Here is a 288,358-nt window from a genome sequence, read left to right as displayed (position 1 = left end):
GATTAATACTGTTCTCAAATGTATTTGAATTGAGGTTGAATTAATCTCCTATGACTTGGTATTGCAAACTAAAGGGAAATAAAATTACTATACCTATATCAAGGAGTGGTTGTTCATGGCTGAAAATTCGTGGTGTGACGATTACTGGTTTAAATTGATGGTTGATTAATGATTTGTCTAATGATTACTGATTTTTGTAAATTGATTACTGTTGATAATGTTAGCATTATAACAAGGACATTCCTGGCGAATCAAAAGATTCATTGATCTATACACGTCACCTTGTAAGTTTACTTATTAAGGACCGATTGTAGGAGGCTGGCCTGGCTTATAGTGGGTACCAAGGGGTACTTACACTCTGTACCAGGTCCAGTTATCACTTATTAGTGTAGAAGAGGTGTTTCTAGCAGCTTAGGCTGATAGAAGGTAGCTATAGCAGAGCAGCTTAGGCTGAATTAGTAGACATGCAAAGCTCCTACTATACCACTGGTGTCATATGCACAATATCATAAGAAAACACAATACACAGATATACTAAAAATAAAGGTACTTTATTTTTATGACAATATGCCAAAAGTATCTCAGTGAGTACCCTCAGTATGAGGATGCCAAATATACACAAGATATATGTACACAATACCAAAGATATGCAGTAATAGCAAAAGGAAGTAATGCAAGCAATGTATAGTCACAGTAGATTGCAATAGGAGCACATAGGTATAGGGGCAACACAAACCATATACTCCAAAAGTGGAATGCGAACCACGAATGGACCCCAAACCTATGTGAGCTTGTAGAGGGTCGCTGGGACTGTAACAAAACAGTGAGGGTTAGAAAAATAGCCCACCTCAAGACCCTGAAAAGTAGGTGTAAAGTGCACCTATATTCCCCAGAGAGCACAGAAGTCGTGATAGGGGAATTCTGCAAGGAAGACCAACACCAGCAATGCAACCAAAGTGGATTTCCGGACGAGAGTACCTGTGGAACAAGGGGACCAAGTCCAAGAGTCGCGACAAAGTCGAGAGTGGGTAGATACCCAGGAAATGCCAGCTGAGGGTGCAAAGAAGCTGCCACCGGATGGTAGAAGCTGTGGATTCTGCAAGAACGAAGAGGGCTAGAAACTTCCCCTTTGGAGGATGGATGTCCCACGTCATGAAAAAGATTGCAGAGGAGTTCCCATGCAGAAAGACCGCAAACAAGCCTCGCTAGCTGCAAGGGTCGTGGTTAGGGTTGTTGGATGCTGTGGGGCCCAGGAGGGACCAGGATGTCGCCACTTGGGTGAGGAGACAGAGGGGGCACCCAGCAAGTGAGGGAGCCCTCACAGGAGCAGGCAGCACCTGCAGAAGTGCTGGAACAGGCACTATGAAGAGGAGTGAACCGGAGATCATCCGAAGACACAAAAGGGAGTCCCACGACACCGGAGGACAACTCAGGAGGTTATGCACTGCAGGTTAGAGTGTCGGGGACCCGGGCTTGGCTGTGCATGAAGGAAATCCTGGAAGAGTGCACAAGAGCCAGAGCAGCTGCAAATCACGCGGTACCCAGCAATACAGTCTAGTGTGGGGAGGCAAGGACTTACCTCCACCAAACATGGACTGAAGAGTCACTGGACTGTGGAAGTCACTTGGACAGAGTTGCTGAGTTCCAGGGATCACGCTCGTCGTGCTGAGAGGGGACCCAGAGGACCGGTGATGCAGTCTTTTGTTGCCTGCGGTTGCAGGGGGAGGATTCCGTCATCCCACAGGAGATTTCTTCAGAGCTCCTGGTGCAAGAAGGAGGCAGGCTACCCCCAGAGCATGCACCACCAGGAAACAGACGAGAAAGCAGCAGGATCAGCGATACAAGGTTGCAATAGTCCTCTTTGCTACTTTGTTGCAGTTTTGCAGGCGTCCTGAGCACTCAGCGGTCAATCCTTTGGCAGAAGGTGAAGAGAGAGATGCAGAGGAACTCTGATGAGCTCTTGCATTCGTTATCTAAAGAATTCCCCAAAGCAGAGACCCTAAATAGCCAGAAAAGGAGGTTTGGCTACCTAGGAAGGAGGATAGGCTAGCAACACAGGTAAGAGCCTATCAGGAGGAGTCTCTGACGTCACCTGCTGGCACTGGCCACTCAGAGCAGTCCAGTGTGCCAGCAGCATCTCTGTTTCCAAGATGGCAGAGGTCTGGAGCACACTGGAGGAGCTCTGGGCACCTCCCCTTGGAGGTGCAGGTCAGGGGAGTGGTCACTCCCCTTTCCTCTGTCCAGTTTCGCGCCAGAGCAGGGCTGTGGGATCCCTGAACCGGTGTAGACTGGCTTATGCAGAGATGGGCACCATCTGTGCACATCAAAGCATTTCCAGAGGCTGGGGGAGGCTACTCCTCCCCAGCCCTGACACCTATTTCCAAAGGGAGAGGTGTAACACCCTCTCTCTGAGGAAGTCCTTTGTTCTGCCTTCCTGGGCCAAGCCTGGCTGGACCCCAGGAGGGCAGAAACCTGTCTGAGGGGTTGGCAGCAGCTGCAGTGAAACCCCGGGAAAGGTAGTTTGGCAGTACCCGGGTCTGTGCTAGAGACTCAGGGGAACATGGAATTGTCTCCCCAATGCCAGAATGGCATTGGGGTGACAATTCCATGATCTTAGACATGTTACATGGCCATGTTCGGAGTTACCATTGTGACACTGTACATAGGTAGTGACCTATGTCCAGTGCACGCGTGTAATGGTGTCCCCGCACTCACAAAGTCCGGGGAATTTGCCCTGAATGATGTGGGGGCACCTTGGCTAGTGCCAGGGTGCCCACACACTAAGTAACTTAGCACCCAACCTTTACCAGGTAAAGGTTAGACATATAGGTGACTTATAAGTTACTTAAGTGCAGTGGTAAATGGCTGTGAAATAACGTGGACGTTATTTCACTCAGGCTGCAGTGGCAGGCCTGTGTAAGAATTGTCAGAGCTCCCTATGGGTGGCAAAAGAAATGCTGCAGCCCATAGGGATCTCCTGGAACCCCAATACCCTGGGTACCTCAGTACCATATACTAGGGAATTATAAGGGTGTTCCAGTATGCCAATGTGAATTGGTGAAATTGGTCACTAGCCTGTTAGTGACAATTTGGAAAGCAGAGAGAGCATAACCACTGAGGTTCTGGTTAGCCGAGCCTCAGTGAGACAGTTAGTCATCACACAGGGAACAAATACAGGGCACACTTATGAGCACTGGGGCCCTGGCTGGCAGGGTCCCAGTGACACATACACTAAAACAACATATACAGTGAAATATGGGGGTAACATGCCAGGCAAGATGGTACTTTCCTACACAACCCCCCCCCCCCCAAACGAAGGACAATAAGACTAGCCATGACCTGATGAGTCTTCATTGTCTAAGTGGAAATATATGGAGAGTCCATCTGCATTGGAGTGGGTACTCCCAGGTCTATGTTCCACTGTATAGTCCATTCCCTGTAGAGATATGGACCACCTCAACAATTTAGGGTTTTCACCTTTCATTTGTTTTAGCCAAAGTAGAGGTTTGTGGTCTGTCTGAACAATGAAGTAAGTGCCAAACAGGTATGGCCTCAACTTCTTCAGTGCCCAGACCACAGCAAAGGCCTCCCTCTCTATGGCAGACCAACGCTTTTCTCTAGGGCTCAACCTCCTGCTGATAAAAGCAACAGGTTGATCCTGGCCCTCAGAATTGAGTTGTGATAAGAATGCCCCTAACCCTAATTCAGATGCATCAGTTTGAACAATGAATTTCTTGGAGTAACATGGGCTTTTTAGGACAGGTGCAGTGCACATGGCCTGTTTCAGCTCCTCAAAAGCATTCTGACAGCTAGCTGTCCACAATACCTTTTTGGACATCTTCTTAGAAGTGAGGTCATTAAGAGGGGCTGCTATGGAGCCATAGTTCTTTATGAACCTTCTGTAATACCCAGTGAGGCCTAGGAAGGCTCTCACCTGGGTCTGAGTTGTAGGGGGAACCCAATCTATGATAGTTTGGATTTTCCCCTGAAGTGGTGCAATCTGTTCTCCACCTACAAGGTGTACCAGATAAACCACTTTCCCCTGCCCTATCTGGCACTTTGACGCCTTGATAGTGAGCCCTGCCTTTTGCAGGGCCTCCAAAACCTTCCATAGGTGGACCAGGTGATCATCCCAGGTGGAGCTAAAGACAGCTATATCATCTAGATATGCTGCACTAAAAGCCTCCAACCCTTGCAGGACTGTATTCACCAACCTCTGAAAAGTGGCAGGTGCATTTTTCAAACCAAAGGGCATTACTGTGAATTGGTAGTGCCCTCCAATAGTTGAAAATACAGTTTTTGCTTTAGCATCCTCTGATAACTTGATCTGCCAATACCCTGCAGTCAAATCAAAGGTGCTTAGATACTTGGCAGATGCCAGTGTATCTATGAGCTCATCTGCCCTGGGTATAGGTTGAGCATCAGTTTTAGTTACCTGGTTGAGACCTCTGTAATCTACACAAAACCTCATCTCTCTATTCCCATCTTTTGAGTGGGGATTTGGTACAAGCACCACAGGAGAGGCCAATGGGCTTTCAGAGTGTTCAACCACTCCCAGTTCAAGCATTTTCTGAACCTCTTGTTTTATGCAGTCCCTGACATGGTCAGGCTGCCTATAGATCTTACTTTTGACAGGCATGCTGTCTCCAGTATCTATAGTGTGCTCACACCAAGAATGGTGCCTGGCACAGTAGAAAAGAGTTCGGAAAACTGACCCAGGAGAATTATGCAGTGGTCTTTCTGCTCAGCAGTAAGACAGTCTGCTAAAACCACACCTTCCACTAGAGCATCTTGTTCTGTAGAAGAGAAGAGATCAGGGAGAGGGTCACTCTCTTCTTCCTGTCCGTCATCTGTTGCCATGAGCAGGGTGAGATCAGCCCTGTCATAGTAGGGTTTTAGGCGATTGACATGGAGCACCCTAAGGAGACTCCTAGCAGTGCCCAAGTCAACTAAGTAGGTGAATTCTCCCTTCTTTTCAACAATGATGTGGGGTCCACTCCATTTGTCTTGGAGTGCTCTTGGGGCCACAGGCTCCAAGACCCACACTTTCTGTCCTGGTTGGTACTGAATCAGAACAGCCTTCTGGTCATGCCATTGCTTTTGGAGCTCTTGGCTGGCCTGAAGGTTTTTACTGGCCTTTTTCATGTACTCAGCCATTCTGGATCTTAGGCCGAGTACATAGTCCACTATGTCTTGCTTAGGAGCTTTTAAAGGCTGTTCCCAACCCCCCTTTACAAGTGTTAGAGTACCTCTTACAGGGTGCCCAAATAGGAGTTCAAAGGGGCTGAAGCCCACTACTTTCTGGGGTACCTCCCTGTAAGCAAAAAGGAGGCAAGGTAACAGGACATCCCATCTCCTCCTGAGTTTTTCAGGGAGTCCCATTATCATTCCTTTGAGAGTTTTATTAAACCTCTCTACCAGTCCATTTGTTTGTGGATGATAAGGTGTGGTGAATTTGTATGTTACACCACATTCCTTCCACATGGCCTTCAAGTATGCAGACATAAAGTTGCTACCTCTGTCTGATACCACCTCTTTTGGGAAACCCACCCTGGAAAAGATTCCCAGGAGGGCTTTAGCCACTGCAGGAGCTGTAGTGTTCCTCAGAGGAATTGCTTCAGGATATCTTGTGGCATGGTCCACTACCACCAAAATAAACCTATTGCCTGAAGCAGTAGGAGTTTCAAGGGGGCCAACTATGTCAACCCCTACCCTTTCAAAGGGAACCCAACCACAGGCAGTGGAATAAGGGGAGCCTTTGGTGTGCCACCAGTCTTGCCACTGGCTTGGCAGGTCACACAGGACTTACAAAAGTCTTTTGTGTCCTCTGACATCCTAGGCCAATGAAACAGGAGGACAAGCCTTTCCCATGTTTTAATTTGCCCTAAATGTCCATCCAAGGGAATGTTGTGTGCCAGAGTTAGGAGGAACTCTCTGTATTGCAGGGGAATGACCAATCTCCTGGCTGCACCAGGTTTTGGATCCCTTGCCTCTGTATACAAGAGGTTGTCCTCCCAGTAAACTCTATGTGAGTCACTGACATCCCCATTTTTCTGTTTGACAGCTTGCTGTCTTAGACCCTCTAATGTGGGACAGGTTTGCTGTGCCACACTCAGCTCCTCCCTGGCAGGCCCCCCTCCACCCAAAAGCTCAGCAGTGTCTTCTTCCAGCTCCTCTGGTGAAGGTTCTGCACAGGGGGGAAATTCTTCTTCCTCAGAAGTTGAATCATCTGTAGAGGGAGGGATAGTGGGTAGGGATTTACCCTTACTAACCCTAGCTTTAGGGAACACTTGGTCCATTGTTCCAGGATCCAAGTCACCCTGTCCTTTTTACTTTTTGGCCTGAGCCCTGGTTAAAGCAAAAATATGCCTAGGAATGGCCAGCATTGCTGCATGAGCCTCCAACTCCACTTCTGCCCAAGCTGATGTCTCTAAATCATTCCCTAATAGACAGTCTACAGGTAAATCTGAGGCAACCACAACTTTCTTTGGACCAGTAACCCCCCCCAGTTGAGATTCACAACAGCCATGGGGTGGCTAAGAGTGTTGTTATGAGCGTCTGTCACTTGGTACTAGTGACCAAGTAGGTGTTGTTCAGGGTGTACCAGTTTCTCTATTACCATGGTAACACTGGCACCTGTGTCCCTGTAGGCCTGAACCTCAACACCATTTATTAGGGGAAGTCGCTTGTACTTATCCATATTAAGGGGACAAGCAACCAAGGTGGCCAAATCAATGGCACCTTCAGAGACTAGCACAACCTCTGTGCTCTCCCTAACAAGGCCAACCCCAACTAAATTACCAAAAGTGAGCCCAGCTACTCCCTTGGATTGGCTATTAGTAGGTTTGCTCCCACCACCACTGCTATTACTAGGGGCACTAGGTGTAGCAGTAGGGGTTGTGGTAGTGGGAGGCTTGGTGCTTTTCTTTGTACAACTGGCATCATTTGTCCAATGGCCTTTTACTTTACATAAATAGCACCATGGTTTCTTTACTTGATTAGAAGAGGATTCGGACCCACCACCCCCACCAGAGTGTGTTTGTGGGCCTGATGAAGACTCATTTTTAGATTTGTCCCCACCCTTGTCTGAAGACTTACCATCCTTCTTCTTGCCATCCTTGTCACCCTCTGTATGAACTTTTATGTTCACTCTTGTTCCGACCCATTTGTCTGCCTTCTTTCCCAATTCTTGGGCAGAGGTCAGATCTGAGTCCACTAGATATTGGTGTAACAAATCAGACACACAGTTATTCAGAATATGCTCTCTGAGGATCAGATTATACAGGCTTTCATAGTCAGAAACTTTACTGCCATGTAACCACCCCTCCAAGGCCTTCACTGAATAGTCAACAAAGTCTACCCGGTCTTGTGAGGACTCTTTTCTGGTTTCTCTGAACTTAATCCTGTATTGTTCAGTTGTTAAGCCAAATCCATCCAAGAGTGCATTCTTCAAAACTGTAAAATTATTGGCATCACTTTCCTTCACAGTAAGGAGCCTATCCCTACCCTTTCCACTGAAAGATAGCCATAGGATAGCAGCCCACTGCCTTTGAGGGACCCCCTGTACAACACAGGCCCTCTCAAGTGCAGCAAACCACTTGTTAATGTCATCCCCCTCCTTGTAAGGGGAAACTATCTTATGCAGATTCCTAGAATCATGCTCTTTCACAGGATTACTATCTGGAATACTGCTGCTGCCACCATGGGGTCCTAACCCCAACCTCTGTCCTTCTTTTTCTAAGTCTAAAGATTCCCTGTCTAGAGCCAGCTGTTGCTGTTTAAGCTTCAGCCTGGACTCTTCCACTCTCAATCTATTGAGTTCCCTTTCTAACATTCTGTCATCAGGGTGGGTGGGTTGGGCATGCTTTGACATAGAAGAATGATGTGAATGAACAGAGGGAGAATTGTCCCTAACAGTTGGCACTGTAACAACCTGGCCTGCAGGAATAACATCCCTACTGTGATGAGAGCTCACATTAATACCAGCTATGCTAGGTGGTCTGCTAAGAGGCAGGTTGGGAAGGTTACCATCTAACACTCTTACTAGGGGTGCCCCAGAGTCAGAGTGTGAACCATCTCCTAACTTCTCAATGGATGTGCCAGCTAAGGCCTTATCATTCTCAATAAGCATTTTTAGATAACAATTCTCTAGAGGGATTCTTCCCTACCCCTAAACCTCTATCAATGCAGAGACTCCTCAAACCCTTCCAGTTAAGGTGGTCATAAGCTGAGCTGACCAGATCAAGAGAAGGTCCTACATCAGACATGATAGAAAAAGGTTTAGGGACAGATAAAAGAGAGAAAAAGTTTCAGGACTTTTTAAGGAAACAGAAAAAAAACATTTTAAACTTTTTAGAAACTTTTTGAAAGTTTAGAGGTACTTTTCAGCACTTAGCAGATAGTGTAAGAGAAGAAAAGCAAAACTTTTTGGTTAGGTGTACATACTCTGAACTTGTTTTGTATATTTTTCTCTTATGAAAAGTACAAAATGACAAAGTGGTAAGTAGTTGCAAGTACTTATCCCACCACTGCACAACCAATGTAGGAGGCTGGCCTGGCTTGTAGTGGGTACCAAGGGGTACTTACACTCTGTACCAGGTCCAGTTATCCCTTATTAGTGTAGAAGAGGTGTTTCTAGCAGCTTAGGCTGATAGAAGGTAGCTATAGCAGAGCAGCTTAGGCTGAACTAGGAGACATGCAAAGCTCCTACTATACCACTGGTGTCATATGCACAATATCTTAAGAAAACACAATACACAGATATACTAAAAATAAAGGTACTTTATTTTTATGACAATATGCCAAAAGTATCTCAGTGAGTACCCTCAGTATGAGGATGCCAAATATACACAAGATATATGTACACAATACCAAAAATATGCAGTAATAGCAAAACAAAGTAATGCAAGCAATGTATAGTCACAGTAGATTGCAATAGGAGCACGTAGGTATAGGGGCAACACAAACCATATACTCCAAAAGTGGAATGCGAACCACAAATGGACCCCAAACCTATGTGAGCTTGTAGAGGGTTGCTGGGACTGTAAGAAAACAGTGAGGGTTAGAAAAATAGCCCACCCCAAGACCTAGAAAAGTAGTTGTAAAGTGCACCTATATTCCCCAGAGAGCACAGAAGTCGTGATAGGGGAATTCTGAAAGGAAGACCAACACCAGCAATGCAACCAAAGTGGGTTTCTGGACGAGAGTACCTGTGGAACAAGGGGACCAAGTCCAAGAGTTGCGACAAAGTCGAGAGTGGGCAGATGCCCAGGAAATGCCAGCTGAGGGTGCAAAGAAGCTGCCACCGGATGGTAGAAGCTGTGGATTCTGCAAGAACGAAGAGGGCTAGAAACTTCCCCTTTGGAGGACAGATGTCCCACGTCGAGAAGAAGCTTGCAGAGGTGTTCCCACGCAGAATGACTGCAAACAAGCCTCGCTAGCTGCAAGGGTTGTGGTTAGGGTTTTTGGATGCTGCTGTGGCCCAGGAGGGACCAGGATGTCCCCACTTGGGTGAGGAGACAGAGGGGGTGCCCAGCAAGTCAGGGAGCCCTCACAGGAGCAGGCAGCACCCGCAGAAGTGCCGGAACAGGCACTACGAAGAGGAGTGAACCGGAGCTCACCCGAAGACACAAAAGGGAGTCCCACGATGCCGGAGGACAACTCAGGAGGTTGTGCACTGCAGGTTAGAGTGTCGGGGACCCGGGCTTGGCTGTGCACAAAGGAAATCCTGGAAGAGTGCACAGGAGCCGGAGCAGCTGCAAATCACGTGGTACCCAGCAATACAGTCTAGTGTGGGGAGGCAAGGACTTACCTCCACCAAACATGGACTGAAGAGTCACTGGACTGTGGGAGTCACTTGGACAGAGTTGCTGAGTTCCAGGGATCACGCTCGTCGTGCTGAGAGGGGACCCAGAGGACCGGTGATGCAGTCTTTTGTTGCCTGCGGTTGCGGGGGGAGGATTCCGTCATCCACGGGAGATTTCTTCAGAGCTCCTGGTGCAAGAAGGAGGCAGGCTACCCCCAGAGCATGCACCACCAGGAAACAGGCGAGAAAGCGGCAGGATCAGCGATACAAGGTTGCAGTAGTTGTCTTTGCTACTTTGCTGCGGTTTTGCAGGCGTCCTGAGCAGTCAGCGGTCGATCCCTTGGCAGAAGGTGAAGAGAGAGATGCAGAGGAACTCTGATGAGCTCTTGCATTCGTTATCTAAAGAATTCCCCAAAGCAGAGAACCTAAATAGCAAGAAAAGGAGGTTTGGCTACCTAGGAAGGAGGATAGGCTAGCAACACAGGTAAGAGCCTATCAGGAGGAGTCTCTGACGTCACCTGCTGGCACTGGCCACTCTGAGCAGTCCAGTGTGCCAGCAGCACCTCTGTTTCCAAGATGGCAGAGGTCTGGAGCACACTGGAGGAGCTCTGGGCACCTCCCCTTGGAGGTGCAGGTAAGGGGAGTGGTCACTCCCCTTTCCTTTGTCCAGTTTTGCGCCAGAGCAGGGCTGGGGGATCTCTGAACCGGTGTAGACTGGCTTATGCAGAGATGGGCACCATCTGTGCCCATCAAAGCATTTCCAGAGGCTGGGGGAGGCTACTCCACCCCAGCCCTGACAACTATTTCCAAAGGGAGAGGGTGTAACACCCTCTCTCTGAGGAAGTCCTTTGTTCTGCCTTCCTGGGCCAAGCCTGGCTGGACCCCAGGAGGGCAGAAACCTGTCTGAGGGGTTGGCACCAGCAGCTTCAGTGAAACCCCGGGAAAGGTAGTTTGGCAGTACCCGGGTCTGTGCTAGAGACTCAGGGGAACATGGAATTGTCTCCCCAATGCCAGAATGGCATTGGGGTGACAATTCCATGATCTTAGACATGTTACATGGCCATGTTCGGAGTTACCATTGTGACGCTGTACATAGGTAGTGACCTATGTCCAGTGCACGCGTGTAATGGTGTCCCCGCACTCACAAAGTCTGGGGAATTTGCCCTGAACGATGTGGGGGCACCTTGGCTAGTGCCAGGGTGCCCACACACTAAGTAACTTAGGGCCAGATGTAGGAAACAATTTGCGACTCGCAAACGGCAAAAATTGCCATTTGCGAATCTCAAATCAGAGTTTTCTATGCAGAAATGCGTTTTGCGAGTCGCGACCGACTCGCAAAATGCATTTCCGACTCGCAAATAGGAAGGGGTGTTCCCTTCCTATTTGCGACTCGCAGTGGTATGCAATTCCATTTGCGACCGCTTATGCGGTCGCAAATGGAGTCGCAGTTACCATCCACTTGAAGTGGATGGTAACCCACTCTGTGAATGGACCACAAAATATTTTTTCAGGGCAGGTAGTGGTCCCAGGGACCACTACCTGCCCTGAAAAAATACCGAAAGAAAAGGTTTCATTTTTTTTTTTAAGTGCAGCTCGTTTTCATTTAAGGAAAACGGGCTACACTTGAAAAAAAAAAACTGCTTTATTTAGAAGCAGTCACGGACATGGAGGTCTGCTGACTACAGCAGGCCTCCATATCTGCGAATGCCCATAGTCGCTATGGGGCCTCAATTTGCGACCCACCTCATTAATATTAATGAGGTGGGTCTTTGCGACCCCATAGCGAGTCGCAGATGGTGTCTGAGACACCGTTCTGCATTGCAAATTGCAAGTTGCAATTTGCGAGTCGCTCGGACTCGCAAATTGCAACTCGCAATTTGCAATATTGCTACATCTGGCCCTTTGCCCCCAACCTTTACCAGGTAAAGGTTAGACATATAGGTGACTTATAAGTTACTTAAGTGCAGTGGTAAATAACTCAGGCTGCAGTGGCAGGCCTGTGTAAGAATTGTCAGAGCTCCCTTTGGGTGGCAAAAGAAATGCTGCAGTCCATAGGGATCTCCTGGAACCCCAATACCCTGGGTACCTCAGTACCATATACTAGGGAATTATAAGTGTGTTCCAGTATGCCAATGTGAATTGGTGAAATTGGTCACTAGCCTGTTAGTGACAATTTGGAAAGCAGAGAGAGCATAACCACTGAGGTTCTTGTTAGCAGAGCCTCAGTGAGACAGTTAGTCATCACACAGGGAACACATACAGGGCACACTTATGAGCACTGGGGCCCTGGCTGGCAGGGTCCCAGTGACACATACACTAAAACAACATATATACAGTGAAATATGGGGTAACATGCCAGGCAAGATGGTACTTTCCTACACCGATGCGCTATCAACTGCAAGGATGCATTTTACACCAAGAAACAGCACCAAATACCCATTTTGTAGTTCACCAAAATACGAGTAATTTTGCTGAAATTTCACGTGGTTACTCAAAAGCAAATAACACAAATTTCACAATGCCCTAGTCCCAAGCTATGTTTTTACTTCCAAAGATTCTTAAGTTCTGCAAGTGCAAAGCGACATGCAGCACTTTACTAAATAGTTGATTAAATGCATACCATCAAATTTAATGTTTTTTACGGGATATACATTTTTCTAAAAAGTTAAAATGTTTCAGTTTTCAATTTTAGGAAAATGATGCATTATGTAGTGGGGTCGGGAGGTCCTCATCTTCTACATATAAGTATACTGGTGTAGGTAAAATGAGAGTCTAGAATGAGCTGTCCTTTTGTGTATTTATCTTTTTTATGTCAGTATTCTTCTCTCTCCGTACTGTCTCGGATAACACATCTTCAGGTCAGGATTTCTTATGGCTTAAGACCTGTACCCATCATCTACACTCCTGGGTAAGCTATATTTTGGAAGGAACATAGAATTCAATTGAGGCCACAATATTCCCAGCAACAAAGATGCTGTAGGGCTGATACTTAACACTCCCCATCTGCTCATGTATAATGCATGAATTCTTCCTCATTTCCACTTCATTACTTACCTGTGTGAATGAGAACAGGAAGTGTCATTTCAGGTACAGGTCATCACAGAAGCCCATTCCTACTCAATGGATTAAAAGAGATGCAGTGTATGAAAGGTACATTATTAAGGTATTATCTAATATCTATTTTTCTAAATGTAGGACATACTGACTTTAAGGTTAATCCTGTGATCCAACTTACCAACATTCTGTGTTCCCAAATAGATCCATGAAATCTCTTGGTCTCCATTTTCCTATCAAAGTTTTGTGTTTTCAATAAATGTTTTCATATTTGCAAAGCATGTTTAGATAATTAATTCTATGTACAGTTATGTGTATTCACTTCCTGTATGTACGAAAACAGATTATTATTTGTAGTGGATGTGAATAGGCCACAATTTTGTCAAGCTAAAATACAGTTTCAATAATTTAAACCTGGGCTCAACTCCCTGGTAGCAATGACACCAGGCAGACAGGTTTAATTTAAGAAAATATGTAAAATGGTTAGCAGTTATAAAACAGAAAATCAAGACTAACAGATGAAAAAATATTCCACAACCAGTTTCTGAAACTAGAGGAAAAGGAACAAAATGACACCTAAACCACAAAAATCCAATAAGGTGAACTGGATATATGAAAATCAGTGGGAGAAGTGTAAATTCTTGGCCACCAAAATTCCTGTGCCGGGATACTTATCACAACTTCAACCGGCCAAGATTTCTACCTTCAGACTAAGGACGTGATTTAGAATTTGGTGGAGGGGTTACCCTGTCACAACAGTGACAGATATCCCATCTGCCGAAATACAAATCCCATTATATCCTATGGGATTTCTTTTTTGGCGGACAGGATCTGCGTCACCGTTGTGATGGTGTTACCCCTCACCAAATTCTAAAGCAGGCCCGTAGTCTTTTTGATGGAGCTCAAAATCCTCTAGTGGGGCAAGCATGGAGCAGTATAAGACAAAGGGTCAGATGTAGGACCTCTAGAATTAGCGACAATTTGCAAAAAATAGTGACTCACAAATTACGAGTCGTTAAATCTGATGTGTGTAAAAAGATGTCCACCAAAAACTGACACTCAAATGAATCACAACCCTATTACCAATTTTGCTAAATGTGAGCCAGTAACTGGTCGCTAATTACACCAAAGATCATCGCAAATTGCAATCGTGGTCACAAATAGCAACCACAGTTTCAAAAATCCCAAATTCACTTTTTGAGACAGCTGAAGAACCCAAAAACAGGAAGTGGTGTCCCTAGAGAATCCTGTTCAGCAGTCAGAGCACATTGGAAAGTCCTGCAGCACAGCCCAACAGTGCATCCAGGCTCCAAACAAAACAATACAATGGCCAAACAACAGAGTGAGATGGCAGCAGGGGACCGCCACTGCAAACTAAAGTTTTCTGAGAGAGAATTGGATATCCTCAAAGAAGAATGCTGCAACCACCACAAGGAGCTATTTGGGTGTAATTCTCAGACTGTCCCAGAGTCTGGGAAGAGAAACATATGGAAGGAGAGTTAGCTGAGAATCAATGCCCTGGGAGTGGCAGACAAGTCCTTAGAGGAGATTAAAAAGGTGATATGACCTGCATTCTACGGCCAAGGAGAGGGTGACAGCACATCTGTGGGATGACCAGGGAGCTGGAGGTCCATCTAATGTCACCCCTCCCTCATCAGGAGCTAGAAGCAGTGTGTGCCTTTGGGTCCTTTGACACTTCTGCACCCCCACCAACCACTGGTAAGTGCAATATTTCTACTTGCCCACATTCCTGCCAAAACTCTGCTGTCCACATGCATGTAAGACACTAGATGTACCTGGATGGTCCATGTAGATGATCAAACATTTCCACCTGGTGCATTGTGGGATGTGTAGTCATGTACATAAATAGTGCTGTAACTGTGAGACATAAGCTGAATACGGCAGTACAATCAATGAGCCAGTGTTTCACACCTGCATTTTATTCATCTCCCCATTTACCACATAGATACACCTGGTGAACAACAGGAAAAGGATGATCATGAGGAAAAAAGGACCAGTCCCAGATGGAGAAAGGGCAGAGTGAGGTGACCCTGAATCTGCAGAGTACTTCCCATGCCCAGGCCAGTGCTTCATTCCTGTCCCCACAGCAAGCTGCATTTGAGGTCCTGGAAATTCAACAGCCAGTCCCTTCTCAATGCATTCCTGTCACCAGGGTCCAGCTGCTGCGGCCACCTCAGCAGGCACATAAGCACCAGCAGGCTAGGCAATACTCTCACTCCTAAGCAGGATCCAGCTGAGTTTGGTGACTTAGAACAGTCCATGCTGCAAGTTCAGTATCTGCAGCAGAAACATATCATGTTGTTAAAGTGCAAACTAAACAGATGTCTGATAACCAGGCCCACCTGGATGCTAAATTTGATCCCCTTCAGGGGCTACTGGGCAACTTTGCATGGAGCTGGTAGAGGACAGACACCAGCAAAGGTGCCATGAGCATAGCAGAGCTACCTGGTTGGAGGCAATAACCAGCGCAAGCTGGAAGCTAGTGCAGCCTACCACTCAGGGCACCAGACGCACCCTGGCCCTGCAGGTAGAGATGGGCCACTAGCGTGGTGGTGTGGCATGAGGCCTGCAACAGATAACTGCAGCTGTGGAGGCATTCCAGAAAGCCAGCATTGCCAGTGGAGCTACTCATTAAGCACCAGCCAGTGATGTGTCTAACCTGAGTAAGGTTTTTGCTGCAGACCCATGTGTGCTGTGTAGGAGCTATCAACCTGCACCATTGACTGCCAGCACTCCCCATGCCGGGCGTACATCATGGAAATAACTGCACACTGACAGTGTGCGGTGTGGTGTTTACCTTTCTGTTTGTTTTTGTGATGGACCAACCACACAACAGGTACACCAATTTAAGATAAACAGGGTGTCCATCAATATTATTGTGTACCCTGACATTAAAGAATTGCTAGTTTTGAAAATCAAATAGTTGTTTTGTCATTTATGGAGAGAATTGTGTACATTGAGATTTCTTACCATGCAGCGTAATGTCTTGCTGTATGGTCCCTGCACCATCTCCCTTCTGCTGCTCTGCTTTCCTCAATTGGCTGTTGGGCAGGTGAAACAGGGTCATCATCCTCCAAGTCTGATTTGGATATCTCTATGTGTAAGCCTTGCCTTCACGCAATGTTGTGGAGTATTGCACAGGAGCGTACTGCAAGGCTCTCCCACTCTTATGAAGTCACCGGCAGCATAATTTCAGGATGCCAAACATCCGTTCTATCACAGACCTGGTGCGCCTATGTGTTGTGCCTTTTATGGGGGTTTGGGAGACAGGTAGCGTGCCATGATCCTTGGCCCCAGGCCATACGCACTGTCACCTGGTGAGACACATATAGGGGTGGGACAATATACAAAGAGAAATTATTGTGGCAAAACATTTTACTGTGAACATCACATTCCAATACCTAGTGGAGTCATGTGTGCTCTCTGGATATTTTGCCACAATGTCTGTGATGATTTTCTGTGCACTGCAGACAACTTGAATGTTCATGGAATGCATTTTTTGTGGTTCCAGAATATGTATTCTGTTAGACTTTGTATCCTTGACGTGATCTCCCCTAACTTTTTGCCCACGTTTCCTAGGTTGTTGATGTGTGCTGGACTCTGTTGTTGCTGTTTTTGTTACTCTGGGCACTTTACCACTGCTATCCAGTGCTAAAGTACAAGTGCTCCTATACAAAATGTGTATGTAACTGGTTTATCCATGATTGGCACATTTCATTTACTGGTAAGTCCCAAGTACAGTGCACTAGAGGTGCACATGGCCTGTAAATCAAATGCTACTAGTGGGCCTGCAGCACTGGTTGTGCCACTGATATTAGCCCTGTAATCATGTCTCAGACCTGCCACTGCAGTGTCTGTGTGTGCAGTTTTAAACTGCCAATTCAACTTGGCAAGTGTACCCACTTGCCAGGCCTAAACCTTCCCTTTTCTTACATGTAAGACACCCCTAAGGTAGGCCCTAGGTAGCCCCATGGGCAGGGTGCAGTGTATGTTTCAGATAGGACATATACTAACATGTTTTATATTCCCTAACAGTGAAATACTGCTAAATTTTCTCTGTTGCAAGGCCTATCCATCTTATAGGTTAACATGGGGGCTGCCTTTAAATATGATTAAAGCGTAGATTACCTTTGGGAGCAGATAGACACATGGAGTTTGGGGTCTCTGAGCTCACAATTTAAAAATACATCTTTTAGTAAGGTTGACTTTGAGATTGTGTGTTTGAAAATGCCACTTTTAGAGTAAGCATTTTCTTGCTTATACCATTCTGTGATTCTGTCTATTTGTGGATTCCCTGTCAGTTTGACAGTTGGGCTGGTTGCACCTTTCTCTAGACAGTGACACAAAGGGAGCTGGGGTGTAGCCTACATATCCCGATGAGCCATCTGTGCTAGGAGGGAGGGGAGGAGTGGTCACTTACACCTGAAAGGGCTGTGCCTGCCCTCACACAATGCAGTCTCCAACACCCAGGTGTGTGTCTGTGGCCTGGCCTGGGCAAGGCAGGATTTCACAAACAAGAGAGACTTTCCTTTGAAGTAAGCCTACTTCAAAGGCCACAATGGGTATAAGGAGGGCACCCAAAACCACAGACTTTAGATCACTTCTGGACATCAAGAGGAACCTCTGCCTGGAGAAGAGCTGAGGAAAAGTGCTGCCCTGCCTGTGCTTTGTGGAGCTATCCTTGCAGTTGCTGCTTCTGCATGGTGAGAAGGGACAAAGACTGGACTTTGTTGTGCATTTCTGCTTGCAAAGAAATCTCCAAGGGCAAATCCTGATCTTGCCTCCTGTTGTTGAAGTCTCAGGGCCATCAAAGACTTCCCCTGCCAGCACCTGGACTCTCTGATGAGACTCCTGCCCGGCAAAGTAGTGCCCTATCCAGTTCCTGGAGCCTTGACAGGTGAAGCTGGTAGACCAAGCTTGAAAATCCACTCACAGACTGCCATGCAGGGAAATTTCCGATGTAACCTCCTAGAGCGGCTGAAGAAACGACGCGCCACCGGCTCCATGACTGAAATCAACACAGCACTTGCAGGGCAGCTGGAAGATCGACGCACGCAGCTGGAGAAATGACACGCTGCATCGCTGACGGAGGCTGGTAACGTTGCAACCCACACAGCGTGGATTTGCTATCACCGTGCAGCAGGATTTTTGATGCAAACCTTGATGGGCGCTGAAAAACAACACAACGTCTGCCCGGACCCAAGTGCTGTCCCGGTCGACACATGCCAACCCAACCGGAGAAGGAGAAATGACGCACGGTCTCGCTTGCAGGTGAGAAAATCTATGCACCACTTACCTTTTTCGACACACACTCGCCCTTGCATGCTATTTTGCCGCTACCCAGGTACTTCTCAATTCTAACAGTGTTTTATCTGTTTACAAAAGGATTTAAGACTCTTTTGCTATTAAAATTGATATCTTGACTTGTGAATGTTGGATTGTTGTCGTTTTGGTCTTGTTTTGTTTAGATAAATATTTTCTATTTTTCTAAACCTGTGTTGTGCCATTTTGTAGTGTTTTCATTATGTTACTGTGTGTGTCTGTACAAATACTTTATACCTAGCACTCTGAAGTCAAACCTGCCTGCTCGTGCCAAGCTACCAAGGGGGTGAGCGGGAGTTAGCTGAGGGTAATTCTCCTTTACCCTGACTAGAGTGAGGGTCCTTGCTTCGACAGGGGGTAACTTGACTGCCAACCAAAGACCCCATTTCTAACATATTCCAAGCGAGGTGGGGGACATATGGGCCCCACCTATTCATGCGGTGACCTGTGAGATTCTGGCTATCCGGTACAATTGAGTTTTTGTATTTTCCATTTCCAAATCGTCCCTGGGCAGGTACATGTGTTGGTGTATGTGGTAGAGCATGGTGTCTAGGAAGTTGTGAAAAATCTCAAAAGCACACTCTGCGACACCCCTCCAGCCTCTGCCCTGACATGTTGGCAACTACCACTGGCCGATAGGTGAAGGGAGCACAAGACCTGGATAGTGGTGGGGACTGCATTGTTGAGCTGTGTACTGCTCTTAAGATGTGGCTTTAAGATTACTATTAGCTCCAGGATCATGTTGCTACTCAGCCTGTATTTCTAAAAAATCTCCTCCTCTATCTTCTCAAACAGGGTCAGCCTGACTCTGAATATCCTCTCCTGACTCGGCATCCTCTGCTGAGCAGCCAGTATGCACATACCCCTCGCTATCAGGTATAGGGCAGCCATTGTAGAAGTCCTTGATGCATTCTGGGGCTATTTTTATAGGTTGGACCCAGTTACCACCTGATTTGAATTGATGGTAAATTGCATGTACAAACAGGACATTTTGCGACTAATTGCAAATTATGACTCATTTGTACATGCAGCTATGTGACTAGCAATTAGGGATTCTCTAATTGCGGCTCACAGAATCCAATCGCTATTTTTTGTGAGTTGTAAATCACTTGCATCACTATTTTGATTTTGCGAATGCTTGTCGAACATCACGTACAGCTGTTTTTGCTTTCACAAAACAGATTTCAACTGATTTGTGACTCACAAGACGGTTGTACGTCGGGCCCAAAGTCTCTTCAAGATTGACCATCTACTGTGAAGTTCAGCTAGCACTTTGGAGGTTTTCGAAGTCCAAATATTTTCCAAATCCTAACTTTTTAAGACTTTCTTGAGCAGCTACTCTTGGTCAGCTATACGGCTACTAGGATCTCATGGAAAGCACTAGCATGCTAGGACACACTCCAGCAGAGGTGACCAGTAGGGTCCAGTTCAGATTCACTTGCTACTGCTCAGCTAAGCACTTTAGGAAATTGCAGCTTGTTCGGCCGCTGTAGTCACACAGGAGGTCAGCTAACTGACCCTCTTAGTCCACTTCATAGCACTTAGTACAAGCAAGGGCAGGTACATCCCTTCTGCTCTCCAAATAGTTCTCAAACAGCAAGTATATTCCTCTGTTCATTCTCAGATTCAGAGTGCTTCCTGATGACCTGTGGGTGAGGTGGTGTTTTTCAGGTTTCACTAGTCAGTGAGTACCTGTGAAACCTGGGCAATTCCTAACCAATGAGAACCAAGTTCACAGGGGCACCTATTCTCACTTTGTTAGCACATACTTCTTACTTACGCAAGCCCCAAAAATACACTATTCTGAGGCAAATCTAAGATGGCAGCACCTTTTTGTCTTTGGACACTGCTGCAGTGCCTGCTAGGAGTTTGTGTAGGAAAACAAGCAGTCTCCTCCACCTCAGCTACATCAAACTGGTTTTGTGACCAGCTTCCCCTTCCACAGGTCTGGTACCAAGCTGGCTACAAAGAGGCTTGGAAACAAAAAAAGCCTTCTTCAGCGCTCCTTTTAAACTTATGCATGACTGGGCCAAAGTTTCTCTAATTATTATAAAGTTAAACATATTCCTGTACCCTCCCCTGCTGTCCTTTATGTGCTTATAGTAATTACATTGCTCACACTCGGGTCTTCCTGCCAAAATACCAATGTAATTGTTTTAACTCTGGTATCGGTGCTCATGTCTCATTAAAGGGAAACACTGACTGGAGCAAGTTGCTGGCAAGCCAATACTAATTAGCCTACTGTAAGACCAGGTAGAGTCTAACTTATTAAAAGTCAGTTTTCATCAATCTTTACTAAAAATCTGACTGTACCACTGAATTTGATTTTACTAAAAACACTGTCTGAATTATTTTAGTAGATTATCCAATACCAAAGATAGCACATTTATAATTTTATTCCCATACATTTTTTCCAGAGGAAGGCTACAGTCCTTAACATTGTAAATAACGTTTAGGGGTTAGCCACATATCAACAGAAACAATCCTTGGCTGTTCAACCTTTAAAACTAGGCACACTACCTCAGGGGCTTTAAATCCTACTTCAAAGTTATATTGAATATTTCCTGTCAAGAAGTGTTATTCAGACATGTTGACTTGCAGGTTTAAAACCTTGCAGTAGCCTGGATTCCCAGGTCTGCCTGAAGCCATTTTTTCTTTGTAACTCTAGTCGATGGCAGAATACATGCTGAAGTTCACAGGTGTCATTTAACTTTCTATACCACCGTTATACTTTCCTGCACATGTTCTATGGTTTTACTATAAAGTTAAATATGTCACATAGGGATTAGCCAATTTCATCATTTTTGAGAGGTCAGAGCACCCATTGGCATAAAAGCCTTGTTCATCTTTCCCAAGAGTCTGGAGGGTTAAATGATCTCTTCAGCCTTACCTAAAGGCAAACATGTCTTACAAAGAAGAGAAAAGCCATCAGTAGGTGACCTGTCATGAAGCCTTGAGGCCTGTTCTCAATTGGAAAGAGGGTGCCGCAGGGTGTGCTCCTTGACCCTCAACATTGTGTGGATTATGGAGGAGCAGGTCTCCTGCCACCTCATGATTGTCAAGATTCAGATATTTACACAGTAGCAGAAGGGAACCACTCACCACCACTTCCCACTCTCAGAAGCAACAAGAGAGTTTTCAGTGGTAAACCTTGATAGGATCAAGTGTGGGGGGTGTTAGAATAAGGATTCCAGGGATCCATAGATCCAATGACAAATGACATATGATTGTGAACACTGTCCAATATTTTTGTAAAATAAGATAAATTAACAACAGTTCTCAAAAAGTGGCTGATTTTCTGACACAAATTGACCTTGTCTTACAGCTGACAGATCCTTTTCAACATTGGATGGGTAATTTAGGAATCTCAGGGAGGAGATATACCGTGTGTGCACTTGATCTTGAAAAGAAAGCACTGGATGCTCAGAAATTAGGCCAATGTTTCAATATCTAATACCAATATCAATCTTTACTTTTGCTCATGGAATCATATTCAATGCCTCTTGTTCTGCTGTGTTCTGCATTTGGAGGCAATGGAAGTCTTGTAGTCAGACTGCACTTTGTGCTTGCAAATGTTTAACATGTCTTAAGTATCTGCGAATTGTTAATCACAAGGTTGCACTGCTATTCTTTCACAAGTTTGTGTTGGCTTCTTTTCAATGTGAAATTACTGCCACAATGGTTATAGAATGACTGGTCAAGAATTCTTAAATTGGTCTTAAATTGAGCATTTGGAGCTCAGAGTTTTCTTTTCATTGAAGTACCAACAACATTTTAGTTGCCAAAAGGTTTTGGACACAACAATTATAGGTTTTCAAAGCCTTTCTAATTATTGCATATTGTCACAAGATCCCCTCTCATACTGAATTCGTTTTTAATGGAAGGTCATGGTAGACTAAAACAGATTTGATTATTTTACAAATCTTATGCTGCTATCTTTCAGGGAGTTTGCCTTGTTGACTAGCAGTTGTTCATAGAGTGTGTCCCTGTCTCTAGCAAGATCTCTTCCTATCTTGCAGACAATCTTGCAAGAGTTCTCATTTGAAGTAGGCCTCACATTGGCTTTGGTTATGCTAGACATACCTTAATGAATCAACGAGCAACTTGGTGGAGTAGAGGACAAAGAGGTATACGGGCAGACTTGGAGGCATCTGAAGAACTATTAGTTACCATTGTTGCTTCATGGTGCTGGATGGAGGGTACAAAGTCATGGCCAGAAATAGTAGAGGTGGCAGACCCCTGCCAGCAATGCACCCTGTTACCCATTGAGAACAGGTGAAAGGGAGGTGGCATTAGCTAACATGCTTCTAAATGGGCTGCACAATGCTACAAGTCTCAGAAGAGCAGGTCACCTGCACCCATCCCTGCACCCTGTTCTTGAAACTGCCTTGCTCATTTGTGGCTCGGAGCATTGTATTTGGCAAGGAGGAGTGGGTTGTGGTCATCTCTAGCTTGAGCCAAATTGGTGAATAGCATGTAAGTTCAGAGCATTGGTACTTTCATGCCTCCTTCATCTTGTTTGCTTTAGTACTGTGAGTTGGTAACTAATGTTCCCCAACTTCATCCTTGGGAAAGGGGAGGCCGCTAGTTTTCCCCTATTCCCTTGGGCAAGGTGTGAAGGGATGCAGGAGTGTCCCCCTCCAAATTGCAAGAGGGGTTGTTGTTATTTCGCCCTTGGGCAAATAAGGGGGCCAAGAAGCTTCAATCTCGCTCTGCAAGGTGGGTTGAAGTTAACCTTTGACATGCTGAGGGAAAGAAGGATATACACAGTGGCTGCTCCAATACAAGCTAAAATTGTCTTCCCATCAGGGAAGATTGTGTTGTTCCCTCCCCACCCTAAAGATGGGGCAGAAGCCAATTTCTTTACTGTGCCTGCCCTTTGGCAAGGGGGTGGGTAGATTCTGCTTAGCTTTTGTAGAAAATGATTTTCTTTTCCATGATCTCCAACAAATTGTTTTCTATTTGCTTTTCTGTTTTTAGAACTCTTGGCATGTTACCTCAGTTAATGAGGATAAAGTGCATGTGTTCCCCTTTAAATATGGTTAAATTGGTCTAACTCTGATTTACACATTTATCTTCCCAATATTTCCCCAATACATGGTGTAGAAAAGGCAACTGCCGCTGTGGAATGCAGCTCCTATTGTGCCATAAAAAGAGTGATCCTATAAAACATGGTTTCAGGACTTCCATGTGTAGGCTGACTGCAGTAGCCTGAAAAAATGCTGTCAAACCTGTCAGAATAACCTTTTTTGTCAGGTGGGAAACCTTGCTTTTAAATATTAATAAGTCTGTAAGCCCACCTTCTTCAGCACAGGGTAGGATGCCTGATATTTAAAAGTGGAACACATGCATAATTAAAGTTGGCATGTTCCCTAAGTGACTAGACCAGTGGTTCCCAACCTTTTGACTTCTGTGGACCCCCACTCTATCATTACTGGAACCCAGAGATCCCCACTGAGTCATTACTGGATGAGGTGACCCAGGCCTGAACATTGTCAATGATTTGAACGATAAAAGAATACCTAAAAAATACAGAAACAAGCATTCCATCAAACACACACAAATAGTACATTTTATTTAATTTGCAAACATTTATTTTTATTTTAAAAGAAAGGTTGGAGCTTTTCTAAATTCAATTGAAGACACACATCATGCATACTATATTCTGTTTGATGCACCTGCACTGCTCCCATGAATCAAAACGAGGATGCTAAATTAATTTTTAACCTCCAATTACAAATTCCTTGACACTTACAATACATTTAAAGATTTTCAGCTGTACATTTAGCCACTTTATGTATATACTCTTCATTAATCTGTTAATATTAGTTGATATATTAATCAGTCACGGACCCCCTGAGGAGGCATTGTGGACACCAAGGGGTTCACGGACCACAGGTTGGGAACCACTGGACTAGACTTTTATTTTCACTGGCACAGCTGTAGCTGGATTCTTGAAAATGTCAAGGTACAGAACATAAACCTTAATCGGTTCCTTTTGACAGGGAAAAGGTGTTCAAAGATTATTTTTATTATCCATTATCGTGGTGAATTCTGATTTTGAATATATATACGTATGAAATATAACTTTTAACGTTACCTTTTTCCTGCCTGAAGCTCCCGGAGGCTAATTTGCATAAACTCTCCAGCACCTGCCCATGCTGCACTTAATCTTTCAATTGATGTTAAATTCCATCCAAGCACCACATTCAAGGCCACTTTAATTTATAGGTCAACCTGAGTGGGCAGGGATGACTCCTCTTAGCTCATCTGGACAATAAGGTTGGGGGCTGCTTCTCCTCCTGATGGTACAAAAGTGTGCAATTATGCCTGAAAGTCCCATCCGAGGGACATGTAAAACTCTTGTGGCCTTGACAAAGATCAAACAGAACCAGATTACATTTCTTGTGTATCTGCCATCTGGTTGCTGAAGTACACTGCTTTGTTTTACCAGACTTCTGTGCCCATGGCCTGCTTCAAGTGTGATTTTGGTGCCATATATCATAGGATACTACAAATATCCATGGTAGACTTCCCTACATATCAGAAGCTATCACAGCCCAAATTTAGTATGGCTGAAGACTTTGGCTATTTTGGATTTGTCCTTACTCATTGTAGTTTGGACCTGTTCTTAGTAAGGCCAACATGTTCCTGAAAAACACAGAAAAGACAGGGCTTGAGAACTTTTACCACATTGGTTATAGAATGCCCAGGAGTCACCCGACCTACTAGATAGTGCCAACCATAAATGTGGCATTTGAAGGCTCTTTCATCAGAACACTTCCTGCATTTGCAACCAATTAGAAGAGGACTAGAGCTGCTTTCTATGAACTGGAAGGAGCCCTGAATGAATGGCGCTGCTCCCTCTTGTACGCCAGACAAAAAAGTGGACTCCAATGTTCAGTTGGCCGACCTCCTGTGAGGCCACACGGACACAACAGACTGCAAGAGGCCTTGCTTCCCGAAGTGCTCAGTTGACCAACTCAACCAGGTCTGAGCTTTGTTTTTGGCCTCTGCCTGACATCCTGAAAGTCTCTAAGTGCCTTCCCCTGATGTCCAGAGAGCTTAGAAGTGCACTCCTGTGGTTGTCTGGGTACCAGAGGAAAGCTTAGACACCTATAAGGTTTTCCTCTAGAATGCCAAAGCTTCAGCAGGACCTGCCAGGAAAAATATCCGACCAGCAGTACCACAGCATTGAAGTAAATTTCTTGTGTGGAGACCTCTGCACCCACAGAAAAAAGTAACAAAGTCCCATTCTGCAATGGGACTTAAAAGATTTTCAGCAACAACTCCAACAGGACCAACCTGATTCATGTATTGTGCCTTTGGTTCCACTGTGCTGGCTACAGTGTCTGTGGTGACCTGCATAGGGAGGATTTTATTCTCAAAACTTGACAAAATCCCATTCTGCTTTGAGACTTAAAAGGAACTTCAACATTTTTCTTCAAATGTCAAAATCCCTTGCTGAAGTGGGATTTCAAATGTTCTTCAATCTTACTGATGTCAAGACTTTCACTGGGACTTTTCTACTTAGTTTAAACGACCCAGGCTCCATTGTGTCAGCTTTAAATCGTGCCCGGGTCAGGGTTTACCACAATGATTGACTAACACTGGCGTTTCACACTTTTTGGTGCTATTTCTCCTAAACACTACCTGCTCTCTTTATTTGGATATTTGTCATTGTGGTGTAATTTTGTTTATTCAATTTTGTTCTATTTTTCTAATTCAATTTGGGAATTTATCACTTAGGCCCTCATTACGAGGCTGGAGGTCTTCAGATCAGACCACCAGCCTCGCTGTGGCTATTTTACCACTGTGGAGCCGGCGGTAAAGACCGCTGCATTACAAGTTGTGGGGTTTGGCAGAAGCCAAACCTCCACCATGCTGCCTGGCCCGCCGGTGCGCTCGCACTGAAGCGGCGGGCAGTGAGCACCTCCAGCCCAGTCCAGCCGGATTAATAATCTGCAGACCAACCCACTTTCTGTGGCGATCACCCCGCCACGAAAACCCTGGCAGAAACACACCCAGAGACAGGAATCCCCATTCCTGTTGCCAGCACACGCACCCCCACACGTCCACCCACATGCACCCACACACTCCCACACTCTTACAAACATGCACTCCACTCACCCACACACTCGCTAAATACATCCCCATTCACTCAGAGACACACACTCAAACACGCACACTGAAACAGGCATTCATGCATTTACACGCACTCAGGCACACCCATGCAAACGTGCACATCAACACCCCCATTCACGTGGACACATGCACTCGGACATTCACATTCAATCGCATACACGTACACATAAAAAAAAAAAAAACATCTGCATACTTGCATGCACTCATACTACACCACCTTTACCCATCTGCATACTCGCACTCATGGACTCACACACGCAGACACGAACAGACACCCCACCACTGCACCACATACACGCTCCCACAAACACCCCCAACCGTACACATCTATCCACACATCCGCACTCACACATATGCACCCCCCTCATCTGCACACTTGCACACAGACACCCCCACTCACTTGCTCACAAATGCGCACTCATACACCCCCATTCACACACATACACACCACACACATGCACACAGCACTCCAACCCCCTTTCAGACGATCCCCTTACTTTTTCCGGCGGGTTGGTTTTCCAGGAGGTAATGGTTCCTTAGGGTTTTGCAATGCCAGCACCACCTCGCCAGCATGACTCCGCCAAGCCGTATTATGGCTCGTAATACGGCAGGCGGAGTCTTGCTGCTGTGGCGGTGCTGGCGATGCACTCACCTCTTCAACTCCATCTGCCAGGCTGACGGAGTCAGACTTCCGCCCATAGATGGGTGAAAGTCCTCCAACAACTCCAAATATGGTGGTCAGCAGACCGCCAGTGCTAGCAGTCTGCTAGCTGCAGCGACTTCGGCAGTCTTTTGAAAAGACAGCTGAAGTCATAATGAGGGCCTCAGTGTTTTGACTTGTATTCTTTTTGTCACTACATAAGTACAATACACATTGCCTTACATTAAGCCTCTCAGCTCTAGACCACAGCTGCCAGGGGGCTGAGTTTAACTTAGTTACATTGAGGGTTCACCTTGACAGTAAGTGCTACTTTTCACTGAGCTGGGCAGTCTCCCAACCCGATTAATAATCCAGTTTGATTTTCCTCCCAGAGTATGCACAAATTCAGAGGATATCAATTGTAGTGTCCAGTGCACATACATTTGCTCTGTTAATAATCCTTTTAAGAACAGAATGCATGAAGCAATACATCAAGATGGATGAGAAACCATACATATATGAAACAGTCATAATTACAAATAGAAAATCTTTGCAAATGAGGTAACCACAAAACACATGAAACAAGATGTATAATGTTTAGATTATTTTTGTATGAATTATAGAATATAAATAATGTTTAATTTATTTTTATATGTACAAACACCACATGAAAATAGTGTATAACTTCTGGTTTGAGAAAGGTGCTCACAGACTGAAATGTTTATCCTTGCACTTCAAATGAGGTAAAACGAGTAAAATTATTCACGTTGTGTGATGGCAGTTTTTCCCAGATTGATGAGGACAATTATCTTCACTTCATAAGCCATGCAAACATGCACTGGTAAAGCTAATAGGTCTCACTTGCCTGCCCTTGTGCTCACAACTTTAGCGATGCTGACTGCAGTACATTAGAGCGTTACTAGAAGTCCCTTGAATCAGTCACGTGTCTGGCTAGCAGGGCGTGTTAGCAAGTTTGCTGATAGTGAGTTTAAAGAAGATGGATGGGCAAAGTGGGAAATGAAAACTCAAATCCCATACAGAAATAAGATGTGATCTAATAAAAAGCCCTACTCGAGTTCCGTACCCATAGGTGGCCTTCTGGAAAAAGGAAAGTTGTCCTTATTGTCAGTGCAGTCTCAGCTGCAGATGTTGAGAGTCAAGCTGGCTATGATAAGCTAAAAATAATCAGAAATGACGCTCTGCAATTAAAAAGTGAAAGCGAAGAGAAGGTGTGACTGGCAATATTTACTTAATAGCGCCAGTGTCTTGGGGGCATATGACTGTTTCCATTTTATTCCTTAATATAACCAGATTTTAGGTCATAAACAGGCAAGTGAACATACAATGAAATTTAACTAATAGAAGCACCGAAGGATTACACCACCACATCCCTCAAACCAATAAAAAGGCTATATATTAGAAGAAGAAAAAAGAACAGTGTTTCGGAGTTTGTGCATTTTGTACCATTTGAAAAATAGTTGACAAGCTAATGAATGAGAGCGTGCATCTTACGATTTCCTATGTGACGAATGAGCAACTCATCCAGTCTAGTGATCTTTGTGTTCTGGTAGTCTTAATCATATATTTAAAATGGCAAAAAAGACTATCATTACCAGAACGCTAACACACAACAGTGACTGGATAAGCCTCAACTTTTGTTTCTACTAGGGAGAGAGCAAAAGGTTACATCAAATTAATTACTTGCTTTCCACTGTAGGGCTCAATTAGAAAACGTTGGTCTCTTTTGCAACATGTTATACATATATCTATGCAAATCATTGCGAAGCCCACCAGATGAAAATACTCCCTCACCCGTTCTGTGATGTGTTTTTTTACAATTTTACATTTACTTTGCCATGGGGCGACCTCTACCATGTTTGCAGATCCCCCTATAGTAAAGTATGGGGAAATGAAAAAGTTTTTTTTAACTAAAAACACAACTGTGAAAATGTTTTATGTTAAATATTAATGACAATTAGTTTATTTTATATATTTGCTAAAAATGTAGAACTAAAGAAAAACGCTACAACTCTACTTTCTTAATTTTGAATGAGATATTTAATTAATGTAAACACATTAAGGCCCTCGCACTCCCGCTGCGGTCATTTTGAGATCCCCGCTGGGCCGGCGGGCGGAAACCTGGATTCCGCCCTCCAGCCCAGCGGGGATCTCGGCCGCAACACAGGAGCCGGCTCCAAATGGAGCCGGCGGTGTTGCGGCCGTGCGACGGGTGCAGTTGCACCTGTTGCGCTTTTCACTGTCTGCATGGGGCCCTGTCAGGGCCCTCGACTCCCCGTACTGCCAGCCTGACTCGTAATCCCCTGGGCAGCGCTGCAAGCAGCGCTGCCCTGGTGGATTATCACCGCTGGGGCAAATGTGGCGGGAAACCGCCGGCCCCGGCAGTGCGACAGCGGCGCAACCGCCGCAGTCGTAATGACCTTGGAAGCACTGCCAGCCTGTTGGCGGTGCTTCCGTCACAACAGCCCTGGCGGTCTTGGACCGCCAGGGTTGTAATGACCGCCTAAATGTCATTACATTCACTTTTCTAGAGTTTAAATTAAGGAATGAAGTCCCACCTAAAATAAAAAACTTTTTTATGCATCAATACATTGGTGTATAGAAATAATAAAAAAGTAATTTAATACCATGTTAATATTATTTATTTTTACATTCATTTTTAAATTTAAAGTTTATTAAACTATTTTGTAATTATCTTATAAATGTGTTCTATTTTTATATATTTTTAACATTAAATTATTATTATTATTTATATGTTAAACTATTTTAGCTAACTTAATTTAATTTATCATTATTTCTTATTTGGGTTAGATTTAAGTCAATAACTCTGTTATTTTCTTTTGAAGAATGCTGCACCAGTGGCTAGCCATTTATGGTGCTGGACTTACTTCCAGCTCTGAGCTCAAGTAGTTTACTGCTGTTTTGGGTTCTTGTTTGGCTGTAGTAACTTTAGAAGTGTAGTTTGTGAACAGCAATTGGCTTACTCTTTTGTGAGAAGGTAGGTGTACATCCCTCTCTGAACCACTCCCTAACCATCCCTAAACACCTGCTTTCCACTCCATAATTCCCTCCTATTTAGTCATAAGCATTCCCCATTTTCAAGACACTACCCTCTGTCCCTCCAACATTTAATAATAAACAGTATACCGACTTGTGTTGGGGCGCATATCTCCTCAAAGGAAAAGATGGGAAAGACTGAGTTTAAATAGCATTTTCTAATACACTTGCAGTACTTTTGTAATATTACAAAATGTACTAAAAAATGTAGATTCTGAATAGACCCCTCCACCAAATTACCATTTTCTGTCTTTCACAACTTTCAATATGTGATAGCAAGTGTACCCTAAAAATATATTGTGTTTATAATAAGAAACAAAGAGAAAATAATAAGCAGAAGCGTCAAGATCAATGTATATTCATGACATGAAATCCTGCTGTATTCAAATATACTGCAGCATATATGTAGCACTTCATACCTCCTGACAGGGTGACAAAGCACTCTGATTTGCATCACATTCCTGGTTGCTGAGTCTTAGTGGATGGTGGAAAATGATGTTGTTTTCAGTTTAACCTACTTAGGAGAAGCTAGGTGAGATGTGTGAGGTTTGGAGATATGCTCTAAACAGGGTGTGATGGTGTCAGTGTGTGTACATATTGGTGAGAGTTTGGAAGTAAATTATGCCTGAACAAAATGTAACCTATGCACACTGTCTCACTGGAACTATGCTATCCCTAGCTGATAGGCTCTCATAAGAGCATAACCAGTCCTGAGATGCTTGTGTTCGGGTTCATGGAGGACATGACCTGGCAGCTTAGACTGACTGGAGCTGGGCCAAGACTGATTTGCATATGTCTGGGTCTAACCTGAGGTGACATGGTGTGCAAAAAATGATGGATTGAGATGCAGCCCAGAGTAATTACCAGTGGCTGAGATTATTTCAAGCATTCCATTAATCACTTTTTGTATACTTCAGTGTGCTGCCTAAGTGAGAGGGATATGCCCAGATGTAGGTCCTGCAGACATTGTGCCACTGGAACTAAGTTATACCTGGCTGATGAGCTCTAATAAGAATGAAACAAGTCCTGGGTTGCTTGTGTCCTTTATCAAGAGGTACCTGACCTGGGTGTTCATGTTGGACTATTCCAGGGAGCAAGGTCAAGACTTATTTGCATATGGCTTGGTCCAAACTAAGGACTATGGTGTGGAAAATAGCGATGCATTGGTGTTAGAAATGGGGTTTCTGGTTGTCAGATTATTCACCCTGTCAAAGCAGGAATTACCACTCTAGTCAGGGTAAGCTAGAAACACACCTAGAGATGACCAATCCACACCCTCTAGTAGCTTGGCACAGAGCAGTCAGGTTTACCTATAGAGGCAATGTGTAAAGTATTTGTGCACTACACACACACACACACACACACAGCAACGCAAAAATGCTCCACATGGTTTTAAAAAATAGATAATATTTTTATAAATAAATTAAGACCAAAACAGCTAAAATACAATTAGTGGAAGCTGAGTTATGAATTTTAAAAGAATAAAAAGACATCTAGCGCTTAGAAGCAAATAGCTCTCTAGGGGGACTTTAGGTCACGTTGGACAGGGGCAAATTCAAAGTTCATGCCAACCTCGATGGAGCACAGGCTGGCTACAGGGCCCACGCAGGCCCCGGTGAACGAAATACCTTTCCTGGTCTCAACAGCAAGATGTGTGGTGAGATGCATCGATCGGGTCCTTGCGGGCATGGTGATGTGTCGATCTGTCCCTTGCAGTGAAGGCGATGCATCCGTTTCGAGGGTAAACGCTGAGACCGAGATGTGTTGGTTCCAAAGTAAAATGCACTGTGTTTCTCCAAGCAGTTGAGAGACGCATCAATTTCTGTAGACTGCTGCAGTGACAATGTGCCATTCCGATGCATTAGGCTCTCAAGGCGATAGAGTGGTTTTGAGAGCAATACGCTGATTCTGCTCCTGCAAACTGGGTTGATGCGCTGGTTCTGCTACACACAGACGGGAGATGGATACATTTCTCTGGTGCTTATATCCAGGTCCACTTCCAATGAACCAGGCACAAGAGCAGGGGTAGAGACTTTGATATCCCTGAGTCTTCAGCAACAGAAGGCAAGCCAACATGCCCTTGAGATCACTTTGGGTGCAAGACATAGTTCAGCTCTCCCTCAGCAAAGTCAGAGACCAGGAAGAAAGGCAGTACAGTAGAAAAGCAGTCCTTCCAGGTCAGCAGTCCAGCAAAGTGACAGTCCTTGGTGCAGCACAACAGTTCTTCTGACAGAGCGCAGTGGTAGGTCCAGAAGTGCCTGATTTGATGGGGTCAGAGACCAAGTATTTACACTCAAATGTGCCTTTGAAGTGGGGGTGATGTCAAAGAAGGATCTTTGAAGTGCACAAGTATCCTTTCTTCTTCAGCCCTGGCTCCAGATTATAATAGGGGGTAATCAGCCCTTTGTGTAGTGACAGCCACTCCCTATTCAGGTGTGTCATCCCCTCCCATCTTTCCAGCCCAGGAAGAGTCATCAGAATGCAGATTAATACAGATCAGTACTCAGACACATCTAGCCTTCTTGTGTTTGTGGTTGTCTGGAGGGAATACACAAAGTGTAACTATCACCCACCCAGATGTGTTTTAGAGAGAGGCTGCAAGCACACAGATCTGTAAGAGCAGAGAAAGGCCCGCTTTCTAAGAGCTGCATTTCTAAAATAGTAATGGTAAATCCAGTTTTACCAGTAAGGACAATTTATAATTACCATTCCAAAGGTGTGAAACATGGTACATCTACGCCTTTCCAATCAGGAAATACAGCTTAAAGGTGTATCAGGGAATTCCCAATATTAGCTTATGAGAGGAGTATGCCTGACAGCAGTTAAAATAGACTTTGGGAGTTTTTCACTACCAGGACATGTAAAACTTAACAGTACATGTCCTACCTTTTACTTACACAGCACCCTGCCCTGTGAGCTACCAAGGGCCTACCTTAGGGGTGATATGTGTAATAAAAGGGGAGTTTAAGGCTTGGAAAAGGTGTTCAAATGTCAAGTTGAAATGGCAATAAAACTACACAACAGAAGATTTGCAGTGGCAGGCCTGAGGCATGTTTAGAGGGTTACTTCAGTGGGTGGCACAAAATGTGCTGCAGGCCCATCAGCAGCATTTACTTTACAGGCCCTGGGTATATGGTATACCACTTTACAATGGACATAAAAGTACATTAAATATGACAATTGGGATTACATCAATATCACAACGTTTAGGGGATAAGGACATGCCCTTTAGCACTGGTCAGCAGCAGTAAGGTGCTCAGAGTCCTAAGATCAATAAAAAGAATCAGCAAAAATATGAGGCAAGCAGGACAACCACCCTTAGGATAACAGGTCTAACAATTGGGACGCAGCCCGAGTAATTAACAGTGGCTGAGATTAATTCAGACATTCCATCCATCACTTCCTGTGCATTTCAGTGTGTAGCCCTAAGTGGGATGGGTATGCCTAATTCATGGGTCCTATGCACACTTTGCCACTAAAAGCAAGCAATGCCTGACTCATGATTTCTATTAAGAGTGAAAACAGGCCTGGTTTGCTTGTGTTCCAAGTCAGGAAGGACCTGGTCTGGCAGTTTGGGATGGACTGTTACCATTGAAGCAGGGCAAGACCGATTTGCACATGGCTGAGTCCAAAGTGAGGTGTCATATGGTATAAGATAATGATGGATTAGGATGCAGCCTGAGCAATTACTAGTGGCTGAGATTAATTCAAGCATTCTATTTATCTCTTTTAAATCCTTCAGTGGGCAACACCTTAGCCCAATGACTTGGTGTGGTATAAATTGAGAACGAGATGATTGGCTAAATCAGTTATTCATTGAAAATAATACATATATGATACAGAACGAGAGATCAGGTGGAGGAAAGAAGGTCAAGGCACATGTTTTTTTAAACATCTGTTTATTAGGTTTTTATCAGCATTTCACATAATACAATGTATCACTTCCACATATTATTGTTCATCATATTTATTGTTGGTAAAGGCATGAATAATCATTGTCAACTGTGAAAACAGTAAAGAGAGCTGAAAAAGAAAACAAATTGAACCAAAGAAACAGCTACTGTTCCTTCAAGTACATTCCCCAGTAAAGTCCATACTCTATGAAAACATCTGTGCCCCCCTTTTTCACACCCTAGTCCCTTTTCAACCTTTCCTGTCCCTGACCCCCCTCCCACCCATTCCATCCTCCTCTCTTTGTAACCATCCATTAGTCCTCACACACTCTGGGCAGACCCAGTAACTCCCCAAAATCCCAGAGTGCGATCCTGTGTTTCAAAGGAGGTCATACCCTGAGACCCTCCTTCTGCCGATCCTCCACTCCCTACTCTGAGTGCATACTTCCTAGCAGTGTTGCACATGTTTATAAGTTCTCCTGGAGCTTATCATCTCTGCGATTGATTTTCATATGTGTTTCTTCTGCAATCGCCCATTCATCAACATCCTTACACCACAGCGTGATAGAGAGGGTCCAGACCCCCAGCCATTCCACAGCAACTCTTCTCTTGGCCGGTACCAATGCCAGCTCAGTACATTTCCAGCACATTTTTCCCCCTCTCGGTCTCCTAATGATGCCCAGCAGGCAATCTTTGGTACTCCCTTCAATGGACAGTGCCATCCCCGTCCTCAGCTTCGCCACCACTCTACAATAATCTTGATCCCTTAGGCATTCCTATGTCATGTGCAAGAAGGAGGCACCCTCCCTCCTGCATCTAGGACAATCCACACTCCTGCCTGCAAACATCCTGCATCCGTTGAAATCTGGAGTTACATGAGATAGTTTTTATCAGTGCACAGGCTGTGTACCTGTTAATACTGTCCCAATCTCCTCCCCCTTCCAGTCCATGCGGCCGGGTCTCCGCAGGCCCTATCCTTCGTAAGTGTTTTGTAAACATGTGTCACCATTAGGCTTGAGTGGAGTTCGCAGAGTTCTGCGTAGTGCCACAGTGCCAAAATAACCTCTGCTGCGCTACGCCAAGTTCTGCAAACTGCAGAGTTCGGGTAATGTGCGTTGTTTGCACTGATTTTCAGGGCAGGATTTTCTCTCGAGCTGTAAAATCAGCACGGACGGCATCACACAGAGCACCAGAGGGCGCAAACGTCTTATTTCCGCTCAAGTAGATTTTAAACTTGAGCGGCAGGTTCCTCAACGCGAGCGCCAGCTTTCTCATCATGAGTGGTCACGGTCTACCGCGACCTCTCCCGTTCAGAAATCTCACGTGCGCTCTCCAATTTAGCAATTTCTCTCGCTAGACCTCACCAACTTAACGTTAATGAGCGAGAGAAGAAACTCTGCGTGCGGAGTGGGGAACACTTGGTGAACTCCGCCGGCAGAATGGAATTCTTCACCCACCCCTAGTCATCATATGTCGTGCCGATCCTGACGTAAGTAGTAATTGTAAAGTATCTGTCTGCTGGGGCTCATCTGGGAAGCCAAACCAAATCTCCTGTTCTGTACTTGATATTTTAACATACTGCAAATATTGCCATACCCCCTAGAGCAAAGGCTTTCAGTACATCCACAAAGTGAGGAACCCCCGAGGTATAAGTCCCCCAATATTTTGCATCCTCATTCCTTCCATCTCACCATAGACATATCCTCTTCAGTATGGCTAAAGGGAAGCACTGTCCATATACCTACCTCCCTGGCAAATGGAGGTCATCTGTCCACCCTAGTGACCACTCATTCCTACACCTGCACTATCTGATGAATCAAGTATGGAGTGCCCGGTGGTGTGCACTTTCCACGCATCCATGCACCATCAGGGAATGTTCGCCATGCGTGCCCTGTAAAAGCCGTGGCTCCCACATTTTTGCCCAATTGGCCCACTTTGCAGAATGTTGCAATTTAGACACATGATAATACAGCTCCTATTCCTGAATATCCATGCCACCCTCAAACTGGTCCCGTTAGGCTGTAATAGTGCTGCTCTACTCATCTTCCCCGCCCACACCAGGGAGACCATCAAGCTACTCAATCTTTTTTTTAAACTGCAGGGTAATGTACACAGGACATTCTGAATAACATCCAAGCATCTGTAAAAAAACACCATCTTTGCTACCAGGCCTCCGCCCACCGTGGACAACGGCAGCGAGAGCCAGAACTTTACCAAGTTTGTCAGTCCAGAGACCAAAGGTTCAATACAGCACTAAAGTTGTATCTCAATGGTGTGTCCCACTATTATGCCAAGATACCGGAATAAGGTAGTTTTCCATCTCAATCCCAAGGGCAGCAGGTCATCTCCATGTGAGCCCGCCAGAAGCCTAAGCAGGAACAACAATGATATGTGCCTGTTAGTACACAGGCCTACCACCATCCCAAATTCTTCCACGTGTGCCAGGAGCCGAAGGATAGAGTCCACAAGGAGATGCCGATAAAACAATACATTATGTGCCTATAAGTATAAAAGGTATGTAACCCCCCCCTACAACTACACCATATCTTTCTGAAGTTTCAATGCCAGGGGCTCCATTGCTAGGGCAAAGAGCATGAGCGGAGATGTCTCCCGGATGCCCCTCCTCACCCTCCAGTCATCAGACAACAGTCCTCCACAGGGCACACTGGCCGTAGGTTCCGTTCACAGTAATCTGGTCCACACACAAAAATGGGGGCCAAACCCATCCTGTGAAGTACTTGTTCCAGATATTTCCATTCCAAAGTCTCAAATGCTTTTGTCATCTCTACCAAAACTAACGCCAGAGGCCTATCACTAAGCTGTACTGAGTGCATCACATAGGGTAATCTTCGTATGTTCAGTGCTGTGCTCCTCCCCGAAATGAATTTGCACTAGTCTTCAGGGACCACGGTTGTCACTACACCCTTCAACCTTTCCACTAGTGACTTCCACAGCACTTTCATGTCAACATTTGAGGAGCGTGAGGAGCCTATAAGTTTATGTTTTTTTTGTGAATCATACAAATCATGCCCTCCCTGAGCATGGTGGATAGAATCCCACTCCCTATCGCCTCTTTGAACACCTCCAGTATTGGTTCTCACAATTGGGTCACATAAGCCTGATAAAATTCTACGGGGAGGCCATCCCCTTTGTGTGTTTTGCCTCTGTTCAGTTTGACTATTGGCTCTCTGACTTCCTCCAATGTGTTCTCTGTGTCCAGTTCCTCACTTGACAAAGATGAGTGCACAGGCAGATCTACATTTCTGAGGCACCCTTCCACCATAACAGGAGCTGGTGCCTAACCCCCACCATAGAGGTCAACCATATGGTCCCCCCGCACCGCAATAATAGCCAGTTAGGATGTAGCTTAGGTTTCGTTCCTGTGGAAGAGTGCCATTAGAAGTGTTTTACCAATTTCCTGCCATAAAAGCCATGCAAGCAGTCCCCCCGATTTGTCCCCCTCTCTTTGTAACCATTGTCTGAATTCCCTGCATGTGAACATGTCCAATCGATCCCAAACATCTCCTAGATGTCTCCTAATCTCTAAGATCTGCTCGACTTTGTCTCAACCTTCTGTATACTTCCTTTGGGTCTCCAGCTGATTTTCCAAATCTCTTAACACCCCTTGCAGTTGTCTACACAGTCCATAAACGTTGTCTATCGGGTTCCCTCAGACCACTGCCTTCAACGCCTTCATTCGTTACCCCTACTGCCCATCCAGCCCCAGTTGCCCGTCAAGTACTCCGTGACTATCTCACCCAGACCCTGCTTGAATGGTACATTGAGCCAGGTGTCCACCAACAACCGCCAGGTTCTACTTTCACCCTGGGCTCCCGCACCATCCCACTCCAGCAGCAGTGGGGAGTGAGTTCCATTCTAACTGCCACAGTACCCGGGGCCCTGGCCAGTCGGCTACAAGTGTCATGTGCCGCTGAATAACAGGAGTATTCCTTTTTGCCCGGGTGTCTTCATGTCCTTACACCCAGATTACACTATGCATCAGTCAGTGTGACCATCATCCCAGGTATTTTTTGTTGCCCTGGAGGGTTAGGAAGAATTTAATGGGAGTGAAACAGGGCAGGTAATCAGACATTAACCTTAGGAAGCAACAGATTTTAACAGGCCCAAAAATAAAAAGACCTCTTGGACACAAGGGCTGGATGCTGGATTCCCTGAGAAGACAAGTTAAGGATCAATCAGTGCAGGAGAGAGAGAGGTTGCCCCAACCACGGATGGCACAGCTCATACTGTAGAGACTAATGGTGTGGGAGAGTAAAGCCAAAGACCAAAATAGGACGTGTTGGGCAATAGGAATGGAATGAGCCAAGGATCCATGCTGTTCTAAGTGAATACATTATATTTAATAAATAAAAGGACCCCGAGGTCAGTGCCATAAAAGGGTTAAGAAAATGAGCCATAAAGCAGTCCCTTCTGAACCCAGGAAAGCCATGTTCAATGAGGAGAGAAGAGTCACAGCTGCTCCCCTTTCCCGACAGTCTCCTTCTCCATGCCACAACCAGGAGCGTGTTGCCAGGGTTGGAGAGATCAAGAGCAGGTAGGAATTGGTTCTGGTACTGAAGACTTGAAGATACACAAGGTCCAGTAGTGCGCCGAGGAAAAGTTCCATAACTGTCTAAGTAAAGCTACACTTTCCAATTCATAAATACAAGCATCAAAATACATCCCGACATGTGCAATTGTACGAAAGTGTCCAGAAACAGACTAGAAGTATGTAGCCTCTCAGTCCAAGAAGGTCATAATAATTACAGACGGAGTGTGGCTATAGCTCTTTCCATTGAGGCCTTTCACTTTTCATGCCCCAACCAAAGATGGTGCAGCCAGAGCTGGTGATATATAGTAGGCGGAAGGACAGTGCCGAGGGCCAGGACATCTTATTTTACTGTGCGATTTACTTGGGGAGAGAACAGACACTCTTCCAGCCATGACTGAACCCCACAAAAAGACAATTAATCTAGTGTCAAAAAAGCAATATCATGCTCCTGCTTGGGAATTAGGTCCCAGCCTGACAGCCCAGCACACTCAGATGGCCATGCTTAGAGAAGATGCCTGTGTGGCAAGGCCATCGGCTCCAAGCATCAGATCATATTCAAGAAATGAATATATACAAGCTGTGCTATTGCATGTTACTATTGCATATATAATAGCCTCCATATTTATGACTGTATTGTTGCTTTTAGTTTGCTAACAGACCCTACCCTAATATTTATGTTTCTAGTATTTGAAAGGATAGTAGATGTTGATCAGTGTCGAAACGAAACTTGATGGTGTACTGCAAGTACATGCAAGGGCCCCCTCTTTCTTACTCAGGCGCTCTCAGCCCAGGGTACTGTTCTGAGGGTGGCCCCTGGAGCTCGGTGCCTCCCTCCCCCAGCACCACTGGGGATAAGGGGGCCTTTGCTACGCCCCTGATGTTGATAACCAAATAAATAATTGCTTTTTGGAGTCATGATCTTTATGATCGTTCACAAAGATCACACTTTTTTAAGAACAGTATCCTTGACAGGTTTTGTTTTCCCCTTCCTGATGCAATAAAGTTGGTATGCTGGTTTGGTTTGGTTAGATGTGGATGGCTTTAAATCAGGGGCCTGCAATGCACATCTGTGGTACCGAAAGTTACAAGTGACTACATAAGCAACAACCAGGGAGGTGTGAGCTGAAATACTTGATTGACATTTTGCCGCGGTTCCTTAAAAATCGCTTTTGAACTGTTTACTAAAATCTAGAAGTTTTGTCAATTTTTTTTTAAAATAAGTACCTTGTTGTTTGGCTCCTCGCTGTTTATATGTTGTTGTTATACAAAATTAAATAAACCTGGAATTGTACGAAAATGTAAGTGTGAGGCAAAGTCGCAGTCAGAAAAAAGTCGTGAAATATTATACTCTCGAATACTCAACTCTAGCATTTGTTTTCTCATTTCAACCATTGCTGCTGAAGGGCAGTCGTTTTTAGCAAAATTGAGGGGCCATTTGTCGTTCACTGAATCGTGCCAGAACATATACAGAGCCAATCCTTTCTCTAGACAAAATATAATTGTAGAGTTTTCAACTAAATTCAGGACATCGATCACTGCCTTGTAACCTTCCCTGTCAGATTATTGTGCATAATCCTCAAACATGTTGCTGCTAATGCGATAATGCTACTGAGTGCTGCAGACCCAATTTATGGATATATCATCATTTTTTCCCTCCTCGGAGGCCGAGTATTCAATACAACTCTTAAAGGCACACTCCTCAGCTTGCTGAAGTAGGATTGGTATGTAATTCTGTTGATATGTTAATATGCGCCAACATATTCATATTTGTTAATATAAATTGACGATATTGAAACTAGCTAAAACATGCGGTGAGCTGAGATTAGCAAACACGATAAACGCTAATTGGGTACTTGTCCAAAAATGCGGGAAGATCTAAAGCAATGGCTAAATGGGGCACAGGAGTTCTTCATGTACTTCCGGTAATCTGCTACAATGCGTGACTAGTTCTATGCTGCAGAGGAAAGCTGCAACTGAGTTATGAGGCAGAACATGAAGTAAAAGTGCAAACTAAAAGAAAACATGAAGGGCCAGATTTATGAAGATATCGTAGACATGCAAAGTGATGTGTGATACTTACTTTCATGTGCAAAAGGCATTTTGACCGAAAAAGTTTCCCATTTCTTAGCTCTAAAAACGCTTTGTGATGTTGTATGTATCTTTGTATCAAGGGGATCTTGACTTGGGCGGATTATCCATAGGCTTTGATGCAAAGCACGATCAATTTAGAATCAAGGCCACATTTTGCCTCCTTCAAACAGACCTTAACAGGGAGAAATGCCTTAGGGCAATATTTAAGAAAAGTGGCGCTACATGTAGTGCCACTTTTCTTGTGGCCCCTTGCAAACTCCTACCACCACCATTTGTGTGCCATATTTAAAATACGGCACACTATAGCGCCGGATAGGGGCAGTAGCATCAGCATTTCTGACGCTATTGATGTACTGTTCAAGGTTAGCGCCAACATTTTGGTGCTAACTCTGAACAATACATAGGAGCCTGTTGAAAACAATGGCATATCCCCTTTAAACACCTGCTCTGAGCTGGCATTAAAAATGCATGTAAAAAATGACGCAAAGAAATCTCTTCGATTTCATTGCACAATTTTTGGGCACCCCTAATGGGGGAATGCTCCCCTTGCATACATTATGCCTGGTGCAGGCATAATGTGGTGCAAGGGGTTACAAAGTGGTGCAATGCATTGTGATGCTTTATAAATTTGGCACAGCGATTTTGGCCCCATTGGGCCACATAAGTGAAAAAAAAATGACGCTAATGTGGCGCAAGGAGGCGCTAGGGGCTCCTAAATCTGCCCTTTAATTTCTCAAAAAACTCACCCTTTGCATGAGTGCTGAAGTGCACCTAACGATTAGTGGGTGAGGTTCTTCTATGTTTGCATAGACCTAAGAATTTGTACTTGAATGGAATCCTTCCTGTACAAATCCTATGCAAAACTGCGCACACTGACCTGTGCTAGACTGTACATCATGCAGGACAGCCTTTTATGGCAACAACGCATGGAATGACAACAGTGGCATGCTAATCTTAATAGATATGGCTCAACGCTGTTTTGCTTCTTGAATAACAAAGCACATTTATTTTCTGTGCTGTGTTGAGTGAAAATTATTGAAAACAGATTTAAATATGCTGTAGAAACTGCAGCCTAGTACTGCTGAAAAGTTTCAGAATCGTTTGCTTTACTTGTTTGTGCTGGATTGCTGCGGTTTTCTGTCCTGGGAGCATTCTAAAATTGCATTGGTATTCTTCAAGTTGTCATAAACTGATCTTAAGGATGTCATGGAGGAATATAAAATGAATTTGAAATTTCAGAGAGATGGCTAAACAGAAGCCATGAAGGACGAATCATTGGGAAACAAAGGAAAAAACAGGGAGGAAGGTAGTACCAAATTAGAAGTCAGCATCTCAAGCACACTGGTATTTCATTGAGCTGCACCCCATCAAAACAAACCTCAGTCAACAGTCACACATTGGCAAATTAGCAACTACTCTGGTGTCTGTGGTAGTAATTCCAATGATAATTGCACTGCATATTGAAGGAACACCATTTGATCCGCCTGCTGACTCACACAATGCTCAAAACCAGCTGCATCAGTTACAAAGCCATCATGGCAGAACCCCCTCTTTTCTTGTAGACAACCTCACTGTCTCAGATAGCTCATAGCTCACCCATAGGCGGGATACCATCAGCATGGAGACTACAAAGTGTAAAAAACAAAAAAACAAGAGAACACACCTTTTCCATCTGTGATCCCAGAAACTTGAACAACATCCCCCAACATAACACCAATTTTGAAAGAAGTTAAACACTAGCACTTTTAACCCCTTCGCTGCCAGGACTTCTTTTGAGGAAGTTCGTGCTTAGGCCCTCATAACCTTTTGTCCACATAAGCTGCCCAGACCAAATTTGTGTCCTTTTTTAACAACATCATAGGGATTCTAGAGGTACCCAGAGTTTGTGGGTTCCCCTGGAGGAGACCAAGAAATTAGCCAAAATACAGCAAACTATATGTACATATTTTTTAAATGGGAAAAAAGGGCTGCAGAAGAAGGCTTGTGTTTTTTTCCCCTGAAAATGGCATTGACAAAGTGTTCCCAGCTTTCAGGAACAGACTTGAATCAGAAAACCACATTTTTTAACACAGTTTTGGCATTTTACTGGGACAGACCCCATTTTTACTATTTTTTTGTGCTTTTAGCTTCCTTCCAGTTAGTGACAGAAATGGGCATGAAACCAATGCTGGATCCCAGAAAGGTAAACATTTTTGAAAGGCAGACAAAATTCTGAATTCAGAAAGGGTTAATTTGTGTAGATCCTACAAGGTTTTCCTAAAGAAAATAACAGCTGAAATAAAAACAAATATTGAAATTGAGGTGAAAAAAACAGCTACTTTTCTCTACGTTTTTCTCTGTAACTTTTTCCTGCGATGTCAAATTTTTGAAAGCAATATACTGTTACGTCTGCCGGACTCTTCTGGTTGTGAGGATATATAAGGCTTGTAGGTTCATCAAGAACCCTAGGTACCCAGAGCCAATAAATGAGCTACACCTTGCAATGGGTTTTCATTCTATACCAGGTTTTCAGCAATTAATTTGCTGAAATATACAAAGTGGAAAATAGGTATCAAGGAAACCTATGTATTCCCAAAATGGGCACCAAATAAGGTGTTGAGAAGCAGTGGTTATTTGCACATCTATGAATTCCGGGGGCCCATATTAGAATGTGAATTGCAGTGCATTTCGCAAATAGATATCTTTTGTACACACTGTCTTACATTTGGAAGGAAAAAATGTTGAGAAAGACAAGCGGCAATAACACCTGTTCTTCTGTTCTTTGTTCCTGCAAGTCTCCCGATAATAATGGTACCTCACTTGTGTGGGTAGGCCTAGTGCCTGTGACAAAAAACGCAACATGGACACATCACATTTTTACATTAAAATCTGACGTATTTTTTGCAAAGTGCCTAGCTGAGGATTTTTGACTCTAGCTCAGCAAGCACCTAGGGAAACCTACCAAACCTGTACATTTTTTAAAACTAGACATGTAGGGGAATCCAGGAGGGGGTGACTTGTGGGGCTCTCACCAGGTTCTGTTACCCAGAATCCTTTTCAAACCTCAAAATTTGGCCAAAAAAACACTTTTTCCTCCCATTTCAGTGACAGAAATATCTGGAATCTGAGAGGAGACACAAATTTCCTTCCACCCAGCATTCCCCCTATTCTCCCAATAAAAATGGTATCTCACTTGTGTGGGTAGGGCTAGTGCCCGCGACAGTAAATGCCCCAAAATACAACGTGGACACATCACATTTTCCTAAAGAAAACAGAGCTGTTTTTTGCAAAGTGCCTAGCTGTGGATTTTGGCCTCTAGCTTAGCTGGCACCTAGGGAAACCTACCAAACCTGTGCATCAATCCCTGGCAGTGATTGTTGTCTTGACACTTGCACCACCTGGTTGTTTGGGTGGACGTCTACTCTTGCGGGGGAGGTTCTTCAGCTACCGAGGCAGGAGTGTCTGAGGCATGGCCTTCCCCTGGCAGAGCCCCCATTCTACTGGCTGCTACAGATGTTGAACGGGCTGTGTTAATTGGCCAATGTATGGGGTCTGGTGTTGTGGACATACCCTCCTCAGGGACGGTGTTGATATCACTTAGAACATCTGTTAGGGAGGCCATGTTGGTGAGAGAGCGTAGTTCAAATATTACCTATTCTAGATGTGAAATGCTTATATTTAACAATGCTGCACAAATAATATTATTCATCGAAACATATTTTAAACGTGGAGAACTTTTTACATGCATAAACTAATGTCAACTGTAAGCAATAATTGTTTGTATTATGATTAATTGAATATGTTAACACGTACGAAGACTGCATTTATTAGAACTCATAAGCCTTAAGTTAGCGTGAGTCGAAAACTAGCTGTGTCACTCTCATATTAAAGCGTATTTTTCTGTTTCTCCAGTGTACTGATTTGCAAAAGGCCATGAACCAGCAATTGTTCTTTTCTTCACTTATTTGCAACAATGCTAAATTTTCTCATCCGTATGCTAGTAGCTTTAGTATAAAAATTATGGACTTCGCAACAAACATGGACACTTTCAAGGACATTAAATCGCGGAGAAGAGAACTCTTGACCCGAAGTGTGTGCCAGAAAATGAAGTAACCCCAGATGTGCCACCTACGAAAACGTCAATTATAAAGACCAATTAGAAGCACTAGAAATATCATAGAATGACAAATGTATTACTTAATGTATAAATTGATAGGTTACAGATAGTGGGGTGTAGTGACTGACCAATAGGATTTTGGGGGAATGTATTTCGAAAAAGGGATAAAAACTTATGACACAAGGAACAAAGGGCATTAGGTAGGGAATGATATTGATTGCATCCAGAAACTCTGTCACTCTATTTGGTGATTGAGACTTAGACAAAAAACATCCTCACCCTTAATAGTCCCATTTACACTTTCTTCCTTATGAGGGAAGTGTCCCCTGCCTTTAGCTTAGATAGACTGACAGCGATTTAACTGATGTCCTGAAGACGAAGACTGACCCTGTATGCTGACCTGTTCCGAGGAGGGTAATTATACCGTTGCTAATGGAAATTCATTTATTTTGCCTTTCCTTTCTAGGTACCAACTGCTGTGCGTTTTGATTAGAGACCTTAGACGTTTTCCAAATTGATGTTCTAAATTGTTTTGCATGAAGCCCAACATGCTAATGCTAATCAGTGGCTAGATGAGGTGTTCATCTTAACTGACGTAACTGACGTGACTGACATGGTGTTATGCTGAACTAAGACCTTTAGGAGGTTCTATGTATTTTGATTTGTTATCTTCGTATGATTATCTTCTATTTGTGATCTTTGCATTGATGAAAACTTACCATAGTCACCGCTTTGTGTTAATGTTCTTTGCTTCTTGGTTTTGAGATTAATACATTTGCTATTAGATTGTAATCAATAGGGAATAAAATTCACAAAACTTCAATAAGGTGTCGTTATTCATGACTGGAAGGTCATGGTTGCGTCGAAGATTTATTAATGTCTAAAGTGAAATATATTGTGGTGATATATGTTAACAATATTATTGACATATGGTTTGATGTATTGATCAGTTGTCTCGTCTTACGGTGTCTCACCACTGGGTCCAAAGATTCATCGACCTAAAACGAGTCCTGATGTGTATAAAATTAACATAGACGGACGCGTTAACATTGGCATTCAGGACCTCCCATTGTTGCATGACTTCCTGGTGGTTGCCCCTCTGTAGCTGCTTGATCTCCCCCATCATGGCAAGTACCTGGCCTATCACACCTTGGGATGGTTTGTAGGCTCCCAAGATTTGGGAGATGGTGTCTTTGCTAGATGTATCCCTAGTAGCCTCAAGCCGCTGGCTCACAATATCCATCCCACACACTCTACCCCCACGTGCCTGCACCCTTGGCGCAGTTTGTCCACTGCCACTGGTGCCAGGTCCTTCATTGTGAGGGTTTTCAAATTGTGACTCCAGTAACTGTACTGTGGGGCACATGATGTTTTTAACTGTCCTTGGGAGACAGGACTGGGGTGACTGGTTGCCTGTAGTGTAGATGCAACAGGGTTGGGAGGAGTCAATGTGGGCAGGGTGAGGCTGACAGGTGTGGTCTGACCAGGTAGCCCAGATGGGCCAGAGTCATCCTCATTGTCCACACATCCAGGAGTGCTCTCCTCACTGAGGGTTTTATTCAAGGGGGAAGTGGCTGTCTCAGGTGTGCTTTCCATGGTCCCAGTGGCAAGTAGACCTGTTGTAGACGTGGAACAGACAGACACAGATTGTAATGTAACATGTGATACCAAATTTCACAGGTATATATGTTTTGGGCCGTGTGCAGATTGGCTTTACTTGATCCCCTCATATGACAGGGGCACCTGCTTTCAATAATGGAGACCTGATATGTGGGGTACAGGCAATTCATATGTAAGTTACATTGCTACACAATGCCAGAGTATCTTGCCAGTTGGATGTCTGTATGTTGACTCAAAACTTGGCAGCTGTGTAGCTTTGTTTGTTTAATGGCATCTCCCAGTCAGCAGTACCTCATTATTGAGTCACAGCAGCACAATATCACGTGGACCCTGAGCTGGCCTACAGATTTAGGAGTAACCATTCTACCTGGCCATATGTGGCAGGTTATACCAAGTACATCACACTGCATATATGTGAGATCCCCCAAGGTGAGTACAGTTCAATAAGTAATGGGACGCAGAAGGAACAGTTTATCTGAGGACACCGGTGTAGCTGTGTGTAAGTGGTTTTGTACTGGCAGATGTCCATAGCATTACTGTCATTGCCACAGACTGTACAATTGTGGAGCATTCAGGTGGGTTTACTTGATTGATTAGATGACATGCAATGCAATTGTCATTGTGGTACACTGAATTGGTTCTCTTAAAAGTGGAACAGTGCCCAGTGGGAGTTGTAATGCTGTCAGTCCCTGTACTACCCATGCCATACACAGACACTGTGCCCTCAGGTGAGTTAAGTTCACATGTGAGATGCCAGACAGGGCTAATCAGATAATTGGACACAGGGGTGGTAAGTGGCTTGGCTGTTAAGTTGGCAAAAGGTGATCAGTGAGTGTAAGGAAATGGCTCCCTGTTGCAATTACCCCCCACTTTTTGCCTGATACTGATGCTGACTTGACTGAGAAGTGTGCTGGGACCCTTCCAACCAGGCCCCAGCACCAGTGTTCTTTCACCTAAAATGTACCGTTGTCTCCACAATTGGCACAACCCTGGCACCCAGGTAAGTATCTTGTAACTGGTACCCCTGGTACCAAGGGCCCTGATGCCAGGGAAGGTCTCTAAGGGCTGCAGTATGTCTTATGCCACCCTAGGGACCCCTCACTCAGCACAGACACACTGCTTGCCAGCTTGTGTGTGCTGGTGGGGAGAAAATGACTAAGTCGACATGGCACTCCCCTCAGGGTGCCATGCCAACCTCACACTGCCTGTGGCATAGGTAAGTCACCCCTCTAGCAGGCCTTACAGCCCTAAGGCAGGGTGCACTATACCACAGGTGAGGGCATAGGTGCATGAGCACTATGCCCCTACAGTGTCTAAGCAAAACCTTAGACATTGTAAGTGCAGGGTAGCCATAAGAGTATATGGTCTGGGAGTCTGTCAAAAACGAACTCCACAGCTCCATAATGGCTACACTGAATACTGGGAAGTTTGGTATCAAACTTCTCAGAATAATAAACCCACACTGATGCCAGTATTGGATTTGTTAAAAAATGCACACAGAGTGCATCTTAGAGATGCCCCCTGTATTTTACCCAACTGTTCAGTGCAGGACTGACTGGTCTGTGCCAGCCTGCTGCTGAGAGACGAGTTTCTGACCCCATGTGGTGAGGGCCTTTGTGCTCTCTGAGGACAGAAACAAAAGCCTGCTCTGGGTGGAGGTGCTTCACACCTCCCCCCTGCAGGAACTGTAACACCTAACAGTGAGCCTCAAAGGCTCTGGCTTCGTGTTACAATGCCCCAGGGCACTCCAGCTAGTAGAGATGCCCGCCCCCTGGACACAGCCCACACTTTTGGCAGCAAGTCCAGGAGAGATAATGAGAAAAACAAGGAGGAGTCACCCACCAGTCAGGACTGCCCCTAAGGTGTCCTGAGCTGAGGTGACCCCTGCCTTTAGAAATCCTCCATCTTGATTTTGGAGGATTCCCCCAATAGGAATAGGGATGTGCCCCCTCCTCTCAGGGAGGAGGCACAAAGAGGGTGTAGCCACCCTCAAGGACAGTAGCCATTGGCTACTGCCATCCCAGACCTAAACACACCCCTAAATTCAGCTTTTAGGGGCTCCCCAGAACCTAGGAAGACAGATTCCTAAGACGAAGAAGGACTGCTGAGCTGAAAAACCTGCAGAGAAGACGGAGACACCAACTGCTTTGGCCCCAGCTCTACCGGCCTGTCTCCCCACTTCTAAAGACACTGCTCCAGCGACGCGTTCCCCAGGGTCCAGCGACCTCTGAAGCCTCAGAGGACTACCCTGCATCTACAAGGACCAAGAACTCCCGAGGACAGCGGCTCTGTTCCACAAAGACTGCAACTTTGCAACAAAGAAGCAACTTTGAAACAACACACGTTTCCCGCCAGAAGCGTGAGACCTTGCACTCTGCACCCAACGCCCCCGGCTCGACTTGTGGAGAACAAACACCACAGGGAGTACTCCCCGGCGACTACGAGACCGTGAGTAGCCAGAGTTGACCCCCCTTAGCCCCCACAGCGACGCCTGCAGAGGGAATCCAGAGGCTCCCCCTGACCGCGACTGCCTGCTTCAAAGACCCGACACCTGGTAAAGACTCTGCATCCGCAGCCCCCAGGACCTGAAGGATCTGACCTCCAGTGCAGGAGCAACTCCCAAGTGGCCCTCTCCCTTGCCCAGGTGGTGGCTACCCAGAGGAGCCACCCCCCCCCTTGCCTGCCTGCATCACTGAAGAGACCCCTTGGTCTCCCATTGAAACCTATTGCGAACCTGACACTTGTTTGCACACTGCACCCGGCTGCCCCCGTGCCGCTGAGGGTGTACTTTCTGTGCTGACTTGTGTCCCACCCAGTGCCCTACAAAACTCCCCTGGTCTGCCCTCCGAAGACGCGGGTACTTACCTGCTGGCAGATTGGAACCGGGGCACCCCCTTCTCCATTGAAGCCTATGCGTTTTGGGGCACCACTTTGACCTCTGCACCTGACCGGCCCTGAGCTGCTGGTGTGGTAACTTTGGGGTTGCCCTGAACCCCCAACGGTGGGCTACCTTGGACCCAACTTTGAACCCCGTAGGTGGTTTACTTACCTGCAAAAACTAACAAACACTTACCTCCCCCAGGAACTGTTGAAAATTGCACTGTGTCTAGTTTTAAAATAGCTTATTGCCATTTGTGTGAAAACTGTATATGCTATTTTGCTAATTCAAAGTTCCTAAAGTTCCTAAGTGAAATACCTTTCATTTAAAGTATTGTTTGTAAATCTTGAACCTGTGGTTCTTAAAATAAACTAAGAAAATATATTTTTCTATCCAAAAACCTATTGGCCTGGAATTGTCTCTGAGTGTGTGTTCCTCATTTATTGTCTGTGTGTGTACAACAAATGCTTAACACTACCCTCTGATAAGCCTACTGCTCGACCACACTACCACAAAATAGAGCATTAGAATTATCTCTTTTTGCCACTATCTTACCTCTAAGGGGAACCCTTGGACTCTGTGCATGCTATTTCTTACTTTGAAATAGTACAGACAGAGCCAACTTCCTACAGTGAGCATGCATGCCAATACATTTTGGTGACAATATTTTGTGTTGTGACTTACCGGACTCAACTTCCCCAGGTTTTCCTGTCAATCCCTCAGGATGCAGGGTGGCCAAGACCTTCTCCTCCCATGATGTGAACATTGGGGGTGGAAGTGGGGGACCACCACCAGTTTTGATGACCGCAAGCTGGTGGCTGGCGGCCATGGAACGCACCTTCCCCCATAAGTCATTCCACCTCTTCCTGATATCCTCCTTTGTGCATGGATAGCTGCCCACAGAATTCACCCTGTTGACTATTCTTTGCCACATTTACATTTTCTGAACAATAGAAGTTTGCTGGACTTGGGGTCCAAATAAGTGCGGCTCTACTGTGATAACTTCATCCTCCATGACCCTTAACTCGTCAGTGAAACAGGCATGTTTCTGTGGTGACGTGGTGTTGGTTGACCACACGGAAAAGTAAAAAAATGGATGATGAGGTGTTGTGAGGGGGTGACAGTTGGTATTTGATGTGAGGAGGTGCTACTATGTATGGTGGGTGTGTTGTGCAGTTGTGGGATGAGTGCTATGTGAAGTGTGGAGGGGGCACCTAATCTATGGTACTGTGTGTCTCTGCTTTTCAGCTCTGGCTTCTATGCATTGCTTTTTTGTTTCAAAAGATTGTGCTGTGTGAAGGGGTGTGTTTTATACTGCAGATTGTAGGTGTGTCAGGAGTGTGGGTGTGTCAACTGTGTGGAATTCGAACTATGCAATGCAGTATTGTTTATTACTGTGGTGACCGCCAACTGCCATAGTTCACACCGCCATTGGTTGTCCGCCATGGAAGAACTGCTATTGCAATTTGTGAGCCATAATATGGTGATTGTTTGATGGGATGGCAGTGCTAGTAGTGGAACAGCCTTTTTCCCGCTTTCCAGGGTCCTGGCGGTGTCAGTTTTTTGGCTGAGTTTTGGCAGTCCTCTCTGTGTAACTCGTAATATGGTAGTCTGTATGACTGCAAACATGGCGGTCATTTGGCTGCCACCACCGTGGCATTCTGGCTGTCGGGCCGCAAAACTCTTATGGAGGCCATAAATTGTTCCCAAAACATGGTAATTCCATCCAATTTCCTTCACACAGTAAACCACTCCTGTTAAGGCTTAATCCCCAGCTTTGCTCCTCTAGGTCGCTTGAGCATTGGAGTATTAAATATGAATGTGTTTCTATTAATTCAAAGTTCCCACATTTAATAAACTGAGTCTAGTGCATTTTGGAAACTTAAAGTGCAGTTGGAAGTTAAATCTGGGTTTAGGGTACCTGACATTTGGCTGGGAAACCAACCACAAACATATGTTTAAGATTGACACATTCTAAGGTTCCTATCGCTTGGAGCCAGTCGTACATTACTCTGATTGGCTGACCGCATAATTGCATTGAACATGGCATTGTTAGACTTTTTTTATTTATTTTCCTAAAAACATGGTAATTCCCTCCAGACTCCCTTCTATAGGATAATATCCCTCCGAGGCAAGACAGAAATGTGTGTCCCTAGGTCCTCTGGGTGTGAGGCTCCCTGACATAAGTGGATCTTTCATGGGATTGAGCAGGAATCACACAATAGACACAAGGGACTATTTTTGATTTGGGAAACTTCAGGGGAAAGTCTCTGGCATTTGGACTATGGGTTGCCCGCTACCCAGGAGAACCTACCAACTCCAGTCATTTCTGAAAAGTAGGGACATGAGAGAATCCACAGTGAGTGGGCTTGCATGAATTCCAAATGTTGTATTACCAAGAAGTCCCTAATAATGTCAAGGTATCTGTAAAAAAAAGTTAAATTTCTTCTACTTTCTGGTATAGAAAAGTCCACAATGTAAAGGCAAATGGCAGAAGTCCTACAATCAAATGGATACACAACTCCTTCCTCTCCAAATGTTTTCTTGGCCAGAGAAGTATGGAAAGATGAAGGAGCTGTCTGAAACTGGATCAGGAAGTGTAGATTGGAAGAGAAAGGACTAGGAACAATCCTAATGTACTCCCTTCACTCTCCACTTTCTGGTTCATTTCTTTCATTGGAAGGGTAGGAGAGGGTATGGGAGAGATGGTGGAAGGAGGACCACCACAAAACAATATTGGCTCAAGATGGTGGGCATGACTGAGGAAAAACTGAGTGGACTAATAGCTGCCCCTTGCCCTTTCCGCAGTCCTGTCCACCAGCTTGATTGATGGATTGACCTGGGAAGAGCAAGAGAATCCCTCTCAAGTCCAACCCACATATGTTTGTTGCTGCTAGTTACATCAGATGCCTATTAATGAGAAGGCCTGAAAGCAAATACCAGGCACCCTCAATAAGGAGTTTGTCAGTACCCAGAAAGGATCATGGCAAACTCCATATCCCCACCAACCTTATAATAAAAAAATATACACCTCAGCCTTCAACAGTGTTAATAGGGTCAGGTTTTAGTCCAACCTGGATTCAGTGGGTGGTGATGAAGGCATTTTAATTTTCTTATGTCATCTTCATAGGAATCTGTTAGCTAGAATTTTATATGGTGCTAAGGTGGAACATTCTAATAAACTAAGACTGGCGAGTGGTGTTCACCAGGGCTGCCATCTTGCCCCTCTTCTTGGTCTATTGTACACTTATGACCTTGAGAGGCATCTAAAGCACCTGTCTTTCTCTATGTCTCTATGTCTTTTCTCCTGTCTTACCTGCCATCTTCATGTCAAGGACTGCCACTGGTTTAGAAATATTACTAGAGTGCTATGTTGAATATATGGAGTGGGACGGCTTATATCTTAAGACCAATTTCTCCAAGACTGACATCTTAATTTAGGGTTCAAAGAGAACAAGATCTATTGATTTTGTTTTGCAAAACCATAAACTAGGGCAAGCTACAGCCTTCAGTTGTCTAGGTGTTACATTTGATTCCTCAAGCTTATGGGCTAAGTTATTGTGTATTCCGAAACTTACATTTTTACAGACCCAGTTCCCTGTTCAAAACTTTGCTAAGAGCTACTAAACAAACTGATGAAATGTATGACTGATATTTATGAAACTAAATTCATTTCTAAGTTTAGGTATGGTGCTGGCAGCTGAGCATTAATTGATTTCCAATCTTATAAGTGGCTAAAAACATATTTTGGACAACAATACTGAGACTACAACAGGGGACGCCTTCCTTCATCTACAATGAGGAGCAGGCAATTTAATACCTAGGAGACTTATGTATGACATCTTTATTACTTTGGATATTGGCATGGTGCAAAGCAGTAACAGAAGTAACCTGCATAATCATGAAGGGCTGTTTGAAGCTTGACGGTATCTCCAAAATGTTGTGGCTGAATTATGTAAAAATACTTTAAAACTTTGTTATGATCTAGGAAGGCCAAATATGTTTTTCCACCCTTGTCCCCTTTAACCTAAGGACAAGATCTAGGCCAAGAACAAATTGGAATTACATTAGATATTGCATAGAAAATGCTAGTAGCTCACCAAGGCATCAGCCAGGTCTTACCTGGTATCAGGTGGTTAGAGCCTTATCTGACAATTGTCTATTTTTCATAAGATTGATTGCTTTTAACCAAATTCTCAATTAACACAATCCACATTTTGTTGTCTTTTCTTAAAGGCTGACTAAATTTGATGCCACTAATCCTTGTGACTCAGGACCCGATTTTGGATTTGGCAGACATGAAAGTCTGTTGGAAGTGTAACAGGCTACCCTGTCTGCAACACTGATGGTCTGCCCACCCTACTTAATGCTAGGAGGACGACCATATTTCTGTTAATGGAGCCCCCTTCAGAGTAGGGGTTGTCAAATGAAGGACATTACACTACCCACCTTTTTTACAGTGGACAGTGTGATGTCCCCTTATTCTGTATGTTACCACCAAGTAAAATTTATAGTGAGGGACAGAAAAAACATAACCTACACACCCTGGGAAAGAACTCTCTAAGTATGGGGGTGTTAGATATGGGGTCTTTGGTTGACAGTCAGGTTACCCCCTGTTCAAGCAAGGACCCTCACTCTAGTCAGGGTAAAAGAGAATCACCCTCAGCTAACCCCTGCTTATCCCCTTGGTAGCTTGGCAGAGCAGTAGGCTTAACTTCAGAGCGCTAGGTGTAAAGTATTTGTACCACCACACACAGTAACTTCATGAAAACACTACAAAATGACACAACACCAGTTTAGAAAAATAGGAAATATTTATCTAAACAAAACAAGAACAAAACGACAAAAATCAGACATACACAAGTCAAGTTATGAATTTTTAGAGATTAAACTCAAAAATAGCGCTTAGAAACAAAAATGCTTCGATGAGATGTTAACACAGCGTCGTGACGGAATCGTTCCCAACAATGCCGACACCAGCGGCGCCGGACACGGAGTCGTGTAGACCCCCAAGTACAGTACCTTTTGTGAAGAGTGAAAACAAGCCGATGCGCGAAGTCGGGAATCGTGGCGTCTGTGCGAAACGTTGAATCCGTGCACTGCGAGCGGCGTCGGTCACGACGTGGTGCGGCGACTTCCACGGAGTCGCGGACTTCAGCGGGGCTGCTGCGGCGTCGGGCCTGCGAAGAGCGTCACGTTCCAGTGAAGGTCACGCGTTGGGTGCAGGCAGCGTTACCGGATTCAGCAGCGGCGTCGGTCCGAAGTCGTCCGAAGTCGATTTCCTTGGATTTCCACCAGCTTTTCTTTCAAGGGCCCAGGGACTGGATAGGGCACCACTTGTCAGAGCAGGAGTCTCTCCAGAGACTCCAGGTGCTGGCAGAGAGAAGTCTTTGCTGTCCCTGAGACTTCAAACAACAGGAGGCAAGCTCTAACTCAAGCCCTTGGAGATTTCTTCACAAGATGGAAGGCACACAAAGTCCAGTCTTTGCCCTCTTACTCTGGCAGAAGCAGCACTGCAGGAAAGCTCCACAAAGCACATTCACAGGCAGGGCAGCACTTCTTCCTCAACTATCAGCTCTTCTCCAGGCAGAGGTTCCTCTTGGTTCCAGAAGTGTTTCTAAAGTCTGTAGATTTGGGTGCCCTTCTTATACCCATTTTAGTCTTTGAAGTCACCTTTCTTCAAAGGGGACGCACACCTACTTGTGAAATCCTGCGTGGCCCAGGCAAGGCATCAGACACACAGCAGGGGGTTGGAGCCGGCATTGCCAGAGGCAGGCACAGTCCTTTCAGATGAGAGTGACCACTCCACCCCTCCCTCCTAGCAGAGATGGTTAATCAGGAAATGCAGGTTACACCCCAGCCCCCTTTGTGTCACTGTCTAGTGCGAGGTGAAAAACAACCCAACTGTCAAACTGACCCAGACAGGGAATCCACAAACACGGCAGAGTCACAGAATGGTTTAAGCAAGAAAATGCTCACTTTCTAAAAGTGGCATTTTCAAACGCACAATCTTAAAATCAACTTTACTAAAATATGTATTTTTTAATTGTGAGTTCAGGGACCCCAAACTCCACATGTCCATCTACTCTCTAGGGGAATCTACACTTTAATCATTTTTAAAGGTAGCCCCCATATTATCCTATGAGAGAGACAGGCCTTGCAACAGTGAAAAACTAAATTGGCAGTATTTCACTGTCAGGACATATAAACCACATTACTATATGTCCTACCTTATCCATACACTGCACCCTGCCCTTGGGGCTACCTAGGGCCTACATTAGGGGTGCCTTACATGTAAGAAAAGGGAAGGTTTAGGCCTGGCAAGTGGGTACACTTGCCAAGTCGAATTTACAGTGTAAAAATACACTTATAGACACTGCAGCGGCAGGTCTGAGACATGATTACAGGGTTACTTGTGTGGGTGGCACAACCAGTGCTGCAGGCCCACTAGTAACATTTGATTTACAGGCCCTAGGCACCTCTAGTGCACTTTACTAGGGACTTAACAGTAAAACAAATATGCCAATCATGGATAAACCAATTACATACAATTTACACAGAGAGCATATGCACTTTAGCACTGGTTAGCAGTGGTAAAGTGCTCAGAGTTCAAAAGCCAACAGCAACAGGTCAGAAAAAATAGGAGGCAGGAGGCAAAAAGATTGGGGATGACCCTGCATAAGCAAAAAAGTCCAACACGACCCCCTACCAGCCTAAAGCCAGGGGAGAACAATCAATACCTTGATGTACTTCCCTGGTTGGGGCGATAGAACAAGGACCCAGGCTCACAACAGCAGGGGCATGTTCCAGTTCTACGCCTTCCTGACTCCAGTTGGATCCCTCTGTCCATACTTTCAGGGCCCACTAAGCTAACCCATGGGGAACCCTTCTCCACATCTGCAGAAACCATCTGTGCAGCACCTAACTTTACTTTGTTTACAGATGTATCCCAATGGGCAGATAGTACCACCAGGGCCAACACAGTGGTGTTGCCCACTCCACCCCCAGGGTGTGACTCTCGTCCCCCATCCAGGGGCAACTCTGTCCACCAGGACAGCAAGCCACGGTGGCCCCGGACAACTGTCTGGGATGAGAGCCGGACCTCAGGCCTCTCCAACCACTGTGACTGCAGAGAGTGGGGGGCGGTAGCTCCAGGTGCCTGGCACCCTTTGACCACTCTCTCTTCCACCAGGTCAGGGATGACAACCTGACCCTGGTCCTCCCCTCTGGGGCTCTGTACCCTCCCTGCAGAAGCGGCACCCCCAGAGTCAAAAACTGTCAGGGTGCTTGTAGAAGCAGTCCTGCACAATTCTTCCACCAGTGTAGGGCTGGTAACCTGCAACTGGTCCGCCAACCTGGGGTCTGTACCTTCAGGTTGGACCAGGGCCAGGGGTGAGGCTTCCCTCCCCCTGCCCTCCCTTCTGGGGTCCTGCACCCCCCAACTAGGAGTGGCCCCCTCAGAAGGCAACATGGGATGGGCACTGTTAACAGTAGCCCCTTCCTCCAGGTCAGGGGGGACACCCTGAACCTGATCCTCCAGTCCAGAGTCTGTACCCGCAGACTAGACCACCGCCTGGCAACCCAGGACTTCCTGGGGGGCATACCTACCCCCCACCAGGTCAGAGTTTACCCTCTGAACCTGGTCATCCAACCTAGAGTCACCACCCTGCGGTTGAACCACTGCCTGGCACACCAGGACTTCCTTGGGAGCACACTTAACCCCCATCAGGTCAGAGTTTACCCCCTGAACTTGATCATTCAACCCAGAGTCACCACCCTGCAGGTTGAACCTTTGCCTGGCACACCAGGACTTCCAGGGGGGCACACTTACCCCCCTCTAGGGACACAATGTCCCCAAGGGCCACACAAGAGTCTGGCTTGCGCAGGTCCCCTGACCTCTGCCCATCTGACAGAGTCTGGATTCCCCCCAACCCAGAAATGGTCTCACCCAGGTCATTCCTGTGGGGCTCTGCTCTCAGAGCTGACCCCTGACCCTCCAGGTTCTCCACTGGGGTCCGCAACCCCCTCTCAACCCTCTGTCTGGACTTCTGCATCCCCTCACTAGGAATGGTACTGCCAGACACCAGAACTGGTGGGACGCTGGCTACAGCCGCCCCCCCCCAAGTTCTCCTGACACTGTGGGGTCTCCCTCAACAGATGGCCCTATGGTACAGGCTAGGCTCCCCTCCTGGTGTTCCCTCATGGAACCCTCCAGGACCTGGGACCGGATCTTGGGCACCTTGGGCCTCAACCCATCCCCATTCCCTCTCCTCTGAGACTGGACATGGGGTCCCTCACCCATCGCACTACACTGGGACCTACCTGGGACAATACAATCCTTCCCTACCTCACCTGGTTGGGAACTACCTAGACCACTCCTCTCAGGAGCACCCCCAAATGCCTCTTCAGACTCTCTGGTACTCACCCAGAAGTCTGCCTTCATTGTAAGCTCCCTGGGGTCAGAGAACTCACACTCCACCTGGTGTTGGCATAGCTCTGGAAAATAAGGACTAGACATATGCTCTCCAGCAATTATATCACTCAGCCCCTCACATGAATTAACCAAAGTACCCTTCACCCAACCATCCAGTGACTCTGCTTTGAAAAAGCACCCCACATAACCCTCCTGAGACTGGTGAGACAGTACCTGACTGTCCCTGACACTCAACCCACACTCTTCTGGGATGTCTTCACACTCCTTAACCAGGACTTCTACCTGGGGGGAAGCCCTCTCCCTGTCACTCTCACCTAGAGTCAGTAGAGTGTCCCTCCCACCAGTAGGAATATGACTCCCCATGCCAGTTCCCAAATCCACCTCAGGGACCCTGTGCATCACTGGAGCTACCTCATACCCCTGAACCTCCTGGTGTGTGTTAACTCCCTCCATCAAGTAGGGCACCACATCTCTGGGCATGTGCACTTCTTCAGCAGCACTAGCTATATAATTGTTGCTGCCACCATTCCAGCTGGATTCAGCCCTCATGACTTCCAGCTCCTTCATTTTGAGCTCATAAGCCCAAATCCTCTTTTTGATCTCTAAGTCCCTCCTCCTTTCTTCCAACTCCTTCTCCCTTTGCATCCTCAACTCCTTGAACCGGCGAGCCCTCTCTGCCTGTCTATCCTGTAACTCTTCAGGAGTCAGACCCTTGGATGACACCTTGCTACCCCTCCTGGGGACCCTCCCCCCAGGCGTAACAGGTACCTCCACTTCACCACTGTGTATCCTCTGCACTTCCCCACCCACATTCTCCTCCTCTGTGTGCCCTCCAGCCTTCTTGATTGTCACCCAGGCCCTCTGTGTCTTTTGCAGCTCCCCCTTCCTGGTGGAGCTCTCAGTGGGACAGTCAAGATCTTTAAGGAACTGTTTCAATTGAGCAACTGAGTACTCCTTCAGTTTCTCTATTTCAAACACAGCTCCAGCTGTTGCATCTCCAGATTGAGACATGATGGTCACAAGTGCAAAGTTCCAAAGGCAGAAAATAAGTTCCCAATGAAGTAAAAAGAATCAGTCAAGGGATCAGCAAAATCATGGAAGTAGAATAATAAGAGTCCCAAAGAGGAAAAATCGAAGATCACCAAACAAGTAGTATGTGGTCACGTAGTGGTCTGAACTCAAACAGTAGTGTACACTTAATTACTGTATGTCAAGTACAAATACAAGTCCAAATCCCAACCGCTGATCACCAATGTTAGATATGGGGTCTTTGGTTGACAGTCAGGTTACCCCCTGTTCAAGCAAGGACCCTCACTCTAGTCAGGGTAAAAGAGAATCACCCTCAGCTAACCCCTGTTTACCTCCTTGGTAGCTTGGCAGAGCAGAAGGCTTAACTTCAGAGCGCTAGGTGTAAAGTATTTGTACCAACACACACAGTAACTTCATGAAAACACTACAAAATGACACAACACCAGTTTAGAAAAATAGGAAATATTGATCTAAACAAAACAAGACCAAAACGACAAAAATCCGACATACACAAGTCAAGTTATGAATTTTTAGAGATTAAACTCAAAAATAGCGCTTAGAAACAAAAATGCTTTGATGAGATGTTAACACAGCGTCGTGACGGAATCGTTCCCAACAAGCCGACACCAGCGGCGCCGGACACGGAGTCGTGTAGACCCCCAAGTACAGTACCTTTTGTGAAGAGTGAAAACAAGCCGATGCGCGAAGTCGGGAATCGCGGCGTCTGTGCGAAACGTTGAATCCGTGCACTTCGAGCGGCGTCGGTCACGACGTGGTGCGGCAACTTCCACGGAGTCGCGGACTTCAGCGGGGCTGCTGTGGCGTCGGGCCTGCGAAGAGCGTCACGTTCCAGCGAAGGTCACGGCGTTGGGTGCAGGCAGCGTTACCGGATTCAGCAGCGGCGTCGGTCCGAAGTCGTCCGAAGTCGATTTCCTTGGATTTCCACCAGCTTTTCTTTCAAGGGCCCAGGGACTGGATAGGGCACCACTTGTCAGAGCAGGAGTCTCTCCAGAGACTCCAGGTGCTGGCAGAGAGAAGTCTTTGCTGTCCCTGAGACTTCAAACAACAGGAGGCAAGCTCTAACTCAAGCCCTTGGAGATTTCTTCACAAGATGGAAGGCACACAAAGTCCAGTCTTTGCCCTCTTACTCTGGCAGAAGTAGCACTGCAGGAAAGCTCCACAAAGCACAGTCACAGGCAGGGCAGCACTTCTTCCTCAGCTATCAGCTCTTCTCCAGGCAGAGGTTCCTCTTGGTTCCAGAAGTGTTTCTAAAGTCTGTAGATTTGGGTGCCCTTCTTATACCCATTTTAGTCTTTGAAGTCACCTTTCTTCAAAGGGGACTCATACCAGGCAAGGCATCAGACACACAGCAGGGGGTTGGAGCCGGCATTGTCAGAGGCAGGCACAGTCCTTTCAGATGAGAGTGACCACTCCACCCCTCCCTCCTAGTAGAGATGGCTAATGAGGAAATGCAGGTTACACCCCAGCCCCCTTTGTGTCACTGTCTAGTGCGAGGTGAAAAACAACCCAACTGTCAAACTGACCCAGACAGGGAATCCACAAACACGGCAGAGTCACAGAATGGTTTAAGCAAGAAAATGCTCACTTTCTAAAAGTGGCATTTTCAAACGCACAATCTTAAAATCAACTTTACTAAAATATGTATTTTTTAATTGTGAGTTCAGGGACCCCAAACTCCACATGTCCATCTACTCTCTAGGGGAATCTACACTTTAATCATTTTTAAAGGTAGCCCCCATATTATCCTATGAGAGAGACAGGCCTTGCAACAGTGAAAAACGAAATTGGCAGTATTTCACTGTCAGGACATTTAAACCACATTACTATATGTCCTACCTTATCCATACACTGCACCCTGCCCTTGGGGCTACCTAGGGCCTTCCTTAGGGGTGCCTTACATGTAAGAAAAGGGAAGGTTTAGGCCTGGCAAGTGGGTACACTTGCCAAGTCGAATTTACAGTGTAAAAATGCACTTACAGACACTGCAGCGGCAGGTCTGAGACATGATTACAGGGTTACTTGTGTGGGTGGCACAACCAGTGCTGCAGGCCCACTAGTAACATTTGATTTACAGGCCCTAGGCACCTCTAGTGCACTTTACTAGGGACTTAACAGTAAAACAAATATGCCAATCATGGATAAACCAATTACATACAATTTACACAGAGAGCATATGCACTTTAGCACTGGTTAGCAGTGGTAAAGTGCTCAGAGTTCAAAAGCCAACAGCAACAGGTCAGAAAAAAAATAGGAGGCAGGAGGCAAAAAGATTGGGGATGACCCTGCATAAGCAAAAAAGTCCAACAGGGGGTAATTATTTTGTTTTTCAGTACCAAATTCCTACTTTGGAAGTTTGTGTTTGAAAGAAAAAAAGAACAAAATTTGTAAAAGTTTAATGGATGGTTGTCAAAACCAATGGCGGTTGTCTACCAAACATTTTGTGCCTTGACAGGAACCATCATGGCAGCTATTCCTATCAAGGTACAGAGATTACCGTTGGGCCAGCGGTGATCTCCAACTTTGGCATATAGAAGTCACAGTAGTTGGCGAAATGTCCTCCATCACTCTGAAAGACAGAGTACCATGGGCCAAACTTTATATCTGGCCCTGGCAATTCAATCACCTATGCATATTCTTTTTTTGTAAGTTCTGTAGATCAATTCTCAGCAAGTATTTATTTAATGCCTGCATTGAATTCATGTAGTTTCTCAGGGTGTAGACTGGCATTTATATTTTTATAATCATTATTTTACCCTTTTATTTCACTGCAACTGCAAAGCAAATAAAACTCAGTTTTAACTTTTAACTATTGATAATGAACGTCTGCTTATATTTTTTGTGAATGCCTCATTGATTGTTATGATTTGTGTTTCATGGATATTTGTTAACTGAAAACACGTATTGATCATATTGATTGATTGGATGAATACTCCAAACGGTCCACATGTAACCATTTTGGCTTAGAATTGATCCTACTCATCATAGAATTCACAAACCATCTCCTTATACTGACAACACCATCCCAACAAATCTACTAAAATCTTTTGATCAACACATTGCCTCATCTTCCTGAAGATCCTCAATTCATCTTTAGAGGAAGATCTATTCCCATCCAATCTCACAGTGGGTCAGCTCAAGCGCCCTTGAAAAAGAGACCCCCCCACTAACTTTCAGAACCTGAGACTAGTCTCTAAACTGCCATCCTTGAAACAATATTAGCAAACCAATATCCACTGACTCCTTGTCCACATCCCTAATAGTAACGTCTTAAATGACTTCCAGTCTGGGTTCTGTGAAATGCAGCATAGAAAAGGCCATTCTTCAAATCATTGAGGATGCCCTTATCATCAGTCTGGCAGTGCTACTCAACTTGTCAGCAGCATTTGAGTCAATAAACAATGGAACTGTCTACAAATTCTCTCCTCAAAAATGGGGATAGAGGGCACAGTCCAGAAATGTTTCCAGTCTTTCATCACCTCAAGATTTCAAGTTATGAAAATGGATGAAGTCAGATCCCATCCAGTCTCACTTTCCTCTGCTGTATCCCGAAGCTGCATCCTATCTTCTCCTATTTTGAACCTCTACATGTAACCTGTTGGACCCCGCCTTCTCTGCAGGGTCAACCACAAACCTTCTGCCATCAACCTCCTATTTTTGCTGAAATCATTTGTGTTGGCCTGAGGACTTTGTGTACTTTACCACTGCTAACCAGTGTTCAAAGTGCTTGTGGTCACTCCCTAAAACATGTTAAAATGTGCTTACACCTGATTGTCATATTTAATTTACTTATAAGGCCCCTGTAGAGTGGTATAGCATATATCCAGGGCCTGTAAAATAAATGTTAATCTTGGACCTGTAGCACTTAATATGCCACCCACCTACGTATCCCCTTAAAAAATGTACCAGGCCTGCCATTGCAGCAGGAATGTGGTTTTAAACTTGCCAATTCAACTTGACAGTATAACTAGGCTTGGGCAGAACTCGCAGAGTTTAACTCCACAGAATTCTGCTGAGATCTAAAAAAATCTGCGGTTCTGTGGAATTTCAGAAATAGGCATGGTGCCCTGGTTACACTGTGATTTAGTTCTGGGATATCATTCTGTGTTGAAAAATCAGTGTGAATGGTACCACAGAGTGTGCCAGAGAGTGCAGCTTCTCAAGCTGATTTTGCTGGTGCTTGCATAGGTTTTTTACTTGAGCAGCTGCTTTGTGACCACGAACAGTCGCAACCGCCCGTGTTGAAGAAATCCCACTGAGTGCACCCCTAGTGACCAAAAAGCATGCCTGAGTACACCAAATTGCACTTGCCAACTTACTGTTAGTGGAAAAAATGTCCTGCCATATGGAGTTTGGCGGAACTTGGTTGGAACTCCACATTACAAGCATTTCACTGAGTGGCCAAAACTCTGCCAACTCCACCAGCAGAGTGGAATATATTTCCCACCCCTAAATTCAACCCGTTTGCCAGGTCTTAAACTCACATTTTGTTCCATATATGTCAGAGGCCTGGGCAGACAACTCTGCCCCGCTCACAGTGTTTGTGGAACTCGAGCACTTCGCAACTTCAGGGAGTAGTACAGACTTTCTGAATTCTGCCATCTGGCGCAAATTGGAAGTTTTTTTCAGTTTGTGCATGCAGGATGTGTGTTTGGTGCTCGCTTGCGAGCGCCACAATATTCTCCGGCCGCTAGCGAGTGCAAACAAGATTTGCTGCAACACCGCCGATTTAGTGCTGCTCGAGAATGCACCTTCAATACATTTTCTACTCGAGAAGAAGCTAAATCTACTCAAAAATAGGGGTTTGAGTGGATTTTCTTCTCCAAAGGACCGTTCAAGTTGTTTTTTTAGTGTAAGAAGCTATTTTTTAACTGTTTGTTTCCTACAGGAAAGAAGTGTCCCAGAGACTCCAACTTCCTGTTCCCGCCCAGCAGGCTCCTCCTAGTGTTTTATGCATCTCCTGGTCACTTTTCACTTGGATTTCGAGGTGGAAGGATCACTCTCTTTGTCTCCTGAATATATACCTTTGAATTTAGAAACTTTGTTTTTGTGATATGATACAAGTAAGTCAAAAAAACTAATGTATAAGGCAGTTGTTTGTTTGATAGGACAAGCACCAGTATTTCTTTGTACTTTTATTTGATTTTTAACTTTCATTGTGATGGGTGGCCTGGACTATAAGTAGGGGCTTAGCTATTCTTTTTTACATTTCATTGATTTTTCTTCTTTTGTAAAGAACAATTGTTGCACAGCTCAGTACCTTTTCTCCATATTTGTTACATTATAATTATTCATTTATTTTGCTATGTGGTCTAGACTTCCAACAGGCCGTCTAGCCAGTAGACCCAGTATGAGTCATCAGTGCATGAAATAAATGATCCTGTGCTATATGGTTTTAAAACTTCATTTAGGACAGGGATGACAATGTATTAAATTAAAAATGTAGGATATTGTTTGCATTTCATTTTTTTCTACAAAAAGTGTATGTGTGGGATAATAGTTGTTGGCATAGGAGGCGTTGTGTTGCAAATATTGTATAGCTCTATTATTTTTTGTGTTTTGCATTGCTGAATACATTGTAAAGTTGTCTTCAGTATTATAACTATGCCTCCTTTTTCTGGCCAGTGTGAGTGTGTGAGTATGTATGTGTGTATGTTTGTCATCAGCCACCATTTGTATTTGTTCTCCATGCCATGTGGCCAGGGTCCATTTTGTGTAGTCTATGTCTGTAGACCTTAATGTGCTCTTCTTTCCCCATGCCTCCTCGTTCTGTATTGTTGTTTAACCATGTGGCTGGCGGCCATTTTGTGCATCTAACCAGTGTTTTATTTTCCTATAGGCTTCCATGTGTTCTTTGTTCTCCTATGCCTCCTTGCTCACTGTTGTTGTTTGACCATATGGCTAGCAGTCATTTTGTGAATCCAACCAATGTGCTTTGGCCATAGGTTTGCATGTGTTCTTTGTTCCCCATGCCTCCTTGTTCGCTGTTATCATTGGACCATGTGGCTGGCAGCCATTTTGTGCATCCAGCCAGTGTACCTCTGCCATAGGCTTGCATGTGTTCTTTGTTCTCTATGTCTCCTTGCTCACTGTTGTTGTTTGACAATGTGGTTGGCAGCCATCTTGTGCATCCAGTCAGTGTGCCTTTGCCATAGGCTTGCATTTACTCTTTGTTCCCCATGTCTCCTTGCTTGCTGTTGTTGTTTGACCATGTGGCTGGCAGACATTTTGTGCATCCAGTTAGTGTATTTTTGCCATAGACTTGCATGTGTTCTTTGTTCCCCATGCCTCCTTGCTCACTATTGTTGTTTCCCCATTTGGTTGGCAGCCATGTTGTGCATTCAGACAAGTGCTTTTGCCATAGGCTTGAGGATGTTCTTTGTTTCCTATACCCCCTTGCTCTCTGTTGTTGTTTGGTCATATGGTTGACTGCCACTTTGTGCATCCAGCCAGTGTGTTTTTGCCTTAGGCTTGCATGTGCTCTTATTTTCCCATTCCTTCTTGGTCTCTCTTGTTATTTTACTATGTGGCTGACAGCTATTTTGTGAATCTAGCCAATGTGTTTTTGCCATATGCTTGCATGTGTTATTTGTTCCCCATGCCTCGTTGTTCGCTGTTATTGTTTGCCCATGAGGCAGGCAGACATTTTGTGCATCCAGACAGTGTGCCTTTGCCATAGGCTTCCATGTTTTCTTTGTTCCCCATGCCACCTTATTTGCTGTTGATGTTTGACCATGTGGCTGATGGCCATTTTATGCATCCAGCCAGTGTGCCTTTGGCATAGGATTGCATGTGTTCTTTGTTTCCAATGCCTCCTTCTCGCTGTTGTTGTTTGACCATATGGCTGGTGGCCATTTTGTACATCTAGTCAGTGTGCCTTTTCCATAGGCTTATGTGTGTTTTTTGTTCCCCATGCCTCCTTGCTCACTGTTGTTATTTGACCATGTAGCTGGTGGTCATTTTGTACATACAGCCATCATGCCTTTGCCATAGGCTTACATGGATGGATGTGATACCATTTTATTAATATCGTTGGGGATCATTATAGCATATGTATACAAAGTATATGATTTTGATGAACACTGCTTATATTATTACAGGCTTTTTTAGCATTTTTTATTTTGCACCACTTTGTCTCACAATAGGTTTATTTCTTCTCAACCTTCCATACAACCATGGGCAATTATTGATTTTTTTATTTTAAATTGTATTTTAACTTTTTTAATTTTAATATCTTATTCTTTATTATATATTTTTAATTGTAATTTTAGATTTTTTATTTTTTTTATTGTTTAATTTAATTAATTTTTTTATTTTTTGTTTGCAATTTGCCTTGATCCATCCATCTATCCATCCATCAATCCATACATCCATCCATCCATCCATACATTCATCTTTCAACCATAGGTGCACAGCCACGCTACAGCATTCAGTTTCTTTAAATATAATTCCATTTCCTCCTGGTCACGCTGGCTGCAATGCACTGAAAAAACATCAGCATCATTCATTTTTTAATGATTATTCAATTTCCCCCAGACTGCCTTGCCTGCCATAGGTTTTTTAAGGATTATTACAATACCAAGTCACCTTTCTGACTACCACAGGTGTCTCCTATAGAATAGATGGAGATAAAGCAAAGAGCTATGTCTGTATGTTATGTTGCCTGATTTGAAATAAAATTTTATATTACAGTGGTGTGATTTGACTTTACAATGTTTGGATAAATTGTCTGTAACTAACCCCAATGGTTACTTACTACATGTTTTTCTTGCTTGGTTACTTTTAGGTGCACACAAGAAGTAAAGATATCAGCTACAGTACTGCCAAACAGAAGGCATGTACAGTGACTTCAGTCCTCCAATCTCTTGTGCAGCTTAGTGTCACTACCAACTGAGAGCTTTAAGATGGCCCCAAAGAAGGTTGCTCCCAAGAAAGTGGTCAGTGAGAAGAAGCAGCTTTCCACCTGAGGCGTGCCTTACACAACTTTTTTCGGGAGATGTGAGCCTGCCACGCTGGCTTCCAGGGAGGAACCTGGGAGCAGCACCCTCACATCAACAGCACCACTCCAACCTTAGCCCAAGACCATGTGTGTCAGTGAGTTAGCCATTGCAATCAGGGCAACGCCGATGAGTAGTAACGCTGTGTTATGGTTTCATGTACAGCATGATTACGTGCGGTTCTAGGGATGGTGAGGTAAAAGGTGGAATTCTCTGATCGGGAGATTCCACGCAGAGACGGTTGGTGAGGAGCAAGGAAGAAAGAGGGGAATGAGATGTATACTGACTACCTATCAGTGGATGTTGATGTATTTGGAAGTTATTTTACTGCAATAAAAGCATTGAAGAAATACAACTTGTCATTTGGCGACGAGCGACGCAACATCCACCTTTTCTAAGAGTCCACGCGTCGTGTATTTATGGTGCATATGCGGCAGGAGTGTCAAGCGCTGGGTTGAAGGGAACGACGATTGCAAGTACAAAAAAAACTTTTGCTGTCTTTGTGAGAGTGGATGCAGTTCCGACATTATGTGATGGAAGACATACGTCTGGGAAACTAACACTGTTTAAACCTTATCATCGCGCGTGTATAAATACAAGTGGCGTAAGTACCGTTTTGAGTTTGGCATGGTGTCATCTCTTAAGGGAAATGACTACAGTACGTAGAGACCCGAGAAGTGAGGAAGTACAGTTGGAGTTCACGCGCACATTTAACAATGCACCTGGCATCGCATGCGTGTAGCGCATATTTCCCTACACGCTTGGTTTCGCGTGCGCGTGAGTTTCTACTCGGAAATACATCATTCTTTAAGCACCTGCTGACACCCTACAAATGAGTTACTATCTAAAGGCATTTGTCTTATTTAATTCAATCGGAGCAGACTATTTGGTCTTCTTCTTATGAACAGTTTTTAGCACCGCCTACCGGATATTGCTTGCAGGAAGGAAAAAAAAGGAAAAAAAAAACTATGGAAAGATATAGAAGAATTAAAACAACTAGAGTGCTGACCTACCTTGAACTGTGGAACATAAACAAAGACATGAGACAACGTTTATAATAACTATGGTTTGAAATCAACATTTATATTGTTGTATAATTATTACCTACATCTCAGCACACGTTATCTCTCATCATATTCCTCCCAACATGTCCCAACCACCCCAATTTTTGTCAGAACGTGGTGAACCAATCTTGCCATGGAAGAAATGGATAAACTTATTTGACTCATATTTGATTGGTATTGGTGGTGAGAAATTCTCACCGGCAAGGAAACAGGGAATTTTATTGCACAACCTGGGAATTGAGGGACGTAATATTTATGATAGTCTTGATTTTATAAACATTGGTACTGCCGATGGTGAACCAAGAGATGTTTATGAAATGTCCCTCATGATGCTTAGGAAGCATTTTGATGGTCACATCAACACAAATTTTTCATGACGTCTCAAGCAAAAGATGAGAGGGTTGGTAATTATATTGCGTCACTTAAAACACTGGCTCAGACATGTGATTTTGCAAATTTAACCGAATCTTTAATACTTGCGCAATTAGTGCGTTGCACAAACAATCCCAGAGTTCAAGAAAAGTTGTTGGCTGAGAATCCTTCGTTAAAGGAAGCAATTGTAATTGCTGAAAGCATTGAACATGCCATCCTTTGGGTTAAGGAGATAAAAGATGTGGGTCTAATTACTAGTTCTCATATGGACTCTGGACAAACAGCTATGTCAGCTACGATTTCAACTTCTGATGGCATTTGTGAGAATGAGTTAAAATTACAGAGAAAATGAGAGTCAGTAACGAAGTACAGAGAGATTCTAAGATCAGATGTTTTAAGTGTAGAAATGTTGGTCATCTGGCAAACAATCCTAAGTGTTTTGCAAGAAATGTTAATTGTAGGAAATGCGAGAAGAAAGGACATTTAGCGAAAGTTTGCAGAAGTTCTAGAACAAATATGGTTGGAGAGCCTACTGATAGTCAGCAAATTGTATTGTGTATTAACAATACGAGCACTGGAGATTTGCAATATAATGTGAGTGCAGAGGATAAACTGGTCATGCCGAAATGTGATTTTGACATTGGGGAGAAAACTGTTGCAGTACTTGCTGACTCGGGATCCCCTTTCACACTGATAGGTGACAAGAATTGGGAAAGAATATTTGATAACATCAAGTTGATTCCACCTGACATTGCTCCTGTTGGACATGGGGGACAGAAAATTGATTTATTCGGTTACTCCATAATGTTGATTAAATTTAAAGGGTGAGAGACTGTGGGAAAGGTTTATGTAGCTACGCGTGGCAACAATCTTTTGGGGTGGCGTCATCAAAGAGATTTGGGAATAATTTTAAACCCAAATGCTCCTGACCAGGTTCTCTCCGTTTCCAGTGTGAGTGATGACGTGGGGATTGCCAGTGAGTTTCCTTAAGTCTTTAGTGACAAATTGGGTTTACTAAGAAACTTTAAACATAAGATTATTTTGAAAGCAGGTGCTAAGCCAATTGTATACAAAGTAAGGAAGGTTCCACATTTGATGTTATGACCATTGCAAGAAGAACTTAATAGATTGTTGGATTTAGGGGTCATTGAGGAAATTGAGGCTTCTGAATGGTTGGCCCCCATAGTTTTGGTCCCCAAAGACAATGGAGAAAAAATAAGAGTATGTGTTGACCTTAGAGGCCTTAATCAATCCATATGGGTAGACCGTCAACCATTACCAAATATTAGTGAAACTTTGACTATGCTGACTAGTGCTAAAGTGTTCAGTGTTATGGACTTATCAGCAGCATATCACCAAGTCATGCTTCATGAAGAGTCAAGACATCTTACCTCTTTTGTTACTCCCCTGGGGGCGTTCAGATTTCTGAGGATGCCTTTTGGGCTAGCGTCGGCTACTGCTTGTTTCCAGAGGGTTATGAGAGAGGTACTTAAAGGTCTGGATTTAGTCTTGTTTTTTCAAGATGATATATTGGTGTATGGTGAAGACACAGCTAAGCATGATGTTGTTTTAAGAACTGTGCTTGGGAGGCTAAAAAATAATGGTTTGACGTTGAAGAGGGAAAAGTGCACGTTTAGAGTCAGTGCTGTTTCATTCCTTGGTCACACTATATCTGGAGATGGCATCAAACCCAAATTGGAATTGGCTAGATCAATTCTGTCTGCACCAACACCTGCTGATAAAGACCAAGTAAGGTTGTTTCTTGGTCTTGCAGAGTACTACTCGAAGTTTGTTAGGAATGTTGCAAGTGTAATTCAACCTTTGAGAATGATTTTAAAAAAGGGAGTGCAATTTGAGTGGTCCCCAGAATGTGATGAAGCATTTAAGGCAGTAAAAGATGACATTGGTAAAATGCCCACGTTAGGTCAGTTTGATGTCAAACGCAAGACCATCTTATCTACTGATGCCAGTCTAAAGGGTCTGGTTGCCGTACTCTGTCAACTGGTTGATGGAGAGGAAAGAGTGGTAGCTTTTGCTTCGGGTTCTCTTAGGGGAGCAAAGGAACGCTATTCTGTAATAGAGCGTGAAGCATGGCTTGCACTTGGGCTATAAACCATTTTAAGTTTTACCTGTGGGGTTTACCATTTACTCTCAGAAGTGACCATAGACCTTTGGTACAATTGTTTGCATGCAGGAATAATGAGAACACCACACCTAGGATTAAACGTTGGGTTGAAAGTTTGTGGGATTTCAACTTTTCACTGGAGTATTATCCGGGAAAGAAAAATATTCCTGCGGATTTTCTTTCTAGAATGCCGGTAATGGAGTGTGGTATGGATGAGCACACTACAATATCGTGGATTAAAGAGACTGCTCTTTATGCGGAAGAATGGAGTGAAGAATGTGGTAAGGATAATGTCCGAAGTACGGTAATGAACTATGTGGTGCATGGTTGGCCATGTTTGAATGAATGCTTGGTTGATGTTGGAGCGTTCTGGGGTGTGAAGGATGAACTTAGCATCATAGAGGGTAATCTGTATAGAGGAGATAGATTAGTCCCACCTATTGGATTGCATGGATAATTAATCAATTTGGCCTATGATGGACACTTGGGTAGGAACCTTACCAAAGCCAGTATTAGGGAACGATATTGGTGGCCGGGATTGGACAAGCAAGTTGAAGCAGTTGTAAGGGATTGTGTACAATGTGCTAGTAATGATAAATCTAAGGTGGTACGAACTGCTCCTTTGTCTCCTCTACCTGTTCCGGGTGAGCCATGGGTCAAATTAGGTTTAGACTTAGTTGGACCTTTTGAGTTGTTACCGGCTGGTGAGAGATTTGTAATTGTTATTGTTGATTACACCTCCAAATGGGTTACTGCTAGTTGTGTAAGTTCTATCACCACAAAAAATGTGATTGAGTTTTTGACTGAAGTATTTGCTTATGAGGGTATCCCTAAGGTTGTTATTACTGATAATGGGGTGCAATTCACTTAATTGGAAGTGAAAAATTTCCTTAAGGATTTGGCAATTTCTCATCATCGTACTGCATTATATGCTCCTCAAGCCAATGGATTAGTGGAGAAGATGAATCAGTTATTGAGAGCGAGTGCCCAAGTGGCACTTGAGCATAGAATGCCCTTGAAGGTTGTACTGAGAGAAAAGTTATGGGCTCATATGAATGGACCAAATGTTATCACAGGATGGTCTCCTTTCCACATTTTGAAGGGCAGATTGTCAAGGTTCCAAATGGAATCCTAATTGGTTGCATTCTGGATTGCAAAATCTGAAAGAGTCACCTTCCTTTAAATCTGTTCGTGCCAGAGTAGTTGAGAATCAAAATAAGTACAAGAAGTTTGATGAAAGAAAGTGCGTAAAACAAAGAAATTGGTGTGAAGAAGATTTGGTGTTTATTAAAAAGCCAGTCTGGTGCCATAAAGGTGTTTCTAAATTTTTAGGACCAAAGAAAATTTTAGAAATAAAAAAAAATGTGGTTGTACTTGAGGATGGAGAAGTTTGGAGTATATCTCGCCTTGCCAAGGTGTGAGTAGGGATTTGAGGCGGAGTATGAGGAACAGAATTTATCCAAAGCATCGCTCAGACTTTGTGAAATAAATTAGGAAAAGTCGTATTTGTTTGCATAAATGATTAGAATCCTGAGTAGATGATTTCGTTGGTTGTTTTTATAATTGCTACATTGTTGTATTAATTCTTCAATCATTTTTCTATATGTTTATATGTTGTATCATAGTTATCTTTGCAATGTTATTCTGTTAGATTTGTGGGTTATAAACGGGGAAGATGTGTTGTGGTTTCTTGTACAGCATGATTACGTGTGGTTCTATGGATGGTGAGGTAAAAGGTGGAATTCTCTGATCAGGAGATTCCATGCGGAGACGGTTGGCGAGGAGCAAGGAAGAAAGAGGGGAATGAGATGTACTGACTACCTATCGGTGGATGTTGATGTATTTGGAAGTTATTTTACTGCAATAAAAGCATTTAAGAAATACAACTTGTCACGCTGAATTGGATTTTTACCTTTCACCAAGTAATACCCAATCGTTTCAGGAAAAAGAGAAAAGTGGACAACAGCTGCAGCTACTAATAGTAGATCTTCCTGAAGTTGGAGCAAAACAAGAGATTGAGATTCCTGGCAAAAAAAGTCTCTTTCAGAAACGCTGGCTCCAAGATCTCCAGCAAGGAAAAGGAAGGGTACTACTCCACTATTTTCTTAAAGCACCACATCTGATGACAATGCCAGGGATATAGAGTGGACCCAGGCAGGGTCTGGGAGATACCAGGAGAGGCATGGGAAAACAAAAGTTTGCTGAAAGCCTTAGAATTATAGAGAGGAAGATAATTAGAATGATGATGAAGAGACAGTCATTGTGGAAGCTGGCACAGAGGAGTCTGACATTGGTATTTAACCTGCTCCAAGGATGTGGCACAAGTGTGCTGTCTACTCCCATATTTGTAAAGCCTCAGCTGAGACCTGCACCAAACCCTACTTCAGTAGAAGTATGCACTACAGAGAGGCAATCAACAACACACCTACCTGCCTCCAGTTCTTCTTCAGGCATTGTCAGTGGCTCACTAAGAAAATACTTCTCATTTTAGGACTTTTTAACGATTAGAAAACAGGGGAAAAACATTGCAGTATGCCCCATTTGCCACATGAGTGCTTGTCAAGGTAAGCCTCATTCACATTATGGTACGGAAGGCCAAACAACTCCTATGAAAAAACATTATGCAATCTGGTGGGTGGAGCATTTTACAAAGATTGCTGAACGTGGTTGTGGTAGTGAAGGTGAGGCAAGACATGAAACATCAGCTATAGGTCCAAACATGGTAGGAGGTGATAATGAGGGAGAAGAGGGTGACATCTACACATAAAGCACCCCCTGTCCCTAGAAGTACACCAGAATCACCCGCCTCAGTGACCTAACAATGGCACAAGAAGACTCAGAGTCAGATGGAGATATCTTAGCATACAGTGACTGCCCCATTATGCACATTGAGTCTACAACCATCTACTTTTCAAACGTCACCTGCTTCAGTGGCCTCAGAAAATAATAAAATCCAGGCTACTTATACAGGCATGTTTAGGCAGGAGGGGCCCTACAACACCAACCACTGAATGGCATGCTTGTACAATGGTAAGCTGGCAAAAATCTTAGTGCTGGACCGCCACCATTTTTGTGCAAGGAGTGGAATTCTAAGAATTTGTGGCAGCCACCTTCCAGAAATGAAATGTTTCAAGTTGGGCCTACTTAGCCAGAGTTGCTTTTCCAGCACTGCATCATGATGTGCTGCAATTGGTTGGACAAGCTTTGCAGCAAAGTGTTGTTCACACTATCTACCTGATGACAGACATGTGGACCAGTTGTCAGGCGACTGATTACATGTGCCTCCTTACACACTGGATCACTTTTGCAGGGTTAAAGCAAAAGCTATCTATCGGTCTTAGCCCTGAAGAAATTTTTCAGAGCATTCAGCAGCATGCAACAGTAGACATGTTCACCATGGAGAAATCACATATAGCTGCAAACATCTTGGATGAAATGAACAGACAGGTGTCTGAATTACTATGACTCAGAGGTTTTAGAATTGGATTTGTTGCCATGGACAATGGCAATAACATAGTCAAGGCCATGGCAGATAGTGACTATTTCAGGGTCTTGTGTTTGCCACACTGCATCAACCTGGTTGTGCAAGACTTTAAAAAAAAGAATACAAAGTCAGTGACATACTGACCATCTAAAGACTATTGTGGATGCATTTCAGCCATTCTTTTAAAGCCCAGAAGCAGTTGCGGAATATTCAGTGTGCTAGCAGGGAACCAGTTAAAGCCCTGATACAGGAGGTGCCAACACACTGGAACTCGACCTATTATATGTTGCTACATCTGTTTGAGCAGCACAAACAGATAAATTACAATGTCATTTAAAGATTAGAGGAAGCAATTGGGAAAGCTATTAACATCAGCTCCCTTTCATTCCTTTTTCTTAAGGGGATGTTTCAAAATACAGAAGTAGACAGTTGAGCAAACCGGAGACCTGGAAGAAGAAGAAAGGCTGGAACTTAGAGTCTCCCTATGCTGTTCTGGAGTGCTGCCTTCAACTTTCATAGAGGGCAGTCTTACCACAAAACAGCCAACACCAGCAACAAGAACACCAGCAACAACAAAAACAGAAAAATCAGACCCAAACTCTACATTGACTTGGTTTCAAGTGGCAGGTTTTAAGTCCAGTTCAAAAGCGGCCGAGAAAGTGGCAGCACCAATGACCATTCAGAGCATGTTTCAGGAATACCTGGATGACCCAAAAGAGGGTTATGTGGATCAAAACCCATTGGTGTATTGGTATGGGAAGGTCCGTTAAAGGCCAGAGCGCAGCAGGCTGGCAATAAAGTATCTTGTTTGTCCTGTAGCCAGTGTGTCTGCTGAGCATGTGTTCCATGCAGCTGTTACAGTGAGAAGGACCAGTCTCTCACCTCAAAACATGGAAAGATTGACCATGATCAAAATGAACCAATATTTCATACAACCTGATTACACCATTCTTGAAATACCAGAGGAGGAGGATGATTGGTCAAAATCAACTGTGGTAGCTGACCAACTTCTGGGTGAACCATCTGAGTGTAAGGATGAACTCTACTTCCCTGACTGAGTATGCAGTGCCACCATAGAACTTTTTAATGATTTCTTGTTGAACTTTCTTTGCCAACAAAAGGAACTAGTGGAACATTATCTGTGTGTCAGATTTAATTTTATGCTGCCCTACTATTTTTTAGACACATATAGGGCCGGATTGGAGTTGGACTAGTGTGCAGTGAAGAAGCCTTCACAATACTTTCATGGCACTGGAGACAATGCCTGCCTCCCTCGCATGCCTATTATTTTTTTCCATCACTTAGCAGGGTGGCCCCAGAAGATTGATTATTTACAAGAGTGAAAATACCAAATTCAAATCTGCTGCCTCCATCAAAGATGCAATTGTGTACCTAACCTACCCGTGCTTGGATTGTAAAAGGTAACTATAGCTAAGTGCAACTTTTGAAACAATGAGTGAGTGATTGTGAGTAATGGTTGATGATCTATGTGGTGGCAGACAGTGAGGGAGAATGTTCAATTAATAGAAAACTTTGATCAATCTTTGGTATCTGATGGGTAGAATTTTTCCTGAAGGTGAATGGTCTTAACAAAAGTACTCATCAAAAATGTACCTGTACGGTTTACTTTTTTTGGGGGGGGTTATTCAGAGACCAGTCACTTTAGTTAACAAACACAAATCAATACAACATATGGCAATTCTGTTTTTCCTCTTGTTCTTCAACAGCAGTGCTTAACATATCCAAATTGCTCGAGTCAGGACTGGGACGGAGTTATTCAGAGCCAGGAGGAGGATGGAAGGACTCAGGGTGGGACTATCTCATCAACAGCTTAAAAGAATTGAGCTGCTGACTTCAAATGGAAACCATGACTCTGAGTTCTAGTACTCAGCTATGTGGAATGGAGAGAGGTGCTTTGGTTTGGGAAATGCTGATGAGTGTGTGTATTTCACTGGTGACAAAAGTAAAACTATGAGTCCTCTTGTTTTTTGCTCTGCCCCTGAGACTTCTTGGTACACTCCTCATAAACCATACCTTTCTTCTGTCCTTCTCATTGACTCTACAATAGAATTTCTGTTTTACAATCCAGAGACGTTGTCCTCTCCTGCATGAATGAAAGCCAAAAGGTGAGTTCAACACTCCTGCTTACCTACCCGACCAGTTCAGACAGGCACCATAGAGTGATGGATATTCAGAGGAGAATGCAGTTGCACCGCCCAATTTGACAATTCAGTATTATTTTTCTTTTAACAATCATATGTTTTACAATTGGTTCAATTCACTCTTCCATAATTTTATTTTTTCAAATCTAGATGACAGAACATTGAGCTATCTATACCTTGGGTCTCTGGGGCAGAAGTACTGTTTGCAATACATTTAACTGAACTGTGTCATACTCATTCCTTTATTTACTTCCACATCAAATTAATGATGATGATGTGCTGCTCATTGCCCTGATGAATAATGTTGTTGTGTTTAACTTTGTCACATCTTTCCCCAAATCCCCTTCCCCATCCATTCATCAAACCCCTAACACTCTTTCCCCTCACTGTGTGATTTATTGAAGTGTGACTTAATTTACACCAAATAGATCTCAGACTTGGTGACAGAGATGTGGTTAAATGTGACACCAAATCACTGTGGCATCTTCTATTACCTGAGCAATAGCCCACACCAGCCCCACTTACCCAGCCACACATAAATAAGCAAGAATGTAATTCATCAACATCAACATAATCATTCAGACCTTCGGTATACAGAAATAAACCACATAACCTTGTTGACTACAGAGCACAGACATTGGATACATTTTTTCTGAATTGATGATTTCATAACTTTGGTTTTCAAATTCCTTGCTCACAACTGCTTGGAATAATTTACCATTGCTTTTTTTGTTATGAGGTATTCTTTGATGTGTTATGGTGGTAGTAGTCAGTCCTCAATCTTTCTAAAACTGTAATATAAATGTATATGTATAACCTACAACCTCTCAGTTTTTCTTTCAATGTAATTGCCTGTGATCATTTTGATTAATCAAAGATCATCTAGGTGGGAGTTGGACCTCGTTGCAATTCCTTCCCTGTTAGCACACTACCACTATCATAAGGAAGGCACCTTGGGAAACCCTCCAGTACGGTATTGGAACTTGGAAGATTGGCAGAGGAAGCAGCGGCCTGCCATTACTTAATCTATTCAGGTAAGAGACCTATGGAGTGAAGTGCCTACTTTACTTAGTGCATAACTAACTTCTACTGCAGATGAGATAAGTGCTTGTTTATCTATGTTTCTGTAGACATTATAGGGGAAGACAGGCTATGTGAAAAGGCATCAGTGCAAAGTTAAAGTAAAACAAAAAAAACTTCAGACTAAAAGTGGATTATAACAATTTCCCCTTTACTAACATATAAAATATAAATAATAAAATGTAAAACCCTCCCTCTCCACCCACAAATGGTCAACCACTCTCCCACATCTTTCCCAATCCCCAACCAAAGTTCAAAATACATCCATGTCCAAATTAGAAGTGTCCATAACAAAGAATAACGCCCTTCCCAAATTCCAACCCTCTCTACCCACAACTCCCTCCTATAAAAAAAAGGGCTAAAAAAGGGCATTTTGTATGAGGGTCCCCAGATATTCATTGCAGGCCTCAAGATGCGTCATCCAACGGCCCAAGTGTGCCAGCTCACGTAGCACATGTCTATGGTAGAGCAGGTTTGGAAGACGGTTGGCATGGGGACAGGCAGCTCCAAGCTGCTGGCGGTTCTGGTGTGGGTTGGAGGTGCAGGTGTTTGGCTGGCGGAACTGGGTCCATGTCCAGGAGCAGGGGCATGTGCCCAGCCCTCCATGTCTTCCAGCCACTGGTAATGTGCCCCAGAGGGCTTCAGCCTCTGCTGCTGGTCCACAATTTCCTGCTGGGTCAGTGGTGGTGGACCAGCAGGAGTAGCTATATCAAGAAAGAAAAAAAGGACAAATTGTAAAGAATGTTCTTTGCAAACACTTGTTTTTTTTAAGTTGCATAGTGGCACAGTATAAGTACATTGCTGCTGGTCCCCTAGGACCATTGGAATTCCGTCAAGGTCGTAATCAGGCCCTTTGTGTGGAAAAAAATAAAAAGGACTCTGTTTAATGAGTGAGGCATCATTCACTATGGAGTACGAGCATGCTATTCTTGTTGTGCTAAATGACTGGAAATGTGCCAGCTAGTGCAGCAGGCATAAATTTGATACTCTCTGCAGTTTGGAGCTGGGGCAGCTGCAATGGACATACAATTATCTAAGATTCCAATGGCCCTGCTCTTCTCCAAATACCTTTCAATTCTACCCTGACTCCAAAGAGGCAGGTTATGTTTATATGTCACACACGTCATGTATAACATGTGAATAATAGATATCCTGGCTGGTGTAAGTAGATGGTGGGAAAAACAATGCACTGCAGTACAGGTAAAGGAACAGGATATATAGGTTTTATTGGGAATGTTTGTCACAGAGTATTTCATCTGTAAACCATGAAATCACAAACAATTAATTCCACTTTACTTGCTGGCCTCACCTTCAAATACAAATGATTTAAATCAAATATCTTTACTTGGCAGTAACCCCCTCCGCCAAACTCTAAACAGTCTTTAGTCTGCTGCAACAGGGTAAGTTACAAGGAAAAGTCTGGATAGCTGCAGTAGAGTTTTTGCTATAGAATACTGAGGGGGTGTCACTGATGATGTAGTTTAGGGTTACTCAGTCACTGTTGTTGAAACTATAAGTTGATGGATGTCAAATTTGAACAGACATAAATCCATTATGGAAGCCATATGAAGTATGAAGTATACACCACTTTTCTGGGCCACAACAGCTGGCACATACGAAAACTGTTCTTTTTTAATGTGGACAGAAATTAGGAACAAATTAAGAAGTGGGTTACTAGGGGAGGTGACTGAGTGGGCACTGGGAGAAAAGAGAAAGACACCTTGTTTTGATTTTGTTTGCAATGCATTGAAAGCTTTGTACATGCTATATTAACAGAAGCAGACACACATTGCACAGCCAACATTGCAGTGCCAGATTAAACCATGCTGCAGTTGGGTGGGATCATCATGGCCCATGGGTCACGACTCACAAAGTGCCATGGGCAGGGAGGTCATGGATGATAATGGATGAGTGGGATCTGCCTGACAATAAATGCAGGGAGTATACAAGTAATTTCAATAACCAAGCAATGCGACTGACTATCACCTGTCCCTGCCACCGCATAGACTCCTTCAGGTGCTGCATTTGGCGCACTGGTGCTGGCCCCAGCACTGGTGGTCTGTGCGGCTAGACAAACATTACAGATTTTAAATGCCATATACACCTCCCCCCGACCTACAGTTGAGTTCATGGTATCTCCTCTCCCATCTAAAATATCACTTTGGGCATTTTGCTGATTGATGATGCTACAAAAGCCAGTAGTAAAGCCAACCATAATGGAGAGGCAGAGAAAGGGTGATGACTTTGAGTCATTTGAAGTGCAATGAAGAGGTAGAATAAATTGGTCAATGAAGGGCATATGGTTTGGTTGTGGTTGGCTGTTTTGGCAAGTGCAATGGGACTGTCTTCATACTACTTTACTGCCAAGATGCACTGCCATCAAAACTGCTGGGATAATTCAACACAGCATTGGAGGGCGTGGGGTTTAACATAGCCTTGGCCACTCTCTCATCATTTGAGCATGAGCAAGAAATAGAAAGCCTCTACAAGCATAGAAGAGCTTGTTTGGGTCTGCAAACTGCAATTTTCACAGTAGACCTCATAATCGAGTGGCTTAGTCGGATAGTACTAGTCCACAGGGTATAATAATGTTAGAGGAGTGGGACAGCATAACCAAACAGAAGAAAGCTTAAGCTACAGATTAGTACAGAAGCAGGAGGAGGTCAGGTACAGAAACAAGACATATAGATACAAGGATAATGTAGGGCGGGATAACAAGAACAACTATGGAATAAAATTAACAGAATTTGAAGAACAAGTCACAGCATAATAGAAAGGAGGAAACATTTATCTAATGGGGAGAGGTAAAAGTTAGAGAAATAAATATTAACAAGAACTTACTGTGGCCATTAGAGCCATCTGCCACTACTGAATCGCTAGTGGTGGCGGTGAAACTTCCACCAGCCGTAGCACTCGTGGTGGCACCCTCCTTGGCCTTAACCTTTAAAGCCCTCTTCTTGCCCTTGGGTGCTGATGTAAGAAATAAAGAAGATAACAACAAAAATATTAGTCTTACAGTTAATCTCCTAAAACCTATTTTGACAGGCAAAGGCTGTAATGTATTACCATTGTACTTTTCTAAATCAGATTGCATAATACTTATATGATTGAGTTGACCTATTCCTAATTTTTGACTCCTTACCTAAGCCCTATTTCAAATTTCCTAAACTACAATTGGAAATACTAATGTATTGCAAAGAATGATCTTTGCTTCACAAATTGCATTTAGATCCCCCTTTGATGGGCCAATTCAGTCAGTTCCCCTTTTCAACGCATAGATGCATGCATATATCACTGGAAGATTGCTTGAGACTGTATGAGCTACATGAAAAGAAAGACACAGAGAACTGTAACTCAGTGATATATATTATTTACTAGTACTACCACACTACCACTATCTTTGTGATAGGAGGACAGAGGAGACAGCATAATACCTTAAATATTCAGCCCAAGTGAGTGCCTAAGCAGCGAGCAGAACTAGGTAGCACCGACCACCTGGCTTCCTCAAACTGGATCACATAACAGTTATATTACGTGAAGTTAATTTACCTCTGAGCGTGAGCAGCATCCTGTTTGAAAAATAAATTGGCATTATAGGATAAGATATAACAAAATTGGTAGTGATTACTTACTGGTACTCACCAAACCCAGCAACCTGGACACCCAACAGGACAGGCAGCTCCCTCTCCCAGCGGTGCATCAGCTGCTGCTGAGTATGCCGAACCCCAGTGCATCGGTGGACACAACGACGCACCCTCCCCCACAGCAGCCAATGTGCCTACCTCATCTTCACCCAAAAATATGCATGAGGCTGTACCCTTTGGTGGCACCAGTGCCAGCAGAGTGTGCGGTTCCCTGCACCCCCTGCACTGATGCCACCTCATCCCCCACATTCTGCCATGGTGCTGAGTGGAATGTTTAAAAAGGACAAGGGAAATGAAGGAATAGAGAGGGAGAAGTTAAGTTAGGAGCAATTAGGGGAAAACTAATATTCACAGAAAATAAAAAAGAGGCAAATTCTTAAACTACACCAACACAAGTACACACACTAAGGAAATACATGTAAAACAGGGGAGAATTAGATGAATAAAGTAAGGATGGCTAAGATAAACTATGGATTAAAAAGTAGGCTCAGGACCATGTACAGAGTAAGAAAAACAAGATGGCGGCATGGTGCTGTTTGCATGTGGAGCATGTGACTTGCACCAATCAGCGCGAACGGGTAGTCAAGCACAACTTTGCCCACTCTTGTTGAGTTAGGTGGAGTTTGCTCTGCATAATTCCACTTAGCACATGTCCACAACCTCTATCCAGGCATAATATGCCACAGATAGGCCCTAGGTGGCTCATAGGGCAAGATGTATTGTAATTAAAAGGTTGGGCATGTACTTTTAAGTTTTACCTTTCCTGCTAGTGAAAAACGTCTAACTTTGTTTTTTACTACTGTTAGGTCTACCTGTGCAAAAGGAGAACATTGAGGTGACTTTTTACATTTAAGTGCTAACATGATTGGGGAGAGGTCTGTATTTCATGTTTGGTGTCTGTGAAATTGTAATTAAAAATCCTCTATCTTGGTAAAAGTTACATTTTAAATTACAATTTTGAAAATGTTACTTTTAGAATGTTGGCATTTTCCCGCTCTCAAATATTTGGTGCCTGCATCCTGTTCTAGTTCACATGACTGGGTGCAGTTGGCAGATGGACTTTGTTTATTCCCCCATACAGCCACACAATAGAGGGATTAGGTGTGCCTGAGTGGGCCATTAGCTGGCAGGATACGGATGGAGCTGGGCACAGCCCCACTTGCAACTCAATAGGCTGTGTAAAGGCCTTGTCACTACTGCTTTGTTCATGCAGCCAGCTTGAAGCCAGGGGAGGGGAATCAAAAAACATCTGGGACTTCAAATGGTAATTCTCTTGAAACTTTTCCTACTTCATAGAATGCAACATGTATAAAAAAGAGACCCTCAGACCCACTCTTCAGTTCACTTACTGGACCTGTTCAAGGACTCTCATAGAACTGCCTGCTGCTGTTACCTTCTATGTGCACCACAACACTGCTTTGCTAAAATGAAGGACTGCTTTGCTGCCTGGAGACTGCCTAGAACCTTATAGGCTTTTGGTGCTTCATGAGCCTTGGTTCACCACTTGAAGCAGGACTACCACCGTGACTCCAAGTCCTAGTTTGCTGGTGTCCTGATCAGAGTGTCAGTGACATTAAAGTCCTGAACCCCCAAGTGGTGTACCCCCCCATCAAGACCATAGGTTCTGGTGTTAAAGTTCCCTAAATATCCAAAATCCAAACTTGATACTTAGGAAATGTTTGGCCTAAATACTGAGAACAGAGGGAAGACTGGGATCAACGTGCTAGTCTATCTGCCCAAGTTGCCTTGCTGGTTGGCCTGACTTTGCAGTAGCTCCCACTATGTCCTTCTCCTCAGCAGCAAATTCTGTTCAGTGCTCCTTCGGTAAAGGAGTGTCCGGCCTCCTGGATCTCTTGTTGGATGAAGCCTCCTACCTCATCTCGCTGGAGATTTTCAGCTTCCTCAAAAGAGACTTAAGGCCTGATTTAGAGTTTGCTGAATGTGGTTACTCCGTCACTAACAAGCCAGATATCCCATCTACCGTATAGCCATTCCAGTATATCCTATGGGAATCATAATATGGTAGATGTCCGTCACATTTGTGATGGAGTAACCCACCTGCCAAACTCTCAATCAGGCCTTATGTCCAAACATATCAATCTTTACAGCATCTCCATCCAGCAGCTCTCCATGCTAAAGTGTCCTCCTTGGACACCACCTGCAGCCTTGCCCTACTGAACTTTACCTTCTCAGAACATTTTCTTTGAAGTTTCTTTCAAGGTAATCCCAAACTGGGCATGAACTCCTAATATCCGACCCACGCTCCATTGCAGTTAGCCATGTTTTTTTACTCTGACGCGATCCCGCACCACTGACACTTTTATCTTTTAGATGCTAGTTTTTACCTTAAACTTTAAAAATTCATAACTCCAGTTCTATTAATTGGATTCCTGCTGTTTGGTCTTGTTTTATTGTTTTATTTTGTTTTCAAATGATTTATTTCAATTTACTCTATTTTTCCAAATTGTTGTGGGATTTTTCTTGCGTTGTGTTGTCACTTTATTACTGTTCATTTGCTACAAAAATACCTTACACACTGCCTTGAAGTTAAGCCTGGCTACTTTTTGTGCCAAGATACAGGGGTTTTTAAACTAAAATTCCTCAGGCACCAAATATGACTTGCTGATGCTTCCAATCAAATGTTATCACTTATTAACTGTAATAACATGACCCAATGTTATTGTATTGGAGAGGTAGGCCTTGCAATAGTAAAAAATGTATTTAGGTCTTTTTCACTGCCAGGACATGTCCAACCTATTATGTACAATGCACCCTGCCTTTTAGGCTGCTTAGGGACTACCTTAGGGGTGACATATGATTTAAAAAGAAAGGTTTAGGCCTAGAAAAAGGGTTATTTTGCCAGGTCAAAATGGCAGTTTAAATCTGCACACCCAAGCTGCAACGGCAGGCCGGAGACAGGTTTGGAAATACTACTTTAGTAGGTGGCACAATGAGTGTTCCAGGCCCACTAGTAGCTTTTAATTTATAGGCCTGGATACCTGTAGTGCCACTTTACTAGGAACCTATAACTAACTTAAATGTGCAACTGGGTGTAAGCCAGTTTTTCCATGTTTAAAGGAGTGAGCACAAGCATTTTATCACAGGTTAGCAGTGGTAAAATGCACAGTCTTAAAAGGACACAATAACGGGTTCAGATAACAGGAGAGGTGAAGGCAATACGTTTGGGGCTTTGTTCTGCAGAGAGGGCCAGGTCCAACAATAACATATCTACAGTGTAACCAAAAGTGCACCCTTCTAGCTCCACCTCCTTAAGAAAATCAAACCCTCTATGCCATCTGAAGATTTCAGAAACTTGGTTCAATCCCTTGTGCTATCCCACCTCAACAGCAGCACCACCTTACTCGCAGCCTTCCCAAAGGTCATCCTACAGATGGCAGCTCACCTCATCAAAGGTATAAAAAACATAAAATACATCACTGCATCCTTAAAAAGACCTCCACTACTGGCCTAAAGAGGCTACAAACCTCAAAATTGCTTACATCACCAATAACGTCATACCCTTTTTTTTGCACACAACCCTGAATAACACATCCAAGATCTCCAGAGGGAATAGAAGTACAGAGAAAGCCTCAGGTATGCCTATGGACATTCTGAAAGTAAAAAAGTCCAGGACCCTCAACCAGGCCTTCCTATACTTGACTGCAAGACTCTGAAACCTCCTGCTGGACGACCTAAGGATCAACAACAAACTTCTGCACTTCAGAAGGGACCTGAAAACTCTTCTAACCAAACCTTGTCACTTTATTTCCTAATAAAGCACTTTGCTGCCCAAAATAATAAACATACATGTAGTCCTGCTGACAACGTATTCCCCTATCAATGAGGGACAATAATTCTTTATGAAATCCACAGCTGCAATGCCTAAGCAGGGCACTCTTGGCTGATCACATGAAAAATTTTGAACGACACGTAGGTTGCATGGTACTAACATTATAACATTGGTTGTGTCAATTGAAAGTTACATTTATGCAATAAAGAACATCATTTATATTGTTTTGTTTTGATTGAAGCATCTTGATTTTCCATGGGATGTTAATATATATGTTAGCATAGAAATATACCAGTGTTACAACTATAATGGTATGCAAACTACTTCATATTCATTTTTTTTTGCCCACACAAGCATTCCATTTTCAGACATGAGTGTTACCTTCAGAGGGTGCTCCCTCATGTGCATGGGTGCATGGTGATGCAAATCAGGAATTACTTTGCTTCTCCACTAGTTCCATATCATAGAAACAGGTGCAGATGCAAATAAGCCCTAAAGAGCCACACTGACACTGCACCACAAAAAGGTGGGGCCCTGTGGGTGCACCTCCTTAAGCCAACCCTCTGGAGGAAAAACAGGGCCCCCTCTTGATTCCCACATTTTTATGTACCTGCTATGCGATCTCTCTCCCCTCTTTAAAGTGCAGATGGCAAGCCTCCTGAATTGTGAAAAAGAGAGCAAATTTTAACAAGACACTTCTTGTTTCACTAAATGCGCTGACCTCAGATTCATGGCTTGTCCGAGAGCAGCACATTTATTGCTTTAAGGCACACTGTGGCACAAACAAGGACCCTGCTCCCTATCTGTAATGCCATCCAAGCTTCCAACTAAATGCATTAATTTGTGGTTTAACACCTATATATAATATTTGTATACCAAGTTATAATTGTGCTATTGTAGAGAAGTGTGTCCTGGAAGCTCAGGTTTCCTAGCTTTTGTTTTCTCATGCACAGAAAGAGTTGAGTGACTCAGTTTTTTCTAAGTAGGGGTCTATGTGGTTCATCTTTATTGGTGTGTGCCCAGTCTCTGAGCTATACCCTAGTTCAAAATAGCACTCTCAACAATTTCAGAGCTTCACAGAACCACCACTTTGTAATCCTGTCCACAAAACAATATTAGACAAACACGTAGTCTTCTTTGAATAATTCATTTGTGAAAAGTCAGCTTCCTTCTCGCATGATAATTAAGGACTGTATCCCGTCTAGCAAAATAGGTCAACAAGAGGCAGTCTGTAACTGGAGATGGAGTGTCAGCAACACACCTGAAGAGAAAAGCAAAACTGGAGGTCCTTCATTCTCCTGCATCGCACCCTAGACATGGAAGGACCTCCCTCAACACATCAGAGCCTCCTCCTCCTTGAGTTTCTCAAGAAGATGAAGGCCTCGCTCTTTATCGGAGAACCTTGGGGACCACAAAACTACACAGCTGCCGAAGCGCCTCTTGGGTGATTAGTGCGCTATACAAATCAATATAACATAAGGTAACGGAAAGCCTCAGCAAGGATTTAGAGAATGGATGTGTAGGAGAGAAAAACAGAAATTTGAGTAGGATTTTAAGCAACAGGGAGAGGGAACCAATGGAGAACAACAAACAAGTGTGGGGACATAATGCAGAGTGAATAAACTGATTGTATGCAAAGAGACGAAAACCAGGAATGTTGCCAGGAACTAGGTTAGTGGTGGTGCAGCTTAGACTGGTGCAGCTTAGACTGATCCAGTAGTCTGCCTCCAATGCGGAAGTAAACCTAATGCTGTCCTACACTACCGTCCATGCCACCTTCTCTCCAATATCTAAAACAACTGACAAGGCTTAATCTCATTCCAGAGGGTCACAAGAGAAATGAAGATAGGACTGTGTTCCAATTAACTTTCTTTGGTAAAGTATGTTCTCAGTCCTCATCAGTGGTGGCTGGTACTCAAACAAGGGAGGGAGCAGGGGAGAGGGAGGTTACACATGCACACATTTACCTCACTCAAACCCATTGATTCACACATGCACTCACACACCCATTCACAACACTCACTAACAAATATACATACCTTCATACAGCACGTACATACAAAACATGAAAAAATAAATAAAAACTTACCTCAGCAGTTCCGACAGGAAAGCCTCTGAGGTCCCAGGCTAAGGTCAGCCAATGAGGGACGGCACAGCCCCATTCTCTTACCAGAGTGGGACGGGGTGAGCCGGCAGTCCCAACCCCACTCTGTGATGAGGTGTCCCTGATTTACACTCAGCCCTGAGCACTTCAGGGCTTAAAACTGAAGCTCTCAACTCCAAGGCAATCGGTGACGTTCCCCTTCATTATGAGAGGGAGAGCCTTGAGGCACCTTTGCCAGGCTGAAGAGGTCATGCCCACAGGAGCTGTGACTTCTTCAGCCCGGCAAAGTTCAGCTCAGGCAGCCAGGAGCCTGCACATTTAGAGCATGTCCAGTTCCTGGCTGCCTGGTCTGAACTAGAAGAGTATCTTTCAGGCTGACCTATGTTCAGCCTGACAGATACACTTCATGTTAGGAAAAAGTTAGGGGGTGTGGCCCCTCAGCCCGTATAGATGGGCCACTACTGGTCCTTATACATCTTCTAGGTCATCAAGTGAGCACATTTCACAGTTGAGAGCTGTAACAACTCACAAGCATCAAATGCGAAAAGTGAGAAAAGATTTGTATATGCGTAGCATGATCTTTCTGGTCAAATAACATATATTGGAACATTGGTGGGCTATCAAAAATAATGATGCCAATTATCCTATAGCGCAACATTGTGGGCAAGTACATGATGGGAAAGTTGACAATATGTTATTTTTTGGAATTGACAGGGTCTTTCTGTCCCCAAGAGGAGGAGACAGGGAACGAGTTTTAAGGAAGATGGAATCAGAGTATATACCGTATTTATCGGTGTATAACACGCACCGGCGTAAAACACGCACCTCATTTTAAGAGGACATTTCAGAAAAAAAAACCTTAACATTATATCGGCGTATAACACGCACACATCATTTGCCCCCTATTTTCAGGGAGAAAAAGTGCGTGTTATACGCCGATAAATACGGTAATTAGACTAAATAGCAGAGCCCCGTGGGGGTTGAACCAGGACAAAGAATTGTATGTACATGTGGGATGCTTTACATGAGGAGTATATGAAGAGAAGAAGATAAGGCAGACCGGGTGCTTTATGATGTAGTCTACACCATCCTATTGTTTGATATATTATTATTGATCTATTTTGTTAATTTGTAATTATTTTTTCATTGATGGATTAAAAAGTTTTTGGGAGAGAAGTATTGTGTAGGGGTTACTTTAAAGTGTTTAAAAAGGATTTAAAAGGAGTGAAAACTCAATGTTATCTATAAGGGATGATGGACACATAAAGGAGAAGATAAATGAGCAAAAATGAATTAAGAATGTATAAATGTGTATAAAATGGAACAATGGAATAACAGAATGACAAAATGGGGTGTTCTGAATGGTATTAGTTATGACTTAAATTGATGAGTAAAATGTTTATTAACAGACAGGATATATTGTCAAGGGGTGGTGTATCTTGTTTTTTCAAACTAAGAAGGTGGGCTATGAAGAAGACCGATTTGGTTGAAACGCGTTGCCCTAAGCCTTAGGAGTTTTCCTTTTGTACAGTCGGTGTGTCAATAAAGCGATTGTTGTGGAATAAGTCTGGAGTGCCGGCGTCTTCTTCATGGAGTTGAGTGAAAAGACAATTGTTGAATGTTTACGGAGCCTGCTTCCGGAGCCGAGCACTAACCGCGTAGGCGGCAGCAGTCAGCTGTTGCAGGACACCTTTGGGAATATATATATATATATATATATATATATATATATATATATATATATATATATATATATATATATATTTTCATTCACTGGAAAAACAAACACGAGTTATAGTTACTTGAGATAACTCTGAGTACAACAGCTGAATTTTCTATGATTTTGTATATTTAAAATGTGAGCCTAACTATAACGTCCCTGTAAACTTTTTTAGTAGGACTTGGCAGAAGCCGAGTCCGAAGATGGCTGCCTACACTTCCTGGTTTGAAGTGTTGGCAGCCAATAAGAGCTGCGCATTTTTCCTGCACAAGCTTGTCATTTTTCGCTAATACATTGTGAAGGATACGCGCCCCTTGATACTCCCTGGAAATTTATTTTCACATTAATATCTCAAAAAATACTGGATGGATTTACACTAAAAAAGCGAAAGCATAATCTGCGTACCGAAAGCTAGCTTTCTGCCTAATGTGATGTAATTCTGTCCACTGGTTCGGGCTGTAGTTGTATGTAAAAGTCCTATAGGAATTAACAAGGGAAACACAACTTTTTTGACCCCCACCCTTTTCTCGGCCCCCACTTGATGGACCAAACCTTCTGTGTGCAACAAGAATTAATGGGCCACTTTTTCTGGAAAATGTCATGAAGATTCGTCAAATGATGCGAAAACTACAGGCAAGTCAAGAAACAGTTTTTCTAAGGAAACATGGTCCTAACCATACCTATAAATAAATATGTACATATATATAATTGGGTTACTTTGAAAAAAAGAAACAGACGTGCATTCAGAAGCCCAAGCCATTTTAATGTGACAGCAAAGAAACTTGTGTTTAATTTCTGTTTTCTCACATCACATGTAGGTGAAAAGAAGGCATCGGCGTTGAGTTCGTCGTAAAAGATAAAAAAAAATTCCAAATAGAATTACATCAGTTTATGGTTAGTAAGTCATGTACTACATTTCTTCATATGTATATACTAATACATCGTCGCACTCTACAAGCTAAACGCAGAGTCTTGCATACACAAAATTGAGTTATGTTCATTTTTCCGAACAAAATGTTCTATTCATTTATTGATTCTTAATATTAAACAGCACCTAAATATGAAATCATGTACCTGCAACGAAATCTATATCGCAATTTTAACTGAACATGTAACAGTAATACAAATCACCTTGTATTTCATATATATTCCGTACAAAACATAAACCTAAAATATTAGTCAAAATGCAACCCAATTAATGTTATCGTGCCCAATACATAAAATTATATTCATACATTTGCTCAGCGTTCCAGCTAGTTAATTAGTTAACCCCCATTTATCCAGGTAACATTGAAAATGAAAAACATAACAATACGTTTAACTTTTATGGCAATTCTATTAAGGTAAACTAAGACCTTAAAATGTTTCGAAAGTTAATACAGCATTGTTTAAGATACCAATATTCATTTGATGTTTGACCACGCGAAAATCAAACCAATATTCTGAAAATACAAATAAAGAAAAATGGATTGCGAACAAAGGAGCCTTCTTTCGAAGGCGGTAGTTCAAATAGTAATTTTTGAAATACAGACGAATTGATTTTAGAGAACATATAACCACTTAAATGTACTGATAGCAGTAACGAAAACCAAAATGTTTGCCTTTAAACAAGAAACATTCACAAAATATTCTAGAACATATTTGACATGAACCAGCACCGAATCCCTAAATGAGCCTTATGCAAAACACAAAACCTTAGAGCTAAGGGTTTTGCCTAAAGAAAATCTCTTGTAACTAAATAAAATGTATTACTATCCAAACGGAAAAAACTTTCATGTAATGTTTCATCTTGACTGCTCATGTTGTCAAAAGGAAGACAGGACAGTAACAGTAAAAGTGTTTCATGTTTTCCATTGCATTTAAAAATCTGACTGGAATTTATTGAAGACTATTACAGTCTGAAATGATTTTTGATTTTGTGCTTATAAAGATGCAGGCTAGAATCAGTGAGTTTCTCACTGAATGACAATGGGAATACTCGAAAAGTCGAGATGTATTTTGATTTTATTATTCATTTTCAAAATTGAAATTAACTAATATGTAATACGCAGTGGTCTTAAAATGTGGCTTTTATTTGAATAATTCATGCAGAGTCAGGAGGAAGAGTTATTTTTTCAAAAACGTATACATGGGAATTGCCAGTTGTGAAAAACATTATAATATACCATAGTTAAGAGTATAAATGGTTATACCATTTGAACGAATATTGCAGCAGGGTAACCACCTGCCAGTGCAACATACACCACATGTAGCTTATTCAATGTGACTTCATGAGAAGCGGAATCAGTAAGCCATTCTAAAAATATATAGAATTATATTACCCGGGCCATGGTAGTTCTCACAAAAGGGATAGTCTCCCTTCTTCTTTTCAAGATGTGCATTAGTTTCCTCTAAACGATAGAATACATTTCAAGACTTCTTGTACAGACGGTCTCCATGGGTCCGTCCGTGAGTGTCTGCAAAGAAGGCATCAGGTTGATGACACCCTTCCCCTACTCTCAAGGAGCAAAACAAAAGAACAGAAGAATTCAGATATAAAAAAAAAAAATCGAAGGCAGCCGTTTGTTTTCAGTCTGGGGATGCCTAGCCGCATGCATTTCCAAATCTTCTCTTTAGTCCCACATGCCTCTTTATAATTTCAGAAATCTAACGCCAATATTAAAAATTGCAGGAAGTATTAAATGATACTGCATCTAGAGTGTGCATATATAAAGAGTAACACCCTTTCCAAAACAAGTGACAGAAATACCCCCTTGTAATACTTCTTAGACCAAAAGCCTAAACAGCCTTCATCAAGCAACATTCAAATACACTCACTGTCTGGGGAAGAACCTATCTAGTCCAACTGATTTTCTCTGCCCTACCTATGTTATCAATTAAGGTCCTATTAGGTTTCATTCTGTCACACAAGAACCTAGCGTAGTTTGAACTTACAGGAAAATGGGCAGAAAGTTATCTTCTCTCAGTCCCGTGTTTAAGTATTGAAATCATGATTTATATTTCATGACCTATAGCATCTGTTGTGGTATCTGCATAGTGCATTCATCATGAGTCAATCTTATTGTACCGTTTCAGATGCATGGCATAATGAGAAGGAATTTACTCCTCTGCATTAAAAAAAGGAATAGCACAATATTATTTTGTGGTTCCATCATCTTCACTTACAATGAATTTGCTGATAATTATTAAGGGTATTGAAGTGATTATCAGAATTCACCACTCAGTTCACTGATCATAACTGTCCTTCACGTTGCTTTATCCATTTTTCAGAACTGCATACATTTTATTGATAAACCTGTTGCTATAGGTATCAACAGAACGGATACTTTCGTGACAAGGCCTTTCAACAGATGTGATTAATCACAATGAACTGTTTTATGACTTAATTTTAACATCAGGAGGCATAGCTTACCTTTGGGAATTCACAAACAGATTACACAAGACAATGCAAGTGTCCCAAGTATTTCTTTCTTGTTTGTTTTGACCTCGTGCATCTTTTCCCAGGGCACAGCATTACTCAGAACACCTCATGCTGGGAATACATATTTGCTCACAATTGCAAAAAGAATACAGACATGCAGAACTTTTGATTTGAAAAAATGAATCCCAGAAATCTATTTTTTATATTCTTTTCAGTTTAACCTTTTAATTAAAGATTGGCAACCACTTTATAGTGCATCAGTATAATATCCACTATTGTGTGAAATACATATGTTTCATAAAAGCTATACCATTGATTTGCCTATTTTTCTGGTTGACTTGCCAGAAATCTGGCAAGTCAGTATGATTTTGGGGATGTCAATTGCTCCAATATGCCTTCTATTAAAGGAGACATTTATATAGTACATCAGCAAATTTGTGAACATGAAGAGACAAGTGTGTACCATAGAGGAAAGGTGCAAATATGTGATTTGCCCATTGATGTGGGAAACAGATGTACTGAGGACCAGGCTTGAACTAACTTTATCGTTATAGTGGCCACAGGGTGAATCAACCATCGTAATATTTTATTTCTTTATATTACTAACTAATAAGATCAAAAGCTGTTCAAAAGCTCTACTACTGAAACAATGAAATGTTACACTTATACATTTGGTCACTTTCCTTGAGGCTGTAATAAAAGAAGACTGAGAAGGAACTCTGTTGAGATTTAATATTGCGTTCCCAATATGTTTCTCCACTGCAGACCACACACATATGTCTTTTAACAACAGATATTAAAATAGTGTCCTTCTATTTATCGACCTTATGTCATTTTGCTCATTACATCATTAGCCTGTGTCCATCTGTCATTCAAGCCACAATTGCCCTGGTTGCATATCTTCATTTGAACTTGCAACATGAAGTTCCAAAAAGGTAAGGTCTGACAGATCTCTTATTTTAGTTCTGTAAATGTTGATCAACAATATCATTCCTGCTTTACTCAATTGATGGTGCATATCAGGCGTGTAAGACATGCTAAGTGAATTCCGGACTCTAATCCAGATGTTTGAATATATTATTTGGATAATTACAATGCTGGTGTTGTGATAACTTAAGTTTTATCTAACAGTTGTATAATATAGTTCTCTCTGCTAGATCATTGAACTGGTTGATATATATTTAATAATACCACTAGAAGGATGTTAGGCACCTTATGTACTACTTCATTTTGCATCGCAAAGCTATGAATTTGCAAAATAAGATGATCAGCTACTGCAAAATCCAAAGTCACAATGTACCACAGGCACTTTTTGATTCACAAACCTATTATGAAATGTGAAGAAAAAGAGGTATGGTTTTTATTGCCATGTAACAATGGTGTTCTACTGCCATTGCCTTCATAGGTAAGGAGATAGCATCAATTTACAAAGGTGAAGCTTTCTAAGAGGGTCAGCTTCCAATTCATGAATGTGGCTGCATGGACTAAGAAGAGCACATGGGGCAGGGCCTGAAATAAAAAAGGCTGTTTTATAAAAGAAGGGTTTGTGTCTGGTGTCCCTTTCAGGCCCCCATTTCTGCATTCACAGCCCTTTCAATAGGATTCACAAAAAGAACTCTGCTTCATCAATATTATTATGTAGATCGTAACACAAATACGTTATAGTTGGTGACTAATCAATAAGTTGGTTGTGCTGCAAAATGAGCTTTGGGTTGAAAACGAGTTGCCCTACCAAGCTTTTGACACAATCAATTAACTTTAGCTACAGCACTCTCTTAAAAGTACTCTTGTAGCATTGAACATAATAGGCTTTTGAAGTAACCTTTGGAGCAGATATGTTGATAAAGAGATTGTTATATGTATTCTTGTTATTTGGGGTTGCCATTCAGAAAGTTAGAAAATTAGACTTCATTGTAAAAGCTTAATGTAAGATATAATTCTGCACTAATCGAAGCAATAATAAAAAAAAAGAATACTGAACATTGTGTTCTGTATTTCTTTCCTAATTTTAGATGCAAAGGAAGTTATAAGAAGCAATACAATTTTCAGTCTTAGATGTTCATGCAGCAAGCAAGTCCAAAACTGGATCATCAGACTCTACAGCCTATGATATCATGCCCTGTATCTTTTTCCTGTAGATATTTTAACATTTACCAAAATACTTTGTGCTGTACCTTTTTATAAGGAATGCTTCCTTATACAGGGGAGAGCTAAATATATTTTTTAAGGATTTTAACATTAGCAACATTTCCCTTTTAGAGTTATAAAAGATAAATATTTCTGTTCTCTATAATTATGCATGTAGAAATGCTGATATGTTACATCGTTAAGCAATGACCTTGTAGCTCTAAATGCAATATATCATTTTAATCTAAAAATATATGAAATATGCTTAGAAAAAAAGGAGAAAGAACCAACGATTAACCCTTTAAAAGATCAACAGGAAGAAGAAAAAACACTAATGCAGAATTTGAGCAATGCTAACCTAGACCGGTCCTACATGTACTATTCAGCACCTCTTACAATCCTTTCTGGAGCTATATATATGAAAATGAAACCAGTTTCAAAATCAGCAATCTGTGATGGAATACATATTTGTAATAATTAATTAATATTAAAAACACATATATAGATTCTTGCTCTCTAGTTATTATTCTATTAGGTTGGGTATGGGTCAGTATAAGCTCAGTTTTCTTGTATTCACGTGGCACATGTAGTGAGCTTATATGATACATGTTTTTTTATTAAATTTGATTTTTGACTAACTTCAGTGGGTGGGATGCGGGCAAACAGAAGTACTTTGTTATGTTGGGCAGATTAGATACCCCAGGAGGACAAGGTATTTAAACATAACAGAAACCTTTATCTTTTTCACTTCCTGAACTTACATTAACAATCATTCTACAAAAATATTTAAGGATGACCACTGTGCAATACTAAAAGTCGATGTGTGAAATAAATTACTCTTAGAAAAGCATTTTTAGAAAATTCCAGTTTCATCTAATTGGTCCACTACCCCTGGACTCACACAATCTATAAAAACAGATAGAATACAATTCAACAGGATTTCTCTTTGAGTGATTTAGCTCTGACACTGGTTCAGAATTAGAACAAGATGAATCAGATAAGAGATACATTACAAAAAACGCATGTCAGTAATTGGTGAATTTAGTTTTTTGAGGCTGGACCAGAGAACAAACCAAAGACCCAAAAGAGGTCAAACAAAGGCAGAAGCAGGAGAAGACAAAGGAGGGGTGGCCATGAGAAGAGATGTTCCAGCAGAGCAACCTGAGAGAACAACACAAAACAACAAGAAATGACCCATGACATTCAAACTGTACTAAATTTAACTAAAGAGACTCTCATAGCTGCAGAAACACAAGTTAATTCTTAAGGTAGTCATACGGTCAAGAATCTAATTTCAGCTATGCACAGAGTAGAGTGGATTTGTACTAATTAATTAGAAAATTAAAATTGTCTAAAATATCCAAAAGTAAAGACAGGGAAGGTTTAATGGGTTCAGAGTCACAGATGAAACTACACATTTTCTGGTCTCTGATGTAGATTTGGTGAGAGAACCTATTGAATTAGAACGGGAGCAAGATGAGTTGGCCCATGAAATTGGGACAGTTTTGCAGGAGGATTTATATACCCTTGATAGAAGAAGGGTATATACATTTTAGAACAAAACCCAGATATGTCCTGCAGACACCATATGACAATATTGATATTTTCTCAGAAGCAATAATTATTGAACTCAGGAATATTCAATGTAGCTCTGTCAAGAATAGAAATATGAATTTAGCAAACAGAGAGACAAAGATTATAGCAGCACTGGACAAAGATTACAGAACCTCACTTATGTAGTGGTTAGAAGCTCAGATAAAGGTGGCAATGTTGTACTATAAGATAAAATATGCACATGGTATAAGCATATAAACATCTAGATGACATTGAAAGTTACAGAAGGATAATACTGGCTGATTATTTGAAAGTGAAGGAAGAATTAGATATGGAGTTAAATAATTGGAGGGGGGGAGGTCTACACTGCTGGGATGGGTGTGGGCTTTTGATCAGGATCACTCCAAACTGTTCATCTTTTATTTCATCCTTAAAGTGCATAAGAATATGCAGGTCTTGCCACAACACACTATTAGAGTGGCACAATACAAATTGCTTGAAAATGTTTCCAAATATATTGACTTTTTAAGCCCATTGGTAACCAATCTACAGTCCTACACCAAGGACACTGTGGATTTTTTTGCCCTGGATTTTTTTATGTCAGGTGGAAAAATGAAATGCTGCTTATGACCTTAGATGTGATATTGCTGTATATCAGCATAAGACATATGCATGGGATCCATGTGGTAAAATATTTTCTGAGAGTGAGATCTACAATAATTTTTACGAACATAATAAGATGCTGTTAAGCATAATTGAATGGTGTATATCTAAAAACATGTATTTTTAATAGGAAACTTTTCATCAGCTTAAGAGGAACAGTGATGGGCACCTGCTTTGCCCCCAGCTATGCAAATTTGAGTAAGGGCTGATGAGAGGAGCAGATGGTCAGTGGAAAAATGGGTGGAGCATACTATGACCTATTTGTACTATGGAAAGGGACTGAAACTAAAACCATACAATTTGTTGAAGAACTAAACAACAATGCTTTGAATTTGTCCTTCACAGGTAAGGTGAGTGATAAGGAAACAGAATTCATGGATGTATTGGCAAGGGTAGATGGCAGCAAGTTGGTAACTACCCTATACAGAAATCCCACTGCAGGAAATAGCATTTTACATGCTAAGAATATGTATTCAACCCTGCTCATTAAAAGTATCCCCTTTGGTGAATCATATAAAGTTAAGACAGTATTTAGCTTAGAAAGGGAATATATCAAGACCAAAGAAAAAAAGAGGTCAAGGTTCAAAGCCAGGGGTATTTGGAAAGTATCCTCAATGCAGTGTCAAATAGAGCAAGACAACTTAAGAGAGGGAAGGCTCTGTTTACAATGAAAAAGAAAAATTGAGGAACATTGAACATCCATTTATCATCTTCTATAACAGAGCATGTGTGAAAGTGAGGTTTTTATACAGACACTGCCACCTAATCTTGTACTGATAATGTGATATGTTTTTGTAAGGATGTTTATCTTCTGAGTGAATCAGATGTACAAAATGAAATATTTATATGTTTGAAGATGGCAGCCACATTTAGCATTGTCTTTTTGTCCTATGGTTATGTTATTCACTAAGGTAAAGTACTTAATGTTATTACAGACAAGGGTATTTATTGCGATCAAAGTTGCTATGCACAACCAAAACACATTGATAACCTTCAGCATGAATAAACTAATTTTGAAAGCAGTACTCAGAGTGTGTATATATATGTATATATATATATATATATATATATTTATATATATATATATATATATATATCAATCCAAAGAGAAAACGATAAGAATCGCACACTCCAGATTCAGGAAATAACATATATATAAAATTCTAAACCACTGAATAAAGGTTATGCATTTACGCTTTGACAAGTAGGCTGAGATGCACAACTACTTTTCAGACTTTTCAGAAATAGGATTCAGCAAGTTCTTGTTGAGGAAATTAGTCTCATGCTCCATCTCATGGCTGGATACAAAAGCCTTTTAGTGCATTGCCTTTTGCACTGCATATTGGTTTTATTTCAGCCCAATTACAAATCTTGCAGCATTTCATGGAGAGTAGCATGCCAAAACAGACTTAACAATAGTTTATGAACATAATATCACCCCTTTAGTAATATTTTGGCTACCTAAGTCCCCTTGGTATTACCTGGAGAAGCATTGCAAATATGAAAGCGAGTAAGTGCGGGCAATTTCCACAAACGTCCATAATGTGTTACTAAGTGGAAACCAAACACAGATGTTTTGGTGTCATGTTTCCACTTTGTACGTCTATGAATAAATGAGGGGCAAATAACTGCTGACCTACCACTATGAGAATAAATAAAAATGTTCATCCATTTACTTTTGTGACTGCAAATCACTTCATTAATATATCTGTTTGTATTTGTAAAGACAATGTTGTCCTATTTCCCAAGAATGCATTTGTATTTATTATTCACCTTTATCAAATTTGCAGTGTTTATTACATTTTTATTATCGTTTTAAAGATTCAGATATTTCTTCAACAAACAGCTATGTTTTCCCATCTTTCAAGATTGTTCGGTGAAAAGGGTGTGATATGAATTTTTTCATTGTAATTAAATTGATGATGAATTCATGATGGATTCACTGTTGAATTTCAATTATTCATCCCCAGTCACTTATGATCATCACAAACTCTCTATGCAGTTTTTAATCCATTTTGGCTCTCAGCACAAAGTGGGGTCAGTTTTTGCACAAAGGATATAATGCAGTCACATGTAAATCCAGTGTAACATAGTTAAGCTGTGTGAACGCTAAGACAGTGGTGCTTAACTCACAAAAATAGAAAGATGTGTTGATCTTTGAAAGTATCCTTGTGTTTACATTTTTAGGCATGGATTCCGAAGGGATTAAATAAGGTTCAGCTTTAGTTAATTGGGAAGCACTATGCTTGTACTTTATTAACTCTTACAGCAATATCAATCTTGTCATATCCAAGTAAATCACCATTATGGAAGCAAGTAGTATTACACAAGTCACAATTTAGACATATGCATATCTCATTTACTGTACTAGGTGGTTCTACAAATTATCCTACAATTTTGAATCCTATAATCAAGAATCTATGGAATCACATAGCAGAGGTTTTTAGCACCTAAGAATAGTCAGTTTGAATGAATACTTTTTGACTAAGTGATGCTTCCATTGCTTTGAATAGGTGGATTGTTGTCAAGGTATTCTCTTATCAGCATGTGTCTGTTAGAGTTTGAAAGCAATTATTCGGAGGTACTTATTTAATCTTGTCATTCATATGCAGGCATATCTGTGCCAGAATTCAAACTATAGTGTAAAAGGTAACATTGTCATAAATGTAGATAAAGCTGAATAAACCTATATTATTTTACTTACACAAAATATACATGAATGATATGGGAAAAATGCTGTAATAAGTAAAGACCACAATTAAAGTACAATACAGTATAACAAATGTAAAATGATTGTCCTCCTCCTTTCAGACCTCCTATATTTAATAAACATTTGTACTAAGAATAATTTTGGCACATAGGCTGTGACAATTCAGATGGGTTTTCTTTGCAGAAACACATACGTTTTATATATAGTGTATCAGTTGAACAGGCACTGGCTAAATGTCTTCAAAAGTGATTACAGAGAAAAGGTGTTGGCTAATGTGGACTAGTGTATGAAACTCACATCTTGACTGTGAAACACATTCACTAAACTCCTAAAATGGAAGATAAGGATGGGGACAATATTATCAAATAATAATGGCATGTAGGAGTCTGAAGCAAACCAAAAGGTCAATGGGAATTGGAGGCTTGATATCATTTCCATCCAAGCGGAGATAACGGAGGCGGGGCCCATTGTCGGAGTATGGATCACTTGGTTGGTCGAGCTCAACTGTTGTTGGGCAAGTTATAGTGCCATTAACACCTAGAACACAAACAACAACAATTTATGTAACTCCATCCAGATTAGGAAAACTAAATGCATTTATCCTCTGGTAGTTGATATTACACAAATAAAATAAGTTTTCATTGATTTGGTTGTTAATCCAATCAATGTTTTGTTAACCTGAAAATGAATTATGATAGTTATACATAATAGGCCTGATTCTTAAAGGGCCTCTGCAACTGTGAGACTTCTTATTGCGGAGATCTGGGGCCAGATGTAGGTAAATTGGGTTTTGCGACTCGCAATTGTGAGTCGCAAAACCCTATGCACAACAGTGTCCCTGACACTGTTTGCGACTCGCAAGGAGGTCGCAAATGCCCACCTCATGAATATTCATGAGGTGGGTCACAATTTGTGACCCCCTTGAGACAGCAGACCACCATGTCTGTGACTGCTTTTAAATAAAGCAGGTTTTTTTTTGTAATGCAGCCCGTTTTCCTTAAAGGAAAACGAGATGCATTACAAAACTAAAAAATTAAACGTTTTCGTTTCATTTTTTCAGAGCAGGCAGTGGTCCATAGGACCACTGCCTGCTCTGGAATTTTTTTTTTTTAATGCCATTCACAAAGGGGAACCCATTTGAAATGGGTGCTAACTGCGATTGTTTGCGACCGCGTGTTCGTGATCACAAAGCAATCTGGCATTGCACTACGACTCACAATTAGGAAGGGTGCTCCCCTTCCTAATTGCGACTCGCAAACCCGTTTTGCGATTCGGTAACCAGGTTACCGAATCGCAAAACAAGTTTTGTGCATTACATAGTGCAGTTTGCACGTCGCAAACAGCGATTTTCGCTGTTTGCAACATACATAATATTACCTACATCTGGCCCTTAGTTCCGAGTGAGGAGACTCTATCACGACTGCGGGCATCTGCCACAAGTGCAGAGACCCTTTGTGTATCAGGGTCAACATTTTTAGGATGAACATCAGAAGTACAGTACTTGTAGAAGTGTGTAAAGGTTGTTACTGCTGTCAAAAGCCAACATTTGTTCTCGATATATCAACCTAAGATCGAAATAAGTTCATATATGTGTCTTGCAGTTAACATACAAACTCCTGTGACCTAATGAATTGTCTTATGAACTTGTAGTTAATAGTTAGTTAAATGACTTTTGATTGTCCACAAAACTGAAGTATATAAAATCCATAATGTTCAATTTTTGATAACTATTGGCTGCATGCAGCAAGCCATGGAACTGCATAGTTAAAGACTAATACTCCTACAAATCATTGTGCTCATGTATACAGTTGAGTAGAATTATATTGTTGACATTGTTTACCAACCTGCCTCTGCATTCTCAGCAACTCCTTTTTATGTGTACAGTATGTCTTTCAGCTAAAGAAATACTACTTGGGCTAGACCCTTTCTACTTTCTTGTTACAAATGTCTTGTTCCTCATAGGGGATTCTAGTGTCTCTAACACTTCCAAGAGAGTAGAATTGTGTGCCAATCCTTTTGCTACACATTGGCTACAATGAGCATTTTTTTTAACATTGACTCTCCTTCTTGGGAGTGCACTAGTTGTATTGGCCAATTTGTCCACACATCTTATATTATGATCTAACCTTTCATGAATATGGGGATAGCATTGTTTATCAACATATCTGACATCATGTATACTTGCACATAATGCTATCACAAATTCAGAGAGTGTTTCCATATCTTGCTGTCAACACACAAACCTATGAAAAAAAATAGATGTATGTATGTTGTATTTGTGTAGCTTAAAAGTAGTCATAAATACAGCCAGGTTGCCCGACTAACTCAATGTTCCTTTAGACACGGGGGGGGGGTCCCAGCTTCCAACTTAGCTGTGTAACATGTGTAAAGTTCACATGTATGGCTGGCTGTCACAAGGCAGGCAGTCAAAATGGCATGCATACTTTGAAATGGAGTGCCACCACTCCTCCCTGTTGCTTCCAATCTGCTACAATGGCCCGCTGTCATACTTGTCTTGGATGCCAGCATGAAAAAAAAATTTGTAGTAAAGTCATTTTATTGCCATTTTCTTTTTCATGTTTGCTGTGCTCGCAGTTGGGTGCTTCTCCACCCTAATAGAGGAATCAACACTGGCTTTATGTGTCCTAACACAAAAAACCTCAACTTGTCATTTTTGCTGTAGAAATGCTAGTAGCCCCATTAGTGAGTACAGGTTTACAGCTGACAACTCATCTGTGCTAACTTCTGAATGGGACTACTAAAGTTGGTGCTTCACGGTACAAAATAATTATTACATTAAACCTGACTTAATGACCAAGTCAAATTTATTGTAACCTTAATTAGAACATTGGAATGTTGGGAGCTCCATTTGAGACAGTAGAGTGCTCTGGGCTTTTACTGGCTGGTAAAAGCCTAAGCGTCAACATTCCACTGTTCTTTGTTCACAGCAACAGCGGTGAACGAAGGCTTCATAGAGCCCGGGGGTATTTCAGTCCCCTCGGACTCCTTGAGGACTTTGTTTTATTTATTAGAACATTCTGCCCTCTAGTGGCGGAATGTTCTAATAGTCTTATAGCCCGTTGTAGCTGGCTATACTGGCAATTAAAGCCCTGCTCCCTTGTTAAAGCTTGAGCAGGCCTTTAATTGCCGGTTTAGCCCGCTACTGCGGGCTCTAAGGCTGTAGTAAATGGCAGTTTTAGAAAGTTGAAATTCTGTTGACCAAGATGTACAATGACCATTTACAATTGCTGGTCATGAGACAGCCTTCAGCCCTCTGCAGTTGTGAACAATTCTAAGGAAGGAACACAAAATGACCTCTCCCTGGCAGGAAGATGAAACTGGGTGTGAGCCCAAAAGACGAGCTTCAAAGGGGAAGTCTCCTTTGAACAGAAAATGTGGACAGGCCGCTCTTGAGATCTGGTAGACAGCCTTATGTCAGGGACAGAGAGAGGGAAACAGTTGCCAAACCAGTTTTCCTATAAGCATGAAACTCTCAGGTAACCACACCTCTAGGGTGGGCTACCAAACTCCACATACTGAGAGGTGGGTTCTGCCATCTTAGGAATGGGCAGACTATTGCTTATTGATAGAGGTAAAAGCCACACTATGCAGGAAGATGTCATCAGGTGTAAGGGGACCTGGTAGCACATTGACTAGTAGTCATTGCATTTCTGAGGGCAAGGCCTGGGCGCAGAAGTGGAATTCCTGGCAAGTAGACGTCAGATGACATCTGCATTGGGGAGAGGATGGAAGGACTGCACAGTTGTTCCCTTGACCCAGCAAAGAAAGACTGTACAAAAGACTTGACTGCACCTTCTAATCCTTGGGCTTGCAATGAGAGGACAGTTCCAGAGATGCCCTGCTCAAGGAAAAGCCATCCCCACATCTAATTGCATGTATACTTTTGTAAGTCTCATCCATGGCATTTATACACTCTTGGATTCAGCTCCATTTTCCATTTTTTGTGGCCTCTGGTACTGTGAGCAATGCATTGTCAAACAACTGGTTATTATGGACCACCTTTTTTTCTATTAATATGGTAAACTCCTTCTCACCAAACCTGTGCTTCCTTTTACACTCTACTTCCTCTTCCTGTGACTCTTGTGGTGCCATGTATCAAACGTTTGTAACTTCACAGGAGCTCTGCTCTTCTCATCCCTCAGAAATGGAAGTTTTGACTCACTACCTACTTGTGAAGTCACCAGTCTCTGCCAGCATGACAGCTGTAATTTACTGGTTCATGAATTGCAACTCCGTAAATGTAGAAGTTAGTATTTGTGAATATTACCATTTCTCTATATGGAGATCTGTAAGGTATGATTGTTAGTCACTGTGACTCCAATTTTTCATTTTGTCCTTACTACACTGTGATTTAGAAATTATGATTATTCAAAAATCCCAATGTCTGATTTACACATCATTAATTAAGTACATCAGACCCAATATTCTTTGAAAAATATGCATTTTTTGTATGTTACGACGAAGGTTCCTTGGATATGTTTTACATTTCCAAGTCATATTGCTAGTTATTGTTGCATTTTTTAATAATTGTTTGTAGCTTTGTGTTGAAAAGTTGTTGCACACATCATGCTTTTAATTGACTGACTGATCTACTTCCATACATTAATTTCCTTCAGTTTTCTTACCAACCTTTTGTAAAACTTCTGGTGAACACTTTGGTTGTAGACCATAATGCAAACCGGATACAGATATGTATCACTTGTGTGTCATGTTCTTCTGTATCAATCACCATTCTTGAAACTTTGAATGTCTTTTACATGTTTTAGGTTGTAAACTCATTTAAAGGTATAATATGTTTCAATGCTCTAATGCATCGATTACATTTAGGCCCTCATTACAACCTTGGTGGGCGGCTAAAGCCACCCGCCAAGGTTGGACCGCCGGGGGGCCGCCAATGCGGCCGCACTCCCGCCGCTGTCATTTTGAGATCCCCACTGGGCCGGCGGGCGGGAACCTGGTTTCCGCCCGCCGGCCCAGCAGGGATCACAACAGCAACACAGGATCCGGCTCCAAATGGAGCCGGCGGTGTTGCGGCTGTGCGATGGGTGAAGTTGCTCCCGTCGCGCTTTTCACTGCCGGGATTAAAACCGGCGGGACTGAAGTGGCGGTAAACCGCCGGTCCCGGCGGTGCGACCACAGCGCTTCCGCCATGGTCATAATGCTATGGGAAGCACCTCCAGCCTGTTGGCGGTGCTTCTGTCGGAACAGCCCTGACCAGGGTTGTAATGACCCCCAAAATGTGCTTTTTGCAATTCTCCCTCCAGTTATCATGAATGTGAAATCTACTGCTGAGTTACCCATCTATTTGTAAAGTAAATTGTGAGATTTTCTTTAACTGTGTTGTCTTTAATTCTAGAGATTCTCAGTCTTGAGCAACTTTCCACAAAAGTATTATGCTATCTTGAAGTCTATACCAAAAACATATCTGGGCAAGGGTCTTGGGGCAGATCAGCCTATTTTTTTAGGCCCATCTGCCCCCCAGGGGGGCAGAATCCACTTAGCGCGAGGGATAATGTGTGTGTGTGTGTGGGTGCGCTCCCTAGGGCAATGGTCGCCCCCCAAGGGGGGCAATATATTCTATGCCATTTCTGCCCCCTTTGGGGGCAGATTGGCCTATTTTATTTAGACCATATGCCTCCGCGGGAGCAAAAGCAATAAAGGCGCCAGGGATATTTTTTCCACTGTTGGGTAGTTCTGCCCCTGCCTATTTTTTTTAGAATCCACTTAGCGCCAGCGATCATGTGTGTGTGTCTGTGTGTGTGTGTGTGTGTGCTTTGAGTGGAGGGGTGGCCCCTTGGGCAAGGGTCACCCCCAAAGGGGGCAATATATTCTATGCCATTTCTGCCCCTATGTGTACTAAATGCAGGATTTTGTATGAAATTGTCCTTAGATTTATGCACAATGATATTTGTGTTGTCTTATGTCTAATTTGCCTTTCTTTTTTCTTTTTAGTGGGATATCATTGGTGATTGCTGTGGCTGTGCAGAGTAGTTGCTGGTGAATCAAGCTTTTTCAGGCAAGTGAGCGGTATAGTTTTCGAGTTTATAACTCTTAGTGATCAAGCTACACTTTGTTTATTACCTATCCTACACAGTTGTTTGTGGTGCATTTGTCCAGTTACCTTTTGTAGGAAGGTTCATGGCTAGCCATAGGATGATTGCTCAGCAGGTTGTTGGTGTGCTTTTTGAGGCGTCCTCTGACCATGATTATGAGACTGACTCTGCATCTGAGGCAGAGGAGACTAGGGTGTACTGCCCTGATTGTCCTTCAAAGCCTGGGCTGTGTGTGGGTGGCTGTTTCAGAAGCCACCAGACATGGAAGAATTATTGGGAAATACCATGAGCGTTAACTGCTGTTTTATATTTTCATATGTTCAGTTTCACGGTTGGCATTATTGTCATGTATTCAGTTAGAGCTTTTGTGTTTGTAGTTTTGTACTTATTTATAATTAGTGGTTTCTTTGTTATTTAAAAAAAAAAAAAAAAGGTGATGGCAGTGTTTATGGACTGGTGCTTGGCTGGCGGTGTGTGTGGGGTGACGCTTGGCTGACGGTGTGTGTGGGGTGGCGTTTGGCTGGCGGTGTGTGTGGGGTAGAGCTTGGCTGGCAGTGTGCGTGGGGTGGAACTTGGCTGGCGGTGTGTGTCGGGTGGCGCTTGGCTGGCGGTGTACGTGGAGTCCAGCTGGTGTGATTGCTGTATCAGGCATGTGGACATATGAAAGTGATGTGCCCTTGAATGGCGCTGTCTGTTGATGCGAGTGTTGTGATGTGCTGGGCCCGTGGCTGGCAGCGTGAATGGTCTTGTGCATGTCATGTATGAAAGGTGTGTGAATGGACTGTAAAGCGGTTGGTGCCTTGACGCAGTTTTATGGCTCACGAGCTGTGAGTCATTGGTTTTGTTTTTTGGCCTTTCAGTTATTAACAGTGCTTTTCACTTTTGTGAAATATCTAGTTAATTAAATTTGATCTACTGAACCATCACTCACCCTCGTGCCAAATCCAACCAGTATGTGTATGTGTGGTAAAAATGACAGAATCTACTCCACTGTAATCAGACGTCACAGCACACCCATGACACGCTAGGTGTCTCGGGTGGGACCCCGATGATGAAGCATGCCACCAACTTGGTTGGTGGGTGAGGGATCTTTTTAACATAACCTAAGTGCGTTTCTTTTCACAATTTTAGTGTTTGGAACATCACAGGATTACGTGGACACATCAAAATGATCTATGACAAAACTACCTGTGTTGGGGAGACCTATGCTCCTATGTTTTTGGTCCTGGTCCGGCCTTCATCTAGGGAAACCTACCAAACCCAGATTTTTTTTTAAACTAGACACCCCAAGAAGTCCAAGGAGGTGTGGCTTGCGTGGATCCCCCAACATTTTCTTACCCGTTCTCCTCTGCAAACCTCAAACTTTGCTTAAAAAAGCATATTTTCCTCACTTTTCTTTGTAGAATCACCGCTCTGTCACAAATTTACAACCAGCATTCCCCTTGGTCTCCCAAGTAAAATGATACCTCACTTGTGTGGGTCTCCAAAGCAGAGTCAGCCTAAAGATGTATAAAAGAAAAATATGTGCTAATCAACTCGCTGTGCTATCCCCTCAATATCTACAGGTTTTTGTCCTTTTATTTAGCAGGCACCTGGGCCACCCTCACAAGTGAGGTACCATTTTTATCGGAAGACTTTGGGGAATGCTGGGTGGAAGGAAATGTGTGGGTCCTCTCAGATTCCAGAACTTTCTGTCACCGAATTGTGAGGAAAAGTGTTTTTTTAGCCAACTGTTGAGGTTTGCAAAGGATTCTGGGTGACAGAACCTGGTGAGAGCCCCACAACCCACCCCATCTTGGATTCCCCTGGGTATTTACTTTTCAAAAATGCACAGGTTTGGTAGGTTTCCATAGGTGCCGGTTGAGCTAGAGGTCAAAATCCACAGCTAGGCACTTTGCAAAAAACAGCTGTGTTTTCCTTGGGAAAATGTGATGTGTCCACATTGTGTTTTGGGGCATTTCCTGTTGCGGACACTAGGCCTACCACACAAGTGAGGTACCATTTTTATCGGGAGACTTGGGGGAGCGCTGGGCGGAAGGAAATTTGTGGCTCCTTTCAGATTCCAGAACTTTCTGTCACCGTAATATGAGGAAAAAGTGTTTTTTTAGCCAAATTTTGAAGTTTGCACACAACCTGGTGAGAGCCCCACAGGTCACCCCATCTTAGATTCCCTTAGGTGTCTAATTTTAAAAAATGCACAGGTTTGGTAGGTTTCCCTAGGTGCCTGCTGAGCTAGAGGCCAAAATCCACAGCTAGGCATTTTCCCAAAAACAGCACTGTTTTCTTTGGGAAAATGTGATGTGTCCATGTTGTGTTTTGGGACATTACCTGTTGCGGGCGCTAGGCCTACTCACACAAGTGAGCTACCATTTTTATCGAGAGACTTGGGGGAATGCTGGGTGGAAGAAAATTTGTGGCTACTCTCAGATTCTAGAACTTTCCGTCACCAAAATCTGAGGAAAAAAGTGTTTTTTTAGCACAATTTTGAGGTTTGCAAAGGATTCTGAGTAACAGAACCTGGTGAGAGCCTACAAGTCACCCAATCCTGGATTCCCCTAGGAGTCTAGTTTTAAAAAATGCACAGGTTTGGTAGGTTTCCCTATGTGGTGGCTGAGCTAGAAGCCAAAATCTACAGCTAGGGACTTTGCAAATAACACGTCAGATTTCAATGTAAAAATGTGATGTGCCCCTGTTGCTTTCCTGTCGTGAGCATTAGGCCTACCCACGCAAGTGAGGTACCATTTTTATCGGGAGACTTGCGGGAACACAGTATAGCAAAACAAGTGTTATTGCCCCCTGTTTTCTCTACATTTCTTCCTTCCAAATGTAAGACAATGTGTAAAAAAGACATCTATTTGAGAAATGCCCTGTAATACACATGCTAGTATGGGCACCCCAGAATTCACTGATGTGCAAATGACCACTGCTTCTCAACACCTTATCTTGTTCCCATTTTGGAAATACAAAAGTTTTCTTGATACCTATTTTTCACTCTTTATATTTCAGCAAATGAATGGCTGTATACCCGGTACAGAATGAAAACCCATTGGAAGGTGCAGCTCATTTATTGGCTCTGGGTACCTAGGATTCATGATGGAGGTACAAGCCCTATATATCCCGCAACCAGAAGAGTCCGGCAGACATAACTGTATATTGCTTTAAACAATCTGACATCGCAGGAAAAAGTTACAGAGAAAAATTGCTGTCTTTTTTTACCTCAATTTCAATATTTTCTTTATTTCAGCTGTTATTTTCTGTAGGAAAACCTTGTAGGATCTACACAAATTACCCCTTTCTGAATTCAGAATATTGTCTACCATTCAAACATGTTTAGCTTTCTCGGATCCAGCATTGGTTTCATACCCATTTCTGTCACTAACTGGAAGGAGGCTGAAAGGACAAAAAATAGTAAAAATGGGTAATGCCAAAATTGTGTTGAAAAATTGGTTTTTCTGATTCCAGTCTGCCTGTTCCTGAAAGCTGGAAAGCTGGTGATATCAGCACCCCAAAACCTTTTGTTGATGCCATTTTCAGGGGAAAAAAACACAAGCCGCCTTCTGCAGCCCTTTTTTCCCATTTTTTTTTTTTTAAATCTGAATTTTCACTGTATTTTGGCAAATTTCTTGGTCTCCTTCACGGCAACCCACAATGTTTGGGTACCTCTAGAATCCCTAGGATGTTGGGAAAAAAAGGTCACAAATTTGGCAAGGGTAGCTTATGTGGACAAAAAGTTATGAGGGCCTAAGCGTGAACTGTCCCAAATAGCCAAAAAAAGGCTTGTCACCTGGCGGGGGGGGGGAAATGCCTTGCAGCAAATGGGTTAAGGGTTTCCAAGAATGAGATATCAGTTTTAAACTGTAGATTTCATCCTCTGCTAAACTCATGATTCCTATACCTCATTTAGATTTGGGAGAACTACTGGGATCCAACTTGGAGTCTCATCTGGTTCAGATGTTTGAAAATATTAGCCAGGACCACATCTGCCACAAGCCTGCCTCAGTGGGATGGACCTAGGGAGCATCAGAGGCCAGCTGATATGCTTTGCAGGGCTAGGTGTTTGCTTCAAACTCATGGAGATAAGCTGAGGGTCTGTGATCTTCAGTTGCTACCGTGAGTACCGATGAGGTGTGGAATATTACACTGAGTCAGATGTTGGTCGGGGGCCAGTTCCTCTGGAAGCCAGAGGCAAATATGTAGGTTACATTGGGGGATCAAGTAGCATTAATAACACAAAAATGATAGGATGGTAAAAAGCGGATGTTGTGGGTAATTTTGACAAACGAATTCTGAGTTTCATCTGAGTTTCATCAAATATCCAGTAAAAGTGATTTTCCACTGCTACATAGTAGCAGAGGACTAATGAGGGAGCTATATATAACATGGCCTTTCTTCCATCTATAAAATATATATGAAAAAAACATTCCTCTTGCCCCCCACACTCACCACCCATTCTCTCCGCTGTGCGGTTTGCTCCCCATCTGAGCAGAGAGGCAGTGCTGTACTGACAGACTTCCCGACAGCCCAGTGAGAGCAGACTTGAAATGCCTTATGATGAAACAACAGTAGGGAACAACTTAAGTTCCCTAGTGTTCCTAAGGCATGGTAAAAAAAAAAAATTTAAAGTCTGATGTGAATGCTAGTGGTGCTCAACAAGAGCTATACATGACAAAGATATTTTAAAGAGTGGACTCTTAAAGCAATTGTATTGTAGAGAGGGTACAATTTAAGGGAGATATTATCAGTGTGTCAACTTATCCCTCCCTAAAGAACATTTGTAGAGGATGGCAAAACAAATCTTACAGCCTCCGGCCTAAGATAGCAGGTCTCACATAGGCCTGGTGCATTACATATGTCAGAGCTGTGTATGTCAGGATTCACAAAAATTGCAAACTGAGTATACATGTAACTATCAAATGTGGGAGGAACCAGGGGGATTCTGGGAAAGTGCAGAACAATTGCTCAGAATTGGTGAAGTTAAGTGATAATTAAGATGGGCTTGGGAGGTCCATGCTAAGTCAAAACACACATCCACAAAACGGTAAAATCATTGTCATTTTCCAAAAATGCACTTCTAAACTGTTTCACACGATGATAGTTCTTACAGATCAAGAATTGAACATCTGTGCTCTTCTGATTATTAAGGTCTTTACTATCAGTTAAGATATTCCACCCAGAGCGATAACTCTAGGTGAAATTCGGCATTTTGCAATTGCAAGTGACTCTGGGCCCAGAATTATAAGCTGTAGAATAAATGTAAAACAATAAAAAAATCCATAATTATACATAATTTCTCACACACACACACACTCATGTTATTTGAATGATGACCTAATTTAATTAATTTGACATTAGCTCCTAAGAGGGTGTTATTTTATTTCCCTGCCTCCATTGTTTTCTTTGGGCATTTGTTGCAGTATCTCGGAATGGTCATGTGTGGTGCGTGACTTACACCAAGGATGGGTTAGCGTACTTTTACACCTATTTTGATACCTTTAAGGACATAATAATTTTAAAAGCATAGAATGTGAAAACATGTTTGTGGGTGTGAATTTGTAGTAGCACTCCACAATCTAAACACATCCTTAAATTCCATTAAACTCCTACCACTTAGCTGCAACTATCCCTTGTTTTCCAGCAACTCCCCCTTGCCCTGCCCACATTTACTACAAAAACAAATACACACCTACACAGAGCCTTGGAGGAGATCTCCACACAGAAAAGATAGGAGAGCAGAGGTCTCCAGCTAGAGGTTTGTTACTAGCATTTTACAGTACATAAGTATTACTACTGTAGTACTACTTTACAGGCTACAACATGCAGTTTGTGACTAAGCACCAAAAAGAGTAGATTTAAACTTAGGAGTAATAATTGATATATGCATATGTTAATGTACAGATATATAAATATATATATATATATATATATATATATATATATATATCTGTACATTAACATATGCATATATCATATTACATATATATATATATATATATACATTTTGTGTATAGAAAATAACATTCTCTTCCCCACATAGACAATGATTTTTGACCATGTTACATCACACTCAGAACCTACAGCAAGTACGACACTTATTCAATGCAGGGTGCATCACCTTCTAGGATAAGAACTCCTTCAGGGAATGGGGGTGACAGCTCATAGTTTTTCCATTTTTGGGTTTGTAGACAAATCTAACTGTTGTTGCTTGCATTTCTCTGGTACATAGTCTTTTGCTGATTTTTCAAGGATTGTTAATGCTAGTCCATTAGTAGTGATATGCTCACATATGCATCTGAAAAGCTATCTCTGCCCTCGTACCCACTGGGCTTTTTAGCCCGTGATTACCTACAATGAAAAAAGCATAAAGTCCTTTTTATTTTCCATTTCACAAATCTACACTTTGGCACTGTGACATAGGGCACCATCATCTATTTTTTGTTCTTTTTCAGTCAACAGCTGTTGTATTGTGAGGCTAGTAGCTTTGTATTTAGCATTTAATTGCATGCAAATTACTGTTGGCTAATGTCAGAATTGGCTGAACGTGTAATACATGGCTCTGAAACACAGTTATGAAACATGCATAAGCAATCTTGATCATTTTTATTTTGTTATGGAGAGGGTAACATTTTATACTTAACTTCACAGCAAAATAAATGTACAGCACAGAAAACAGCTGCCTTCCATAACACAAATAATAAATTAAGGGCATTTAGCATAAGGAACATCACTCAACTTTCTTGCAGATTCAGGACAGGTACAGCACAACTAGCTAACACACGAAAGAGTGAGTGAGAGGTGCTGGGAGGCCTCCGGGTAACCATTCGCTCTACAAATATCTAATAATAATAGTAATAATAATAATTAAATTACTGTTGTATAAACATGCAAGAAGTAGAAACACTTGAAAGAAATACTCATAGAATTACCATACCTTCATATACCTATATAGGATGATGATGAATGCTCACATACCTAGTGTGGTTTGCTTCATCAATGGGTTGTGTATTTTGCACTGGGAATCATTCAAGTCACAATCACAATCCTAACATTTGTAAAGTGCAGCACTATCACCCACAAGGGTGTCCTGGCACTGAGGTTGCCGTATTTCCACCGAAAAGCCAAGTCTTGGGTCTCCTTCTGAAGTCCACCAGGGAGGAAGCTGTTCAGAGGTGGAGAGGCAGGATGGTCCAGGACTTGGCTGCTGTATAGGAGAAGGAGTGGCATCCACTGTGGCTGCGATGGATGTGGGGTGTGTGTGCGAGGTTTAGCAAGGCAGAGCATTGTTATTTTGCTGGGACTTAGAAGCTCAATCAGGGTTGATCTAGGACAGCTCTAGGGTTTGGAGAGTCTTGTATGCAAGTGGATTTTTAATTGGCATCTCTTCTGGACAAGGTTCCTGAGGTGTGGGGTGATGCTTGAGCATTTGGGGAGGTTAAAATGAGTTTGGCTGCTGTGTTCTGTAGAGTCGGGAGTCTTGTAGGTAGCTCGGAGGACACTCCGGTGTAGAGGGCATTGCCATAGTCAAGGAGGCTGGTGACCAGGGCATTCATGACTGTCTTTCTGGTGTTTGGTAGGCATCCATTTAAAAATTCAGCAGAGCATGCGGAGGATATAGAAGCAGGATGAGGCGACTGAGTTTACTTGTTGATTCATGGATAGTTGGCAGTTGAGGATAATGCCTAGGTTGTGTGTGTGGTCTGATGGAGGGGGCATTGGTGCGAGTTCTGCTGGCCTCCAGCTGTGGTCCCATATGGAGGTGTTCTTCCTGAACATCAAGACTTCTGATTTGTTGGTGTTTAGTGTAAGGCAGCTGTTTTTCCTCCATGTTGCTACATTGGTCATGGCATTTCGGATGTTGGCTTTTGTTGGGTCTTTGGTGAGTAGGAGGATTAGTTGAGAGCTGTCGACACAGGAGACTAAAATGAGTCCATAGGATCTGACTATGTCTGCAAGGGGGGTCTTGTAGATGTTGAACAGGGTTGGGATGAGAGAGGATCCTTGGGTTATACCACAGGTGATGTTCTTGGGTGTAGAAGTGAAGGGAGGAAGGGAGATGCTCTGCATGCGGTCTGAGAGGAAAGAGACAACCCACTTAAGGGTGTTTTGTTGAATGCCTTTGTTGCGAAGTCTGTTGAGAAGAGTGTGGTAGGAGAGTGTATTGAATGCTGCAGAGAGGTTCAGAAGGATCATAGCTGCTGACTCTCCTTGGTCGAGAAGGGTCCTGATGTCATCCATAGCAGCGATCAGTGAGGTTTCTGTACTGTGGTTGGCCTGGAATCCTGATTGTGAGGTGCCAAGAAGGTTGCTTCATTTGAGGCAGTCGATGATGTGTTGGTTGATGGCTTTCTCAAGCACTTTGACTGAGAAGGGGAGCAGGGAGATTGGTCTGTTGATTTTGAGGTTGCAGGGGTCAGTGGAGGGTTTCTTTAGGAGGGGTCCGACCTTTGTGTACTTCCATTTGTCCAGAAAGGTTGCCGTGGAGATAGAGATATTGAGAATCCAGGTTATTTCTGTGCTAATAGTGTGGCTCTGAGGTTGAAAAGCCAGTGGGGGCAGAGGTTGGTGGGTGCCCCGGACTGGATCGATGACATGATGGCTCCAGTGGTCTGTGTGGTAATTTGGGGACAAGGAGGTTATCATGTGGCTGGTGTTCGCTGCTTGAGAGTTGTTGTCTAGGCTGGAGGTGGAGGACTGGAGGTTGAAATTGTTGTATATGATGATGATCTTGCTGTGGAAGTAGTCTGAGAGGGTGTTGTAGAGTTCCTAGGATGGGTAGATAGTGGTCTCTATGCCTATCGGATTAGAGAATTCCTTGCTGATTCTGAAGAGTAGTTTTGTGTGGTTGGTAGCATTGTCGATGTGGGCAGTGATCGCTGCTTTTTTTGCTGCCTTGATGTGGTTGTGGTAGTTGTTGAGGGCTGCCTTGTAGGCGACACTGTCAGAGGGGTCCTTGCTCACGTGCCATTGTTTCTTGAGTTGGTGGCAGTCGTGTTTGGAGTTTATGAACTCTAGAGTGTACCATCTCACTAGCTTAAAGGTGTTGTTGGTTTTAGCTGATTTGCAGTGTGGCGCCTGTGTTGGCAGATTTGGTGATTCCGGTGGTGAAATTTTGGGTGGTCTGGTTGAGGTCAAGGTCTGCTGTGGGCTCAGGTTCTGGGATGCGTAGGGCCTGTGCCTATAGGTTCTCAGTTACCTTGCCCCAGCTTCAGTGGAGGGGGGTGCTTAGGTGCTTGGATGTGGTGTGCTGGGAATTGAAGATGGTAAAGTGGATGATTACAAATTCAGTCCAGGTGAGTTAAGTCATGTGGCTGAAATTGATTCTGTCATAGAAGTAAAGATGGCATCCAGTGTGTGTTCAGCTTTGTGTGCGGGTTTGGTGACCAGTTGGGTGAGGCCAATGTTGCTGAAAGTTGGTGTCCTTGGGGTCGTTAAGGTTGAAATTGAAATAGCTGAGTAAGATGTAGTGGGGGGATCTGATGGCAAGCATGAGGTTGGCGATGGAAATGCAGAAGGCTGGGGGTGGTCCCAGGGGACTGTACGTGAGGGTGCCTCACATCATGGTTTTGGCACTGGTCTGGAGTGGGAAGTTGAGATGCCCCATAAGGGGCGGTGGAACATTGTCAGTGAGGGTGCATTGGATGGTTTCCTTGAAGATGATGGTGATGCCCACCATTTTTGTTGGTGTGGTCTCAGTGAATCATCTTGTAGCCGTCAGGCATGGCCATGGTGATATTGAGGTTTGAGGAGGGTATTAGCCATGTTTCCGTGATAAAGGTGACGTCCAGGTCATGGGTGGTGATGGTGTCCCTGATTTATGTGGAGTGTTTTTAGATGGACCGGGTGTTTAGCAGGATGCACTGGAGTGGTGTTTGGTTGTTCATAGTCCTCTGTGTGGGTGCAGTTTGGGCTTTAATGTACGCAGGTGGGGCCATGTTGCAGGAGAAACAGCACTGTAGGCAGGTGAATGGTCTTTTTAACTGATGGTGTGGAGACTATGAAGCAGCTGTTAATGGGGTGTCTGATGTTCAGGGCCTGGACCTCCTTGATGGTGTAGCAGTGGAGTATAGGAGGACCAGGGGTCCTGGCGCTGGGCGTGGTCCAGGCATGGACAGGCAAAGACAGACACAGACAGGCTTGCCTTTAGAACACCTTCAGGGTGTTGGCCTCACACCCGCTGCGCACAGCCACTGTACAGCCATACTGCGTCCTACATTATGACCCCGGCGGTCAGTGATAATGTGGCGGTAGTACCGCCAACAGGCTGGCAGTACATACCGCCACATTATGACAATTTACCATTCCGACTGCCATGGTGGTAGCAGCCGCCGGGCCAGAGATAAGAATCTCCAGCCCGGCGGCTGCTATTGTACCGCCGGCGGCATCATGACCCTGCCTACCGCCATGATTTTCGTGGTGTTCACAATGCCACGAAAACCATGGCGGTAGGCCCTACCAGTGACAGGGAAGAAGTTCCCTGTCACTGGTAGGAAGCACATCCATCCCCCAAACACTCCCCAGATGCCACCCACCTCACCTCCATCCACGCCCCCCTTCCGATTCCCCACCCCACATTCATGCACACCGCAGACACACACCAGGCATACACACACTCACTCACACAGGCATACACACATTCATCAATGCATGCATCCATTCATTCTCGCACACATCCATACACACATTCACAATGACACGCAGACACGTATTCACATTTCCATTCATGAGAGGGCCAAGCAGAAACACCCACATACATAATCTGCAGTGCCCCAGGGAGGTAGTGGGCCCAGGGGCTTCTATAGGCCCTAGGAGGTGGCCCCTGCTTCCACCTCCTATATTTTGGCAATGCCCCCAGGGTCTAGTCCACCCAAGGATAAAATAAAAAGCAAGCGCGGGAGACCGTGGCGGTCCCCAGGGCCATCATTGGCTCCTTGAAGGGGGCCTTGTGGCCTCCCCCCAATCTATACAGCACTGGGGAGGTAGTGGCCCCCTGGGCTCCACAATGGACCCCCTTCATTCTTTTCTTGTAGCTCTGGGGAGGTTCTCCCTGGAGTTGCAGGGGAGCTGCACAGCCCCCCCACATGTAGAATATATTTGGCCCCAGGGAGGTGGTGGTCCCCTGGGTTGCAGGGGGTTAGGGAGGTCCTTCTCATTCAAGTTGGTTAAAGCCCTGGGGAGGTGGCAGTCCCCGGGGCTGTGGTGGGCCAGGCAGTGCCCCTGCATTCAATTTGTGTAAACCCCTGGGGTTTTGGTGGTCCCCAGGGATTGGGGGGGGGCAGATGGCCCCCTACATTACATTTTGTTGAAGACTGTAGGGGGGCTATGTGGTCCGAGATCATTTATTGACTATAAATTAGCGAGAAACATGTTGACCTATGATGTAGAGCAACACAGGGGATCCTGTGTTTACTTGTTTCATTTTTACTACTCCCCAATGTGAGAGTTAGTAGCTGTAATAGGAAATTCTTCTTTTTATGGGGAGTGTAGACATTATTTTACTATATCCCTATTTATTGTTTTTAATCTTGCCAGAGGTACTAACATTGAATTAAATTTATGATCATACCCTACCTCTAGGCATTTTTAACCATTATTATACCAATCCTCGAATTCTTTTGACCGGTTGTGCATTTTCCTCCAAAAGATCTCCGGCAAAGAGCCCCCACATGGGGCCCGTCAGGCATTGCAGCGCCAGCCTGACGAGGAGCACAGCCCTATGATGAAGCATGTCACTGGTAGGTGAGTGAGGGCTCGTGCTTCAAAATAATTTTTTTTCCCTTGGTATGCAGAACCTATCGGTCTAAAAGGAACTCTCGTGTGTGCAATTTTTGATTCGTACTGTACTGGGAGCTTCACACACGGGACCAGGAGCCCTGTCTCCAAATAACCCATTTTTTGGCCCCTTCTCTTGTTATTTTTGGGGCTATGTGGTCCCCCACTTTACATTTTGTTAAAGCCCTGGGGAGGTGGCAGTCCCCAGGGCTGGAGGAGGACCACCCCCCCCGCATTAAGGTGGTTGGCCACGGAGCCTGTGGGGAGCTTGGCAGCCCCCTGCATACCTTATTAGTTTAGTCCAGGAATAAGGTGGTGGTATTTGAGGCTTTGACAAGCCCAGGAAGTGGGTCCCATGTGCCCCCCTCCTTAGTTTTTGGCATGCCCGTGGGACTTGGCCCACTCATGGACTTCATTAAGAGGTCAGAAAAACACCATTTTTTTTTTTTTTTAAATGTTGGAAAACTTTGCCGATCCATCTGTGGATTTTTCCAACATTTTTTTCTTTAAAAAAAAATGCCAAAGTATATGTTTTGAAAATGTTGTGAAGATTCATCAAACAGCGCCAAAGTTATTGGCAAAACAAATAAAATGCTCTGCCTATTGTAAAATTGATCATAAATATAACGTGACTACCTAGTGGCGACCAGCACTAGGTAACATACATACATAGACATAAATAGATATATATATTTACATATTTATTCACTGAATAAACAAAGGTTACAAGATGTTATAGTTAGGAAATAGAATTACAAACACCTTACCTTAGAAATTCACTAAAAACGCAAAGGTTACAGGGACATTATAATTAGGTTGAGATTTTACACACACAAAACCATAGAAATTCAGCAGTTATAGTTATCGTTAGCTCTTGTGCCCTAAGGTTACTATAAATCACACCTCCATCATGACTCCATCATGCAGTTTTCTCATCAATAATTTTGCAGTAACTGTTCCAGCGGTATTGAGATAGTGGGATAGTCAGAGTCCAAAGTGCACCAATGGACCTAGTAGTAACACAAAAATGGATATGAGACCTTACCCCATATTGTGTTGCAGAAGGTTTAGTCTTTAAGTTTGCTGAAATCACTCGTAAGACTTTTCAGAAGCCTTGAAATTTTAGTGAACAAATGCCACAGGTCATCACCCCACTCTTAAAAGTGTTCTAGATCCTGTGAAGTTCACCATCTTCCATGTTTGTGAGCAGATCAATATCTTTGACACAGTCCAATAAATACATATTGTAGGACATGGTCAAGGTCATGACATTTACAAACAAATGCTGTTAGAGGGGATCGCAAAACATTGTAAAGAGTATGGTATTTTGATAACCCAGGATTTTCAAAGCATGCCTACTATTACATTACAAAATCCCCCCTTCTCATGTCCGTTAAAGCTAGGTGAGTTGCAGAGGTTATTTGTGCTCAAATTGGGCTACGGATTCGAAAGGTTTAGGAAGCATTGCTCTAGACAGGCACACAGATGTCAACCACTTTGGAAAAGTTTTGAATTTGTGTGTACACCATGTGCGTGCAATCCCAGCCTTTGTGCTGCATTTGTTTGAAATGTTGAGGGCCATCAGTGATACACCTACCTTGGACAGGAGCACATTTGCAATCATTTCCAGGGTGCGACACTACTTGCAGGATATATGTGACTATCCACATTTTTGCGGGTTTGTTCTTCATTTGGTTTACATTCTTATGCATGCACAAACTCCGTTGGCCAAAATCCCACTCTGAAATGCCAACATACCAACGTGGCAATCTCTCCATGCTGGTTGAATTTCCACAAACTTCAGTTCACCTCATAAACACATTATTCCACCAATTCTGTTTCTCTATGAGTCAGAATATGTAATTTACTTTCATAAAGTACTGATTTTGCCCCTCTAAGTTGAACAGAGTCTAGCAAAACATTAAGATACTACCAGCCTAATGATCTACTTCAAAGGTTAAGGACTTGCCCATATAGCTCAGCGAATTAAGGGCCAGATTTAACAAAATTTTGCATTGCCCTTGTGCCACGCAAGGTAACACAACGGTGACACAAAACCTAGCTGAGATTTACCAAGTCATGCAAGCCCACTTTGCATGGCCCTGCATGGCGTGGTAAATCTGCAGTAGTGCAAGACAGTGCAAGTCGTCACTATAGTGGTAATGTTACATGGGTGGGGCATGGGTGTGCCCCCATATCCGATGATGTATTCTGAGGCATTCCCAGATGTAGCAACACTGACTGACCTGGAATTGGGTCATTCCGCAGCACACTTTCAAAGAGGAATATGCCCCTAAGGATTGTTTTGTGCAAGAAAGTGTCCCTTCCTGCACAAAAAGAATTCTGTCTTTAACGCAGGCACCCTTGCTTCATGGTGCAGGGGTGCCTGCATTGGCACTTGGCTTCTAATTGTGCGCCAGAGCAGGCAGAGGACAGGAATGTTCCATATTTGGATGCGTATGGCATATTCATGCCCTCCCTCTTTCATGCAGTGCAGCAGGGTGTCTTGCTGTGTGAAACTTTTATAAATCAGGAACCCACATCTGTAAATATTTACATCTATTTCATAGAATGATTACATCAGCAGCACACACAATGGCGCTTATTTACAAGTAGTATATTTTGGGCCAGATTTAAAAGGCCCTATTGCCATGGGAGTGTCACTGTTAGTGACACTCCAGTGGCGCTATGCACTACGCTGTATTTACAAGGCGGCGTTAAGACACTTTTTGCGGCTTAAAGCCACCTTGTAGATACGTCCTGTTCATATGCAGCACTTTGTGTGGAAGGGGCGTGCCACAGCAACACCCATTGCATTTTGACACTGCCCCAGATTTACGAGTTTTCGTAAACCTGAGGCAGCACTAAAATCGAATGCCACCCAAGGCACAATGAGAAAAAATGCTTTAATTTCTCCTTGTTTTTTGCTCTTTCTATGTGTGCTGCATTCTGCATCACACATAGAAAGAGGAAATCGCCATTGAAGATTGTTGTCCCTTTCTGCACATAAACAATCTCCCCGGCAGCGCAGCCATCCTTGCACCATGGCCCAAGGGTGTCTGCGTTGGAGCTCAGCAGCAAATTTAGTGCCGGCGGAAACACAGGGGTGTGCCGTATTCTATAAAATATGGCGCATCCCTATGTTGTGAAAGAAAAGGAGCACGGCGCTGCCAAATGTGGCGCAGCATCCCGGTCCATCATTTACATTTAAATCTGGGCCTTTGTTTATAGGTGCTGAAGGCACACACGTGAAATGTGATGTATCTGTTGAATATAAATTAAACCAACATAAGTATTTATTTCTAAAAAGGTCCTATTAGCCGAGTTTAAGCCTCCTCACATAACCTTTCTGTAATCGAGTGCATATTTAATCCCCATTTGTGCATGATAGTTAAATCTTGGAAGCTTCTTGAAAGCGAGGGATTAGAACATCATGCTGTCCGGAAGTGAAATATTTTACTCTTTTCTCCAGATGTTTGCAGTGTCGAATCATATCTAGTGATTGATTGTGTAGCGCATGTGGGATCTTTGCAGAGTTAACCATAAGTACTACCCGCTGACATGCCTCTAGGCTTGCCAAATACCATGTTACCTGCTTTCAAGACATGACAGGATTGTGTCGCCAGGGGGAAGAGGGTGTGACGGGCAACAACAAAGCACTGGTGGTATCTGTCTGCAGATCTGTGGCCATGAAATACCTCTTTTCATGTCGTTTGCTAATCAACTGAGCTACAATGTCTGTTATAATTCTCAATTTATCTCAGTAGAAGCTGACAGGGTTGACTTTTATTATTTATGAAGGCTTGTAAAATTATACAGCTGAACTGCACTACAGTAAATTCTTCGGTGACATTCAGAATTGTTCGAATTAATCAATTTCATGCATGGTGGGTCGTTTATATATTTTTAAATTCCCTTTTCATGTAAAACTCTGAAACTCAAATAAATCAAATTTTCAGGCAAAACTAAACAACCTTCAAAAAGCCACCCACAGCAAAAATTCAGGTAAATCAAACACCAGATATCTTCATTCCTTCATCAAAGAGAGGATATTTGTTTCAGCAATTGGACGAGGTCCTTTAAAAAGTTATTATGTAGAAATCGTAACTAAAATGCCTACAATATTATTGATGGGGTGAGATGCTCAAAACAAAAGTGAAGAATATCAAACAGAAATAACAAGGATACCATATATTTATTTCACATATTTGTCACTCCAGGCTTAAGATGGCGGTGATCTACTGATCAATTACCACAATGATCCATTTAATATGAACACTGATTAAAAACTGTAGAGCAAAGTACAGCATTAGCTATTTCATAATTACTGCAGCCCACAAAGTGAGATAGCAAAGCCATTTACATATCGGGCGTACATTCCTGCCCATCCCCGCGACGGACTTTTAACTGGGTGAACATGGGGTAAACTGTTACCAAAAAAGGTTGTTTCCAGTGCAGGAACAAACGTGCGCCTTCACCACTAGCAATGCATTAGTGAAAGGTAGACCAGCTGTTGGAAACCATTAATCTGCCTTTAACCCTATGAAACAGCACCTGCCTCAGTTTCAAAGAGAAGCAGGGATTTTCCTGCAGGTGAGTGCAGTGTGTGACTGCACCTGCTAGTTTTTGCTGAGTCCCTGGAAAACCCTTAACCTCCTCCCCATCCACCTCTTGACCACTTGTTTGCTCTTGTGCCTACTCTCTAATAAGGCACAGACACAAGGTTTCCTCAAGCACCCTTAGTACGATACTACTAAATGTGCACTGGCGTAATCAACTACATAGACCGGTAGCTCCCAGCCTGAGGTCCGGGGAACACATGGTGTCCGCTAAGCCTCTTCAGGGGGTCCGCGACTGCTTAGAAAGTGCAATAACATTAACAGAATAATAAAGTGTATATAAATAAAGTTGCTAAATCTACAGTAAATGTTAAAACAAACTGCAACTGTGAAGGAATTCGAAAATGGACGCTAAAAATTAGATTAGCATCCTCAGATTGATTCTTGGGAGGAGTGCAGGTGCATCAAACGGAAATATAGTATGGACGATGTGTGACCTCAATTTAATTTAGAAAAGCTCCACCCTTCCTATTAAATTTTTTTTTTTTTTTTTTTTTATTTATATTTGTTTGCAAATTAATTAACGTGTTATCGTTTGTGTGTGTGTATGAATAATGTTTGTTTCTGTATTTTTTGTGTATTGTTTTGTGTTTCAAATCATCAACAATGCTTAGGCCAGCATTTAGCTTCCAGTAGTGACTCCGTGAGGGGTCCCCTGGGTCCCCTGTTTCCAATAAGGATTCAGTGGGGGTCCCAGTAATGATAAAGACCACAGAAGTCAAAAGGTTGGGAACCACTGGTATATAGACTGGTCCGTGCCATTGTCTGTAATACCAAAGGGCTCTGAGGTGTAAAAAGTTGATGTAAGCATGCATTGTGTAAAACAGACGCTGGTACAATAAGAAATGGGAATTTCTCAAAGTTCAGGCATTTTTTCAAAGAATGTAAATCATCCAGAGAACAACCTTATGGTTGTAAAATGTATCAAAAAGATTGCCCCATAATTTGAAAAGTGCTTCTCCTAAACGTTTTTATTTTGTTGGCCTCATTTCACTTTCCGTTTATTATTTGGAGAGCCCGACCCCTCTTGGAAGGGTTAATAGTTTTAAAACATTTTTTAAATCAGATACAGTGCAAATGCTATTTCCTGTTTTTTTTTTTAAATCCTCTCTTGCTCGGTCCTGGAGAGACAAGGTCTGCCCGCACATTTCACCGTTATTGCCATATTGAATCACAGGCTATTTGTTGCCCATGAAGGCACTCAGAAAAAAGTGGATCTTGCTTCAGTTTGCTCCCAGCGCAGTCAGGCAGCGCTTGACCATACCTTTTGTAAATTATTTTCTTAGCTTCGTGTTACTTTCTTTGTGTTGTTTGAAGAGCCATGCCCCACTTGACACTGCTGTCTGTTTGTGCTTAGCAGTTTAAGTAACATATTGCAGTTATCATCCAGAGCTGCATACTTTGGATTTGGGGAACTAGGATTGAGTCTCGGTGTTGGCTCAACATCCTGTGATTCTGGGAAAATCACTTAGGCGATCATTCTGACCATGACCATGCGGTCACCGCCATTTGGCCGCTCCGCGGTCAGAAGACCGCGGAGGCCATTCTGGCTTTCCCGCTGGGCCGGCGGGCGGCCGCTAAAGGAGCGCCCACCGGCCCAGCGGGAAAGGCCCTGCAACATAGAAGCCGGCTCCGAATGGAGCCGGCGGTGTTGCAGGGGTGCGACGGGTGCAGTTGCACCCGTCGCGATTTTCACTGTCTGCTAAACAGACAGTGAAAATCATGCTGGGGCCCTGTTAGGGGGCTCCTGCACTGCCCATGCCATTGGCATGGGAAGTGCAGGGGCCCCCAGGGGCCCCACGTCACCCGTTCCCGCCATCCTGTTCCTGGCGGTAAAAACCGCCAGAAACAGGGTGGTGGGAAGGGTGTCGGAATCTCCATGGCGGCGCTGCTTGCAGCGCCGCCATGGAGATTCAGCCCAGACAGGGGAAATCCGGCGGGAAACCGCCGGATCCCCTTTTCTGACCGCGGCTTTACCGCCGCGGTCAGAATGGGCAGGGAAGCACTGCCAGCCTGTTGGCGGTGCTTCAGTGGTCATCCACCCTGGCGGTCGACTGCCTTAATCTCCCTGTGCCTACTGTTAGAAATTGAGTTTTTGGTTGGCAGTCAGGTTACCCTCTGTCCAAGCAAGAACCCTCACTCTAGTCAGGGTAAGTCACACACAATCCAAATTTTCCTGTGCCCACCCTCTGGTAGCTTGGCACGAGCAGTCAGGCTTAACTTAGAAGGCAATGTGTAAAGCATTTGTGCAATAAATCATACAATAACACAATATAGCACCACAAAAATACACCACACAGTGTTTAGAAAAATATATAATATTTATCTGGGTATTTGCAGGTCAAAACGATCAAAGATGCAATATGAATTTGTAAAGATATCACTAAAAAGTTATATGAAGTGTCTTAAGTCTTTAAAAAGTAAACAAAGTCTCTTTCAAGCACAAAGTACCTGGTTTGGAGTGGAAAATCTCCGCAGAGGGCAGCAGAAGAGGAGATGCGTGGAAAAATGGTGTGTGTGTCGGTTATGCCTCTTCACACAAAGACTTGCGTCATTATTTTTCACGCTGGGAGACGTGCGTCGTTCTACGGGAGGAAAAATGGTGTGTCGGTTGCGCCCCTTCACACACGGATTTGCGTAGTTATTTTTCACTCGGGGAAGATGTGCGTCATTTTCCGGCACGCGGACCGTCTCCTTCTATGGATCGCAGGATTACCAGATGTCCCAGGGTCTGTGCGTGGATTCTTCGGCTTGTTTTCCAGCAGCGTGTCATTCCGCGAGGCTGTGCGTGGAATTTTCTTTCTCACGGCAGGCGTCGCATCGATTTCCCCTCTGGAAGTCAGGCGGCGTTGTCCATGCAAGGCCGTACGTCGAAGTTCTGGTCGCCCCGTAGGCGTCGCGTCGAGCAGCGTCGGTGTGCGGCGATTTTCTCGCCGCGGAGCAAGCTGTGCGTTGAAATTTTCAGCGCACGAAGTGTCCAAATGAAAAAGAGAAGTCTTTTTGGTCCTGAGACTTCAGGGAACAGGAGGCAAGCTCTATCCAAGCCCTTGGAGAGCACTTTTACAGCCAGACAAGAGTTCAGGAAGGCAGCAGGCCAACAGCAAAGCAGCAGTCCTTTGTAGAAAGCAGACAGGTGAGTCCTTTGAGCAGCCAGGCAGTTCTTCTTGGCAGGATGTAGTTTATGGTTCAGGTTTCTTCTCCAGCAAGTGTCTGATGAGGTAGGGCAGAGGCCCTGTTTTTTACTAAATTGTGCCTTTGAAGTGGGGGTGACTTCAAAGAGTGGCTAAGAAATGCACCAGGTCCCCTTTCAGTTCAATCCTGTCTGCCAGGGTCCCAGTAGGGGGTGTGGCAGTCCTTTGTGTGAGGGCAGGCCCTCCACCCTCCCAGCCCAGGAAGACCCATTCAAAATGCAGATGTATGCAAGTGAGGCTGAGTACCCTGTGTTTGGGGTGTGTCTGAGTGAATGCACAAGGAGCTGTCAACTAAACCTAGCCAGACGTGGATTGAAAGGCACGGATATATTTAAGTGCAAAGAAATGCTCACTTTCTAAAAGTGGCATTTTTAGAATAGTAATATTAAATCCGACTTCACCAGTCAGCAGGATTTTGTATTACCATTCTGGCCATACTAAATATGACCTTCCTGCTCCTTTCAGATCAGAAGCTGCCACTTCAACAATGTATGAGGGCAGCCCCGATGTTAGCCTATGAAGGGAGCAGGCGTCACAGTAGTGTAAAAACGAATTTAGGAGTTTTACACTACCAGGACATATAAACTACACAGGTACATGTCCTGCCTTTTACCCACACAGCACCCTGCTCAAGGGGTTACCTACGGCACACATTAGGGGTGACTTATATGTAGAAAAAGGGGAGCTCTAGGCTTGGCAAGTACTTTTAAATGCCAAGTCGAAGTAGCAGTGGGACTGCACACACAGGCCTGGCAATGACAGGCCTGATACAAGGTTAAGGGGCTACTGAAGTGGGTGGCACAACCAGTGCTGCAGGCCCACTAGTAGCATTTAATCTACAGGCCCCAGGCACATATAGTGCACTCTACTAGGGTCTTACAAGTAAATTAAATATCCAATCATGGATAAACCAATCAACAGTACAATTTACACAGAGAGCATATGCACTTTAGCACTGGTTAGCAGTGGTAAAGTGGCCAGAGTTCAAAAGCCAACAACAACAGGTCACAAAAAAGGAGGAAGGAGGCAAAAAGTTTGGGGATGACCCTGTCAAAAAGCCAGGTCCAACACCTACCAAAAATGAATGTGCCCTTGTAGTGTGGTCAGTTTTACATATATTTTGCGCATTAGCTTCAGGCCTTAGGCCTCTGTGCACTTTGCCCTAAATATATTTTATTCATTTGCTAACAGCTTAGAGCCTCTGTGCACTTTGCTCTAAATGCTTTCTATTAGGCTTCGTACTGTTATTTTACAGAATAGCCAGTTCTACGGTGTTGTTTTTTATTCATATCACACTGTTTTGCCTACTTCAGCACTGGAGTTCTTCATAACATATTCACTCTGTGCTTTAGTCAAGGATACAGTCTGGTACATTGCCGATAGACGTGGTAGGAGTCTAGACTTGCCATTTCTGCGTAGGAACATTTTGTGATCACGATGACATGTTAGTTATAAAATCACTTCCTTGTCCCAATACATGCAAGAGGGAGATTCCGACCAGGGAACCACAACTAGACGCTGACTGCCTCGTTGCAGATGCTGAACCAGATCACAGGCCTTTGCTCAGGTATGAGTGTGTCCGTCTCCCTAGTGATACAGAAAGGCAAGCTGAAAGCTTAACATGCTGTGCTCTAAATAGAACAAGCAGAGGGAGAGTAGAAACGGTTAGGAATTATGATAGCTTTATTTCTATGTTTTACTCTCCTGGTTACTATATCAATCCTACTATGTTGTATTGTTCTGGTTATTGCGGCTCACGCCTTAATATCTAAAATACAGTCGTTTTATTAAAACATTATATAAAACTTATACTGTCTTTGTCATTTGTATATGAGACCATATAGTGAATGAGAGAGTTGGTTTGGATCTGAGTGACCACGACTTCCCTGAGAAGTTCCAAAGATGTCATGCGCTCGGCTGCCCAATCATTTCTTCCCCGTGGGAGAGATGAGGCACTGCTAGTTAGCCGGAGCAACAACCGGATTTAGGGTGCAGAGTTCCTTACACGTGGGTCAGACACAGTCCCCCACACCGTTATCGATCCTGCTGCCTAGAAATCCAGTAGTCTCATTTAGGATAATGAGAGCCCACGCGACATGGCGCCCAACGTTTGGTCTGGCTCTAATGTTTGGGTCCGACTGACTCTCTCGGTCTCGTATATATTTTGACTCCTCGGTTCCGTATGTGGAGATGTCCGTGGGGCTGAGGGTTTCCGCCACCACAGGTTGGGTACATCCTATTACTTAGTGGTTGGTTGTTCAAGCTTGAACTTTGAAAGGAAATACCCCGATATTGGTGTGCCTTCTCTGTCCTAGAGCTATTATTGTTATACTAATGGCGAATCCAGTTGTAGTAGATATACCGCTTAATATGCAATTTCCGCTCACGGGTCATCTGATAGCACATGGACTGACGGTCCAGGGGGGTCCGGTCACTTTTGTGGTGGACGCCCATGCAGCCTATAGATCAGAACTTTTTTATTCTTGGGTCGTATTTCCAGCAGCTGATGGGGGTACAAATACTTTTCACGAATATACTGTTGCGAATGTCCCTGGACAATACAGGGCTTATGCATACTTAGAAATACCTTTATCTTATCAAGAACACCATAATTGGCTTGATGGCGCCCTCCCACATTCAGTAACACCAGTACGGTTAGGTCCGTTGAGTAATGATGGTCCGACCTGGCCTTTATTGGCTACATATACACCATATCCTGGAGTGGCAAATGTGGCAGTGGCTGAAGTGCGTCGTTTATATGTGGAATTAACTGCAACGTACAGACGATTAGTTCAGTTTGTGATGCAGACATTAAATACTAATGCAGCGCGTGCTGCTCCAGCTCATCCACATGCGGTGGTGCCGGGAATAAATCCGGCCACTGTACACTCTGTAATGGGCAAGGTACCGGCTAAACGTGAGGAGACTCGATTTTGGCTGGCGCAAAAAATTAATACGCTGGAAGCAGTATTTCCCCATATGGGACCTCAGGATAAGCATAGAATTTTGACGATGTGTTTGCCGTATGGGATGGTTCCTACGGTGGATCTTTGTAATACTTGGGGCACGGTGTTTGCCGCTCTCTATACTACAGCACACAGTACACCGACTTTGGCTAATTTGCCGGAGGTGCTTAAACAAATTTAGGATGAATATGGGGCTGCCCCTGCCTTGGATTTAGGCATGCAATTGATGGGTAATTTTGACGCGGTTTCTTCTATTATTTGGAGTAATCTCAAGGGGGAGGCTGTAGCACTAGCAGTGCGAATGCGTCTTCGGGACGTTCCGCAGATTAATCAGGAGCGGGAACTTCTGAGAATAATAGCTGAAACATATTCTAGTATTGGTCGTGATAGCCTAGGGGCTCGATCGCAGAAACCACAATTGCAGGGTAAAAATAATAACGATAATTCTAAGCAACAGCAACCTGAGGGTGCGAAAAAGCGCTGGGATAAGAAACAGCAAACACCTAAGAAAGATGGTGGGCAGTCTCCGCAACCGGAGACCCCACAAAATAAGTATAATCTCAGGAATAGGGATACTTTGAAGACGCCTGATAGATATCAATATAATGATACGCGCCAATCTCGTTCCTTTCAGGACTCCTCGGAGAAAAGAAGTGAGAGAGGTTGGCGGTCAGAGCGGAGGACGGAGTACGTGAAACCGAGACAGGATTCACAACGCTCAGCGGAGGTTTCTATTAAACAGGAAGAGAAACCGCTGCAACAAAAACAGCAGTTTCAAAAGAAGAAAGTGGCAGCGGTCTCAGTTAGACATGCCGCTCAAGAAGAGAGTTCTCTTGACGAACAAGACATGGGCGGTAGCGCTGTTAGACAGCGCGGCAGAGGTCACAATAGTTCGCCGGAGTCTTCTAGAGCATCTGGAGGCGAAAGCAACTAATGACTTCATACAAGTCGAGACGGCGGATATGCGAGTCTCTGATCCTGATCAAGTATATCTTGTGACTCTACGATTAGAAGGGGACATTGACCGCGTTGTACACGCCATCTTTTGGGACCATATGGTGAAATCATATGATGTCCTGTTGGCCGAACAAGATTGGCCACCTGACTTTGTTCGCGACTGTCCAGTTGGGGAGGAGGTTATTGCGCCTTCCTTTTCACCACTTGTTCCGAGAGAACTAGCGGAGTCATATGGTAAATCATGGGCTCTAGCACAAGCCCCCGCCCTATATAGAAATAATGTGGGGTGGGATAAACAATCACCTTATCATGTAATTCCCATTAAAGGAGAACCTCAGCCACAGCCGCAATATCCTATTAAATTTGAAGCAAGGGCATCGGTTCGGAAAATTCTTACACAAATGGAGTACCAAGGTGTGATTGAGCCTTGTGTCTCGACGGTTTCCGGTTGCTAAACCGGACCATTCCTATAGGATAGTGGTGGATTACAGACATTTGAATAGTCATACACGCACATATGCTATACAGAATTCACATAGCGCTGCGCTTATGAATAATATAGTGCGTAAAAAATACAAAACAACCTTGGATATCTTGAATGGATTTTTCTGCCAGAATATAGCACCCGAAAGTCGTGACTATACCGGTTTCAGTGCGTTTGGCTCTCAGAAAAAGTTTTGTTGTTTACCTCAGGGGTATAAGAATAGCCCAGGACTGTTCTCAGCTCGTGTGACTGAACTTCTGCACGAGTTGGACCCTGAGGCGTTATCATATGTTGATGACATTTATTTGACGGACGATGAGATTCTACAACATCTCAGTCGCGTATCGCGCATTGTTGTGGGTTTTGCTGATATTGGTTATAAGTTTAATTTTAAGAAATCGAAGATTGCCTTCCTCAGTGTTATTTTCCTGGGATATGAGTTATCGAGTGAGGGCAAGAGCCTGGCGCCACATTTTTTGGAGAAATGTGCTTTACTGCAGCCTCCTAATACGGTTCGGAAGCTCCAGTCTTTGTTGGGGTTTCTGAATTTTGGCAGAACTTACATTCCTGATTATGCTACACGTATAAAACCCTTATATGAACTGATTCGCCCGAATTTTTCAAGTAGATTTTGGACGATTGAGCATACACACATACTGCGAGAGCTGCAGAATGATCTCTTAGCAGTTAAACATTTACACACGTGGGACAATACAACTCATTTGGTCATCAGGGTGATTCCTGGGGCTCTTGGATTTACGTATGTCACCTTTAATGAAGGGGAGACAGTCCCGATAGCATACAAGTCCCACTTGTATTCTGCTGCAGAACAACGTTTTGCACAGACTGAGAAAATTCTCACTGCAGTACAGATGGCTGTGATCAAAGAAAGACCGCTAGCCCAGGGCCAACGCATTATTGTCGTTTCCCCAATTCCAGCCTTGGAGGCTGTTACAAAAGCGAGTGTTCCTAATTCGAAAGCTTTACACCCGCGGTGGATACAATGGGCTACGTCTTTGACGGCCACTGATGTGGATTACATATTTGACCCTAAGCTGCAGACTCAAGAATTTCTTCAATATGAAATAGAGTACCCGGTTCCTGCTGGCACATTACCTATTGACCAATATGAAGTGGTCATGTATACCGATGGCTCTGCGCAACCGGCGGTTGGGACTAAACAACAGTATTCTGCTGCTTGTGCGGTGGTGAGCGGGTCTATGGAGGGGGGAGTTTTCTGCCCCCGACATACTTATACTAAAACTTTGGGAGATTGCACGGCGCAGCTGGCTGAGCTCAAAGCTCTTTTGTTAGCGTTGGAGCATGCAGAGCCGGCGATATTGACCTTGCTAGTCTGTGACTCCTACTACTGTGTGCAATCCTTCAATGAATATCTGCATTATTGGAAAATGAATAGGTTCAGAGATTCTAAAGGCAACACCATTAAACATAAATTGTTGTGGGGTAAGGTTGCGGGTCTGAAAGAGACGCTTCCTAAAGTCCATGTTGTACATACACTTGGACACCAGCGCGTTGGAATACACGTTGCTGGGAATACTTTGGCTGATGAGGCTGCAAAGTCGGCAGTGGCTATCGCCACTGTAGCCGCGGTAACTCGTTCGAGTTCAAAACCAGACATAGAGATTTCGGCTGCCATAAAAGCTACGGCTGATGGCACGCCATTTCCTAAAGGATTCCCTTCTAAATATAGTTACTGCTTGAGTGGTGCACTAAATGCTGTTGTTAATTTTCCAGGCGTTGGTGTACGTGAGTTACCGAATAAGATTGAGAGACCTCAATTAATTTCTGCAGCGCATGAAGGGGTGGCATCTGCGCATGCTGGTGTGGCTGCCACGATTTCGCTTTTACAGGCCCGTTATTGGTGGCCTGGTCTCTATAAGGAGACAAAGCAGTATGTCCTTTGTTGTGACGTCTGTCAACAAATTAAAGCATCGTCGGCTAGACGCCCGCAGCAGACTCCTCTTCTGATATCAAATAGACCATTACAGTGTGTGTACTTGGACCATTGTGGTCCACTGACACCAGATAGTGCATACAAATACATATTGGTTGCTGTAGATTCGTGCTCCAGATTTGTGTGGGTCTGGCCACAGCGCTCGGCTGACGCTCGGACTGTTATTAAAGATTTGCGTATCTTTGTCGATACATTTGCAGTTGCGACTTTTCATTCGGACCAGGGCCCTGCTTTTGCCTCTAAGGCATTCAGGGACACCATGGCTTCGTTGGGGGTCCAACTCCAATTCTCGTCTCCATTTCATCCCGAGGGAAATTCTGTCGTGGAGCGTTTAAATCGTGATTTAAAGCAATCCTTAACAGCCAGGGTTATAGGTATGGGTCGTAGTTGGCTAGCCCACCTGTATGGAGTACAGAGAGCACTTAATAACTTGCCTAGAAGGTCACTGGGGGGTCGTACTTCATATGAGTGCCTGTTCGGAACACGAATGTATGTTCCTGATCTGGATGGTCCTGGTGTGGAGGCGGCAGATACGCCCTTTGACATAAATGATCGTGTCACTGTTTTGCAGGATTTACAACAATTCCGTGAAGATAACTCTTCTGCAAGTGCTGCCTCCTCTGGAATTAAGGATGAGCCAGTAACACCTACTGGTTGGATACCCAGGATTGGGGATCTAGTGCGTGAAAAGGTCGCAGTAAAGAAAGAATTTGGTCCTTCTTATCGAGCACCTGTCCCGGTGTTGGGGGTGAGCGGCACGAGAACTGTGATTTTGCCGCCGCTGCAAGGGGCCAAGGGAAATCGTTTTGTTTCCATTGATAATGTCAAGTTACAACATGTGGCCGATTCTGCACAGCAGACCAAGAGGGACACCCAGTAGTTCTGGCATCCCTCTCACTACTGGGGAAGAAGTCCCGCTGCAGGTGATTAGCACCGACCATGTTTCCTCTCCGAGCTTGGGGAGGGTGGAAGATGATCTTGCGATTGTTCCACAGTCGACGATTGATATCGATTCTTTTTCTCAAGTTGCTGTACGTTCTACTGATGTTTCTGAACATGTGATTTATAGCGTACCTAGGAGAGAACCTCCATCAGCTTCCTTGTTCACTGTTGCACCTTTTGCGAGAACTGCCTCTGGCTGCTTCAACGACGCGGATGCGGCTGTATCCAGCTCTTCGTCTTCGCTGTCTTCAATCCGAGGTCCACGTAAGCTACTAAGTTGGCTTAAACGTACATATTTTGTTGTTCCTTGGAACTATTTGTGGCTTTTTATGGCTGTACTGACTATTTTTTTATGGTTGGGATTTGTGGTTACCTTTTTTCTAGTAATACATGGTCATTTTCTTCCTGATCGATCGGACATTGAGCACGTGGAGACTGTGTTGAGACCACATTTTTCGTCTCATATGGTTCGAAGAGACTTATCCAATGTGAACATTTCTGCAATACCAATTCCGGATGGAATTGTGTGGGATAAAGTAATGTTTGATATATATGGTCCCACTGAATTGATTCAAATACCGTATGTTCTTAAGTTATCAATGAATGATATTGTTATTCCAGGCATTGTTTCTGATGATTGGGATGTGAAGACAGAAGATGCTATGCTAAAAGATTTGCAATATTATACTGTCTATGACGATGAAGATGCTTACCAATTTAAAGATAATCATGGTGATATGTTTTGCTACACCTATTATGGACACCACTTTATTCACAAAGCGAGTAGCCCTAAGTCCATCTTTAATTATGTACAATGGGAACATTGCTCGACTCCTCCACAAGGGAGTTCGAAAACGTATAATGGTAAATTTGCATATTTTTCTGGGCATGATCAGCGAAACGCTAAGTCTTACTATTTTAAAGTGACACCGTATTTGTTGGAAAATGGGTTATTGGTAGGGCAGGTAGGTACCTACACCTAGCAACAAGCCACTAACCTCCACATAGGTACAGTTAGGTATCAGTAAATTAATCCCAGCTCAACCCTTGGTAGCTTGGCAACGAGCGTCAAGGCTTAACTTAGGAGACAAAGTGTAAAGCATTCAAATATCACAAAACAGTAATTAAATAAAACACAGGAAACAGTTTAAAAATCCAAAACCAATTTATAAAAATAGTTTATATTGTTATCTTTAAAATGACACAAAAACTATTAAAATCGGTTCAGGGGAACCGGAGATATGAATTTTTAAAGAATTATTACTTTTCTAGCGCTTAGAAACAAAAAGCGCCAATCGGGTCATCTGGTTGCACCTCGACCGGGGCAAAGTCAAACTTTCAGGCCGACCGCGATGGAGCCCTGCTCGGCTACAGGTCGCGGGAGGCCTCGGTTAAAAAGTTACCTTCTGACTTAGTCTTTATTTTGAAGTTTTTCTTCACCGGGACGAACCTGCCAGTTGAATCCGACCTCCTGGAGCCCTTGTCCGGATACGCGATGTGGGTTTCCTCAGTGGAGACTTTTACCTTCGGACTTAGTCGTTTTTTCGAGATGGAAATCCTTCGACCGGGGTAAACCTGGATCTTGATCTGACGTCCATGGAGCCCTTCTCGGATACGATGGCTGGGAGGTCCCGGTCAACTTTTTACGTTCGGACTTAGTCTCTTTTTTGGATGTTTTTCTTTACCGGGACGAACCACGAAGTCAGGCCGGGTCGCGGTTGAGGCAAGCCGGTTAGAATTTCCACGGCGGGTCGGTCCCTCTCTGGAGCTTTTTTCCAAAAATTCTCAAATCTATTCCAAACTTCTGGGGCTTCACCCAGATGTTCTTTTAAGGTTCTTTTGGGGTCCACAGCTCACCCCAAGGGTCCAGAAGTTCTGTGATGGTCCTTGGGGGGTGCGGACTTCAACTCCCAGAATGCACCTGGCGCAAACTCCTTTTTGGCCACTGGACAGTGGTCAGCTGGTCGCTTTCTTCAGGAGTTGGTGCAGGGGACTCTGGTTTAGCAATTTTTCACCTGTAGCAAACAGGGAGTCCCTCCTTGAACCAGTTGAAGCCAGGCAAAGTCCTTCTTGTGGTGAAGCCCAAGTGTGCAGCTGGTGCAGTCCTTCTGAGTGCAGGGTCCAGGTGCAGGCCAGGGGTCCAGCAGGGCAGTCCTTCTTCTTCTTTAGTTCCTTTCTTGTTGAATTCTGGAGGGGATCTGAGGCGTGGGTGCAGGTCTGCCAGTTTTATCCTTGCTCCTGGGTGAAAAGCAGGGGGGCCCTGGTTCTCCAATCAGGGACAGGGTCGTCCCCCTGTGATGACCACTTCCTGGGAAGTGTGGCAAAAATCCATCCCAGAAGGCAACAGTCTCTAAAAATCCAACATGGATGAATCTGATTTTTGGAGGTTACATCTGGCTGAGCCCACCCACTGGTGTGGCTAAAAGTCATAAACACACCCCTCTCCTGCCCTCTCCTAATCTAATCAAGGGGGCACCTAATTGTCTGGGGTTGCAGGATGTGGGGGTGTTGCTGGGTGCTGCAAATGTCCTTCTCTGCCTTTGAAGACCAGTTTGGCAGCCCTCCCCCTTCCTGCCTCACCATCTGCTGAGGGGAGATTCTCTCCCCCAAGCACATTCCTTTGTGTGAAGCCTGGCCACTTCACACCTCATCAAGGCAGCCTGGCAGAAGCTGCTGCAGGCTGGCCAATCAGAGCACAGCAGCAAAAACAATGCAGAGCTGAAATTGGCAACTTTTTAGGTAAAGTCTAAACTTTTTACCTGAACAAGTTATATTAAATCCAACAACTGGAAGTTGTGGGATTTATTACAACAATCAATTTGATACCAAATTCTTGGTATGTAACATTTAAGGAGACTTTAAAATTTAAAATAAAGTCTGCCCATTCTAGCCTATGAAGGCCATTTACTTCAATGAGGGAAAAACGAATTTGGCTGTTTTTACCTCACCAGGGCTTATAAATCTATTTTTATAAAGTCCCTGCTTATAGTTACATGGCACCCAGCCCTAGGGGCACATAGGGCACACCTTAGGGGTGACTTATATGTAAAAATAAGGTAGTTTAAGACTTTGGAAGTACCTTTAATTCCAAAGTCGAATTTGCATATAACTTTAATTTAAAAGCAGCCAGAAAGGCAGGCTTGCTTTTAAAATGACACTGGGCACCTCAGCAATGCACCTAGGTGTGCACCACCTATGCTGTGGTCCCTAAACCTACATCCCCTACCATATACTAGGGACTTATAGGTAGGTTAACTTAGCCACTTATAATTAGCCTAATTTGTATATCCATTTTACACAGAGCACAGGCCCTGGGACTGGTTAGCAGTACCCAGGGCACCTTTAAAGTCAGGAAAACACCAGCAAAAAGTGGAAAATGGGGGCAAAAAGTTATGGGGCCTCTGCAATCAGCCCTGTTTTCTCACACAACCCCCCCCCCCCAGCCCACACGCCCAGGAGACTCAGCCCAACCCTGGGAGAGTCTTCCTGGCTTGTTAGGCGAGGAAGACAGTGAAGAAAACTGGCTGTCCCTTTGCAGGGCCTACTCTGCCTTATATCCTCCTGTCAGGGTCACTCCCTATGGGTAGTGAAGCCATCCCAACAGTAAAAGGACCCAACTCAAACTGAAACTTTCCTCTATGGGGGTCTTCCTCCTTTCTCTCTGCCAACTTGGGTAGTGAGGTGCCCACCTCCCCTACTCCAAACTTTGCTAGGGCAACACCTAGCTTACCCAAAGAGGTCACCCAACACTTGAGCAACCCCAGCATGACCAATAGGGTCAGGGGGCCTACTTTGCCATTGGCCCTGGGGTCTGCCTCCCAGGCCAAGTACAGTGCTGCCAGGAAGGCTAGCACCCAGCAGAGGCTACTGACAGCTGTCAGTACCCAGAACCACACCCTAAGCTCTCCACTGACAGGTGGCTGAGCTGCTTTAGGGGCATCTTTGGGGTCCTGGCACCCCTCTTGCTGTCTAGAGTGGGGGGCTACCACCTCCTGTGGCAGACACCCTCCTTCCACTCTCCCTTCTGTCAGTGCAGGGGCAACACCCTGCATCTGGACAGCTGCCTGACTACTCAGGACTTCCTTGGGGTCAGGGGAGGCCTCACCAGTGCCAACTCTGGGCTCCCCCCCTACTGGGGCAGAAGGCCTTTGGCTCCCTGGAACTCTCTTTAAGAGTGGCCTACCCTTCCTTTTCTTCTTTCCTTTTCTTGGGGACCCCTGTCTCCTAACTGTAGGGACTGACTCCCCAGGACTTTGTGTTGGGGGGGCGCCCTGGGCTACCACCCCATCTGTGACCAGACTCACCTCTGGGAGGTCATTGCCCAGGATACAATCTAGGGGAAGGTCAGCACTGACTACCACCCTAATCCAGTCAAGGATACCCTCCCTCTCTAGGGGCACTATGGCTACAGGTTTGGAGGTGACCTCCCCTGTGGCTATCCTGACTTTCTTTGTCTTTCCTGGGACATACATGTCTGGGGTCACTAACCGGTCACTCACTATAGTGTGACTGGCACAGGTGTCTCTCAGGCCAGTGGTAGGGATCCCATTCACTTGAATGTGGTGGAAGTGCCTACTCCCACCCTCAGGGATCACCAGCTTACCATCTGGTCCTGTCTCCCAGCACAATGCTAGGAGGACTTCATCATCTGAGGAATCCTCCTCTATGGCTACACTGGACAGCCCAGTGCTAACCACCTTCCTTGGACAGGCTGCATCTCCTCTAAAGTGACCTGTCTGCTGACTGTCAAAGCAAGCCCTACTGTCCAAGAGCTTTTTAACCCTGGGTCTCCCTGTCTCTGCTTGTCAGAGTGGGAGTGGGATTTACTCTCCTCCTTCTTAGGGTTCTGGGGTACAGAGGGAGTCTCTGTGGTGGGCTTACCACCTCCCTCCTTAGGTTTTTGGGGACCTGTCCCCCCCTTCTTGGAGTCTCCCCCCTGGGACTTGACAACCACCCTGGTTCTCAACCACTCATCAGCTGCCTCCCCTAGCTCTCTAGGGTTGGTCTGCTTAGAGTCCACTAGATGCTGGCGTAACCTTTCTTGGATACAATTGGTCAAGATGTGCTCTCTCATGATCAGATTGTATAACCCCTCATAAGTATCTACTTTGTTACCAATAATCCAGCCCTCTAGTGCCTTTAGTGAAATGTCCACAAAGTCAACCCAAGACTGGGTACTGACCTTCTGGGTGTCCCTGAACTTCATTCTATATTGCTCTGGGGTCAGACCAAACTTCTTGGCTAAGCACCTCTTCATACTAGGGTATGAATCTGCCTCCTCCCCCCTTAAGGTCAGAAGCCTATCCCTCCCTGAGTTGGGGACCAACTCCCACAAAAGGGAACCCCAGTATTGAGGCCTAACCCTTCTCATTTGGAGTGCCCTCTCAAAGGCCCCTAGCCACTTATCTATGTCATCCCCCTCTACATAAGCAGGAACTACCCCCTTGGGTAATCTGGGGCAAACTCCCCCACCCATGGACACCTCAGCTTCTTTATCGCTGCTTCCATCTCTTTTTTCTTTGTATGCCCACTTTTGCTTTTCTAGGGCCAGCTTCTCTGCTTCCAAAGCTATGTATGCTAGCTGGGCCTCCAGCTCTCTTTCTCTGATGGATGGGTTCTCTCCTCCTGAAAGGACCCCCTTCCCACCACTAGCTTTGGATCTGCCCCTAGTGACTGTGTTTACTGAGGACCGTTCTTCCTCATCCTCACTTGGGCTCAGATGCCTTCCCTCCCCTGAGTGGTTAGAGCTTGCATCCTCCCTTCTTTCTCCCTCCTCTGGAGCTTCTTCTGACTCTACGTCTTGGGCCTCAGCCCATGCTGTCAGGGATGTGAACAGGATTTGCTTCCTGAGATCAGTGGTTGCAGGTACCCCTCTTTCAATACACAACCCCCTAAGCTGGACTACTGTCAGTGTGGGTAGGCTAGCCAGATCAAGCTCCATGGTTCCCTAGTTTTGTGTCAACAAAAACTTTTTGCAAAAATTGGAAACAAGAATTTAGAAAAATTACAAAACTTCAATAATTGAAATTAATCCAAATTAAAAATTAAAAACAATTTTTGCACTAGGACAATTTAAAGGATTTTTAATTTGTTTTACCTAAAACTGTAACGTGATATTGAACACAAGTACAGGATCCCGTCGCTGCTTCCAATTATGTTGGAAAATGGGTTATTGGTAGGGAAGGTAGGTACCTACACCTAGCAACAAGCCACTAACCTCCACATAGGTACAGTTAGGTCTCAGTAAATTAATCCCAGCTCAACCCTTGGTAGCTTGGCAACGAGCGTCAAGGCTTAACTTAGGAGACAAAGTGTGAAGCATTCAAATATCACAAAACAGTAATTAAATAAAACACAGGAAACAGTTTAAAAATCCAAAACCAATTTATAAAAATAGTTTATATTTTTATCTTTAAAATGACACAAAAACGATTAAAATCGGTTCAGGGGAACCGGAGATATGAATTTTTAAAGAATTATTACTTTTCTAGCGCTTAGAAACAAAAAGCGCCAATCGGGTCATCTGGTTGCACCTCGACCGGGGCAAAGTCAAACTTTCAGGCCGACCGCGATGGAGCCCTGCTCGGCTACAGGTCGCGGGAGGCCTCGGTTAAAAAGTTACCTTCTGACTTAGTCTTTATTTTGAAGTTTTTCTTCACCGGGACGAACCTGCCAGTTGAATCCGACCTCCTGGAGCCCTTGTCCGGATACGCGATGTGGGTTTCCTCAGTGGAGACTTTTACCTTCGGACTTAGTCGTATTTTCGAGATGAAAATCCTTCGACCGGGGTAAACCTGGATCTTGATCCGACGTCCATGGAGCCCTTCTCGGATACGATGGCTGGGAGGTCCCGGTCAACTTTTTACGTTCGGACTTAGTCTCTTTTTTGGATGTTTTTCTTTACCGGGACGAACCACGAAGTCAGGCCGGGTCGCGGCTGAGGCAAGCCGGCTAGAATTTCCGCGGCGGGTCGGTCCCTCTCTGGAGCTTTTTTCCAAAAATTCTCAAATCTTTTCCAAACTTCTGGGGCTTCACCCAGATGTTCTTTTAAGGTTCTTTTGGGGTCCACAGCTCACCCCAAGGGTCCAGAAGTTCTGTGATGGTCCTTGGGGGGTGCGGACTTCAACTCCCAGAATGCACCTGGCGCAAACTCCTTTTTGGCCACTGGACAGTGGCCAGCTGGTCGCTTTCTTCAGGAGTTGGTGCAGGGGACTCTGGTTTAGCAATTTTTCACCTGTAGCAAACAGGGAGTCCCTCCTTGAACCAGTTGAAGCCAGGCAAAGTCCTTCTTGTGGTGAAGCCCAAGTGTGCAGCTGGTGCAGTCCTTCTGAGTGCAGGGTCCAGGTGCAGGCCAGGGGTCCAGCAGGGCAGTCCTTCTTCTTCTTTAGTTCCTTTCTTGTTGAATTCTGGAGGGGATCTGAGGCATGGGTGCAGGTCTGCCAGTTTTATCCTTGCTCCTGGGTGAAAAGCAGGGGGGCCCTGGTTCTCCAATCAGGGACAGGGTCGTCCCCCTGTGATGACCACTTCCTGGGAAGTGTGGCAAAAATCCATCCCAGAAGGCAACAGTCTCTAAAAATCCAACATGGATGAATCTGATTTTTGGAGGTTACATCTGGCTGAGCCCACCCACTGGTGTGGCTAAAAGTCATAAACACACCCCTCTCCTGCCCTCTCCTAATCTAATCAAGGGGGCACCTAATTGTCTGGGGTTGCAGGATGTGGGGGTGTTGCTGGGTGCTGCAAATGTCCTTCTCTGCCTTTGAAGACCAGTTTGGCAGCCCTCCCCCTTCCTGCCTCACCATCTGCTGAGGGGAGATTCTCTCCCCCAAGCACATTCCTTTGTGTGAAGCCTGGCCACTTCACACCTCATCAAGGCAGCCTGGCAGAAGCTGCTGCAGGCTGGCCAATCAGAGCACAGCAGCAAAAACAATGCAGAGCTGAAATTGGCAACTTTTTAGGTAAAGTCTAAACTTTTTACCTGAACAAGTTATATTAAATCCAACAACTGGAAGTTGTGGGATTTATTACAACAATCAATTTGATACCAAATTCTTGGTATGTAACATTTAAGGAGACTTTAAAATTTAAAATAAAGTCTGCCCATTCTAGCCTATGAAGGCCATTTACTTCAATGAGGGAAAAACGAATTTGGCTGTTTTTACCACACCAGGGCTTATAAATCTATTTTTATAAAGTCCCTGCTTATAGTTACATGGCACCCAGCCCTAGGGGCACATAGGGCACACCTTAGGGGTGACTTATATGTAAAAATAAGGTAGTTTAAGACTTTGGAAGTACCTTTAATTCCAAAGTCGAATTTGCATATAACTTTAATTTAAAAGCAGCCAGCAAGGCAGGCTTGCTTTTAAAATGACACTGGGCACCTCAGCAATGCACCTAGGTGTGCACCACCTATGCTGTGGTCCCTAAACCTACATCCCCTACCATATACTAGGGACTTATAGGTAGGTTAACTTAGCCACTTATAATTAGCCTAATTTGCATATCCATTTTACACAGAGCACAGGCCCTGGGACTGGTTAGCAGTACCCAGGGCACCTTTAAAGTCAGGAAAACACCAGCAAAAAGTGGAAAATGGGGGCAAAAAGTTATGGGGCCTCTGCAATCAGCCCTGTTTTCTCACACAACCCCCCCCCCCAGCCCACACGCCCAGGAGACTCAGCCCAACCCTGGGAGAGTCTTCCTGGCTTGTTAGGCGAGGAAGACAGTGAAGAAAACTGGCTGTCCCTTTGCAGGGCCTACTCTGCCTTATATCCTCCTGTCAGGGTCACTCCCTATGGGTAGTGAAGCCATCCCAACAGTAAAAGGACCCAACTCAAACTGAAACTTTCCTCTAGGGGGGTCTGCCTCCTTTCTCTCTGCCAACTTGGGTAGTGAGGTGCCCACCTCCCCTACTCCAAACTTTGCTAGGGCAACACCTAGCTTACCCAAAGAGGTCACCCAACACTTGAGCAACCCCAGCATGACCAATAGGGTCAGGGGGCCTACTTTGCCATTGGCCCTGGGGTCTGCCTCCCAGGCCAAGTATAGTGCTGCCAGGAAGGCTAGCACCCAGCAGAGGCTACTGACAGCTGTCAGTACCCAGAACCACACCCTAAGCTCTCCACTGACAGGTGGCTGAGCTGCTTTAGGGGCAACTTTGGGGTCCTGGCACCCCTCTTGCTGTCTAGAGTGGGGGGCTACCACCTCCTGTGGCAGACACCCTCCTTCCACTCTCCCTTCTGTCAGTGCAGGGGCAACACCCTGCATCTGGACAGCTGCCTGACTACTCAGGACTTCCTTGGGGTCAGAGGAGGCCTCACCAGTGCCAACTCTGGGCTCCCCCCCTACTGGGGCAGAAGGCCTTTGGCTCCCTGGAACTCTCTTTAAGAGTGGCCTACCCTTCCTTTTCTTCTTTCCTTTTCTTGGGGACCCCTGTCTCCTAACTGTAGGGACTGACTCCCCAGGACTTTGGGTTGGGGGGGCGCCCTGGGCGACCACCCCATCTGTGACCAGACTCACCTCTGGGAGGTCATTGCCCAGGATACAATCTAGGGGAAGGTCAGCACTGACTACCACCCTAATCCAGTCAAGGATACCCTCCCTCTCTAGGGGCACTATGGCTACAGGTTTGGAGGTGACCTCCCCTGTGGCTATCCTGACTTTCTTTGTCTTTCCTGGGACATACATGTCTGGGGTCACTAACCGGTCACTCACTATAGTGTGACTGGCACAGGTGTCTCTCAGGCCAGTGGTAGGGATCCCATTCACTTGAATGTGGTGGAAGTGCCTACTCCCACCCTCAGGGATCACCAGCTTACCATCTGGTCCTGTCTCCCAGCACAATGCTAGGAGGACTTCATCATCTGAGGAATCCTCCTCTATGGCTACACTGGACAGCCCAGTGCTAACCACCTTCCTTGGACAGGCTGCATCTCCTCTGAAGTGACCTGTCTGCTGACAGTCAAAGCAAGCCCTACTGTCCAAGAGCTTTTTAACCCTGGGTCTCCCTGTCTCTGCTTGTCAGAGTGGGAGTGGGATTTACTCTCCTCCTTCTTAGGGTTCTGGGGTACAGAGGGAGTCTCTGTGGTGGGCTTACCACCTCCCTCCTTAGGTTTTTGGGGACCTGTCCCCCCCTTCTTGGAGTCTCCCCCCTGGGACTTGACAACCACCCTGGTTCTCAACCACTCATCAGCTGCCTCCCCTAGCTCTCTAGGGTTGGTCTGCTTAGAGTCCACTAGATGCTGGCGTAACCTTTCTTGGATACAATTGGTCAAGATGTGCTCTCTCATGATCAGATTGTATAACCCCTCATAAGTATCTACTTTGTTACCAATAATCCAGCCCTCTAGTGCCTTTAGTGAAATGTCCACAAAGTCAACCCAAGACTGGGTACTGACCTTCTGGGTGTCCCTGAACTTCATTCTATATTGCTCTGGGGTCAGACCAAACTTCTTGGCTAAGCACCTCTTCATACTAGGGTATGAATCTGCCTCCTCCCCCCTTAAGGTCAGAAGCCTATCCCTCCCTGAGTTGGGGACCAACTCCCACAAAAGGGAACCCCAGTATTGAGGCCTAACCCTTCTCATTTGGAGTGCCCTCTCAAAGGCCCCTAGCCACTTATCTATGTCATCCCCCTCTACATAAGCAGGAACTACCCCCTTGGGTAATCTGGGGCAAACTCCCCCACCCATGGACACCTCAGCTTCTTTATCGCTGCTTCCATCTCTTTTTTCTTTGTATGCCCACTTTTGCTTTTCTAGTGCCAGCTTCTCTGCTTCCAAAGCTATGTATGCTAGCTGGGCCTCCAGCTCTCTTTCTCTGATGGATGGGTTCTCTCCTCCTGAAAGGACCCCATTCCCACCACTAGCTTTGGATCTGCCCCTAGTGACTGTGTTTACTGAGGACCGTTCTTCCTCATCCTCACTTGGGCTCAGATGCCTTCCCTCCCCTGAGTGGTTAGAGCTTGCATCCTCCCTTCTTTCTCCCTCCTCTGGAGCTTCTTCTGACTCTACGTCTTGGGCCTCAGCCCATGCTGTCAGGGATGTGATCAGGATTTGCTTCCTGAGATCAGTGGTTGCAGGCAACCCTCTTTCAATACACAACCCCCTAAGCTGGACTACTGTCAGTGTGGGTAGGCTAGCCAGATCAAGCTCCATGGTTCCCTAGTTTTGTGTCAACAAAAACTTTTAGCAAAAATTGGAAACAAGAATTTAGAAAAATTACAAAACTTCAATAATTGAAATTAATCCAAATTAAAAATTAAAAACAATTTTTGCACTAGAACAATTTAAAGGATTTTTAATTTGTTTTACCTAAAACTGTAACGTGATATTGAACACAAGTACAGGATCCCGTCGCTGCTTCCAATTATGTTGGAAAATGGGTTATTGGTAGGGCAGGTAGGTACCTACACCTAGCAACAAGCCACTAACCTCCACATAGGTACAGTTAGGTCTCAGTAAATTAATCCCAGCTCAACCCTTGGTAGCTTGGCAACGAGCGTCAAGGCTTAACTTAGGAGACAAAGTGTGAAGCATTCAAATATCACAAAACAGTAATTAAATAAAACACAGGAAACAGTTTAAAAATCCAAAACCAATTTATAAAAATAGTTTATATTTTTATCTTTAAAATGACACAAAAACGATTAAAATCGGTTCAGGGGAACCGGAGATATGAATTTTTAAAGAATTATTACTTTTCTAGCGCTTAGAAACAAAAAGCGGCAATCGGGTTGTCTGGTTGCACCTCGACCGGGGCAAAGTCAAACTTTCAGGCCGACCGCGATGGAGCCCTGCTCGGCTACAGGTCACGGGAGGCCTCGGTTAAAAAGTTACCTTCTGACTTAGTCTTTATTTTGAAGTTTTTCTTCACCGGGACGAACCTGCCAGTTGAATCCGACCTCCTGGAGCCCTTGTCCGGATACGCGATGTGGGTTTCCTCAGTGGAGACTTTTACCTTCGGACTTAGTCGTTTTTTCGAGATGAAAATCCTTCGACCGGGGTAAACCTGGATCTTGATCCGACGTCCATGGAGCCCTTCTCGGATACGATGGCTGGGAGGTCCCGGTCAACTTTTTACGTTCGGACTTAGTCTCTTTTTTGGATGTTTTTCTTTACCGGGACGAACCACGAAGTCAGGCCGGGTCGCGGTTGAGGCAAGCCGGCTAGAATTTCCGCGGCGGGTCGGTCCCTCTCTGGAGCTTTTTTCCAAAAATTCTCAAATCTTTTCCAAACTTCTGGGGCTTCACCCAGATGTTCTTTTAAGGTTCTTTTGGGGTCCACAGCTCACCCCAAGGGTCCAGAAGTTCTGTGATGGTCCTTGGGGGGTGCGGACTTCAACTCCCAGAATGCATCTGGCGCAAACTCCTTTTTGGCCACTGGACAGTGGTCAGCTGGTCGCTTTCTTCAGGAGTTGGTGCAGGGGACTCTGGTTTAGCAATTTTTCACCTGTAGCAAACAGGGAGTCCCTCCTTGAACCAGTTGAAGCCAGGCAAAGTCCTTCTTGTGGTGAAGCCCAAGTGTGCAGCTGGTGCAGTCCTTCTGAGTGCAGGGTCCAGGTGCAGGCCAGGGGTCCAGCAGGGCAGTCCTTCTTCTTCTTTAGTTCCTTTCTTGTTGAATTCTGGAGGGGATCTGAGGCGTGGGTGCAGGTCTGCCAGTTTTATCCTTGCTCCTGGGTGAAAAGCAGGGGGGCCCTGGTTCTCCAATCAGGGACAGGGTCGTCCCCCTGTGATGACCACTTCCTGGGAAGTGTGGCAAAAATCCATCCCAGAAGGCAACAGTCTCTAAAAATCCAACATGGATGAATCTGATTTTTGGAGGTTACATCTGGCTGAGCCCACCCACTGGTGTGGCTAAAAGTCATAAACACACCCCTCTCCTGCCCTCTCCTAATCTAATCAAGGGGGCACCTAATTGTCTGGGGTTGCAGGATGTGGGGGTGTTGCTGGGTGCTGCAAATGTCCTTCTCTGCCTTTGAAGACCAGTTTGGCAGCCCTCCCCCTTCCTGCCTCACCATCTGCTGAGGGGAGATTCTCTCCCCCAAGCACATTCCTTTGTGTGAAGCCTGGCCACTTCACACCTCATCAAGGCAGCCTGGCAGAAGCTGCTGCAGGCTGGCCAATCAGAGCACAGCAGCAAAAACAATGCAGAGCTGAAATTGGCAACTTTTTAGGTAAAGTCTAAACTTTTTACCTGAACAAGTTATATTAAATCCAACAACTGGAAGTTGTGGGATTTATTACAACAATCAATTTGATACCAAATTCTTGGTATGTAACATTTAAGGAGACTTTAAAATTTAAAATAAAGTCTGCCCATTCTAGCCTATGAAGGCCATTTACTTCAATGAGGGAAAAACGAATTTGGCTGTTTTTACCTCACCAGGGCTTATAAATCTATTTTTATAAAGTCCCTGCTTATAGTTACATGGCACCCAGCCCTAGGGGCACATAGGGCACACCTTAGGGGTGACTTATATGTAAAAATAAGGTAGTTTAAGACTTTGGAAGTACCTTTAATTCCAAAGTCGAATTTGCATATAACTTTAATTTAAAAGCAGCCAGCAAGGCAGGCTTGCTTTTAAAATGACACTGGGCACCTCAGCAATGCACCTAGGTGTGCACCACCTATGCTGTGGTCCCTAAGCCTACATGCCCTACCATATACTAGGGACTTATAAGTAGGTTAACTTAGCCACTTATAATTAGCCTAATTTGCATATCCATTTTACACAGAGCACAGGCTCTGGGACTGGTTAGCAGTACCCAGGGCACCTTTAAAGTCAGGAAAACACCAGCAAAAAGTGGAAAATGGGGGCAAAAAGTTATGGGGCCTCTGCAATCAGCCCTGTTTTCTCACAGTATTCTAATAAGCAAATTTTGTTGACCGATACTAAATTACTGTATTCTAATTCGTTTGTATCTAAACTTTCGGTCGAAGGATATGAATACTGGTTGAAGACTGTTGACTTGAAAAGTGTTTGGGGTACGAAAAATTGGCAGATGCAAGGCAGAGATACATTATTTCGAGCATGCATTATCCCTGTGCAAATGATTTTCCTCAATGACACAGTACAACAGACTAGTTGTTTGGGCTTGGCGTCGATTAGAGAATTGACTTTGCCTAGAATACCTGTCCCTTCTAAATTAAATAACTGGCAGCACTATGTGAATGCTACTTTTAGTGAATTTACGCATTGGGTCCAGAATGGTACGCTTAACGCTTCATCGTTACATCCGGGCGGGTGGTTATTGTGGCCTGTAGACACTAATCAGTGTCATCAACGTTTTGTTACCTCTTCTGGGGGGTTCAGGACTAGTAGGGCAGACCCTCGTTACATTTCACCAGAACATGCAGATATAATAACTACATACAGTGTGGGGAAACTTTGTCAACAATGGTTGAAGTACTCCACGCTGGGTGCAGTTAAGTCACACCTCAAGTTACTGTCTAATGGTACTGATTTACAAGATTTCTTGTCAGGTCCCAAGGTGCCCCGGAGAAAAAAGGTTCTTATACGAAGTGTATCTGCAATTTACTTCTTGTTTGAAGCACATTCCGGTGGGTAGATATGAACTATTGGGTGACAGTTACATACACGAGGTGTGGGAGCTTCCTTTTCAGTACAGATGTGTTGATGGTTTGCGGGAAGTTTTTCTTAGCGGTAGCGAATGCGAAGCTTCTGTTAGCCATTCCATGGTTTGTAAACAGCTGTCCTTGCACGGAGCGTGTAATGCTTCGATTGCTAACTTAGCTTGTTATCTGAAGGGAGTTCCAGTCCCGGTAATTAAAAACACTTTCCAGGTGCTTTCTAACGGCAGTTACATTGTTCTTAACAGCGAACGCTGCTGTGGCATGCGTGCCGGAACAGTTTACGTCGTTGTCGTCAACAAGGCTGTTACGTGCTGCGGGAATGTGTTGTTTCCCCCTACTGAATTTAGAGAGGTAGCGGACATCTGGCCTCATATTCCTACTTCCAAGGTTGATTTCGACAAGTTGAGTCGGCTGAAAGCTTTATTGTTTTAAAAGCATGTGGCCCTTACATCTGCTAGCGAGACCTACGCACTTCAAGTGGCAAGGTCATCGGTGGAGATACAGTCCCTTTTGAATACTAACTTTCCGAGTCACTTCGGTGAACTTGTGGGACGTATATTTAATGCATCCAGCACTGCTGGTATTGCTCATTTTTTCAAAGCTGTTGGTGTTGGTTTCATTCACACCTTCTCTTCCATATTCGGTTTGATACCTTCGGCTATACACTCTATTTTCGGAAGCATTTTGGGGGGTTTCCCAATTACTTTGGCTTTATTGGCTGGAGTTTTGCTATTGTTGCTATTTTTTCGCAATGGCTGCCCCTCCGCAACAAGATCCTGTATTGCTGCTCCCGTCAGCGCAGCTGTGTCGTGAACGCATGATGCAGTGTTTTGGAGCAACACTCCTGGCTCATTTGGAGTGTGACTGGTCTTTGTCGTTCCGACCGGTTTTGGATTGTGTGCAACCCGTGTTTCGATGCCTTTGGTGCTCGTTTGAACATGCACTGGCTTTCTGTCTCTCACTGCAGCGCTCTCCAGTGGTTGATCTTGATCTGTTGATGTTCCCGATTAGGGCTCATTCCCAGACTTGTGCACTGCGGTTGCGTTTGCTTCGTGAAGCGGATTATGAGATTCCCTTCCTGGAGGAAGATGGTTTTGTCTCTTTCCGTGGCACTACACGGGGTGCCGCCCTGAATGGTTTTGGGGCTTTGGAACACACCTGCTCCATGGTACTTTGTGGCGTGGATCTTCCGATATTGACATATCTCGAAGTGGAGGAGCTTCTACGTTCTATTGCTTCTGTTTGACAATTGGATTTTTTTTCTCTCTCTCCCGACTAAATTGACACTATATTGCAATTCGCTCTATCGTCACATGTTTCCTAAATTTATGTCTTTGTTGTCTTCTCATCTTGTCGAAATGTTGGGTTTAAATTTAGGTCATGTTTTTTTTTTATGTTGTTGGAACCACTTGCTACCGACAAGGGGAGGGTGTAGTGTGGTCAGTTTTACGTATATTTTGCGCATTAGCTTCAGGCCTTAGGCCTCTGTGCACTTTGCCCTAAATATATTTTATTCATTTGTTAACAGCTTAGAGCCTCTGTGCACTTTGCTCTAAATGCTTTCTATTAGGCTTCGTACTGTTATTTTACAGAATAGCCAGTTCTACGGTGTTGTTTTTTATTCATATCACACTGTTTTGCCTACTTCAGCACTGGAGTTCTTCATAACATATTCACTCTGTGCTTTAGTCAAGGATACAGTCTGGTACATTGCCGATAGACGTGGTAGGAGTCTAGACTTGCCATTTCTGCGTAGGAACATTTTGTGATCACAATGACACGTTAGTTATAAAATCACTTCCTTGTCCCAATACATGCAAGAGGGAGATTCCGACCAGGGAACCACAACTAGACGCTGACTGCCTCGTTGCAGATGCTGAACCAGATCACAGGCCTTTGCTCAGGTATGAGTGTGTCCGTCTCCCTAGTGATACAGAAAGGCAAGCTGAAAGCTTAACATGCTGTGCTCTAAATAGAACAAGCAGAGGGAGAGTAGAAACGGTTAGGAATTATGATAGCTTTATTTCTATGTTTTACTCTCCTGGTTACTATATCAATCCTACTATGTTGTATTGTTCTGGTTATTGCGGCTCACGCCTTAATATCTAAAATACAGTTGTTTTATTAAAACATTATATAAAACTTATACTGTCTTTGTCATTTGTATATGAGACCATATAGTGAATGAGAGAGTTGGTTTGGATCTGAGTGACCACGACTTCCCTGAGAAGTTCCAAAGATGTCATGCGCTCGGCTGCCCAATCATTTCTTCCCCGTGGGAGAGATGAGGCACTGCTAGTTAGCCGGAGCAACAACCGGATTTAGGGTGACAGAGTTCCTTACACGTGGGTCAGACTCAGTCCCCCACACCGTTATCGATCCTGCTGCCTAGAAATCCAGTAGTCTCATTTAGGATAATGAGAGCCCACGCGACACCCTTGTGTAATATAACTGGTGCTCCTGTAAAGTGCTCCAATACCACCGGGTCAAGTTTGCGTTAAATAAAACTGCTAAAAAAAAAGATATCTTTATGTTATTAGTTTCAAATTTTATTTGCCTCTAGCACCCTGGTAGCTAGGACAGTGGGCTCCTGCTCCTATCTAGGAGGCGGTGGCTCATTTTCCTTGCACCATTCATCTATGTTTTGTTTCTGGAGAGACAGATCTCGAGCACTTCGTCAACCTTGAATCACAGGTTACATTTTGCCCATGCTGGGGTAGTCGTGGAAGTGGAGGTGAGTATGGAGCACACTGATGTCACATCAAATACAAACCCATTAGAGCCAGTGATGTTATAATCGGTGCTAGGGTCAGAGATGCTGCATGTTGTTTACCTAGTCCATCATGAGTAAGCAGAGAGTAAATACTTATTCTTCCCTTCTCTCCTCTGTGTACTACCATACTATCTTCATACCCTACCTCTTCCCTATGACTTTCTTATCACTATTTTATTTAGGCTCACCACTAAGACTCGCCTTCTCCCCATTTTTCCTGTGCCCTTCTAAGTGTGTACTCTAGTTAAACACACCCATGAATTGACAGTCTCATTGCTACCTTGATGTAGATGTAATGTTTGTCGCAGAGATGTGGCATAAAGATCACTCAGGCCACGGTCTAGTTACCGCAATGCTTGGTTACCAGATTGTCCTCTTTCACCATCCCAGTCACTCTGGAAGCAAGAAGCAGTTATATTTAAATTCTTCATCCATTACCCCTTCTTCTCTTCCTAGTACCACCTGCTGCATTAAAATCTTTCTTCTTTATCGCCCGTGCCCTTAACTTAGCTTCTACTTTCTTTATTTGGATACTATTTCCGATCTATGTCCCAGATGTGACAATGTAATAGTACTTGGAATCTTTATGCCTTGATAGAGGACTCCACTTGTACCGCTGCTCAGGAACTTGTCTCCTGCCTGACCTTAGATCTGCACAAGCTGGTACGGAATTCTACTCATTCATCTGGTCACATTCTACATCCTATTTTCACACACCCCAATTTTGCTAAATTCAATTACATTTTTGTTCTCCCTTAGCACAACCATTGTCTGATACTTTAAACATTTTTGTTCTCTCTACCTCCACTATGCTCAGAAACACCTGGCTTCTGCAGCTAAAACATCATTGCTTCATCTTGACTATTTGTCAACCTCTTCAACCTCTTACCCGCTGGCCCATCCCCCTTCCCCCTCCTCAACTCCCCCGCCCCTTGAGCAGAGCCTAATTTACATCCTCTTATCCCAAACACCTGGGTACTGTAAAGGTTCCCAAGGAGGGGGTACAAAAAAAAAAGAGAGGACAGAGGAAATGGTGAGCACATAGCTAAATGGTGTTATTTTTGGGGAAAATAGCAAAAGAGAGCTATAAATAAAAGTATCTGTTTTTTTCTTAAACATGGCATTAATGATAAAGTCATCATCTTTCCAGCTTTCAGGAGCATGCAGAGCCAAATTAATAAAATATATTTTTTACCACACTTTTCTCATTTTTCAAATAGGTAGCCCCTTTTTCCTATTTTTTGTACCCTCAACCTACTTTCAATTTGTGGTGGAAACCAGTGTGAAACCCCTGGGTGATCTAGGAAAGCTTTACACAAAAACATCTAATCAAAGGTTTTTTTTAGTGTTGAAATGTGTAAGTGACTTAATGTATGAAAGCGTTTTTCCTCGTTTTTTCAGAGAGCACTACTACAGGTTTGCAAGGTAATGGTACTGTTGCAACCGCCCTATATCGGTACCATAATTTGAACATTTTATAGTAGATTAGATAGTATGCAAAAGAGGATATTGGTCTTTTTTTGCTTTCATATATTTCCTGAAGATAAGTGAAGGGGGAGTTCTTGTAAGAAAGGTGAAAGGACTATTTCTGTGAAACTCACAAATAAATGTTCAGTATGGAGGCACAAAACCTGCCACTCTAATGTCCAGATGGAGGAAATTTAGCTTTATTTTTAAGTGTTTGCTACACAATTAGAGATCATCACATTGAACACTCTACATAAAATAACTTAGGGTCTCAAGACTGCCAGACTTGCAGTGGTTGTTAGACCTCCATAATCCTGGTGGTCCAACTGACAGATTACGACCTTGGCAGTCAGACCAGAAGGAGACCGTTGCCACCATCAGGAACATGGTTCCTGACAGGGTTGTAGCTGTCAAATTCGTGGTCACCCACAGCAGTGCTGAGTTCAGCGCCTCCGTGCTGATCACAAGTCCTCTTTTCACCAGCCTTTTCATAGTATTGCTCCCCTGCCAGAACCTTCAGAATGCACTCTGTCTGTATTGCAGGGTGCTTGTGTGCCACGTCATTCCCTTGAAGGAGCCGAGGCCAATGCCAAAGTTGTGATTTTGATGTATGTTGATGGAGCCATCTGTCAAACTCAAAAGCATTTCCAGGAACCACTGAGGAGAGTTTCCTGAAAATGCAAGAGGTGTCCAGAAGTGCAGCGGCCATCTTTAAATACAGTAGGAGCAGTACTGTGACCATGGAATGAGTAAAGTGGTGCTACATGGACACTTCAATACTCTTTCTGCCAACAGTTAAATGAGCCCGTAAGTGATTTGCACAGAATCAAAAGGATTTGAGCCAATGTCAGGAATCGAACATGGTTCTCCACATTCAAAGTCAGCTCTGACCCTTCCGCCAGATCCATATTTCTCAATTTATGCAAACGGAAATGGAAATTATTGTCTATGATCACACATAGGGCCTCATTACGACTTCTGCGGTCCTTTCACAGGACCACCAAAGCTGCTGCAGGCAAAAGACCGCCATTACTGAAGGTCTTTTGCCCAACATATTAGGAGTGTTCCGCTGGGTCAGCGGGCGAAAACAGTGTTTTTGTCCACTGGTCCAGCGGTACACTCACCACAAAATTGACGCCGGTGCGTAATTGATCCAGCAGCAATGTTGTGGCATCAGGTAGTGAAATGCGCGATGGGTCTGTGACTGGGGGCCACTGCACTGCCCATGCCAAGTGCATTGGCCCCCAGGGGGCCCCCGATATCCCCATTCCGGCAGCCTTTCCATGGCAGTGTTTACCGCACGGAAAGGCTGGCAGATTACAACTGCCAAGACCGCCAGGCTGCAGGCTGGATGCAGCCTGGCAGTGTCTGCAGTTTGACCGAGCCGCCACAGTCATAAGGAAGTGGTCGGACTGCCCTGTCTGTGGCAGTCGGGCCGCCATCGCGAGGCCCATAGTGAGAACATTCTACGTTAAAATGGCTTTGTAAAGTAAACAAAAACCCCAGCAACAAACACTGGAAGATTCACCTGGAGTTTTGCTTGGGAATACTTGCAAGAGTATGCATTAAAACTGGGTTTAGAGACATTGTTCAGCAAATTTGCACTGGTACACAAACAGGGCTAATCATTTTAAATATAACTTACATATTGACCAGGACTTTTGCAACCCCCTTAAAAATAAGCTCAATGACCCACCAGTGGTTCTAATATAAGCATTTACTAACCAACACTAAGCACTGAGGGGCATATTTACAAGGAGTTAGAGCTGGCCCTAACCCAGCACCATATTTACAAAGCTGCAGAAGACATGTCTAGCACAGCATGTACAAGGCTTGCACCATTTTTTAAGAGTGCCGCCTCTATGCATATGTGTTCCCTTGTAAAAAATTACATGTGCTAAGAAAAGAATGACCACAGGCAAAAGTATATAAGGAGAACACTCACAAAACACTCTGGCAACCTACAGGACACCATGGATCTGCTACTGCTCTAACTTGGAACCCACAGACGACACCAGCGATGACACCAGGCACCACCAGCACCACCGCATCATTCACAATCAACAATGTTTAGGGTTTGACAAGAAGATATCATAAGAAATTACCATTTGAAGTGGGAGTCAATCACCTGCCTGGTCCAAGAAATTCCACCTGCTATTACTGCAAGAGCCAGAAGACAAACCAACATTCCACCCTGGCTGTGCTAGACATGCTGGCCTCTGGTTCCTTCCAAACAAATGGAGCAGAAGAGGGTGGAATGGCCTAGCCCTCCTTCTCAGCATTCCTGTCTACTGTACTGGATGCTATAATCCGCCTAACTCCCTGCCACATCGCCTTAACCAACAACTACAGCAGAAGATCAAAGAAGGGTTCTATGCCATCGCTCACTTTCCTCACATTTTGGGTGCCATTGATTGCACGTATGTGCAGCTTGTCCTTCCTGCTGCTATGGACCACCTGTACCGCAACAGGAAGCATACCCATTCAATAAACAAATATGCCATTGGACCCTCTTTACAAATGTCCTAGTGAAATATCCTGGAAGCGTTCACGATGCCTTTATCTTCAGGCACTCTATCATCAATCAACGGTTCCAGGACGAACAATAATTAAATTGCCTGCCAGTAGGTAAGCCAGCAGACACTACACAATACATGCAACACATAAGACACACGGACCAAACAATGCACACACTACACTGCACACATTGATAGTCACTCAGAGGATGCTCATTAACACATATGCAACATACATCACTCCACACATCCAATAAACATCACCCACACTCAGGGCCATATGTACAAGAGCCTTGCACCACTCAAGCATCACTTTTAGTGATGCTATGGTGGATCAATGCCCTCTCTGCATTTACAAGGCGGTTTCAAGCCACTTTTTTTGTCCTAACGCTGTCTTGTAAATGCTGTACCTTCATATACATCACTTAGGGACATATTTACATGCCACTTGTGCTGCCTTAGTGCTGCCTTAGAGGCATGTCTATGATGCTAAGGTGGCATTGAGGTGAGCATTCATCCGTGTCATGTAACAAAGTAGTGATGTGCATGCATGGTGCCACTTTGAAAACTCTTGCGCCATATCTTGGCTGCATCAGACATAGGGGGTCATTCTGACCCTGGCGGCCGGTGACCGCCAGGGTCACCGACCACGGGAGCACCGCCAACAGGCTGGCGGTGCTCCCGAGGGCATTCTGACCGCGGCGGTTCAGCCGTGGTCAGAAAGGGTAAACCGGCGGTCTCCCGCCGGTTTACCGCTGCCCCATTGAATCCTCCATGGCGGCGGAGCCCCTGGGGGCCCCTGCAGTGCCCATGCCAATGGCATGGTCACTGCAGGGGCCCCCGTAAGAGGGCCCCGCAAAGTATTTCAGTGTCTGCTTTGCAACTGCACCCGTCGCACCCCTGCAACTACGCCGGCTCAATTCTGAGCCGGCGTCCTCGTTGCAGGGGCATTTCTGCTGGGCCGGCGGGCGCTCTTTTGGAGAGCGCCCGCCGGCCCAGCGGAAATGTCTGAATGGCCGCCGCGGTCTTTTGACCGCGGTGCGGTCATTCGGCGGCGGAACCTTGGCGGACGGCCTCCGCCGTCCGCCAAGGTCTGAATCACCCCCATAGTGTATGCAAAGGGGGGCATTCCCATGTGGGGATGCCTTAACAATGGTGCAGTGAAATTCACAAGATCTCACTGTGCAATTTGTTTCCCTCAGTTCAAATGCCTGCTCAAGGCAGGCATAAAAGTGATGCCTCTATCATAATCTAACGTTCTCCCAGACCTTTGCTGCATTAGCATACATTTGTTTTACACTAGTCCAGCAAAGCACCATAACATCCTCAAACAATCTAACTCTGTTGTGCTAGTGAAAGCCTTGTTGTGCCAGATAGTAAATAGCACACAACCATGGTGTTGTCGGGAGGGGCACTGGAGACGCATGAAAAAAGGCACATTGGAATCAATGCACCTCTTCCTAATATTATGGTCCTTAGTGTGGAAGGTGTGTGCAAAGAGTGTTGATGTGGGTGTTCCATCCACAACACCCAATGCATTTTGGCACAGCCCCACATTTACAGAAAATGGTAGCCTAATACAGCATCTAGAATGTTAATTCCCCTCTATGGGTCGCATTACAATGGTGCAACCAGGAGAAATACTTGTTTTCACGAAAGTCATTTCCATCCTCCTATGTTTGATGCATTCTGCAGCACACATAGGAAGACTAAATGCCCATCATTGATTGGTCATTTGCAGCAAGGGACATCTTCCTGCACATAATCAGTCACAGCCACAACACAGGCATCTTTGCACCATGGTGCAATGGTGCCCATGTTGCAGCTTGACACCTTACTCTGTGCTAGTGCAGGGGGCTGAGGACAGAAATGCACTGTATCTGGTTTACATGGGACATTCCTGGCCTTTCACAGTGGTGCAGGGTGGCACAGCAACACATTTCCTGCCCTGTCCTGTGCTACAGGGCCTTGTAAATCAGCCACAGACTATGCAGTAGATCTTAAGCCACTATGACACACTTTGCATGATGTCTACTCATACACATGCATGTCTGCCAGAACATGTGGATAACAGCTCTGTGTGCAAAGGAGGTGTACCATGTCCATGGTGGAGGCTGCAATACACAGGGCATAACAGCTGTCTCATGGCACACATAACACAAACTAAGAAAAAACTCACACAATATGGCTCATTGGCAGGTGCCTTGTTATTGAACACATGCAAAGCATCTGCAACTTCACACACATCCTGCATGGGTGAACTGTCATGACACACAAATCATACTATCACGAATACCCTAAACCTGTATCTGTGTCTGGAATGTGCACCATCGCACACAACTACAGTCATGCATGCAAACCGGATACCACACAACACCAGATGCAAGTCTGGATTTCTACTTCACAAACAAATACTATGCAAGGCCAGTTGGTACAAACCACAAGGGCAAGTCTGACATTGTCTCTCCTCTTCCATTGCAGCAGGCAAAGGTTATGGCATCCAGCTCTGGGTGAGGATACCCTATGTAAATCAACAGAGTGACATCAAATAGGCCTACAATATGGTGCTAGTCTGCACCAGGAACATAGCGGAGCGTACATTTGGCATCCTCAAATCAATATTCCGATGCCTCAGGAGGGAGACTGCTGTACTCACCTCCACTGGTGTGTAAGATGATTGTTGTCCGTGTAATTTTGCACAGCATATGTGTGCGGACTAATATAACCTTGAAGGAACAGGTGGAGGACCCCAGGGAGGAGGATGAGGACAATATACCACTGCTGGGGCACGCAGACGTGCACACATTGTTGACATTTTCTTCTCCAAATAACTTGTAAATAAATCACTTAATCATACAAGTGTCTTGGACAATTCATACCAATTTAGGAAAGCAAGACTAGGCCAAAACAGTGGGAAAACAAGTAGGGACATACTCAGGAACACCATACAGCTACACACAAAGCAATGAGAATAGAATGTGCGTGTGTTGTGTTTGCATTGCAAGTGTAACATATATGTCACATTGAAACATCGATATCACACAGGTCTGTTGAGTTGGAATTTGACAGCAGCCACAATGCTACTCATTGTGAGGAATGTTATCCAGATGTCACCCCCTGGTAGTACAATAGCAGTCAGTGCCCACTACAGTATGTCAATGTCAGCTAGGTGACAACACAAATTCTTCATGTCTCACTTACATGACACCCCACAGTGACACCCACATGCATGACAAATAGTGGTTGACAAACAGACATACAGATGACACAGCACCAGTATGTATAGGCCTGCCCCACTCAAATAAGTACTCATCTCCCATCTATGTCAAAAATGTAATTTCATCACTCATTCCCCTGCCAAGATCCATGTGTCGATCTGGCCAATGACTGAGGTCACTTGCAAAAGCATGAGGGGCATTGATGAGCAAACTACTGTGATGAGTATGACGTTGCATGGTCACATGGCTGATGTGTATGACAATCTTAGTCATGATTTTCCAAAATAGTTCAATGTTATTGTGCAACAATAGTTAGTCTGGATACCATGGACATAGGCAATGTGTAGCTCACAGTTGGTGTGCAGACGTGTCACCCCCCTGCCCTTTAGGATGTTATGGTGATTTGTGCTGGCCAATGTGTTAAGTGTTGCATGAGTGTTGTTAATTTGCCAAAATATACAATTGGCTGACATGTCCCAATCATGTTGCAGCTGCAAATGTGAGTGCATCCCAGAGGCAACAATTTGCAAAGAGAGCAGAGAAGTAGCGCCACAATAAACAAGTTGACAAGGGGTACTGGAGGATGCAGAGGAAAAAAGATCAGGGGCATGCATCAGGGGCCTGAAAGGCTTTCCCTCAAGGGGGACCCGTGAACCAAACGTTCACTGCCACCACCCAGGCAGCAGCAAGGCAGTACCACTTCTCCTGGGGCAGGACCTTCAACCTCAGCTCCATCAAGTAGTACTGAGATAGCTAGAATTGCACCACAAACCTACGTGGAGCCCACCTACGTGCAAGAGTTTTGCACTGAGTTGGCTGATCAAAAGTACCATAGTGCCTCGTTGGAGCACCTGAATGGGCAGATTTTGTAGCTGTTACATGAACTGAAAGCACATATTATGAAGCACTGAGGGGACACTTGAACACAGAATCAGCACGTCTCTTCCATTGGGAAATGTGCATGTATGTAGTTAAAGTAATAAATTAATTAGGGTTTGGAAAGTTAGCACATCGTAGATTAGTTTGTAGTACTTAGTGATATTTTTTTTTAGAGGTAGGGGTGTAGGGTATCCATTTTATTTTTTTGGTTAGGGAGAGGTTGATGTTTAGAGTATGTGTACTAAAAAAATAAAAAAATATTAAACATTTTAAAAAACTGTACAAAAAATATATAATTGTTTAGGCCATATGTTTGGTTTGTCAATGTTTAGCTTTAGTTACGGTTGTCCTTGTCGTTAGATGTATATTAAGGTGAGTGGGGGGGTTGATGTTTATCACGTGGCATCATATGTTTAGGATAAGAAGAGATAAGTTAAGTTAATTTTAAGAATAAGTAAGGCTAACATAGTGTAGTATAGGTTAGTTTACGTAGTTTAGTTAGTTCATGATTTTTTGTCTTAGTTTTGTAGTTAAATGAATCATTTTACTATTCCTAATATATGTCCTCCATTCTGACTTACTACTTAGCTGGTAGCATGTATGCATAGGTCATTTAAGGCATATGCCTTTATAAGTAGTAGTTAGTTTACATTTGTGACTACATGTATCCCCTATGGACACATTCCTGACACGTTGGCAATAGTGTCACATCTGCAACTCCAGACATCGTTAAGCAATGTCTGTAACACTCTAGATGTGCCTGGATACACTTCCAAAAAAAGGTATTCATTAACCCGTTCGGTGCCGCAGACATAATGGTTACGTCCTGCAGCACAGTGCTGCTGTGCCGAGGACGTAACCATTACGTCCTCAGCACACAGCCCAGAGGGAGCGCTCTCGCTCGCTCTGTGTGCTTCCCCCCAACCCCCAAAGTCAGGGATGGAAGGGGAAGCCCTTCCCCTTCCACCCCCGACCCCCCCCATAATGACGTCAGCGCGCGATCGCGCGCTGACTTCATTATGGGGTTCTCGCCGCACAGGAAGCCATTTGCTTCCTGTGCGGCGAGAGGAGAAGAGGTGAGTTCCTCTTCCTGGTGGGTGGGGGGTTTGGGCCAAAGAGGCACCGGGGGAAAGGAAAGGCTTTTCCTTTCCCCCGGTGTCTCTTTGAGCATTCCTGCTGCCCGATCGCATTGCGATCGGGCATCAGGAATGGCCACTAGACACCAGGGATTTTTTTTTTTTCCTTAGTGTTTCTGGCATGCGGGGAGCAGCCCCTTGGGCAAGGGCCGCTCCCCTTTAGGGGGCAATAACTTACGGCCATTTCTGCCCCCCTTGGTGGCAGATTGGCCTACTTTTTAGGCAGATGAAAACACTGGATCACCAGGGATGTTTATTTATGTGTGTATTTATGTGGGGGGGTGCCCCCTTGGGCAAGGGGCGCCCCCCCCAAGGGGGCATAGAACTGTTGGCCTTTTCTGCCCCCCTTGGGGGCAGATCGGCCTATTTTTTTTAGGTCCATCTGCCCCCAAGGGGGGCAGAAGACACTTAGGCACCAGGGATTGTGTGTGTAGTGGATGGGGGGGCGGCCCCTTGGGCAAGGGTCGCTCCCCTTTGGGGGAATGTCTTTTAGGGCCATTTCTGCCCTTGGGGGCAGATCAGCCTATTATTTTTAGGCTGATCTGCCCCAAGGGGGGCAGAAACCACTAGAACGCCAGGGATTTTTTTTAATGTGTTTATTTTTGTGGGGGGGCATTGACCTGTTGGCCATTTCTGCCCCCCCTGGGGGCAGATGGGCCTATTTTTATAGGCCCACCTGCCCCCAAGGGGGGCAGAAGCCACTTAGACACCAGGGATAGTGTGTGTGTGTGTGTGTTAGTGGATGGGGGGGATGGGCAAGGGTCGCCCCCCACTTTGGGGGCACATGTACCTTGGTCACGGGGCGCCCCCCCCCCAAGGGGGCATTGACCTGTTGGCCATTTATGCCCCCCCTGGGGGCAGATGGGCCTATTTTTTTAGGCCCACCTGCCCCCAAGGGGGCAGAAGCCACTTAGACACCAGGTATAGTGTGTGTTTGTTAGTGGATGGGGGGGGGCATGGGCAAGGGTCGCCCCCCACTTTGGGGGCACATGTACCGAGGCCATTTCTGCACCCCATGGAGACAGATCAGCCTATTATTTTTAAGCTGATCTGCCCCCAAGGGGGGCAGAAACCACTGGAACGCCAGGGATTTGTTTTATTTGTTTATTTTTGTGGGGGGGGCGTGCCCTTGGTCACGGGGCGCCCCCCAAGGGGGGCATTGATCTGTTGGCCATTTCTGCCCCCACTGGGGGCAGACAGACCTATTTTATTAGGCCCACCTGTCCCCAAGGGGGGCAGAAGCCACTTAGACACCAGGTATAGTGTGTGTGTGTTAGTGGATGGGGGGCCTTGGGCAAGGGTCACCCCCCACTTTGGGGGCACATGTACCCAGGCCATTTCTGCACCCCTTGGAGACAGATCAGCCAATTATTTTTAGGCTGATCTGTCCCCAAGGGGGGCAGAAGCCACTTAGGCACCAGGGATAGGGTTGTGTGTGTTTTTTGTTTGAGGGCTGTCCCCTTTGGCAAGGGTCGCTCTCCATGGGGACACACCACTAAAGGTATTTTCTGGCCTCCTTGGGGCAGACAGGCCTATTTTTTTAGTAGGCCCATCTGCCCCTATGGAAGAATCCACTTAGGCACCAATTTCTAAATGTTTGATGGTGGGGTGTTTGTCAACTGATGAAGTATTTGCATTTGTGATAAAAAATGTTTTCCTCCTTTTTGTTCTAGTTCAAAGCTTTTGCTTTATTTGCTGTGGCTCCTTGCGGTTTTGGCGGTGGTTGACCTGCAGTTTGCACAGTTGCATGTTTTAGGTAAGTAAAAACAATTTACTCCAAAGGAGTATTGTTGCCATGCATGAATGACATGTTTGTAGGGGGTGTACTAAATGCAGGATTGTGTGTGAAATTGTCCTTAGATTTGTGCACAATGATATTTGTTTTGTCTTATTTCTAATTTGCCTTTCTTTCTTTCTTCTTAGTGGGATATCATTGGTGATTGCTGTGTCTGTGCAGAGTAGTTGCTGGTGAATCAAGCTCTTTCAGGCAAGTGAGCGGTATAGTTTTTGAGTTTATAACTCTTACTAACAAAGCTTCACTTTGTTACTTGTCTTACACAGTGCTGGTTGTTGGTGGTGAATTTGTCCAGTTAATTTTAGCAGGAGAGATCATGGCTAGCCGCAGGATGACCGCTCAGCAGGTGGTTGGTATGCTTTTTGAGTCACAGTCTGATCATGATTATGAGACGGACTCTGCATCTGAGGCAGAGGAGGAAGTCAGAGATTCTGGCAGTGATTTTTCTGTTGGAGGGGAATGTTCTGATGATGAAGCCACACTCAGTGCAGATGAAGGGCCTGTTTTAGAGGAGGACACTGATGTGCCAATAGTGCAGCAAGCTGGGGCTCAAAGGTTTCCCGTTATAAGACCTGATGTCTGGGTTGCCCCAAACATGGAGTAGCCAGAGTTGCCTGCCTTTACCGGTCTCCCGGGGTGTAACGTCAATACAGAGAACTTTTTGCCTATCAATTTCTTTGAGTTATTCATGGATGATATGTTTTTGGAAGAGATTGTTGAGCAGACTAATTTGTATGCGGAGCAGCATTTGAGGGACAACGCTGCTAGACTTAGGCCACACTCTAGAGCTGCCCAGTGGATTCCCACAAATTTGGAGGAGATAAAAAAGTTTTGGGGTTTGACTTTTTTGATGGGGTTGATAAGGAAGCCGTCACTGGCTTCTTATTGGTCTACTAGTCCCTTGATGGCAACAGCTATATTTCCTGCAACCATGAGTCGTAATCGGTATTTGCTTCTTCTTAGGATGCTGCATTTTGTTGACAATGCATTAGCCTTGCCACGAGATCACCCAGATTCTGACCGTCTTTTTAAGATTAGGCCTGTCCTTGATCATTTTGTAGATCGGTTTTCGGAGGTCTATGTTCCAGGCAAAGAGATAAGTGTGGACGAGTCTTTGGTCCTCTTCAAGGGTCGTTTGGTTTTTAGGCAGTAAATTCCTAGCAAAAGGGCGCAATATGGAATTAAATTGTATATGCTGTCTGAAAGTAGGACAGGATATGTGTATAGTTTCCGTGTGTACACTGGTAGGGATTCCAATATTGATCCCCCTGGTTGTCCTCCCACTTTTGGAGTTACTGAGAAAATTGTGTGGGATCTTGGTAGACGACTGTTCAACACAGGTCACCATTTGTGTGTAGATAACTTCTACACTGGTGTGCAGTTGTTCAAGGAAATGTTTAGAGTGGACATAGTTGCTTGTGGCACAATCCGTTCTAACCGGAAAGGCTATCCAAGGGAGCTTGTCTGTAAAAAACTTGAGAGGGGACAGTGCTGTGCCTTGCGGAATGAGGAGCTCCTAGCTTTGAAATTTTCAGACAAGAGGGATGTCTACATGCTAAGTACCATCCATGATGAGAGTACTTCCCCCGTGACTGTTTGGGGCCAGGATGCTGAAGTGCGCAAACCTGTGTGCATTTTAGATTATAATAAGCACATGGGAGGTGTAGATAGAGTTGACCAGAGGTTGGAACCTTATACTGCTATTCGTAAGTCTTACGTTTGGTATAAGAAGTTGGCAATTCACCTCTTCCACTTAGCAACCTTCAATGCTTTTATTGTGTTTAGGGATAGGTCTTCAGAGTCAAAGATGACATTTGTGAAATTCGGAGTCAGTGATAGAGAGCCTTATTGTGGTGGAACAGGCCAGAGTTCCTAGAGAAGCAGTGGTGGAGGATGTGGCTAGATTGAAAGATCGCCACTTTGCTGAGCACATTCCTCCCACACCCAAAAAAGACTTTCCAGCTAAGAAATGTAGAGTGTGTTTTCAAAGAGGTATCCGGAGGGAGACTCGAATGTACTGCCCAGATTGTCCTTCAAAGCCTGGGCTGTGTGTGGGTGGTTGTTTTAAGAATTACCACACCCAGAAGAATTTCTGGGAACAACCATAAGTGTAAACTCATGTCTGTTTTGTATTTTCATGTGTTCAGTTTCATGGTTAGCATTTCTGTCATGTACTAGAGCTTTTGTGTTTGTAGTTTTGTAATTCTTTCTACTTAGTTAGGGGTTCCTCTGTTTAAAAAAAAAAAATGATGCCATTGTGTGTGGAGTGGGGCTTGGCTGAGAGTGAACATATTGACTTGCTGTTGGCTACTGCCAGCCAAACACCAGTCCACAAACTCCCATCAGCTGGTGTGATTGTTGTATCAGGCATGTGGGCGTAAGTGATGGGCCCTTGAGTGGCGCTGTCTGTCAATGTGAGTGTTGTAATGTGCTGGGCCCGTGGCTGGCGGTGTGAATGGTCTTGTGTGTGTCATGTATGAAAGTTGTGTGAATGGACTGTAAAGCGGTTGGTGCCTTGTTGCGGCTTTACAGCTCACGAGCTGTGAGTCATTGGTTCAGTTTTTTGCCTTTCAGTTATTAACAGTGCATTTCATTTTTGTGAAAGCTCTTGTTAGTAAAATTTGATCCACTGAACCATCACTCACCCTCGTGCCAAATCCAACCAGTATGTGTGGTAAAAATGACAAAACCTACTCCGCTGTAATCAGGCGTCGCAGCACACCTGTGACACGCTAGGTGCCTCAGGTGGGACCCCGATGATGAAGCATGCCACCAACTTGGTTGGTGGGTGAGGGGTCTTTTTCACATAACCTAAGTGTGTTTCTTTTCAAAATTTTAGTGTTTGGCACATCACGGACGTATGTGGACACATCAAAACGATATATTACAAAACTACCTGTGTTTGGGGGGAGAGGGCACCTATGTTTTTGGTCCTGTGTGCGGCCTTCATCTAGGGAAACCTACCAAACCCAGACATTTTTTAAAACTAGACACCCCAAGGAGTCCAGGGAGGTGTGGCTTGCGTGGATCCCCCAACATTTTCTTACCCAGACTCCTCTGTAAACCTCAAAATGTGCTTAAAAAAGCATATTTTCCTGACTTTTCTTCGTAGGATCACCACTCCAGCACAAAATTCCTACTCCCCAGTGTTCCCCTCAGCCTCCCAAGTAAAATGACACCTCACTTATGTGGGTCCCCAAAGCAGAGTCAGTCTAAAGATGTATAAAAGAATATGTCCTTATAAACTTGCTGTGCTATCCCCTCTATCTCTACAAGTTTTGGGCCTTATTCTGTTGCAGGCACCTGGCCCACCCACACAAGTGAGGTATCATTTTTATCGGGAGACTTGGGGGAACGCTGGGTGGAAGGAAATTTGTGGCTCCTCTCAGATTCCAGAACTTTCTGTCACCGAAATGTGAAGAAAATGCGTATTTTTAGCCAAAATTTGAGGTTTGCAAAGGATTCTGGGTAACAGAACCTGGTCCGAGCCCCACAAGTCACCCCATCTTGAATTTCCGTAGGTCTCTAGTTTTCAGAAATGCACAGGTTTGGTAGGTTTCCCTAGGTGCCGGCTGAGCTAGAGGCCAAAATCTACAGGTAGGCACTTTGCTAAAAACACCTCTGTTTTCTTTCAAAAAATTGGATGTGTCCATGTTGTGCTTTGGGGCATTTCCTGTTGCGGGCGCTAGGCCTACCCACACAAGTGAGGTATCATTTTTATCGGGAGACTTGGGGGAATGCTGGGTGGAAGGACATTTGTGGCTCCTCTCAGATTCCAGAACTTTCTGCCACAGAAATGTGAGAAACATGTGTTTTTTTAGCCACATTTTGAGGTTTGCAAAGGATTCTGGGTAACAGAACCTGGTCCGAACCCCACAAGTCATCCCATCTTGGATTCCCCTAGGTCTCTAGTTTTCAGAAATGCAAAGGTTTGGTAGGTTTCCCTAGGTGCCGGCTGAGCTAAAGGCCAAAATCTACAGGTAGGCACTTTGCAAAAAACACCTCTGTTTTCTTTCAAAAAATTGGATGTGTCCACGTTGCGCTTTGGGGTATTTCCTGTCGCGGGCGCTAGGCCTACCCACACAAGTGAGGTATCATTTTTATTGGGAGACTTGGGGGAACGCTGGGTGGAAGGAAATTTGTGGCTCCTCTCAGATTCCAGAACTTTCTGCCACAGAAATGTGAGGAACATGTGTTTTTTTAGCCATATTTTGAGGTATGCAAAGGATTCTGGGTAACAGAACCTGGTCCAAGCCCCACAAGTCACACCATCTTGGATTCCCCTATGTCTCTAGTTTTCAAAAATGCACAGGTTTGGTAGGTTTCCCTAGGTGCCGGCTGAGCTAGAGGCCAAAATCTACAGGTAGGCACTTTGCAAAAAACAGCTCTGTTTTCTTTCAAAAAATGGGATGTGTCCATGTTGTCTTTTGGGGTGTATCCTGTTGCGGCCGCTAGGCCTACCCACACAAGTGAGGTATAATTTCTATCGGGGGACTTGAGGGAACTCTGGGTGGAAGGAAATCTGTGGCTCCTCTCAGATTCCACAACTTTCTGTCACCGAAATGTGAGGAAAATTGTTTTTTTGAGCCAAAATTTGAGGTTTTCAAAGGATTCTGGGTAACAGAACCTGGTCAGAGCCCCACAAGTCACCCCATCTTGGATTCCCCTAGGTCGCTAGTTTTCAAAACTGCACAGGTTTGGTAGGTTTCCCTAGGTGCCGGCTGAGCTAGAGGCCAAAATCTACAGGTAGGCACTTTGCTAAAAACAGCTCTGTTTTCTGTGATGTGTCCACGTTGTGTTTTGGGGCATATCCTGTCGCGGGCACTAGGCCTACCCACACAAGTGAGGTACCATTTTTATCGGGAGACTTGGGGGAGCGCTGGGTGGAAGGAAATTTGTTGCTCCTCTCATATTCCAGAACTTTCTGTCACCGAAATGTGAGGAAAATGTGTTTTTTTAGCCAAAACTTGAGGTTTGCAAAGGATTCTGGGTAACAGAACCTGGTCAGAGCCCCACAAGTCACCCGATCTTGGATTTCCCTAGGTCTCTAGTTTTCAAAATTACACAGGTTTGGTAGGTTTCCCTAGGTGCCGGCTGAGCTAGAGGCCAAAATCTACAGGTAGGCACTTTGCAAAAAAACAGCTCTGTTTTCTATGATGTGTCCACGTTGTGTTTTGGGGCATATCCTGTCGCTGGCGCTAGGCCTACCCACACAAGTGAGGTACCATTTTTATCGGGAGACTTGGGGAAGCGCTGGATAGAAGGAAATTTGTGGCTCCTCTAAGATTCCAGAACTTTCTGTCACCGAAATGTGAGGAAAATGCGTTTTTTTAGCCAAAAATTGAGGTTTGCAAAGGATTCTGGGTAACAGAACCTGGTCAGAGCCCCACAAGTCACCCCATCTTGGATTCCCCTAGGTCTCTAGTTTTCAAAAATGCACAGGTTTTGTAGGTTTCCCTAGGTGCCGGCTGAGCTAGAGGCCAAAATCTACAGGTAGGCACTTTGCAAAAAACAGCTCTGTTTTCTTTCAAAAAATGGGATGTGTCCACGTTGTGTTTTGGGGCGTCTCCTGTCACGGCCGCTAGGCCTACCCACACAAGTGAGGTATCATTTTTATCGGGAGACTTGGGGGAACTCAGGGTGGAAGGAAATTTGTGGCTCCTCTCAGATTCAACAATTTTCTGTCACCGAAATGTGAGGAAAATTGTTTTTTTAGCCAAAATTTGAGGTTTGCAAAGGATTCTGGGTAACAGAACCTGGTCAGAGCCCCACAAGTCACCCCATCTTGGATTCCCATAGGTCTCTAGTTTTCAAAAATGCACAGTTTTGGTAGGTTTCCCTAGGTGCCGGCTGAGCTAGAGGCCAAAATCTACCGGTAGGCACTTTGCTAAAAAGAAGCTCTGTTTTCTGTGATGTGTCCACGTTGTGTTTTGGGGCATATCCTGTCGCGGGCGCTAGGCCTACCCACACAAGTGAGGTACCATTTTTATCGGGAGACTTGGGGGAGCGCTGGGTGGAAGGAAATTTGTGGCTCCTCTCAGATTCCAGAACTTTCTGTCACCTAAATGTGAGGAAAATTTGTTTTTTTAGCCAAAATGTGAAGTTTGCAAAGGATTCTGGGTAACAGAACCTGGTCAAAGCCCCACATGTCACCCCATCTTGGATTCCCCTAGGTCTCTAGTTTTCAAAAATGCACAGGTTTGGTAAGTTTCCCTAGGTGCCGGCTGAGCTAGAGGCCAAAATCTACAGGTAGGCACTTTGCTAAAAACAGCTCTGTTTTCTGTGATGTGTCCAGGTTGTGTTTTGGGGCATATGCTGTCGCGGGCGCTAGGCCTACCCACACAAGTGAGGTACCATTTTTATCGGGAGACTTGAGGGAGCGCTGGGTGGAAGGAAATTTGTGGCTCCTCTCAGATTCCAGAACTTTCTGTCACCGAAGTGTGAAGAAAATGTGTTTTTTTAGCCAGCTTTTGAGGTTTACAAAGGATTCTGGGTAACAGAACCTGGTCAGAGCCCCACAAGTCACCCCATCTTGGATTCCCCTAGGTCTCTAGTTTTCAAAAATGCACAGGTTTGGTAAGTTTCCCTAGGTGCCGGCTGAGCTAGTGGCCAAAATATACAGGTAGGCACTTTGCAAAAAAACAGCTCTGTTTTCTGTGATGTGTCCACGTTGTGTTTTGGGGCATATCCTGTCGCGGGCGCTAGGCCTACCCACACAAGTGAGGTATCATTTTTATCTGGAGACTTGGGGGAACATAGAATAGCAAAACAAGTGTTATTGCCCCTTGTCTTTCTCTACATTTTTCCCTTCCAAATGTAAGACAGTGTGTAAAAAAGACGTCTATTTGAGAAATGCCCTGTAATTCACATGCTAGTATGGGCACCCCGGAATTCAGAAATGTGCAAATAACCACTGCTTCTCAACACCTTATCTTGTGCCCATTTTGGAAATACAAAGGTTTTCTTGATAGCTATTTTTTACTCTTTATATTTCACAAATGAATTGCTGTATGCCCGGTATAGAATGAAAACCCACTGCAGGGTGCAGGTCATTTATTGGCTCTGGGTACCTAGAGTTCTTGATGAACCTACTAGCCCTATACATCCCTGCAACCAGAAGAGTCCAGCAGACGTAACGGTATATTGCTTTTGAAAATCTGACATTGCAGGAAAAAGTTACAGAGTAAAACGTAGAGAAAAATTGATGTTTTTTTCACCTCAATTTCAATATTTTTCTTTTTCAGTTGTTATTTTCTACAAGTAGGAAACCCTTGTAGGATCTACACAAATTACCCCTTGCTGAATTCAGAATTTTGTCTACTTTTCAGAAATGTTGCGGTTTCTGGGATCCAGCGTTGGTTTAATGCCCATTTCTGTCACTGACTGGAAGGAGGCTGAAAGCACAAAAAATCGTTAAAATGGGGTATGTCCCAGTAAAATGCCAAAATTGTGTTGGAAAATTGGGTTTTCTGATTCAAGTCTGCCTGTTCCTGAAAGCTGGGAAGCTGGTGATTTTAGCACCGCAAACCCTTTGTTGATGCCCTTTTCAGGGAAAAAACCATAAGCCTTCTTCTGCAGCCCCTTTTTCCCATTTATTTGTAAAAAACGAACTTTTCACTGTATTTTGGCTAATTTCTTGGCCTCCTTCTGGGGAACCCACAAAGTCTGGGTACCTCTAGAATCATTAGGATGTTGGAAAAAAAGGATGCAAATTTGGCGTGGGTAGCTTATGTGAACAAAAAGTTATGAGGGCCTAAGCGCGAACTGCTCCAAATAGCCAAAAAAAGGCTCGGCACAGGAGGGGGAAAAGGCCTGGCAGCGAAGGGGTTAAGAATTTCTCTGTATTGTGAAGTAATGTGACTTGCATTGTCATTATATTGTTGTAACTCATGACTGTCCCTCTAACTCTTACACATGAGTCATTTATCTGTAACATCACTGGTTTTCCTGTAACTACCATCCTTGCTAGGCCCAGCCACTTGTGTGATGATTGCTGTCAGTTATCACAATAGATGAATGCTAAATGTCAAATGACATGCTTGGGATACTCAGGTTCAACTCGCTTGTTCACATAGCTATCAGTCATCTCAATCATGTTCCAGTCAATATGTGTGTGACTTTGGGTATGTCACAAATCCACACATATCCCTTACGCAACTACTCAGTGGCATAATGACAAGCCCCTAGAACCACCAGAGCATCTCTTTTTGTGATACTCTAGTGGCACTATGCCCTTTCACATATTGTCAAGGTGGAACATAGCCACTTTGGGTGGCTTAACATCACATTGTATAGATGACTCCACCGCAATGCAGATTGCTGTGCAGAGGGTCATGCAATTGTTGTTGCTGTGGGCTTAGCCATTCAACACTTATTGCATTTGGGACTGCCTCAGATTTACAATGGAATGTAGACGGAGGCAGAGCCAAAACAATGACGTTAGCCCAGGAGAGTTGTTTGCATGGAACAACAGAAAGACAAATATTTCTCCTGGTTTTTGCTTATTTTTTGTGTGCTGCATTTTACCACTTACATAGTAGGACCAAGGGACTTTTACTGTTAGTATGTGTGCAAGGAGGTGTTGTGCAGCTATTTTAGGTATAGCTCCATGCACGTTATTTTAACATACTAGGCCTGACGCTGGGCACTTTAACCTAGATGTATTTTATTTGGCTTCATTTTATTATTGTTACAGTAGACACTTTTACACACTAGTTTTATGTCTCTCTATCTAACTGTTTTTGGCTAGGCCAGCACTCTGTCCTCAAACAAGACATTCTTGTTCACTCTGTGCATCTTCCCAGGCTGCAGTAAGATAAGTTGCCGGTGAATGTGGTATAAAGTTTTGTCTAGAGAACACACATCCTTACATAGGGACATTTTCTCAGAACATCAGCTGTTTTATTATAAAAACACTTTCCTGTCCCTTACACGTTAGAGGGAGAGTCCAGCCACAGAACCACGACTGTATGCTTATTGCTGAATGCTTTGCTACAACTGCCTTTGAAGACATTAGGCCTCTGCTCACGTATGGGGGATGATGTCTTCCCAGGGGAACCTGAAGGGCAGAATTAGAGCTTAACATGCTGTGCTCTATTATAGCCTAGGTAGGAATTAGTCTATTGACTCGAGTGACAATATGGTAGCATTATTTCTATGTTTTACTCTCCTTGTCACAATTTGAATCTTGTCATGCAGTATTGTCCTGGTTATTGCAGTCCATGCTTTGCTATCTAAGATGCACCTGTATGGAGTCCAGAAAGCACTTAACAATCTGCCTATAAGGTCCCTGTGGAGGTCGTTCTTCATCTGAGTGCCTGCTCGGAACTGGAATGTATGTTCCAGATCTTGATGGTCCTGGCGTGGAGGCAGCAGAAACACCTTTTGACATAAATGAACTTGTCACTGTCTTACAGGAATTGCAACAGTTCTGTGACGACAATGCTTCTGCCAGTGCTGCCTCCACAGGAATTAAGGATGTACCAGTAAAGCCTACAGGCTGGATTCCTAAAGTGGGGGTTCTATTACGTGAAAAGGTTGCTGTGAAAAAGGAATTCGGTCCTTCTTATAATTCACCAGTCCCAGTTTTGGGAATACACGGTACTAGAACTGTCATTCTACTACCGTTAGCAGGTGCCAAAGAAAATCGTTTTGTCTCCATCGGCAATGTCAAACTATACCATGTGGCCGATCCTGCACAGCCGACCAAATGGAACAGCCAGTATTTCCCGAAACCCTCTCACTACTGGTCAAGAAGTTCCTCTACAAGTTGTAAGGAGCAACACTGACACCTCTCCGAGCTTGGGGAGGGTGGAAAAAGATCTTGCATTAGTTCCACTGACATCAAACAATACAGAAATAACTGATCGATTTGACACAAATTCAACACAGACGGATGGTGTTATTTATTCTGTGCCACCGCGGGAAACACCACCTACTAACACGGCTCCAGTTTTTGAATGAACTGCTTCTGGATACTTTCCCGACATCAACGACGACGATTCGCCTCTTCGACACCTGAACTGTCAAAAACATGTAAACTGATAATCTGGCTTAAAATAATTTACTTTATTTTTCCATGGAACTATCTGTGGCCTTCCCTGACTGCTCTAGCTTTCCAGCTTTGGACTGGGTTTTTCATCACTTTCTTTTTATTAATACATGGTCATTTTCTTCCTGAAAAATCAACAGTTGAACTGGTGGATGAGGTCCTAAACCACATTTTTCTTCCCACAAGGTCCGCAGAGACTTGTCTTTTGTGAACATTCCGCCATTCCAATTCCTGATGGGACTGTCTGGGATAAAGTAGCATTCGATATATACGGCCCTACGAAAGTCACTCAAATATCATATGTGTTTAAACTTTCAATGAACTATATAATAATACTCTGAGTTGTTTCTGATGATTGGGATGTGAAAACAGTTGATTCTATGATGACTGAATTGCAGTATTATACTGTATTTGAAAACAAAGATGTTTATAAATCTAAAGAGAATTATGGTAATATGTTTTGCTATAATTACTATGGGCACCATCTCATCCACAGAGCAAGTACCCTAAAGACTGTTTTTAATTACACGCAATGGGAGCATTGTCCTACTCCCCCGTAAGGGAGTTCTAAAACATAGTCTGAAAAGTTTACAGATATTTCCGGGCATGATGTTAGAAATGTTGAGTAGTATTATTTTAAATTGCCACCTACAGAAAAGATACGCATATTATTGACAAATAGGAAATTTATATATTCGGATTCCTTTGTGTCCCGGTTGACTATAGAGGGCTATGAATATTGGCTGAAGTCGATTGACTTAAAAAGTGTGTGGGGAACTAGACATTGGCAAATATGGGGGAAGGAAGCTTTATTTAGAGCATGCCTGATACCTCTTCAAATTACATTTTTAAATGAAACTGTACAACAAACGAGTTGATTAGGCTTGGCAAAGATTAAGGAATTGAACACGCCCAGTATACCTACCCCTGCTAAATAAAAAAAATGGCAAAAATACATTAATGCAACTAAAGACCAGCTCGATGAATGAGTCTTGAATGGCACGTTTAATGTTTCACTGTCACGTCCTGTCTGGTGGTGATTGTGGCCAATAGATACCAATGGGTGTCATAAATGTTTTATAAACTCCCCAGGGGTTTTAGAACTAGTAGGCCTGACCCTCACTAAATATCGTCCGAACATGCGGGTATAGTAACAACATATAGGGGGTCATTCCAACCCTGGCGGTGGGTGATAAAGCGGCGGCCAACCCGCCAACAGGCAGGCGGTCAAAAAAATGGAATTCTGACCCTGGCGGGAACCGCCAACACAGGCCACCACTTTAACACTCCGACCGCCACGGCGGGACAGACAAACAGCGCGGCGGTCACCGCCAACAGGCAGGCGGCAGACAATGTACCGCCCACAGTATCACAACTCACCAATCCGCCACCTTTTCTGGGGCGGGAGCCCCGCCGATAAAAACACGGCGGAAACAGACTACGAACGAGAAAACGCTCACCTCTATACACTCCACGAGGACGGAGGACAGCATGGAACCCGAATTAAACATCCTACCAGCTCTTGTCTACCTGCTCATCTACCACGACTACGAACTCCGGCGCAGAAGACAACGGTGAGTACTGCACCTACGACACAGGGGAGGGGGAAGGACGAAAGGTTACGGGCACACACATACGCCCCCCCCCAACTATCAACATACCAATGCAGAGCAACAACTGAGTGACACCCCCAAGCCCCCCTGAAAAATGCAAAGACACAATAAAATTTTATCGTAAATTTATGTATAAATTAGGTTCATTGAAGTCATGGAAAATTATCGTCATGAAATATCAAAGCAAAAATCATGAACAGTGCGAAAGCTATGTACATAGTCAATAAGTCCTGCTCAGTGTGTCAAATATCCACAGTCCGTGGGCCAATGTTTACCAAACACATGGGCAAAGCCCACACAGGAGACCTGAGTCCGTTGCAGAGAACACTGCTGGGGCATCAGATGACAAAACTACAGGCACCTCAGGGGGAAGGGAAGGGGGGGCACCTCAGCCACAGGAGTCCACGACGCCAGAACCACGAAGGGGCCACCATGGCCACTGTGCCATCCTGGGGAGTGCAAAGCCACAGTCCATCAGGTGGATTACAGACTCCACTGGTCATAGAGGAGGCAGGGTGCCCAGAGTGCAGCGTGAACACTAGCTCGACACAGAACCGGCACTGTCAATGGGCCAGCGGAGCGGTGCTTGAGAGGAAGGGCCCAGCGGAGCGGTGCTTGAGAGGAAGGGCCCAGCGGAGCGGTGCTTGAGATGAAGGGCCCAGCGGAGCGGTGCTTGAGACGGCAGTGCCCAGCGGAGCGGTGCTCGAGATGAAGGGCCCAGCGGAGCGGTGCTTGAGACGGCGGGGCCCAGCGGAGCTGTGCTTGAGAGGAAGGGCCCAGCGGAGCGGTGCTTGAGACGGCAGGGCCCAGCGGAGCTGTGCTTGACAGGAAGGGCCCAGCGGAGCGGTGCTTGAGACGGCGGTGCCCAGCGGAGCGGTGCTTGAGATGAAGGGCCCAGCGGAGCGGTGCTTGAGATGGCGGGGCCCAGCGGAGCTGTGCTTGAGAGGAAGGGCCCAGTGGAGCGGTGCTTGAGAGGAAGGGCCCAGCGGAGTGGTGCAGAGACGGCGGTGCCCAGCGGAGCGGTGCTTGGGATGAAGGGCCCAGCGGAGCGGTGCAGAGACGGCGGTGCCCAGCGGAGCGGTGCTTGAGATGAAGGGCCCAGCGGAGCGGTGCTTGAGACGGCGGGGCCCAGCGGAGCTGTGCTTGAGAGGAAGGGCCCAGCGGAGCGGTGCTTGAGACGGCGGGGCCCAGCGGAGCGGTGCTTGAGATGAAGGGCCCAGCGGAGCAGTGCTTGAGACGGCGGGGCCCAGTGGAGCTGTGCTTCAGAGGAAGGGCCCAGCAGAGCGGTGCTTGACAGGAAGGGCCCAGCGGAGCGGTGCTTGAGAGGAAGGGCCCAGCAGAGCGGTGCTTGAGAGGAAGGGCCCAGCGGAGCGGTGCAGAGACGGCGGTGCCCAGCGGAGCGGAGCTTGAGATGAAGGGCCCAGCGGAGCGGTGCTTGAGACGGCGGGGCCCAGCGGAGCTGTGCTTGACAGGAAGGGCCCAGCGGAGCGGTGCTTGACAGGAAGGGCCCAGCGGAGCGGTGCAGAGACGGCGGTGCCCAGCGGAGCGGTGCTTGAGATGAAGGACCCAGCGGAGCGGTGCTTGAGATGATGGGCCCAGCGGAGCGTTGCCAGAGACGGCGGGGCCCAGCGGAGCGGTGCTTGAGACGGCGGGGCCCAGCGGAGCGGTGCTTGAGACGGCGGGGCCCTGTTCAGCAGTGCCTTTCTTCTCGGCGGGGCCCTGTTCAGCGGTGCCTGTCTTCACGGCGGGGCCCTGTTCAGCGGTGCCTTTCTTCACGTCGGGGCCCTGTTCAGCGGTGCCTTTCTTCACGGCGGGGCCCTGTTCAGCGGTGCCTGTCTTCACGGCGGGGCCATGTTCAGCGGTGCCTTTCTTGTCTATCAAGGGAGCCAGACCTGGCCAGGACTCCCTGCTTAGTCGCCCTCCGACCGTGCAGTTGCTGGACCCTCCTGTGACGGAGTCCTGGGCCCGTGGGTGTCCTCCGTCACACTCGGGATGGGGCTTGTGGGGCCCTCCTGGTCCGCGCCCCTGCTGGCTGACTTCTCCGCCCTGCTGCCCTTGCCCTCCTTCGATGAGGCTCTCTGGCCCTTGCCTGCCCTTGATGTTGTGGCAGGTGACGGGCCACGACTTTGCTCCTTGGGGGCAGCCGTGTCAGCCTTCTCACGGCGGGCCTTGGTTTTACGGGTTCTCTTTCCAGGGGGGGGCTGGCTGTTCCCTTGCTGCTGGCCGATGTATCTGTGCTGGGTAAGGGTGGACTCCAAAACCCGTGCACAATGGTCAGACTTGATGCAGGGCTGGTGGTGGCTGAGGTGCTCTTCGGACTCTTACCAGATGGAGGGGGTGGGTCAGGTGGTGCAAAGAGGTCAAGTTTGGAGAGGAAAAGTTTTTTAGGAGCAATGGGAAGGGTAGGTGCAGTGGGTATGGGAGTGGATGGAGAGGATGTGGTTGTTGGAGAGTCAGGTGTGCTGTTTATGGGTGCAGGTGCTTGTGACGTAGGCTGTCGTGTGGTGGTTGGCTGTTGTGTGGGTGGCTGCCTGCGTTTGTGTGTTTTGGAAGAGGGGGTGACAGACACAGTAGGAGAGGACACAGGGGACGTGTAAATGGCAGTGGGGGTGGTGACTGCATGTGTGCGGACTGTACTGGAGGGTGTGGTGGTGATGGAAGTATTGGCTGATGGTGGTGTGCATGCAGGTGTGAGTGGAGACGTCACAGGGAGGGGGGAGGGAGACGAGGAGGAGGGGGACACAGAGGTGGTAGTGACTGTTGCCATGGCTGCATCTGGATGTTGCTTGGGTGAATGCTTGTGGGATCTGTGGTGCTTATGTCTGGATGAGCTGCCCTTGGGTGTTGAGGTGTGTGCAGGCTGGTCTGATGGTGTGGATGCGATAGGCTGAGGAACAGGAGACTGGGAGACGGTGGAGGCAGTTAGAAGAGGGAGGCTGGAAACAGGGACAATGGCTGCCGTCAGTGCTGAGGCCAGAGCATTGAACGATCGTTGATGGGCAGCCTGACCCGAATGAATGCCCTCCAGGTATGCATTGCTCCGATGCACCTCCCTCTCTACCCCCTGGATGGCATTCAAAAGGGTAGACTGCCCAACAATGATGGTCTGTAGGAGGTCAATGACCTCCTCACTGAGGGCAGCAGGGGTAACTGGGGCAGGGCCTGAGGTGCCTGGGGCGAAGGAGATGCCCGCCTTCTTGGGCGAGCGGGCACGGAGCGAAGGCTGAGGGGCTGCTGGGAGTGCGGAGCTGGTGCGCTGGGTGGCGGCTGTACCTGTTGAGGCGGGGAGCACGGATGTTGCCGCCACCGCTAGGGAGCTCCCTTCCGAGGACGTGTCAGTGTCGCTGGTGTCACCACGGGTCCCCGTTGTGGAGCTCCCCTCGCCCTCCGTATCACTGGTGACCTCGGTGTCTGTAGCATGGCCCACCGGGGCCTTGTGAGTTGCAGCTCCCTCGTGCTCCGATGCCAATTCTCCTCCGCCTGATGATGCTAATGCACACATGCACAAGAAGATAAAGAAAAAGGGTGGGGGGAGAAATAAAGACAGGTTGAGTACATGCATTCTCAACACCGTTGTCGGAGAGGACAGACACAGGAGCCTCCAGCACTATGCCGCGCAATCGGGGTCCACTACTCAGTACTTGTGACTAGGCCTACAGGTCTATGGACAACAAATGCACACATGGGTGATGCTGGACCATGGATTGCTGTACTTGGCACCCTACAGACGTGGGGGGCGGGGGCACAGGGCCATGCCTAAAGGAGGGGACTACACTACAGAAAGCGCCCTGGCCTAATGTCACCCACAGCCCTCCTCCCCCACCCAGGCACCTCCACTGTGCATAAAGATAGCAGAATGTGCTGGTACTCACCCCCTTGTGTCTGCTGTGATGTCCTCACGCGCCCATCCAAATCGGGGTAGGCCACCGCCAGGATCCGGGACATCAGGGGGGTCAAGGTACGACTGGCACCCCTCCTACGTTGGGATGCCATCCCCAGCAGTGACTCGGCGGTCTTCCTGGTCCCGCGGCGGATGTCCTCCCACCTCTTTCGGCAGTGGGTGCCCCGTCTGTTGTGGACCCCCAGGTTCCGGACTTCCTTGGCGATGGCACGCCAAATGTCGACTTTCTGATGGGCGCTGACCTATTTGACATGTACAGGGTGGGAAAGGACATTTCAACATTTTTCTGCATGTTAGATGTGATTGCCCCCCCCTCCCCAACCCTGCCATGTGGCACATGCTCTCATCTGTCGTGCCTTGCACTCCTCATTCGCTCCCCACCCCACCATCTTACATCCACCATACACAACCCAGGCATAGCCCATTCAACGTGCACCCAGTGTACTTACCTGTTGGTCTGGAGGACCGTAGAGTAGCGCATACTGGGGCAGGACCCCATCCACAAGTTTCTCCAACTCTTCTGAAGTGAAGGCAGGGGCCCTTTCCCCAGTTGCAGCAGCCATTGTCTCTTCCAGACCGAGGTCACAGCAGCACTTGCAGTATAGGTCCTCTCCTGTGCATGATCAGGTCTCGAGTGATTAAGCAGATAGAAAATGGCGGTCACGCCCGCGGCGGTGCGTACCGCTACCGCCGGCGCACATCGTCATTGGCTCCGGAGATCCATAGGGTGCAATGTTAACCAATGCGCCTTCGCAATGCGGTCTTCGACCGCCTCCCGCCACGGTGTTCCACGCCAGCGCGTTGACCTCACATCCCACTGTCACACTCCTCAGGTCAGGCAGCCACCATTACAAGGGCCCACATGGCTTAATTGCTACGGCGTCACACAGGCCTAGGCCTTGCATTGCCACTCATACAAGCCTTTCAATGCATAGCGATTCGTGTACTGTGCAGGCTGGGTGAACGTACCTGTGGGTTGCTTGACTCTGTGCTCCATGTTGTCCTTCCTAGGCACCGTCCGCTGGGACTTGCGAGGAGAAGGATGAATCCTCCCGTGTACCGACCGCTGGTGGACCTGTCGACAATGGAAGAACGACATATTATACTTCGATACCGACTTGACCGAGCCACTATACATGAACTGTGTGCCCAGCTGGAGCCAGACCTGATGTCCCCCATCCGCCAACCCTCTGGTGCAGGTTCTGTCAGTACTCCATTTTTTGGCAAGTGGGTCTTTTCAGACAACAGTGGCCATGTCATCAGGGATGTCTCAGCCTATGTTTTCTAAGGTTTTGTCCAGAGTGTTGTCTGCCCTGATGAAATACATGCGGAGATACATTGTTTTCCCTGAGGAGGGTGATTTGGCCACTGTGAAGGGTGATTTCTATGCCCTTGGACATATCCCCAACATCATTGGTGCCATTGATGGGACCCATGTGGCTTTAGTACCCCCAAAAGACAATGAGCAGGTGTACAGAAATAGAAAAAATTACCATTCGATGAATGTCCAGGTGGTCTGTTTGGCTGACCAGTACATCTCCCATGTAAATGCCAAGTTCCCTGGGTCAGTGCATGACGCGTATGTCATGCGAAATAGCAGCATCCCTTATGTGATGGAACAGCTTCAGAGGAAGGGCCCAGCAGAGCGGTGCTTGACAGGAAGGGCCCAGCGGAGCGGTGCTTGAGAGGAAGGGCCCAGCAGAGCGGTGCTTGAGAGGAAGGGCCCAGCGGAGCGGTGCAGAGACGGCGGTGCCCAGCGGAGCGGAGCTTGAGATGAAGGGCCCAGCGGAGCGGTGCTTGAGACGGCGGGGCCCAGCGGAGCTGTGCTTGACAGGAAGGGCCCAGCGGAGCGGTGCTTGACAGGAAGGGCCCAGCGGAGCGGTGCAGAGACGGCGGTGCCCAGCGGAGCGGTGCTTGAGATGAAGGACCCAGCGGAGCGGTGCTTGAGATGATGGGCCCAGCGGAGCGTTGCCAGAGACGGCGGGGCCCAGCGGAGCGGTGCTTGAGACGGCGGGGCCCAGCGGAGCGGTGCTTGAGACGGCGGGGCCCTGTTCAGCAGTGCCTTTCTTCTCGGCGGGGCCCTGTTCAGCGGTGCCTGTCTTCACGGCGGGGCCCTGTTCAGCGGTGCCTTTCTTCACGTCGGGGCCCTGTTCAGCGGTGCCTTTCTTCACGGCGGGGCCCTGTTCAGCGGTGCCTGTCTTCACGGCGGGGCCATGTTCAGCGGTGCCTTTCTTGTCTATCAAGGGAGCCAGACCTGGCCAGGACTCCCTGCTTAGTCGCCCTCCGACCGTGCAGTTGCTGGACCCTCCTGTGACGGAGTCCTGGGCCCGTGGGTGTCCTCCGTCACACTCGGGATGGGGCTTGTGGGGCCCTCCTGGTCCGCGCCCCTGCTGGCTGACTTCTCCGCCCTGCTGCCCTTGCCCTCCTTCGATGAGGCTCTCTGGCCCTTGCCTGCCCTTGATGTTGTGGCAGGTGACGGGCCACGACTTTGCTCCTTGGGGGCAGCCGTGTCAGCCTTCTCACGGCGGGCCTTGGTTTTACGGGTTCTCTTTCCAGGGGGGGGCTGGCTGTTCCCTTGCTGCTGGCCGATGTATCTGTGCTGGGTAAGGGTGGACTCCAAAACCCGTGCACAATGGTCAGACTTGATGCAGGGCTGGTGGTGGCTGAGGTGCTCTTCGGACTCTTACCAGATGGAGGGGGTGGGTCAGGTGGTGCAAAGAGGTCAAGTTTGGAGAGGAAAAGTTTTTTAGGAGCAATGGGAAGGGTAGGTGCAGTGGGTATGGGAGTGGATGGAGAGGATGTGGTTGTTGGAGAGTCAGGTGTGCTGTTTATGGGTGCAGGTGCTTGTGACGTAGGCTGTCGTGTGGTGGTTGGCTGTTGTGTGGGTGGCTGCCTGCGTTTGTGTGTTTTGGAAGAGGGGGTGACAGACACAGTAGGAGAGGACACAGGGGACGTGTAAATGGCAGTGGGGGTGGTGACTGCATGTGTGCGGACTGTACTGGAGGGTGTGGTGGTGATGGAAGTATTGGCTGATGGTGGTGTGCATGCAGGTGTGAGTGGAGACGTCACAGGGAGGGGGGAGGGAGACGAGGAGGAGGGGGACACAGAGGTGGTAGTGACTGTTGCCATGGCTGCATCTGGATGTTGCTTGGGTGAATGCTTGTGGGATCTGTGGTGCTTATGTCTGGATGAGCTGCCCTTGGGTGTTGAGGTGTGTGCAGGCTGGTCTGATGGTGTGGATGCGATAGGCTGAGGAACAGGAGACTGGGAGACGGTGGAGGCAGTTAGAAGAGGGAGGCTGGAAACAGGGACAATGGCTGCCGTCAGTGCTGAGGCCAGAGCATTGAACGATCGTTGATGGGCAGCCTGACCCGAATGAATGCCCTCCAGGTATGCATTGCTCCGATGCACCTCCCTCTCTACCCCCTGGATGGCATTCAAAAGGGTAGACTGCCCAACAATGATGGTCTGTAGGAGGTCAATGACCTCCTCACTGAGGGCAGCAGGGGTAACTGGGGCAGGGCCTGAGGTGCCTGGGGCGAAGGAGATGCCCGCCTTCTTGGGCGAGCGGGCACGGAGCGAAGGCTGAGGGGCTGCTGGGAGTGCGGAGCTGGTGCGCTGGGTGGCGGCTGTACCTGTTGAGGCGGGGAGCACGGATGTTGCCGCCACCGCTAGGGAGCTCCCTTCCGAGGACGTGTCAGTGTCGCTGGTGTCACCACGGGTCCCCGTTGTGGAGCTCCCCTCGCCCTCCGTATCACTGGTGACCTCGGTGTCTGTAGCATGGCCCACCGGGGCCTTGTGAGTTGCAGCTGCCTCGTGCTCCGATGCCAATTCTCCTCCGCCTGATGATGCTAATGCACACATGCACAAGAAGATAAAGAAAAAGGGTGGGGGGAGAAATAAAGACAGGTTGAGTACATGCATTCTCAACACCGTTGTCGGAGAGGACAGACACAGGAGCCTCCAGCACTATGCCGCGCAATCGGGGTCCACTACTCAGTACTTGTGACTAGGCCTACAGGTCTATGGACAACAAATGCACACATGGGTGATGCTGGACCATGGATTGCTGTACTTGGCACCCTACAGACGTGGGGGGCGGGGGCACAGGGCCATGCCTAAAGGAGGGGACTACACTACAGAAAGCGCCCTGGCCTAATGTCACCCACAGCCCTCCTCCCCCACCCAGGCACCTCCACTGTGCATAAAGATAGCAGAATGTGCTGGTACTCACCCCCTTGTGTCTGCTGTGATGTCCTCACGCGCCCATCCAAATCGGGGTAGGCCACCGCCAGGATCCGGGACATCAGGGGGGTCAAGGTACGACTGGCACCCCTCCTACGTTGGGATGCCATCCCCAGCAGTGACTCGGCGGTCTTCCTGGTCCCGCGGCGGATGTCCTCCCACCTCTTTCGGCAGTGGGTGCCCCGTCTGTTGTGGACCCCCAGGTTCCGGACTTCCTTGGCGATGGCACGCCAAATGTCGACTTTCTGATGGGCGCTGACCTATTTGACATGTACAGGGTGGGAAAGGACATTTCAACATTTTTCTGCATGTTAGATGTGATTGCCCCCCCCTCCCCAACCCTGCCATGTGGCACATGCTCTCATCTGTCGTGCCTTGCACTCCTCATTCGCTCCCCACCCCACCATCTTACATCCACCATACACAACCCAGGCATAGCCCATTCAACGTGCACCCAGTGTACTTACCTGTTGGTCTGGAGGACCGTAGAGTAGCGCATACTGGGGCAGGACCCCATCCACAAGTTTCTCCAACTCTTCTGAAGTGAAGGCAGGGGCCCTTTCCCCAGTTGCAGCAGCCATTGTCTCTTCCAGACCGAGGTCACAGCAGCACTTGCAGTATAGGTCCTCTCCTGTGCATGATCAGGTCTCGAGTGATTAAGCAGATAGAAAATGGCGGTCACGCCCGCGGCGGTGCGTACCGCTACCGCCGGCGCACATCGTCATTGGCTCCGGAGATCCATAGGGTGCAATGTTAACCAATGCGCCTTCGCAATGCGGTCTTCGACCGCCTCCCGCCACGGTGTTCCACGCCAGCGCGTTGACCTCACATCCCACTGTCACACTCCTCAGGTCAGGCAGCCACCATTACAAGGGCCCACATGGCTTAATTGCTACGGCGTCACACAGGCCTAGGCCTTGCATTGCCACTCATACAAGCCTTTCAATGCATAGCGATTCGTGTACTGTGCAGGCTGGGTGAACGTACCTGTGGGTTGCTTGACTCTGTGCTCCATGTTGTCCTTCCTAGGCACCGTCCGCTGGGACTTGCGAGGAGAAGGATGAATCCTCCCGTGTACCGACCGCTGGTGGACCTGTCGACAATGGAAGAACGACATATTATACTTCGATACCGACTTGACCGAGCCACTATACATGAACTGTGTGCCCAGCTGGAGCCAGACCTGATGTCCCCCATCCGCCAACCCTCTGGTGCAGGTTCTGTCAGTACTCCATTTTTTGGCAAGTGGGTCTTTTCAGACAACAGTGGCCATGTCATCAGGGATGTCTCAGCCTATGTTTTCTAAGGTTTTGTCCAGAGTGTTGTCTGCCCTGATGAAATACATGCGGAGATACATTGTTTTCCCTGAGGAGGGTGATTTGGCCACTGTGAAGGGTGATTTCTATGCCCTTGGACATATCCCCAACATCATTGGTGCCATTGATGGGACCCATGTGGCTTTAGTACCCCCAAAAGACAATGAGCAGGTGTACAGAAATAGAAAAAATTACCATTCGATGAATGTCCAGGTGGTCTGTTTGGCTGACCAGTACATCTCCCATGTAAATGCCAAGTTCCCTGGGTCAGTGCATGACGCGTATGTCATGCGAAATAGCAGCATCCCTTATGTGATGGAACAGCTACAGAGACACCGTGTGTGGCTAATAGGTGACTCTGGTTACCCCAACCTGCCTTGGCTATTGACCCCAGTGAGGAATCCCCGGACCAGGGCAGAGGAACGGTACAATGAGGCACATGGGTGAACTAGGAGGATTATAGAACGGACCTTCGGGGTCCTGAAGGCCAGGTTTAGGTGCCTGCATATGACAGGTGGATCCCTAATGTACTCACCAATGAAGGTGTGTCATATCATCGTGGCCTGCTGTATGCTTCACAATCTTGCATTGCGACGCCAGGTGCCTTTCCTGCAGGAGGATGGTCCAGATGGTGGTGTTGTAGCAACGTGGAGCCTGTGGAGAGTGAAGAGGAGGAAGACGACGGGGATGACACGGACAACAGGGACACAGTTATACAACAGTGTTTTCAGTAGCACACAAGTAAGAATCACCCACGCCATTTTACATTTACTTCTGGCCTCCTGCATCTCTACTTTCTGTGTTTCCCCCAGTTCCTTTTAACTGATTTTTGACTTTCCCTTCCCTTTTCAGAGCTGTATGACCCACAGCGTGACTTCTGCTTTGTTTGCCCATGGACTAATGCTTATTGACATTGGTATGTTGTCATCACAATGTAACTGAACATTATTGCACCGTTATGTGTAATACATTTGTAAAGAATACAAGGAGACTCCTGAAATTTGAAGTGCAATTGGTGATTTATTTGAAGTGCTGCATATAGGTCCATGATAGTAAAACGGTGATGGGTGGGGGTGGAGTAATGTCCATGGCAGAGTCCAGTTCTCAGTAGCACAGGTGCATTGTCCATATGCCTGTGGAAGGATGGAGCAGGGGCTGTTTGAGGTTTGACAGGGTGACACTGTGGGACAGTAGGATGACATCAGGGGGTATCTTATGCTGGCGGGGGTCTTGGCATCCTACTCTGTCTTCTTGTGTGATCTCAGGTTCCGCTTGCGGGGTGGTTGATCTTCAGCAGGAGGTGGGGTTCTGGTGGCCTGTCATTGCGTGGGGGCCTCCTGTCCACTAGCGCCGGAGGAGGTGGTAGGCTGTTCGTCGTCCGGGCTAGTGACAGGGGCCCTTTGGGGTGCCACATGGTCCCGCAATGTGGTGACTATCTGGTTTAGGGCCAGGACGATGGTCCCCATTGCGGTACCAATGTTCCTGAGTTCGTCTCTGAACCCCATGTACCGTTCCTCCTGCTGTGCCTGGATCTTCTGGAACCTAACCAGTACCGTCGCCATCGTCTCCTGGGAGTGGTGGTATGCTCCCATGATGGTGGTGAGGGCCTCTTGGAGAGTGGGTTCCCTGGGCCGGTCAACCCCCTCTCGCACAGCAGCCCTCCCAGTTCCCCTGTTTCCCCGGGTCTCTGTCCCCTGGACGGTGTGCCCACTACCACTGCCCCCAGGTCCCTGTTGTTGTTGGGGTGGTGGGTCAGCCTGGGTGCCCTGTAGTGGCGGACACACCGCTGATTGACGAGTCCTGGAGACAGAGGCATGGGCCCGCTGGGTGGGAGCTGTGCTGGTATTCCCAGAGGGGGTTGGGTCTGCTGTGGCCTGTGTCTGTGTGTGGGGAACCGACTGTCCAGAGGTCCCCGATGGTCCAGGCAGGTCATCAGGTTCTAGGTTGACAGAGCTGCTGTCATCACTGGGGGCCTGTTCTGGGGGCGGGATGGACAAATCTGGACCCTCCTGGCTAGTGTGTTGGCGTTCGGGCCCTGCAGGGGTAAAAGAGTATGGTTATTGCTTCTGTGTGTGCCATGGCGTGCGATTTGTGGGTGCCCTTGTCCCCCAGTGCTGGCATTCCCTTGTGGGAGGAGTTGTGAGGGTGGTTTGTGGGGGGGGGGGAATGGGTATGTGCAGTGGTCATGCTTAGGTGATGGGTGTCCATGGTTTGTGTTGGCATTCAGGGATTGGTGTTGTGTTGGGTGGGTTGTGCTGGTGAGACATTGGCAGGGAGGATGTGTGCTGGGGGGTTGGGGGTGAGGGTGGGGGTGTGGGTTGGCATGCTGGTGGTTGGGGGGGGGGGAAGTAGTTGAGATTAGACTTACCAGAGTCCATTCCTCCGCCTACTCCAGCGAGGCCCTCAGGATGCAGGATGTTCAAGACCTCTTGCTCCCATGCTGTGAATTCGGGTGGAGTGGGTGGGGGTCCGCCGCCAGTCTTCTGCACAGCGATGTTGTGTCTTGACACCATCGACTGCACCTTCCCCCGTAGGTCGTTCCAGCGCTTTCAGATGTCTTCCCGGTTTCTGGGATGCTGTCCCACAGCGTTGACCCTGTCGACGATCCTTTGCCATAGCTCCGCCTTCCTGGCTATTGTGGTGTGCTGCACCTGTGTGCCAAATAGCTGGTGCTCTACCCTAATTATTTCCTCCACCATGACCCTGAGTTCTTGGTCCGAGAACCTGGGGTGTCTTTGGGGTGCCATGGGGTGGTGTGTGATGGTGTTTGTGGTGATGAGTGTGGTGTGTGTGGTGGTGTGTGGTGTTTTGTGCGTGGATGTAGTGTGGGTGATGATGTTGTGTTCCTCTGTGTGTTGGGGTTTTCGATAGCTGTGCTCTCTCTCTCTCTCTCTCGCCTTCTCTCCGAATTTCTAGTAGTGGGGGTTTGTGGGTGATGTGGGTGTGTGTTTTATAGTTGATTGGATGTGTGGGAGTGGTGTTTGTATGTGTATCAGGTGTGTGTATTTCAAATTGTCCAATGTGGCTGTGTTTTGGAGCTGGGTGTGTATTTTGACCGCGGCGGTGTGTAACGCCAATGGTATACCGCGGTTAAATGACCGCCGCGTGGATTCGTGGGTCGTAATGGCATGGGCGTGTTTGTGTTGGCGTGACGGTGGAGGTTTGGTCATCTCCAGTTTATCGCTGACCGCTGATGAGGCGGCCTTCCGTGGATGTCGGGTTTTTGGCGGTTTGGCAGTTGTGGGTCAGAATGACCGTGGCGGTTTACCGCGGCCGCGGTGGTAGAATGGCGGTCTTCTGACCGGCGGTAAGAGCCTTTTACCGCGGAGGTCAGAATGACCCCCATAGTGTAGGAAAACTATTCCTGCAATGGTTAAAGAGTTTGGGCCAGATGTAGGTAGGTAAAATTTTGCGACTTGCAATTTGCGAGTCATACTGACTCGCAAATTGCAACTCGCAAAAGTGCATGCAGAAAGGTGTCTCGACACCTTCTGCGACTCGCTATGGGGTCGCAAAGACCCACCTCATGAATATTAATGAGGTGGGTCGTATATTGCAACCCCATAGCGAGTCTATGCACTCACAGGGTTGGTGGCCTGCTGGAGACAGCGACCTCCATGTCTGTGACTGCTTTTTTAATAAAGCTGTTTTTTTTTTCTTTTTGCAGCCCGTTTTCCAGACCACTGCCTGCTCTGAATTTTTTTTTTTTCGTCATTCACAAAGGGGAAGGGGTCCCATGGGGACCCCTTCCCTTTTGCGAATGAGTTACCGCCCACTTCAAGTGGGCGGTAACTGCGAGTTGGTTTGCGACCGCATTCTCGGTCACAAAGCAACTCAGCATGGCGATGCGGTCGCAAATAGGAAGGGAACACCCCTTCCTATATCGAGTCGCAGCCTCAAATTGCGAGTTGGTACCGACTCGCAATTTGCGGTTGTGCATCGCATTCGGCCTTTTGCGCCTCGCAAACTGCGTTTTTCGCTGTTTGCGAGGCGCAAAAGGCTTCCTACATCTGGCCCTTTCTCACTAGACGCGGTTAGAGAACACCTCAGTCTCTTGTCTAATAACACCGACTTACAGGACTTTCTATTAGGCCCCAGAAAACAACGTAGAAAGTGCTTCTTATATGAAGTATATAATGAAATTTGGAAACTTTCCCAAGAAGAAGCTGCTGCCTGCTGCCCGGTTAAGGCAAATAGATCAAGAAAACTTACAGAAGGCATTAGCTATTGTAAATAATGGAATTAACACCCTGTCCGAATGGATATACACTTTAAATAACATTGTTTCTTCTGCAATAGACATGATTCAAACAGATATGTCTTCATTACACCATGGACAGAGTCAACTAAGGTCCATTATGCAGCTGGGTTGGACACTTCAAACACTGAAGGAAGGTCATGTTCCCTGGCAACATGTCAGCGCAAGGGAAATATTTTCTACTTTTAACTTAATGTGACAACAACAACTAATGGCTAAGAAAGAAGCGACTTATGTCATGCTAAACATTGAAAAGTTAGAAAAGTTGCCGTTTAATGTGGCTGAAATACCATCTGCTGAGTTGTCAATACACGGAGTCATTAATCTGCCTATTTCCACACTTCAATTCACTTCCTGTTTAAAACACATTCCAGTTGGCAGATATGAAAGGCTGGGAGATAGTTACATCCATGAGGTGTGGGAGCTACCTTTCTCGTACAAATGTCTCAGTGGCATGAAAGAGGTCTTTCTTAGCAGTAGTGAATGCAAGACTTCTGTCAGCCATTCAATGGTTTGTAAACAGCTATCTTTGCATGGGGCGTGTAACGTGTCTGCAGCAAACTTGGCATGTTATCTGAAGGGAGTTCCAGTCCCCTTGATTAGCCCTACTGTCCAGGTGCTTTCAAATAGCAGCTATGTTCTCCTCAATGGTGAAGACTTTTGTGGGATGCAAGCCTGAATAGTTCATGTTGTTTCGGTCTCTAAGATTGTTACATGCTGTGGGAAAGTACTTTTTCCTCCCACTAGAATAAAAGAGGTAGCTGACATTTGGCCACATATTGCTACTTCTCATGTGAATTTTAACAAGTTGATTAGACTCAAGGCTTTATTGTTTCAAAAACGTGTGGCTCTCACATTTGCAAGTGAGACCTACGCACTTCAGGTGGCAAGGTCATCAGCAGAGATACAGTTCCTTTTAAGTACCAACTTTTTGAGACACTTTGGTGAACTCGTGGGATGAATATTTAATGCATCCAGTACTACTGGAATCGCAAATTATTTTAAGGCTGTTGGTTCTGGTTTTGTTCACACCTTCTCCTACATATTCAGTTAAATACTATCAGCCTGGCACTCAATTTTCTCCAGCATTTTCGGGGGATTTCCAATAACTTTGGCTATAATAGTTGGCGTTTTGCTGTGCTATTTTTTATGCGCAATGGCTGCCCTGCTGCAACAAGAAAGAATGAAAGCACTCCATGTGCAGCTGTGTCGTGAAGGCATGATGCAGTATTTTGGAGCAACACTCCAGGAGCAATTGGAATGTGACTGGTCTCTGTTATTCATACCGGTTTTACATTGTGTGGAGCCCGTCTTTCAGTGCCACTGGCGCCTTTTCGAACATGCACCGGAAGTTTGTCTTTCTACGCAGTGATAGCTTTCATAGGACACTGATCCGTTGATGTTCTCGCTGGGGCTCATTACCAGTCATACGCGTTGAGGGTGTGTTTGTTATAGGAAGCTGCTGCACATAAACATCCAATCCCTTCAACAAAGACACCCTTGTAATATGATGCAAGTGAGACTGCATTGGCACTAGACAGCTGCATCTGCACAAGCGTGAGAGAAAAATACATGGTTGGACATTATCCTATTAAATAGAGTACTTGTGTTTAAGTTATGATGCAGCTCAGCACAGCTACATTGCTTGTGGCACAATGCCACCCAATTTATTTAGGCTCCTCAGTGTATAGGCATCACACAATGCATAAAGTTCACATATTTCCTGCCTCAGACACAGATTCAAGACAATTTATGTTTAGAGTAAATTTATTAGGATGCAAAATGATGTTATTGGTTGTACTGTAAAGTACACAGGAGACTAATCTTATGAGAGATCCCAAATCATTGGAAGTCCAGACGGAGTCCAAGGGGGGGGCAACATGTCATGAGACATGCGTACGATAGGAGTGCATCAGTGAGTAGGTGATCACATTATCAATATGTAGGAATTGACCACAATGACAGTTCACATGTGATTGGTCAACAGTGAGAGAGTGAAGGGTGGACACTGATATATGTAATACCACTGGCATGATCTTCAGCACAGAGCAAAAGAGAAACTGTCCACATGCAACAGGATGTAGCTATCAGGTGGTTTATCGGGTGAATGATGTTCCTTCCACATCTTTATCCTCTGATGTGTGTGGTGCCTCCAGTGCTATTATTGGTGCTGGTGTTAAAGTGGAGGGAGGCACACACACATAAAGGGCTGGAGATGTGGATTCAAAAGTCCTGGCAGCTGTCATCTGCGGAAAGATGAAAGGCATCACTGCAGCAAGGAGATACTGCTGGTACATCACGGTTGTAGGCAGCCAGGTTGTCAATGAGGAAGCCCAGCATCCGCGGCATGGACTCCTGGATAGTTTGGATAGCCCCCTGCCTGTTGTTAGTCACGCTGGTGCCACTTTGGGAGGAGAATTGTTCAAGCTCTACTTCAGGACACCAGCTATATTGACCATGGACTGCTGGAGTTCACATAGCAGAGAGTGGGTGCCTCTGATGGCAGCTGAGTTGTCCTTATTCAGACTGAGGCACCTACGGACTCCCGCTAGGCTGCCCACCATGGTCTTCATTCCCACCAGCACCTGTTGCACCAGTTTCTACTGGACTCCTACTGCTGCATTTTGGAAGATGATGTCTTGGGCCTGGGAGACCAGGGCTGTGGGTGAGATGGCAGTTGGTGTGTGTTGTCTGTAGGGTGGTTCATTTGTAGACCCTGCAATGCTTGGTGTCCTCCTTGCGACCAGAGATGTTGTCTGGATGGTACCTAGGATCTGCTGGAGAGTGTCGGAATTGATGCTTTGCAGCTGGTCACTGCCATAATCGGTGAAGTCCAGGACAGGCAGCTGGCTGTGAGGTATTGCATCATCCTCTGCAAGGAGATGTAGCTATGTCAATGTTGATATGTCTTAGCTTTTCACATGAATCATTAGGCTGTTTATCATGGTGCCTCGCTTACATGGCGCAGAGTCACGCATCAGGGCCCTGTTTATGGGCCCCTAGCGACACATCGTGCCACCAGGGTGTCATTTTCTGGAATTCACTGTTGGCACAATATGCCAGTCCACATTTCCTAGTCCAATCTTTTGTGGGTTTTGTTTTGGCTACTGCATGTAGACCTCTATCATGCATTACACTGCATGACAGCTGTATGGCATGACTGTTGCTTGGAGTGTTCCAAGGCCACACCCATGGAAAAGTACAGGATCTATTGCATTGTCAGATCTATCATTATTAGTATGTGTCACAATCTTCTGCCATCCCACGTGTGTTGTAACAGTTATGCAAACAGTCCACATGCATTATCCTTGTCACCTCATATCATTGAATTGAATTGAATTGAATTTATTACTTTTAAAGTGCCAAGAACCGCTCCCAAGGGAGTATCCTGGAGTAACCCAAGGGAGTATCCTGGCTAATACAGAACAAGATTGATGAGGTTAGGAAGGAACACACCTGTAGTTTTCATTAAAAAAAGGGATGAGGACATCTTACAGAATGTAAGAATTAAAGAGGGAGTCCAGGAACCTAGGACTTGAGGCATTTCCTAAATGCAGGTTTGGATTCAATAAACCTCAAGTGGCTGGGAAAGGGGGTTCCAGGCCTTAGCTCCCAGGGCTGTAAAAGCTTTACCTCCTTTGGTTTTTAATCTGAATTAAAGGGTTTCAGTAGATTGGCTTATGACAATCTTAGTGGTCTGTTGGTAAAATGGTGTTTAAACCTCGCAGAGATAAATTTGGGGCCAATCCCTCTATAGGCTCTAAAAGTCAACAAAATAATTTAGTACTTGTTTATGGATTGGCAGCCAAAGAAAAGATTTTAAGGTCATTAAAGCAGACGTTCTGCTGCCCAATCTGAAGTCTTTGAAGTACCTTTTTTCAGGAGCCTTCTAACAGGCTTTTACAATAGTCTAGCCTGAAGGTAACTAGGGCAGAAGCTACCGATTTTCTAGCTACTAATGGCAGAAGATCAAAAAATGTCTTTAAAGATTTTATTAAGTTAAAACAAGTACCTTCAGTTGCCAGGACATGAGAAAGAAATGACAACTGAGAATCAAACTTGACTCCCAAACTTCTAGCCACATCTACTGTCGGGGGAGGTGGAGGAATACCCTCTGTTTTGTCTATGTTACATTTAAGGTGGTTGGCCAGCATCCACCTGATAAGAAAGCCTAGATAGTTTTGAAATTCCGTTCTGAGCCCAAAGAAGGTTTGTCAAGAGACAAGATCAACTGGGTGTCATCTGCGTAGGAGATAGTATTAATCCCAAAAGATGTTATCAAAGAAAGTAGTGGTGCCATGTAAATGTCAAACAGGGCCAGGCTTAACGATGAGCCCTGCGCAAATCCGGTGGCAACCATGGCTTCCTTTGAGATATAGGATCTGAATTTTACCATCTGTTTACTCCCAGTAAGAAATTATTTCAGTCAGAAGAAAGCAGATCCAACTATTCCACACTCTTGGATCAGATATAAGAGAATTTCATGGGGGGTGGTATCAAAAGCTGCTGATAGGTCCAACAGAACGAACACAGAAATCTTCCTTCATCTAGTGTGAGTTTTAAGGTGTCAGCCACTACCAACAGGATGGTCCCCGTTAACTGCTTTGGGTGGAAGCCTGACTGAAAAGCATAGATTAAGTTTGTTGTCTCTAAGAATGAAATAATTTAACTATTCACAATCTTTTCCATGATTTTGCTCAATCCTGCCAAGAGAGAGATTGGCCTCAGATTGGATATGTTGGTCACACTAAGTGAGGGTTTCTTCTTAAGTGATTTAACCACAGCCACCTTCCAAACCTCTGGAACTTCAGCCAAGCTCAAATAATTGTTTAGGATCAGGCTGATCACAGGATTGACTATATCTACCAAATTATGTAACTTCATTGGCGAGCCAGGTCTTTGGGAGAGCCAGATTTGCATGCCAAAATGGCTTGACTGGACTGGTCTAATGAAATTGTATGAACTGTTGTCAACATATTAGATTCTCTTGTTAGGGTAGTTTTAGCTTCAAGACTAATCTGAGGGAAAACCGGGGCACTAATCTGTTTACATATAGTTTGTATCTTTTCTGTAAAATAGGCCAAACTCTCATCACATAGAGCTTGTGAAGTTGGTATCTGACTCTTCATAGCCTTAGGTTTAGGGAATGAATTTGAGATATTAAAAATTACTTTCTGATCGGATTTAGCTAATTCTATTTGTGCCTCAAAGTCATTTTTTATAAACTTCTAAATTCTTGAGGTTATAGGCCTTATGCCATTTTCTCTCCAGCTGCTTACAGCGGGGTCATTGCCCTCTCAGGGTTGAGTCAAACCAAGGGGCCGAGGGGCGCAGTTTGGGCTTTCTTTTTGGTGGAGTCTCAGAGGGAAAACTATCTTCAGCTTGAATTATCAATCTATTGAAGGTCTCCACATTATCTATTATCCGACCTAAAAGCGGAGGTGATGAATCCACAAGAGATTGTAGGAGTCTGGGATTCAATACCTGTTTTCCTCATTTGGGGATGAAAGTAACAGACATAGATGTCTCCGTTAGAGTGGACTTATCTGACTCACAAACAAGTGTAAAAAGTATATGAGAGTGGTCTGACCAACTCACAGAGCTCAGGCCACCTCGCAGCATAGGAGCAAGGTTTCCTGTGTTGCAGGGCTGAGTGTTGTTGTGCATGAAGGGACATTTTCTCATACCATCCCATAAATGAGAGGTGGTTGCATCTTGCCATGGGTGGTTCAGGATGCAGCACACATGATAAGAGGTGACAAGGATAATATATGTGGATGGTTCTTATCCTTGCATCACTGTTACAACACACGTTGGTTGGCATAAGGATCTGACACTTTGAGAAACATGTGAATGTGTGAATCAGGTTGCTTCACCGCCTCAGGGGTGGCATTGTAGTTGTTCAATACATGACTAACACAGTTATGGGCCCATTGTTTGTATCTTTCAATGTTTGTTGCAATAAGCAACAGACATTTGAAGTGACAGACAGCATTCCTGAATGTTGATGTTGCAGGATGTGTCTCTTCCTGAGCATTTCCAATCAGACCTGCAAAACAAACACCCTTACACCATGCTCAATGTGTGCCAGTGTTGGGGTTAGGCGACAATTAGTGTCCCATGACCAAGGTTAGTACAGGAATGCATTGCATATTAGTGACAACTGCACATCCCCCCACATTCAAGATGATGCAGCATAGCACAGCAGGCTGGGCTGCTGTACTGCGCTGCATGATTTCATCATGCATGGTTAACATTGGGCTGCATTTCCCAGACATTGACTGCACACTGCTCTACTAGAGCATACTTTTTATCTTACACTACAATAGGGCAGAGCGCCAATTCATATTTCCTTTTGATGGCCTGGTATTATATGCCCCTTTCGTACCTCACACTGCATGTAGGTGTTATTCCATGAGTGTTGTTGGGGGTGTTCCCAGAAAACAAACATGTAACCCACCCAACTTCTGAAGCCTTCACGGATATTCATATCTGGGAATGCTGCAGTTTCATATACCAACTCAGGGTTTGTGTAGTAGTGACATAGGAATGAGTGTAATCTTTGTTTGTCCCAATAATATTATGTTTCTCTATGTGCTGCATTGTTCATCACACATAGAAAGACAGAAACACCACTTGTACCTGATGTTGTGCAGGAAGGTATCCCTCAATGCACAACAGCAATTATCCCCTTATCACTGGCACCCTTGCAGCATGGCGCAGGTGTGCCTGTGTAGGCACGTGGCAGCACATTTTGCACCAGCACAGCACATTTTGCACCAGCACTGACGGTAATGACAGAAATGCCCTGTATGTTGTGTGCATGTTTCATTAGAGCCCTTTCCAAGGGGTGCAGGAAGGCGTATCCCTGCCCTTGCTGGCCCACCCTGAGCAAGAGGCCTGGTACATGATGGCCAATGAGAGTTAAACATGTATGGATGGTTCAGTTGATACAGTGAAAGGAATGGTGTGATGGTTGTCAGTGCACATTACATACGTTTGGGGTTTTGCCATAATTGTGCCCCTATGCAACCCTTTCACATGCAAAGAGTGCCTCCTATGTCCCTCCCCCTTGTGCATTAATTATCAACCACATTGCTCCCCACTGCAACTTACCATGTTTGTTGTAGCTCATCATGTGCATCAGTGTCCTGTCTCTGGACTCCAATGAGCAACTCCTTTGGGATGAACACTGCCACCATCTGTTCCAGCTCATCCAGCTCCCCCTGGAGTGCTGGCCTTCCACCTCAGGTCTGCAGTGCCGCCTTTCAGTTTCTTGTCAGTTTCTCTTTTGTTCTACGCTTGCAATTGGGACAGCGCTTCTTACAATCCATTGAAGTCCTCTTCACCTCTGCCACACAGTTCACCTTATCAACTATGGACTGCCATACTGCCTCCTTCATACTTATTGTTACTTTAGAGGTGACAAAGAGCTGGTGTCGGTGATCTGTCACCTCTGTTATCTGATTCTCCTCCTCACTGAAGTGACTCTTCCTTTTTCCCTTGTCCTGGGAGTCTGTCTGTCCATCCTGGCTTGTAATGGGCTGATCGGGGTCCCTTTGGGGTCTCTCCCGTCCTGTTTTCGCAGGGGGGAGGCAGGTTTGTCGATTTAAGGAAAAAAGTGATGCTATCATGATTAGTGTTAAGAATCGTGCCACAAACCAAGCTATCATCACTTTTGCAACACTAGCATAATTTTTTTGCAACATGTCACAAATGTTAGCATCATTTATTTACACTATTTCTTACCACATGCTTTGCCGTTTTGTAAATATGGTACAAGCATGGCGATGAGAAATGATGTTAGCCAGTGTTAACATTTTAGACGCAGAACTGCACTAGCACAGTTGTGGGTCATTTCTTTTAAATATTCCCTCAAGTGTGAACCCTGGTTAGGTTGGAAGGGCAAGAGTGAGGGACTTTCCAAAAGTATGTTTCACAGGCTTTAGCTGAGCTACCAAAAACACCCACACTTCAGAGGCACATAATGACAGGTAACTTCAGGTAAACAGAAAGGCAACTCAGAAGGCGTACTTGAAGATCCTTTTAGCACATCGTTAGTGATAAACCCCAGGTGAAATGCTTTACTATGTCAGATGTGGGGCTTGCAATAAAGGTTCAATTGAAATCAATTATAGTGTTCACCAGAAAAATTATGAGGCTGTTGGCAGCTCCATCCTCACCATTCCAAGTTTCTTTAGTGGGTTGGTGTATTTTTTTTGTTTTAAGTATTTCTTTTGTTTTTTGAATTCGCAAAATATTGGTCTATGCTATCTATTAGCATTATTATGTTAAAGTCATTCACAGCCCTGTTAATGTGAGAAATCATCAAAGTCTATGGTAAGCTGTTAAAAAAGTCCAACATATAGTGCTAGTGTCAGTAGGTGATTGCAAGAATTGAGTATCATTCTCCAGAATAGAAATTTTGGCCTAAGTAAAATGATGTGGCCCAAGTAAAATGATGTGACACAAGAGTGGGCAAAATTTACATCCACAACCTCAGTGAGCCTTAGGAATAGCCACTAGTGACACACACATGAAGAACCTGAAAAGCTGATAGCAGAAGATGGTGCATATAAATGACAGATGAACAATTTATGCTTGTGAGATCATTGTTGGATTACAGTTTTTAGCAGATAATGTAACCTTGAAACTCAGGTGAGTCAGTGTTTTTTATTTAGATGTTTTGTTTGAGAAGGGCATCAGAAGGCCAAGTTGTTTGAGTGAGTTCACATATTCAAGATGCTCTGTTAGTAGAAGATTTTAGCTAAATTGTTTCATGGGAAACTCTTCAGCACTGGTTACTAGTTGACCATTTTGGACAGCAAACCATTGAGTACACCTCATCAGGGTAATACCTTAATATAAGGCAGAGAGGAACAGTGGAGCTTTTCTGTTAGACTCTTCATCTGCATTTCTCAGCTAACAAACATTTCTGTAAATTTCATAGAACATTTGACTTCATGGAACTCTAAATTCTAATCACTTGATGCAATAGGTGTGATTGTTTGGACTAGCTAGCAGTGTAAGGTGGAGACTGTCACCCTAGTTTTAGTGCACAGGGTTAGCCTTCTGGCCAGCATGCCAGCATGTTATTTCCTCATTGTAAGGAAATAACATTTTAAAATAACACAGTATCAGGAGTGACATTACTTGCTTATCTTTAAAAAGAGCGCCTCGGTATTTTGTATGCACACATTGTTAAACAACAATAATGTGTGACCTGTGTAGCTAAATATATAACATGAGGTTGTACTCTTTAAATACAAACACTAAGGCCCATATTTATACTTTTTTAGCGCAGCATTTGCGCTGCTTTTTGACGCAAAAACGGCGCAAACTTACAAAATACAATTGTATTTTGCAAGTTTGTGCTGCTTTTGAGTAAAAAAATGATGGAAATGCGGCGCTAAAAAAGTATAAATATGGGCCTAATTGTAATAGCAATGAAGTCCCACTGGACAAGATTTGTCTCTGCCAAGGTGGCTTAGGAGAGTCTTCTTGAGGAAAAGTAACTAAAGGTCAATTTTGAAATAAAAGGTTATTAATTCACACTGGTTGAACTTGGTCTGGGCTTCAGAGGAATCTGCAGTTGCTATTTATCGCTTTTCCAATCGGGAAAATCATTTATAATTGGACAAAGAGGATAACTGGATACTTTTGAAAAACTTCAAAGTATTTTTTTAATAATAATTTAGGCCCCAATATGCAGAGCACCACCTATTCGGTTATACATGAAGCACATTATGCTTCAGTATCTGATCCATTTAATATAAAACAACAATACATAACCAGTTACAAGACCAACTAGTCATGAATCTCACTGATAAGATCCTGGTATCACAAGAACTTAACAATCTTAATAAAAGCCTCATGTTTGTTCCCACCACACTGGGTAATGAATACATCATATAGACTGGATTATCAGAATGTTTCATAAAAAATTGCCTCACATTTAATTTTGGTATATCAAACCATAACACTGGACTGCAGAAGAGACTCACCTTTAAGACTTTAGCTCAAAATGTCCAACATGAGTTTCATGCATTTGAATATGCTGTGCTATGGGATTTTGGCACAGTCAAACACAACCATAGATGCTCATCTATCAATCTTTGGCATAGTCAGTTGCACATTTTTGGAAATGATCCTGAGATTACTGCTAAACCAGCAGATAAGGGAGACACTATTGTTATGCTATGAACAACAGATTAAATAGAGGAGTGCTTGCAAGAATTGAATGATTATCTATATAACCACACAATTCACAAAGATCCTACCACTAGACTTCAAGTAGAAATCTAGAGACTTGTAGAAGAAACCCTCCATAGATCATGAATAATTCACAAAGAAGCTAATTCCTACAGAATACCTCCCAGATAACTCTTTACTGACATAACCTCAACAAAATCCATAAATCACAGAGAACTCCTCTGGGGAGACCTATTGTTTTGGGCAATGGTTGATTGGTTGTATTTTTGAACCCCTCTCTCAATTTACAGACTGGTTTTGAGTGGCACTCATTGTGCCACCCACTAAAGTTCCTTAAAAACATGTCTCAAACATGTATTATCCTTTTGCTGGGCCTACACCTTAATTTTTTAATATATATGAGTCACCCCTAAGGTAGACCCTAAAGGTTCCTAGGGCAGGGTGTTTCCAAATAAAACATAGAACATCCACACTTAAGCTTCATGTGTCCTGACAGTGGAAAACTTCTAAAGTTATGTTTTACTGTTGCAAGACCTGACTAACACTGGGTTACCGTATTACATTTATTAAGAACAAACTTTATGATTGGAACAGATAGAGATATCCTGTTTACACCCACCACTGTGACAGAGCAACCTGCTGCCAAAATCTAAATAAGGCCCTAAATGTAAAAACAGTGTTTAGATGTTATGAGCGGTCAAAAGGTTACTTGAGGTCGCAAGGGACTGGTGCAAATCCATAGTTTAGGCCGACCGCAATGCAAGGTAGGCAGCTACAGTACCCATGCAGGGTCTGATAAAACAGTATCTTTGATGGACCAAAGCATCATTTTCGGGGGCTCGATGAGACAGTTATTTCCACGCAGTGCGGTCACTGCATCATTGTTGGGCTTCACTGAATTGAATCTGATGTATCGTAGTTGAGCTGCACAGAGCATTATCGGGCCACACAGGCCATGAATCTGCTGCTGTCAAACAGCCTCCACATCATGATCAAATGAGAAATGCTGTGGAATTTCTGTCACATGCGAGGCGTTGCCTCCATTTTTGCAGAAATCAGCTGCAAACCTACCTCTAAGTGCCAGGACAGAAGGGGCACCTCAGACACGGGTAGGACTCACAGATGACTGAGTCCGGCAGCACAAGGAGATTTACAGACAGTTTTTCATGTCCCTGGAACTGCAGGAGAAAAGGGGGCAAAACTACAAGCTCCTGGAGAATCTTTGGTTCAAGGATGTAGAGAACATGTCCAGTCCTACTCACTGTAGGCAAGAAGCAACAGGCAGTCGGACAACACCGCAAAGCAAGTTTCGAAGTGACAGTCCCTTCTTCGGTGCAGCACATGGCAATGCAGTTGCAGAGTGGCATCCCTTCCTTGCAGCACAGCGGTCCTACTTTCTGGCAGAATATCCTTATTTCCAATAGAGTTCTGATTTGGTGGAGTTTGGGGTCTAGTATTTATACTCAAATGTGCCTTTCATCTGGGGGAGACTTCAAAGAGGCCCTTGAAAATCACAAAGCCCCTGCCCTTCCTTCCCAGGCTCCAGACACTACACAGATGGGTATGCAGACCTTTGTGTGAGGAGAGGCACAGCCCAGTTCAGGTCTAAGTGTCAGTTCCTCCCACCCATCTTTCTCCAGAAGAGCCATCAGCCTGGTGATGAGCCATCCGGATGAAAATGTCACACCTAAGCTCCCTTTGTGTGTGACTATTTGGAGATAATGCACAAAGCCCAGCTGTCAGTTATCCACACGTGTATTCACAGACAGGCAGAGGCACAGAATGGTTAAAGTAAGAAAATGCCGACTTTCTTAAAGTGGCATTTTCAAACTTAAAATTTAAAATCCGACTTCACCATAAGTTTAATTTTTAAATTGTGAGTAAAGAGAGACCAAGCACCATATTTCTATCTTTTCCCAATTGAAAGTTACACTCAAACGATGTTTCAGGGTTACCCTATTGTTAACCTATTGGAGAGATTGGCTTTGCAGTAGTGAAAAACAAATTTAGCAGTTTTTCACTACCTGAACATGTTAATCTTAAAAGCACAAGTCCAACATTTTAAATACACTGCACCCTGAACTTGGGCTAACCACGGCCTACCTTAGGGGTGACATATGTAATAAAAACAAAGCTTTGGACCTGGCAAGTGGACACAATTGCTAGGGTAACAAATAAGTTTAAAACTGCACACATAGGGTGTCATTCTGACCCCGGCCGGCGGCGGAAGCCGCCGGCCTGGCTGAACCGCCAGAATACCGCTGCGCGGTCAAAAGACCGCCGCGGGTATTCTGGGTTTCCCGCTGGGCTGGCAGGCGACCGCCAGAAGGCCGCCTGCCAGCCCAGCGGGAAACACCCTTCCATGAGGATGCCGGCTCCGAATGGAGCCGGCGGAGTGGAAGGGGTGCGACGGGTGCAGTTGCACCCGTCGCGATTTTCAGTGTCTGCATCGCAGACACTGAAAATCTTTGTGGGGCACTGCAGGGGCCCACAGGGGCCCCACGACACCCCATACCGCCATTCTGTTCCTGGCGGCCAAAACCACCAGGAACAGGATGGCGGTATGGGGGTCGGAATCCCCATGGCGGCGCAGCAAGCTGCGCCGCCATGGAGGATTCCCCAGGGCAGCGTGAAACCGGCGGTACACCGCCGGTTTTCCGTTTCTGACCGCGGCTGTACCGCCGCGGTCAGAATGCCCATGGGAGCACCGCCAGCCTGTTGGCGGTGCTCCCGCGGTCGTTGGCCCTGGCGGATTTTACCGCCAGGGTCAGAATGACCCCCATAGTCTCTGCAGTTGCAAGCCTGAGACATATTTACAAGAATATTGTAGTGGGGGGCACAACCCATGCTGCAGGCCCGTTAGTAGCATTTCATTTACAGGCTCTGGGCACATATAGTGCACTTTACTAGGGACTTACAAGCAAATTAAATATGCCAATTGTGGAGAAGCCAATGTTACCATGTTTTAAGCTGAGAGCATATGCACTTTATCACTAGTTAGCAGTGGTAAAGTGCCCACATTCCTAAAGCCAGCAAAAACAAGGTCAGGAAAAAAAGGAGGAGAAATGCAAAAAGTCTGAGGATGACCCTGCAGAAAGGGCCATTTTTAACAAGGGAGGACAGGGACTCCTCCAAACAAAGGCTGCCATGAAGTTTAAATACTGGACCACCAGAGCCACTAATTAGAACACTCCTGGATGACCAGTGGAAACTACAGAAGAAGGACTGCCCTACTGCCAAAAGACTTCCCTCCTTTTTGAAGGACCGCCCTGTTATCTGAGAAGGAAGACTGGACCTGCTTGCCTTCATTCCAGGCTAACCAGAGTAACTCCAAGGAACAGTTGGCTGACCTACCGTGTGAGATACAGGGACACCACAACCTTCAGAGGCATTCCTGTAATGGGCCAGCTGGCATGCTGCAAGTGGACCTGCCTGGACTGGCAACTGGACTGCCAGAACCCGGCTGGACTCTACTGGAGTGAGCACTGATCCGCTGATCCCCAAGACGCGCTTCCTGAGGTCCTGGACACTTGGATGGCCTCAGAGGCTACTCCTCATAAATAAAGGGTAAAAATCCTGAGGTTTTGGCTCTTGGTGACTGCATGCACAGAGGTTTCCATCAAAACTGTACCATCCCCTATTACAACCAATGCAAAGCTCTGGTGAATTCTGATCTTGGTGCCAACAATGGCAGCGGCAATGGGCAATGCTTGACCTGCGGTTCTAGCTACATCAACAACAGCCCTGGATGACCACCAACATGAAGTTACAGCAATGACCATCTAGAACGCTTGACCAGCTCTTTGCGCTTCAGTGACGACCATCCACAATGCCCGACCTCATCTTTGTGCTACAGTGATGACAGTTTCCAACGCTCAGCCTCCTTCTCACTGCGTCCTCCAATGCAAACAGAACTCTTTGAATATGACTTAGAATGTACATTTTCTGCCAGACGATCCGGGTCCCTCTATCTGACTTGTGCTCCACGTGGTTGGCACAAACTTGTGACTTTCCCCTAGACTAGAGCGACCAAATTACCTTGTGTGGCAATTTGTGCTTTTAGGTTCTATCTTCACTGAAAAAATGTTCATTGAATATTTCCAGTTGTACTTATTATATTTATGTTCTGATATTTTACTAATTAAAATTTACTCTATTTTTCTAAATTTGTTTGGGATTTTTCTTCTGTTATATTCAGGTTTACCACTATTTGTGTTCTGCAAAAATAATTCACACATTGCCTCTAAGTTAGACCTGGCTGCTTTTGTGCCAAGCTACCACAGGGTTAAGCACAAGTTAATTTAGTGACTTTTGTGGTTCACTTCGACAAGGATTGTGGTTGTTTTCTGCATGGTGCTTGCGCTGCCCCCCAACTAATAATCCAATTTCTTAGAGCTGATTTTTGCACAAGCCAATAAATTAGTTCCACTTTCCTCAAAGCAATAATAATGCACAGATTTTTTTCTTATAACTTGTGACTTCAAAATGTAAGTTTCTAAAAATTGAAAAACAAAAACCAAATGAGCTCTGTAAGTTTCCAGATTCTTTAGCCCTGGGCTTCAAAACTCACTGTAGTTGTAAAATTACCCGTGAGACCACAACATCATGTCTTTCCCATTATCCACCCACACAGGAATTGACATCACTTGTACATTTCAAATTCCTAAATGTTTTTTTTTAACATTTGAATACAGAATAAGTAAATCTATTTAAACATATTCAAAATAACATAAAATCACGAATTATAGATAAATATAATAAATTGTATAAAAGTAATTTAAAAATATATTCTAGGACTTCATTTAATTTTCATCAATTGGCACATGAAGTGACATGGCTTGATTTCTCATCGTCCAGCTGCACAGTAAATTATATCACTGTTACCCCACCAAAGAGGAAGCGAAGCAGGAGAACTTAATTTCCACTGTTCAGCTGCATAGGATGTGACATCACTGGTTTTTCCATCCTCTATCTGTACAGTATGTGTCATCACTCAAAGTCCTATTATCCATCTGCACATGAAGTGATATCACATCTTGTCTTCTCCCTACTTGAGTCAATTCTTCAGACTGTCCCATCACCCAGATATCCCAAGCAAAAGGCAGACACAGTCAAGGGTCTGTTAGGGACAGATAGGGCCTTGGGATAGAACCCCAGTCCCTGTGAAGCTTACAAAGTATGAACAGATCATGTGCATCACCAAGTACTCCATACTGCCAGTCTTTAAAATCACACACATGTGTAAATGATCCAGGCACTCAAACAACATTCACACAGCACATACACCCAACTTCGTACACATCCCACTAACTGCAACATGCCATCAAACTACAGCACACACATTTTGACTCATGCTCATTAACGCTCACTCTGCAGTACTCCACACACTAGTTATCGTAGACCTCATCACCTATCAACAAATTGATGTCTTCTTCATCACTTCACATTTTTGCATATCCTGCATATGGCTCTTCCCGCAGGCTACAGCTTCCATCAAGGACTAATCACATAAAAAGGGCGGTGGTCTTGTGGTCATACTTAAGTCCTCCTGGCCCTGCACCCTTGCCAAGTATGTGACACACGGAGCTGTTGACATACCATTTCCCAATCTCTGTAACTCAGACCACCACCTTCCATCCGATCTACAGGCCCCCTGTGCAGAGCAAGAACTTTAATTATGAATTTCATATATCCTCACCAACTCGTCCATACAACACACCTACACCACCTACTTGGGGACTTCAAACTCCCAGAGAGCTTAAGCCCAAAGGAAATAAGACACTGCCTTTCAATCTCATCTATACAGTTAATGTGGTAAATCATGTCAAAGAACTAACACACTCCAAAGGCCAACTCCTTATCCTAACATCACCAATGTTCCAGTACAAACCACCCATACCATTGAATTGGACTGACCACTTTGCCATCCTTATCTCCTAACTTTGTGCCCTACCAACATGATCAACATAAAGAGAAGACCAAATCCTCAGATCCTTTAAAAACGTCTCCATAGACAACATAATGAGGGAACTCATCTCTCACCCTACAATCGCCCTGCTGGACCTATCTATTCTTCATTCCATAGAAAAGCACAATGCTATCAACCACTTCTTCACTGACAAAATACAGAACCAACAGAAGGTTAAGGTCATCAAGCTTGTATCAATGCATATACCCCTTCCCATATAATCCTGCAATATTCACCCTTCAAAGACCTGTCTCTCGAACATCTGGTTGACATATCAACTCCCTCAAAATTACTTCTAGTGAAGATGATGTCTTACCACAGTCCTTCATCAAATCTCTCCCTGGAGACACTCTTTTGCCCGTGCTTGCCATAGTCAATGCATTTCCCTCCCAGAGGTTCTCGAGACAGGCCAGATCCTCTCCCCCATAGGAACCTTCAGTAGACCCTGATGACCTTGCCAACTACCAGCTCATCACTCACCTACTATTCATCAACAAGATCATTGAAACAGCAGTCTATAGTCAGCACCAACATCACATTAAAATTAACCATCTGTTGCATGCCTACCAATCCAGCTTCAGCTCATGCTGCAGTTTGGAGACTGCTGCCTTGCACAACATAGGCAATGCCCACCTAACCACAAATGAAGATGACTTCTGTCTTCTGACATTGCTGGACCTCCTAGCTGCCTTCATCACTGTTGACCATTCTACTCTCACATGCACCCTGGATGCACCCTGGATTCTCAAATGAGATTCATGGGAAATGTCCTACAATGGTTCTCATGCTACTTTTCCAAGCAACACCAGTTCATTCACATGGACACCTCGAGGTGACAAAAGCTTCCTATCACTTGTGGAGTCCTCCAAGGCTCCATATTATCGTATTTCATCTTCAACCTTTATATGAAGCGATTTGTTATTCTACTCATTGATAACATCATGAAGATGTGCCAATATGCCAGTGATACACAACTCTACTTGAAAGCCTCCTTGGCTTCATTCATGCTATGTATCAAATACTGTTTGTGCATCATCCAAACTTGGATGTCCAACACCTACCTGAAACTAAACACAACCAAGATAGAATTCCTGTTATTTGTCAAGAACAGTAAACTAAATACAGTACAAAGTCATGTAAAGACATGAACTTCGATGGCTTTAAACTCCAACTTTCACTGAATGCCAAGTCACTTGGATTCACCCTGGACACCAACCTCACCCTCAAGGAACACATAGGCAGAAACACAAAGACAATTTGGCACTACTCTCTCTTCTAAAACAAAAAGGTCAAACCATTTCTTCCAGAAAGTTATTTCAGAACAAGCCCTCATACTCTTGCATCCGGATGGTGGTAATGACCTACTCCATGACTTCCCAAATGCCACACTTAGATGTCCTATATGCTGCAGCACAACTCATCCAGGCCTGAAGAAATATGATCGCATCAACCCTATTCTGAAAGAACTCCATTAGCTCTCTTTGTGGGCCCACATCGTTTGTTTTCCAAACCATCTGCATCAACTACATCAAGTACAAAGCTATTGTGACCAGCACACCCAGTCTTTTATCAGCCAAGATCACCATCTTCAGTGGATATTGTTACACCCACAGCCTGAACACCATCAGACTGAAGTCTAAGAAATGTAAAATGTGAGGAGGCCCTATCCATTTGAGCCGCCAGGATCTGGAAGAAAATCCCCATATCCATCAGGACAACCCCACTGGAGGTTAGATTAACAGGGGTTAAAGTTAAGATTCCCACTGCAATCTGAACAACATTAGATAAAGTGCTGGATTTTGGAGGAGATTATGTTCCTATTCCAACCCTGACTAGAGAAAAATAAAGGGAAATTGATAGACTTGGGAGGGATTAGATTTATTATTCGCACTCCAAACTGAACATCATTAAGGAAATATTTGGTCTTCGAAGTGGTTAGATTTACTATTCCAACTGGGGGTAAAACAAAAGCAGGGAAAGTGTTGAATTCTTTATGGATTAGATTTACTCTTCCCCCAATAATATAAGCAAAATTAGGGAAAGTGTTAAACTTTGAAGGGATTTAATTTGCTATTCCAAATTTTCACTTTGAAGGAGTTAGATTCACTAGTTCCACACCAATCTAAATAGCAGTAGAACAAGTGTTAGACTTTGGAGAGGTTAGATGTACTATTCCCACTCAAACATAGGCAAAATCAAGGAAAATGTTGGATTTTGGACATGTTACATTTACTATTCCAACTCCAATCAAAGCAAAAGTAGGAAAGTGTTGTACTTAAGAGAGGTTAGTTTTACTATTTCCAGTTCAATCTAAGCAACAATACTTCAGAGGTGTTAGTTATGCCTTTCAAATTCCTGAACTTTTTTTGAAAGCATTTAAGTGCAGATTAAGTAAATCTATTTACCATATTCACAATAAAATAAAACTATTCATTATAGATAAATAAATACAACAAATTGTACATAACAATAATTTAAAAATATATAAAATGTGAAGATTTTTCAGATCAATACACCTCCCTCCCTACTACCCAAAGCAACCTACTAGCAAAAAACATTTAAAATGATATACATAAAACATGACTAATATGAAATCATTTAGCCCCTTAAATGCTGCCCCTTGTCCCCGTGCTGGGCCCTTTGTGACTCTTTGGGGTAGTTTGTCCTGAGGCCTCCATACCTTTTTCCCATATAAGATATTCACACCAAATTTGTTTTCTTTTTTTCCAGCATCCTGGAGACTCTAAAAGTGCCCTGGGTTAGTCGATTTCCCTCAAGTGAAATAGGCAAACTGCAGCTAAATTTATAGCCTTTTGGGAAAATACGAAAAAAGTGCTCTGGATAAAAGTTTCTGTTTCTTTTCTAAAAATTGCACCAATTAACAGTTTGCTATTCTAAACTCACTATTTTTCCTGTTTTCAGGAACCTGCAGAGCTAAATAAAAAAACACAATTTTTAACCACAGTTTTGAAGTTTTTCAAAAAGATAGCCCATTTTTCCTATTTTTTGTGCTCTCAACCTACTTTTGGTTTGTGGTAGAAACCAGTGTGAAACCCAGAGGTGATCCAGAAAAGCTCTTTTACAAAATTAAAAATCAGCAAGGAGTCATATGTATAAATCCCTCAAGGTTTTCTCAAGGAAACTACCTGCTGAAATAAGGAAATACTGAAAATGAGTAGGAAAAAATGGCAAATTGGTAATGTTTTCATCAGTAACTTTTTGTCATAATGGCCGATTAACAAACGCAATATAACATTAGGTCCGCTAGGCCCCTCTGGTTGTGGTGATATACAGGGTTTGTTGGATTTCCAAGAACCCAAGGTACCCAGATCCAAGAACTGAGCTGCAATGTACAAAGTTTTTTTTGTGTACTGACTTTAGACCAATTCATATGGTGGAATATGTAGAGTGAAAAGGGGTATCAAGGAAACTTATGTACTTCTGAAATGGGCATGAGATTTGAAGTTTGGAAGCAGTGGTTATTTGTACATCGCTGAACACACTGCCATATGATTTAGAGAGTATTTTTCAAATGTCTTCTTTCTTACACACTGGTTTACCTTTGGAAGGCACAAATGCAGTGAAATTCAAATTGGTAATAACAAATGCCACATTATTCTATGCTCCCACATGCCTTCTAAAAAAATGATACCTTACTTGTGCGAGTAGGCCTAGTGCCCACGGCTGGAAATGGGCCAAAACACAACATGGATACATCATATTTTTCGATTTAAAGTGACCCTTTTTTTGCAAAGTGGGTAGCTGTAGATTTTGGGGGCTAGCTCCTCTGGCACCTAAGCAAACCTTGCAAACCTATACATTTTTTAAAACTAGACACCAGGGAAATCCAGAATGGGTGGCTTGCACCACCAGTTTTTCACAAGGGCACCTCCAAATTGCTTTACCCAAAATCCCTTGCAAACCTCAAAATGACAAAAAAAAATTCTCACATTTCTGTGATTGAAGGTTCTGGAATCTGCATGGAGTCACAAACTTTCTTACACCCAGCATTTTCCTAGGTCTTCTGCTAGAAACAGTACCTCACTTATGTGGATAGGCCTAGTGCCCATGACAGGAAACGGTCCAAAACACAACATGAATACACCACATTCTTCAACTCAAAACTGACCCTTTTTGGGAGAGACCCCTATCAGTGACCGGGAAGGGATTTCCTGGCACCGATAGTGCCTACCGCCATAGTTTTCATGGCAGTACAAAAACCACAAAAACCATGGCGGTAGGCCGGGTCGTAATCCTGAGGGTGGGAATGTGACGGCCGTTGGGCTGGAGACCAAAGTCTCCAGCCCAGTGGCTGTTACCACCCTGGTGGTCTGTGTGTTAAAGTGCTGGTGCTGGATGGCGGTAAGCGCCAGGGTCCAAATCCCATTTTTTTTACCACCGGCCTGTTGGCGGTATTACCGCCGCTTTAACACCGACCACCAGGGTTGTAATGAGAGCCAATGTCTCCTGACCCACCCACACAAGTGAGGTACCATTTTTATCGGGAGACTTAGGGAAATGCTGTGTGGCAGGAAATGTGTGGCTGCTCAGAAGTCTTCCTCGCAGAAATCTGAGGACAATGTGTGCTTAATCAACATTTGAGATTTGCAGGACATTCTGGGTAAGAAACTGGTGCGGGATGACTGCAAAGCACACCACTCAAGACTCTCCCAGGTGTCTAGATTTCTGAGTCTGGTAGATTTTTCCAGGTGGCAGCCTACCCAAGCCCAAAAAGTGTAGCCGTTCACCATTGCAGGTGGGATGATACTGGAAGTTAGCCAAACTTTTCCGGCCCATTTGTAAAAAGAAAACCCAAAAGAATCAAATGCCCTCTTACTTGTAATTGGGATGGAATGCTTTAGTCTGCAGGGAGCAGAAAGACTGTTGGAGTTTTCGGGGTGAGAGTAGGGCCTGATGTTAGGCTGGGAAAGACACACCCCAGTTTATTTATTAAAAATATATATTGCTGCCATACAGTGGGCTTTCTGCCCCTCTGGGGGCCAGATCAGGGATAATTACTCTGTCTGCCCCCAGGGGGATGGGGGCAGAAAGACTGTTGCTCCATTTACTTCCAGGGCATACCCATGGTGGGCAGTTCTAACCTCTATGTTCCCAGGCTTGTAGTGGGCTTTCTGCTCCCAGGGGGATGATTTGGGTATAATTTCTCCAATATCCCTTGCAAGGGGCGGGTAGAAAGACTGCTGCCACATTTAGTTAGGGTGCGGACATGGCCATACCATGGTTGGCAGCCCCCACGCCTATAGTTGAAAAAAACTATCTAGTAAGCTTTCTGCCTCCCTGGGGGTAGAAAGAAAGTAATAACACTCATCTTCCCCCAGTTGGTGGGAGCATTAAGACTGTTTCCCCATTTCTAATGGGTGAGGTCATTTCCATGCCTATGCTGGGCAGTCGCCACCCCTTTAATCATAAAAATAACTCATACCTGGTGTCTAGTTGGATTTCTGCCCCAAGGCGAGCAGATTCGGGTTATTGCACGCACCTGCCCTCATGGCGGGGGCAGAAAGTCTTCACATAATAAAATAAGCTCAAACCTATGCCCAATGGGCCACTCCACCATCCCTGATGACTATTGGGGATCTCTCTCTTGTGGTGACACCTAAGAAAGGATGCACTGGGCAGATGAACCTTTAGGAAGGGGTGAGATTCTTCCCTTTCCAATGATACCTCTCCCATTAGAATCAGTTTAACTGATTCAGTGAATGCAAAACAAGCCCATTGGTTAATTTTACTTTCACTTTTACTGTAATGACATCAGCTTGCCCGGTGCATTGATTGTCATTACAGTAAAAAAAAAAAAAAAAAAAATAAGCCTGCTCGAGAAGCTCTTCCTGAGCTCCCTGATGTTAAAGAAATTAAAGGACACCCTCTGGTGCATCACACCAGAGGGGCCTTTATTTATCTCTCCGATGAAATGAATTATACTATTAATTACCAATTCATATTACAAATAAAAAATACATATATTAAAATGAAAATAACAATGATAAATATTAACTTTCCACCATATTCCTACTAAATTAAAAATTACAAATTAAGTGTTATAAAATGGAAATTACACATTACAAATTACAAAGTGGACTAAAATAATTAAATTAAAAAGTATTCAATTAAATATTTTACCGAAATATAATTAAAAATAAACACAATAATTGATCATTGATATTTTCAATAACTCGCCACCTTAGTCCCGTAGATACCCAACAACATTCTACTAAATTATAAATAACGACTCATATTAAAAAAATGTTTGACACATTAAAAATGAGAAACAATACTAAAAGAAAATAAAAATGTGTCATAATAGTAATACTGCTATTAATGTAATAACTAATATTTAGATTAAATATTAAATTAATGTAAAGCATATTTAACACTACTGTATGAAGTTAATCAATATTATAAACAACCATATTAAAAAATGATATCATATACCCAAAAATCTATACTTTTGCCTTCTATATTCTCTCCCACAATATTTTTGAATTTACAATATTTTTGACACAATATTCTTGTATCACAATATTTTTGTCCACAATATTCTACTATTTTAAGTAAGAGGAGCATCAGTAATTTGGGTGTAGAAATAGTTCCTTTCATGAAATTTGGGGAATAACATGCAGGACTAAATGTTTCCATATTGATTCACTCTTTTTTCCCTGCTGTTATACCTAGAAATCTTGGTTGCTTTTCTCTGTGAGTGACACAGCACTATTTATAATCTTGCTCATGTCTGAAACTCCAGTTAATAGCTGCATTGTCTTTTACACATCTTTAGAATCTGTATACAATGATTATTCCAAAGAAAGGTAAGGGATGTTTAGTGAGGTAGGAAATTTGCCTTTTGTTTCTTACCCGTAATCCATTGACTAAAAAGAGTTCAATTGCTGGGGTTGGAACGAGAAGCCCTTTAATGGCTCTGTTTTGTGGGTTACCCCACTATGCCAATAACGTTCTTTATGCAATCACTGTAGTTTTAATATCCCCCAGACACCCTGCCAGGAAGAGGCTTACTCTGGGCCTCCCTGTTACGTTGACTGAGACTGCAGAGCAGTATCCAGTCTTTAATAGAGTGGCAACTGTCCTTTTTACCCTGACTTTGAGTGATTGATGATGGTGGTATTATTATTTATAGTGAAGGGATAGGTCTTTTTTCACTGGCCTTTCCTGTTTCCAGCTTTCTGTTATGGGTGTCTTTCGCCTATATTCATGTAGATCAGAAGTGAAAGTTCAATGTACATTGTGTGCTTCGTGCAGGAAGAATGTGGAGCCCCTTTTGCATGTTTTGCAGAGTGCATAAGGAATCCATTTTAGCATGCCTTGCATGTAGGGAAATCTAAAATGGTGCAAAGTTTTGTTCAAGGCTTTCGAGTTCTTTGTTAAACTGAGACTACACATTGTAATCCTCTCCATTCCAGTGGGTGTTGCTCCAGAGATTTAGGGCATAATTACAAGTTTGCCGGTCCATGGACCGCCAAACTCCGGGTGGAGGTCAGGCTGCCGCAATCCTGCTGGTCCAACCGCTGAGTTATGATCCTGGCAGTCGGACCTTCAGGAGACCTCCGCCAGGATCAGGGATCTCAAAGGGTGGGTGCGGTCAAAGTTGTGGTCAGCCACAGCAGTACCTAGTTCAACACCACTGTGCTGATCATGATTTTTCCGCCAGCCTTTTCATGGCGGGGACCCTTCTATGAAAAGGCTGGCGGAAAGGCAGTCCTGGGGGCTACAGGAGGTCCCCTGCTTTGCCCATGACCAAGTCGTGGGCAGTACAGGGGCTACCTTGCCAGTACCCTCAGAATGCACACAGTCAGCTGTTGCAGACAGTGCAGATTCTGAAGGTGCTGTGTGCGATGGCATTGGCCTCGACTCACTAAGGGAGCTGAGGTCAATCCCACCTGTTCTATTTTTACCATTGCTGACTGGCGGGAACATCGTAATATGACGTTTCTGCCGGTCAGCCAGGTGGAGACATCGTAATATGGCGATGGTGAGGGTGGTAGCTTGATGGCCACCCCACCAAAGCCATATTGGGGTTCTGGCAGTTTCCACCACCCAACTCGTAATCAGGCCCTTAGTGTCCTCTGCATGGTACTGTCAGATTCCTTACTTTGTAGTTGCCTGCAATTTCCAAGACAGCTCACTCCTAGCTCTGCAATCCTTGCAATGTTTTGTTTTACAAAAGATTTGGCCTACTCTCTAGGCCCTAATATGCATATGGACCCTGATGGGTTGGAACAAGCTTAGGAATTGCACTTATTATCCAAGGCAGTGGAATCAACTGCTCATGCAGCTGGGATTTAATATTTTATTGGAGGTGCTCCAAAATAACTTCATGTAAGCTAGAAGACTGATTGACTCACTCTGAGAAAAAATACTAGCCACTTTCTCAATACTTTGGTCCAAGATCTTTCATAAGTTCACTTTTTACAAATAAAGATAGGAGGTGGGAAGAGTCTGAATTGCAAGCCTCGTTATAGAGGTTGAAGCAGTTGTTTTCCTCAGAGAGATGAAGTGCCTGTTTCATAGAATATATCTTGGAAATGCGACATAATGAGAGGATATTACTGCAGAGCATGAGCAAGAAACTGGTGATGACATAGTAGAATGACAAGTTGAGTCCCAGAGTCAAATTCCCTTGACGGAAACCTACCCTCAAGCTCCCCTCTCTATAGTTACATAGAGCATTTCCCCTGTCCAAGGGTTCACCTCTAGGGTATACTGAAATATCAGAATTACTTAAGATCAGACAGGCCGAATTGAAATTCATGAAGGTTTAACATTTTGTTGAGAAGAAGGCCATGGAGTTTGACTGGGAGACAATTATGCTGGCAAAATAGGTAGAAAAGGAAATAGTTATAATGCAAAATTAGAATAAGTTGTTATAGAACCACAAGAATCAAAGGCAGAATGGAATGTGATCCATTCAACTGAAGGGAAAATGGTACAAGAAAATGGAGGAAGAATCTCAGCAGATGCCATGAATAGTCCCAATATCTCTACCTCAGTACACAGGTGCTCTTGTAGCTGCATAAAGCAATTCCCTTAAAAACCACAAATAGGTACAAGTTTAATAATTGGTGGTCAGCCTATGCACTCATATGTTGGGAAAGGTGGGAAAGTATATCCATCAAGCCTGGACAAAGTGAAAATGGTTTTTGTTTCAGACCATAAACACCAATAGCCCCTTGTGATAGTCTAAGAAAAAAGAGCACATATCTTCAAGACCACTAGATGTGGGTAACAAGTTTTATGTAATTCCTAACCAGCAACAACTACCGCTAGGAAGCAGAAAATATCAATCCACTAAGACAGTCTTTTACCCTGAATCTGAATCTAAGGCTCAAAGGATATATTAAACATGGGCCATTTAATACTATTGTCAGCTGACAGCAATCTTAGGCATCTAACTTGAACAGGCATTGTAGTGGTCAAATTGAAGGTAGCAGACAAAACAACGGCCATTACACAGAAGTCTTCAGAAACAGCTCAGTTGATTTTATCTAAACGGGATACTTTTATGGCATGGGGTATCATTGTTACTTCCCCTGGTAGCGAGAGATATCCAACAGTGCTATTAGTGGAGCCCTGGAAAACTGTGATTGGTAAGCCTGAGAAAGTAATATACTCTGCCCTACAGAATAGAACAGTTTGGCTTAAGTTCTTTGTGGAATGCTCAATGTTAAAGGCATCACTAGGGCCCAGTAACAACCCACAGCTAAACGCATCAAAAACATCTTAATTGTATGGGACTCCTCCTTGGGTCGTCAGTGCAAGTACTACATTTCAGCAAATTTTAAGGCTGAAGATTGTGAATGGTTATTGGAGACTGTTGTTGGAGTGTGTCCTTTATAAGCAATATTAATACGAAAAACTTGCAATATATTGTGTGATGAAGCTGCATAGAAAATGCGTTAACATAGAAAATAATGCAGGCGTTTGAAATGTGCCCACGGGGAGTGGCTACCAATGTATACGAAGACTAATGGAAAAGGCTTATTAATTCTGAATTTTATGCAATAATGTTTGAATTTGTATTAGTATATCATAATTAGGGTTATGTGCTGAGAGTTGCTTTACTTAACACAAAGGGCTTTAGCTTAGCGGGGGTTTGGGCCTAGCTGCCTGACCTCATATTGAATTGTATTTTCTAACGTGTAATGTGCTGTTTTTCCTGAAGGACACGAAGCTGTATTTTTCCAAGAGCTCTATGTGTGTAGACGTAGTAAATTCTTTCTCATGAGAACCGACTTTCTCAAGGCGATGTTCTTGCTAGATGCAACAGTGTAATTTGTAACCGGTGCAAGGTTAACCATACTAGGAGAAGACAATGAATACACTGACTGGAGTGCGAAGTGTAACATTTTCTACCTGACATTCCAACCGTTGAAGACGTCGATAACATGGACCAATCCATGACATGGGAACTGTGAACTGTGGAAAAATCTAGTACGGTGCTTACCAAATTATTGGACAGACATAATGATACACCAAACTTTATCCAATGAGGAATTAGGGAATAGTTAGACAGTTTTGATTTAATGGTATGACTTAAGAAGAAACCATCCATTTTGTCATTTTCTCAATCCCCATTTCTCCAAGCCCATACTTTAGTTTTAGTGTCCTATCACCTAAACCATCCCCTGCCCACCTTTTGCTTGATATTATCTTCTTCTCTATCTGAGAGAAGTAATATGTTCCTTAGCTATGCTATTCCGAGACTTTTTCCCACCCTATCTCTGCTGATGGTGAATCAACTGATGTCCTGAGAACGAAGACTGACGCTGCTTGCTGATCTGTTGGATTGGTAACTATCCGATGCAAATTGTGATTGTCTGTTTGCCTTTTCTTTCTAGGTACCAACTGCTATTTTGATAGAGGCCTTAGTATAGATGTTTTCCAAATTCATGTTCACTAAATGTTTTGCATGAAGCTCAACATGCTAATGCTAATTTGAGGTTAGTTAAGGCATTCACTAATACCGTGTGCAAATAGACAAATAACTGAGTTCTTGCTTTGTTGAACCATGTACTAATGAGACTCTGCTAAGTTGATTCATATTAAATGTTGTGTCTAAATACTGAATGAATATAGTCTATGTCTTGATTAAGTTGTGCTCTGATTGCTAATTAGAAGTGTTTCAGATGTGGTTTATTGATGTCGAAGTTAACAGACATGGTATTAAATTGTAACTAATTGGGAAATAAATATCTTAACACTTAACTAAATTGGTGTGGTTATTCATGGCCGAAAGGTCATGGCGTGTTCAATCATTGATTCCTATTGATTGTTTTTTGAGAAATTGATTGTCATTATTGGTTGCTCATTGATTTATTGGTTGGTGATGCCAAGGAAATATCTCGTACTGGGAAGTTCCCAAACGTGGTCCAAAGGTTTGTCGACCTAAACGCGTCTCCTTGTCAATTTACTTATTAAGGCTCTGACGTGTTACACAGTAGGAAATCTGCTTGACCCCTAATGCAACCCCTAATGCAAAAAACTTTAAGTGTCTTAAATGATTCATTCTCAATCCTATTGGAGAAAAAAGCAGGATCAAAAAAGTTCCAGATGGATGCAGCAATGGTAATTTATATGACAAAACATACTTTCATGTGCTTCCAGGAAACATGGAAAAAAGAGCAACACCCCATAAATAACTATAACTATAAATAGTTTAATTGATCATTACTTGATGGCTGACAAAGCAAAAAAGAAAGACCATATGAAGGGAGGTCTCTCTATATATGTTTAATAAAGCATGCTTTCGTATTTGCCAAATTAAATTTTGACTCCGCACCTATGCTGGTCACCCAAATTAAAAATTGGATGCATGAGCCAGACCGGGGTCTTCTTGTGGTTAAATATATATATATAAATACCACCAAGAAATCGGCAGAAGAATCTAATTATCAACTCAATTAAACAAAAGTTCTTAGAATTATCTGTTTCTCACTGAAACAATGGGCTTTTGACAGGGGATTTTCATCTGAATCTAGCCAATCATAGCAGGAGGAAAGGGGCTTTTAATAGAATTTATGCTGATAATGGAATTTCAATACAGATGTCAGGGTACGGCAAGCTGGAGAAATTTGAACATCGGTTACTGGCAACCCTGCAAGCCATTGGAGCAAGAGCACTAAACAGCTGCATTTCCTCTCACAGGCCCATGGCTTTTACACATAGAACAAATAAGAACATGTATTTCTATGTGGCTGTTTAATGAAATCCAGGCGTTCACAATCACGTTTTGATAAGGACGTAACTACTATCCTCAGCTTAGAATAAATGGTCTACCATTTTATTGGGCAGTTGCTTTCCAGAAGCACATTAACCACTGTTTGGAGGTTGATGCCACACCTGAATAACGGAAAGGAGCGATTTTTCACCCCATATATAAGAAAAGGTCTACACACTAGCCCGCACAGCTATCGATTAGTGAGTCTAATAGACATTGAGGGCATATACTTTGCCAGTTTGATCTTGAGTGATCTGGAAGCCTGGGCAAATGAATTTTTTTTTTTTTTTAATCAAACAGGCTTTCAGAGCGAACTCTAGCACTTTAGACAACTTGATTTGTCTGACTATGCCAATAAACAAGTTCATTCAGAAGAAACAGTTACAATACACCTCCATGCCACTCTTTTTAACTTGTTCATTTCTGACTTGAGCCTGCTCTTAAACAAGGCGCTATCCCATTCACCGTCCATTGGCAGTCAGCTATTAACCTCTTTATAACATGCTAATGATGTGCTTTGAAATCAAACAGGTGTAAGTTTACAGAGACCTTTAAATGTGTCGAACAATAATTGCAAGGAAAATTTCATGGCAATAAATTTTGACAAAACAAATGTGGTAATTTTCAAGAAAGGCGTCTGAAATGTAGGCTATAGTAAGTTCAGAACAAGTCCGAGCTATAAATATCTGTGTGTGTGTGTACAAGAGCGCAGATCACATCTGCTTCAGAACACACTGAAACCTAAGCTGCCAGCACTAATCTAAGCATTTCAGATGTCACTTGGCAAGCTGCCAAACCGCTCCCTTGCTGTAGGTAATCAAGCTAACATCAATACCTGCTCTGTTTTATGGGGAAAAATGGGGAATTTTTTAAATGTCTCCCAAGGTGAGCTGTACAGGCTGCTTTCTTATCTCCCTAATAATGCAACTCGCGCTCGGGCGAGGCTTGAATTTGGGCTCAAGGATCAGCAGGTAGCACAAGAAGCCTCATTGATCAGGTATGCTTTCTCTTTGGTTAATGCAAAAGATGGTACACCTAAATCATACATATGGATAGAGATGCAGCACGAGGCCTAATGAAACCCCTTGACGACAGAACTGTCTTCTGCTTTGAAAAACATCAAAGTCGCTGGCAAGTGGCCTCTAGTACATAACAATTTTAAATTGGTGGTAGATAAGCAATCAAAATTGCACTTCTTCATGGGAGATAAGGAACACTTGGGAACAGAAACCATAGTTAAATGTCTGTAAAGTGTGTCTTAATCACCAAAAATATCTAGCAGAAAGCTATAGTTGATATTTAAAAATAAGGCTGATGCAACTACAATTTGGCATTTTGCCCAACTAGACCTGCTGCCAAAATGGGCAGACGAGCCACCAGTGAACAGTTGCAGGCTTTGTCAGCTTCAGCAAGAAACTGTGCTGCATCGATTGTGTGCCTGCCCATGTATCTTACCGGAACGTAGATATTGAATATGGCTAGTATTTCTTAAGTTCGTATAAGAACATGACCTCAAACAATAATTTTCCGCTTGAGAGGTGATTGAACAATGGTGTCCGTTCGTATAATTAAATTGATGAACAATGTGGAACAGCTATTAATGGAAAGGAGCCATCTTGTGATGTGAAAGAGACAGTATATGTTACATATAGCTGGATCCTCCGTAATAACGTTTTATGCTGGGATTGTATTTTATCATTATAATTATAATATTTATTTCTTAATAATTACGTCTGTATTTATCCATATTTATTTTTGGCCATCTTATTAGTATTAGTACATATTTATTTTGTGGTTTGTGAAAAAGTGGGGTCAAAAATGGTACATTTTCACATTTATTTAACTGATAAACATGCACTTATACTTTGATGCCTGCCACATTCTAGCAAATTCAGCAGCCAAATATAGCAAAACAGTCCACCCACAGGTAAATATTAGCAATTTACTGCAAATATATTTTAACATATACCTGAATTTAAAGATAGCTTAATCTGTTCAAATTCCCATGCTGTCCATCAGCTTATATGTCGTCTTGGAAATCACAACAGACAGCATGAAAATTCCCTCATTAGAAGCACAATTTTTAGAATTTATTGGCATTTTAAAATAAATATTGTTTTCTGTCATTTACATTAACATTCTCAAAACACTATTACCGATCTATGATTTTGTTCACTATAAAAAAAGTACTAGTGAGATGAAAATAAAACAACAACTGGCAAAATCAATAGGTTTCATTATTGGCTTTATCAGTACTTTTAGACGTGTTACACAGCTGCACAGCTTCTGTGCAACATGGCATAACGTTGCATTTTTTTTTTTTTTTTTTTTTACTATGATGCCAAAATCTCCCATAAGTAACAGCGCATGTTCTGTCTCAGGTGAGACCTAGAAAAACGTCAATGTAAATCAGTGGGTGAACATTTCACTATACATCTTTCCATTTTTTTAGTGGATGTTATGATGTAAGATTTACTTACTTATTATTTTGTTGTGATCAAGATAAAGGCGCTCCAAGTGAGCATTGATTGGAGGAACAGTAGTTAGTTGGTTGTAGGATAGTTGTAAGTCTAGAAGGGAGGAAATATTAAAAACATTTTCGGGTATCCCAGCATCAGACAGCTTGTTGTAGTTCAATCTAATGAAAGCCACCTTTGGAACTGAGTTAAAGTAGTTCTTGGGTATTGCTTCAATTAAGTTGTTGTCAAGAAACAGCTGCATTGTGTTGCTTGGGAGGCTGGGTGGCATTTTCTTGAGTGAATTCTTGGCTACATTGAGCTGCATAAGGTTCTTTAGTCCTTGAAGAGTGCTACTTTGAAATGCACTGTCTGACAGCTTGTTGTGTTGCAGATCCAGCATAGTAAGGTTTTCCAAATTGCTGAACACTCCTTCCGGGATCAGAGAAATTTTATTTCGAGCCAGGCGTAACTGTTCTAAGCTTGCTGGTAAGGGAGCTGGCACCTCTTCCAGCTTATTATCTTCTAGAAGCAAAAACAGAAGATTATTCATACTTCGGAGGAGATTCTTTTCTATCCCTCTATTAGTTATGTTATTTTTGTTTAGGTTTATCCATTTTATATCAGTGGCATTAGCAAATGATTTCTTAGAAATCGTTTCAATCTGGTTATTTTGCAGATATAGGTACCATATTCTTGATGGAATTGTTGGTATTTCTTTCAGTCCTTTATTGTCACAGTAGAGAGCACGTGGGAAACTGTAGGGACAGAAGCATTCGCTGGGACACTCATAAGACATCGCTGAAAAGGCCTGAACATCCAGGTCATCATAGTATTGCATATGAATCCCAGTCCAGAAGAAAGAGCTAAGGAATAACACCAGGAAGCTCGGAATCACTTTCACATCCATATTTATCTAAAAAGAAAAAAAATCAATATGCTTAACAAGAAAACTTAGATTTCACTAAAGCATGTATTGAATACACTTTGATGGCTGGTTGTTAGAGAATCACGTTTATCTTTATGTATACAAAGCCTACAGGATGAGACTTCTGGGTTTATGCAGAATCTTGTGCCATATTACATACACCCCAGATAGGAATCTAGGGCTCGATATATGAAAAAGAGTTGCATTCATAAGCGTCCCAGTTCGTAGAAATGCAAAAATGCCTTTTCTTATGTATGAAGCCAAATTGGTATTCAATATTACCGAATCGCAATGTGGGTTAGAAAATCGGTTTTATAGAGAGGTGTTTTTGGGGTATCCCTTTCAAATACCAATTCGCATTGGTGTGTATGAATGTTTTGCAACAAAAATAAGGTCACAAAACACTTGCACTTTACGGCCAACTTAGAGTGGTGGTAACCCTTTCACAAATGGGAAGTGGACCCTTTGGGATTCCTTCCCTTTGAGAATGGTTGAATAAATATTTTAATGAGCAAGCAATGGTCCCACAGACCAATGCCTAGTCTTAAAAATCAAAAATGAAACTTTTCATATTTTTAATTTTTAAACGCATCCCATTTTTTTTTAAGGAAAATGGGCTGTATTTAAAAAAATGTTTTATTTAAAAGCAATCACAGACATGATGGTCTGCTGACGCTAGAAGGCCACCATCCTTATGATGTCAGCGAATCCTACTGGGCAACAAATAGCAACCTACCTCATCAGTATTCAGGAGATAGGGCTATTTCTGACCCACTTCAAACTGCTAATGAGTCAGATATCATTTTTGTACATTGGTAATAGAGATTACCAAATAGTGATTTGCAAAAATCACTTTTTGGTATCCTCTATTGTCCCTCAGTCTTTCAAACTAAAATATGGCCTAGACTTTAGAATGCTCTGAATCTAATCATTAGAGCAAAACCCAAACATCTATATGTCAGGAAACTCCAAATGACAAAAGGCCTGATTTAGAGTTTGGCTGATGGGTTACTCCATTTAAAATGTAGAGAATATCCTGTCATGCAATATCCTGCATTACAAGTGCCGTAGGCTATAATGCTCTTCTAACATGGCAGACAGGGCAACTGTTTCCTTTGAGACCGGCTACTGGCTTTTGACTGGAGTATAGTCTTTAAACTTCTTAGTGCTGCATCCCACAACAGTGAAAAAAAGCATTATCGGGCCCCATACATACTTTTCACAATTGTTCAATCAAATTGGACACGTTTCAATATGTGTAGACTTTAAACATTGCAGTTAGGTTCTGTTACTGTCTTAAAAATGCAATCAAATACAGGATGCCACAGATACTATTCTGGGCATGCAGACCTTACCAATGTGAACAAAATGTTCACAGTGTGATCAACAGAAGTGGAGCTGGGGGTTATGAAGAGTATTTGGAGTCCTTTCCCTTTTGACACATACTCCCAGCTTGGATATAAATGAGAAAACATGTTAGTGATGGACCACATAGAGCAGTTTACTGCTGTCCAGGTTTTTTTAAGCTTAAAACTAAGCCCTGATATCAGTATAATGCTTCTGTTGGTCAAACTCTGGTGGCCCCCTGGGATCACTGGAGGCCCCTTGGGGGCCTCGCCCCACATTATGAAGACTCCTCAGTCGCAATCACCAATTCATTTGTCTAGTCACTAGACCAATGAAGGTCATTGCGAATGAGGAATATCAGATGTAAGGAAATGCCTCCTTGGCATGGTTACCCCCTGACATTTTGCCTTTCCTGATGCTAAGTTTTGATTTGAAAGTGTGCTGAGGCCTGCTAACCAGGCCCCAGCACCAGTGTTCTTTCCCTAACCTGTACTTTTGTTTTCACAATTGGCACACCCTGGCATCCAGGTAAGTCCCTTGTAACTGGTACCCCTGGTACCAAGGGCCCTGATGCCAGGGAAGGTCTCTAAGGGCTGCAGCATATCTTATGCCACCCTGGGGACCCCTCACTCAGCACAGACACACTGCTTGCCAGCTTGTGTGTGCTGGTGAGGACAAAACGAGTAAGTCAACATGGCACTCCCCTCAGGGTGCCATGCCAACCTCACACTGCCTATACAATATAGATAAGTCACCCCTCTAGCAGGCCTTACAGCCCTAAGGCAGGGTGCACTATACCATAGGTAAGGGCACCAGTGCATGAGCACTGTGCCCCTACAGTGTCTAAGCAAAACCTTAGACATTGTAAGTGCAGGGTAGCCATAAGAGTATATGGTCTGGGAGTCTGTCATAGACGAACTCCACAGCACCATAATGGCTACACTGAAAACTGGGAAGTTTGGTATCAAACTTCTCAGCACAATAAATGCACACTGATGCCAGTGTACATTTTATTGTAACATACACCCCAGAGGGCACCTTAGAGGTGCCCCCTGAAACCTTAACCAACTACCCGTGTAGGCTGACTGGTTTTAGCAGCCTGCCACACTCGAGACATGTTGCTGGCCACATGGGGAGAGTGCCTTTGTCACTCTGTGGCTAGTAACAAAGCCTGTACTGGGTGGAGATGCTTATCACCTCCCCCTTGCAGGAACTGTAACACCTGGAGGTGAGCCTCAAAGGCTCACCCCCTTAGTTACAGCACCACAGGGCACTCCAGCTAGTGGAGTTGCCCGCCCCCTCCGGCCACGGCCCCACTTTTGGCAGCAAGGCCGGAGGAGATAATGAGAAAAACAAGGAGGAGTCACTGGAAAGTCAGGACAGCCCCTAAGGCAACCTGAGCTGAGGTGATTCTCACTTTTATAAATCCTCCATCTTGCAGATGGAGGATTCCCCCAATAGGGATAGGAATGTGACCCCCTCCCATTGGGAGGAGGCACAAAGAGGGTGTAGCCACCCTCAGGGCTAGTAGCCATTGGCTACTGCCCTCCCAGACCTAAACACACCCCTAAATTCTGTATTTAGGGGCTCCCCTGAACCTAGGAACGCAGATTCCTGCAACCTAAGAAGAAAAGGACTGCTTAGCTGAAAAACCCTGCAGAGAAGTTGGAGACACCAATTGCTTTGGCCCCAGCTCTACCGGCCTGTCTCCCCACTTCTAAAGACACTGCTCCAGCGACGCTCTCCCCAGGACCAGCAACCTCTGAATCCTCAGAGGACTGCCCTGCTCTAGAAGGACCAAGAAACTCCAGAGGACAGCAGCCCTGTTCACCCAAGACTGCAACTTTGTTTCAAAGGAGCAATTTTAAAACAACTGCGTTTCCCGCCGGAAGCGTGAGACTTGCTGCTCTGCACCCAACACCCCCGGCTCGACTTGTGAAGAAACAACACTTCAGGGAGGACTCCCCGGCGACTGCGAGACCGTGAGTAGCCAGAGTTGCCCCCCCTGAGCCCACACAGCGACGCCTGCAGAGGGAATCCCGAGGCTCCCCCTGACCGCGACTGCCTGACTCCCAGATCCCGACGCCTGGTAAAGACTCTGCACCCGCAGCCCCCAGGACCTGAAAGATCTGAACTCCAGTGCAGGAGTGACCCCCAGGAGGCCCTCTCCCTTGCCCAGGTGGTGGCTACCCCGAGGAGCCCCCCCCCTTGCCTGCCTGCATCGCCGAAGAGACCCCTTGGTCTCCCATTGATTTCCATTGGAAACCGACGTGTGTTTGCACACTGCACCCGGCCGCCCCGTGCTGCTGAGGGTGTACTTTCTGTGCTAACTTGTGTCCCCCCTGGTGCCCTACAAAACCCCCCTGGTCTGCCCTCTGAAGACGCGGGTACTTACCTGCTGGCAGACTGGAACCGGGGCCCCCCTTCTCCATTGAAGCCTATGCGTTTTGGGCACCACTTTGACCTCTGCACCTGACTGGCCCTGAGCTGCTGGTGTGGTAACTTTGGGGTTGCTCTGAACCCCCAACGGTGGGCTACTTTGGACCCAACCTTGAACCCCGTAGGTGGTTTACTTACCTGCAAGAACTAACAAACTCTTACTCCCCCTAGGAACTGTGAAAATTGCAGTGTCTAGTTTTAAAATAGCTATATGTCATTTATATGGAAACTGTATATGATATTTTGCTAATTCAAAGTTCCTAAAGTACCTACCTGCAATACCTTTCATTTGAAGTATTACATGTAAAATTTGAACCTGTGGTTCTTAAAATAAACTAAGAAAATATATTTTTCTATGCAAAAACCTATTGGCCTGGAATTGTCTTTGAGTGTGTGTTCCTCATTTATTGCCTGTGTGTGTACAACAAATGCTTAACACTACTCCTTTGATAAGCCTACTGCTCGACCACACTACCACAAAGAGCATTAGAATTATCTCTTTTTGCCACTATCTTACCTCTAAGGGGAACCCTTGGACTCTGTCCATACTATTCCTTACTTTGAAATAGTGCATACAGAGCCAACTTCCTACATTGGTGGCAGCGGTGGGATACAAGACTTTGCATTTGCTGGACTACTCAGCCAATACCTGATCACACGACAAATTCCAAAAAATTTCATTAGAAACTGATTTTTTACAATTTGTGCTATTTTTATAAATTTGTAAAAGTCCTGCTAAGGCCTTGTGTTAGTCTCTGTTAGCATTTCTTTTAAAGTTTGAATTAAGTTCTAGAGATTGTTTTAGATTCTTAAAAAGTATTCCAACTTTTAGAAACATAATGCCTGGTGCAGATGAGAATGTGGTGGAACTCGACCTCACACCTTACCTCCATCTTAAGATGAGGGAGCTAAGGTCTCTCTGCAATATAAAGAAAATCCCAGTTGGCTTAAGACCCTCCAAACAACAGCTCCAGGAGATTTTGGCAGAGTTTGAAAAAGCCAACCCCTCTGAGGATGACAACCCAGAGGATGATGATAGTGACTTGTAGGAGAATTCCCGCCTTCCAGTCCTAATTAGGGAGATCAGGGACCCTCAATCCCTGATTCCAACTGTGATAGTCAGAGATGCTGCTTCCCTCACAGGAGGGGCCAGCACCTCTGAAATCACTGAGGATAACCTCAGTGAAGATGACCTCCTGTTAGCCAGGATGGCCAAAAGGTTGGCTTTGGAGAGACAGCTCCTAGCCATAGAAAGGGAAAGACAAGAGATGGGTTTTGGTCCCATCCATGGTGGCAGCAACATAAATAGGGTCAGAGATTCTCCTGGCATGTTGAAAATCCCAAAAGGGATTGTAACTAAATATGAAGATGGTGATGACATCACCAAATGGTTCACAGCTTTTCAGAGGGCTTGTGCAACCAGAAAAGTAAAGTAAACAGATCTCACTGGGGTGCTCCCCTCTGGGAAATGTTCACTGGAAAGTGTAGGGATAGACTCCTCACACTCTCTGGAAAAGATGCAGAATCTGATGACCTCATGAAGGGTACCCTGATTGAGGGCTTTGGATTCTTCACTGAGGAGTATAGAATTAGATTCAGGGGGGCTCAAAAAACCTCGAGCCAGACCTGGGTTGATTTTGTGGACTACTCAGTGAAAACACTGGATGGTTGGATTCAAGGCAGTGGTGTAAACGATTATGATGGGCTGTACAATTTATTTGTGAAAGAACACCTGTTAAGTAATTGTTCAAATGATAAACTGCATCAGCATCTGGTAGACCTAGGACCAATTTCTCCCCAAGAATTGGGAAAGAAGGCGGACCATTGGGTCAAGACTAGGGTGACCAAGACTTCCACAGGGGGTGACCAAAAGAAAGGGGTCACAAAGCCTCCCCAGGGGAAGAGTGTTGAGACATCCAAAAACAAAAATAGTAAAGAGTCTTCTTCAGGCCCCCAAAAACCTGCACAGGAGGGTGGGCCCAGAGCCTCTTCACAAAACAATTTTGGGTACAAGGGTAAAAACTTTGATCCCAAAAAGGCCTGGTGTCGTAGCTGTAATCAGCCTGGACACCAAACTGGAGACAAGGCCTGTCCCAAGAAAAGTACCACTTCTAACTCCACTCCAGCTAACACTGGAATGGCTAGTCTCCAAGTGGGATCAACAGTGTGCCCAGAGCAAATCAGGTGTCACACTGAAGCTACATTAGTCTCTGAGGGTGGGGTGGATTTAGCCACACTGGCTGCCTGGCCTCCTAACATGCAAAAATACAGGCAGCAGCTATTAATTAATGGGACAAGTGTAGAAGGCCTGAGGGATACAGGTGCCAGTGTCACCATGGTGACAGAGAAACTGGTTTCCCCTGGTCAATACCTGGCTGGACAAACTTATCCAGTCACCAACGCTGACAATCAGACTAAAGTACATCCCATGGCTATGGTAACTTTAGAGTGGGGAGGGGTCAATGACCTGAAACAGATGGTGGTCTCCTCAAATATCCCAGTAGACTGTTTGCTTGGAAATGACCTGGAGTCCTCAGCATGGGCTGAGGTAGAACTGAAAACCCATGCAGCCATGCTGGGTATCCCTGAACTGGTATGTGTCAAGACAAGGGCACAGTGCAAGGCTCAGGGTGAAAAAGTAGAGCTGGAGCCTGGAAAAAGGGCCCAGCCTACCAAGAGGAAAGGAAAGACAACTGGGAAACCAGCTGCAACACAACAACAAAAAGAGAACCTCTCTTCTAAGGAAGAAGTTCTGCCCACTGAGGGAACTGAGCCTATGGAGTTAGAACCTTATCAGGTTGAGCTCTTAGGCCCAGGGGGACCCTCAAGGGAGCAGTTGTGTAAGGGGCAAGAAACCTGTCCCTCTCTTGAAGGCCTTAGGCAGCAAGCTGCTGAAGAGTCCAATGGCAAGAAAACTGGAACACATAGGGTCTATTGGGAAGATGGACTCCTTTACACTGAGGCAAGAGATCCCAAACCTGGTGCCACTAGGAGAGTGGTAGTGCCTCAGGAGATTAGGGAGTTCATCCTGACCTTAGCCCATGATATTCCTCTTGCTGGGCATTTGGGACAAACCAAGACGTGGGAGAGACTAGTCAACCACTTCTACTGGCCCAACATGTCCCAGAAAGTCAAGGAGTTTTGTGTCTCCTGTACCACCTGTCAAGCCAGTGGTAAGACAGGTGGACACTCAAAGGCCCCCCTCATTCCACTTCCAGTGGTGGGGGTCCTCTTTGAAAGAGTGGGTGTGGACATAGTGGGTCCACTTGAACCTCCCACAGCCTCAGGGAACATGTACATACTAGTAGTAGTGGATCATGCTACTAGATACCCTGAAGCTATTCCCCTTAGGTCGACTACTGCCCCTGCAGTAGCCAAGGCCCTCATTGGTATTTTTACCAAAGTGGGTTTTCCTAAGGAGGTGGTGTCTGACAGAGGTACCAACTTCATGTCAGCATACCTGAAACACATGTGGAATGAGTGTGGAGTGACTTATAAATTCACTACACCATACCATCCACAAACTAATGGCCTTGTTGAGAGATTCAACAAGACATTAAAAGGCATGATCATGGGGCTCCCTGAAAAACTCAAAAGGAGATGGGATGTCCTCTTGCCATGTCTGCTTTTCGCTTACAGAGAGGTGCCTCAGAAGGGAGTAGGGTTCTCACCCTTTGAACTTCTGTTTGGCCACCCTGTAAGGGGACCACTAGCTCTTGTGAAAGAAGGCTGGGAGAGACCTCTTCATGAGCCTAAGCAAGACATAGTGGACTATGTACTTGGCCTACGTTCAAGGATGGCAGAGTACATGGAAAAGGCAAGTAAAAACCTTGAGGCCAGCCAACAGCTCCAGAAGTTTTGGTATGACCAAAAGGCTGCAATGGTTGAATTTCAACCAGGGCAGAAAGTCTGGGTTCTGGAGCCTGTGGCTCCCAGGGCACTTCAGGACAAATGGAGTGGCCCTTACCCAGTGCTAGAGAAGAAGAGTCAGGTCACCTACCTGGTGGACCTAGGCACTAGCAGGAGCCCCAAGAGGGTGATCCATGTGAACCGCCTTAAGCTCTTCCATGATAAGGCTGATGTGAATCTTTTGATGGTAACAGATGAGGACCTGGAAGCTGAGAGTGAACTTCTCCCTGATCTCCTCTCATCAAACCCTAAAGATGGCTCAGTTGATGGAGTGATCTATTCAGACACCCTCTCTAGCCAACAGCAATCTGACTGTAGGAAGGTGCTGCAACAGTTTGCTGAGCTCTTTTCCCTAACCCCTGGTCAGACACACCTGTGTACCCATGATGTGGACACAGGGGACAGCATGCCTGTCAAAAACAAAATATTCAGACAGTCTGACCAAGTTAAGGAAAGCATCAAAGTGGAAGGCCACAAGATGCTGGAATTGGGAGTCATTGAGCACTCTGACAGCCCCTGGGCTAGCCCAGTGGTCTTAGTCCCCAAACCTCACACCAAAGATGGAAAGAGAGAGATGAGGTTTTGTGTGGACTACAGAGGACTTAATTCTGTCACCAAGACAGATGCCCATCCCAATCCAAGGGCTGATGAACTGATTGATAAATTAGGTGCTGCCAAATTCTTAAGTACCTTTGACTTAACAGCAGGGTACTGGCAAATCAAAATGGCACCAGGAGCAAAAGAAAAGACAGCATTCTCCACACCGGATGGGCATTATCAGTTTACTGTTATGCCCTTTGGTTTAAAGAATGCCCATGCCACCTTCCAAAGGTTGGTGAATCAAGTCCTTGCTGGTTTGGAGTCCTTTAGTGCAGCTTATCTTGACGATATTGCTGTCTTTAGCTCTAGCTGGCAGGATCACCTGGTCCACCTGAAGAAGGTTTTGAAGGCTCTGCAATCAGCAAGCCTCTCTATCAAGGCATCCAAATGCCAGATAGGGCAGGGAACTGTGGTTTACTTGGGACACCTTGTAGGTGGAGGCCAAGTTCAGCCACTCCAGTCTAAGATCCAGACTATTCTGGACTGGGCAGCTCCAAAAACCCAGACTCAAGTCAGGGCATTCCTTGGCTTGACTGGGTACTGCAGGAGGTTTGTGAAGGGATGTGGATCCATAGTGACAGCCCTCACAGAACTCACCTCCAAGAAAATACCCAAGAAAGTAAACTGGACTGTAGAATGCCAACAGGCCTTTGACACCCTGAAACAAGCAATGTGCACAGCACCAGTTCTAAAAGCTCCAGATTACTCCAATCAGTTCATTGTGCAGACAGATGCCTCTGAACATGGGATATGGGCAGTTTTGTCCCAAACAAATGATGATGGCCTTAACCAGCCTGTTGCTTTCATTAGCAGGAGGTTACTCCCCAGGGAGCAGCGTTGGGGTGCCATTGAGAGGGAGGCCTTTGCTGTGGTTTGGTCCCTGAAGAAGCTGAGACCATACCTCTTTGGTACTCACTTTGTAGTTCAAACTGACCACAGACCTCTCAGATGGCTGATGCAAATGAAAGGTGAAAATCCAAAACTGTTGAGGTGGTCAATCTCCCTACAGGGAATGGACTTTATAGTGGAACACAGACCTGGGACTGCCCATGCCAATGCAGATGGCCTTTCCAGGTTCTTCCACTTAGAAAATGAAGACTCTCTTGGGAAAGGTTAGTCTCATCCTCTTTCGTTTGGGGGGGTTGTGTAAGGAAATGCCTCCTTGGCATGGTTACCCCCTGACGTTTTACCTTTGCTGATGCTAAGTTTTGATTTGAAAGTGTGCTGAGGCCTGCTAACCAGGCCCCAGCACCAGTGTTGTTTCCCTAACCTGTACTTTTGTTTTCACAACTGGCACACCCTGGCATCCAGGTAAGTCCCTTGTAACTGTTACCCCTGGTACCAAGGGCCCTGATGCCAGGGAAGGTCTCTAAGGGCTGCAGCATATCTTATGCCAACCTGGGGACCCCTCACTCAGCACAGACACACTGCTTGCCAGCTTGTGTGTGCTGGTGAGGACAAAACGAGTAAGTCAACATGGCACTCCCCTCAGGGTGCCATGCCAACCTCACACTGCCTATACAGTATAGATAAGTCACCCCTCTAACAGGCCTTACAGCCCTAAGGCAGGGTGCACTATACCATAGGTAAGGGCACCAGTGCATGAGCACTGTGCCCCTACAGTGTCTAAGCAAAACCTTAGACATTGTAAGTGCAGGGTAGCCATAAGAGTATATGGTCTGGGAGTCCGTCATACACGAACTCCACAGCACCATAATGGCTACAATGAAAACTGGGAAGTTTGGTATCAAACTTCTCAGCACAATAAATGCACACTAATGTCAGTGTACATTTATTGTAACATACACCCCAGAGGGCACCTTAGAGGTGCCCCCTGAAACCTTAACCAACTACCCGTGTAGGCTGACTGGTTTTAGCAGCCTGCCACACTCGAGACATGTTGCTGGCCACATGGGGAGAGTGCCTTTGTCACTCTGTGGCTAGTAACAAAGCCTGTACTGGGTGGAGATGCTTATCACCTCCCCTTGCAGGAACTGTAACACCTGGCGGTGAGCCTCAAAGGCTCACCCCCTTTGTTACAGCACCACAGGGCACTCCAGCTAGTGGAGTTGCCCGCCCCCTCCGGCCACGGCCCCACTTTTGGCGGCAAGGCCGGAGGAGATAATGAGAAAAACAAGGAGGAGTCACTGGCCAGTCAGGACAGCCCCTAAGGCAACCTGAGCTGAGGTGATTCTCACTTTTAGAAATCCTCCATCTTGCAGATGGAGGATTCCCCCAATAGGGATAGGAATGTGACCCCCTCCCCTTGGGAGGAGGCACAAAGAGGGTGTAGCCACCCTCAGGGCTAGTAGCCATTGGCTACTGCCCTCCCAGACCTAAACACACCCCTAAATTCTGTATTTAGGGGCTCCCCTGAACCTAGGAACGCAGATTCCTGCAACCTAAGAAGAAGAGGACTGCTAAGCTGAAAAACCCTGCAGAGAAGACTGAGACACCAACTGCTTTGGCCCCAGCTCTACCGGCCTGTCTCCCCACTTCTAAAGACACTGCTCCAGCGACGCTCTCCCCAGGACCAGCGACTTCTGAATCCTCAGAGGACTGCCCTGCTCTAGAAGGACCAAGAAACTCCAGAGGACAGCAGCCCTGTTCACCCAAGACTGCAACTTTGTTTCAAAGGAGCAACTTTAAAACAACTGCGTTTCCCGCCGGAAGCGTGAGACTTGCTGCTCTGCACCTGACGCCCCCAGCTCGACTTGTGGAGAAACAACACTTCAGGGAGGACTCCCCGGTGACTGCGAGACCGTGAGTAGCCAGAGTTGCCCCCCCTGAGCCCTCACAGCGACGCCTGGAGAGGGAATCCCGAGGCTCCCCCTCACCGCGACTGCCTGACTCCCAGATCCCGACGCCTGGTAAAGACTCTGCACCCGCAGCCCCCAGGACCTGAAAGATCGGAACTCCAGTGCAGGAGTGACCCCCAGGAGGCCCTCTCCCTTGCCCAGTTGGTGGCTACCCCGAGGAGCCCCCCCTTGCCTGCCTGCATCGCTGAAGAGACCCCTTGGTCTCCCATTGATTTCCATTGGAAACCTGACGTGTGTTTGCACACTGCACCCGGCCGCCCCCGTGCTGCTGAGGGTGTGCTTTCTGGGCTAATTTGTGTCCCCCCCTGTGCCCTACAAAACCCCCCTGGTCTGCCCTCCGAAGACGTGGGTACTTACCTGCTGGCAGACTGGAACCGGGGCACCCCTTTTCCATTGAAGCCTATGCGTTTTGGGCACCACTTTGACCTCTGCACCTGACCGGCCCTGAGCTGCTGGTGTGGTAAGTTTGGGGTTGCTCTGAATCCCCAACGGTGGGCTACTTTGGACCCAAACTTGAACCCCGTAGGTGGTTTACTTACCTGCAAGAACTAACAAACTCTTACTCCCCCTAGGAACTGTGAAAATTGCACTGTGTCTAGTTTTAAAATAGCTATATGTCATTTATGTGAAAACTGTATATGCTATTTTGCTAATTCAAAGTTCCTAAAGTACCTACCTGCAATACCTTTCATTTGAAGTATTACATGTAAAATTTGAACCTGTGGTTCTTAAAATAAAAGATATTTTTCTATACAAAAACCTATTGGCCTGGAATTGTCTTTGAGTGTGTGTTCCTTATTTATTGCCTGTGTGTGTACAACAAATGCTTAACACTACTCCTTTGATAAGCCTACTGCTCGACCACTCTACCACAAAATAGAGCATTAGAATTATCTCTTTTTGCCACTATCTTACCCCTAAGGGGAACCCTTGGACTCTGTGCATACTATTCCTTACTTTGAAATAGTGCATACAGAGCCAACTTCCTACATCAGATATGGGCATTTTCCACAGATGATTAAAACCCTGCTACACTACAGCCTTCACTTGTCATTCTTTCTGTTCTGGAGCTGTGAAAAAGTGATTAACCGACGAATAGCTCCACCTAAACCGCAGATTAAATAAATAATTCAAAAAACTAATTTGTTCATGTTTGATTGTTTTATAAATAAGAAGTGGCTTGCCATAATATCAGACAAGTTTATGTCACATATAGTATATTTTGAGGTTCTTTGCTGTGAGCCTCATTACTGTCTGCAGTTATTGAAAACACACTGATTGTGGATGTGTTATCACAAAACAGATGTGCTGAACAGTGAAATACAGAGGTATACCCTTTTGTTAGGTTTCTCGTATTAACATATGTTAGTCGAGAATAGCGTGGCAGTTACACAAGCTGCGGATATTAAAACGAAGCTCCGTTCCAAGGAATCCATGTGTTTTTATTTTTCATTCCCACATAATGACAGCAAGTGAAGCATGTACCGCAGATTCCTTTCGAGCCCGAACAAAGAGTTATGCAGGCGGCTTCTTGGGCATGAGCTGTGGAGCTTGGAGAGCCTTTGTGGCATCACTATAAGAATGCTGACCCACAATGGAAATTCAGATGACGAGCACCGCTGAAGACATTTCTATGTTTTAAGAGTTGTGCATCTGAACGTGGCTATTTATGTGCTAAAATCACCTTGTAACTTAAGTAGTTGAGCAGTGACCAATCAATTGCACGTTTTCTATCAAGGGTGCAATAAATAGCTGAAGGTGGAAATTACCCACCGCGCTATGAGAGTGATTTGTGTGCACTGTGTTAACGCAAATGTCTTAATTAGAAATTATTAATGAATGTTTATGTATTTTGAATAATGGAATTTAGTAGAAAATTATTAACGTAGAAAACTAATGTGCACATTTGAAATTGTGACCTCGGAGAATGGCCACCACTATTTACGAATTTTACTAAATGAGTGATTTATATACATGAAATATAGAAACTGTATTAGATTAATGTAGTAATATGTCATATTAAGAGATATAACCTATGTTTTGCAATAATTGTAGGCCTTAACTTAGTGAGTGTCTTGGCCTAGTCTTGCCAGGCTTCATGCAGAAGCTGTATTTCTTAACGGTTTAATGGAAAATACTGACAAAATGAACTAACCGTGAACTCCTCATTGTTTAATAAAATTTGCTTAACTGAAGCTTCTCTGTGAACTGACGGACAGGAGATGATGTCTCTCGAATTGTATCAAATGGTGTGTAATGTGCGCTAGATGTACTTTCCCAGGAATCAAACAATGAAGACACTGGCTGGAGAAGAAGATGCAACATTTTCGATACCTGACGAGCCGGAGGTTGAGAACATCGTAAAGGGACCAATCAACGACATGTGAACTGTGAAATATTGGAATTCATAGATTTGGCACATAGACATTATTGGTTAGGGTAATAACGTACGATGAATTGACCAATTGGAAATTGGGTGATAGTCTGGGTCACTTTCATATAACAACGTGACAGAGGGAAGGAGACTCAGATGTTAGGATTTAGGGGTGCGAGACTGCAAGACTGCAGAGGTGATTCGAGATTCTGTCATTGGGCTCATACTCTCTGACTGAGAGCCTGATGTGTTGCCAATCGACTGATGACCTGAGGAGGAAGACTGACTGTGTTACTGACCCATAACGTGGATAGGTAGATATGACAATGTGACTGAATTGTATTTTTGTGCCTTTCCTTTCTAGTTACCTACTGCACTGTCTAAATAGTATTCTTAGTTAGATGTTTTCTAAATTTACATTCAATTTTTTTTTGCGTGAAGTCCCACATGCTGATGCCAATCTGGTTTAGGTGAGGATTCCTTATGTGACTTTTGACAGATCACAGAGATAGATGGATGATGGACTATTTTGCTGAACTCCATGACTAGAAATGATTTATTGTCTTTGATTGTTTTGTTGACTTGTGCTAATGCTATAGAATGTATTCTGATGAAATCTTTGATTAGCTTATGCTTTTGGCGTCTTCTAATTAATCAATGCTGGTCATTTTAATTGAATTGTGTTTAAATTAACCTCATGACTTAGTATTGTAACTAACAGGCAAAAACAATTACTAAAACGTATAACTGAGCTGTGGTTATTCATGGCTGAAAGGCCATGGTGTGATGTTTATTGTTTTTATTGATTATTTATTAATGATTTGTCTAATGGTTATTGTATTTTATGTATTGATTATTGAGAACATTGGTCACATCATAGCTCTAGGATACTCTATGGAAATCAAAAGATTCATCGACCTATACACGTCACCTTCTAAATTTACTTATTAAGGACCGACGCGCTAACAACTGTCATGGCAATCTATTGTAACTGAGTTAAATTCCATAAACAGATAAAGTCATGTCGGTATTTCTAACTCTTGCCTGCATCTCTTTTCATGTTTTTATTTGTTTTCCTTCCTTCACACCCTTCCTCCTTTCATTGTAAATTGCATCACTAATGTCCTCACACTCATTAATCAACTAGAGGCAAAAAGAGAACAGTACTAACTTTAGGATACTCAGAATATGAAATCAGACAACTGTTCAGTGCCAAAGGGCTGCATTTTACTTGGCTTCTAGCTGATCACTATTTACCAGGGAGACACTGAGGCAAGACTCCTGATACAATGCCCTGTTTCCAGAGAGTTTGTCTAACGCAAACCCCTCCCAATCGTGCAAGGAACTCCAAACGGATTGCCAATTACACAGCCCAGTAGTCTCCCAACTTACTCCTTATTACATTACTGTTTCACAAATGGAAAGGAGCCCTCGATGGGATTGAAAATAGCTGCAGTTTAATGACAACACATTCAGAGAGGCATTACATGGTACATCAACTTCATAAAAATTGGTCATAAAATGTCCCATGTACCGCCCTTTAATAATAACCTGTTCCTCTATCTGTCTGGCAAACTGTTCTTGGCCCTTAGCAAGCACTACCTTCTTTCATGATGGCTTTTTTTGGTCAGTTCCTCAGCGTTTGGTGGCTACTAGGCTCCCCCTCCCCATCTTACCAATGAGCAGTCCCTCTGGCCTCCCGGACTACAAGTGTCGTGGCCACCAGCTGATAACCCTAGTTGCCCTTTTTGCTTGTTCTCCCCTCTCCCTGCTGTGAGCCATCCCTAGGGCCTTGCCTGCTCTCCCCTGTCCCTGCACTAAGGCATCCCAAGGACCATGTTGGAGCAGGCCTTTTTTAGGCTTTTGTGCTTCTCGCCAATCGTGTTTATCTCCACCACGCTGCCATGTGGTTTCCTTACCGCACCCAGCTCCCCCTGTTAGGAGCCACAGAAAATCATATACTTCTAGGGCCCCTAATATATTCAGCAGGAACATATCCATGCCCACCCCTGACAGGTAAACTCGGGCTGCCCTGTAATAGCCCGGTGCTTTGAGGTTGATAAAACAATGCAGCACAAATCCCCAAGTGTTCACCCTGCAAAATTTTGACATGGATATGTTTAACTTTCGTCTCAACCTCTCCAACACTCCCTTGTCATATGCTCACTTCCAGTCTGACCTAACTATGATTTCCAACCACAAAATATTGGAAGGGCGCAACAGAAGTGCTTTTTGCTAGGAGGTCCTTCCAACCAACCTCGAGTAGGTCATTGCCCCCAGGTGAATCACCACAGCCAGTGGTTTTCCTTCCCGTCACAGGGCATGTTGGGAAGAAGGTGAGTGCACCTCATGCCTGGCCTTCCTATCCAGGTCACTGTTGTGTTCTTGAACCTGATGCCTCTGTAATCCTTACATGCCGTTGCCCTCTGTTGCGCCTGTGATGTAAGGATGACTGGCCATCCAGACCTTGCGATTTCCATTGGCTTGGCCTCCTGAAAAAGAAACGATACGACGTATGGGCTTGTGGGTCTGATGCAATGCCTGTATGCATCCGAGGACCATCGTCCAATGTTTTTAATTTGATCTCCCCAGAGCCCTTTTGCCGCTGCTGTTGTGGAATGTGACCCAAATCAATCTGGAGGAAGTCAAACCTTGGCCAGGGCCATCTTGAGAACGGCTATGAACTGAAATCGGTTCAGGAAGGACCAGTCTTTGTGGCAGAACAGAGGCACCCCCTTTGGAAGTCTCGGTGACACATGAGTCCTCATTCAACAGACTGGGGAACACGTTACATCCTCTATGCAATCCTACCTGATCTGTTTTGGACAAGTGCAAATTAAGTTTCATGTGACCGCTGCCCAACTGACTATCACCCCCCTGTAGGCACCTGTTCCCGGGGTCAGTTTTAGAAGGGGAAACAATCATGCTTATGTGGTAGGCTCCATGATGAGTTCATGACCGGAGCTGCAGATTGTTGTTAATACTGACAACGCTTCTAAAAGTGTTTAAAACACAAGGAAATTTTGTTGGTCTTGCTGCCTAGGTCTTAGTCTACCCCATCTCTTCATGGCTGCTTTGCAGTAAAACAATTAGGATGGGTCAATCCCTGAAGCCAATTTTGCATAATAGGACACTGCAGTCATGTGTACCTGTGCCCATGTGTGCATTCTGACTTCTTTTAATGCCCAGTCAATGAATCTCTGTACATCCTTTTTGGCAAATGTCCCCCACACCACCTCCCATCACTTACAGTAGTGTGTTGCCTTCTTGTTGGCCAATGCATTGTCCGTTAGCATTGTTAGGTTGTAATGACCAGTTCTGAAAATGTCTCGGGTATCGGGGTCATGACCGGATCCACATGTGGTGCCAGCTCCTTGACACACCACCACTGAAAATGAAACAGAGCGTCTTGCATCCCAGGATATGCATAGCTCTCACTGCTATGTTGTTCTAGAGTTGGCATATCACTAGATGCCATAGTAGAGGAACCACTGCTGGACATTGTGCTGCTCCCAAATTCAAGACTTGAATCACCCCTTGATTATCTGACCATAACTTAATCTGCTTATTTGGGAGCCTGTCACCCAATCTGGAAAAGGTCACAACAATGGGTAAACGCTCCCTGAGTGTTATGCTCTGCATCCAGGTTGCTGGCCAGTGGGTCTCAGCCCAGGCCGTTCCTAAGACTGCTCCAAATACATCCCCCACAGCTGTGTCAGTTAATAGCTCCAACTGCTCCCCTGGTACCCAGGAGTACCACCATATGGCTGTGCTGTTAAAGTTTGCTAAAAAGTTGGGCCACTACCTTGGGTCCTCCCTGATCCCTTAAGTGACTCTCACCCTGTGATATCTCTCGGCAAGGCCCCTGCATAGCCATGCTAACCTACTTTCATATGGTCTGCCCTCTGGTATCACTCTGACTGCGAAGTTGAGCTGACTGACGAGTTGCTGTAGTTCATCCGGTGTTGCCTTCCTTTTTGATGTTAAGTCCCCTATAAATTGCTTCAGAGAGCTTAGTTTATGGCAAGCTGCATACCCCGTCTGGAGTTTCAAGCTTTATCCCTAGAAGTGCAGTCATGTTGTTGGGTCCTCAGGTTTCCCCCCAGCTAATGGCACCCTGAGGTTCTCCGCAAGTGTCTGAAAGCCTTGAAAAAGATCTGCACAGTCTGTATTGTCTTGTGACCCAATGAGCAAAACGTAATCTAACTAGTGAGTGACCCAGCCTTCCTTGTAACTCTCCCTCATGACCCAGTCCAAGAATGTGCTAAAAGTCCCAAAATATGCACAGGAGATGGTGCATCCTATAAGTATACATTTGTCGAAGTAGAATGCCCACCTTACTAGAAACCCAGTGTGTTATAACTATCCAAATGCCCTGGCATTATTCACTTACTTGCCTGGTGGGTATAAAACGTGGTGGATCAGTCTGAAGTTTTTTTGGAACCACCCCTAGACGGGATACTATGAATGTGCCTATTGGTGGTTGGGATTAGGGGCACGCTACTCTTCCCAGTGCAAGCTCCTTCGTTATTTTTTGTCTGCCAATTGCCAGATTGGCCTTCACTGTTTTTAGGTTACTGCACAAACAAAACTCCCAGGGGCCTTTGTAGGGGATTGAGAGCCCGTACCTGAAACCCTCAATCAGTAGCTGCCTTTCTTTCTCCCTAGGATACCTATACAGTAAGCTCACTAGTCAAGTCAATTTAATAGGAGTTGGCAGTGGAATGGTGCTAACTCGGCTCTCGCTTGTCTATCCTTCTCGTCATTTTGTTTCTGTCCTTACCCTCAGAGTCCCCTTTGCTTTTCTACAGTGGATTGCTGGGTGTGCCTCCCCACAGTAGCTACAGCTGTGCCTGAATTTGCTAGACTGTCCTCACTTACACTCGCCTTCGTCATATTTCCAGCATGTGGGTTTTTGGGTTTGCCCTGTTTGCTGCCTGCATGATCTTTTGACTTGTTGTTACACTGAAACACTTCTGCCCTTCTCTTAGGCCTTCCCTGGCTTCTACCATGTGGTTAGTGAACACTTTTGCATTCCATTTCTATGGACCTTTCAAACCCTAGGCCTGCGCCTGTCTCTTTTTTCTTCGTCCTTGTTATCACGTTTGGTCAGAACCAATCCCACCTGTCTCACCTTGAGCAAGGAAAAGATGTCAATAAATTCCTTACACCAAATTCTTTCTTGCACTTGGAGCGGATTAAGGCTGTCTCTCATGCCATAATGGCGAGATCACCTGGCCTTAGCCTGATATATTTGATAGCTGGCTTGCCCATTCCTCCTTTGTGAATTCCACCCCGTCCATGCATTTATGGAATCTGGTTCTCCTTCGCTTGCTCTCTCCAGCTTGCCCCTTGAACCCTGCCACCCCTTCTTGGTATTTAGATTTTTTGCTTCTTCCTGCTCTCCTATTCTGACATTGTCTGTCTCCACTCTACCAACTTGTTGCTTTTCATTGCTGGTGTCCCTGACTGTCTCTGCCTCCTGCCCTCTCTGTTTCAGTCCCAAAGGTGTCCTGTCAGCTTTTGCCTCCCCACTACTGGAGATTTATAGGGGGCTGGGCTGGCCGAGGCTGATGCTGGGTAGCCTGGTGGGTTGGATGTCCCTGCAACCGGCCATGCCCACCAGGGTTGGTAGCAAAGAGGGGACATGGGGGTACTGTGTCCAGAGGGTCCCAACCTCAAACTAAGAGTCCCTGTGCTGGTGCTATGGTGGGTTGGGAGGGCCTACTAATCCTGCTGTGTCACGTTGTATTGCATTGACCCCCCCTGACCTGGGTACCAAAGTTGTCAATGCTGCCACTGTATGTCCCCCCACTTCGATGCCCCTGCTCCTCGTGCTGCACTAGCGTCTCACCATCATGTGCCACAGTTTGTTCTTGGCATGTTTCGAAGGTTGCTGCTGTGCTAGCTCCAAGCCTCTCTTCGTGTTCACTGTCACTGTCCTGGGCCGTGGTTTCCAACCATGTCTCATCATCCTGCACAACCAAATGGGTAGTGCTGCTGTGCTCAATGTCCTTAGGGGCTTCACTGACTTTCTTTTGCACAGTGGAGGTGCTTCTCCCAGCTCCCTGCCCAGGGGCTCCTATGACTGTGGAGGGCTCTGCCATTCTGGCTACATGCACCCTTTGCCTTGCGGTCTTGAGTGAGGTACAAGGCCTCCTCTTGTTGAATCTGTCTGATGCTGCTTTCATCCTTTCCTCAGTGCTCCTCAGAGTAGGCTTGTCCCCTTATGCCTTCCTCTGCTGGGCCAGTAACTCCCTTGCCTTTGCCAAGAGCTCCTCTAGATCTGCGTCCAGCTCAGGCCCAGCATTGTTGGTGGTCACTATTTGCTTTCTTGGAGATACTGTGGACTCCATGTCATTCCTAAAGTGAGCAGGGTACTTCTTTTCCATACCTCTTCCCCTGCAACTCCTCTCCTGATCTATTTAACTGATGTGTGAGGTCCTTTACCGCCATGCACTGGTGTTGCCAAGGTCTGTATCTGTCCCACCTTAAGTACGCTTTTGAATCCGCTTCTGGTTAACTGTTGCCACTTCCATTATAATGTAATTGCACCCTTTCTGCTAAGGCCCACACCTCTGGCTTATATGCAAATCGCCAAATGTGACACAGTTGATTGTTGGATTTGAGGTGTCTAAACCTCCCTATGCTCCTCTGCTTTAATGACCGAGCAACTAGAAGGCACTGCTAGAGGAGATCCTTCCACTCTGCTGTGTCTCCCCACAGATCCTGCGATGCACTATAGTCCCGGGTGGGGGAGGCACACACAGGACCCAACAACAATGATGCAACGCTTGTGAATGAACGCGCCGCTCACCTGCCCTTGTGAAGTCATGCTGGCTCTGTGTGCTTCCTGCTGCAATTCCTGTGCAGGCCCAATGAGGCTGTGCAGCCGATCTCTTTCCATGAAGTTTGGGTTGGAACAGACCTCCTCTCTCTCCTGCATCGTTCGGGTGACAGTCACTGTTATGCTAAGTCTGACGCCCCTTTCTCCACTCCACTGGTCTGGAGACGAAGGAACCCCAGCGGCAGTGCTCCTAAAGCTCCAGGTGCTTGCTATGAGGATCCTGCTGTGGCCCCTTTTTAGCCTATCTAGGTGTACCCTGATTGGTTTGTTCAAAGGTCACCCATCAATCCGTGTGCACCATTCTTGCAGACTTTACCCCCTCAGACTTCTGTTCTTGCCCAGGGAGGCATGGTGCACGGCCCCAACCTGGTCAACCTTGTGGACCGGACTTGTTCCTGGATTCCAAGCATCCATGTTAGAAAAGCTCGACAGCAAAAGGACAGATATCTTCTTAGAGTATTCAAGTCTCAACTGTTGGTCGACAAACCCAAGCAAAGGAACTATTATTATTAGTGTGTACAGAAACACAGGAAAAGAACAAGTATTAGTCATTTTTTAAGCAAATTAATTTAAATCGTGCAGCATGTAATATCAAAACCAAGCTCACATTATAGAACAGTTTTTAAAAATTGATAAATAAAAACCAGAGTAAAATATCTTCAAATGGATTGGATAAGTCATCAACACAAAAGTATAAAAATGATGTACAGATGTTCCTACCAAGGATATGGGGACCATTACAAATCCTATCTAGAAATTTGCTTAACGTATATTAATCTACATTGAAATTGTGCTTAAAAGTATAACACCTAAAATAACAATATAAATACTCATCAAGACCTTTGGTTGGTGGCAAAATATGAGGGTTATGTGAGAACATGATCCAAAATATAATAATTAGGCTTATCAAGTATGAAGCAATCACAGCACTAAGTCCGCTCTACTTGCCGCTACAGACGACATCTGCACCCTCTTCCACTGAGGCAAAACTGCTGCTCTCATCCTCTTGGACCTCTCGCCCCCTTTGACACTGTCTCTCACCACACCCTCTGTGCAAGACTCCATGACGCTGGCATTCGCAACAAAGCCCTAGAATGGATCCACTCCTTCCTCACCAGCCGAACACAGAGTTGGACATCTACTGTTCAACTCAGAACTCGGAGATCAGCTGCAGAGTGCCTTAGGGTTCCTCCATGAGCTCCCCCTCTTCAACATCTACATGGCCCTACTTGCAGCCATCGTCAAAAGCCTCAACATCATTACCGAAGCCAATGACACCCAGTCACAGACAAACTCACAACCGCAAAGAACAACTTCCACAAGGGGATGAAGGCAGTCGCCACCTGGATGAAGGATAGCTGCCTCAAGTTTAACTCAGACAAGACTAAAATCCTCATCCTGGGCTCCACCCGCTCGACCTGGGATGACTCCTGGTGGTCCGCAGCACTCTGATCCTCCCACACACCCACGGACCACACACAAAACCTCTGAATCATTTTGGACTCACCGCTCTCAATGAACAACAAAATCAATTCCGTTTTGTCCTTCTGCTTCCATATGCTCTGCCTGCTTTGAAAGATCTTCAAGTGGATCCCCACCGAATCCATGAAAAGGGTCACCCATTTGCTCATCAGCAGCAGATTCGACTATGGCAACGCACTCTATGCCGGCATCACCCAGAAACTCCTAAAGAAACTACAGAACATCCAGAACACCTCAGCCAGACTCATCCTTAACATCCCACACCACAGATACATTACTGGCCACCTGAGAAATCTTCACTGGTTACATATCAACAAAAGAATTACTTTCAGGCTCCTCACGCATGCCTACAAAGTCCTCTACAATGCCAGACCTCCATACCTCAAACACTGCTTCTCCTTCTAGAATTCCACCAGACATCTCCGCTTAGCCCAACAAGCCCTGGCCACAATCCCACGGATCGGCAAGACCACGGCTGGAGGAAGATCCTTCTCCTACCTCGCTGTGAAGGCCTGGAACTCCCTGCCTCTGCACCTCAGGCAATCACTATCGCTGCCACAATTCAGGAAGGACCTGAAGACCTGGCTCTTCAACTAATCTGCATACAGCTCCCCCGGCCCCGCACCTTCATCACCCTGAAACCCTCACTGGTGAGCAGTCTTTCTTTTTAATAACCCTGATTAAGTAAATTTGCATTAATTGCTGCTAGATGAATATGGAATCCATTCAACAACACTTTCTGCCCTCCGTCTTAAATTTTTTATTCTGACTTTTTTTGGACTTACCGATATTTATATTGTATTCCTAAAGCCTTGGTTAACAAAATATTAGCAATGTTTTATTTTTTCAGACACCCACTTCTCCCGCCAAATAAATATAGGTGCCTCCTTGAATCCCCATTTAACATCATGACTGACTGTCATATACTGGTTCTTGATTGATTCTTGCTCAACAAACCAATGCAGTGATTCTTTCAAATTAGTTCGCACATGTTAATTGATATCAGAGTATGATTTTACTGCAGGCTTCTCCCAGCCTGCAGTTTTGTTTCTGATTCAGCTGGAGCATATCCCTTCATAGGACTGTGCTTTAAACAGTCAATAAATATTTTGGGTCAGCACAAGGGTGTGGAGAAAAGGGCATCAAAACATCAACAATCAGTTAAAATAACAAAATGACTCATTTGGCCACACAAAGAATGCTCCAAAATGATATAAAGTCCAAGGGTGTTTATTATGGATTAATACTCAGAGTGACATAGATAATTCCCAAAACAAGACTGTAAAGATACAAAATCATAATAGGTTGTCTAAATCTCCTAAAGAAGTTCAAACGAATTAACATAGAAAATACTAGACATCCAATAACTACTACACACAGAAGCAATAAGAAAATGTGAAAAGGAGGAAACAAACGCTATCTAATCCTGTTACTCATTTAGCAGTTCTAATTCTGCAATTCTAATAACACGGGCAAACAAAAGCACTACAAATGACCAATAGAATATGCTTTGACAAAAACATGTGGACAGAAAGACAAAAACCTCAAAAAGGACAAACATAATTTTAAAAAGGGAATCTGGGGAAACAGGCGACTAATTAAAGTTGGCAACAAGCAGGTAAAAAGGGAAGCATCAGAATATCAGAAGCTTGGTCAAAAGTCTTCTTATTTGGGCCAGGGGAAAAATCTCTCTAAATCTCAGCAAGGAATTTCAAAGGGGCAAAAGGTAGAGGGTGCTATACCTCTCAGAGTACAAAGGGTTCAGCAAGTGGTAAAGAATGAAAAGGTTTCTCTGTGGGTCTGGAGTGGTCTGCTTCTCAAGGGGAAAGCAAGAAGAGGAGAATGCTGCAAGCCCATCTAGGGAATGGTATATTAAAGTTCATAGGGCACAATGAATCGTCCATCCATCACTCCAGATGGCCCAAAAATGAAAATGTCTAACAGCAAGCAATAATACAACTCAGACTGCAACATCAATAAAAGTTCTAAGGTCCTTCATGTGGAATGGCTTCCATCTTCCATCTTAGCCCATAAATTGTATCTCTCATAATAGAGATGTTGATGTAGGACTGAATATGCAAAAATGGAATAATTAATCAATTCAATGTTTCTTGTGTGCCCTAGCAGAATTTAAAAGTCTATTTGTAACTTTGTGAGTCTTTAACACCTCGCTCAAAGAAAGTAGAATTTCTGGTTAAAATTTGGTCAGATGGGGGAGGTGATAATGGGGAACAGTTAGCAGCATCAGAACCAAATGTTCTTCATTTCTAAGGTGACTCTTAGGATCTCACCTGTTGTCATCTGGTAATTCCCTAGAGCAGTGTTTCTTAATCAGTGCACTGCCACTGAGAAAAACAGCATATGGAAATTAAATGAGAACTCACCCTTTTTTGGCCCTGCCCCCTTTTTCTGCACTCTGTTTGATAGATATGCACAGAATGTGCCATGCCGAACCCAAATAGGAATATCTTTTTTTGTAATCATTCATGCTGATTTGTTGAACAGCACCACACCTATTAAGGAAAACTTAACCAAAACGCTTCCAGATGAGTATTTTCAATAGCAGTTGATATAATAAATTAATTTGCCATTATATCATAAGTACTGGCCTGAAAGAATTTTGTTTTGCAAAAATAATCTAGTTTTATTCATAAACCAATATATAAACGTGTATCAAATGAGGGCAAAAACCACTACAAATATAGCAAATATCATAATAAATTTTAATAAATGCAATACATTGAAATGCATAGTATAAAGTTCTGCTCTCTTGACACAGGTACTCAACAATAACTAAATTAATTTGTTCTAGTAGGAAAGGTACATATTCTTGAAAGACAACACGAACTAGCTTTTACTTTTCTATTACATTATGTCAAACATACAGAAGACACTCTTCAGGTTAAAAGGATTTCTTTAATTTATATTAGCCCATAAAGCTAAAAGCAAGAAATATGCAAAACAAATACGTAACCAGTCAGAACAAAATGAATTAACCAATAATTAATGATCAACAGTAGAACGGCATCTTAATTAATAGTGCATTCTATAGTGACTATACTGCCTAGTAATACCATCTTGTTTCACATTTCTAGCTGACCGGACCCAACTGGACTTAACCTGGTCTCTGCTGCTGGCACTGTGGGAGTGAGTCCTGTCCTGGCAGTGCTGTTCTCAAGGTCCTGGACCTTTGGCAAGAATGAGTGTATACTTCCCCCTGATTTAGTGAAGGTGTCACCCTATCCAATGCAGAGATGCGCAGAGTAACGCAGGGCCTTACACTGCAGCTCCAAGCAATTCCTGATCGGCAGCTTGACTAGATCCACAGCAGAGTGATGTAGGGCCTTCGCCAGTGCTATGTACCCCAGAGCCTTATGGTACATTCTGTGCTACAGGCTGAGGCAAGGTGCCATTTTGCAGCTCACACTCTCCCCATAAAATGTAATAGAACTACACCAGAAAAAACATTGTGTGCAACATTTTTTAAAATTATATGTACATTTTAAACGATATTCTTATATTCCATTGATGTCAGATGGCACTCAATATTGTAGAGAAAATATTTCAAACAGAATAGACATGTAACAAGATATTGTTGAATCAACGTTTTTGTCATTCACCTTATAGTTTTCGTTAACGTACATTTTTTAAAAGAATGATAGCTACACAAAAACAGCAGCACGTAGTTTATACAATGATGAGTGCTTGTGCAGAAAATTCATCTCAGAAGCAGACAGCAGACTTTTTGAATGGTGGCGTTACTGAACACAATGGCTAACTAGGCTTTATTCCACCTCATGCCTCTCTCATCCACCACACCTCACTCCCTGCCCCTCACACGTGCAGGCTCTTTTTCATCCCACCTTTCACACTTCGTCACTTTCTTTTGCTATTCTCTTCCATTTTCTTTCCCACTTTTCTGTCTTTCTGTCTAGTATTATTGTAATGATGGAAAAGTAAGTTGCCATCCACATAAAAGAGTGCCGGTGGGCCCGCCTGCAAACACTGTTTCAAATGAGGAACTGACACTCATAACACATATAGAATTTGTTAATTGCACGCTGAAGTACGACTCACACTTCATAAAAAGAGTTGTACTTCAACATACATTTTACCTTTGCTAAAGGTGGGTGGTGATTCTTTAAAATGAGGGGGCTATAGATTGGGGTGCTCACTCTAGCAGCAAATTATGGTAAAATGCATTTTCATCGCAAACGGCATGCTTTTGTGCTGTGGAAACGTGGATTTCCAAAGCAATAAGGTAGTTTCCTCTGGTGCTACTGGAAATGTACCATTTTGTGTTAGAAAAAATGGGCCAGATGTATCGAAATCCCGGTCTGCATTTCTTAAAAAGCTAATTTTAGGAAATTCCTATTTGAGAAATGTAAAATGGGATGTAAGAAAATAGCAAATCCCTAGTAGCGATTTCTTAAATTAGCAATCGATATTAGGGAATCGCTATTAGGGAGTGGGACTCCATTCTCCCCTATGGGCCTGAAGGACCATAGGTGCGAATGGTTTTGCATTTCCCAATTTGCAAATTCCTGTTAGGAATTCACAATTTAGGTCAAGCAAATCCATGGGTGCTGGGGGCCTAAGGCTCCTTTTGATGCCTCCCTCACCCTCAAAGAAATTGTGCACATGTAAACCACACATATGTCCTAGGGGATGTGTGTGCTACATGACTCTTTTAAAAATGCATTTTAAATGCATTTTTTAAATTGCACATGTTTACCAACAAATTGGATTTGGTGGTAATTGCATTGTCTGAATGCCCAGTTTGCATTTAGAAAATGCATGATACAGTGCTTTCAAAATCGCAAATAGGAATTCCCTTAAGGAATAGCAATTTGCAATTCCCTATTCAAAATTGCAATTTTAGGGAATAGCTAAAAATTGTGATTCCCTAAAATTGCACTGCACTGCCTTTCATACATCAGAAAAGGCGATTTTGCGTTTGCAAACTGTGGAATTTACCGATTCGCACAGTTTGCGAATGCAAAATCCTTTGATACATCTTGCCCAATGTGTTGTTTTGCTAGGTACAAATGATTGCCTGCTGGTATTCAGTGTATTAAGTATGCATAATGTTTGTGCTTTTTTCCTGCTTGTGTGGTACATCAACGTATTATGACTGTGTGTGTCTGTAGAAGACAAGCAGAAGTGGCTTGTGAGGAGCTGTTTTTTTAACCCATCACCAGGCAAACTCATACAATGTGGCCATCTGTGAAAAGTCCTGGGCTTGTTTAAATTATGATGACCAGCCCATCCAGCCAATGCTTCAAGAGAGCTCACCAGCCAATGGCTGAAGCGGGCGACCAAAAGCCTCGTTCCCTTTCTATATCTTTCCGTATATGTATGGTGTGTGTCTGTGTTGTGGGGTTATGTAGCAGTACAAATAGTTCATAACGCTGGCTGTAAAAACAATACCGAAAACATGGGTGTGGTGCGGCCAAACTTTACAACATTTATTTAACATTTGATGCTGATCGAAAAAGAATAATAAGATAAGCAACAGTCAGTTACGTTTCAATTCATTTTGATCACTGAGGGCGAATAGTATTGAGATCTATCATGTAATGTTGTAAAGCAAGACAAAGCAGCGAGGAACGGGCTTCTTTGCTGTTGACGTTGCTACTGCTAGACTTGCCACTTCTGTTTTTTCCTTCAACCCACAGCACCCAGATGCAACTACATTGCCAACGGTGACTAGGCATGTACTGACAGTTCCAGCACGTAGCCCCGCAGTTAAGATTTCGTTCCCTGACAAACTTAGTGAGCAGAGGTCAGATAGCAAGCTGGGGGCAGTGTGCTAGATTACAATTACTTGTACGAAGAGTAAAGGAGATAGAACAAAAGTATTTTGCTTAAGAGGTTTACATATTTTAAGGCGGTCCTGTGGAAGGGACTAGAATCTTTGAAAATAGCTAAAAGAAAACTGATATCGGTGGCATTTGCTTAGGTCATCGTCTGTGTCTTTTTCACCAATGCACAATAATTTACATGTACATTTTGGAGACCTTCATTTTTTAATAAAATAGTTTAGGAATTAATATTTAAAGGAGTGAAGATTTTTACTTGTAATTCTAAGAACTTTTTTTGTTTGTACGTCTGGTCTTCTACATTTAGAAAGGAGCAAATGAGAGCGAGATAGAGAAGTGTGGGAAGCCAAAAATGAGAGAGAATGAGAGCGAGTGAGCAAAGAGACATACTCTGAAGAAGAAGACAGAGTTGGTGTGATTTTGGGTGGTGAATTAGCAGCATCAGAACCCCGGCCTGGTAACATAGGCATGTAATTCATAAGCCTGTTTTGATAATATTATTTATTGGAGATGGTTTAGCAGTGCATACTGGTAAATACCATATTTTTTCCCAGAAAGTAAAATTGTATATTTTATTATAGCTCACTTATTAAGGCACTGTGGCATTTTAGACATTAGCCCTCTCAGCCTTAAGGAGGTCTTTCCCCAAACCATTGGCCTGTTTGCCTCACATTTTTGCTGTTTCTTCTTGTTGACCTTAGCACTATGAGCACCTTACTACAGTTGATCAGTGCTAAAGTGCATGTGCTTCTTCCCTAAACATTGTAAGGTTGGTGTATCTACAATTGCCATATTTAATTTACTCATAAGTCCCCTGTAAAGTGGTGTACTATATTCCTAGGGCCTGTAAATTAAATGCTACTAGTGGACCTGCATCACTGATTGTGCCACCCACTTAAGTAGCCCTTTAAACATGTGTCAGGCATGTCACTGCAGAGCCTGTGTTTGCAGTTGGACTGCAACTTTGACGTAGCATTTAAAACCCCTTGCCAAGCCATAAAATCTCTGTTTTTTACATACAAGTCACCCCTAAGGCAGGCCCTAGGTAGCCCATAGGGCCATGTAACAAAAAGGTAGGACATGTACTTTTCACATGTCCTGGTAGTGAAAAACTCCCAAAGTCGTTTTTCACTACTGTGAGGCCTACTCCTCTCATAGGCCAGCATTAGGAATTCCCTAATGTACTTTTAAGATGTAATTCCTGATCAGAAAGGAGTAGCTGCATCATGTTTTATATCATTGGAATGGTAATGATAAATCCTCTTTAATAGTAAAGTTGGATTTCACATTACTATTAGAAAGTGGGCATTGCTCTGCTCTTACAGTTCTGTGTGTCTGCAGTCTGTCTCCAATACACATCTGGGGTGGGTGACAGTTACACTTTGTGCATTCCCTCTAGACAGCCACAAACACAAGAAGGTTAGGTGTGTCTGAGCATTCACCTACAGTCATCCACATTCTGATTGCTCTTACGGGTCAGTAAGGGTGGAGGGGAGCAGACACTTACTCCTGAATGAGGGCCTGTCCCAACACAAAGGGCTGATTACCCCCTACTGAAAGAACCTCTGTGTATTTCCTTAAAAGACCCTTATCTGATGTCACCCTCCACTTCAAAGGCACATTTGGGTATAAGAACTGGGTCTCTGACCCTACCAAATCAGTACACTACAGACCTGTGAAGAATTCTGCCAGGAGTAAGGAGTGCTGTGCTACAAGGAATGCCACTCTGATGGACTGCTTTCCAAGGAGAACTGCTCTCTGCTTTGATGAGTTGCCCCGCTGCCTGCTGATCTCTGCCCTGCTGAGGAAGGAGTAGACTTCTCTCATCTGAACCCAGAATGACTCCAAGGGCTTGTTGGGTTGCCCCTGTTCTCCTGCAGTCTCAGAGACATCATAGACTGCCTGCAACCAGCACCTGGACTCTTTCTGCTGTGAGTAGTGTGTTCCCAAGTGGTGGCAATCCAGTCCTGGGGCCTTGGAGGAAAGTATCTGTGCTGCAACACAAGGAAATCAACGCATCATCGATGTTGTGCGAATCATTACTACGGCATTTCCTCTTGAAGCTGGTGCATCACCGCTGCTGCCCGGGCCATGCAGCAGTGCCGACTGTGCCATGCATTGTTCCCAGATTTTGATGCATCTCCAACCTTGCACACTCAGTGCCAATGCATCGCTCCAACTCAGCAGTTAGACTATGCATTGCCTCAACGCCCACCACTTCCTGATCTTCAATGCATCCTCAACGCTTCACAGCTCAGAATCAACACATCAGTTACATCTCCTTAATCAACAGTGACGCATCTCTTCCTCTGCTCCACACATTGAGTCCTCAACATCGACGCTTCTTCAATCCAATGTACTTTCTCAGAGGGTCCTGTGTGAAACCTGCAGCCAGCCTGCCCTCCATTGTGGTCGACCTGAACTTTGGATTAATCACGGTCTAGTGCAACCTCAAGTAATCTTTTAGCGCTATTAACTTTTAAGCACTATTTCTGGTGTATTCTTTAAAAATGCATTTCCAAACTTCTACTGATTGGATTTTTGTCCTTTTGGTCTTGTTTTACTTTTAACATATTATCTAATTTTCTAAATATTTGTGAAGTCCTTTTTGTGGTGTTTTCACTGTGTTACTATATCTGTGTGTTGCAAAAATACTTTACAGATTGATTCTTTAAATAGGCCTGACTGCTCTTAGCCAGGTTACCAAAGGGTGAACACAGGTCATCTCTAAGTGTGTATCTAGCTTACCCTGACTAGAGTGATGGTTTCTGCTTGCCCAGGGTGCATACTCTGACAACCAGAAACCCTAGTTCTAACGGTAGAGCAATAAGGATTTTTTATTTACGGACAATAAATCATTAAGGATGCAAGGAAACATGGAAACATGTTAATATAACAACTGCAAAGATCAGAAAGAGATATAAAGAGAGAAGAAAGTGATTCTGAATATCCAGGCTTAAGAGGTCCACAGTGTTACCAACTTGCTAATTCATCCTGAATCACAACTTATTTAGTTGAAAATGATTGCAAAACCCTGCATTGCTGGTACCTCCAATTTTGTTTGTGTTACAGAAGCTGGCACTCTAGTTACACATGCTAACCTGAGTTGTATTTTAGTGAAGCTTAAGTATTATCTTTTTGCTATGCAAAAGCCATTGACACTATTTGGAGTGAGTGGGGTGCAGGCTGCAATCAGGTGGGGCCATTGATAATAAAAGGTTTGAGACACGGGATGCAAGGAGATAGGAGAACCAGGCTCAAGAAAAGGGAACATGGGGTGCAATGAGGGATGGCATAGAAAACAAGGAGGAGGAGCACAGAGTGTGAGGGGGGAACTACAGATTTCAAGATGGTGCAAATCTTCCTTGCACATGTAACAAGTGAAGTACAGGTAGCAGTGGTCGTGGTTTAACCTCACACAGAACAAATAACACTCAAGAGATCAGAAGTAAAGCTTTCCTCTGACACACCTTTGGAAGGTACCAAGGGAACTTTTCCTTGTACACGCAAAGAACATATTCCTCATGAGCTAGAAGCCTGCAAGGTTTTGTTGCACATATGGTACAATTACTGTATATGTATCAGCAGTGGAAAATTCCTTTATATATGTAAAGAACAGTGACCACATGAGTATCAGAAGTGCAAGCTTTAACCAAATACACACAGCAGCTGTGGATGATTCCCTTGCATGAAGACAGACACCATTGGAACATTAGAAGTGCCAACTTCCATCTCACACACCAAGTATGTACCAGATGGATATCCAAAGTGCTAGATAACATTACATGCAGAGAAGAGGAACCACATGAGCATCAGCAGGGCAGGCTTCTCTTCCACAAATAATGGGTACCACTTCAGCATTACAAATGGGTGCTTCCACTGCACACACCTAAAAGGTACTATGCGTGTATTTGCAGTGCAAGTGCCCCTTCAGCATGCAATGAACAGGACCCACATGAGCATCACAGGTGCAAACTTTGGTTATGCACACACATAACAGGGACAACATTGCCATCAGAATTATGGACTTACCCCATATGCAGCCCAGATACCACTTGGGCATCTTGAAAGCAAACTTCCCTCATATATCTAACATGTACCACAAGCTTCCTTCCCACACACAGAGAGGAAATTTTGCATGAGCATAAGCTGGGGCATTCTTTGTTTAGACACACAATAGGCACCACATGAACGTACATCATGAATGCAAGCTTTATCGGCAAGCACAGTACAGGAACCTTAAGTGCAATGACAATGCAAGCTCCCAGACTCACATCTAACAGGTGGTAGGCCTGATTTGCAAATGTAAACTTACGCTATGTTGTAAGTTTACTCTTTTTCAGTATTCATAAACTATGATTTTATATTAACTTTACAACTGGGGAGTTTTCACAGTTGTAAAGTTACAAGAATTATATCTTGTGAATACTGAAAAAGAGTAAACTTTCACAAAAGTGAAAGTGGTAAACTTACACTTTATTGTAAGTTTACTCTTTTTCGGTATTCACAAACTATGGTTTAATAGTGACTTTACAACTGCAGAGCCTCTACAGTTGTAAAGTTACTCTGTAATCACAGTTTGTGAATATTGAGAAAGAGTAAATTTACACAAAAGTGTGAGTTTACCTTTGTGAATCAGGCCCATTTATCTGAAGTCCAGCATTCCTTTGAAAACAACAACAGGAATCACATGGCCAACAGGCATGCAAAGTCTGCGCTCACTCACATACACACACACACACACAATAGAAGCCACATGTGCACCACCCATGCAAGCCTCTCTCACAAATAAAATGTAGCACATTTTTATTATTAATGCAAGCTGTACTTGCATGCAGCAAACATGTAAGATATAGGCATTTGTAGTGCAATGTCCTCTCACATATAGCAGTTATCAACTGACAAATTACATTACACACAGAATGGGCATTGTGGAAAGAGCACTAACAGAAACCTTACTCACATAGAACAGGCATCAATAGGCCACAATAATGTAGATTTAATTCATGCACAACATGGGTACAACAAGGACATCAGCAGTGCAAGCTACCCTTGCATGTGTAATAATGGGGTAAGCTTCCCTATCATACAAGACAGGCATGGCGCATGCATCAACATTACAAATGTGGCCAGCTCACCAAACAAGCACAACTTGGGCAACAGCAGGTCAAGATCCTATAGACGAAAAATGCAGTTATTGTTTCTGCTCCTTTTGTACTGGTCCATCTTCCTGTATTCTGCTTCTTAGACCCTGGCACTCTTTCAGTCCACAAGTTATCTTTGGGGGTTTGCATCTCATCCCTATGCATCCTCCAAATGTGTAAGCTTCTAGGCTAGTTCACCAGGTGGCCCTGAGGTGTGGCATCTTGTGTCTAGCCTCTTGCATCTGGATCTTCAGGCCAAGCACCACTGTTACAACTGCTACTGCAAATTACCCGCCTGCCACCACTTCCTTGCACCATAAAACATAAAATCCAGTTTGCTAATATGTGGTCTGAAAATGAGGTCACATATATCCAATGATTTTGAGTTCCTTTCAAAAGGCTCTTATACAGTTGAGCAAATAACACCCAATCACCTTAGCCCTGCCAGAGGAAACGTAAATCATAAGCAACCAAACCACATCCTTGAAACCTAGATAACCAACCCACATGTGAAGGTATGAAATCTTTACAGTTCATGAGCAGCAAAATTGTATCCTCAATGTGCGGTGGGTGTTGAGCCCATGGGCTACCAAGCCCAATTCCCGAAAATGTAGTGCATGTTTAACTGTGAGCCACAGCTGCATTCCCAAGGTGAGGTTGGTATGGAATACTTTGGCAATAAAGCTGCACCCCTGAGGTTTAGAGCCCACGTTGAATAAAGCTCCATCCTTAATTATGGTGAGGCTGCAGCCATGGGCAAACAAGTTGCATTGCTTAATATCCAGATGTGGTGGGTGCTGCATGTCTTGGCAGCCTATCGCAGTTAAATTGTTGGAACAACTCAGGCTTTGAGAGGAATGGGGTAGATCCCTGAAACACATCAACTTACCTGTGCAAGCAGGCAAAATATAGGTGTCTGTGGAGTCCACGGAAAGGTCAGTCTGTCCCCAAAAGCAGGGGGTGTGAAAGAGCTCAAGTAGAGTCTAGTATCAGGAAAGGAGAGACTGGTACTAAGACAGTATGCATTAATCAATCAGGTCCCAGTTCACTAAGAACGCCCGCAGTCATGGCAAAGGCTCTGCAGTCATGGCAGAGTCTCGGCACTCATGGCACAATCTCCATAGTGAAAATTCTCATTGCGGAGATTCTGCCACAAATTTAGAGACTCTGTCATGACTGGGGAGGCTCTTTGTGAATTGTGAGCCTCAGTGTATGATTTTTTAAGCAATGTCTGGTCACAGTCAGGAAATTAATTTCCTAAACATCACTATAAAAGCAGGCAAGGAAGGCCTGGCAGGTCACAGGATATTAAGTTCACACTAGCCTATAATAGTCGGGAAATTCATTTCCTAGCCATAACTATAAAAGCAGGTGAGCAAGGACTTTACGCTACGCTGTGTCAGAAAGAAAGTGAAGAAGTGAAGGGAACACTCTTGAAAAATTTAAGCCATACTCCAGGAACCTCTGTAAAATGTACCCTTTGGCCAATTCCTTGGGATACAAAGGAAAGGTTCCTATCGTACCAATTACTTTAAGGAATCGGAAGAGCTGTTTGAGCGTTTGTTGATACGGGATATCCAAAAAGATTATTGAGTAGAGCACGCAAAAGGGTGTGGTATTATACACGCAAAGCCCTTCTGGAACCCAAAGAATGTGCTAATAATTCTAAAGATAGGCTGATCTGTGTGATCACTTTTTGTACACACAGTAATGCAATTAAAAAAATCAGCAATAAACGTTGGATTATGTATATGAATGAGGTAGATACTAGTGGTCCTCCCATGTTTGCATTTAAAAAAGGAAAAAGTGTGAAGGATCATGTGGTGAGCTCCTTATCAAAAGGGCCTGATAAATCCAATCTTTTTACGCCTTAGAATCCCCTTTCTACAAATGTGAGAGCTGTAAGTATTGTCCAATGATGATTAAGGCAGAGAGTTTTACACACAATGACCATACATACACTCTGATGGGACATACCAACTGTAATAGTTCTAATGTTATTGATGTGATCAAATGCCCGTGTTGATCTGTTATGTTGGTCAAATGCGACAGAGAGTGAAAACCCCTATACCGAAACAATTTGGCGCAGTGTACAGGGGGCACTTTTTGTTGAACATTTTACTACGTTTGACCAAGTCTTCAATAGCTGGTCATTGAGAAGATCAACAGCAATCCCATAGGGGGTAACGTTGCATTTATTTTAAATCTGAGGGAATGTAAAAGGATACATTTTCTTGATACAGTAGCACGGGGCCTCCGTGAATTCAAAGAAATGGTTAGACAAGTGCCACACTGAGTAATGGGTGAATCATTTGAACTGTATTGGTATTTTTTAGACCTGCTTGACCTGCTGCTCCAACAGGCATATGTGATGGTTTAGTCTGATGATGGAGGGGAATGGATATATGTATACCATTTGTTTTTACTATAAACGTATTCACTTTTTTGATTATATTTTATTGATATTGGACACTGTATTCCAATGTTTTTTGTAAATACATATAATTTCCAAAAGTGAAAAAATTACTTTTGAGGCAGAGCCTAGCAAGGGTCATTATAAATGCTGTTGGTACCGTATGTGGTAAATCTCTATTTTCTAAACAAGTCCTCATTACTTCCAGATCTTCGTCTTGCAGGACATTTGTATACAGTGCTTCAGTATCTAGTGTGACAAGTATTTGTGTTTGTTCATTGAAGTTAGTACCCTCAAGCATATTTATCATATGCATGGAATCTCGTACATATGCCTGGGTAGCCCACACCAGTGGTTTAAGAAAGATGTCTACATATTGGGCAAGTGGTTCAAGAATTGCTAATTTGGTGATGGATTGTTTTGAAAAAAAAGTGGGTCTATGATATGAACAACTCTTTCCATAAACAGGTAAAACGATGGCTAAGGCATATCGATTACATTTTTATGATGTGGGAAGGTGATAGGGATTCACTCTTAGCCTTCCATGAATGGCTTAATCATCGGACCCCTGATTTAAAATTCTCCATGACCTCTGATTCAAGACGCATCAACTTTTTAGATCTGTGATTAGAGTCTTGAGAGGGTCACACTGTAGTGAATTTATACACGAAACCTACAGAGAGGAATACATTACTACATTTTTCTAGTAATCATCCATGAATTCTAACGGAGTATCTACCATATGGTCAGTTTCTTCACATTCGGAGAAACTGCACTAATAGGGATGATTACTTTACAATTGCTGAGAATTTGGTATCCCGACTGTTGGATACAACATGAGATAATCTGAGATTAATAAAACGCTTTATGATAGAAGCATTCCTTTCAAATAATAGGGACAAAATCACACATTTTTTACTGATAGTAGGATCTACTGCCCAAAACACAAAGGCCCTCATTACAACCCTGGCGGTAAATGCCGCTTACCGCCGTGCAGAAGACCGCCAACATACCTCTGCGGCCGCGGAATTCCACTACAGCTATTACGACCCACAGCTCGGAATCCGCCATAATCCAGATACCAACACAAGTCCGCCACACCAAAGGTCAGTGATAAACTGGCGATAACAAAACCTCCACCGTCACGCCAACAGGAATACACCCACACTATCACGACCCACGAATCCACACGCCGATCTTTCAACCGCGGTATTCCATTGGCGGTACACACCGCTGCGCTCAAAATACACACACATTTACAAAACACAACCACATTGGACAATTCAAAATACACACACCTGACACACATACACATACCACACCCAATCCAATATAAAGCACACACCCACATCACCCACAAACCCTTACTACCAGATTTCTGAAACCACGCCAGAGACACCACCATAAACAACACCAGCATCCACAGACACACAACACCATCACTTACACAACATCCACGCATCTCAAATAACACACACCAACACATCCCCTCACACATCACAACACACACCACCTCACACATCACCCACACCACATCATGGCACCTCAACAACACCCCAGGTTCTCTGAGGAGGAGCTCAGGGTCATGGTGGAGGAAATCGTCGGGTAGAGCCACAGCTATTCGGATCACAGGTGCAGCACACCTCCATTGCAAGGAAGATGAAGCTATGGTGCAGAATATTCGACAGGGTCAACGCAGTGGGACAGCCTCCAAGAACTAAGGATGACATCAGGAAGAGGTGGAAAGACCTACGGGGGAAGGTGCGTTCCGTGGTCTCCAGACACCAGATTGCTGTAAAGAGGACTGGCGGTGGACCCCCACCTCCTCCCCCAACTAACAACATGGGAGGAGCAGGTCTTGGCAATACTGCATCCAGAGGGCCTCGCAGGAGTAGCAGGAGGACTGAACTCTGGTAAATCAAATCTTTACTACCTTATCCCCACACTACCTGCATGCCATCACATACTCCCACCATCACCCTCACCCCCATCACTCCAACACCTCACATATGCCTCACTATCACAACCCACCCATCCCAATACCAAGCCCTTCATGCAACACCAAAGCATGGACATGCATCACCAAAGCATGTCCACTACAGATACCAACACAGACCCCAAACCAAATATCACACAAGGACCAAGACAAGAATGCAAGCACTGGAGTACAGGGTCACTCACCCATTGCACACCATGGTACACACAGATGCCATAATCATGCCTTTACACCCCTGCAGGACCCGAACCCAATGTCACCGGACAGGAGATACCAGACATATCCAGTCCCCCCACAGAAGAGACCCACAGTGATGACAGCAGCTCTGCACAACTGGATCAAGATGACCAGCCCGGCCCATCAGGGACCTCGGGACAGTCGGTTCCCCTGACACTGGCACAAGCCACCACAGAGCCTCCCCCCTCAGGAAACACCAGCACAGGACCCACCCAGCGGGCCCATCCCTCTGTCTCCAGGACACGTCAATCAGCAGTGTGTCCACCACTAGAGGGAACCAAAGGAAACCCACCAACCCAAGAAAATCAGGGACCTGTGGGCAGTGGCTGTGGGCACACGGTTCAGGGGACAGAGGCTCAGGAAAACAGGGAAGCTGAGAGGACTGCTGTGCGACAGGGGGAGGACAGGCCCGGTAACCCACTCTCCACGAGGCCCTCTCCAACATCATGGGAGCTTACCATCATTCCCAGGAGACGATGGCAACGGTACTGGCCAAGTTTCAGGAGACCCAGTGGCTGCAGGAGGAACACTATCTGGGGATCAGGGAGGACCTGAAGTCCATAAACAACACCCTGGTCACCATTGCAGGGGTGCTGCAAGACCTTGTCAACACCAGGAGGTACACTGTGGCACAACAATGGGCCCCTGACACTAGCCTGGACTATGAACAGCCCTCCACCTCCGCCGGTGCTAGTGGACAGGAGGCACCTCCACAGGAACACGACACCAGCACCCCACCCCCTGCAGATGGAAAACCACCCTGCAAACGGTCTCGCCAGGAAATGAGACCCCACTGAATGCCACCCTTCTGTCCCACTTTGTCACCCTGTCCATCCTTCAACTGCCATTGCTCCCCTTTTCTATGCCACTTTGGACAATGCACCTGTGAAACAAATAAACTGGACTCTGCCATGGACATTCCTCTGCCCTGCCCATTTTACAACCCCCTCTACTTATTTGCATAAAAATAAACACACTTCCATTACAAAACAATCTGGAGTCAGTCTGTGCTTTCACAAACGTGTAATTGCAATAACCATGGAATATAGCAATGTCAATTTACTTGTGCACATACCGATGTAACACAGCTGTAGGCCAGGAGGAAATATAGCAGTGGGCACAAAGTGGGACCTACATCTGTGAAATGGAAAGGCAAAGTGACAAGTCAGGGTCCATACACTGAGTGAAAATGACAGACTTATGCTAGCTCCAATAATAGTATGAGATATGGGAGGCAGTGACATCTTCTTACCTGTGTTTCACTGGAAGTATTGCATGATTATGTTGTTCCTGTTGTCGATATCCTCTTCTTCTGCCTCCTCTTCTTCACTGTTCACAGGCTCCACAGCTGCCACAAGACCACCATCTGGCCCATCCTCCTGCAGAAAAGGCACCTGGCGTAGCAAAGCCAGGTTGTGCAGCATACAGCAGGCCACGATGATCTGGCACACCTTGTTTGGTGAGTAGTAGAGAGAACCACCTGTCATACGGAGGCACCGGAATCTGGCCTTCAGGAGGCCGAAGGTGCATTCAATCACCCTCCTAGTTCGCCCATGTGCCTCATTATAGCGTTCCTCTGCTCTTGTCCTGGGATTTCTCACTGGGGTCATTAGCCATGACAGGTTGGGGTAACCAGAGTCACCTGCAAATATGGAGGGACAATTGTTAGACACACACTAACCCGTAGGGACAACCCCATACCCAGACACCTATTCACACTGTATAGGGGCCTTGTCCTCACCTTTTAGCCACACACGGTGCCTCTGGAGTTGCCAGATCACATAAGGGATGCTGCTATTCCTCAAAATATAAGCGTCATGCACTGAGCCAGGAAATTTGGCATTCACATGGGAGATGTACTGGTCTGCCAAACACACCATCTGCACATTCATAGAATGGTAGCTCTTCCGGTTTCTGTGCACCTGGTCACTCCTGCGAGAGGCTACCAAGTCCACATGTGTCCCATCAATGGCACCAATGATGCAGGGGTAATATGTCCCAGGGCATAGAAGTCACCTTTCACTGTGGGCAAATCCTCCACCTGAGGGAACACGATGTAGCTGCGCATGTGTTTCAGCAGGGCAGACAACACTCTGGACAACACGTTAGAGAACATTGGCTGGGACATCCCTGATGCGATGGCCACTGTTGTTTGAAAGGAACCATTTGCCAGGAAATGGAGTACTGACAGGACCTGCACTAGAGGAGGGATTCCTGTGGGATGGCGGATAGCTGACATCAGGTCTGGCTCCAACTGGGCACACAGTTCATGGATTGTTGCACGATCAAGACTGTAGGTGACTATTATGTGTCTCTCTTCCATTGTCAACAGGTCCACCAGTGGTCTGTACAATGGAGGATGCTGCCATCTCATCACCTGCCCCAGCAGACGTGCCCTATGGAGGAGAACAGCGAGCAGAGAGTCAGCCAACACTGAGGTATCACAAAATGTCATTTGCACACATTTATTAATCTGCAATGTGCCTGTAACTGTGCGTATTCAAGGCCTACATTGGTGTGACACAGTTAATATTAACGCCATGTGGCCCCCTGAAATGGCGGCTGCCTGACCTGTAAGGTAGCACAAGGGGATATGAGGTAACTGCGCTGGCATTCTACACCGTTGCGGTGGGCGGTTGAAGAGAGTGGCGCAATCCAGCATTGGTTAACATGGGGCCCTATGGGTCCGAGGAGCCAATGACGATGTACGCAGGCAGTGACGGTACGCACCGCCGTGAAGGTGACCGCCATTTTATGTCTGTTCACTCACTTGATACCTGATCTTCAACATGAGCGGACCTACACTGCAAGTGCTGCTGTGACCTGTGTCTGGAAGTTACGATGGCTAATGTGTCTCGGGAAAGGGCCCCTGCCGTCACTTTGGAGGAGTTGGAGAAGCTAGTGGATGGGGTCCATGCCCAGTACAAACAACTGTACAGTCCTCCAGACAAACAGTTGAGTACACTGTGAGCATGCTACATGTGCAATGCCTGTATGGAGTGGTGTGGATGGAAGATAAATGGGGGGGCTGAGGCCTGCATGTGCGGATGGTGAGCGTATGTGCATGCGCCGCTGGAGCAAGAAGACAGCGGAGGCCCAGCTGGGAATGGCCTCCTAACAATGGAGGGGTGCCCGTTGCACCATGACCCCCCTGATGTTCTGGATCCTGGCAGTGGTGTATCCGGAGTTGGATTGGTGCTTGAGGGCATCACAGCAGCCACAAGGGGGTGAGTACACTCTCATTCAGCTGACTCTGCACGCATTACAAGGTGTCTGGGTGGGGGAGGTGGGCGTTGGGTTCCCCTAGGCCAGGGAGATCTTGGTAGGCAAGGTCCCTTGTGAGATAGGCTCTGTGGCACCCCAACCCCACTAGTGGTTAGTTCCATCTACACCTAGTCAGGCTCCTGTGACTTCCAGGTGTGCAGCAATCGGGCTTAGGCCTTGTACCCCATGGGCATGTGATTAATCTAGGAACTATAAGTGCATGGCATAGGGCAGAGGGCTGCTGTGTCTGTTGTGTCCGCCAACGGTAGTGGTGTTGCATGCACTGAACATGTCTTTCTCCTGTCTCCCCCCCCCCCTTTTGTGGTTTCCCTATTCTGGTGTGCAATGGCATCATCAGGCAGAGGAGCATTGGCACCAGAGCAAGAGGGAGCTGCATCCCACTTGGCCCTGGAGGCCGAAACAACGGAGTCTGAAGCCACCAGTGGGATGGAGGGTGAGGGGAGCTCCACGGCAGGGACAGGAGCAGAGACCAGCAACAGCGACTCCTCCTCTGATGGGTGCTCCCTTGCGGTGGCAGGCACCTCTGTGCCCACTGCATCAACAGGTACAGCCACCACCACCCCTACCAACACCGCCCTCCCAGCAGCCCCTCAGCGTGTGTCCTGTGGCCGCTCACCCAGGAGAGTGGGCATCTCCTTTGCCCCAGGCACCTCAGGCCCTGCCCCAGTCAGCCCTGCTGCCCTCAGTGAGGAGGCTGTTGACCTCCTGAGATCCCTCACTGTTGGGCAGTCTACCATTCTGAATGCCATCCAGGGTGTTGAGAGGCATTTGCAACAAACAAATGCATCCCTGGAGGACATTCATTCTGGCCAGGCAGCCCAACTGAGAGCATTTCAGGCTCTGGCTACAGCACTGATGGCAGCCATTGTCCCTGTGTCCAGCCTCCCCCTCCAACCTCCTCCACCCAGACCCAATCCCCTGTACCTCAGCCTATCCCAAGCACACCATCAGACCAGCATGCACACACATCAACACACAAGTGCGGCTCAGGCAAACATAACCACCACACATCCCACAGGCACTCACACAAGCAACATACCCATGCACACATACCAACATCCACTTCCTCCACTGTGTCCCCCTCCTCCACATCTCCCTCCTCGCTCCCAGTCTCATCTCCACTCACACCTGCATGCATTACATCCTCAGCCACTACCTCCATCACCAGCATGCCCACGACCACACACTGCTCACGTGCACTCAGCACCCCCACTACCATTCACACATCCCCAGTGTCCTCTCCCAGTGTGTCTGTGAGCCCTCCTCCCAAAGCACACAAACACAGGCACACACCCACCCAACAGCCATCCACCTCACAACACCCTCCAGCCCATGCACCTTCACCCAAATTCAGCAGACGTACACTTCCTACAACACCTACCTCTACCTCCGCTCTCAAACCCCCTCCATATACCCATCCCACTGTGTCTAAAAACATTTCCTGGCTAACATTGACCTCTTCCCTACACCCCCCCATCCTTCCCCTACGGCCAGGCTTTCCAGGTCCCAGCCCCGCACCTCAGCCACCACATCTCCAGGCACAGTGGTGCCAGCAACTGCGGGGTCCTGGAGTGCGCCAACCATCAGGGCTGCCAGTGTGCCACGGAGCGAGGACAAGGACATTCCGCCACCTGCCAAGGTGAAAAAGGTGCCCACACCCCGGAGGGAGAAGCCGAAAACACCTGCCACCAAGGGGTCAGGGAAAATGAAAGGCGATAGTGGCAAGACAGCTGCGCCACCATCAAAGGTGGGGAAGGGCCAAAAACTAAAGAGCAGGTCAGGAGAGGGCATGGTGGCACCGACTGAGGGACCAGTGTCACACCTTCTGTCCATGTCAACGCCAACCTGTACAGCGGAGAACAATGCCACCTGCACCGCCACCTGCACCGCCACAGACCCCGCCACTGGCACCACAGCCACATACCCCACAGCCAGCACTGCCGCCACAGACCCCGCCGCCAGCACTGCCGCCACAGGCCCCGCTGCAAGCACCGCCGCCATAGACCCCGCTGCAAGCACCGCCGCGACTGACACCTCCGCAAGCACCGCCACGACTGACACCGCCGCAAGCACTGCCAGCAGCCCCGCAACATCCTCAGACAGTGGCACCACTAGTGACATGGCTACCATCCCCAGTGGTCAGACGTCCGAGGCTGTTGGTGAGTTCCAGGACCCTGGGCAGCTTCCATGAAGCATCACTGTCATCACAGTTGTCACCTGCATATGGAATGCGAAGCCGCAGCAGTGTGGGGTATGTCTCTGCCTCCATGGGGTATCATGCTACCTGTACCTCGGCAATCTTGTCGCACACACACCCCAGGCAATGTATTGTTCCGGCCACACTGCACGTGGCGCACTCTGGGCACCAAACCCCCTCCAGAACCAGTGGAGAGATACATCCACTACCTCAGTCCTTGGCAGGATGAAGCACTCTGGGTGCCAGGCCCCCTCCAGAACCAGTGGAGAGATACATCCACTACCTCAGTCTTTGGCAGGATGAAGCACTCTGGGCACCAGGCCCCCTCCAGAAACAGTAGAGAGATTCATCCACTACCTCAGTCCTTGGCAAAATGAAGCATTCTGGGCACCATGCCCCCTCCAGAACCAGTGGAGACATACATCCACTACCTGGGCACAAAGCCCCCTCCAGAACCAGTGGAGACTGTTATCCACTAGAGAGACTGTGGCTTTGCACTCCCCAGGATAAAGCAGTGGTCCACGGACAATGATTGGTGTACTATCCGGACTTGTGTATTTGGTGCACATAATTGTATATACTGGATTTTGCATTCTGATATTTCACATGATTACATTTGTTTAAATCGTTTCCTTTTGTCCTTACGTTCTTCCAGGGATTTGGGGGTTGTATATGTGATGTTGCAGCATGTGTTTGTGTGTATAGTGTTGTGGGTGAGGGTGGGGGTGGGGGTATTGTGTGTTGCGTGTGTGTGTCACTCTCTTTTCCCTCCCCCCACCCCTGTGTTGTAGGTGCAATACTCACCGTGGTCGTCGCCACCGTCGTTGGAGCTCCTAATAGAGGAGCAGGAAGACCATCGCCGGCAGTATCTGCAATTCGGGCTCCATGGTGTCCTGGTTACTCGTGGGGTGTGGAGAGGTGAGTGTTTTCACTTCTGTCTACTGTTTCCGCTGTGTTTTTATTCACGTTGGTTCCGCCCCGGAAAAGCTGGCGGATAGGCGTGTTGTGATAGGGTGGGCGGTACATTGTCTCCCGCCTGTCTGTTGGCGGTGTCCGCCGCGCTGTTTGTTTGTACCACTGTGGCGGTCAGAGTGTTAAAGTGGCTGTCTATGTTGGCGGTTTCCGCCACGGTCGTAATCCCATTTTTTTTCCGCCGGCCTGTTGGCGGTATTACCGCCACTTTAACACCAACCGCCAGGATTGTAATGAGGGCCAACATTTCTACAGTTTTTGATGCAACAAATTAAATTATTTTCTGGGGCTCTCTTGGTCATGTTAAAGTATAGTAGGTGCTAAGGATCATTCCCCAGACCTGCTATAATACAAGGACTAAAGCTTCTTACCATCCATAAATGTAATTCATTTTTTCTACATCTATACAAGTTCTTTGTTATGCTTCTCTTCTTACACTGTCATAATGTATGACTGGCTGAAGCAAGACTCTTTAATGTAGTTTCCACCCAGCAATTCCTGGTGTAATCAAAGTCTTAGAGGACCTTGGATTTGTATTACTACTACTGAGCCACCTAATGGTACCATGCCAGCTGCTTCAGACGAATGTTTCACCAGGGATGAAGCTCTTGCGCCAAGGGAAAATAAGTGCTTATTTTATATTTTATTTATTTTTTGGTGATCTTTATTACATCCTCAGTCACTCGCAGGCCACAAGAGAGAACAGTCCATGTGAGTGGGTGCCACCACACCCACTCATCTACTCTTTTCTATTTTTTGGAAACCAAAATTTCCCTTAAGCAACTTAAAGGGTTGCAGGGTGTAATCCAACTCCCCAATCTTGTACAAGCTGTGTGTGGGGGGGGGAGAGGTTTGGACATATACTATTCCCAAACTCTGGTAGTTTTAAAAGAGTAAAGAAGCAGCCCCAATGCTGGGCAGTGAGTAGAATGCTCTAATGCTCCCAAACCTCGTGGGTTTAAATAAAATTCAGTTTTATACAATTTCTCTTCATGTTTGGAAATATCAGAAGACTTTGGGGGTATTACAACTTTGGAGGAGGTGTTAATCCGTCCCAAAAGTGACGGTAAAGTGACGGATATACCACCATCCGTATTACGAGTCCATTATATCCTATGGAACTCGTAATACGGCTGGTGGTATTTCCATCACTTTACCGTCACTTTTGGGACGGATTAACACCTCCTCCAAAGTTGTAATAACCCCCTTTATTTTTAATTGACCACATGTATTGGAGGTTGTAAGGACACACTCTACAGATTCTCTGGTTCATTTAAAAATTCTCTCAAAATTGTAGCAAACATTGGAAGAGATTAAAAAAAATTGCTGCCTAAAGTATATTCCATATAAATCTATAAATCCTACATGTAGAAGGAGGTATTAGAGGCAGGAACTGGTGGGGCACATAAATGTCCTGCGTGTCCTGCAGTTGTAGAAAAAGAAGACAGAGAGGCAACAGGGTCAGGAAAGCACAAAGGGGTTGTTTGAATGATTGGCCATACAGAGTCTGAAGGAAACAGGGGGAGGGGGAAAATTGGAGCACACAGCGAAGTGGCATGCTCAGCGTCCACAGAGGGGTTGGGTGCAGGACCTGCCTGGTCAGAGGCCAGTCCCTATGGCCAACACCATGCTGCACAAGGCCAAAGGCTGTGTGAGAAGGGGGGGTGGAGGGAGGTTGAGTAAAGGGGCTATTGGGAGGCCAGGTCCTGCGGCTAACCTCCCCCCCCCACTGTGCACAGCTGCAGTGGGTAGTTGACTAACCACAGAAGGGTTGTGTGCAGGGCCTCACCAGGGCCAGGTTCGGTGTCCAACCCATGCTGTGGACAACCAAAGGCCTTGTGTAGTGGGGATTGGCCACCCATGGAGATGTTGGGTGCAGGGCCTTTCATGAAGCCATATCCTGCCTCCAACTTCATTATGTGCATGGCTATAAAGGGTGAATTGTAGAAAGGGGATTCTGCTCAGGTCATGTCTCCATTGGGTCTGCCAAATGATGGAAAATAGTTTGGCAGAGACCAAAGAGAAACAAGCTGACTTGTGTACAGTGTGTATGCTAGTAACTGCCAGGCATACACAGCACAAGCTATGAAAGGCAATCTAGTCTTGAAGGAGTGAGGAGTTCTATGCCCCTGCGTCTCCCAGGAGGCTACTTTTTCAATTAGAACATTCTGTTCTTATGGGGCAGAATGTTCTAATACTCTCGCAGTATATTATGGTAGGGCATTAAACGACATTACAGTCTCATTCTCTTGTTATAGGCCTGTGCCTTTAGTTTGGGCCTATAACATTAGTGTGGGTTTGTGATGATGAGTGCCATGGAAGGCTGTAAGGCTATATTAACATTAAGAGACGGACAAGAAAAACAACATCATTTTATGTCTATCTTTTAACCAAGAAAGGTAGCTGTAAGAAAAAAAAACGTTATTTCTTCTAACTTTAAAATGTTGTAAGTTTTTTTTTTCTGTCATTTTCTTTGTTTAGAGAGGAATACTGTGGAAGATGAGGTAGGTGCTGCTTCTTCATAGTAGTGCCTCTATTTTTCCATGTTCAACCAGCGGGAATTCAAATACAAATTATTTATAAAGCACACAGCTGTTTCCGAAGAAGTGACTCGGCAGTAGCAGGATGTAACCAATAAAAGGGACCGACAGGAAATAACCCCAAGGCAAGGGATTTCTGGAAGAAATTAAAAAGAAACGTCTTCAAATTTTTCCTAAATGTAACTTCAGATGGAGCTAAACAAAGAGCTGGTGGAAAACATTTTCAAAGCCTGGTCGTAAGATATCTAAAAGATCTCCCTCCTCTCTTAGCTTTCTGAAATCGAAGAGTTTGAAGTAATTTAAGACTATTTGATCTCAAAGGCATAGTCTGACCATAGGCCTAAAGTCTCTTCCTTAAATAGAGGATCCCTTTATGCTCAAGAGCTCTATAGGCAAAGGTAATAAATAATAATGTGCAGCCAGTGAAGTTGCTGCAAATATGGTGACACTGGCAAATGAGCAGCAATTTTCAAGTTTAACCAAGCTGCAGAATTTGAAATAATCTGAAGGCACTGAGTAAAATACACCAGCAAGCCCACATAGAGGCTGTTCGCATAGTCCAATTTAGAAGTCATCAGGGAATGAACAATCATTTTACTTGTATCATACAGTACCAAATGCAGCATCCTCTGTAAGGATTTGAGGGCTGCACAATATCATGCAGCTATTGCCTTTATTTGGGGTTCATAAGAGAGCTTTGAATCATATTTGATACTCAAGTTGTTCACCATTGAGGCGGGAGAAGGGGGTGGGGCGGTCACCAACTCTGTAGTCACCAATTGCATGAATCAGGACAGCATGTTTTTTTTTTTTCAAAAAAGGTATTTCTATTTTATTGGAGTTAAGCTCAAGGCGGCTACTGCTCGTCCAATTGCCGACTGATTTCAGGGAAAGTTTAAAGGACCTAAGTGCTTCCACATCATTTTCGTAAAACAACAACAAAAGCTGCTTATCATCCACTTAAGAAATCACCTGCGTTCAACAAGTCTTGCTGAAGGCTCCAGGTTCACATTAAAGAGACTGGGGCTCAGAGCAGAGCCCTGAGGCACCCCACAGAAAAGTATCTTTAAAGAGGACAGAAAGCGAGATAGAAAGGCAGGCTGTATCTTGTCTTTAAGAAAAGATATGAGCCAGGCGAAGGCTTGGCTTTCATTTGAAATTTCCTGAGCATGTCTAAGAGAATAGAATGAGAGACCATGTCAAATGCCAAAGATAGGGCATGTAGCATCACTATAGCAGGGGGGTTCTGTTGAAGAATGTCCTTAATAAACTCTGTAGCTTCAAGCAAGGTGGATTCTGTATTGTATCTAGAGCAGAAGCCAGATTGTGAATCATGTAACAAATTATTAGATTCCCAAAATATTAGAAAGTTGCCTGTTAAATACCTTCTTCGACATTTTCACCACTGTCAGCGAAAGTGAAATGGGTCTGAAATTACTTAAAATCTTGGGGTTTGAATTAGGTTACTTTAGGGAAAGGAGCAGGACAGCCTCAAGCTGCTTGGAACTAGAGCAGATTCCAAGGAGGTATTTCATAATGTTGTTCAGAATAGGATTAACAAGAATGGAAGCCATTTTTAAAATACCAGGAGGGCATTGATCAAGAGCCAGATTTGCAGTTAACCAATTCAGGTATTGAATTCTTCAAAGATATGGGGTTAAAATTAGTAATGAGAAGGCCAGAAGCAGACCTAGAATCCACTACCAGAAGGAATGCCATGCTATTAGATGTTTGAGTATTGCAGAAGTGCCAAATGATTTTTGATGGTTTCACAGCTATATTCTTTCTTGCATAAATTGCAAGTCATGAGTTTTACAGACACCCTCTTCTTTCCCGTGGAGATAGAGAAGAACTCCAACTCTATATATCGAGGAGTGGTCCTCTCCTCTGCTTCTTCTTCCTGAGGCTCCAAGTGTTTGGGTCTCCTCCTGATGCCATAACAAATTCTGAGTACAGTTAATCCAATCAAAAATGAGAACGTCTTAGAAAAATACAGCAGAGTGCACTAGATGTGAATTCCCTCACGTCCAGAACTGTAATGAAACTCACAAGTTAGGAATTACTTGCAGATGAATAACAACAGTGATTGCAACCAACCAAAAAATGCTTTACTGTAATGTTGAGGTACCACGATACCATTTTCAGGTACAATAATAACACAGCACCTAAAAATACAAATAATTTAAAAACTGCAAAACATCTGGCCTATTTAATATGTCATGAGTGAAGTAATAGCCACGTAAAACAATACAACGTAACTCAAATACATAAATACACATAATAATAAAGCATATATAAGGATCAGATTAAAAACAACAATAAATAATGTTGCATGAAATTCATAGAACAGTTAATAAATAGCTTGTATTACATAAAATGCTGCAGTAAAAGTGTGAGTGTCATAAAAAACTATAAGGCACACATCAGATGTATAATAAGAAAGGGACAGAACATTACCAGAGTTTTGTATGATGGAATGGCATATGCAGCAAGTATAGGAAGAAAAACATAGGCTGGAGAAGGGCCCCACTATCGCCAGACTCCACTGCGGACTATTCCAATGCTTTTGCCCTGATGGAGCAACTCCAATGGAGATACTTGCTAACAACGCAGACAACAGGCTCCTTGGTATGTGTGTGTAGAAGAGTGTCGCAAGATGCACTCTAGCTGCCTGCTAATCAGAACAATCCAGCTTTTCCTGTGCCAGACATAGCCGGGACAGAAAAAGATAAAGCGTGACAAGGACTCTTCTGCCTGCAGACATACTGGGCACAGAATATTTGTGTTGGCATTACATCTCCATTTGGAGCAAAAAGATAAAAGAGGTAATGTATCATACCGGAACTTAATAAACAGTTGTCTGGCACCAGGAACGAGCTAGAAAATCAAGAAAAGGTTCAAATTCAGTGTGGGGTTTGAGATCTAGCAAGGCACTAGAGAGAGACCCATGGCTCATTTCCCTCATGTCATGTTCCCACTTCTGACCACAAAACGCTTCAAGTGCTTCCCTAGTGAAATATGGGGAGTCATTCGGCCAGAACTCACCAAGACTAAGATAAGTCAACATGTCTTTTAGATAGCATATCCATTTGATTTTACAAGATCTATCCAATGTGATTATTTCTTTAAAAGCGTGATCCTAGTCGTCAAGGGCCGGGATGTACTTTAATCACTGCCAATACAGCAGGGGCCTTACCTGGGCCTCCTGGGCCAATGGCATGAGACCCATGTCCCAAATCAGTGGTAATAATGGGGTGAGTGTAGACATGCTACATAGAGCTCTAAGAAAGTTGTTCTCTGCTAGGCTTAACTCTGCCATACTTGTTGTGCCCCAGATCTTAGCCCCATATAATGCACTACCATCTACCTTGGCCTTGTATACTTTTAAAGCAGGTGACATATGCCTAGCTTTGTAGATTTGCAGCGGCCTGTTGTGTTAGTTTCAGGGTACTATTTTGACCTATAGAGACCAGGTTATGTTCTAGGTTAGAGTAATTCCCAGGTAATTAAACTTGGTGACCCTATCTAGGAGTTGCACTTCAAGCATGATGAAGCCTCTAAAAGACCTATGGGTGACTAATGGTCATAAAGTTTGTTTTTGAATGATTAATGACCAGTCCTTGATCATTGTAGAATGCCATGAATCTGTCAACAAGCATTTGGAGACCAGCCAGGGTTTTGACGACCAGCAAAGTATTATCTGCAAATAAGAGGAACGGAATCTTCCTGCCCACCACTCTGGGAGAGTCATTCTCGCCATCCTTGAAATAGGCAACTATGTCATTTAGATATAAAGAGAACAATGTTGGGGTGAGAACGCACACCTAGCAGACACTTTTAGGTACTCCTATCTGCTCTGTTAGTTCACCCCGGCACTCCATCAAACTTGTGCATAGGTGTCTTGGTGTAGACACATGAGAATGTCCAAGAGGTCAGAGGTGACCTCGCTATCCCTCAGGACCTTCCTTAGTTTGCAGCAGGGGGCCAATTCAAATGCTGATTTGAGGTCCACAAATACTAGGTATAAATGGGATTTTTCATTAACAACTGTCTTCCAATACACACTGATGAACCTAAAGACATGGTCAGTAGTACTTATCTGGTGTCTAAACCCAGATTGTAGATAAAACAGGGATCCATGATCCTCTATCCACTGGTCAAAATGGTAAAAACTCAGACCTTCTGTATTACATCAATGTGGTTGATTGGCCTAGAGTTCAAGGGGGAATCCCTTAGGCCTTCTTTTAAACAGGGCAATCTCCACTGCATTCCAGCTGCACAAGATTTCTATCCCCTCAGTATAAAGAATAAGGGTGGTTAGCTTATTTACATTCAGGGTCTAATTCTCAATGTTCGATAATAAGTTATCCCCAGGGACAACATCCAGCCCACAGCATTGCCAGCCGCTAAAGCTTTGATTTCACTCACTGTCTTGTTTATCCCAGTGGTTAGTGTGGTTGAAGGGACTTGTGGTGCTGAATTTGACAGGGCTTTAACATCCCCACTCTTTGTGGGAGGGGGATCATAGATATCTGAGAAATGTTTATCCCAGGACTCTGTGTGGATGGCGTCTGCAAGGCGAGTTGCAGGACCCTGGCCCTTGTTTCCTACTAGGTGCCAGAACTGCCAACTGTCATTGTTATCTGCAGCCTCGTATGTGTCTTCACAAAACTGGGTATTCCTTTCATAGGCCCAAATTCAAGAAGGCCTAGTGATTCCTTGCGCCACATTAGCATCATTTATCATGACGCTAATGTGGCTCAATGAGGCCAAATTTGCTGCACCAGATTTACAAAGTGTTGCAATGCATGCAGTGTGCCACTTTGTATCCCCTTGCGCACATCAGGCATAGTGTATGCAAGGGGGATGTTACCCCGTTAGGAGGACAGCAAAAATGGTACAGTGGAATCTATGAGATTGCACTGTGCCATTTTTAGCGGCTAATTTTAATGCCTGCTCAGAGCAGGTTTTAGAAGGGGCCACATCATTATTCTTAATGGGCCCCTATGTTCCTTGCAGGATTAGCACCATCATTTTTGGCACCAATCCTCCAATGTACTACAATAGCGTTACAAATTATGATGCGATTGTCCCTAACCTGCACCATGCACTAAGGGATGCAAGAAAAGTGGTGCTGATTATAATGCAGCCACACTTTTCTTAAATTTGGGCCATAGTGTGCTTTTTGTTGGATCAGTTTGTACTTCTTACAAGATCTGATGTCAGCACAGCACCTCTTGCAAGAGGCTGTTGCAGTCTAGATTTTGTCCTACTGCAATCTGTGTTACACCATGTATGACCTGGTTTAAAAGCCTTGTGTTTATGTGCATAGTATCGTGTAAAGCATTCTCCCAAGATGTTAAAAAAGTTTGCATATCTTGCAGGGAGAGGGAGCTATCTAGCTCAAAGATGACATTGAGCAGAACCCTATTCATGTTAGTCCTAAGGTTGGCCTGGACTGCTACTCTGTCCTATTATACCCTACTCCCATTGTTAGTTGGTAATAAGTCTGTAATAAGGGAGAAAGGAGTGCATGCTGGCTGTTTGAAAATGTCACTCAACATGCAGTGTAAAGCATAGTGGTCACTGTCTGATCTAGGTAGCACCTTCATTTCCACAACAGTACTCCAAAGGGAAAGGGAGATCAATGTAAAATCTATCCTGCTAGAGGAACCAGGCCAGTTAAACATATGTGCTGCATTTTAGTCAGATGAGTTGAGGCCATTGCATGCTCTTAGCCCAAATGATAGCATGAACCATAGTAACTGATATTCTGCATCTGTCCAGTGTTTAGCAGGGGAGGCGTTTGTAGGGAGGATACCCCGCACCTCATCCTCTGTTTTAAAGGAAGAGGAACTACTTCTATTTAGAGGCTCATATGTCGTATTAAAGTCATCTTCAATAATTAGTGAATCATCTGTGGCAAAGAGGTTCCTGTGTTTTGCCACCCCCCCAACCCTGCGATTATACACATTGTAGATATAAAGTGTGCATGAGTCCTCCCCTGTAATCATAGTACCTTGAACATCATGGGAGGCGATATCAAGCGGATGAGTTTTGCATTTAAGGAAGCTTGAACCCAAAATAAAAGGTCACCGATGGGCGTTCCTTTCAGGAGTGACATGCAGGAATGGAAAAATCGACATACCCTGACCTAAAGACAGTCTCAATGCTCCAGGTTTCCTGGAGAAGGCATGTAATAAATTGGTCTATATAAGTCCCCCAAGCGGGGTCATTAAGCTTTGATCTGACACCTGCCACGTAAAGGACAGCAAATTGACTATAGTAGAATTCTTGGTGCAATTATCTGGGTGGAAATTTGAAAGCACAAGGGTCTCAGCAACATCATTTTGGGCAAGGCTCCTGGGGTCACTAACCATTTGTGCTGTCTCACTGGGGTCTAAATGGTCTGTTATCCTGGCAGAGCCCGGGTGGAGCATGCTTCACAGTCAATCCACCAAAGAGGTGCCCAGGGAGAGTGCACATCTAAATAGAAATTCATACAGCCTAGTGGTGACAGGATGAGTTGGTAGTTTGCCTATTGCACTTGTAAAGAATTGTTGTGGTGAAGCCTAGGCCATGTCCACTGTGGTTAGAGAGTTTTGAGGGAGATCATTCAATAGAATGTTCAGGTAACCAAGTGTACAGACTACAAGGCATTTTATCAGAACACTGACTGTATGGAGGGGGATCGAAGAGCACATTTTTCATCTTTTAAAAAAAGATAAAAAGCTGCTGTGATAGTGCAGTGAGGAACGACAAAGCATGCTCATCGTAGGACTAAACAGAATACAGATGTCTGGTTGAGGGAGGACTATCAAGAATGTTAAGAGGGGAGTGGATTGGAATGGGTAAAGACTCAGGTGCAGTACAGGAAAAACAGTGTATGATTTCTGTCTTTGATGGGTTTAGCACAAAACAGTTGTCATGTCATACAATGGCAAATAGCTACTAAAGAATGTGATATTTGTGAATAGAAAATGTGTGAATTTAGTAAAGGGGAAAAATGTTTTACATCTTCAGCATAATGTTGGTAGGAGAATCCAAAACGCTGTTTTCTATCTGTCAGTGTGGTTTTCTGTCCACGTGTTCTGCCGTTTCTTGCGTTTCTTGTCCTAATGTTGGTAGTGTATTTTCCGTCTTGGTTTTATACATTCTCTTTACTGGAGCTTTATTGGATCTTAATAAATCTCCCTCCCCTTTGTTGGCTTGTTTCTGCTCCCAATCTACATGTTTACTGTCATTATAACCTTGAATTTCAACCCCTATATAAGAGTCCCTTGGACCAGGTACATGTTTTTTTTAAGGTCTTACTATAATGTGTATTATCAGAGTTACTGTGATACTGAGTTTCATTCAAAATAGTGATAATTTAGCACTGTAATGGTAAATAAGACCTACTTACCCAGATGCAGATACCTTCTAATATAGACTAGTGCCAGCAGTGACGGCCACATAACTTAAGGGGAGGGCCGGGGGGGTGAGGGTTGGGACGTAAATGAGGTAAACATAGAAAATAAAAAAACACTTACCTTGCCTCTTTCCCTGCCACCTCCTGCTGTCTCACACTCCTCTTCTTCTGGTGTCCCTGCATTCACTGCTGGGACTCCAGGACAGGCTCCCCAGAAATCCGGGTGCTGCTTTCATGCAGAACCTTGCATGAAAGCAGTGCCAGGATTGGTCTGAGCGGCAGTGACTGCCACTCACACACAGCCCTGGGGTCTGTGCAGTTTCTACAGCCCGGCTGTTAAACACAGCCAGGCTGGAGAAACCTAAGCGCGCATGTGTGTTTGGCCAGCTCAGATGGCTGACTAAACACACATATGCACTTAGGTGCACACTCTCCCCTTCTCCGCCCTCCAACCTCCCGTGGTCCAGCCCTGCCCCTTCCTGCATTGCTGGCTGTGCCAGAAACAGAAAAATAGAATGATAGAATGATAGTAAACTATCTTTTTTTTCTGCTTCTGGCACAGCCAGTGGGGCGAAGTTCCCACACCCCTGGTGTATGCCAGCCCCAACCTTGAAGTATTTTTACTGTTTCAGTGTGAGTATGTACTCCAGTATACATATTCCCAAGATTTATTAGCTATTCCATCCCAATTTTGAGTCAGGTGGATCAAAATCACTAGAGAGGTTCCATCTAGCCCTATTTTGCGTGGCCTGGTATTGCCATACTCTAAATAACTAGTGGGCTTATTTACAATCCCCTTGTGCCACTGGTGCATCACTTTTTCCCGGTATAAAAAGTGATGTATCTGCGGTGCAAGGGGCTTGTAAATAAGCCCCTAAGTGCAGGAAGACTGAGCCTGATTTCACTTTGAGTATTTCCACAATTATAAACCCTCCTCGTACTCTCAGGCAATTACTGCTGGGCAGGCAAGGTCCAACCCACACTTACCCATTTCTTTATAACTGGGGAATATGGAATGTCCCCCATACACACTAGAGCCTGTGCAAACAACCAAATCTAACCATTACATATGCATCAGCCTCTACTCCAATTTACTTCAGCACAGAGCACATGGTAAATGGGATTGGAAAAGTACCCAGAGTTCAGGACAACCATGCAGAAGAGGATCCTGTAATCCAGAGTGTGCTTGCTTCTTTTCCATTCCAAGAACTTTACCTAGCGATTGCACAGTAACGTGGAGAAATCACCAATAGTCAATCATTTCAGTACTGGTAAATACAACCCTCATTCACTGTGAAACTTGTATTTGATTCCCAATGTCTGTTACCCAGCCTAGTGTGAGCATCTAGGTTTCCCGTCTATTTTCCGTACTTCCTTTTCCACCACTTATGTCCTACTCCTAATGAGAAAATGTCTTCTTTTCCTTTATATGTTTTTACATATGGGTGAGTGCAGGTGTTATTTATGGTACAAGCATGTTAGGTGCCACTCCCCAAATATTTTCGTGGAAGGACATTTTAAAATTCTGAAATGCAAGGTAATCTATGGATGAAACGCCAATTCTGGGCAGATGGGTCTAAGGTCTTATTGGGTGCTTGTGGTAAGAGCCAAGGACAACATATGCTTTCATGCTTTCTTGCACTGGACTAAATGTCATAGAATGGGTTTTAGAAATTGGGTAGCTAGTTGGCAGTGGTATGTACCCTGCCCAAGTAGGGACCACATTACTAGTCAGGGTAAGTCACTTACATTCTGTAAATTAACCTGTGCTCACACCCTGGTAGCTTGGCACAGAGCAGTAAGGCCTAATGTAAAAGGCAATGTGTAACGTATTTGTGCAACAGTTAAATAACACGGTGAAAGACACCACCAAAAGATACAACACCCGGTTAGGAAAATAGATAATATGTATATGATTAAAACACAAATGAAACTGCAAAAATCCAATCACTTGAAGTTGAGATATGAATGTTTAAAGATTAAGGGGGTCATTATGAGTTTGGCGGATGGAAAAGGCTGTCCACCAAACTCCTGCAGTCAGGTTGCCGCCGGTGTGTCCACCTTCCACCGGGCCCCAGAAGGAGTTTCCCGCTGGCCCATTGGCAAACAGCCTACAACATTGACACCAGCTCATAATTGAGCCATCGGCAATGCTGCGGTGCATAGGGTGCGTCAATTTGTCTTCTGCACTCAGGGCCATGCGTCACTTTTTGATGTTTCTAGGTGCAGAACCTACTTCTGAGGCCCAAGGCTGGAGGAGGGCACCCCAGGCAAGGCAGCAGGCCAACACAGCAGAGCAATCAGCAAAGTAGCAGTCCTTCCTACAGCACAGCACACAGCAGCAGTAGGCCAACACGTCAATGCAGTTGCATAGTGGCAGTCCCTCCTGGCAGCACAGCAGTTCTTCCTGGCAAAGTGTCCTTGGTTCCAGTAGAGATATGATTTGGTGGGGCTTGGGGTCCAGTATTTATACTTTGGTGCCCTGGTTCCGGAAGATGGGAGAAAATTCCAGGCCTCCCTTTGAAGTCACAAAGGCCCTTGTCCTGCCCTCTCTGGCATCCAACAGTACAGGGGGTTATGCAGCCTTTTCTGTGAGGAGAGGCACAGCACAATTCAGGTGTGTCAGCTCCTCCCACCTATCTAGCCCAGGAAGACCCATCAGCCTGTTGATAGGCCACCAATATACGAATGCCACACCCAAGCTCTCTATGAGCTTTACTGTCTAGTGTGAATGCACAAAGCCTAGCTGTCATCTTCCCCAGGTGTGTATTCAGAGACAGGCAGAGGCACATAATTGTTAAAGTAAGAAGATGGAAAATGTTAAATCTGACTTCACCATAAGATGTGATTTTTAAATTGCTTGTCCAGGGACACTAATCACCATTTTTTTATCTTCTTCCAATTGGAAATTACACTTAAAATATCCTTTAAGGAAATCCCAATGTTATCCAATGGGAGAGATAAGCCTTGCAATAGTAAAAAATGAATATAAGAGATTTTCACTAACTGGACATCTTAAGCTTAAAAGTACATGTCCAACTTTTTAGATACACTGCACCCTTCTCCTGTGGATAACTTGGTCCTAACTTAGGGGTGACTTACATGTAATAAAAAGGAAGGTTTGAAATGGCAGTTTAAAACTGCACACACGGTCTCTGCAGTGGCAGGCCTGAGACATGTTTGAAAGGCTACAATCAGTGCTGCACGCCCACCACTAGCATTTAATTTACAGGCCCTGGGCTCATATAGTACCTTTTACTAGGGGCTTCTGGGTAAATTAAATATGCCAATTGTGGAGAAATCAATGTTACCTTGTTTATATAGTAAAAGCACCTGCACTTTAGCACTTGTCATCTGTGATAAAGTACCCAGAAGCAAAAGTGAGTTAGAAAAACAGGAGGTCAGAAAGCAAACAGTTAGGGGAAACCACGCCAAGGATCTCAGGTCTAACATTGGGAATAGGGAGTGGCAGCAGCTCAGGGAACTGGGAGAGGCTCTTGAGGCCTTTGTTAGTTCAAAGCGACAACATAACTAGACAGGATCACATCGGCATTGATTTTACCATTGCCAGGTGAGGTCTTGAACAATACCTGGGGACACTGGAGACTCTGCCAGCAAATCCTATGCTGCTTTCTCTTGTGACAATGCTGAGAGATCAAGAGGAAGGCTAGGAGTAGAGAGTCCTATAGAAGTGTTTTATAAGGGATGGCAGTGAAAGATAGATGTAGATGGGACACAGGAGAAAGTGTCAGAATGAAGATTACTGCTAGGTAGCGTGTAACTCATCAAGGGTCAAGTGACCATCTACCAGCCAAACTCTGTTTCCCTTTCTGAGGATCATGAGGCATTGGGAGAAACTGAGGTAGGAAAAGATGTGGTATGTCTACCATACCCAGTGAATGAAGGAAGTAAAGGCAGAAAGAGATGAGACGCAGTGGAATGAATGTAACAGTGGGTTTTTGGCAGGGAAGGAATCTTATATAAGAAGCATCCTATCTCAATTACCTTCCATACCTATTCCCAATGGGAGTGCATTCACTGTCTCCATTTCAATGTCTCCTTGTTCCAGTGTCTGATATACTCTGCAGTGTCTTTCCATTTCCCAATATTTAGAACTGGGGTTTCTGTTTGCTGCAGTATGCGCCTGGTACAATCAAGAACCATGACTCTGGTCAGGGTAAGTCTGATACACACTTTAAATTAACCTGTGGTCACCGTATGGTAGTTTGGCACAGAGCAGGCAGGCTTAACTTAAGAGGCTGTGTGTAAAGCATTTATGCAACAGACACACAGTAACCCAATGAAAACACCACAAAAATACTTCACACAGGTTTAGAAAAATAGAGAATATTTAGCTGAGTAAAGCAAGACCAAAACAACAAACATTCGATCAGTAGAAGTAGAGATATTAATTTTTAAAGATTACATTTAAAAAAGTGATTAGGCCAAAAGGTTACTTGAGGTCATGAGTGACCAGTGCAAATCCTAAGTTCAGGCCGATTGTGATGGAGGGTAGGTTGACTACAGAACCTGTGCAGGGTCTAAAGAAGATGTGCATTGTTTGGAGCAAGCATCAACGTTTAGGAGCAAATGCGAAAGCGATGAGTGAATATTTTCCATGCAGTCGGATCAATGTGTCATTGTCTATCCTCGCCGTCGGGTCCTGCAAATAAATGCGGTGCATCATCATCGAGCCACGCAGAGTACTATCGACGGGTTGTGCAGGCTGTGGATCTGCTGTCGTCGAACAACCTCTGTGGCGGCGTCAAAGGGGCAATGCATTGGTTTCTACCAGTGCAGTGGTAATGATGCAATGATTATTAGCAGAAATCAGCTACAAAACACACATCTGAGGCCCAGGACTGGAGGGAGCACCTCAGGCAAGGATAGGACTAGCAGATAGCAGAGTCCAGCAGCAACAGGAGAGTTGCAGGCAGTCTTTAATGTCCCTGAGACTGCAGAAGGATGTGGGGCAAGCCAGCAAGCTCGTGGAGTAATTCTGAGTTCAAGTGAGATGCATCCAGTCCTAGTCCTCAGCAGTTCAGAGATCAGCAGGCAGCATGGTGGATCAGCAAAATAGCTAGGCAGTTCCTCGGAACAGTCAGTCCAGGAAAGGTGGCAATCCTTCTAGCACAGCAGCCTTTACTCCAGTTTTTCCTAGGTCCAGTAGTGTAGTGATTTGGTAGGGTCAGAGCTCCAGTACATATACCAAAATGTGCCTTTGAAGTGGGGCTGACTTCAAAGCAGCTCCTTGAAGTGCACAGTTTCATCCCAGCCCTAGCTCCAGAATATCAGTGGGGGTAATCAGCCCTTTGTGTGGGGGGTTCAGGCACTTCCCTATTCATGTGTGTCAGCTCTCCTCCACTCTTTCTGCCCAGGAAGGCCCATCAAGATGCAGATGGATGCAGCTGAGTCCTCAGACATGCCTACCCTTCCTGTGGTAGTGACTGTCTAGGGGAAATGCACAAAGTGTAGCTGTCACCTACCCCAGACATGTATTGGAGACAGACTGTTAGGCACACAGAGCAGTAAGAGCAGAGAAATTCCCACTTTCTAAAAGTTTATTATACATTAATGCATTGTTAAATCCGACTTTACCAGTGAAGAGGATTTATCATTACCATGCCAAAGATATGAAACAGGACCAAGTTACACCTCTGATCAGGAAATACTGCATAAAGGTGTATTACGGAAGTCCAAATGCCGGGCTATGAGAGGAGTGGGTCTCACAGTAGTGTAAAATGACTTTGGTAGTTTTTCACTACCAAGACATGTATAATTTACAAGTACATGATCTGCCTTTTAATCACATAGCACCCTGCCCTTTGAGCTACCTATGGCCTACCTTTGGGGTTACTTATATGTAATACAAGGGTGATTTAAGAATTGGCAAGAGGTTTTAAATCCCAAGTCAAAGTGGCAGTGAACTGCACACACATGCATGAGACAGGTTTGAAAGGCTACTGGTGTGGGTGTCACAATCAGTGGTGCAGGCCCACTAGTAGCATTTAATTTACAGGACCTGGATATGTGGTATGCCACTTTACAAGGGACTTACAGGTACATTAAAAATGCCAATTGTATATACACTAGTGTTACCATGTTTTAGGGGAGAAGCACATACACTTTACCCCTGGTCAGCAGTGGTAAAGTGATCAGGGTGCTAAGGACAACAAAAAGGTACAGCAGATGTATGAGGCAAAGAGGAAAGAAGATTGGGGGAAGACGGCCCTAAGGCTGTCAGGTCTAGCAGCAATATAGGCATGTCTTCCTGCCCTAAAGGCCCTATTACTCACTGTACTCTTGTGCAATAAAATGTGTTTTCTTGTCTAAAGGCCATAAACAAGGCCCACATTCCCATGTCTACTTTAACCACTGAAACTCAGTTTAAATTCCCAATGTGAGCACATTTGCTGCTGTGTGATTGTCCGCAAGTCCCAGTGTAAGTCCACCAAATCACAGTGGTTTTTTAGTCCTATGGGTCCTTTTATCTTCTCTCTCAATGTAAATGTCTCCCTTTTCCAATTGCTATCCAAGTTATGCTGGTGTCAGTGTGAAGGATAGTTATGTACTGGTGTGGATCTTTTTCTGTAAGTTCATTGCCTTTCTCCAATAATATGATTTGCTGCCCTAGTGTGAATCTACCCTCTGAAACACATTGGTGTACATTGAAATCCCCTAATTAGCCAACTTAACTTCCACATAAGTCCATTGTAAATAGAAAGCTATAAGTGATATGTGAGCTTCAGTTTATATTTCCACGATTCACATATTTGACAAAAATATGTTTCTGCCACAAAAACTACTGTGCACTGACTTGGCTGCACATTAAATGCACTACATTGACACAAAGTAGATTAAAATGACTTGGCCATGTAGGAAAATTTTATTTTTACATATTTGTGATTCACTCCTAAAGTGGGCCTTTGAAGTCCACAAGGTAGGGTGATAATATATACAGGCCATTATACATATCAGGGTTAGTGTGCCATTTCAATGAAATAAGACCCAAAAGCTATTTCAGCACGTAGGCCTGACTGGACATTTCTTTAATAGAGCTAGGTTCAAATAACATCTTTATTTCCCCCTTTGATTAGAAAGAGGCAAAAAATATACTTCAATGTTATTTACTGCTTTGTATTGAAAATCTAACTTAATGGTAAAAAACTGGTTTTTGCTAATTTAGGCAGAAAAGTAACATTGCAAAAAATGTACTTTAGGCTGCCTGAACCAGAACTAGGCTTAAAACCTTTTCTGGCATCACACCTCCAGAGCTGGATTCCACATCCTTGGATCGGAGCGCTAACAGCCCTGGCTCAGGGAAAAATGGCATGCCTCTTAGCACAGGAAAGACCAATAGGTATTAACTGATGACCATTTAGCAGGGATTAGCTGTCTGGGAGTGGACAAGAGCAGCTGACACAACAAAGGACAGCTCTGGCACTAACTATTTGCACTTGGATATATTGTCTGTCAATTCCCAGAACCCTTCTAGACAGCCAGCCATCAGTCACAGTAAGGGGGGAAAACCTGCCGCCTATCACACCCTGTGAACTGCAATACACATCCTTAGTTGGGAGAGAGCATAAATCTGCCTGGAAGTACATTTGTTTACCTGCGGGCCCAGAGAAATTCCAGTGGGTGTTAACTGCTCACAACGTAGCAGGGGATAACGATCTAGTAGTGGATAAGAACAGGTGGCAGAACAAAAGGGCACCTTTAGCACTCCCTCTTTTGACTTGGACATGCCAGTCCTATTCATCCCCAGGAACCCCTAATCAGGCAGGCACCAGTCATTATAGGAGGAAAAGCCGGTTTGGACCCATAAATGCAGGGGAGTGGCCAGGAATCTGAAGACAGGCTTGTCTTCTTGCAGCTGGTTCTGCGATTTAGAAAAAGGATCATGGGTAATTTTGCAGTAAGGCAAATAAAAAGTGCTGCAAGGCAAGGTAGGGGATTTTGAGAAAATAGTTAAGATTGGATGGTAGACTTTATCCAGACTCCGCTTCATCACGGTCAATCTGAACGTGCTTCGTGTATTCAAACTCTTCTTCATCATGGTCAATCTCAAATTGCCTGTAGGTACCAGTCTGCTGTAAACTGTGCTTGACTTTTTCCAGGTGTTATATAACCTTAAAAAGCATATCTCCAATTCCCCTTAAACTATAATGATGATTTGGGCTCTTGCTATTTTTGTTTTTTTCTCTAATTTTCTAAACTGGTTTGCAAAGTTTATTAATTTATGTTCTTTACTTTTAAATTATTGGTACTGCTTGAGCTTAGCATACACTTCTATGACGATTTCTTCTCCACTTCACTGTATTCCTTGTCAGTCTTGGAACACCTTTTTCCTGTGCCTACATAACAGTGTCTTAGTTAACATGATGTTTATCTTTTACTTGAGATCTGTTCCTCTTGTTTCCATGTTTCGTGGGCTCCCAAAACTCAGTGTAACTGTGATCTAGTCACACTATTGTTTTTCCATGTGTCTGAGTGTGCCAGTATGTGTGTTGGTGTGGGTGTGTGTTTGTGTGTGTGTGTGTACGTGTGTGTTGGATCCTATTTGGAAATGTGGGCAGCCAGAATCACTACAAGACAGCGAGAAATTCAACTTCACAAACATCAGAGGTCAGGTGGCATTAATAAGCCTCGGATATTTCCCAGTCAAAATATGTGACTCTCCAACCTATTGCAGAGGTGTTTTCAGTCCCAAATGGAATCTAATTTAGCACTATTGTCAGTGCATTTCCGGGCACACTGTGTATTTATTTTCGCCTGACAATTAATATCTGTTTGTAGCAGCCCTTTTTTCCAGCATCTTCTTACTCTTATTTAAGTGTATGCTATCTCTAATTGTGTGAATGTTGCTCTCAAGAGTTTCCTTCTGTACGTTTGAATGTAGCTGCTGGCCCAGCCATCAGTGAGGCTAACAGTATACAAAGCATGCCCCACTGTACTGGCAATGCATGTGGGGAATTTTGAGACAATGTAGATGACACAATCTAACAAGCTTTCCTAAAGCCTCTTGACATCTCGCTTCAAGGTCCTTCCATACATCTACTTATAATCTGTTACTATAGCTCCTCATTGCTGAAATCCACCACACTTCAAATGACACCCCACGAGCAGGAGAAACCATTCCTCTCTAACAACTACAATTATGCTACAGCATGTGGAGTCAGGGAGGCACTAAATGATGAAAGAATGTGCATATGTTAGTGCCATGAGCAACTCAAGAGAAGATAGTTATGGAAAGACTAAATTGTTAATGTGTACATAAATACAGAAGAGGAATGTAGTATAATTGTTAATTATAATGTATAGTCAACTATTAATGTTATGACAGGGCGTGTGCTTATTGTTTATGGCTATCTATTAATCTGTCTTTGTTTTATGTAGTGTATTATGTGGTATGATGCCATTTCCCCAGGCACCTGAATTCCAATTCAATGTCAAAACAGATATAAATCTGAAATATATACGTCATCATGATTTAGGGTGACTGCTGTAAAAATTAAAATGGATCCAAAAAGAGCCCGGATGTCCTTTTATGCTGCCCTTATCTTTATCAGATCAGTATCCATTACCTTGTAGTGAAATGTAAGTCTTTGGTGATCAGCATCTCTATCATGAAGCCAAAATGGAGGCCAGGACACATGACTGTATCTACTCTCAGTGCTGAACTGCGTACCATGTAATACCTGGCATGTGTTATGACATAAAAATGACACCTACAAGCTTTAAAAAATCTATATCACACTACTGTAACCACGTAATATAGTCAGACATTGACTTTAGGAGGTTCTGGTTATATCATAAAACATGAGCCAGAAAGCCAAGCGATTTTTAAATGTCACCAAAATCCTGCCCAGCTGGGTTTGGCCTTTTCAGCACTATACTGTACCTTTTATAACACAAGAATCTCAAAGACTACTGAACAGACTTACACCAGACCATGAAACGAATGCTATCTGAGTAGAGTTCTACTTTCTGACAAGCTCATCATAAATCAGTTCAGAGTTTTCGCTATACTTGGAGCAAATATGGCAAGTGGCATGAGGTATGGTTTGATTTGTGCATTTCATACCATAGTCATCAAGTTTCAGGTTTGCACTCACTGAATCATAGATAACCTTTGACTGTGTCTTCAGTGAATATTTATATTTTCAGATGAAATAACACATGCCAATTAGAGCACTACTTTGCATAGATTATAAGATTCATTGCAATCATATAACACTGTGTTTGGTCATTTGAAAGCATGCCCTACTTGAGGCTTTGCCACAGACGGACACACACCCATACACCCACACACACACACATATACCCACACCACTCTTGATCAAGCAGCCGTTTTAATATTCATGCCCTCCCTGTCCTCAGTGGTCCCTCCACGCAACCCAAAAGCTCTGAAAATACCCATCAAATATTTAAAATACTTTTTGCTATAAGTCTTCACGTTGTGAGCCTCAGTGCAGAGACCTTGATGTGGAGGCTAATTAAGTAATTTGAGGCCAGCCTATTACACATATGGTGGCCTATGAAACTTCTTGACACCTACAGATGCTGATTTGAGCCTAAGCCATATACGTATGGAGTTTTATAAAAGTATAAAGACAGGAGTATTGAGCACAAAGCATAGTCAAAGGTGGTGCAGTGTGATCAATATCTGCAGGGAATGGCTATTTACCATGGGCCCAAATCATCTTCATTGAGTACTCTGGACAATGCTTCCGTGTAAAGAGGAAGGCTGCACTCATTATTGTTCCAATAGAATATGTCCATAGTTCAAGCTCTAGAATGGGAACTGTGTGAAAAGCACGCTCTTTGGGATATGGTGGATACTTTGGGTAGGGTCACTGTGTGCAACAACATTGCCAAAGGCCAAGCAGTGTGTGCACCCCATGCTGGTATAGCCCTGGCAGGCCTTCTTTGAAACGTGGTATGTGTTCCTATTATGTATATTCAAAACAGAAGCTCGATTATGAGCTAGCTACACACCTGGCTTTATAATGAAATCATCTATAGCCTTAATGACTCTATGAGTAAAAATGTATGAGGACGTTTAGCAAACATATCAATCTATGCTAGGTAATCACAAGTTGAATTCATTTTGAACAGTGATTGAAGACACGTGCAATTTTGTGCCAATAGCTTATCTACTAATATAGTGCAGCAGTCACATGTAATGTTGAAAAACTCCAGGTCAAATGAGGATCAGAGGCATACTATTGCTAAGCTATCTAGTACCATTAATAAAGACTGCTTCTTAAATAATGTGTACCATAATATTTAAACTGATTCTAAGTTACATCTCCTCTGGCTGTATGTAGCAATCTCTTCTTGGTGTGCCCGTCTGTCCATCATCTGTTGAGTGTCTGTAACTAGTCACATTCCTTTCTGACTGTCCATGCAAATATAAATCAATCCATCCATCTGCCCTTCTGTCTGTCTGCCTGTATATTTCCCTCATATGTGCTTTTAATCTCAACCAGTGGTTCATAACTTTTGACTTCTGTGGATCCCCACTGAATCATTATTGGAATCTGGGGACCACTTCTGAGTCATTATTGGAGGCCCCCTGAACTAAAAAAAAAATATGATTTGAACCTCAAAACAATACACAAAAATACAGATACAAGTATACACCAAATAAATGCTCAAATATAAATAGTTAATTTCAATCACAACCAAATATGCTGAGCTCCTTGGAAGGCCTCCTTGAACCCCAGGGTCCAAGAACCACTGATATAGACTATGGAGTTAGAAGGGCAAGTTGTATACCTACAGACTTTGTAGCAACAGCAACTACTCCCTGTGAAATGGCAGTTGCTTATTCTAAATGTAGAAAAAGGACCAGCCAATTCTCAATGAGTAGTGAGTATACAAGATATGATTCAGGCACTTCAACGTCCCAACAATGTATATTTTGCCAGAACAATCAATTATATTAAAAATGTATCAACTTTAAATGCCCTAACTTCTCACAGTCCAGTAGTCATACAATTCTACCTCTGTATTGCAAGGGGTGTTCTCTTACATCAAAAGATATATCACTTGAACATTCGCCATAATAAATATGAGATTTGATAATAGCAAATTTATTCGGATCACAGTGCAATATAATTATATTGTTAACATCAACATTATTTACTGTCCGTGTCTACAAATATTGGACAGATCGGAAATGATGCATGAAATAGTCAGGAAGTATTGTGAGTCAATATATGAATGGATACACCAAACCTATAAAAGTGCTTTAGATGTAAACGTGAATTAAATTAATACATTCAATGTCCTCCGTAAGCTGTTGAGTGTCGAATTATCAATATAAACACAACGAAAATGACACAACCCATGCTGCTCCCTTGCAAAAAGTCTCTTAAAAAAAATTGCCAAATATAGCATAAATTTACAAGAATCAGAGGACTAAAACAACGTTTTACTTTTCACTTTTGAAGTGAAACGTGAATCTCCCTGTCTACAAATAGTCAGGGCATCAAAAATGTATTTTATTATCAAAATGATCAATATGCTTTAAAAGCATAATGACTTAAAACAACAGTGTATTGGCAGTGCGTAATTCATAGCACTGGCTGGCACCATGGCAGCAGGTTTGTGTGTGGATATGCATCGTGGTGCTCCAGTATCCTTGACCTGGCTGTGGACACACGGGGGCTGCTTTCAGGGTTGTCCCCAAACGCCAGTGCCCAATTACAAGGTAAACGGCGAAAGCAGCCAAGTGTGAATGCCAGATGCTGGGATTGGAATCAGTATTTCCTGGCTCCTAGTCGTAAACACCAAAACAGATCCTCCCGCCCTTTCATTAATTGCTGCATTTATTGCCCCAATCACAGAAAACCTCAACCAGGTATTCGCGATTTACACTCACACCCCTGAAAGTAAGCCTGGCTTTCTGCCAATATTTCTGTTTATGGAGGAAAGCTGCGTGTAATAATCCGGCATGTGCTCACTTCTGTACTGCCTAGTTTTCTTTTACTCAGTTGTTGTCCATTAAACATGCCAATTTCCCACATCTGAAAACATCTGCGTCTGGGGCACATCTGGATCCATAAACAGGAGTACACGACAGGTAATGGGGAGTCTTTGACAGACCAGGCACACCAAAAACACTTTCCTAATATCATCAGCAGTCAAAATAACAAAAGCTCAAAGGAAAAACAATATACCTTGTTTCCCAGGAATACATACACTGGTTTTAGAGGTTATCTTCCGCCTGCTCGGAGCTCACCTTAATGTGGAAAACCTTAGCTGCTGGCCGGTTGTTTTTATGTCTGCCTCTGAAACCTTGACGCTCATCAAGGGAAAACTGCCCCCAGCGTCCTTCTTACATGCTCACACCTTGATAGTAGCTACAAAGCGTCGCTGCAAAAATTCAGCTCTTTCCCATCAAACTTACCTCGCTTTGTGTGCTCCCTTTCCTCTTTTCTCTGACCGAAGCAATTCCCCTGCAACTTTAGCCCAGGGTCCTTATCTTGTTTTAAGAATACAGCGTCATATTTATGCACCAGTGACTACATACTTTAACCCTTAGAACAGCGAATGACAGCTCATTACCTAAGCAGCAGCAAGGAGAGGATGTTTCTACGTTAATATGGAGTTGTTCCTTAAGGGCATGTTCCTTCAAAGTGGATTTAACTTTCTAAAGATACCTAAGCGACCGGCAAAATTGAATGCTTTGTTTTTAAAACAGAGACAAGTGACATTTTGCTAAACAATAAACGATAACTTTGGGCAAAAATCCTTTCCTAAATGTTGACCTTAGAGAACAAGGGAAAAAGAAGTGAAGCCATCTGCCTTTGCGGAAATCTTTTATTTGATTCTAATAGAAAACAGATGCAAAAACGTTACTTAAAAGGAGTACTCAACCTTTGATTAATGGAAAAGAGATAGACAAGTAGATTGCTTGTTGGTAGACATATTTTAGAAAAGAACATGATCAATGCACTTTTGTTTGACAATTTATGAGCTATTAGGTTTCTAATAAAATGTCGACTGTACCTCAACTTTGAGTAAGTTAATAGTGAAAAACGTTGAAACTGCATTTTCCACCCCTACAAGTCTTATCTCTACAATAGGTTAACATTGGGATTATCCTATTACACCCTATTGTGTAATTCACAAACTGCAAAAGATAGACATTTCAAGTTTAATGTCTCTGGAATCACAATTTAATATCCTAACTGATGGTGCAGTCGAATTTTAAATTGCATTTCTGAAAATGTCACTAATAGAACATTGGCGTTTTCTTGCCTTAGCCATTTGGTGCCTGCTGCCTGTCTCTGATCATGCCTGGGGTGGGGACAGCTGGGCTTTGTGCATTTCCTCTAGACAGCCACACACAGAGGGAACTTAGGTGTGTCTTGTTGAGCCATCTGTGTCCTGATGGGCCATACTGGGCAGGGTGGGAGGAACTGCACACAACCTCACTTACACCTGAAGAGGCTGGGTCCTGTTCACACACAAAGGGCTGCATAACCCCCTGTAGTGAGTCTGGAGTCAAGACAGAAAGGGCAGGACATCTGTGCACTTAAAGGCCTATCTTTGAAGTTTCCCCACATCAAAGGCACCAGTGGATATGAAGACTTGACCTTGGACACCACCACTTCAGTACAATTTTGGACCTGTGGACACTGTGCCAGGGAAAAAGACTACTGTGCTGCTGAAGGCATGCCACTCTGCTCTACTGCTGTTTGCTGGATGTCTGATTTGCTGTGCGGACCTGTGTCTGCCTCCCTCTTTCCTGGGAGTGAGAAGGACTGGACCTGAATCTCTCCAGCCCAGAGTGACTCCAAGGACTAGCTGGCTCAGCTTCTGATTTGAAGTCTCATGGATATTACACACTTCAAATCACCCTGTTCCTGCACCTGGACTCTACCATCTATGAGTCTGTCCTGTCAAGTGGTGCCACCCCAGTCTTGGAACCTTGGAAGTGGGCCTAAGGTGCTTGCTCCATTGTAACCGACACATCCTCTGCTGCAGATACCAAATCGAGTCATCACAGCTGGTGCCCTTAGAAAAATGCCGCATCACCTCTACTGTGTGGGTCAGATTTGGCAGAACCAGAATCACACTGCTGCTGCACCTCACATCTCAAAACCAGCTCATCGCTTTCGGAAATGACACTGCAGTGTATTTCTTGGTATATGATCATTGCATCTCCATCAATGGCAGCCTCAATGATGACACTGAAACTATGCATTGCCACTCCTGTGTTCATCGGAAGGTATGCATCACCTCGACTGCCAAACGCACAACAGTCTCAATGCATCTTGGAACCACTGCACTGCTCCTGTTGCGTGGAGAACATCTGCACCTTCCCTCTACTGTGTGGTTCAGAACCAACGCATCGCTCAGCAAACTGGATTTAAGGTGCTTTGGTTCAGTGGGCCCAAGTGGGGCCCTGTAGCAGGCACACGCTCCATCATGGATGGCCTGAACATTTTACTTTTTCTAAGGCCAGGTCAACCAGATATTCCTGGTTGGTGCTTTTGGATTCTAATCACTATTTTACAATTAAGTTTTAAAAATAAATTACTCAAGCTCTCCTTATTGGATTTTTGTAGTTTTGGTGTTGTTTTATTTATTAAATTAAATAAAAAAAAATCTGTCCTAGTGAGGGATCCTTTTTGTGTGTTGTTTTTTACTGTTTTGTTGTTTGAAGTGTTGCTCAAATGCTTTACACTTTGGCTTCAAGTTAAGCCTGATTGCTCTGTGCCAAGCTACCAGAGGGTGAGCACAGGTTAACTTGGAGTTTGCTTGTGCCTTACCCTGAAATGAATTGTGATTGCTGCTTGACTAGGGATCACACCCCCTTCAACTAATAACCCAGTTTCCCACAATCCCAAATGGTCTTGGTGCCTCCTTTCTTATCTGCCACAACCACATTATGGAATGGGGTGCTCTTAAGGAGTCCTCTTGCAGGATTTATGCGAATGACAGTCAGATGCTAATTTCCATCTCTAACAATGACATAGACATCCAAACCAGTTTTAATTCCTGTTTGACACAGGTTCTCAAATGGAAGAAAATGAACTACCTTCAGCTTAAGATAAGCCTGATGTGATCTTGTTTAATATGTCTATAGAATTATTGGTCTGATGACAAGTGTCCTAATGATCTTGGAGACACTCTGCAGCCCATTATTTCCACCAGAAATCTAGACATCATACATACCACGTACCTTAGTTTAACAGATCAGATCATCTCAGTGTCTAACTCCTGTTTTCTTAAAGATGTTATGCAAAGTTTTTACAGGGCTACCCCTACAGAGTCTCCGAACTGATTTAATCCCTGGTTACCAGTCATTTCGTTTATGGAAATGCCTTCTATATAGGTATTGCCACACATCTAATGAAAAGTCTACAACCCATGCAAAACGCCTACGCTCGGCTGACACGCAGTCTCCCAGCCTGTACTTCTATGTATAATCACCTTAAGTCCCTATACCAAAGAGCTAAGCACAGACAGCTCTATTTAAACTTTTGTGTCACACTCATGAAGCCTTCCATAATCTTGGCCCTTGTTACTTGAACAAAACACTTGCTTGCCTATTTTCCATCTTACTGCTATTCCTCATACCTTACACTGTAGGTCATGAGGTCACTCTTTTTAGTACTAAGCAACTAAAAGCTGGAAGTTTTGTCCTCTCTCCCGGAGTCTTATCGGCGAGTTTTCGATGCTCAATAAATGACTGTCTTTTTTTAATCTTTTTGCTGCTTAACAAGTTCACCTTCCTTTTTGGTTGTTTGAGTTTGCTAATTGAGGACGTAAATGCAGATGTGCAGTGTGTAATAGGTGATTTATTACCATTGATGAGTATGAGGAAGAGTCATGACTCACCAGAGATGAAGCTTTGAATAATTCACAATACCCCTCTATTTATGGTTCAAGTCCTACACATTTTCATCAGTACTTAATTTCATGAAAAGTATTTTACAACCAGGATGCAAGGGATACAATTTGTGCAGTATGGTAAAATCACATTTAAAAGACCTTGTGACTTCTAGGAGGCCTGTGTAAAGCAATTGTTACATTTAATCTGGTAGGCAGTAGAAAATATTTTTCTCATCTCAGTTTTACTGTACTGTTTAAATATACATGAATTGGGAAATGTGGTAATAAATGTGTGTTTATTAACATGGATTGGTATGGTTGGTTGTGCTGGACTTGAGCCTCTCTGAAGGCTCATCCTCAAACTTTTTTGCCTCCGCTCTTCCTGCTTTCTAAACCTGTTTATCCTGGCTTTCAGGACTCTGTG

General features: G+C 44.6%; 1 protein-coding gene across 4 annotated transcripts; it reads right to left on the bottom strand.

The window, feature by feature from the left end:
• Positions 1–88,957: 88,957 nt before the first annotated feature.
• Positions 88,958–284,645, bottom strand: KERA (keratocan). Of its 4 annotated transcripts, none has more exons than XM_069228801.1 (3): positions 284,498–284,645; positions 216,340–217,231; positions 88,958–99,227 (listed from the first exon to the last, which is right to left on the bottom strand). In XM_069228801.1, the coding sequence occupies exons 2-3, from the start codon at positions 217,223–217,225 to the stop codon at positions 99,052–99,054; spliced, it is 1,062 nt and encodes a 353-aa protein (XP_069084902.1). In that variant the 5' UTR covers positions 217,226–217,231; positions 284,498–284,645; the 3' UTR covers positions 88,958–99,051. The 4 variants fall into 4 exon arrangements, with proteins under 4 accessions (XP_069084902.1, XP_069084901.1, XP_069084905.1 ...); XM_069228800.1 differs by lacking the exon at positions 284,498–284,645 and adding an exon at positions 284,268–284,485; XM_069228804.1 differs by lacking the exon at positions 284,498–284,645 and adding an exon at positions 284,290–284,485.
• Between the last annotated feature and the right edge of the window lie 3,713 nt (positions 284,646–288,358).

Source organism: Pleurodeles waltl, chromosome 4_1 (genome assembly GCF_031143425.1).
Source record: "Pleurodeles waltl isolate 20211129_DDA chromosome 4_1, aPleWal1.hap1.20221129, whole genome shotgun sequence".
NCBI classification, from domain to species: domain Eukaryota; kingdom Metazoa; phylum Chordata; class Amphibia; order Caudata; family Salamandridae; genus Pleurodeles; species Pleurodeles waltl.
The sequence above is the reverse complement of the archived record's forward strand: the minus strand, read 5'-3'. Positions and strand labels throughout refer to the sequence as shown.

What these genes read in the sequence shown, in the direction of transcription:
- KERA (XM_069228801.1), bottom strand. Translation starts at nt 217,225, where the DNA reads ATGGATGTGAAAGTGATTCCGAGCTTCCTGGTGTTATTCCTTAGCTCT. An exon ending in TGATCACAACAAAATAATAA is followed by an intron (nt 99,228 to 216,339) that starts GTAAGTAAATCT and finishes TTTGTGTTCTAG; the next exon opens with GTGTTAATGGCACTATAACT.